We start from the raw sequence: 288,358 nt of genomic DNA, 5'->3' as shown, positions 1-288,358 counted from the left end.
TTATATAGTCCATTACTCGTTATACTCTTAGTATAGATCAGTTAAAACAATAAACAATTTTCAAACAGTATTTTCTAATTATTGTTTCGAAATAATTCAATGGTTCAATTAATTATATACGTGCGTATATTTTATTATTTACGATCGCGTTTAAAATTTATTTAGTAATACCTCTACCAAGGTATTTTATTATTATTTAATTACAGTATAAATTAAAATATTTTGAAAGCGCTTTTATGGTACTCACTGTGTCATATAACTATTATAACTGTGTATATGAGCATTGAACCAGTTATGAGTTTAAAATATTTTTTTAAGGGTGTTGATTTTGGTTGTGTGACAGTATAAATCTTACAAATGACCAAAACTTTTTTTTACCCACAAAAGATTTATATCACGCATAAGTACACTAACTTTATTATGGCTATAATGATACTATAATGATACGCAACAATATTATATTTTGTACTTAATCAACCCCTATTTTATTGTGTAGTATAGAAATGCATGTAAGCTAAAAAAGTGTATACGTGCATTTACAAAAATGTTTAGTGTTTTTATTTGTGTACAAAACAAAATATGCATATATGTATTCAAGATATGTAGTAAAAATGTTTGTTAGTATGGTATTATGTACATCACAATATCACTACTACGGTAATACAAAAACAGTTTTTTTATTCCAGCGGGTAGGTATAAAAACATCTATATATATTATATACTTTATAGCGCAGTAAGTATACCGACAGAATCTTGGAGCCCGATGTTATGTAGGCCCGCCAAGTACAACAATTGACACTTAAGTATTTTACCTTTCACAATTTAAAAATATACAGACTCGGACGATGGCGACAATGATTTTATCTACGATTATATTATAATACTATTTCAACAGACAACATATTTTTTCAACAAAAGTAACGCGGTACGCAGTACGGCGTCAGAAAGGCGGACAGCTGCATCCCCTGTCAAAGACCATATATATATATTTATGTAGACGACACACGTGTACTGCAAGATTTTGTCGTTTTCTTTGGTTTCTCGTTTCTTTATTCTACCTTACAAATACAGCGATAAGTAAAATAAATTGATCTCTGTAGTTTTGGCGTATAGAACCTTCTTTGTGTGAGGTATTTGTCCTATATAGCTTTTAAATGTATGACATTTTTGGTATTATTGTTGCTTTCGATGCTTTATATAGTGCCGTACGAATTGGTGATAATGGACAGGGCGTTTTAGAAATGAAACAAACAGCAGGAAATATATTGAGGTAGGTTGTCACCAATGCGTTACAATAGTAATTTTTCTTCAAAGCCGAGAAAATGTGCTGATCTCACGTATTGCTGTCAACCTTCGAATTATTTGTGGGAATATGGAACGCCTTCTTTAGAAATTATTGATTTTAATAATACGGCAACGATCAGAACTTACGTCTTTCAATTCAAATCGCATCGTACAGGTGTTTTACTGAAAATCACAATACCTTATATATTTATATTTATTTCTATATAAGGCTATTCAGAATGATCGAATTTTTAATTTTACAAAAATATATACGAATTAAAAAATGTGTACCGAACGATCCATAAACATTTACGAAAAACAAACAATGTACGTATAAACTATAAACGTATATTACATATTATGTAGGTCATTACACAAAGATTAAATTAGTACACAATATTTGTATTATTGTTCTGTAGGTTTCTGGATTTTTCGTTTAAACTTTAAGATTGTTGACATATAATTTAAATAAAAAGTTTTCAGGATAATTTAAAACTGCATCTGGGCTTGATATAATAGTGTTGGCTTCGATTTGTTCGATTTGTGATAGCACTTCAAATCGATTTTTATATAAATAATTTTTTTTTATATCTGTTTTATATCTCTTATTTATGTTTGGAGAGTTAGGTTTAGAGAAACTTGAGTGATTTCTTTTTTCGGTATGTTGTAACCAGCTATTGATAATTGGACTATTTGAATTATTTGGTAAGGGTGGATGGATCAGGTTGGGATTATTTGTAGGTATATTTAGGCGAGTATACTTTTTATTGGTTTTATTGATTTTATTAGTAGTATTTTTATTTTTATAGTTAGATTTTACATTTGGCGATAGTGGCATGTTTATCTCATGGACAAGGTCGCGCACCGCTGCGCTTCGCTCACAATAACGCGACTACTGTACGGTAATTATAACACTTGGAATAATTAAGAAATTTACTCGATTTACATTATACAATAATAAAATAATAGAGAAGTTCTATGAGAATCAATAAAAAAAAAACCATTAAATAGTTTTTATTTTGTATTTGCGATTTTACAAACCAAATTTGAGAAAATGTGGATAATTGCAGTGGTATTTTAACGGAGCAACGGAAAGGGCGTGCGTTAGATACGGCAGCTTACATAGTCACATGCTACTATTAATCATTCTAGATGATAATATTAATTGAAAAAAAAATTGTTATGCGTTCATAAAATATAAATAAAACACAATATAATACCATTTTATTATAATGAATTTTATTATTTCGAACAGTACAGTTTCAGCTTATTAAATTCAACGAAGATTCATATAGTAAATATTATTAGTTATATTAATACCATTTGCTTCGTATTAATTGTACCTACGGGGTAATTATTTTTTTTCAACAATGCTCTATGCCTACTGCCTATGTAATATAATAACGTATATGTGAAATCATCAGAAATATATTCTGCTTTGGAATACGAAATTTAAATTATAAATGAATGTTAATAAAAAAAAAATAAAAAATAATAAAATAAAATAAAATAATTATAATATATATTATAATATAATTAATATATAAAAAAAATATAATAAATATTAATAATATATATATATTATTTATATTATTAATATATAATTTATATTATTATTTAATTTTATTATTATAAAATAATCACTTACCAAACCTAATGATAAAAATAATAATAAAAATGTTATTATGACTTTAAATTATTTAAAATAATATATTCATGCATATAATTTAACCAAAAACTTTACCCCATAGGTAATATGTAACTATAACAACAATAAATGAAATTTGAAGAATATTTTTCTAAAAATGAAATAAAATCGATGACAAACATAAATTTATTCATACAATTAATTAATTTTACAAAAAAAAAAATATTTATACATAATTAAACCACTGGTAATGTCAAATACTTAATATTTAGAAATTAATAAAGAAATCAGAAAAATTATCTTAAGATCTAACATTTATTTAGAATATTATCGATGTGTTTGTAACAAAACAAAATCGTCGTATTAAACTAAACATATTAATAAACATAACCTGCTATTTAACAATACTTAAATACCTACACAAATTATCTTCTAATTTAAATTTCGTAAAATTTTTTATATTCATACCTAAAATTTGAAAATGTAGTAAAAATTAATTTTAAAATATAAATAATAAAGAATGTATAAATTTATGTTATTTGTAAACAAGCAAATATATTATCCCTTTTTATGTTTATAGAAATTTGATGTTTAACTTTGGTCAAAGTTAAGCACCTATATAATATAAGATAAGATAATATTTATTGGCCAAAAAAATAGATAAAATACATACAAGAATAATTAATTATATTACAAATTATTTTGCCCAATTCACCACTGAGGAAGTACCTCGTATTGGTGATATTGGAGTTTTCTAAATCATATACATAATACATTTAATTTAAAGTTGGTTTACAGGCTTATATGTTGGTTATTTAATAATTTTAGCTAGAATATAGTCTAATGACATATACAAAATATTAAAATATGCACATTTTAAAATTAATTATATATTTACAAAGACTATAAGTAATTATTTGCGGAGACTAGACATTTGTATGCATCTGTTTACAAATAGGGATAAATGAACGTAGCCGTTAAGCCGTTTGGACGTAATAAAATATAAATCAGTCAATACAATTAATAAGTTATTAATTATTTATATTATTAAATAAGTCAAAAATGAATATAAAATATTTAAATATACAAATTATTTATAATTTAAAATATAAAAATTAAAAATATATCGAAAACAAATTTTTAATTATTATTATAATAGGTACTTACGCCAACAATTAAAATAGTTATTTTTACAAATAACATTTATTATATAATACGTCCAAAATGTGTATTAAATATCTAAAAAGTTTTTAATGTCCAAAATAGTTATTTATATTATCTTATGTTATTATATTAAAAAATGATCAACATTTTATATTAATTCAGAGAAATATTAAAGTTATATTATGAACACAATATCAATAGTCTTATAATTTATAAAGAACTATTAATTTTTAATATACTGATAATACCTATCTATTATAATAATATTATTTTAAATTTTAGGTACTACAAATATTTTTATTGATTTATACGAATGTCGAATACATATACTTTTTTACATCTAAACGACTACATCTATTTGTCCTATTTATTATTATTTATTATATTTTTTATACTCACAGTGATATGGCATGCAATATGCCTACCTATAATCTATAAAAATATAAAAACCTATCTTATAAATAGATACAATATTATACTAGTTAGTATTAATAATTTAATAAATGAAATGTTTTTGGAAAAAATAATTCAAGCTACTGTCTTACCAGGTAATAGTAAAATAAATTTCTATATTATTAATACAAATTATATAAATAATGTAAAACTTATCATTAAATATCATTATTAATATATACTGACTGATCGTCTTCAGACAGCATTATCATTTTCAAAATTGACCTTCCTCTTTTCGACCAAAAATGATAAAATAGTTTCCTCTTTTCGCCTAAAAATAATTGCATTCTTGTTTAACGTTTTGGAAAACACTGTCTCTAAATTAGTTTAATAAAGCGATTTGGCATAACCCAGAGAACACCACAAAAAAGCAGCTTCTATTACTCTTCGAAAATTTATTTTTTAACAGTTTTTTTTTCAAATTGTAACAAAGATAAACTGCTGAAACGTTCTTGGCCAATTGTTATTCGCAGATATGTTTTTTTAAGAAATGTAAGCATGAACACGAAAAGCTTCTTTCATACGACGCAGTATTCGTAGGAATTGTTAAAAATATTCTTGGCAACACGAACATTTATTTATATTTATTATAAATTATTTACTTACAATCTATAATACCTACGAATATAATTGATTATTGATTAATAATAACATAATTATTACGTAACGTATTGTATTTTATATTTTTATCATTTGTTCAGCACTATATTATCTTTTGTCAAACAATAATTTAGAATTATATTTTTATCGAATCTGGAGTTCAGTTTATTTCAGCAGGTGCAAACGTACATCTTTGCACCTGCTATATATTGCCAGGGGATACAAGTGCTGCACCCCCGTATACAAGCCATTGATAGGTAATAATAACTAACTATATACTATGGTTAAATATTTTCTTTAAGCGCAGATTGTAAAGATTTTTTTTGTGTGTCATCACTCTGTCGGTTAAACGTTCACATGGGGTGTATTATTATTATTATTAGTTGTTATTATCGTCGTATTCGTAAGCGTTATTTTCGAAAATGGTTGATCACCGGCTCCCTATTGTCCCTATAAGCCGGCGTGCATGTGTTCGTGCACGCACAGCGTTGTTTTCGTGTTTATTCGTTTTATTATATTTGTGTCAGATATACCTAGCCGATGCACGTGCAGCGTACATCTCGTAAGTACCCATCCTAAAAACCGGTCCGTGTATTCTGCCTTTTCGTCAATAATTTATAAGTCGGCGTCTTGTTGTCGTACACCCCTCAATAAAGACTATCGAGAAAAAACTGGTCGCCGCCTCCAAATGCTTCGTGTAAACCCAAGGACAAATTCCAAATTCCAACACATTGAATCCGTATATTTTTGTCTGTTCATTTTTGACCCTCTCGTACACATAATTTATACACTACTATATAGTACAAACACGAACAAAACGACCCGGCCCATCCCACGCTACAACTCAACGAGACGGTTTAATAATAATATTATTTCATATTGTGTACATTTATTGAAACTTAGAAGCGTAAACAGAAAAAACAAGAAACAAACTAAAGATATTATATAATATCAACATATCATTATATAAATTATTATAATTACTTGATAATAAGGTGATGAAATGATATTAAATTGTGTCGAGTCATAACTTGATCGAAACAGCAACTAATTTATAAGTATGGCACCATTGACACGAATGGTTAGGTTAATAATAAATAATAATAATCATAAATTAACGAACGTGTTGAATTGTTAGATGTATATATTAATATGCGAGTTGGCAGTCCGAACAGAGAACATAATACGTATACCTCGTAAAAAAAGTTGATGCCGATCTTTTGATTAGCTGTTTTTACCCCCGCAGCGGTGATGATAGAGCTGGTAATTATGCGCATCGTATCTGTAGCTACGTTGTAAAACACTTTGTACGGTTTTCACCCGGAAAAAATGAAAACCGCGAACAGCTTGTACTATTTCAGGTAAAAAAAATGTTGAGACATGAAATGTTAGACGTAATTATTTGTTATTACAAAACACAGGTAGTTAACAATGTTAACATACATAAATAATAATAATAATCAGGGTTTTGTATGCAATAAACAATTGTAAAATATACTTTTTTTTATTTATTTATTTTTTTTTTTTTAGAACCTTTAGTAAGAAAATATGCATTTTTTCACCAAAATATGCACAAATATGCATTTAAATTTTTATAAGATAAACACAAAAATATAGTTACAAAAAAAATATTTATTTATTGAAATACATCAGTGATTGGCTGTTTGTCCTAATATAATATAATTGAGAAATAAAATAAAATAATTTAGAAATAAAATTTATAATTAACAATAGTTATAATAGTGGAAATATTTTTAATTTTATATTTGAAAAATTGGAAAATTTATGTTTGACAAAAAAAACCAAGTTTAATACTTTAATTAGCAGGGCTAGAAGTAAATACGAAATATTAATATTAAATTATAAATTAATATTAACTACGAAATATACTATAAAACATGTATTTTTTGCAATAATATTCTTTTATTCAATGTATGCAATAATATGAGTTTTATTCAAAATATGTAAATACATGCAAAATAAAAACACTACCATTTACATACCGTACAAAACGTCTGCGATCGAATTTTACCGATTTATTATCACCGTACAAAGTGTCCGCGATCGATTTCTATCAATTTATTATCACCGTACAAAGTGTCCGCGATATGTAACTCAAACAATAGATAGTACAAACTGTCCATTTATCCTGTAGCTATGATGGTGGTGACCGTATCGTCGCCGACTCGCTGTGCAGTTACATTCATCGCGACCTCGAGCTCTTCGTCTTCCGTTTCCGATGGTCTGCTGAAAATGGGACACTGCACCTGGCCATTCTGGTCGTACACGTCATCATCGGAATCGTAGTCGTCCGCGTCATCCGACACTTGCACGTCGAAGCCTGTCTCGGCTAGCGCGCGCATCGTTTTCTTGTCCTTCTTTTCGACGACGGCCGGCCGGGGAAGCTGCGTGTCACATTTTAAATGTTCCGCCTAGCTTGTCTTCGTCCGTTCAGTGGCGGCCAGATTTCTATCCTCTCATTCGGCCACCATGATCCATTGCGACACTCTCGCGTTCGATGAAGGGCACTTAGTCGGCCGAGAACCGTATTTGTCTAGGGGTTTCTGCGAACCATCCCGTTCGGATCACTACGTATTTCCGTTTTCCGGTCGCAATGACGAGCTTCTGTGTTCCGACGATTCCGGTGCACCGTCGTGTCTCGGTAGTGTTTGTAATTCTATGTCCATATTTTTTATAGAGGGTTTAGGTAGTGGGTCGAGAGATAAACGTTTATATTTACCAACAAACGAAACTCACAACGTCAACGTCGTCTTCATATGAGAACTGTAACGAACTAACGAATATTGTGTCGTTGTCTTACCGTCATCGTCTGGTTTGACCCCCGTATTATAGTGATGCAAATGCGTCGTGCGTCCGGGATTGTTTGTACGAATGTGAACAATGTAAAACTGACTGCTGTCTCCCTCTCCCCAACTCGCAACGAACAATTCCTATCTAATACATACATTATATTATTATTGTATAATGATAGATAATCTATATAATATCATAATCATCGTTAAATGAGTTGCGCATTGATTTGCCGATTGATTGCTACTATGCGGAAGTGGTCGGTGGTGGTGGTGACAGTAGTGGTGACAGTGCTATTGACAGTGACGTTTATACCTAATGTCTATACAATATATTATGTAAATATTATAAGTTATGCGATAATGAATCTCGTACTGAGTGATAATTGGCTTTTTGTTAACAGGCAGACATGCCCGCCTGTGTACGCATACTGTTCGAAATCCGTGTTTATTAGAGAAGCCGTTAAAGCGAATTGCAGGTCGTTTTGGAATCATGACTGTTTTGAAAGCTATATGAATACGACATGCCGTATGATAACACAGATTTAAGTAAACGCGTCGTTATATAGCTTTTTTTGACTACCTATTTCGATTTAGTATTTTAAAATATTATATACGTATATATTTTGGCACTTAATCACAGTAAAAAGTGTACCTAAAAAATTACACGTATGAAAAATATATTTTTTTTAACTAATAAGGTAATAAGTACAATAAAACAATTAAATGTATACCTATAAACGTTAATGTAAGCAAATCTTGTTATATTATGAGTTAGAAATATGAACATAAAATACAAGTGTTTTACTAATTGACGGAGACCAAAGTAATAACTATTGCCTATAATTATTAATAGGGCTTGGGACTTTTAGGAGTTAACATGTTTTTAAATAATAATTAAAAACATAGCTAAGTAATATAGAAATTTATTTTATAGCAATACGAGTTTATATTAAAATTTATAGTTGCATATTTTGCATATTTGACCATTTTTCATTTTATAAGTGCATATTTGACAATTATTTATATGAATTGTTAAGTTTTTAATTCCTAACTTAAAAAAATATCTAATAGTTCAATGTAATGCTCAAGATAATTAGTACTATATTGAAAATAATATACAAATGTATCAATTTAAGTTGTTTTTTAAATTAATTTAAAAATGATTGTTTTAAACTAAAACTCAATGCAAGATGAAAAAAAATCTGAAAAAAGAAAAATAATTATCTCAGATAATTGATCAAATTAATTTATATAATCAAATTTATCTATTTATGTATCACATATCTACAAATATTATTATTATTTATTACAAATATACTTTTTTTAAATGTATTATATTTTAATATGTAGCATATATACATGCATATTTTAAGGTTTTTTGGGGCATGAAGTCTCTAGCCCTAATTATTAATAATTAAAATCATACTAACCTTCTGTCCTCATTGTATATATATATATATATATATATAACATAAAATTGAAAAGCACAATTTTTTTGATTTGGCAGGTATACTACAATATTATTCGTGCGCAAGTATAACGCTAAAAATTATATTATTATTCCAAGCTGTTAATTTAAGAATATATAAACAGGTTTATTTACTGTAAGAATGGACAATTATCGCCTACGGGAAGCACTTTATTGTGGTATAAGCGTGTTAATATTCTTATAGTAACGATAACATGAGTTATAACTAGTGTTTTATAACGCTATATAATATTTTTTCATTAATTGTATAATTATTAAGATACAAAACATTGATTTTTATAATATACATTACTATAAAAATTATTGTTTTATATATTACTAATATGTTTATAAACGCATACATTTTTTTTTATACCCAATATATTATTACATGGAAATACAAATCTATAATACGAGTATACGACACTGCTTGCTGTAGAATACATGCTGTGAGCATATTATACAACCATCTGGCATCTTAAATAATATTGTATAAAACTCATAATAATTTATAGCTGCACGTCGCAATACGTTTGCATTAGCCGGCGAAGCTTATGTGAAGATGAAGATAATATAGATTATAGTTTTATAATGTAAATAAGACCTATATTCGTTTTTTTGTTCCCCTGAAACATCTGTAGAAACTTTAAATTTATTTCAATCCATGGCGACCCCCTAATGTGGTCATTTTATCCCAATGATATTATAAAACAACGCAGGTGTCCAATTATTAAATTCCTCTACATTATCGGTGTTTAAAAATTTTTCGTATGTGTAACTTGGGGTTAAGCTAGGCTACCCAATTATAAGAATAAACTTGTGTCCAAAAAATATTTTTGTTAAAATTATATTGACCAATATAAACCACGGCACGGTAAGACAAGTAGTACTGTAGTATAGCAGACGGTGTTACGTGTTTAAAATGGTTTGAATATGCATAATAAAATATAACGATTACATCGTCACGTTTGGGAAACCAGTTAAAACCTCAAGCAAACCGCAAGCTAGTGTTTATTCTAAAATTATAAACTGTTGATTGAATTTTTTTTAATTTGATAAAACCGTTGGAAAATTATAGGTTCACATGTATAAACTCGAATCCGATCTACTTACCAGGTAGGTACTGCACAGACTTTTTTGGGATATCAATTGTATCCAAATAGATTTTTTTTTTGGATGAGATAATTTAATGAATGTTTTAATAAAACAAATACTACTTTAGAAATGATTACCTCAACGTCCTCAACATTATTAAATAAGTATTAAATAATCTTTTAAAAACTAAAAAACAATAATATGAATAATAAGTATCAAACCGTCGAAATAATGTAAAATTATTATTATTATTATTATTACACTATCATTGTCTTAATCGACATTGAAAGAATAGGTATTAAAACCTAGCGTTTGGCCCACAGTACGGTGAATGACGGTCCTCAGCCACCATGCATAACTATACGTATATAGTAAACAGGCAACAACATTTGTACATGTTATATTAGTGCCACCATTGGACCCGTCAGCCAGTCTTCAATTCTTCATTCTAGTTTTTATTTTAATATATATTAGTTTAAATTATCGTCACCGTAAATATTATTACTATTAACGTTGAAATATTTATTATTGAGGCCACACAAGCTACCTATATAACACTAAACACACACGTATATATTATATAATAATAATAATAATTCAGAAGTATCATTGCAATAAAAAAAGTAGGGGTATTGAAACCGCTTATAATTTAGTTCACCCACAAATGGAATGAATTTGGGGGTGATAATTTCAATCCTGGGGTACTAATCCCCCCCAATTCTCCCCAAATTACACCCGCGTATAATATCATTGTATACAGTAATACGACTATCTGTTATTAACTTATAAGTTGACATCGAGAATCGGAATATAATAAAATAATAATATATATAATCGAATATTGTCCTAGAATTGAACACAATAGAAGGCATGAATAATTTTTTGGTATATAAACTATTTCTACGTGCTCTGGTATCTCATATAAATGATATAATATGTAATAAAGATACTGTGACGTAGGCATAAGTATTAGAATAACGATCACCAATATATTAGAATAATATAACACGCAATAAGAATACTACGACGTAGAAATAAACATTCTAACATATAATGAGAGAAGGGTAGCCATCGTACCGGGATTGTATTACATTAAGCCTAATTACGCCTAAAAACAATAGACGATAATAAAAGGGAATCACTCCACCTGAACTAGGAAATAGTCAATAGCATCCACGTATGATAAAATCATAACCACAGTACATTATTACACTATAATCGAAAACGCCCATAGAACACCATTTATGGAAGATACTAGCGAAAAGATTGCGGATGTCAAGCTTGTGCGTGGGTAAGGCATCATCTGGACGTCATAGAATACAATCATCGCACGTGCATAAATCCTGAAATGCGTAATAGCATGAAAATGTAATGACGCATTCGGAATAGGCCAGAAGGGACATGAGTAGGTTAGTGGTTAGTAGGTCATGGGACACCGACTACATAAGGGGGCCCTAGAGAGGACTCCGGCATTCGGCAGACGTGATTTAACCAATTAGCGCAAGCACCTTCATGCCAGTCTACATCAGAATCTTGTCATTCGGACTTTGAATTATTTTAAATTTAAAAAACACTTGGAATAATTTTGTCATTTTTCTTTATTTGATACGACTTATTTTCGACAACCAGTTGTTGGCCCACTACACTATAAAAAGACTAAAATAAGTCAAAATCTTTTAAATATGTACTTTTAACAACATAATAACATAATGAAAAATATAATTAAAAATTATTATATTATAATATAATACTATATAATATTCATTTTGAATATAAAATCTTACCACTTTAATTACTTAATTACCACTTAATAACAGCAGAATTACTTTTTGACTTTAACTTAAATTTTAATCGACTGTAATACAAATACGAAGGTAAATAAATGTATTTCTCGGTATATTTTTATAATATTCGCGATTCGTAGTCTATCTAGAATTCTAAGGTGTTACAATATATTATATGAGGACAAAAATAAATAATTTTTATACAAGTATAGATATAGAGTTAAGATTTTTCTGTTGCGAACATTTTTGATTATAGAAATTCCGATCATACGATGACTGACAAAATATAGAACATTAACGTCGTACCTACCATAATGACAACATTCTTCAATAAAAAAAAAACACTTATATAGGTAATAGATAATGATATCATAAATGTATTGTATTATAGAAATCATCCTTAATAGATGAACATTGAAATTAATGTCTTTATTTACACTTAAATGTCAATTGCTGCTAAACGGGAAACGTTTGGTCAATTCGTCGCAGTCATTTAAACGCACAATATTTGGATGCGTATGACATTTCGCTGCCCGTCATTTTGACGCATTCTGCATTAAGTCGTGCGTAAATTCGTCGCTTATCGATTTTGGTGATAATTATTTGGACACATATAGACAGTGGTCTAAGGTAAATTTATATACTTGATATCGTTTAGTTATTGTACCTTTATAGTTTATAGTATTATAGTTTGATATATGATTCTCTGACAGTTAGTCTGTGTCGAAGAGTATAATACCATAATGCGGTATCATTTATATTATTAAAACAGTGTATCGCCATTTGGTCGCGATCATTTTGACGCACGACAATCGGACGCGTACGACATTTCGCCGCACGTCATTTTAGCCAATACTATACTTGGTCGCACGTCAATTCGTCGCTTATCGATGTCTTTGAAATAATCAAGCTGTAATATTTTTCCTAATAGTTTATAAAGCTATTGCCTATTAGTAAGATTAATAAAAATTTAATTTAACTATACTAAATAAACTAGTAAAAATTATTTTGTTAAAAGGCCAACGATAGGACAAAATCAACCGTAAGAACATGTTAGATGAACATGTAAAAACGGTAAAAAATACAAAATATTATTAAAAAAAATAAGACATTTACAGATGTATAATAACTATAATAATATTAAATATCTATATCTATTGTAATTTATAATGTAATATATAATAATTCATTATAGTAAGTATAATGACCGCTACTTACGTAATTTTGACAAGCAATCTATAAGAAAATGAAATCGTTTATTTTTTATTCGCTCGTGTGTTTATCGATAAGGCAAATATTGGGCAAAACCCATGAATATCAAACATTTTAAATTATTCCTCATCAATATTGGACTATACTATTATTATACTTGTATATATTTAATTACTCAGTTGAATAAGTAATTCAGATACAAAAAAAAAAATAACCTCATATTGTCACATTCATAGTAAAATTCATATAAAAACGCAAGGCCTTATAAAGCGCGAGGCCCTAGGCGGGTGACCAGTTTACCTACCCCCTTCCGCCGGTCCTGGTACTATATATACATTATACATATTGATATTATACTCAATCGCACTAGGCTATATACTTTAAAAATTAAAACTTACATATATATTATATAATAGCCATTTCTTTTCTGACCTTCAGATTAAAAAAACATAATGCATTTTTATGTTTCTATTAAAAGCGATTAACAAGTTGATGATTTTAAATTAAATGAAAAACCGATATCGTGTTTAATTCAAGTCCAGAAAACATCTGTATAGATTAGGTATAATGCGAAAAAAAATGACGAGCTAAAGGCGGACGTAGGTAGGTTAGACAATAATACGCATTATTATTTTGTGTTCGAAAATCGACTACCACAGCAGGGTGTTATTTGACCGATGTATTATGGGACATATTATTATTGTGAATGTTGCAGTGGCGTCGCAGAGACGACGTTTTTGTTAACATTTTGTATAGGCACCAATGGACATATTTTTACAATTTATATAATAATAATAAGTAAGAAGGTTTCTTCTAATGTATTATTCCGGTCAAAAATAAACACTAATGGATTTAATAATATAATACGTATAAATCGTATCATGCTCGTGTATCTATTGATAAATTTTGATCATTTTTAATGCGTCTAGACAACAAATGAGCACTTTAAAATGAATACATATACCTATTGGAGACACTACCACCATCATAGAAACGAAATCATAGTTAGGACAGATATTTTATACAATTATTGTATGGGCCGGGAACAGACAATAATAGGCCGTACGCCCGGTTATCAAAATACTTCGTAGTTCGTACTATCATACTAAATGTATATAGCTCAAATAGAATTGATTGGGTTTGCCGCACAAATACTAGTGAGCTATGTGGTGTAGTGGTGTGTAAAGTGTGTATATGTGTTTGTGTGTGTGTACTTAAAACTAATGATAAAGGGAGTAACTCAAATAAAATCTGGTATAAATATGATGTAATAATAAAATAAGCAAATTACGGCCCTTTTGGCCCTTTTGGTACAACAAGTAAAAAATGTATACAATAATAGGCCTAACCAAAATGCGGATTCGGCTCAACCAGATATAATAATAATATATAAAATAATTAGGTAATAATTGCAAATGTATAAATAGTAAATATAAAAAACTGTATAGCCCTTACACAATAAAATATAGATATAATAAAGTCTAATGAAAATTAGTTATGGCCCTTCTGGTTCAATAACACAAAATTATAATATAAAACAAAACGCTATTAAAGCAGTAACCAGGTATAATTAATATATAGAATATAGAAAAGAAAGGCCCTTTGGCTCCGCAATAATAATTAAATATATAGGAAGATAGCCCTTTTGGCTTGACAGTAATAAATAATAATGTATAATAATATAGTATAATAATAATAATAACAATGTAAAAAAATAACTCACGGCTTTGTCGGCATCCGGTGAACTGCTGGCCAGCCACTACCTATGCCTATAATACATTAAATAAATCCACACAAAATAAAATACACAATTACAACAATATAAATGGATAATTATGACGCCGAATATAATATACGTAATATTAATACAATATGAGGGTTGTGATTCGCGCACACGTATATAAAATAGAAAATATTAACAAACATATGGCCAGTGGCGTATAACTATGGTCTCAAATAATGCAGCTGCATAGGTTGTCACAACTTTAATTTTCTTGAACACTCTTTGGTCTGTTAGTCGTGAGTGGGTGTCTATTTTTTGGTGTTGCATGGACTTTTAAAAAACCTATATATGCCACTGCATAATGCGATCAGCACCCACGCAATAAAATATAAAAAGTATAATAATATAGAAAAATAGTTACAACAAAAAACAACGATTTTTGCATTTAAATTAAATATTATTTTAACGGCCTTTTTGGACGACGACGTACGGCAGAAGACGCGGTGAACCGGCGGCGGCAGATATCCGCTGATACGTAATTCCTGAAATATGTTTTTTTATGAATGCAAAATATGGTCGAAGTTTACATTATGACGAAATTTTTATTCGCGTATATGTATTATAGATATAATAACTATTTCACCTTGAATGGTTTTCGTTATTTTGTAATTAATCATAGGAAACTTGCAATATTTCATTTTCATTTTCATTAAACAATAAATTTTTTCAAAATATTTTGAAAAATGTTTTAATCAGAATGAACATATAACTAATATATGATGAAAAAATATTAACATAATATATTAAGAGTTTTTGAGAAGTACCTATAGTTAAACATGACCGTATTACTATAGTTGAAAAGTAAATTTCTAATAACAATATAAATATATAATAAAATATCCTTCGAAATATTGACTGAATATAACATAATGATCTACTCAGTGACTTTGTGCATTCTACACTTATTTATTATACAGCAAATTGTTATCTAGTAACTTCTAATAAATAATTTTAATTAAAAAAATACGATAGACAGTTAAGACACACCATATCGTTATGTCCACATGTGTGTCTATCGTTGATAATTATACGTCTCCAAGACATATCATAAGCATTTAAAATATAAAACTACCTGCTTATAATTATTTTTCCAACAACCGTGTATTCGAGCAAATAAATATTCATTTTAAGGATTTAAATAAAGATTTTTCTTAAGATAAGTTTTTCTGTGAATACTACAGGTACAGGTTTTTGAAACCCTATTATATACGAACATATTATTATTATTAAATCTATATAATATAATGTAAAAAGAACAGATAGGCCCCAGGAAAGCCGGTCCTTGCGCACTATTATTATAACACATACATTCCAATTTATGTCAATAATAAATTGTTACAATCCCCTTAGCCGGACAGTCCATTCGTGTGTATAGAAGAACATTTTTCCTTTTGTTGATATTTTATTTTTCGAAATCCAAAACTACGACGCAGTTCTTTGGCTGTCAATGTAATTTATGATGGTTTTAAAATCCTTCGATTCAAAAGGAGTCGGTATAATTTTTTTTTTTCGACGTTCTTATAACGACGGTCATGTTCTTAGGTAGTTATAAATCTCAAGTCGTAGGGGGTCATAAATGTGTTTTCCTGAAACTCATATCCCAGTCGTTTTTAATTATAGTTATGTGGGTATTGAATGTTATAAACATAGGTATAAGATGACGTCTACTGCGTCGTATTTTTTGGTATTTTAGATTTCAGTTGGAAAATAATTGTTATTTTTCGACGCACCCTTCGGTCAGGTCAGATATATTGGGTAGACATTCTTTTCTCATCAAAGGGAACCGCCGATCTCTACTGCGCATTAAAACTCGGTGTATTATGTTTTTATGTGAAGAATAAATGTGCCCGCCGTACATGATACCTATATACAATATACATATGCCAGGTGTCTGACTTATTCACAGCAGTCTTGAAATGGGTTTCACTTGTTATTGGAATCCAGGAATCCTGTACACAATGATTATGGTATGGGGTGGTATCTGTCATAGTTGGCCTTGTGTGTTTGTTCGAAAGAAAAATAAATTTATACGCGTATAATGCAATTATACGGGGCTACAACATTCATAATATCATCTACGACGCAGTTTTTCGTTGGAATTTCGAATTCCAATATTTTATAAAGTTATACAGTAGACCCTCGATTATCCGTCCCCCGATTAACCGTCTTTCTCGGTTAACCGTCAGATTACACTTGCATGGCCTATTTACGCGTTGCAGTAAAATCTTATCGCTTTGTGTATGAGTAGGTTATAAATAATAATAAATATAATCCAAAACTTTCCGGCAATATCTACTAGATACGCGATAGGTACATATTATGAATGTACATATTATGGATGAGATAAAAACAGTTAATTGCGATAGTGATCGCATTTTGTTTTTGAAAAGTCAGTTAGTTATATATTACACGTGTGTTCGTTCGCTTGAATGTTCGCGTTTTTAGTCTCTTTGTATGCAAATATTTTAAGTATTTCATAATTACTAAAAAAAAAATAATAAATAATATGTATGTATGTTTAAAAAAAATTTGTTGCTCGCTTAACCGTCTTTTCGATTATTCGTCAAAGCAAAATTGGTCCCGAAACTGACGGTTAATCGAGGTTCTACTGTAATAATATAATGTTATAATATAAATCTATTTTTTTTTTAAGTAAAAAGCTATTCGACGTATTCACTCACCAATATTTCCTTATATTTATATTTTGTACATTTTGTAAATGTTCTTTTTAAGAATTATTTTTTTTTTTTTAGTTTTTGCATTTTGAAATTGAAATGGTGCATTTAAGCTGTTCATTTTAATGTACGTTTCTGATTGTACTTCTTTTAATTTTGTAATGACGAAATATATATTCGGGTGAGTTGAATTGAAACGAATTAAAATGTGCATGAAATGATTTACATGCATTAATTAAATACGTATCAACTAATGAGCAGGCCTACGCATCAGGCGGAAAAATAGCATCTTTTCCTTTGTATGTATCGACTAAATAATCTGCGAATTTAGTAACTCGATTATCATCAGGTTTCGATTCCATTAGGGTTAATGTAAAAAAGTTTGAAACATTCTCCGGCTCTTAGAATACTAATCTATAAAAATTAATCAACTATTTGCTTATTTTCGAATTTTTTGTTTTGTAGTCTATACTTAATTCATTTTGTTGTATATTTCTATACCAAGCTTGCATTATGTGGAATCGACATCTTTATATTTTAATGTTATAAATAAAATTAAATGCACGATGGATAGTTTTTTTCTAATAATGACTATTGGTTTAAATTCACAATGTAGGTACAGCCTTACATTTTTCACGGACATGTATTATGCATGAAATATATGTATCTGTAGTATTTCCGGCTAAATAACAAAAAACAAGCGGTATGTAATTGCCACTTATATGAACATGTATTGTAAACACCTGTTTAAAAAAACTTAGTACAGCATGAGGAAAGTTCCGTTTACATATATATTTATATTTATATTTTTATGTGCAAAGCGTTTTTAAATTTATATCACAGCAAACGATTATTTTTTTTTGTCTATCATTAATAATAAAAAATTTGTATTTGTATTTTTAACTATTTCCACACTTTCTAATACTTCATGTGATTTTGGTAGTACATGCATTGACATTCTTCTGGCGTTGTAAATATTTCTTTTAAGAGGACGTTATACTTGCATGTGTTGTCTTTGCCTTATACACGCATAACATAGTTAAAAACTGTTTTGCGCGGGACAACTTTACTCCCTCGATATTTATATCAAAATTACCAAAATTATAAATCTCATTGGGAAGAACCTTACCTGTGACGTAGCCTTTTAATTTTTTTGATAATGGTAACTAATAATTTTAAATAATTAAATGAAAAAAATCTAAAGTTCTCAAATCGATAACTTTAATTGCATTCATGTTATCAAAAAAATTAAAACGCTACGTCACAGGTAAAGTTCTTCCCAAAGGGATTTATAATTTTGATTGTTTTAATTAAAATATCGAGGGAGTAAAATTGTCCCGTGCAAAACAGGTTTTAGCTATGTTACGCGTGTATAAGACAGAGACAACGCATGCGGGTATAGCGTTCTCTTAACGTAGGTACCTAATAATTAATATATATTACTTACTTGCAGATCTCGAGGGTTGGGTACATTGCTTATTGCACTACAAAAAATTTGATTTGGCCAAGTACAGATATCCACAGTTGCTTTGCGTTCGGCGTGGTGGTATAACAAATTGTCGTTGTAGTAATTGATCTCTAACAGGTTCGTGGTTATATGATCATCATTTTTCTCCGTAATATCATTATTATTTATTCCAAACGCTTTTAAAAACACTTTACATTTGCGATTTATAGTTGTATACATCGTCATGTTATTTCGCCTGAAGCTAACGTACGAGTTACTTTAGAATATTTAAAATGTTCTAAAACTAACAGTGGTTGTTCACGTTGGATCTTAATTATGTATGCATCGTCATGGTTGAAGTTTTTAATTCAAAATATTTTTTATTGTTTAATATACATGAGTTATCTACTTAAAAATATCAGTTCAGTTAAAATTTTGATTTTTAATTATTATTATTTAATTTTAAAATTGTATTTTATGTTTATAAATGGTATACGACATTCGATTTAAAAAAAAATGTTTTTATAGTTTGAATATTAATAATAATAAAAAAATAATTTAGTTATATTCAATTATTAGTCAATTATTTGTTCATTTATTTACCAATTTGCTAGATCTCTTTCTATAAATAAAGACAGACAATTAATAAATCTACTCTGCACCATACTCACTTAACCAAATCTTGATGCGGCGCATTGATAAAAATGACTTTTTATATGTTACTGATGAGTGATAAGATTGATATGGTTATTGTAACTTGAATAAATTTGTAAAGGTTCGGATTTATTTCGGTCATCAATTCGTACGGAGCCGTATGGCACTGTATAAGACATCAAAAGCAACACCTAAAATGCAATACGTATAAAAACTATTGGTCAATTTATTTTATTTATCGCTGTATAGGGTAGAATAATGGAATGAGAAATCCAAAGAAAATGACAAGATCTAGCAGTGCACATGTATCGTATACATATTATACATATGGTCTCTGACAGGGGATGCAGCTGTCCGCCTTTCTGATGCCGTACTGCGTTACTTTTGTTGTAAAAATATATTGTCAATCGAATTAATATTTCGGCGTATCGTAGAATAAATATTGATAGGTATACCTTACCTGCTATTCTAAAAAGTTTAAAATATATTTGAAGGTGCTAATTTTAAAAGTGGAGGCACTAATACACACTAAGCGTCCCTCTAATTGGGTCAATGTGATCCATAGTACAAGTATAACGTGTAATGGACTATACTATTATGAAATCATATTACATTTTCGTTGGCAGCAATATTAGTATTTGGTAGCTTATTGATGATTGATAATCTAATACGTAAGTTGCCTCCGGTACACAACGGTCAATGAGTAGGCATAGGTTGAAATTCTAAACGACCGTGTCAACATAGTGCTTACCTACTTGGCAGGATACGTAAGTATACTAAAATAAATATAAATAAGTAACCACCATAGTAAATTTTGTAAATAAATTAATAATTTATAGACAATATTATGTTGACTAAGTGTTTAACCTACAATGTTTATACATTAACAAACATAACTATATAGGTACCTATACCGTTTCCGAAAATCATGTTAACAATATAACGATTTTAACGGATAATATGAATGTATCAAACTATCATTGTTGTGTTAGAGCAGGGAATGTTTTAACGTGTACGCATGCCTGTATTTGTAAGCAGTATTGTTAGAGGGGTGGGAAGATGGGTGGTTGGATGGGCTGGCTGATCGACGGGTGAGCAGGAAGGTAGGAGAGCAGTTTGCCCAATAGAATGCCGGTATTCACCCGGTGCTCCTGTAAGCTTGTGGCCTAATGGGTCTTCGATGCACAACCGGTGGTGGGAACCACCACCACCACACCGTCCACCACTCCGACACCGACACTGCTGGGGCATAAAAGGGGATGCTCAGGAGCGCCGATCACCATTTCTGTCTCACCTTTATTTTCCAGTTTAATTTTTAATTTTATTCCGGACTTTTTCTAAGTACATTTAACTGTTCACATTACTTAAGTTTCGCATCAAACCCACAACATGATGGCGTTTATAGAAACTTTATTGTTACTGCTATCAGTAACATTTCCCATACAAGCGATTTCCTATGCTCCTGATGTGTTGCCGCTGACAAAAACAGAAGCAAAGTTCCCGGATCAACAAGGTAAAAAATTATAATTTTTATCATTATAAAATATGTATAATATAATTTTTTGTGCATGCATTTATTATACATGTATAATATATATTTGTATTTATTGTTAAAACTTATTACTTTAATTTACCATTACCAATGTTACTATTTAATTTTTATATTTTTTTTCTATCGTGATTGTTATAAATACTGCATAAGTACTTTATACAATCTAATATTTCACAATTTAACTGTACTATTAATAAAAAATAATAATAATGGTAAATTGGTAAAAATAATGATATGATATGCAGAGGATATTGGCAATTATATAGATTTGGTGATATTTAATTCTAAGCTTATATTATAGTAAGTAGCAAAAAAAATATTATATATATGTTTAAAAAAACGTTGGAAAATAATTTATTCATTATTTTATAAACTTAAAAAAATGTTCAAATATCCAGATTTCCATTCAATATAAAATGTTAAAACATTATTTTAAATGAAAAAAATTTTTTTAAATATTTTCAAATTATATAAAAAATATTAAAATTTATTTTTAGAAATCATTTAAAAATATTTTTAATACTTTATTTAAATTTTAAAATGATGAAAAATAGATTTTTAAAATACTCATTGTGTTTCAATTTTTTATATCTATAAATAATTAGAAAATAATAGTTATAATATGAACAAATTCTTCGTTTCTTAATTAATTATATTATTTATATAAAAAATAATAAGTCTTTTTCTATGATGTGAATAAAATTATTAAAAAAAAATTAAAATTAAATAAGCTATACTAGTTCATGCCCGCTTGGTCGTAATGTTTTTGATTGTTAGAATTTTCCTGTTATAATGACATTTTGTATTAATTAACAATGTATCCAGTGTTATGCTGTTTTTTTTTTTTTAATACGACTTAAATCTTTTAAAAAAGTATATATATATATTATGCACAATAATTACAATAAATTTAAATAATATACCTTTTAAAATTATTCATATTTTTGCATTTTGTTTAGATTTAAAATTGAAACAGAAATTTAAATACTATTTTTTTTCAATTACAATTATTGTGATTTTACTTAAAAGTCATTAAAAATAATTTTAGGTGAAAACGTTTTATATAATATGTTGCTTGTGCGTCTTAGAGAAAAAACAAATATTAAGTTAACATCCTCTTAAATATGAAATGTGTAGATGTTTATTTATTTTTTATTAAGTGCTCGCAAATATCTATCGGTTTTATACATACCTATCCAATATTGTCGTATTTTTATATATCACTTCATAAAATAAATTATGTTTATTAATAAATAGATTTACAATTGGATGGAAGTTTACGGAAGAAAAGATGTTTTGGAAACTCAGAAACAACTACAGTAGCTCCATACAGTGACCCAGACTTCGGACATCCCCCCAAACCATGGGATCCGGTCGAACCGTTTGTTAAAACCAACAAGTACTTTGGTACGACACCTAGTCCTGATGGCCGAAGTATTCAGAAAAGGATGTCTACAAATAAATACTTGGGATTATTTAATTTCCAACGAGAACGCCGGAGTACATTAACTGAACAGCAACAATCAAAACTGCCGACAGTATTGGCTGAAAACCAGGATATGTTAAAGAAGGAAGATAACAATACTAAAACGACCAATGAAGACACAACATTTGGTCAAACTATGAAGAAATGGATGCCTATGGATATCATAGATAACAAATTTAAGAATACAAATTACGAGGAAGAAAAAGCCCTTAAAAAGATTAAGATTCAAGAACATGTAGGCAATATAATACGCCGGTGGAATGTTATGCGGGCTCTTGCAACAATTGAACATCGTAGATGGAATCAGTCAAATAAATATATTAAAGAAAATAAATATAATATATTCCCCGATACCAGTATGACACCAGTACCATCCCCATCTCCTATAAAGTATTTCGAGTTTGCTAACATTGATGAATTCCCTTATAAAGAGGCAGAATTGAAATGGCGGAGTTTAGAACCTAAGTATCGTCTGTAGGAAGCAGAAGTCGATACACGCCTATCCAGGACATCACTCCGAAATTTTGATGATCAAATTTTTTTAAATTTTTTTTTATTTCCTTTTAGCTAAGTAAAATTTGATTTTATCATTTTATAATTAATTTTAATTTTAATAATATTAGTATCATTATAATTTTATTCATTTTTAAGCACATCATTATATTTGACAATGTAACTTTAATTATAAAACATTATTAATATTCACCTTTTAGTTTTAGCTACTAAGATTTTATTGTCTAATAAACTATTTTTTTTTGCAATATCGATGAGTCATTCTTTATAAACAAAAATGTTTTTGTTCATGTATAATTACTTACCTATCACACTAATATTATTATTAATACTAGTCAAAATTTCAAAGTCTAAAAAATCATCATTCAGTAAGTACATTTAACATTATAATTTATATATATATATTATATATTTTATTTTAAGGTTTCATCGTTAATATATTAAATTAACAATAATTAGTACTTATAATGAAGTAAATTATACATACATAAATTGCCCTTTTGGTTCCGTGTAGCCCACCACAGTCATTATCATTTTTATGTGAAAAATATCATATTCGTTTTTCATTATCACTTCTTTATTACGATAGATAATAGATAATATGTATAACGAAGATATCAAAAATTATATCAAATAAAAAAAAAAAATACTTTGTACTTAGTAGTTAGTACTTATTATGCTTTATGTTAGATTTTTAAAATGTGTTGTATGATTTTTTAATTAATTTAATATAAGTTAAAGGTATTAGTATATTAGATTGAGAAGCTATAAATTGTTAATTAAAAAAGAAGCATTTAATACATAGTATATTAATTACTATAATAAACTATTATAATAATCAAATAACATTTTTACATTTATTTTTAAAACAAAATAAATTAACAATTTCAATGTATTTAAAAATAATTTATATATTTATGCAGTCACATATTATGTTATGTAACTAGGATTCACTACGTACAGCTAAGACTAAGCCTACATAAAAAATATAAGCTTACATACTTCCTAAAGTAATTAAAGATTTGTTCACACATTTTATTTTTATGTTTTAAAATTTTATGATGGGCTTCCTCCTACTATTTAAGGTTTTCTTCTCATTAAAATAAATAATTACTTATCAATCTATGTATACTAAAAAAAGTCTAGAACAGGTAAGTTATTTTAGTTACATAAATATATAACTTGAATAAAATAATTGGAACAACTCTAAAAGGGACAACAAATCACCTACATCCGATGACTGAAATTACAATTTAGTTTAAACAAGTACTGTGAAGAACTTAATCCTGTCTTATCAATTTTATGTGGGAAGGGAGCTTATGTGGGAGCTATGTGCTGTGAGCACTTTGTAGATACATCCAACACAACTTCTCATTTATAAATAATTATTAACTTAATAATTAATAACTATTAATATTATTATTATTATATTTTATATATAACACGGAAATATATTTCATTCCTGATTAACTTCAAAAGATATAAGATATACTATATTACTATGTGTAATCAAAACTAACAATTTACATTTGTTCATTTAATTTGAATAAAAACTTAATACTACAAATAGTAATTGAAATATGAAGAATAATTTTCAAATAAAAAAATAATAATGATAATAAACATTAAATTATTTATATATATAATTATTTATTTATATAATTGAATCTGTTGTGTATTTAAAAATAAATATTTAATACAAAAATCTATTATAGTTCAAAATAATTTAGAAGTTATCAGGTGTACTATGTGACTGGGAATAACGAAAAATATAAATTTGATTTGTTTACTTCATTTGAATTAAAAATTAATATAACTAACAGCAATTAAATTTTGAAAGAACAATTTCCTAAAAAAAAAATTGATGATAAACGTCAAATTATTTATAACATTGATTTATTTAAAAAAAAAAAATGTTTTCACATACTTATTTACTTTTGTTGTCTATTTAAAAATTTATATTTATTAAAGAAATATATTACAACCCTTCTAACTTAAAAGTTATCAGGTATCATAATCGTGTACAACCATACATTTAATACGTAAAAGTTTTCTTCTCATTGAAAAAAAAAAAATTACAAATCCATCTATGTATACTGAAACAATTGTAGGACATGTACCTAAGTTATTTTAATTACATAAATAGATGACTGGAATACACAATTGAGATATCTCTCAGAGATAGACAATTCACCTACATCTGACGATTGAAATTACAATTTATTTTAAACAAATACTGTGAGGAACTTAATCCTGTCTTATCAATTTGATTCGGCTATAGTCCTTGAGTCTTTTCAACATACAGCCAACCCAACTTCTCATTTATAATTAATAATTATATTTTTATTATTATAATTATTATATTTTAATTATAAAACAGAAATATATTTCATTCCGTATTAACTTAGAAAGTTATCAAGTGACTATGTAACTGTGTATAATAAAAAAAAAAAAACAATTTTCATTTGATCATTGCATATTTGCATTTGAATTAAAAGTTAATACTACTTACAGCAATTGAAATTAGAATGAAAAATTTCTAAAAAAAAAAATAAAATGTATAGTTTACACCAACTGATTTAAACAATGATTTATTTAACAAAAAAAAAATATTTGTATTCACTTAATTGAGTTTATTTTTTAGATTTTAAAATTAATATATAACAGAAATATTTTACATATTCTGTATCTGTATTAACTTCGAAAGTTATAAAGTGTACATAGTGACTATGTGTAAACAAAAATAAGAATTTTGAATTAATTAAAATTTAATACTACTAACAACAATAGAAATTTGAATGACAAATTTCCTAAAAAATAAAATACTTATATATAGTCAATTGATTCTGTTATCTATTTAAAAATTAAAATATAATGCAAAAGTATATTTAATTTGGTATAATCTTAGAAAGTTATCATGTGTACTCTATGACTACATGTAACAATAAATAACAATTTGCATTTTTTCATTGCATTTGAATTAAAATTTTCTTAAAAATAAATAAAATTGATGGTAAACATCAAGTTCTTTATAACAATTATTTATTTTACAAATATAAAATATTTATATATACTTAATTTATTCTGTTATTTATTTAAAATTGAAATATAATACAGAAATATGTTTCATTCCGATTCCGTTGAACATAGAAATATTATAATATTATGTATCTATTTGTTATACACTGATAATCGATTTATTAGCTGCAGGTCTATGGACTATGAGCACTGCATACAAGTGATGGGTGTAGCGTGTAGAAATAAATTATACCGTTTAATACTTCAACGTGCACGTTGTAACAATAATCTCGATTAGCGAAAAGATAAATTGTGATTTTTCCGTATAATATAATAGGTAATATATATAGCACCAAAACACTTTGCATAACTCCGTGTAAAAAAGCTAAGTTAAAAAAAAATCCGGTAGTGACATTACATTTATAGTAGGTAATGATTAAACCATTAAAAGACGTGATATAATATGGAAACTAAGTATAAAATAACATTTTTAATATTATACCCATGTTATATATTATTGTTTAATTATGATATATATTTATCGTATGTCAATTAATATAGTTGATAGTTGTAAATTAGCGAATGTAAAAAAAAAAAAATTATAGTTTTATTACGATGATAAAATTGTAACAATTTTTATTATTGAATAATAATTGAATCTAATTTAATACCATAATACATATAAGGCATTTTAACAATAAAAGTATCCCAATACACAAAGAAGAAATGTAGTTACTAACAATCTTTTTACGTGGCGAATTTCAGCCGGGTCGAACGATCGGGTACCTATATATAGTAAATAGTAATAACTATACTATGGTTAAATATTTTCTTTAAGCGCAGATTGTACAGATTTTTTTTGTGTGTCATCACTCTGTCGGTTAAACGTTCACATGGGGTGTATTATTATTATTATTAGTTGTTATTATCGTCGTATTCGTCAGTGTTATTTACGAAAATTTCTGGGCACCGGTTCTGCATTGTCCCTAAGCTGGCGTGTATGTGTTCGTGCACGCAGCGTGTTGTTATTGAGTTTATACGTTTTATTATATTTGTGTCAAATATACACGCTAGCCGATGCACCTGCAGCGTAGATCTCATAAGTACCCACCCTAAAAACCGGTACGAGTATTCTATTCAACAAAGACTATCAAGGGAAAAACTGGTCGCAGCTGCCGCTGCCGCCAAACGTCTCGTGTAAACCCAAGGACAAATTCCGACACACCGAATCCATATATTTTTGTTCGTACATTTTCGACCCTCTCATACGTACACATTATTTATATACTAAATGTATAGAAACACGAACAAAACAACCAGGCCCATCCCATGTTGCAGCTCAACGAGATGGTTTAATAATAATATGATTTCATATATTGTACATTTATTAAAACGTAGAAGCGTAAACAGAAAAAACAAGAAACAAAATAAAGATATTATATTAATTATAAATTACTATAGGTAATCACTTGATAATATGGTGATGGTGTGATATTAAAATGTGTCGGTGTCATCGTTTGATCGAAACAGCTACTAATTTATAAATACAGCACCATTGGCATGGATGTATTTATTACATTAAAAAAGTAAATAATATCGTTGATAATATCTTACCAAACCTAACCATTAAGAGGACGCCATACCCGCATATGTCTCTAACTTACTAACATACATCATAACAAATTTTCGTTCAGCAGAATACATTTTGTGATGTTAACTTTAATATTGGAGTAAATTTACCTATCATCAAATTTAATGGTAAGAATATTATCTAGACAATGACATATGATTTTATTGATATTATCATTTTAAAGTGAGTAATGAACATTTGAAAGTTGTAATATTTTACATAGCTATAACTCACTTTAAAATAATAATATCAATAAAAGCATATGTCATATTCTTATCTTTAATTTTAATAGTAGGTAAATTTACTCTAATATTAAAGCTAACATCATAAAATGTGTTTTGCTGAACAAACATTTTTATGATGTACGTTAGTAAGACAGATACAACAGTACAACACATACGGGTTAGGTTAGGCATCCTCTAAAAAATATTTACTGTGACATTAAATAATTAATTGTTAAAAATATACCTGTATAGTTTGGAGTTGGGTGAATAATGGAATGTTATGCCGATAGCATTGCCAATTCCCATACAGATGAAGGGACCTTTGTAATGATGAATACACATTATATATACTTGACAAAATGAAATTCGGAAGTCAATTATAACACATCTTTACCGAACTCGTTTACAAACGCGTGTAGGCAAAATACTGTAGATGGTTTAATTTTAAGCATAATGAAAAAAATACAAGAACAGCAATCGATATTTAAGAGGTGTGAGCAGAACGTTTTTCAACAAATTATATGGTCTTTTATACAAGATACTTAATTACTAAGAATGCGCATTGATTAAAATAAAATATGGCTATTATACGTAGTTATAAAATTATCGATCGTCGCTAACGCGTTTTAAAGATAAAATACAATGTTTGTAATTGTCAGTTAATCATTTGAAATTTTATTTCAATTACAAATATTTCGTTTTAGAATTTTTAATTTTTTAAATTTTTTTCTTGTATAAAAATACTAAAACAAAATGAATAATAATCAAATATCTATAATTATGATAAAAATAACAAAATTACACGTCATATTAATATATTATAATATATTATTATTAGTAAAATTTTCCTTTTTTTTTCTGGATGATTTCAAACCAAGGCCATAACTAGGGGGAGGGTCCAAGGGCACGGGCTTCCGAAATGTTTAAAAGTAGTAATATTTTAGTGGTGAATATAGTTTAGAGACTATAAATTTTCAACATTTATGTTTAAAAAAAAAGTTGGCACCTACATTTTGTTTCAGTTACGGCCTTGTTTCGGACGAATATTAAACGAGTTATATGTATTTAAAGTAGTGACTAGCTAATATATAACTAATAAACTACCGAAATTTGATTTTGAAAAATCAAAATATTCCGAACAAAATACTGCTTTAAAATTAAAAAAAAAATAAGTAGGCAAGAACTAGGTACCCCTTTGATATACAGTAGGTGTCCAGTGAATCACTGTAATGGATGTTTTAATTTGAATTAAATGTTGTAATATTTTTTATAGTGTATACAGTAAAATATTGTGAGGGGAGTCTCCGAGTCGGTAGCATAAATAATAAATAGTAAGTACATTTCATGATTTGTTAATTTACTAATAAGTAATTTATTTTAATATTAGTATTACATGGGTTGATTTAATTTAAGTCGAAAATATTTTTCTATTAAATTGTATTTAATACATTCCTCAACTTATTCTTATTTTAAATTTTTAGTCTTCTTCTAAACATGTATATTATTTAAAATAGTAGTAAATAAATGTTTATAATATATACTATTAAATAACTATCTCAAGAACTCACCACCTCCAAAACACGCAATAACTTATAAAAAGTGCACAGACAACGATTAATGATGTACTTACCTATATAATCTAATTAGTAACAAAGAATTGCAAATAAATAAGTACAAATACAAAAAATGTTATATATGATTAATGACAAATGATAATCATTAATCACAGATCGTCTATCAGTCATCAGATATAAATACTTACAATATAGGTTTGTAAACAGAATTGTAATGTATAAATATTAAATAAGATGTATTAAATTTGTAATTTAATGAAAAAAAAAATAAGCAAAATAAATCTAAATACCGAAGACCAATTGCAATAATTCATAATAGTCCCATGACCTTACAGTCAATAGTCAATACATCTAACATTGGAATAAGTCATGAATGATTGTTAGAGCGTTGTTGTCATATATCGGCAATGTAGAACACTAGTTGCTATCCAAATGTTGTAAATGCAAGTCCCGTGATCGGCATACTATGATTGATCTGTGTAACTGCTACCTAGAAAAATATGTACAGTTAAACAAGTGTTATGGATAGAGATTATACTGTCGTTATTAGCTATTGATCGTGGAGAATGATATAATGTATATGACGAACAATTGTTTCGAAGACAACACTTAATAATTCAGAGTTGGCAATAAGCAAACCTCAATAAATAGGCAAATTACATTCTAAACATCATCAAATTTATGAAATTATACAACTGAAGGCTATGAAACTTATATAAAAAATAATACTAAACGATTACAAACAATATTGAATGTTTGTGAACTAAGAATAACTGATTCCGGCATATAATAACAAGTATAACTTTATAGTTTGATCAATGAGAGTAGTAAATGATGGTATTCATACGTACAATTATTTTAAAACACTGCTATTAGTTATGAAATGACAAACCATTATAACAAAATATTACAGAAAATTATATCCATAAATTAGGTTTGAGCCATTTTACATTATACATTCCATGTAAACCTCAATTTTAATACGGTAACCGCGATGCTTTAAGCTTCAACAGTAAACGTTTAAAGAAATAAATAGTAGATTTAACAGATACAAATAGCTAAGATCAATTGGTATGAAGGTAAATTACATGAAAATGGTGTCATTTGAACATTCATTTACAATTGTAAAATGTAATTCATAATAGTCCCCTGAACTTACAGTCAATAGTCAATACATCTAACATTGGAATAGTTCATGCATGATTGTTAGTGCGTTGTCGTCATATATCGTCAATCTAGAACACTAGTTCCTATCCAAGTGTTGTAAATGCAAGTCCCGTGCTCGGCATACTATGATTGAACTGTGTAACTGCTACCTAGAAAAATATGTTCAGTTAAACAAGTGTTATGGATAGAGATTATATTGTCGTTATTAGCTATTGATCGTGGAGAATGATATAATGTATATGACGGACAATTGTTTCGAAGACAACACTTAATAATTCAGAGTTGGCAATAAGCAAACCTCAATAAATAGGCAAATTACATTCTAAACATCATCAAATTTATGAAATTATACAACCGAAGACTATGAAACTTATATATAAAATTATAGTAAACGATTACAAACAATATTGAATATTTGTGAACTAAGAATAACTGATTCCGGCATATAATAACATGTATAACTTTATAGTTTGATCAATGAGAGTAGTAAATGATGGTATTCATACGTACAATTATTTTAAAACACTACTATTAGTTATGAAATGACAAACCATCATAACAAAATATTACAGAAAATTATATCCATTAATTAGTTTTGAGACATTTTACATTATACTTTCCATGTAAACCTCAATTTTAATACGGTAACCGCGATGCTTTAAGCTTCAACAGTAAACGTTTAAAGAAATTAATAGTAGATTTAACGGATACAAATAGCTAAGATCAATTGGTATGAAGGTAAATTACATGAAACTGGTGTCATTTGAACATTCATTTACAATTGTAAAATGTAATTCATAATAGTCCCCTGAACTTACAGTCAATAGTCAATACATCTAACATTGGAATAGTTCATGAATGATTGTTAGTGCGTTGTCGTCATATATCGTCAATGTAGAACACTAGTTGCTATCCAAGTGTTGAAAATGCAAGTCCCGTGCTCGGCATACTATGATTGATCTGTGTAACTGCTACCTAGAAAAATACGTTTAGTTAAACAAGTGTTATGGATAGAGATTATATTGTCGTTATTAGCTATTGATCGTGGAGAATGATATAATGTATATGACGGACAATTGTTTCGAAGACAACACTTAATAATTCAGAGTTGGCAATAAGCAAACCTCAATAAATAGGCAAATTACATTCTAAACATCATCAAATTTATGAAATTATACAACTGAAGGCTATGAAACTTATATAAAAAATAATACTAAACGATTACAAACAATATTGAATATTTGTAAACTAAGAATAAGTGATTCCGGCATATAATAACAAGTATAACTTTATAGTTTGATCAATGAGAGTAGTAAATGATGGTATTCATACGTACAATTATTTTAAAACACTGCTATTAGTTATGAAATGACAAACCATTATAACAAAATATTACAAAAAATTATATCCATAAATTAGGTTTGAGACATTTTACATTATACATTCCATGTAAACCTCAATTTTAATACGGTAACCGCGATGCTTTAAGCTTCAACGGTAAACGTTTAATGAAATTAATAGTATATTTAACGGATACAAATAGCTAAGATCAATTGGTATGAAGGTAAATTACATGAAAATGGTGTCATTTGAACATTCATTTACAATTGTAAAATGTAATTCATAATAGTCCCCTGAACTTACAGTCAATAGTCAATACATCTAACATTGGAATAGTTCATGAATGATTGTTAGTGCGTTGTCGTCATATATCGTCAATGTAGAACACTAGTTCCTATCCAAGTGTTGTAAATGCAAGTCCCTTGCTCGGCATACTATGATTGATCTGTGTAACTGCTACCTAGAAAAATATGTTCAGTTAAACAAGTGTTATGGATAGAGATTATATTGTCGTTATTAGCTATTGATCGTGGAGAATGATATAATGTATATGACGGACAATTGTTTCGAAGAAAACACTTAATAACTCAGAGTTGGCAATAAGCAAACCTCAATAAATAGGCAAATTACATTCTAAACATCATCAAATTTATGAAATTATACAACTGAAGGCTATGAAACTTATATAAAAAATAATACTAAACGATTACAAACAATATTGAATATTTGTAAACTAAGAATAAGTGATTCCGGCATATAATAACAAGTATAACTTTATAGTTTGATCAATGAGAGTAGTAAATGATGGTATTCATACGTACAATTATTTTAAAACACTGCTATTAGTTATGAAATGACAAACCATTATAACAAAATATTACAAAAAATTATATCCATAAATTAGGTTTGAGACATTTTACATTATACATTCCATGTAAACCTCAATTTTAATACGGTAACCGCGATGCTTTAAGCTTCAACGGTAAACGTTTAAAGAAATTAATAGTAGATTTAACGGATACAAATAGCTAAGATCAATTGGTATGAAGGTAAATTACATGAAAATGGTGTCATTTGAACATTCATTTACAATTGTAAAATGTAATTCATAATAGTCCCCTGAACTTACAGTCAATAGTCAATACATCTATCATTGGAATAGTTCATGAATGATTGTTAGTGCGTAGTCGTCATATATCGTCAATGTAGAACACTAGTTCCTATCCAAGTGTTGTAAATGCAAGTCCCGTGCTCGGCATACTATGATTGATCTGTGTAACTGCTACCTAGAAAAATATGTTCAGTTAAACAAGTGTTATGGATAGAGATTATATTGTCGTTATTAGCTATTGATCGTGGAGAATGATATAATGTATATGACGGACAATTGTTTCGAAGACAACACTTAATAATTCAGAGTTGGCAATAAGCAAACCTCAATAAATAGGCAAATTACATTCTAAACATCATCAAATTTATGAAATTATACAACTGAAGGCTATGAAACTTATATAAAAAATAATACTAAACGATTACAAACAATATTGAATATTTGTAAACTAAGAATAAGTGATTCCGGCATATAATAACAAGTATAACTTTATAGTTTGATCAATGAGAGTAGTAAATGATGGTATTCATACGTACAATTATTTTAAAACACTGCTATTAGTTATGAAATGACAAACCATCATAACAAAATATTACAGAAAATTATATCCATTAATTAGTTTTGAGACATTTTACATTATACATTCCATGTAAACCTCAATTTTAATACGGTAACCGCGATGCTTTAAGCTTCAACAGTAAACGTTTAAAGAAATTAATAGTAGATTTAACGGATACAAATAGCTAAGATCAATTGGTATGAAGGTAAATTACATGAAAATGGTGTCATTTGAACATTCATTTACAATTGTAAAATGTAATTCATAATAGTCCCCTGAACTTACAGTCAATAGTCAATACATCTAACATTGGAATAGTTCATGAATGATTGTTAGTGCGTAGTCGTCATATATCGTCAATGTAGAACACTAGTTGCTTCCCAAGTGTTGTAAATGCAAGTCCCGTGCTCGGCATACTATGATTGATCTGTGTAACTGCTACCTAGAAAAATATGTTCAGTTAAACAAGTGTTATGGATAGAGATTATATTGTCGTTATTAGCTATTGATCGTGGAGAATGATATAATGTATATGACGGACAATTGTTTCGAAGACAACACTTAATAATTCAGAGTTGGCAATAAGCAAACCTCAATAAATAGGCAAATTACATTCTAAACATCATCAAATTTATGAAATTATACAACCGAAGACTATGAAACTTATATATAAAATTATAGTAAACGATTACAAACAATATTGAATATTTGTGAACTAAGAATAACTGATTCCGGCATATAATAACATGTATAACTTTATAGTTTGATCAATGAGAGTAGTAAATGATGGTATTCATACGTACAATTATTTTAAAACACTGCTTTTAGTTATGAAATGACAAACCATCATAACAAAATATTACAGAAAATTATATCCATAATTAGGTTTGAGACATTTTACATTATACATTCCATGTAAACCTCAATTTTAATACGGTAACCGCGATGCTTTAAGCTTCAACGGTAAACGTTTAATGAAATTAATAGTATATTTAACGGATACAAATAGCTAAGATCAATTGGTATGAAGGTAAATTACATGAAAATGGTGTCATTTGAACATTCATTTACAATTGTAAAATGTAATTCATAATAGTCCCCTGAACTTACAGTCAATAGTCAATACATCTAACATTGGAATAGTTCATGAATGATTGTTAGTGCGTTGTCGTCATATATCGTCAATGTAGAACACTAGTTCCTATCCAAGTGTTGTAAATGCAAGTCCCGTGCTCGGCATACTATGATTGATCTGTGTAACTGCTACCTAGAAAAATATGTACAGTTAAACAAGTGTTATGGATAGAGATTATACAGTCGTTATTAGCTATTGATCGTGGAGAATGATATAATGTATATGACGGACAATTGTTTCGAAGACAACACTTAATAATTCAGAGTTGGCAATAAGCAAACCTCAATAAATAGGCAAATTACATTCTAAACATCATCAAATTTATGAAATTATACAACCGAAGGCTATGAAACTTATATAAAAAATAATACTAAACGATTACAAACAATATTGAATATTTGTGAACTAAGAATAACTGATTCCGGCATATAATAACATGTATAACTTTATAGTTTGATCAATGAGAGTAGTAAATGATGGTATTCATACGTACAATTATTTTAAAACACTGCTTTTAGTTATGAAATGACAAACCATCATAACAAAATATTACAGAAAATTATATCCATTAATTAGTTTTGAGACATTTTACATTATACATTCCATGTAAACCTCAATTTTAATACGGTAACCGCGATGCTTTAAGCTTCAACAGTAAACGTTTAAAGAAATTAATAGTAGATTTAACGGATACAAATAGCTAAGATCAATTGGTATGAAGGTAAATTACATGAAAATGGTGTCATTTGAACATTCATTTACAATTGTAAAATGTAATTCATAATAGTCCCCTGAACTTACAGTCAATAGTCAATACATCTAACATTGGAATAGTTCATGAATGATTGTTAGTGCGTTGTCGTCATATATCGTCAATGTAGAACACTAGTTGCCTATCCAAGTGTTGTAAATGCAAGTCCCGTGCTCGGCATACTATGATTGATCTGTGTAACTGCTACCTAGAAAAATATGTTCAGTTAAACAAGTGTTATGGATAGAGATTATATTGTCGTTATTAGCTATTGATCGTGGAGAATGATATAATGTATATGACGGACAATTGTTTCGAAGACAACACTTAATAATTCAGAGTTGGCAATAAGCAAACCTCAATAAATAGGCAAATTACATTCTAAACATCATCAAATTTATGAAATTATACAACTGAAGGCTATGAAACTTATATAAAAAATAATACTAAACGATTACAAACAATATTGAATATTTGTGAACTAAGAATAACTGATTCCGGCATATAATAACAAGTATAACTTTATAGTTTGATCAATGAGAGTAGTAAATGATGGTATTCATACGTACAATTATTTTAAAACACTGCTATTAGTTATGAAATGACAAACCATCATAACAAAATATTACAGAAAATTATATCCATTAATTAGTTTTGAGACATTTTACATTATACATTCCATGTAAACCTCAATTTTAATACGGTAACCGCGATGCTTTAAGCTTCAACAGTAAACGTTTAAAGAAATTAATAGTAGATTTAACGGATACAAATAGCTAAGATCAATTGGTATGAAGGTAAATTACATGAAAATGGTGTCATTTGAACATTCATTTACAATTGTAAAATGTAATTCATAATAGTCCCCTGAACTTACAGTCAATAGTCAATACATCTAACATTGGAATAGTTCATGAATGATTGTTAGTGCGTTGTCGTCATATATCGTCAATGTAGAACACTAGTTGCTATCCAAGTGTTGTAAATGCAAGTCCCGTGCTCGGCATACTATGATTGATCTGTGTAACTGCTACCTAGAAAAATATGTTCAGTTAAACAAGTGTTATGGATAGAGATTATATTGTCGTTATTAGCTATTGATCGTGGAGAATGATATAATGTATATGACGGACAATTGTTTCGAAGACAACACTTAATAATTCAGAGTTGGCAATAAGCAAACCTCAATAAATAGGCAAATTACATTCTAAACATCATCAAATTTATGAAATTATACAACTGAAGGCTATGAAACTTATATAAAAAATAATACTAAACGATTACAAACAATATTGAATATTTGTGAACTAAGAATAACTGATTCCGGCATATAATAACAAGTATAACTTTATAGTTTGATCAATGAGAGTAGTAAATGATGGTATTCATACGTACAATTATTTTAAAACACTGCTATTAGTTATGAAATGACAAACCATCATAACAAAATATTACAGAAAATTATATCCATTAATTAGGTTTGAGACATTTTACATTATACATTCCATGTAAACCTCAATTTTAATACGGTAACCGCGATGCTTTAAGCTTCAACAGTAAACGTTTAATGAAATTAATAGTAGATTTAACGGATACAAATAGCTAAGATCAATTGGTATGAAGGTAAATTACATGAAAATGGTGTCATTTGAACATTCATTTACAATTGTAAAATGTAATTCATAATAGTCCCCTGAACTTACAGTCAATAGTCAATACATCTAACATTGGAATAGTTCATGAATGATTGTTAGTGCGTTGTCGTCATATATCGTCAATGTAGAACACTAGTTGCTATCCAAGTGTTGTAAATGCAAGTCCCGTGCTCGGCATACTATGATTGATCTGTGTAACTGCTACCTAGAAAAATATGTTCAGTTAAACAAGTGTTATGGATAGAGATTATATTGTCGTTATTAGCTATTGATCGTGGAGAATGATATAATGTATATGACGGACAATTGTTTCGAAGACAACACTTAATAATTCAGAGTTGGCAATAAGCAAACCTCAATAAATAGGCAAATTACATTCTAAACATCATCAAATTTATGAAATTATACAACTGAAGACTATGAAACTTATATAAAAATAATACTAAACGATTACAAACAATATTGAATATTTGTGAACTAAGAATAACTGATTCCGGCATATAATAACAAGTATAACTTTATAGTTTGATCAATGAGAGTAGTAAATGATGGTATTCATACGTACAATTATTTTAAAACACTGCTTTTAGTTATGAAATGACAAACCATCATAACAAAATATTACAGAAAATTATATCCATTAATTAGTTTTGAGACATTTTACATTATACATTCCATGTAAACCTCAATTTTAATACGGTAACCGCGATGCTTTAAGCTTCAACAGTAAACGTTTAAAGAAATTAATAGTAGATTTAACGGATACAAATAGCTAAGATCAATTGGTATGAAGGTAAATTACATGAAAATGGTGTCATTTGAACATTCATTTACAATTGTAAAATGTAATTCATAATAGTCCCCTGAACTTACAGTCAATAGTCAATACATCTAACATTGGAATAGTTCATGAATGATTGTTAGTGCGTTGTCGTCATATATCGTCAATGTAGAACACTAGTTCCTATCCAAGTGTTGTAAATGCAAGTCCCGTGCTCGGCATACTATGATTGATCTGTGTAACTGCTACCTAGAAAAATATGTTCAGTTAAACAAGTGTTATGGATAGAGATTATATTGTCGTTATTAGCTATTGATCGTGGAGAATGATATAATGTATATGACGGACAATTGTTTCGAAGACAACACTTAATAATTCAGAGTTGGCAATAAGCAAACCTCAATAAATAGGCAAATTACATTCTAAACATCATCAAATTTATGAAATTATACAACTGAAGGCTATGAAACTTATATAAAAAATAATACTAAACGATTACAAACAATATTGAATATTTGTGAACTAAGAATAACTGATTCCGGCATATAATAACAAGTATAACTTTATAGTTTGATCAATGAGAGTAGTAAATGATGGTATTCATACGTACAATTATTTTAAAACACTGCTATTAGTTATGAAATGACAAACCATCATAACAAAATATTACAGAAAATTATATCCATTAATTAGGTTTGAGACATTTTACATTATACATTCCATGTAAACCTCAATTTTAATACGGTAACCGCGATGCTTTAAGCTTCAACAGTAAACGTTTAAAGAAATTAATAGTAGATTTAACGGATACAAATAGCTAAGATCAATTGGTATGAAGGTAAATTACATGAAAATGGTGTCATTTGAACATTCATTTACAATTGTAAAATGTAATTCATAATAGTCCCCTGAACTTACAGTCAATAGTCAATACATCTAACATTGGAATAGTTCATGAATGATTGTTAGTGCGTTGTCGTCATATATCGTCAATGTAGAACACTAGTTGCTATCCAAGTGTTGTAAATGCAAGTCCCGTGCTCGGCATACTATGATTGATCTGTGTAACTGCTACCTAGAAAAATATGTTCAGTTAAACAAGTGTTATGGATAGAGATTATATTGTCGTTATTAGCTATTGATCGTGGAGAATGATATAATGTATATGACGGACAATTGTTTCGAAGACAACACTTAATAATTCAGAGTTGGCAATAAGCAAACCTCAATAAATAGGCAAATTACATTCTAAACATCATCAAATTTATGAAATTATACAACTGAAGGCTATGAAACTTATATAAAAAATAATACTAAACGATTACAAACAATATTGAATATTTGTGAACTAAGAATAACTGATTCCGGCATATAATAACAAGTATAACTTTATAGTTTGATCAATGAGAGTAGTAAATGATGGTATTCATACGTACAATTATTTTAAAACACTGCTATTAGTTATGAAATGACAAACCATCATAACAAAATATTACAGAAAATTATATCCATTAATTAGTTTTGAGACATTTTACATTATACATTCCATGTAAACCTCAATTTTAATACGGTAACCGCGATGCTTTAAGCTTCAACAGTAAACGTTTAAAGAAATTAATAGTAGATTTAACGGATACAAATAGCTAAGATCAATTGGTATGAAGGTAAATTACATGAAAATGGTGTCATTTGAACATTCATTTACAATTGTAAAATGTAATTCATAATAGTCCCCTGAACTTACAGTCAATAGTCAATACATCTAACATTGGAATAGTTCATGAATGATTGTTAGTGCGTTGTCGTCATATATCGTCAATGTAGAACACTAGTTGCTATCCAAGTGTTGTAAATGCAAGTCCCGTGCTCGGCATACTATAATTGATCTGTGTAACTGCTACCTAGAACAAAATGTTCAGTTAAACAAGTGTTATGGATCGAGATTATATTGTCTTTATTAGCTATTGATCGTGGAGAATGATATAATGTATATGACGGACAATTGTTTCGAAGACAACACTTAATAATTCAGAGTTGGCAATAAGCAAACCTCAATAAATAGGCAAATTACATTCTAAACATCATCAAATTTATGAAATTATACAACTGAAGGCTATGAAACTTATATAAAAAATAATACTAAACGATTACAAACAATATTGAATATTTGTAAACTAAGAATAACTGATTCCGGCATATAATAACATGTATAACTTTATAGTTTGATCAATGAGAGTAGTAAATGATGGTATTCATACGTACAATTATTTTAAAACACTGCTTTTAGTTATGAAATGACAAACCATCATAACAAAATATTACAGAAAATTATATCCATTAATTAGGTTTGAGACATTTTACATTATACATTCCATGTAAACCTCAATTTTAATACGGTAACCGCGATGCTTTAAGCTTCAACAGGTAAACGTTTAATGAAATTAATAGTAGATTTAACGGATACAAATAGCTAAGATCAATTGGTATGAAGGTAAATTACATGAAAATGGTGTCATTTGAACATTCATTTACAATTGTAAAATGTAATTCATAATAGTCCCCTGAACTTACAGTCAATAGTCAATACATCTAACATTGGAATAGTTCATGAATGATTGTTAGTGCGTTGTCGTCATATATCGTCAATGTAGAACACTAGTTGCTATCCAAGTGTTGTAAATGCAAGTCCCGTGCTCGGCATACTATGATTGATCTGTGTAACTGCTACCTAGAAAAATATGTTCAGTTAAACAAGTGTTATGGATAGAGATTATATTGTCGTTATTAGCTATTGATCGTGGAGAATGATATAATGTATATGACGGACAATTGTTTCGAAGACAACACTTAATAATTCAGAGTTGGCAATAAGCAAACCTCAATAAATAGGCAAATTACATTCTAAACATCATCAAATTTATGAAATTATACAACTGAAGGCTATGAAACTTATATAAAAATAATACTAAACGATTACAAACAATATTGAATATTTGTAAACTAAGAATAAGTGATTCCGGCATATAATAACAAGTATAACTTTATAGTTTGATCAATGAGAGTAGTAAATGATGGTATTCATACGTACAATTATTTTAAAACACTGCTTTTAGTTATGAAATGACAAACCATCATAACAAAATATTACAGAAAATTATATCCATTAATTAGTTTTGAGACATTTTACATTATACATTCCATGTAAACCTCAATTTTAATACGGTAACCGCGATGCTTTAAGCTTCAACAGTAAACGTTTAAAGAAATTAATAGTAGATTTAACGGATACAAATAGCTAAGATCAATTGGTATGAAGGTAAATTACATGAAAATGGTGTCATTTGAACATTCATTTACAATTGTAAAATGTAATTCATAATAGTCCCCTGAACTTACAGTCAATAGTCAATACATCTAACATTGGAATAGTTCATGAATGATTGTTAGTGCGTTGTCGTCATATATCGTCAATGTAGAACACTAGTTGCCTATCCAAGTGTTGTAAATGCAAGTCCCGTGCTCGGCATACTATGATTGATCTGTGTAACTGCTACCTAGAAAAATATGTTCAGTTAAACAAGTGTTATGGATAGAGATTATATTGTCGTTATTAGCTATTGATCGTGGAGAATGATATAATGTATATGACGGACAATTGTTTCGAAGACAACACTTAATAATTCAGAGTTGGCAATAAGCAAACCTCAATAAATAGGCAAATACATTCTAAACATCATCAAATTTATGAAATTATACAACTGAAGGCTATGAAAGTTATATAAAAAATAATACTAAACGATTACAAACAATATTGAATATTTGTAAACTAAGAATAAGTGATTCCGGCATATAATAACAAGTATAACTTTATAGTTTGATCAATGAGAGTAGTAAATGATGGTATTCATACGTACAATTATTTTAAAACACTGCTTTTAGTTATGAAATGACAAACCATCATAACAAAATATTACAGAAAATTATATCCATTAATTAGTTTTGAGACATTTTACATTATACATTCCATGTAAACCTCAATTTTAATACGGTAACCGCGATGCTTTAAGCTTCAACAGTAAACGTTTAAAGAAATTAATAGTAGATTTAACGGATACAAATAGCTAAGATCAATTGGTATGAAGGTAAATTACATGAAAATGGTGTCATTTGAACATTCATTTACAATTGTAAAATGTAATTCATAATAGTCCCCTGAACTTACAGTCAATAGTCAATACATCTAACATTGGAATAGTTCATGAATGATTGTTAGTGCGTTGTCGTCATATATCGTCAATGTAGAACACTAGTTGCTATCCAAGTGTTGTAAATGCAAGTCCCGTGCTCGGCATACTATGATTGATCTGTGTAACTGCTACCTAGAAAAATATGTTCAGTTAAACAAGTGTTATGGATAGAGATTATATTGTCGTTATTAGCTATTGATCGTGGAGAATGATATAATGTATATGACGGACAATTGTTTCGAAGACAACACTTAATAATTCAGAGTTGGCAATAAGCAAACCTCAATAAATAGGCAAATAACATTCTAAACATCATCAAATTTATGAAATTATACAACGAAGACTATGAAACTTATATAAAAATAATACTAAACGATTACAAACAATATTGAATATTTGTAAACTAAGAATAAGTGATTCCGGCATATAATAACAAGTATAACTTTATAGTTTGATCAATGAGAGTAGTAAATGATGGTATTCATACGTACAATTATTTTAAAACACTGCTTTTAGTTATGAAATGACAAACCATCATAACAAAATATTACAGAAAATTATATCCATTAATTAGTTTTGAGACATTTTACATTATACATTCCATGTAAACCTCAATTTTAATACGGTAACCGCGATGCTTTAAGCTTCAACAGTAAACGTTTAAAGAAATTAATAGTAGATTTAACGGATACAAATAGCTAAGATCAATTGGTATGAAGGTAAATTACATGAAAATGGTGTCATTTGAACATTCATTTACAATTGTAAAATGTAATTCATAATAGTCCCCTGAACTTACAGTCAATAGTCAATACATCTAACATTGGAATAGTTCATGAATGATTGTTAGTGCGTTGTCGTCATATATCGTCAATGTAGAACACTAGTTGCTATCCAAGTGTTGTAAATGCAAGTCCCGTGCTCGGCATACTATGATTGATCTGTGTAACTGCTACCTAGAAAAATATGTTCAGTTAAACAAGTGTTATGGATAGAGATTATATTGTCGTTATTAGCTATTGATCGTGGAGAATGATATAATGTATATGACGGACAATTGTTTCGAAGACAACACTTAATAATTCAGAGTTGGCAATAAGCAAACCTCAATAAATAGGCAAATTACATTCTAAACATCATCAAATTTATGAAATTATACAACTGAAGGCTATGAAACTTATATAAAAAATAATACTAAACGATTACAAACAATATTGAATATTTGTAAACTAAGAATAAGTGATTCCGGCATATAATAACAAGTATAACTGTATAGTTTGATCAATGTGAGTAGTAAATGATGGTATTCATACGTACAATTATTTTAAAACACTGCTTTTAGTTATGAAATGACAAACCATCATAACAAAATATTACAGAAAATTATATCCATTAATTAGGTTTGAGACATTTTACATTATACATTCCATGTAAACCTCAATTTTTATACGGTAACCGCGATACTTTAAGCTTCAACGGTAAACGTTTAATGAAATTAATAGTAGATTTAACGGATACAAATAGCTAAGATCAATTGGTATGAAGGTAAATTACATGAAAATGGTGTCATTTGAACATTCATTTACAATTGTAAAATGTAATTCATAATAGTCCCCTGAACTTACAGTCAATAGTCAATACATCTAACATTGGAATAGTTCATGAATGATTGTTAGTGCGTTGTCGTCATATATCGTCAATGTAGAACACTAGTTGCTTCCCAAGTGTTGTAAATGCAAGTCCCGTGCTCGGCATACTATGATTGATCTGTGTAACTGCTACCTAGAAAAATATGTTCAGTTAAACAAGTGTTATGGATAGAGATTATATTGTCGTTATTAGCTATTGATCGTGGAGAATGATATAATGTATATGACGGACAATTGTTTCGAAGACAACACTTAATAATTCAGAGTTGGCAATAAGCAAACCTCAATAAATAGGCAAATAACATTCTAAACATCATCAAATTTATGAAATTATACAACCGAAGACTATGAAAGTTATATAAAAAATAATACTAAACGATTACAAACAATATTGAATATTTGTAAACTAAGAATAAGTGATTCCGGCATATAATAACAAGTATAACTGTATAGTTTGATCAATGTGAGTAGTAAATGATGGTATTCATACGTACAATTATTTTAAAACACTGCTTTTAGTTATGAAATGACAAACCATCATAACAAAATATTACAGAAAATTATATCCATTAATTAGTTTTGAGACATTTTACATTATACATTCCATGTAAACCTCAATTTTAATACGGTAACCGCGATGCTTTAAGCTTCAACAGTAAACGTTTAAAGAAATTAATAGTAGATTTAACGGATACAAATAGCTAAGATCAATTGGTATGAAGGTAAATTACATGAAAATGGTGTCATTTGAACATTCATTTACAATTGTAAAATGTAATTCATAATAGTCCCCTGAACTTACAGTCAATAGTCAATACATCTAACATTGGAATAGTTCATGAATGATTGTTAGTGCGTTGTCGTCATATATCGTCAATGTAGAACACTAGTTGCTATCCAAGTGTTGTAAATGCAAGTCCCGTGCTCGGCATACTATGATTGATCTGTGTAACTGCTACCTAGAAAAATATGTTCAGTTAAACAAGTGTTATGGATAGAGATTATATTGTCGTTATTAGCTATTGATCGTGGAGAATGATATAATGTATATGACGGACAATTGTTTCGAAGACAACACTTAATAATTCAGAGTTGGCAATAAGCAAACCTCAATAAATAGGCAAATAACATTCTAAACATCATCAAATTTATGAAATTATACAACTGAAGGCTATGAAAGTTATATAAAAAATAATACTAAACGATTACAAACAATATTGAATATTTGTAAACTAAGAATAAGTGATTCCGACATATAATAACAAGTATAACTCTATAGTTTGATCAATGAGAGTAGTAAATGATGGTATTCATACGTACAATTATTTTAAAACACTGCTTTTAGTTATGAAATGACAAACCATCATAACAAAATATTACAGAAAATTATATCCATTAATTAGTTTTGAGACATTTTATATTATACATTCCATGTAAACCTCAATTTTAATACGGTAACCGCGATGCTTTAAGCTTCAACAGTAAACGTTTAAAGAAATTAATAGTAGATTTAACGGATACAAATAGCTAAGATCAATTGGTATGAAGGTAAATTACATGAAAATGGTGTCATTTGAACATTCATTTACAATTGTAAAATGTAATTCATAATAGTCCCCTGAACTTACAGTCAATAGTCAATACATCTAACATTGGAATAGTTCATGAATGATTGTTAGTGCGTTGTCGTCATATATCGTCAATGTAGAACACTAGTTGCTATCCAAGTGTTGTAAATGCAAGTCCCGTGCTCGGCATACTATGATTGATCTGTGTAACTGCTACCTAGAAAAATATGTTCAGTTAAACAAGTGTTATGGATAGAGATTATATTGTCGTTATTAGCTATTGATCGTGGAGAATGATATAATGTATATGACGGACAATTGTTTCGAAGACAACACTTAATAATTCAGAGTTGGCAATAAGCAAACCTCAATAAATAGGCAAATAACATTCTAAACATCATCAAATTTATGAAATTATACAACTGAAGGCTATGAAAGTTATATAAAAAATAATACTAAACGATTACAAACAATATTGAATATTTGTAAACTAAGAATAAGTGATTCCGGCATATAATAACATGTATAACTTTATAGTTTGATCAATGAGAGTAGTAAATGATGGTATTCATACGTACAATTATTTTAAAACACTGCTTTTAGTTATGAAATGACAAACCATCATAACAAAATATTACAGAAAATTATATCCATTAATTAGTTTTGAGACATTTTACATTATACATTCCATGTAAACCTCAATTTTAATACGGTAACCGCGATGCTTTAAGCTTCAACAGTAAACGTTTAAAGAAATTAATAGTAGATTTAACGGATACAAATAGCTAAGATCAATTGGTATGAAGGTAAATTACATGAAAATGGTGTCATTTGAACATTCATTTACAATTGTAAAATGTAATTCATAATAGTCCCCTGAACTTACAGTCAATAGTCAATACATCTAACATTGGAATAGTTCATGAATGATTGTTAGTGCGTTGTCGTCATATATCGTCAATGTAGAACACTAGTTGCTTCCCAAGTGTTGTAAATGCAAGTCCCGTGCTCGGCATACTATGATTGATCTGTGTAACTGCTACCTAGAAAAATATGTTCAGTTAAACAAGTGTTATGGATAGAGATTATATTGTCGTTATTAGCTATTGATCGTGGAGAATGATATAATGTATATGACGGACAATTGTTTCGAAGACAACACTTAATAATTCAGAGTTGGCAATAAGCAAACCTCAATAAATAGGCAAATAACATTCTATACATCATCAAATTTATGAAATTATACAACTGAAGGCTATGAAAGTTCTATAAAAAATAATACTAAACGATTACAAACAATATTGAATATTTGTAAACTAAGAATAAGTGATTCCGACATATAATAACAAGTATAACTGTATAGTTTGATCAATGAGAGTAGTAAATGATGGTATTCATACGTACAATTATTTTAAAACACTGCTTTTAGTTATGAAATGACAAACCATCATAACAAAATATTACAGAAAATTATATCCATTAATTAGTTTTGAGACATTTTACATTATACATTCCATGTAAACCTCAATTTTAATACGGTAACCGCGATGCTTTAAGCTTCAACAGTAAACGTTTAAAGAAATTAATAGTAGATTTAACGGATACAAATAGCTAAGATCAATTGGTATGAAGGTAAATTACATGAAAATGGTGTTATTTGAACATTCATTTACAATTGTAAAATGTTATTCATAATAGTCCCATAAACTTACAGTCAATAGTCAATACATCTAACATTGGAATAGTTCATGAATGATTGTTAGACCGTTGTCGTCATATATCGTCAATGTAGAACACTAGTTGCTATCCAAATGTTGTAAATGCAAGTCCCGTGCTCGGCATACTATGATTGTTCTGTGTAACTGCTACCTAGAAAAATATGTACAGTTAAACAAGTGTTATGGATAGAGATTATACTGTCCTTATTAGCTATTGATCGTGGAGAATGATATAATGTATATGACGGACAATTGTTTCGAAGACAACACTTAATAATTCAGAGTTGGCAATAAGCAAACCTCAATAAATAGGCAAATAACATTCTAAACATCATCAAATTTATGAAATTATACAACCGAAGACTATATGAAACTTATATAAAAAATAATACTAAACGATTACAAACAATATTGAATATTTGTAAACTAAGAATAAGTGATTCCGACATATAATAACAAGTATAACTCTATAGTTTGATCAATGAGAGTAGTAAATGATGGTATTCATACGTACAATTATTTTAAAACACTGCTTTTAGTTATGAAATGACAAACCATCATAACAAAATATTACAGAAAATTATATCCATTAATTAGTTTTGAGACATTTTATATTATACATTCCATGTAAACCTCAATTTTAATACGGTAACCGCGATGCTTTAAGCTTCAACAGTAAACGTTTAAAGAAATTAATAGTAGATTTAACGGATACAAATAGCTAAGATCAATTGGTATGAAGGTAAATTACATGAAAATGGTGTCATTTGAACATTAATTTACAATTGTGAAATGTAATTCATAATAGTCCCCTGAACTTACAGTCAATAGTCAATACATCTAACATTGGAATAGTTCATGAATGATTGTTAGTGCGTTGTCGTCATATATCGTCAATGTAGAACACTAGTTGCTATCCAAGTGTTGTAAATGCAAGTCCCGTGCTCGGCATACTATGATTGATCTGTGTAACTGCTACCTAGAAAAATATGTTCAGTTAAACAAGTGTTATGGATAGAGATTATATTGTCGTTATTAGCTATTGATCGTGGAGAATGATATAATGTATATGACGGACAATTGTTTCGAAGACAACACTTAATAATTCAGAGTTGGCAATAAGCAAACCTCAATAAATAGGCAAATTACATTCTAAACATCATCAAATTTATGAAATTATACAACTGAAGGCTATGAAACTTATATAAAAAATAATACTAAACGATTACAAACAATATTGAATATTTGTAAACTAAGAATAAGTGATTCCGACATATAATAACAAGTATAACTGTATAGTTTGATCAATGAGAGTAGTAAATGATGGTATTCATACGTACAATTATTTTAAAACACTGCTATTAGTTATGAAATGACAAACCATCATAACAAAATATTACAGAAAATTATATCCATTAATTAGGTTTGAGACATTTTACATTATACATTCCATGTAAACCTCAATTTTAATACGGTAACCGCGATGCTTTAAGCTTCAACGGTAAACGTTTAATGAAATTAATAGTAGATTTAACGGATACAAATAGCTAAGATCAATTGGTATGAAGGTAAATTACATGAAAATGGTGTCATTTGAACATTAATTTACAATTGTGAAATGTAATTCATAATAGTCCCCTGAACTTACAGTCAATAGTCAATACATCTAACATTGGAATAGTTCATGAATGATTGTTAGTGCGTTGTCGTCATATATCGTCAATGTAGAACACTAGTTGCTATCCAAGTGTTGTAAATGCAAGTCCCGTGCTCGGCATACTATGATTGATCTGTGTAACTGCTACCTAGAAAAATATGTTCAGTTAAACAAGTGTTATGGATAGAGATTATATTGTCGTTATTAGCTATTGATCGTGGAGAATGATATAATGTATATGACGGACAATTGTTTCGAAAACAACACTTAATAATTCAGAGTTGGCAATAAGCAAAACTGAATAAATAGGCAAATTACATTATAAGGATCAACAAATTTCAGAAATTATACAATGGAAGGCCATGAAACTTAAATAAAAAATAATACTAAACGATGACAAACAATATTGAATATTTGTGAACTAAGAATAAGTGATTCCGGCATATAATAACAAGTATAACTGTATAGTTTGATCAATGTGAGTAGTAAATGATGGTATTCATACGTACAATTATTTTAAAACACTGCTATTAGTTATGAAATGACAAACCATCATAACAAAATATTACAGAAAATTATATCCATTAATTAGGTTTGAGACATTTTACATTATATATTCCATGTAATCCTCAATTTTAATACGGTAACCGCGATGCTTTAAGCTTCAACGGTAAACGTTTAATGAAATTAATAGTATATTTAACGGATACAAATAGCTAAGATCAATTGGTATGAAGGTAAATTACATGAAAATGGTGTCATTTGAACATTAATTTACAATTGTAAAATGTAATTCATAATAGTCCACTGAACTTACAGTCAATAGTCAATACATCTAACATTGGAATAGTTCATGAATGATTGTTAGTGCGTTGTCGTCATATATCGTCAATGTAGAACACTAGTTCCTATCCAAGTGTTGTAAATGCAAGTCCCGTGCTCGGCATACTATGATTGATCTGTGTAACTGCTACCTAGAAAAATATGTTCAGTTAAACAAGTGTTATGGATAGAGATTATACAGTCGTTATTAGCTATTGATCGTGGAGAATGATATAATGTATATGACGGACAATTGTTTCGAAGACAACACTTAATAATTCAGAGTTGGCAATAAGCAAAACTGAATAAATAGGCAAATTACATTATAAGGATCAACAAATTTCAGAAATTATACAATGGAAGGCCATGAAACTTAAATAAAAAATAATACTAAACGATGACAAACAATATTGAATATTGTAAACTAAGAATAAGTGATAAGGACAAATAATTTTGATAAGGCATAAGAATTTAGTACAAGTATAAATGTATGGTTTGTTTATTGTTAAAAGTAGCTGATGGATTTCAAACCTACAATTATTTTAAACAACTGTTTATGGCTATAATATGACTTTTTTATTTTACTAACATAATTTTGATTGAATCATAATAACAACATATTACATAAGAGTCTATTCATTAATTTGCTCGTAGACGTTATGAATTAGTGACTTTAAAACGATTGTTTGTTAATATACAATTTTTTTTTTTTATAATCTCGTTTTTTATTGTAAGTACGATTTGATATGTAGTCGATTCCTTGTCGGTATTTCTCGACCATAAATTTATTACCAGTGTTATGCCCGTACACACCAATGATTAATTTCAAATTGCCTATAAGCTGTAACCTGCGGTGATAGTGCATCACTGGCAATGTTGGTCGTCGTACGGCTGTGCTGTCGTTTGAACGTATTGTCGTTTGTTTGTTTTCTTGGTAGTTTGGGGGGGGGGTGTTAGTAATACTTGTGCCTACTTATTAATTATGTAAAAGTATTACTTGTTGCAGTGTCTAACACTATACGTTTATATCCATTTTATTTTAGTAATGTTTATGAAATTGCTGTTTTGTTCCCGGAGATTGTCGAGTTTTCGAAAGATTCTGTATCAATATTTCTATTTATCTTTCAGTAAATATTTTTTATATATATATAATCAGTGGTGGCTTGCGGGGTTCATTGAAGGTAGGCCACAAATGTTTCTTTCTTTTTCCATTATGACATCTTTGAACATACCATCAAATCCTGATGATTTTTTAAATAAAATATAATAAATTTGTTGGTACCTTTGATACTAAAACCTATACACTTATAAAGTATCTTGCAGAACAATTAATTAAAAAAAAAAATTATGGTTTAAAAATAAATATTAAATATAATTGTTATGCCGTTATAATATTTAATACAATATAATTATAAGTTATAACATAATATTATCCAGTAGTTATATTTTTGAATTCCAAATTGATCCGTCTGTCTTTTTTCTTCATGAATACTTTGATAACTATTAGAATGTACAAATAATGATTAATTATTATCATGTTTTCAAAATATAAATTTTGTTCCACGGAAGACGGTCGCCAAATAACAGTTCAAAGGCGATAAGACCGACAAAATCTTGTAAATCGTAATAAAAATAGAATTCGGCACAATCTGATTGTGCCCGCAATGCTGTATTAATTCGTGCCGAAAAGTGGGGGATATCTAGTACTGTTGATCGTGACATCGGGGTACAACTTCGTTGTGCACGCCGCCCAATGCGTAAATATGGTATGTACTTATTGTATCTAGGAGCTCCTGTATTTGATAAAAAAATTTTTTCGATAATGTTCGATAATATACCAACTATATTATGATGGAAGAAATACCTATTTAATTTTAATTTTATTAATTTAATATCAATTTTTCTTCTTTCTTCTCCTATTTTTTATGATGGGGCACATGCCCGTGTGCCCTTTAGCACGAGCCGCCACTGTATATAATACTATACACTATTTTTTTTTGTGTGTGTGTTCTCCAAGTATTGTCTGATTACAATAATTATTCATTTATTTTTTCGAGTGATTTTAAAATTGTATTTATTTATTTTTTTTTTATGATACTATTAATTGGAATTATATATATATATATATATGTCCCACACCACGGTGATCTCTAAATTTTTTATCACCAAACCTACTAGGGTGGTGTTCATGTGTCGTTCTGGCGTATTGTTTTTTAGATTTATTTATTTAACCATTTTGCAATCGACATAATTTTCTAAGAATAATAAACCTAATATTTACACATTGTTTTTAATTAATTTTTTTATCATCAGACTACAAGGTATTTCTGTTCTCGTTGTTTCTGGCAGTTATATTCATATTTGTTTTTGTTGTTGTCCTCAGTATTTATTGTCGACTGATTCTATAATTTCCGAACGCCTCGTTGTAGTTTTTTTTGTTGTTTTTGGAATCTCAAACGAATCTGGCCATTCCAATACACGAGATATGACGGTCTCGCAATACACGCCACGCGTTTGAGAGTTGGGATGAAGCATTTTGAGACCAATTTGCAAAGCTGTATTTATTTCATTAATTCAGTACCTATTCTTACAAGTATAGGTTTATTTTAATAATCAGCTTGATTTAATCCCAAATTACTTAACTTGGTGACTATATGATAATAAAATAATAAATACCTACTCTAGTTTACTTGATATTATAACTGTATTATGAGATAAAAGTAATTAATATATTTAGTATTACCTTTGTTTTATAATAAACTATTATAAAACTAACGGTCGTACCCAAGTATAATATTATCTTATCTTTGTTTAAGTCAATGTAAGTCGTAGTAAAACAAATCGAAACTCAAAAGAAATACACAAATCGCAATAATTGCCCTACATACTTTTATATAAGTGAAAAAATGGTGATGAATAAAGACATTCGATTTCACGATCGTAAATTCGTAAAATCGTATCAGGAATTTCGACAAGGATGAGCTTGGGATGTAGCTCGTTATGGAGATCAATTTAATATCTTAGGTTTTTCGTACTATCTCCCACGGGTTTTCTGAAAACAGCTTCTAAACGAGAATTTTCATTTTTCGAAATTTTCAATTTTCATTTGCGTTTTTTTGGTCACCTGATGCTTCAACGAATATTCATCACCGATGTTTAAATGTTTTACAAGTAATTCTACACAAGAATCATTTCTTCATTTTTCCAATAATTTGTTATTTCAAATTTTGAGTTTTCAAAATCGTAAAAAAGTATTTTTTGTACGTTCATTTTGGAGCTATTGTATTTTTTTTTCAATTAATGCACTACCGTGTTTTTGTCGAAAATTAAATAAATTAAATAATTTTTACCTAGAAGTCCTATTCCCAAGTATTCGTTTAGAGAGTATTCTTATAAGCTCCCGATTGTCCGCTTCGGCTCCCTCATTTTACTTTGGTGCAGTATCGGCTCCAACCCGATGCCAGGGGTATAGACGTATCGGCTCCCAATCAACAACATTTTCCTTCCCATTTACATTCTGAGGCCTGGCTACGGTGTGAAGAAATTCTCTGTAGGCATGGTTAATAATATTGTTGGTCTTTAAAATAAAAAAAATTGTGTTGACTTTTAAAAATAGTATGGTGATTTTAAAAAAAGTAAAAAATTTAAAAAAATGTGGTTTGGACATGAAGGAAACTTATTACATATTCCGCTCTGGTAATTTTTCCTTGCTTAAATTGATCAATACACTTCTAAATACTACTACTAATCTTTTACTGGTTTTTAGTTTTTTTCCTAATATTCGTGCTGCGGAGCTTTATACTCGTACTATACGTGTCAACCTGTATCTGCTTTAAAATTCCCATGAAATTAAAAATTTTAGGATAAGCAGACGTGAACTCAACATTAAATTTTGCGTGAAAAGATTCGCAGTAGTTTAGGTGCGATCATCTGTACTCGATATATCAGCCCACATTTCCGGGTGGAAGTGTGTCATCTAAGTAAATGACACAAATGTAGTAAAACAATTTTGTGAGTTGCTTGTTACCTTCTGGTTTTAGAGCAAACAAGTTTTCTACAAAACAACACACAGCCTGATCAGATGGAAGCAATGGTAAACCAAAAACCATTTTTAAAATGCTTCTGATTTCTGATGTTTTTTCATTGAATTCTGGTGACAAACCTAGTGCTTGAATTTTCCTCCACCATGATTGGGCTAAGTGAAATATGCATCCTCTGATTCTCGTTCATAACCATGATGAAAAGACTGCACTATATACATCAAAATCTGCAAAAACTGTTGTCACATTCGTTATGTATGGTGCAAGCTGATTCATGACAAATTGGTAGGCTTCTATTGTTTTGTTTGGTAGAAGACTAAAAATATCAGAAACGTAGAAATTTCCTGCTGTTATAAACACGGTGAACATTTGACAAAACAGTTTAGGAGTGCTTCTAAAAGTTCCGTCAACGAAAACAGTAGTTGTATGTTGAAGTACATCAAGATTATGTTGGCATGTAAAGATAATAACATTACTCATCTCGTCATTATAAAAACATAATTATCACCATTAGTAGTTTTCAAAGCAGTACACCCACTTTTCTTACACTTCCACCGTGCAATATCTGTTGACAAATTTTTATGGAATCCTAATTTGTATTGGCCAATTACAATTAATTGTTTACCAGCTTTGCTAAGCATATACTCCATGACAAAAAATAATAAAATAAACAGAAAAACGCACTACACGTCTCTGTTTTCATAATAAAATGTAATATTTTTATAATTTTATAATTTTATAAAACTGACAATATGTTTAGACGCACTACATTTTGCAATAAAATGAGAACTAAAAGCAGATAATATTTTATAATTGTATATGACTATATATAGATTCGATTAACTAGCTATCAACATTCGTTATCGTAATCGGACGCAATATAGCCATTCAACGGACGACGAGGAACAACGACCCAATACGAACCAATACGGACTTATTAACGTCTTGCGGGAACCGATACGGTATCATCCTTCGTTAATCAGGATTGAGACATTTCAGCCTTGCTTGGGACTTACTTTGATCCCATTGATTTGTGGGGACACAACAGATCCATGACCTATAGGCCGGACCACGTATGCCGGTAAGGGCAGGTTGGCGGGGCCTAGAGGTTTAAGTTTTTTTTTAAACAGGTTAAAGTTAAGAGTTTTTTAAACGGAGATTTTGAGCCAAGATATCCTTCGTTTACCAGCACTTCTCTTATCTTCTATTTTTCCTTGAAGTATAAGTTGCAGTAATCCATATCTATGGTTATTTCTCATTATGTGACCTAGGTATTTTAATTTCCGTGTTTTTATAATCTTTAGTAATTTTTTTTTCTTTTTGCATTTTTTGAAGTACGCACACGTTGGATGCTCGATCTGTCCATGAGATATTTAAGATACGGCGGTACAGTCACGTCTCCAATGCCTCAATTTTCTTACTCAATGTTTCAATTAATGTCCATGTTTCGGCACCATATAATGAAATAGGAAAGATATAACATCTTAATATTCTAATATACTAATCTTAGTGCCCAGCGAAAAACCATGACGTTTAATTATTTAAGTATCTTAAAAATTTTTACGAATGCACCTCTGGCCATTTCAATCCGACATTTAGCTTCCATTCCATGTTCCCTGCCCTCGTTTTCCCATATACCGAGATATTTATATTTTTGATCCTTTTCTATTTGCTGTCCCTTAATTAATAGTTTGTCACTTAAATTTTGGTTTTTCATAATTACCATCTATTTAGTTTTACTTATGTTTAGAGGAAACCCAATACTTTCACTTATATCCAATATTCTATCTACAATTTTTCGGAGGCTTAACATATTGTTCGCGAATACAATTGTATCATCAACATCTGTATCTTATGTTGTTAATGCATTTGCCATTTACTTTTATACCCTCATTAACTTCATCCAAAGCTTCGCGAAGTATGAATTCCGAATATAAGTTAAATAGAAGTGGTGACAGGATGCATTTCTGTTTCGCTCCACTTTTTATTGGAATATCGTTTGACATTTCTGCTTCTACTCGTATAGCAGAAGTTTGATTCCAGTATAAATTTCATTTTTCAGCATTCATTTCTAAAGCCAATACCATGTTCACCACTATAACCCCAAATTTCTCTTTGTCTATTTTGGCGTTAAAATTACTCATGATTGTCATATCATGTTTCTTAAATTGTTTTAATAAAACTGATATTTCATTATAAAATTCTATTTTTGAATCCTCTACGTTTGTAGTAGGAGCATAAACTTGCACTATGTTTATATTCACTGGATTACCATTATTCTATCTGATACTGGTGTGAAATTTATAATAATGTGTAATTGCAATCTGCGTGATACAATTAGGTCAACACCATGAATATGCTTATTGTTTTCATCTCCAGAATGATACACCTTGTGATTATCATCGATGCATTGTCCATTTCCAGGCCATCTCATCTCGCTTATACCCATTATGTCGAATCTAAGTCTAACCATTCCCGCGATTGCATTATTAATGTTTCCTGCTTTGTACATCTTCCTCACATTCCAGGTGCATATCTTTATAGGTTCTTTTGATATGTTAATATCCTGCTTAACATTTAATTTACAAGGTTTTCGCCCGTTGACGACCTGAGAAGCCTTCTAGTTGTTTCTTCTCCTGCCGGTTTTTGGTTTCCGAAGACCAAGTTCAACAATAAAAATTAATTAGGTGGTTTCTCGTTACCTTCTTGATGAAACTTTAAATTTGGCGTTACCTTCTCCTAGCCTTTGAAGGTCCCTCCTCAATATGTAATGCAGCATATTGAAGGTATTGTTAATAATAAGGTAAATTCTAACAACCATACCTTTTTTCTACTGGAATCGTCAACCTGTGGCTTTCCACCAGTTGGAGCTCGGGGCCCAGGATATGCTGAATCTGCAGCACTATGTGCCCCTCTGAGGAAAAATAAATTTTTGGAATTTTAGGAATAACTACAACAGCTTCTAACGGGAACCTGGATTTTGAAAATTCTCCTAACGTAGGGCATCTGTGGAATTATTTTTTAAAAAAATTAAATTCTTTGTAACAACACTTAGCCTTGATTACCAAATACTTGGAAAGTAGATGTCTACGAATAACTTTGAAAAACTTTGATTCTTTTAATTTTTGACTGTAATGGCCGTTATGCATTAATTGAAAAATAACTAGAGCAGCACCGTACAAGAACATATTAGTGTGTTTGTTTCACCGATATTTCGTGAAGTATTATCGATTAAACGATAATAAATAATATTTTTCTTATTTTATTGATTAGCTTTTTCATATGTAAGATGATTTTACATCTCCTCCACTCTAAAAATCCATTTAATGTTCGTCGGTAATTGATAATCTATTGTCAATTAGGTTATACAAACAATAACGAGAAACAAATTGCGATTGTTTAATACTAACAACGATTTATTTTCACATAATATTATTCGTACATGATTGTCATATAATATTGGTTTTCGATTTATCGTGTTGTACAGCTTAAATGAATTATGTTAGGTTAGGTATGTTAACATTTATAAACAAAAGTGACGAAAACTTAAAAATAAAGTATAACTCAAACACAATTATTAGGTACTTATATTTTAATGGTGGTATTTACTTTCCAATACAAGTTTATTTTTATATACATTTCGTTGTACAGGTTAAACATACTTCTGTTTGGTTATGTTAAAATATATATACAAAAGTGACAAAAACTTAAAAATACAAAAACACAGTTATTAGGTACTTATTTTAAAATCGTAGTATTTATTTTCCAATATAAGTTTATTATTAGGTAACAATAACAATTATTACAGTCTTATTATAATTGTGCACAGAGAAAATTTTATGATTCTAGCTTACAAAATATAATAATTGTACATCAGTCAAAGGACAACAAATCAAAACGTACTCAATTTTTAACATTAACATTTATTATTTTAATTTATTACATACGATTGCTATGTAGGTGCTCTCAACAATCGGAGTGCATTAAAACTAGACAATTACAATACTTATCATATCACAACAATATATTATTATCAAAACAATTGGTGCATTACAATATTATAATATACAATATCAGAAATCATTTGACCAGTTAGGTGTCTACACGACGATCGCATTGATTTCTGATTTTGGTGTTTAAGTTCTAAAGTCATCGTATACGTACTGTATATACAAGACGAAAACGCAAATTAAAACAGTTCATATATATATATAGAAACATAGGATTCCATCTACCTATGTTTCTATATACAGCAGTATTTAGTTGCGTTGTAATTTCAATTGTATTGCTGTATTAATTTGTTTTCGCGTACTTTATTTACGTACCGAACAGTTCTTACGAACAGCGAGAAGTGAGATGTATGAAAAATCAACACGACGTATCAAACATATAAATAATATACATTTTTACATTTTTACATATTATACTCTATTCTATCGCTAAAGCCATAAAAGCTCACTACCCGTACTTTGTGCACGGCATAGGGCGATTACAAATCAATTTAGTTTTCCTAAAAATGGATACGAGACAAACACGGGGATGGGGATCGCTTTATAATGAGATCCCCTTTTTCATTTCGCTTTGGGCGTACAATCAAAAGGGTTAATGTCGCAATTGAAAATTCGACGAAGAAAAAATTACTGATACAGGAATATAATCGTAAACAAGGAGGGGCGCGTCACAGCGGGTGCCTGCTGTAACGCACAAATGAATACAAAACAAATTTGTCTTTATGAGTTATAACAAATTACAATTAAATATGCCGTATGATAAATTATATCAAACGTGTCGAGTAAATTTGTTTAAAATTACGTCATTGCTGTATTATACGTATTATAAATCGTCTTATACTATAAATACAGGTAGTATACAAAGATACATAACATTAAATTACACAGCTGTCGTATTGATTAACAGTTTAATAGTTTAAATATACTAGTGCATATAGAGAAACATATCTTTTTAGCTCAATCTATGTTTCCATTTACAGCAACACATAATAATTGCATTTTAATTTTAATTTAATTCTAAATATTTATTGTCGTGTACGTTACGTACCGAACCAACTCATTAGATAATACCGAGATATAGTATAAACATCAACACGACATAACATTGTTAAATATTAATTCCGATTAAAAATGTTAAACCACATCCCACACACAAGTGTGAAATATTTTTATAGTTCCTCTGATTATTTTCAAAAACAAATCGCGTATTAAGGTGTACACACAATTAATATTTATAGGATATTCGCATTAATTTCTAGTTAAGTATTTATAAATTCTTAAGCTATCGTATACTCTAACTCTATAGTCTATTTACGAGACGAAAACGCAAGTTATATGTATTAAAACAGGGCTGGTAAAAATTTTTCGAACGTGATAATATGACAAAAATTTCATGATTTTATGTTTTTTTTCTTGCCTGCGATATTAAAATATAAAAATATTATATAGGTACGTATATAAATAAGAAAAATTTCTTAAAATAATGTATTATTTTAAATGTATTATTTGTATTTTGTTAGTAAATCAATAAGATATTTAATATAAGTAATACTAATATTTAACATTACACTTAAGTATTTATTAATTTGATGTGTTTGTTATACACTTGAGACTAATTCTTTTGTATTCGGTTTATAACTTGTTAATTTTAATTTTAACGATATTCATGCGGCACTGCATTCAATAGTTAGTAGGTTTCTTAAGTAGTGTTGATTAAATCATTTCCGAAAAGATTGACTCACTTGAATAAGTTGAAAAAGCCTCAAATTTAATTTTTTTAAAGATTTAAACGATAATGAAAAAGTATTTACAGTATTAATTTTTAAAAACAAAATATAAAATTATAAAGTAAAATATAATATGTATTTTTATTTTTTGCGGGCAATTGCAGTCAGGTGTGCCATGGATTTTTTATCTCTGTGACTAGCATGTACAAAGAAGTCCATCTTATTGGCCCAAGCTATGTTTCCATATACAACAGAATAATATTATTATAAGTAAATTCGCTGAGAGACCAGGACAGTGGCGACGGAAGAAAACTCGTCGTTCTCTACTACCTCAATCCCTGGCGGCTGCGACCCGCCTACTTATCACCTGTAGCTCCCTTATTTACATTATTCCTCCTAATCTCTTGGCGAATTCACTATCGGTGCATTGTAATTTCAATTTTTTGCAATCATTTACTTTGTCGAACTTTATTTACCACCAAACAAGTCACAATAACAACATAAGATATTTAGAAAACCAATACGACATTCAAATTACGCAGTAGGTTGATAAATGTGATATTATTTACACGTCTATCGCGATATCCAATGCTTTGTGTTGGTCAGGGTGAATAAAAAAATGATACCCAATCAAAATATTTGCGATTAAAAACGTGGTTAGATTTGAATGGCTCTTTTTGTAGGTCAATTATTCTTAAGTGTGTGGAACGGGTTTATCAATTAATTTAAGTATACATTGTAAATTTATTAATATCACGAAGCAGTGAATCGTTGTACACAGCTACGCAGGGGAGTAAAATTTGCTATATCAGAGCACTTAGTATATAATTTATAAATGGTAATTTTAAAAGAAAATAAGTATAGGTACTTAATGTAAATGATTACAGCTGTGATCGTTATATTTTCGGTGTTGACATCGTGAGTCTTTAAACCGGATATACTATTCTAGAAATCGACGGTGACGATTTAGGTTAGAGGCATCGGAGACGCGAGTGACGGGTGGCCCCGGTGGTTCCGGATAACACCCGTATTCGGTCCGCCCGTGGCTCGGACTTTACACGATCGAGAGACCCTACCTAATTTTCTAAAGTATAAAAAAAAATACAACACATTTTTACACTTTTTTTTATCACAGACGTCCCTAATGCCCTACCTACCTAACAAGTAGTCCGTGCCCAGACGATCGGTCGCCCGTGTACCAAGTATAGATTCCTATGACGTCGCTCACTTCAACTGCACATACCACACTTATATGTACCTATCTATAAGTGACTCCCCTCCTGACCTACCCGAAGTTAAATATTTGTAGGGTGTGTGCATTAAATTATCAAACCTATTGTCTGCACTAAACGGCACAACAAACTACGACAAATTGTACAGTTGACATGTGAGGACCAACGTTTGGTAACAATATGAAGATTTAGGGTTGTCGGCTTAGCTGAGATGCGCAAATAATGGAGTGAATCGAATACAACTACGAAGCGATGACCACGCGGGCGATTCGGGGCCGGGTCCGGGAACACTAGTCCTGAACACTCGCGGAACCTTTGCGTCTAACCGTAAGCACCTTTGTCGGTGGCGGGAACATCACGCTGTGGTAGTTGAAAAATGATTGTAACTACCGGTAATCAAAATAAGGAAGGAAATATAAAATCTATAATATAAATGGTTATAGCAAAATAATAGTATAATTTTCTTGGTTTAAAACGGTAGGTTTAATCGAGTACCTACAGGTATTGTTACGGGGTAATATTTTTCACGGCGCTGTAATTACAAAATAAGTCACCTGAATCGTTAAATAAAATTGTTGACGAAAAGTCAAAAAGTAATGTATGAGCGTATTCACTGTACCAGGTCCCTTTCTGAAGTCTCGATTAAAAAATCTAGCGTAATTTGACCGGCGTAATGTGCGTTCATCTAACAACGATTCACCACTGTCATAATAATATCTATACATTATAAATACTTATTACCTAACCATCGTCTCGCCTAGACGTCTGTGTATGCAAGTACAGTAACAATATTTTATATACAAACAGTATAATATCCTTAAATCTAATGTTGTATTCGTCTTCTTGCGTATAACCATCATGGATAGAATCAAAGAATCCTGTCTACCGTAAGGATCACCAAATGAACGATTTAAAGTGATAGTGTTGGGCAGTTTAAATCCACCAGTAGGCGGATTTGTCTCTATGTAAGCACGATATTGTACCAGCGTTTAATTTATACCTGGAAAATATGGCGGTGGAAGTTGCGACGAAACGGGTACGTATAATGAATTATTTTATTGTTACAGTACAATGTTAAGGAGGCGGGTCCTGCGCTGCATCTGCGACTCCGAAAACGTCTCTCCATCTAAAATCGTGTTTATACTAAATATATAGTTAGCATCTATCTTATTTAATGAAATACACGCAAAATTATCTACCTTTAAATCACCGCAACTTGTATAGATGATCACGTTCGTTCTGACAATAGTTTCCAAAAATACGACTAAGCACCTAAACAAAACATAAATTTAATTATTAACATATTGATATTGTATGTAAAATTTCCATGTGTAATTAGGTAGGTAAACTTTTGCTATTATCAGTATAACGAGATATATAATAATAAAATCTGATTAAAATCGAACGGGTTGATATTTACCTGTCATGTGAAGCGATCAATTGTCCTCTTAAATTTTTTGTCTCGTGTAGTTTATCTGTGGATATTTTTATACCCCATGCTGCAATAATGATGCTATAGCAACATTATAAGTTCATTCACTCATCCCCTAAATCACATTACAAAACATATAATAATACAATACAAATTTAAAATATTACTCAAAATACGTGTTCAAAATATATTTTAAAATATTTTCTTAAATATGTTTATCTATCGTCTGCAGCTCTTATACATAATCAGGTTTTTTTTTTAATATATAAAATATGTTTTGTAGGAATATCAAATATTTTTCGGAAAACATTTTATAGTCCGTTCACAATAAGAATAGTAGACGGCGTCGACGAGTTTCTGTCGGACGGCGGTCAGACAACACCAGTTTGTCAACCCCACTCAGTCAAGTGTACGCCAGCTGTGTATTAAAGCCACGCAAATGAGCATAACTCGGTTGCCGTATACCTTCTATTTTTATTGTGAACGGACGAATAGAAGAAGAATAACGGAAGAATAAATTATAATCCCTTATACATTTTACCATCAACTGACATATAAATATCCTCAAATAATACATATATACAATTTTTAAGAGCAATTTTTTATAATTTAAAACCATGCTGGTATAATAATAAAAATACCCAAACACTATAATATCACAAAAACAGACCACATAAAAATAAAGAATTAATAATAGGTGCTATTAAATTTATTATACTCATGTATTTGTTTTGTTTCCGTACTTGCAGATATGGACCACTATAGGTTTGGGTATTTATCAAAACATCTATTCATAGAGAATGACAATATTAAAGGATGGTATATAACGCTATACAACCAAACTGCTTGATGGTATGATCAAAAAGATTATAAATGTGATGTGAGTATACTATGCGTATGAATACCTTACAGATTCGATTAATAAATTGTGGCAGTAGAAGGGCGCATGCAAACGGCAACACGATTCTTGTATATATGCTTTTAATTGTACGTGGATGGTTTGTGATAATACACATTGTATATATACAGAGATAATTTTAAAACATTTCGTACTTTCAGAGACCAAAATGTCCACGTTAAAAATTAAATTAAAAATCATAAATAGGACTAATGGACTTGTATTATTCTCGTCAGTCTGCAAAAACTTTACCTCCCTAAACTTAACTCAACTTATAATAACTTAAGACACCTAATTACATTATTAAGACTCGCGTGTTGTATAAAACAAACAAACCCAAACGTTACCTATTTGAGAATTTGATCGTTTGCATTACATGATATATATTTTTTTATAATTAATAAATGTATGCGTTATGTTAGATATATTGTCTAAGTATCAAATAATTTTTAGCGAATACTATTCACTTATTAATTTAGCCTTTAAAAAAAGAAATATTAAACGGGAAAATATTTAGATGACTATAAATTATATAATTGATCATTATTCGTCTTTGTCATTATATTTATATCACTCACCATTTGACTAAAAACATATCTTACTACAATAAAAACTATTGTAGTCCTAGACATAATTATGTTAATTATTGAAGATAGGGTTGGGTCTCGGTGTGCTTAAATAATTAAATATAATTTATGTATCGTACGTTACGGTGCTTAATCTTTTTTTTTATCTTTTTATATAAATATATCTATAATTAACTTCATAGCTAACTTATTATGTCAATATGTCATATTAGGTTCGAAATTTGGCGTCAGCACCGGAACAGTCCCAATCTCATATTTTACTTATGGTGGCCGTATTATGAAAAAGCTGCAGAAAATACCAATGATCAACAGTGAATTAAAATTTTAAACTATTATATAAATACGCAATTTATAAACTACAACGAATATATAATAAAGGATCATATTATATTGTCTTAATAGCCACGAACCAAAGTCAGATACATTATTTTACGGAAAATTCAGATAATTTTTAATAAGATTTAAAATAAATTCGGTCTGCTTGTAACACGATTCCTCACGCAATTATATTTAATTTGTTAATTACTTACAATTTATTTTTTTAAGGTTTTTACGCAATATAATTTGAAGGAGAATATTAAAGGTACTATTAATAAAGGTTCATAAATCTTAATACTATGAATCTTACCTATAGAGGTTGTTTCTTAAATGATTGAAAATCCTTAGGAACCGATGAAGGGAAACGTGTGACTGTTGGGTATTCCATAAATCCTGGTACAGTGTTCTATGATGAGGTCCCAATTCGGCCACCAACTACTACGGTTACAAATAACTCATAGTCCGCACTACCACTACTTTGTGTCAGCTTAATATCGTCTGCCGATGATTGTACGAATGAACAAGCTGAACCAATTGATCAGATAAAATATAGTGTGTCTGAATGCATTGAGCGAGACTCCTCAACTGGGTCTTCTCCACAAATAGTGGCTGCACAATAAACAATTTTTTAAGATCAGTTTATTATTATTATTTATTTTGTAACAGTCATTGGTATTCTAAGAAATAAAACTATTTTAATTGGCCTGATTATAACATATCTAAAATCATTAAGTAATATTATTAACAAAAAAAATTAAAAATATTAACATTCTTTAACCTTAACAATTTATTTCACCCATTAAAATACTTTGAATAACTTCTATTCAATGATTCGAATTTTTCTGAAACAAAAACGTAAACTACCAATTATTAATAATTAAATAAAATCTCAAATAATATTTTTAATTTATATTAATAAATATTAAATCTTAAATGTATTTATACGATAAATTAAACAATATGTAGGTATTATTTTTATCATATTGAAAATTGATATTCGTATATGAATAAGAAATATAATAAAAAAACTAGAAATTTTTTACAAAAAAATAACTCACAATATCATAATATGAAACATATGATTTGGTTTTATACTAATTTTGTTAGGTAACCCAAATGTACAGTTCACTAAGCATTAGAAATGCGATTTTTAAAAAAAATCTGGTTGTAATAATTATCTATGTGACTGGCATATTAATAAAGATTAGTTAATAATTAATATATATATGTACCTACCTATAGTACTTTGAATTGCGCCCAGTGTATGATGAATTTAATAGGTACGTGAAATTGTAAACTAAAACCTGTGTATATTTTTCCTAAAAGTGCGTTTAAAATATTATTTGAAGTTCTTATTATTTTCCAAAATGTTTTATTTTTCACGAGAATCCAATCATTTCACGCAATCTTCCGAAATAAATCACAATGATATGGCATTAAATATAATTTCTAAAAAATAATTTTAAAATAATCATTTTTAAAATTTGATTAAACAAATATATCAAAAGATAGATAACAAAATGTCAACTAGGTACTTGCTTTTTTATGAGATGCGTGAATATTGCTAAACGCGGCAACCAATTACGGCGTTTTTTACAAAAAATACGGTGACGTGGTGGGGTTACGGGCATCTGGTCTGACTGTACCTATAGCTGAAAGGAAAATGGCACGCACGCGCACGTGGAAAAAAAATTGAACCGCCGCTCACAGAGCGTACAAAATGTTGTCATTACACTTTGGACGGCGGCCGATGTGCACTTGCGTGAATAGAAAAAACAAAAAAAACAAACAAAAAAACACAAACACACACCAAAAACAAAACATCAATTCTACAAAAAAAAACCTCTAAACTACCGACTCGCGACTTACTAGGTGACACTAGGAGTCAGCAGCGTTGATTGCACACAGACGCGGTGGGACCGCTACACCGCAAACGCTACCTAAATCACCGTCTCTGCAACGACAGGTGGTGGCGTGTTACCGACTGCCTGTCCCCGTCCGCCGGCCAATCCATACGCCACCGCCAATCCGAAGCCACCCAGCATCATCGACACAACTACATCCCGCTACATCCTTTACAATCTCCATAAGTGGTGATAGACGAACCTCACGCCACGCGTTCCATCTCTAACGTGTTTATACGCACAGCAAGTGGGGTTTACGTCCAAAGGTGTATGCGGTTTCAAATATCTACACAAATAACAGAGCACACCGTCTACGTCTCCTCGATTCCTCTACATCGTTCCAATCGTGTACGATTAAAAAACGGCTCCTCAATATTCTGGCTGAATCCGGTATTGAAGGTTGTCATCAACGCTGTCGCCATCACGTCGTACACTGTACACACATAAAAAACAAACCTGCACGTACACAATATATCGTTTCGTATTAGCTCATTGTCATGACAAGTTAAATCAGTTTATTACATTTCTACGAGTATAGTTATTAATATAATATTATTGTTTTGTCATTTCGTTTTCGTGTACCTATGTTATATTTGCATGTATGTATTATTTATACGCATTTATGGTGATAACTATTAATAGCGTCCAGAGGGTTTACTGTCGGTGGAAGTTGGCGGATGAATAAACGCCACTCAACTTCTACAGATACGACGACCGTCACCTCATCTATGACCACTACCTGTTACCAGTTTACAGCACTACGACTGGGTCAAAAGCCACCTTCTCGATAATTGTCTACTTTATCACTATATTTGACGCAACGAACGACAATTAGCATCATTCTCGACGTCTTCTATTTCCAGTACTACTCAGCCTCTTCTTCTTTTTACTTTAACGGGTCACAGTTACTACAAATACGACTCATTACCCAGTTACCGATTATTATTACCATCAACGACAATGGCAGCAACAACACCAACAACCAAATCACTACAATTATGATTATTATTACCAGAGACGACAACAACATTATCCCCTACCACCACCACCAGGTAATACTGGAACGAATTATAATAATTACTATTATCTCCAGTGATAGCAGCAACAGTTGCATAATCAACAGCCGCAGACGCAACTGTATTCAGGGCCAATCCAGTCTAGAAAGCTACCGAGTAAAAATCGGTAGGCCGCTCAAAATATAAGCTGGTTTTGAGTGTTTAATCTTATTATTTTTTTTTTGTGATAAATTAGTACACACATTGGTAGAAAATGTAATTGATTTGAATTATTTAGCCGTACAGTAACTGTAGCCGTAATCAAACGTTAGAAATTCTAAAACTCGGTAGGCCAATATCTTGCCAATCCGACAGTGACTGTATTGGTCGTCTAAACAACATGTTAATGGCGCTAACGGCTATGGTAACGGTTATCAGCAACAGACAACAGACGGCGGCTTACACAGGACAGGCGATTATTATACTATCGATAGCAACAACAAAATTAATACAACCATCAGTACCGCATTGATCGCCAGTAACAAATGTCACAGCCTCATAGTACGGCAGCAGCAAAATAACTGCAGTCTAGGTGGAATCATGTCACTGTCGCCCATGCTACTGCCAACACTACACGTGGAACAGGGTCCTTTCACTGTATCGATGTCTACATCACCACACCATCTGCGTCAACCGCCAAAAACCTCCAGATCACTATACTACCTGACAACACTGACCACTATTAATCATCCCCGTTTGCAATGGTTAGTTTCAACTTTAAAAATGTTGACGGAAAATCTTTTAGGTAATATTATAATCTAAAATATTGTAACAATTCAACTAATAGAAAATTGGCTCTATTTTCACTCTAATTAACGATACCTGGCAGTAATTTCTTAATTTCTTTGATCATTGTGATCTATTTACAGATTGATTATATTGAATGACATACATGGTTACATTTTAAGTTCAAAATTTTAATATTTTCAATCAACATCATACATTATTTACAACAAATATAAATACTAATTTTTTCTTTTACCACTAACGTTATTTTATTTTCATTGGAACCTCATTCACATTACGCCAGAACAAACAATAGCATCCGAACCGTATCCGATAAGAGAATCATCATACTTTTAGCATTCATTCTGTTTGCTAAGTGTTTAAATAATATAGCGTGTCACTATTTCAATTAAGGAATTTGATTAAACATACCTACATAAAAAATATTTACAATAGTTGATAATCATAAAAATAGTAATAGATAATAGTAAAATTTCGAACACAATTAATGCATAATCCAGGACCGGCCTAAGAGATAAATGAAACTCATTCAATCAATACATAATTTATATAGGTACTCAATTAAACTTACAAACTATTAAATAATATCTTTACAAAGACACATTTTTTAAGTTTAACGTTAAGATTACATAAATTGTCAAAAAACATGTCATTTTTTGGATAGGTTATGTGAATAGCCATTTTTGACATATTATATAAACTTTTATTTAATTTTTAAATATTGTCATAGGTTATATAATTTTTTTTTTTTTTTATTAATAAGTTTTATGATCATAATTTGGGGGCCTATCGATTCCACCTAAATAGCATCGATTCCGCCAGTATCGACTCCGGGATTGGTAAATTGGGTCCCAAATGATCTTATCTCGGTAAATTGTGTCCCAGGAAAAATATATAAATTAAAATATATGTGATTTTTAATGTTTTTATAATATCACGTTCTAAATAAATAATAATTGTATAAATAATCAAAAAATTGAGTCCCAGTAAAAAATATTGATATAATATGTCAAATTGTACAATATATGGTATAAATAATATAATAATCAAAAAATTGTATCCCGATAAAACATGTTAATATAATATATCCATGATAAGCATAGCTGTCTATAAACACACACTAACATTATATGCAATATGACGTATTATTGTAATAGAATTATTAAAAAAATATTTAAGTTTTAAGTATTTAATATTTTAAAACTAGTTGCACCAATGGTTTATAGCTGAGACCCAACTTACCTACTATCTACTTTTTTATATCCAGGACTCAACTTACCGTTTTCAAAATGGACTAAAATTATGGCGGACCCACAATTTACCTAGCTCCATCGACTCCGCCAGTACAGGTAGTCCAAAAACAACCTATCGATTCGGCCACCTACCAATTTATACCTAATACCTAATTGTATAATTAAATTAATAAATAATAAATAATAAATACAATATAATAAATGTATATAAAATAAGACAAATTAAATTTGATAACTTTTTATCATGTATATTGTATTATTGTATTATTTTATTTTATTTATTTTTTATTATTATTAAATCATCATAAGCTACATAGAATACAAATAATTTCAGATATTTTACATTATTATCTATCTCTTTTAAGCTATTAGCTTGTGTTAGAGATAAAGAGTAATAATAATAATTAAAACATAATTTATATTATATAATTAGCATACTAAAGTGATGAATACATTAGAAATTAAAATAATATTAACAATAGAAAAATTTTAAAAATGAGATAATTTTACATATTAAATATAACGAAACATATTATGAAGGTCTTAGATTAATTGAGAAAATAATCAATGATATACAATTTTTTTAATATTAAATTTGGAACAGTGAATATTTTTTTTATATTGGCATGGCATACAGTTAAAATAAACAGGCCCTAGATAATTTACAAAAGATTTATAAGAATATCTAACAGGTATATTGAACTTAATATTTTCTCTTTTACAATCCAACAATTTGTAATCTTTATCTTGACTGAACCTTTTAAAAGTGAACAAAATAGTAATTTTTTTATAGAGAAATCTAGTCGGTAAAACTCCCAACTCCTTATAATTTTGATTTGTAAAACTTTGCAGGGAGTACTTATTTAAGCAAATTCTTATTATGTTATTCTGATTTATTTGCAATTTGTTTAAAACAGTATCACCCAATCTCCCCCATACTAATTTTTTGTATTGGAATATTGATTGATATAGTGCAAAATAAATAACCCGCATTATTTGCTTGGGTACTAAACCTTTAAATTTATGGAATTTATAAGTTATTGAGCGTAACTTTCCAACTAGGTTTTGAATGTGAAGATTCAAGTTTTTATCAAATATGATACCTAAATATCGGGTACTATTTACTTCTTTTATAACTATACATTTACTTACGTTACTACAACTGCTACCATCGACACATCTATGAATTGTTATGGGGTTAAGATTTGGAACATTTTTATAAATCGAGAACGTCATAAACATGGTTTTTTGTACAATTCCCAGTTTGCCAGAATTTCTAATAAAATTTTTCCTAAATACTCTGCAGTATGATTTTTATTTAATTCCACCATACAAATTTTTCTTGAAATTTAAAACAATTAAGTAATTTTGTTATACGCAATTATTAACTACTTTTTTTTTAAATTACAAAGGTTGTTTAAAGTTAAGTAACATTTCGTCATTTATATCATACTATTAAATACATTTGAATAATATTAACATTTGTTGTACTTAGTAGGTACATCAATGATATATATACATATAATACATATTTTATTTTACTTAAAAAATAATGAATTAAATAAGGCAAAAACATTACTTGATTCAGATGATTCAAGATGTACATCTTCAATTAGGTGTACAGTTATATCGAGAAAGTTTTTCATCTGTATAGTCTCCGTCTATGCATCAGAGGTCATAGCTATATATTTGACCTTAGAAAGAGATTATTTTAATTTACCAGACATGACGCCATAAATGTCATCTATTCTTTTTATAATTGTATGATTACTCGGAAGTTTATATAATGGGCATTCTGCATACATAAAATGCTTGAAACCTTTACTTTCTACTGTTTTGAATGATAGATTATCTTCACAAATGTAATATGATATGACATTGGTAATTGTTTCTATTTTTGGGTCATTTATTAATTTAAATTTGAATTAAATTAATCGAAAATTGCATAAAATAATGCACAATTTTTAAATGATTATCTTTTTACATACTTTCTATCGATTTAATATTCATTAGTAATAAATCATTGCCTTATTAAGTAAAGTTTGGTGTACTTTCAAATATTTATAACAAGTGGCACTTAAAATCTAACAAAATCTAAAACTTTAACTCTTCCATTAATGGCAAAAATATCTATATACACACTGACATGAAGTTGGCGTACCGACATTACATAATTCATTTAAAATCTATGCCAAAATTTCGAGAGTAATTTGCTAGAATTTGTGAGCTTATTCTCGGAATTTGCTAGTCATTCCTTCTACCCCTATAATAATAAAACCATACAATTAAAACTATATAAAACCGTTTTAGATTTCCTTTTTACAGGAACAACTTATTTGAAACATCTTGAAGGCTTGTAGTATAATGTGTTTTCAAATTCCCATTCCTTCATTAGGTGTATAAGGTTTGTTAGTTTATTACATTTTTCGCATATAATTATACTCGTATCCACCGATCTTCGTAAAATAAACAATTGCGTTTTTGAAAAATCTTTAGGCATTTTAATTATTTAAATAACAAGACAATAATTTACATTAATTTAATAAAATGCTAAATTGTCAATGGTATACACTAAATTTAAACACTAGTGCATCACAACAAGTCACAATTTGTCCAATGCTGCAGCTTGTAGGATAGAGTCGAGTAGACGACAAATAGCAATTACAATTTATTCTTTTATTTAATAATATTATATATTTATATGTATCGTGTGATAAGGAGATACACAGATATAAATAATAAATAAATAAACTAGACTGTTAACTCATGATAATAGGTGAAGTTAATAATCTGTAATACTTGTGGGAATTGTGGGAATAATACATATAATATGTATTATTTACTTCATTATAGGTATTATTTTTGTTTATTTAATATACATTTAATATAATATATCTTGTGTTGCGCATGCTATGAATCTTAAAGTAGAAAAGGCTGTTGAAAAAACTCAAGAAATTTATGAAGATACATATATTAAGTCTGGTGGTGTTCCAATACTACTATCCAAAATTCGAGAAATAGAACGTTAAGTTTGTTAAAAGAAGTTTTGTTTTTGAACTTCTTTTAACAAACTTATAATTTGTTAAGAAATAACTAATTAAATTTAATTATTAAAATGTTTTCAATCAATATAATAATAATGAAATCATTATTAATCATTAATTATCACATATATTATACTTTTCCATTTCAGGTAAAAAGAAGGACAATATTTGAAGCCCATCTTGTGTACTATAGTACATGATGAAAAAATTCATTTAACATAGTTGAAAGGTTTTTAATATTAAGTATTAACTAATAATTTATCACAAATACTTCTTACTCTCAACTGTAATGGACCATTACTAATAGTATACCTAAAATAATATCAAGTCATGATTTACAGTGTCTACAAGATATGTATTATTTATTAAGACCATTAAAAATACTTACACGAGAACTTTCTACAAAAAATATGTAATGTCCAATAAAGTTATTCCAATAATATCAGGTACTAGGAATGACATAATAAAGTAAAACCCTACTCAAGCTATTGCAGTACATTTGAAAAAAAAGCTTTTAGAATAATTGAATTATAAATGTGAATTTTATGAGCAGTAAACTATATTACCAATCTTCACATTGCTAAACCCAAGATTCAAGGATATGCATTTTAAAAACCCACTTGCAAATTCAAAAGTCCAAGAAAAAATTATTAAATTGACGGATGTGAGTAAAATTATGGGAAATGATATATGTTAACGGAAGAACAAGAAAATACATACTGTAATCAATGACAAACAATGTGATTCATGGAACCTTCACAAAACATTACAAACAAATAGGAGTAATGTAAAATCATTCAATAATACTTAAAGGGTAGAGTTAATTTCTTACTTAAAACGAGATATCTTAAAACTAAATGAAGATCCTACTAATACTAAATAAAAAATTGATTGAATACGAAAGTACAAAAAACAGTTTTTCCAAACCTATACAATAAAATTATGCTATTGAGTATCTGCTGATTCCTGGAACATCTATACTAGCTGAACGGCTTTTAAGGAAAACCGGAGAAACCATTAGAAAAACAAGAATAGATTTATTGGTAGCAGGTTATCAAAGCTGTTTTTTTTACAACCCTTTGATAAAAGTCAATAGTAGGATTTATAAAATAATTAACCTAACTTTTTTTTTGTACCTATTAGTTGTTACCATATTATAGTATTTTGCCAATGCTCAATATATTATTTTAAAGTGTTTATTTTTTTAAATAATTATCATGAATATAAAATATAAAGAGAATAATGACAAACATTGTATGTTATAATTACATTGCGTTCTATCTCGTAAATGTTTAGTGAAAAAAATTATTTTCGATATATCGAAAAATTTAATAATGGAATTCGATATATATCGACAATCAACATACATGATTTAAATTTAACGAAATATCGGTTTTAAAGTCTGTTAATCATCTGTTAATCAAATTATGATAATTATATGTAAAGAATACTTAAAAACTAATTTGTATTATGTTGCTTAAACAATAAATTCCATGGTTGTTAGTAAACGCCGTTAGCTTACAAAATTAATTTTATTTAAAAATAAATAATATTATCATTCTTATTTTAATTTAAGTCACAATAAATAAACTGGATAAGGTTTTTATATATTTTATATATTTTATATACTTTAAGTAGTATAATCTGTAGGTAGGTACCTATTTATTAAAAAAATATATTTTATTATAAACTCACTAGTCTTGTGATAAATGTATGTACCAAAACGTCGATAGCATTTGTCAAAAACACTGTAATGAGGACCACTGGCGATCTCTAGGAACTGTGGCAGCCTGTGCTTGCTAAAAACAATACTTGAAAAGCCGCTATCGAACCTTGTACATACAATCTGTAGTCTGTGTGAAGTTATTTCACACGTAATAACGCCTTTATCCTTCGAAGTATACAAGAATACCTGAAAAATGCGTTAGTAAAGTACAGTCGACTTTTGAAAATATTTGTAAAATTCGTGACTAACCAACAAACATTATACTACCTAATTTTATCTGGGCAAAAGAATTAATCGTCGCATTAACGTTTGTATTGATTCATTACTGTTTAATACCTACAGGTAGGTGTATAAAACGACTGCCGGATAAAGAAGTTATAACTTTTGGGGTGTGGCATTTTTGTACATGGTCAATAACAGTCGAGCGGCTTTAGTGAGGACCACGGACGAATTGACGATGTCCGGGTAGCTTGCAAGCTTATTACAACAAGGTTGGGATGAGAGGTGGAACTTTAGCGAGAGCGCGTCGTTCGCATTTTCCAAGCCATGAATCACCTTTGTTGTTATGGTAACGCCCCCCCTCCACAACTTCATCAAAACACATATCGATCGAGACCTTTCACTTTCACCCTCGTATCGTACACACGACCCTTATATAGTGAGTATACCAATTTAGTAAGTTGTCGACTGGACCCGTCAATCAATCATTGGCACCTCAAAACCATCTCCGCCGTCCACCCTACATATCAAGACCCTTTATGTACAATGTCGAAGCCTCGCTTTCCGTTGATAATATCCTGAATATGTCCCACGCATTCCCCAGTCTGACCTCGCAGCTCAGCCAAAACTTGCAAAAGCGTAGCTATCGTTATATATTTGCCAAATATATACGATGTGTTGGTAACGAAAAATCAATGGAGGTCGCCATTCCCGGGATCATCATCCTTGCCCTCTACGGAACGACACATCGTCCCTTTTCTCTACTATTTATCTACTTTTAGGTTCGGAACAAAATATAATTCTATATCAGGAAATTTAACAACGAAATGCCAATCAAATAAAATATTAATAGTACAACCACTCCACTTATCCTTACTTGTATATTATATTAGTTTTTATAGTTATTTTTTTCAAGACCTTCCTTTCACACAATCACTATTATACTGATCTTTTGCGGTTTTCAGTCAAGAATACAAAAAAAATTGTAATAAATATTATATTGTCTTCACTATTAAGTTAATAAATAAATATAAACATGCGTGTGATAATCGTTTGAATAATTTGACGTACAAGTTGTTAAAATTCAAATATATCATAAAAGTAAAATTATAAGTATAAACATTATAAAAATTATAAAAATAATAAATTTACAAAGAAAAATATATTTAATTTTACTTTATGTGCAATTTATTATATTTTAATAATTTTATTAATTTCTAAATAAAACTAGAAATAGTAAATACTTAAAAAAAATACTCAATAACGAGATACACTCAAGACTCAGCCATATTCACTATTGACTAAAGTGATTTGCCCATTTTTATTTTACTATGTAAGAAACATATTATTATAATATTAACCGCAACCGTTTAGCCAACAATTTTAAAGCTATGAGTGTTAATAATATAAGATAAAAATACTCGTATAGGTTAATAAATATTAATTATATTAAATAGGTACTAAAATTTAATGTTAACGAACATAAAGTGTATCTATTACCAATTAAATTAATCAGACATTCAATCAAACTTCTTTTTAAAATACTACTTTATGCGCATTCAAATCTTTAGGCCAACTAACAAAATTAGGTCACAACATATGGGCCTAAGCAAAATAAATTGTCAGTCAGATGGTGATACATAGGTTTGTCATCATGACAAAAAAATAATAAAATAGTATTATTGTGACATGTAAAAGGGCATATACGTACCAGTACTGGCGGAGGACAAAATTTACCGTGGACCGGAATGGTGCGCACATAAATGTGATACGGATAGATGGAATTTTAGCTACCAGTGCCAATTGGACTACCGATCGGTTGCACCAAAATACGTCTACTGACAAGTTGTACGGACGAAAGCCACATTTTCGGTGAATTTTTGGGGGGCGGCATTTTGTAATCTTAGCGCGCGACCCGTGACGAAAAACGGCAGTTGGCTAGGATGCTAGTGTGTTTAAAAGTTCGAACTGTATGATAGGATTTTAGGGACATGTCTGGTAGCGATGGTGACGGGTGTCGATACGAGCGAATAATGCCTACAAACGAATTTAGTACGACTCAGTGGCGCCATTTGAGTTTTACAATAGGGGTGTCAACATTTAAGCTGGCCTCTTTTTTCAAAATAGTAAATACAGATATGGATTGTGTGTAAGTCGCTACAAAATAATTATGCTATTCTAGCCTATAGTTTTTATTTTAGAAAATCTATCTACTCTTCGTCTAAATTTATTTTGTTACCATCTTCTTTTTCTATTGCTATGACTATTAAATCACTTAATCGTTTGTTACCTATCGAAGATATATGTAATATTGTACTAAGTATATCCATAGGTAGTCTGTAATGATATTATAGAAATTTTAGAAATATAGAATTATTCTGAAATACAAGCATAATTGTATAATGGAATACCCACATACGCCGATAGGTACGTACTTGGCTATTATATATTTATAAATAGGTACCTACATTTATGATAAATTTTATTGTACCGCATTTATACTTACTCGTAGCAGGGCATGATTTCAAATATTTCAAAATCTAAAATTCAAAATCAATTCCAGAATTCTAGTCAATTTAAAAAGGATTTTAATTTTTTATTTAAAAAATCATACATGATTGAATTTTAAAATATCATTGAAATGATTTTGATTTTCAAGTTGTTAGTTTTTAAATTTTTTTTTTATTGCTTATTTTAACTTTTTTAAATTTGATTTTTCTAATTTGGTTAATTGCCTAATTAAATAATTAAAATAATAGTATTTAATTTTATGTATTAAAAAAAATCAAGATGTTTTTTTTAAATTGTTTATTTACTTAAAAAACTTATAGAAGTATAGCATGAACTTATAATCTAATAAGAATCTAAAAATAATAAATATTATGCGTTATTATTTATTACCTTTCTATATACATAGATACATAATAATATTATATTATATATTTTTATATTATACCTACGCATTATATAGTATTCATAGGCCATAGGGCATTGCCCGTGCGCCGTCACGCATTCTAAATTTTAATCAAGGCCAATAAGACTAGGAAAAAAATAGGGGAGCCAAAGTATACCCTGCGCCTCCTCCCCAAATGACCCCCTTAAGTACGAGTACGCCCTCTAAAATTAAAATTAAAAAAAATAATTTCTTTTTTTTTCAATCATACACCCATCCTGAACCTCGATTACTTTTAGTCGACTTCATTTTTACTAGATTTTTTTTTATTTAGTAGCAACTTGAAGCACAATAATGTATTATATGAGACTACACAGATTTTGCGAAAAAGAAATAAGAAAAACTTTTATTTTTTATTTTTCATCATGATTGGCTAATTATAGGCCAATAGAGATAGGAAATATTTCACCTCCTGTAAAAATTGTTTATTAAAAAAAAGGACATTTGAAAATGTCAGCTAAAGAAGTTATGACTTTTTTGTTTATTTTCTTCCTTTTGTGATAGGAGAATTAATACCGGAGAATGATGAGGTTTGGATCCTTTTCCTAATATTGCTTAGAATTATAGAAATTCTTTTATCATACACATTTACTGATAATGCAATTTCTCATCTTCAACAATTAATTTTACAACTTATCTCTATGTATGTTATACTTTTTAGTGATAACCTAAAACCAAAACTCACATTTTAGTACACTATCCAACAATAATTAAAAATTCAATTCCTCTTAGTTATTACTGGTATTTTCGCTATATATGACAAACATAAGGAATTAAACATTTATGTAAACTAGAGTCACAACTTCCAGAAAATGGATATTTGACTTTGGCACAAAAATTTCAGTTTAAATTTGCTCAAAATGTAATGGAATTAGAAAAAACATTATTTTTAAAGATAAATATAGAATTATAAGTAATAACACTGAAATTAACACTATTCTTATTTAATTCCATCACAGTACACTTGTTATACTAAGTTAAAATTTAATGGCATATTATACAAAGAAGTATATTATCTAATCATAAATTGCAATAAATATAAATCACATTTATTTAAAATCAGTGAAATTATATTTATTAATCAACCAGAAATTATGGTTTATATATTTTTAGTTAAAGAAATAAGATAGAATGAATTTAGTTCAAATTATAAGTCTTTTAATATAAGTGGTACCTAAAGTGAAGAAGTTATTAATTTTTGTTTCATATGTGTTGTTAATGAGTTTGATAGACCTACCATAGATGTCACAACTATTCTATCTGGGGTAAAAAATGATACGTTTAAAACCATGTTATTAATTCTATAAACCTCAATACATATATATAGGTATTGTTGTATTACACTTTTAATGAAATATATATTTAAATGAGAAATGTTAGTATTTAAAAATAAGGTTAAGTAAACAATCATAGGTTATTGGTCTAATAGTATATGACCATAGGTAATAAGTAAAATTGCGTAATTATTTCAAATAAGTTAAACAAAACAAAACATACAATAGTACTCAATAGTAGGTTAAGGCAACAATTAAGTAAAATATAACAATTTAATAAAACATACTCAATAGTGTAACTATTAACAATACTATTAATATGTATTTTTTCTATGATAATAATTTTTTACTTAACAAAATTGAATATTTATTTATTATTTATACTGAAAAGGAATCAAATTTCAGATATCTCATTAATTTCTAAAATATTATATTAAGTGATTATGAATACACTTTTTTCTATATTATTATTATAATATAATTCTATATATTATATTTATATATATGTACTAATACATAATATAGATTTTTTTTTCGGGCTAATAAGTTATCAAAAAAATTTGGTTTTATTAAATACCTGAATGTTGTATGTATATAATAATACACACATACATAATAAACAAGTTAATGAGATCAAAACTGATATCTTAAGAAAATCAAAAATTACTTTGTACGCAAGCTACCTTAGGCCAGTAGTAACCACTAATCTACGGGTGTAAGACTTGGTCCACAACAAAAGACGACAATAGAAAACTTGCTACATGGGAAAGAAAAATACTAAGAAATATATGTAGATCAGTGTAAAATGACAACCTAAGAATTCATGAAAAGAGACACAATGAAGAGCTATATGACCTATATGAAAAACCAAATATACTCACCTATATAAGATGTAAACGTCAAGAGTGGCTAGCACATGTGTGGAGAGCTGATGGAGATTTATTAAAGAATGTTCTGATAGGAAACATAAATAAAAAACATCCACATGGAAAACCAAGAACAAGATGGAAAGACACCGTAGAAAAGGATATAAGACTGATAAATGAGAATATAACATTAGACAGAACTTAGGACAGAGAAAAATGGAGAGGTTTACAAGTGGCAGCGCAGGTCCATAATGGACTGTTAAAATGTTGAATAATAATAATAAGAAGAAGATGTATATAAAATAAGTAACCAGTGTTTTGGATTTGTTGATTAGTTTATGTAATAACTAATAATTAAAATTGAAATACTTAAAAAAATATATTACCTATGTTAACCTTTATTATTTAATCTAACTAAACTATACTGACAAGATTATTGTAATTTTAATAAGACTCATTGATACAATAATTTTGAGTTGTTAATTTAAAAATTGTATTAATTATGATTATGACGATAAAAATATTTTCATTTGAAAATAGTAGTTATTATTTTAACAAGACTATTGTTAATACTATAAGATTGATATTCAGAATATTATTATCATAATAACAATTAAACATTTAATTGGTTTGACAAAACAAACGAATAATGGCAAGAGAATTATCATACCAACCTAGTTATTTTTTAATATGATCAGGATTTTTTTTTTTTTAGTGTACTGTTTAGATTTGTATGTATTATTTTAGTTATTGGTGAAATTTAATTTTCAATCCATACTATAAAATTCACAGTTGTTCAAAATACAATCTTTGTACCTATATGACATATGTACATTATATGTATAACTGTATAATTATTGGTCAAATTTAATCTTTAGGTGGGCTGGAACGTAGCATGTATAAAAGAGTAAAATTTAAACAATAAAATTCGTATGACGAGTACCTACATTTGTGCTGTGTCAGTGGTGAGTAGAAAATAAACATTATTATTAAGACTGAACTTTGTATGTAAATACATATTTTAACATTATTTGTAAAATGTCTGCATTTTTTTTTTACATAATTCGTAAATTTTGACAATTTTGGTGGCTTAGTAGTATCATACATTTATACTTCTATAATATTACTCATAAAATTTGTAATTGTATAATGCATATTGCATATAGAAAACAAGTATATGAAAATATTAGTTAAATATCAATAACTTGATTATAGTTTATCTTATTTGTTTCTGTTCATTAATGATCTTCGATTATACTTTATATTCAACAATTATTAGACAAAATATATTTGCGAATTTTCAACAGTGTCAGTATTTGAATTCGCGTGGTTATGGAAATATCTTTATATTTTATATTTTTTAAATTACATTGATTTTAAATTAAAAACAATTAATTGTAAATTATTCTTAAATTATTTAAAATTTTATTTTTATTTTTACACGTTAACATAATTTTAAATTTTCTTATTACATGTTTTTTATTTTATACTACATATTTTGGCCATTTTAATTACATATATAATTATGTACATATTTTTGGTTTTTTTATTACATATAAATCCAAGCCTAGTTGTTATAAAAGAGGTAGCTTTACTTCGATTATTTATAATATAATAATATGAGATGATAAAAGTAGGTTTATATTTATTATATGGTTTACAAAAAAAAATAATCGAAAATAATTCGGCTTATTTAATTCCATGAAACAATGAATATATTTATATAGCAACGGACTGTATAGTTATTTATCGGTTATTAAATTAGCATTTTAAATTTAAAAACACAGTTAGAACATATAATCAACTAATTTTAATAACGTATTTTATAGTATACCTATAGCAACAAAATGGAGTCATGTTGTCCAAAGAAATGCTCACCACCGTCAAGCCAAGTATACATAATATTTACTAATATGTTACCGCTAAAAAAAAAATAAGCTGAATGCTATAAGTGTCGAAAATGTATCTTACATCTATAGAAAAACTAATTACAATTGTTAATTTAATTTCTTTTTAAGTGTCTATTAAGGAATGCGTTAATAGTTGTAAGTAATAAATAGGTTACCTTAGTTTTCATGTAACAGTGCTCACTAAAATTAAACAAATGTTTTAAGTCACGATTCTAAATAGAATTTTTAAGAAACATACAACCATTACAGATTAACAATACCAATACCATACAGTAGAATTTCAATTATATTTTTATCGCTAGATAAACTGCAACATTCAACGAGTATCTCCACCTTTGGAACTTGGAGAAGGTCCACACTGGCATCAATGTACTCAGAGCTTGTATTTCGTGGACGTACACAAAAAGAAAATTAACAAATACCATCCAGAAACCAGCTGTTATACTACCGCTACAATAGGTAAGTTTTGTATGCGTTACGGTAATATAATTAATATATATATTAAACAGTGTTTGTATGTCTTTCTCAGATTGCTGCGATCCCTTGTGTTTTATTATCCCAGTGGCTAATCAAAGTAACACTTTCTTGGTTGGCTTAGGCCCTGCTATTGGTTTAGTAAGATGGGACGGATGTTCGAATAGGGCAGAGTACAGGTACTTAAAAACAATTGACAAAACTCCGGGTAACCGTTTAAACGATGCAAAAGCTGACGCCTCCGGTCGTCTGTGGGTAGGTAAGTACTCAGAGGGTTGTTGTAAAGGTGAAGGTTAGGCCGTGGAGCATTGATGTTTTAAGCCGGTTAATTTTTTCAAGGATCTATGGGACCTGAGATAAATGACAACTCAGGTAATTACCATAAGTGTAGAGGCTCACTATACTCTGTGGATTTTGACGGCACCGTCACTAAAAGGTTGTCGAACATTAGTATCTCCAACGGTATGGCGTGGAGTTTGGACAATAAACTGTTCTACTACATAGACACTTACAAGTATGCGGTCGAGGCGTATAATTTTGATCTTGCTTCGGGAAATATCTGTAAATATCCCCTATAGTCGTTGTAATATTAGATTTTATTAATTTATGAAACAATATTATAAGTATTTTATTGAGCATCTTTATTTTGCAGGCAACGGAAGAGTGATTTTTGATTTTAGATGCCAAAATATAACCGGTGATCCAGATGGTATGACTATCGATACAGACGGTAATCTGTGGGTAGCATGTTACAATAGTAATCACGTGAGTTTTCAAAAGATAATATTTTATTTATAGTATTAATTTTAAAACATGTTTGATTATTATTTTTGCAATAGATTATAAAAATTAATCCCAACACAAGCACAGTGTTGACGACTATCGAATTTCCTGCCTATCAGATCACATCCGCCACTTTTGGTGGCCCAAACTTAGATCAGCTTTATGTGACCACAGCAAGTTACCGAACAACCGATTCACAAAAGTCAAAACTACCGTATTCCGGAACTCTGTTTCGAGTTATCGGCACATGCTCAACCGGTTTTAACGGCGTACCTGTCAAAATTAACTTGTGCTCATTAAATTAGTTGTGCACAATATATAGATATAACAACAAAATAAAGATTTATAAGTAGCTACAAAATATCCATTTTTGTTTATTAAAGTAAGAATTAAATATTTTTATAATTTTTATGGCTGCATGTAGTATAACGAAATTACTTTGTCTTTTTTAAAAATGTAGGTATATTATAAAACCCACAATAAAACATAAAATGAGTAAAAAGATATGTAAATTACATTATCTTATATATTTTAGTTAATATTTTATTAATACAAAGTTAATCGACATATCATAAAAATTAGTAATAAAATCATAAAATTCATATAAAAGAAATTAAAAAATTAAAAAGTTAAAAATTTGAAAAAAAAGTTGTGTTTTATTAAATATTATCACAAGACAAACTATCTACTGTTTGTATCTACTATCTATTATCTACTGCGGGCTAATATTACAAATCAATTGTAACTTTATAATATTTGACAGACTTATTTAAATAATTATTTTTTTACAATATTAACTAACTATTATTCGTTATTAATAGTTAATAATTATATAAATATATATTATTAATTTTACTTATATTTTTTATCAACTACTAACTAGTAATGATTATTGATTACTATTAGAGCCCGGTAATATAATATGCAAATGCATATTCTTTTATAATTCATTTAGAATACTTTTGATGACAAACATTAACGTTTCGTTATGTATAGATTCTATACGGTTAATTTTTATTTCTACATATTTTTGTATATTTGAATAAAAATGCATATTACTTTCATATCACTGGTTTTCTGAATGGTTGCATAAATGCTGCATATTCTTTAATAATAATAATAATCATTAAAGTTATATCTTTATTCATTAAAATAGTCATATTTACGATAATCGAAAATAACCCATTATAATGTACATATCGATTAGTTATCGAAAAATTACAAAAAATATAAGATTTTCTAGTGATAAATTTGGCCAGGTATAGATTTCACTTGATCTAAACTTACAAATGTTATGTCAAAAAATAGTGGATATTCTACATTGAAAAAAATTGATAGTATAATCAATGGTGAGGTAACGAAATGTGACGAAGACACAGTTAAATTTTATATCAAAACCATATATTATAGTTTATTAATTTGTAAAAAAATAGGCCCCGCAATTTTTAGGAACGGCCCTGCTTATACAGATTTAATGCTTATTTAAAAAACATAAATAAAATGTTATTTATTTATAATTTTTGATATATTATTCAATAATTATTCATGTCCAAATTTTCAATTTTCATACCAAATTATTACTGATGATAACCCTAATATATATGTAACCAAAAAATTAATATTTACATTAAATTACAGAATTAAAAAATGGAATTTCCTTAAGTCATGTCTGTAAAATACCTAATAGAGGAATGGCTAGTTTAAAAGCAACAAAACATCGAATGCGAGAAAAGAGAAGAAGAATAGAAAAAGAAACATTTTATACGATTATAATTTTTAAATTATATCAGTAGAAAATATAATTTACGTTTAGGTAATTATTTAACAAATTTGTGTAATCAACTAGTTGATTTAAAAAATGGTAATCGTGCAAATATTTCTTATTCGGTATTCTTTAATTCCTGACTACTTTTAACTAATTTTATTTTAATATTATTATTGTTAAGTATTGATTACTATTTTATAAATAAATATATTATATACGTTCCATATTTTGTGCACTAAACAATGACAACAATAACAATATACATTAAATTTGTCTTGTTGGTTGTCATAGACAGTTTCAAACAATTATGGAGTTATAGGTACCTTTAGCAGCTCTATGACTCATAATCATTCCAAAAGGCTTTTTAAAATCCGATAATTGTCGATGAACCATTATTATATCACAATTTACTTATGAAAAAAAAAAAAATTCAAAAAGTCGGTGCGTGTAGATACTTAGTGATTTATTCTTTGATATAAAAATTTCCAGTACTATTTATATTGACACTTACCTCGTAGTGGCAGATGTGCACTCGTGCGGTAGCATCGATGATGTAGGTAGGACGATTACTGTTCGATCACTGCGGACGATGGGCACGGTTTATGGGGGTGAGAGATGAGAGCAAATCGTATATCGTGTTACATAATATTCTTGTATACTGTATAGTGTATAGTAATACATTTTCTAGGTGTGTGATGATATGGGTGGTGGTGGTAATGGCTTTGACAAGGGTAGATTCGGGACCACTCGTATAGGATCGCGTCCCCTCGGCTTGTGCAAGCACAACTTTGCAGGGAACGACCTGCATTGTTGCCAACCCCAGCCGAACGACTCCGGCCACAGATAGTTCACACAACAAGATGTCCAAATTCACGAAATGTCAGACGTCAATTATGGTAAAAAATATCTTTTTTTTGGTTGAAAAACTACTCGGGCTGATGCAATGTGACCTTGTTTATAAACTCAAACATATTTTCGCTTATTTAAAAATCAAACTACTTAAATTACCTGATTCGTTTGTTAAGCATAATACAATATTTATAGCTAATATTTTTTACTTTCATAAATCCATTTCCGATATTAATTTGATCGAGTTATTGCACGCGCGCGCATATTTTGTATCACTTGCGACCGATGCGAGTAATCGTTAGAAGGTACACACGGACTACGCGTCACTTAATTAATAATTTATCATACTCACGAAAACGCCGGCGTCGAATTAACTAATTGCTACAACAATTAACACTGATTACTAGGAATTCAAATATTTCTTGAATTCGTGAAATATAGATTTTTTAATAAGAAATTTTAATAACGTATCAATCAATTCTCTTTTAAAATTTGAATTAATTTATTTATCGCATTTTTAAATTTTGAATTGATTTATTTTTTTATAAAATCATTGTATAGTATTTTTCACAATTTTTTTCCTTGTATTCAAAATATAAGATCCTAAATAATTATTTTTAATTTGTGTGGTTTGTTTGGACTTGAAGATGGATACAAGGGGGGACAATAAGGGAAATCCTCCCCCCGTTCACAAAAAAGTTATCAAATTTTCTATTTATAATTAATTGTCAATAAAATATTGTTCATACAAGTTACTAAGAAAGGTCGTTATTGTATTTACCATGAACATAAATCTTTTTTCCATTGACAATTTTCAATTTTTATTTTAATGAAATTATAGTGATCACGGCTTTCGCGGTGCAATATTTTATTTATAACTGGTTATTTATTTGGTTTTGATTTTGGACTTCAGTGACATAATACATGTATACATATTATACATATTGTATACACAATACATGTATACAAAAGTTTCTATTATAATACAGTAGAAGCCGCTTATAAGGAACACTTGGTACCAAGGTGACTAATGTGTCAATTAACCTATTGTTTCTAATGAGCGATTGGTTTAATTTTTATTATGAAAAAAAAATTAAAAATATATATTAAACTAATACATATGTAATTAAAAAAATATACAATGTATTATTAACTATGTAAAATATAATTTAAAAAAGTATATACATATGAATATATTTTACTATTTAACTATATTATTTAAAATAATAAAACGAAGCACACCGAAGCTGAACTACAGACGATATGTACATGAAAGAGCATTTTAATATAGGTACTGTTCTTCCGATAAAGTACAGTAAAAATAAACGTAACGATATCAAATATAAGATTAAGGTACGTTCGTTCTCGTCGGGATAACCCGTGTACGTATATGTCAACTGCCTCAAGTCTAATTGCTTCCAATAACCGATATGATATTTCAATATTCTTATTTATTTTCAATATTCTATTATACGGCCGGTCCATTCATTTCGGGACATTTTATTTCAATAACGTGATTGTATCAATTATACGCGTTCCTAATAAGCGACTTCTACTGTATTCTTAAATCAAAACTGACTATTGAGTAGGTACTTACTGCAGTTTTACGATAACAACAGTCACCAAATCATCTATTTTCAAATCAATATGCCGTACTAGTGTACTTACTACAGTGGTTTTAGCGCTTTTCGCGCTACTTCCCGTTTATGCGTTGTTGTAACGTTCATAACAAAATAATTTTGTATAATGTATTAATATTTACTATAATACTATACCTAATAATATATTGACACTTTGTCAAGTTTGCAATAGTCGATAGCGTATTTGAATGCTGTATAATACGTTGGATAAACCAGGGCACCAGGCTCAAATTAATACAATTACAGTACTTACAAATGTTCTCATTTTAATTTTGCTATGGACCCTTAATATTTGAAAATATCCAAAAGCTTCTTGACATTGATTCCATAGATTTAAAATAAGCATGGCACTATAATAACATAACACTAATAAAAAGATAATAAAATAAAATAACTCTTTTTCTTCATAACGTATTACTAATAATTAATATGTAATCATTATTTAATTTTAGTTTGTATGACAAGACTAATATATTATTACTATTACTTCAACACTATTAGGTATGTAATTATTAAATTTTAGTTATATTTACCAAAATACTACCTAATAAATAAGGAACGGATTTAAATGTAAATTGCATTTTGTTATTTGTTTTGAATATCCAAAAACATTACTTTTCAAGCACAAATTTCATTTTGTACATCAAGAAATTAAAAAGTGTAACTTTTATTTTGCATTATTTGCATTTTTTTTTTTTTACATTTATAATGTATTTTTTAAGTTTTGAAGTCATTTTATATAAAAATCAAGAATGGATAAAATTTTATAAAAGTTTAGTTAAAATTCGTTCTAAAAGAATAAAATTAAATATTTTATAATTTTATTTTGCCTTGTCGTACTTCTATTTTTTTTATTTGTTATGTTTTTACTGATCAGATAAATATAATACCGTCGCCACCTATAATACGGTTTGTTTAATGAAATTATTGTAGTCACTTGGGTATTTAATTTATAAACATAAATGAAATTAAACGATTAATTAATAAGAATAAACAATTTTTCAAGGTTAAAAATAGTTTTAATAACATTTAAAAAAAAATGTCTGTCATAACGTTATGAGTGCATTAAATTGTTCTTTTTAAGGCATTTTTCTTGTCTTTAGAGCATTTAAATCCGTTCCATACTAATAAACATACGTATTATAACGCCGCCAGCACTTGCTTGGGAAGTTTACTGGACGACTCACGAAATATATGGGAGTGGATAATAATATAATATATAATTATTATAGTAGATACCATTAATTAAGCTATCACAGTATAACATACGATGTGTAACTGCCAAAAATGTCTTTTTGAAATTTGGATAGTTGAATAATAATTTTTAAATAATACACAAAAGATATGCAAATATATGATATAACAATAAAGATATATATATAATGACTGTGAATTTGTTGGAAAGTGTATTTTTTGGGGGAGGGAGCGATTGTGGATTGTAGTTTTGTATTATACAATAAAAAATCCATTCATAAGACTTTTATTTAGCATTTTTCGACGTTATTAATTTTTTAGGTTATTTTTTTTTTTAGATTCTGAACAATAATGAATACATTGATTTTACAATGATGTGTGTGTGTTTTTATTCGTGTCTGTCATCACGTTTTGGAGTAGAAATAATGTTTTGATTTTTGACTTTTGCACCGCTTTGAAAAGGAAAATTCATCTTGGAGGTCATAAGTAAAAAATTTCCAATAGTTATCAAAAACGTCAGGAAAAACCATGAAAAAGTAACGGAAAACGGGAATTTTTATGTATGATTAAAATGCATGGTACAAAATCGATTTTTTGATTTTGCTGTGACTCAAAAACGAATCATTGTAAATAATTGATACTTTCACCAAGTTTATATTAGCATTATTTATTTACGATTAAATTTTCAATTTTCCTAAATTTTTTTTTTTTGAAATACCAATAAAAAAAAATTTGGCTTTCCAAAAAATCTTTAAAATTTATTACAAGGTTTATTATAAGTTGTTCTTATTGTAGTAAAAAAAAAAAAAAAATGAAAAATCGTTAGTTACAATTTTTGTTTATAAGCATTTAAAGTTCAAATGTTTATGAAAAATATCAAAATCACGAAAACTTGAAAAGAATTTTGAAGTTGAAAATTCGTAAAATTTGTGTAGTTTATATCTAAGGTTAAAAAACCCAAACCGAGGTTCACCATAATATTTTCTTTAAATAACTGTAAAAAAAAATTCCATCGTCAATATAGAAACAATTTTAACGATATATTACAATTTATATATAGGTAATATTGTAATAATATAATATATCCTACTAATTATCCTAGGCTGACAAATCATCTCCGTTCAGAATTGTTTTTCGTGTACAATGATTGTGATACCTAGCTAGTAACTGTTATTGCATTCAAATTTAACATATTCATTATAGTGACCTACTCATCTCCAACTCTAGTATACAGCAGAGCGATATCCACTTGCCCTTTTTTTTTTATTATTAGTAAATGCATCTTTAAGCATTATATAGTATATTAATATACTTAATATAGTAATATCAATATACATACAAAAATTAAATTAAAAACCAAGTGCATTTTATACTATAATTTTTAACATTTTAAATGCATTTTTCAAAGTTTTTAGTGCATTAAATTCACAGCACTATATAAAAATAACGATACCACTTGACACTTTCGTCACGTATATACGTATATAACGGACTAATATAATACACGGATAGTACGACAGGTGGTGTATGGCACCATGATGGCACCCCAGACCCACACACGTGGAGTACCAGCCCGGTTGGTACGCGCCACGCGAAAGGTGTGACAAGTGAATGAAGTGGTGCACTTGAACAACCAACGCGGAGCCGGAGTGTACCTACGCATTTACGCGAATAATGACGAGCTGAATAGAAAGGCACGATCCGCACACAAACGTCGCATACAAAACCATGTGGATGAGTTATAAAAAATAGGCTCGGCGTCACGCTAAAGAGTTCTGGACGATCAGTAGCGTAAAAACAGAAACGGCCGCCTCTCGCCGGAGAATCGGTGGTCGGAGACGCCAATCAATAAAAGTTTTGCGCAGACGCAATGCCAGCGTTAGCACAACAGCTGGGTGACGACAAACACCGTATCTCGTGGACATGTTTGTTGTTACTAGCGCAAAAAAGCTCGGGTTTAAACTTTAAACAATAGTAATAGTAAAGTATAAAATTGAATGAAGTTAAATTATCAAAATGTGTTAATATTGTGATCAAAATATGTTAATATTCATTTACCCTCCCCCCCCCATGTATTTCAAAATATAATAACCATCTTTTTATTAATTAAATATAATGAAAATATATTCTTAAACATTAAATCTTCAATGTTTAATTTGTATGTATGTACGTGATCTATGAAATATATAATTTATATTACATAAATGTGGCTTATAAACTAAATATTTTACTATTATTACTTAATGGCTAATAAATTATTTTTTATTATTAAAATATATTTTAACCTAGTACCTACAGTTACACTTCATTTATTAATATGCCAGTTCTCGGGGATTCTCAAAAATCAGAACATTTAATTCTTGAGCCAATATCTCAATTTATTATAGAGATAAGAGTATAGACTATATAGTAATGTGGAATTAATTCAATTTTACTTCATTTAAATACAATTATTTATCAATTCATTTATAAATTTAAAGTCTAGATCCAGATTTCGATATACACAATACCGTCAATACCTATATAATTTTTTTCAAGTCAGATTTCAAATAACGAAATACGAAAAATAGATTCTAGATAGTTATAATTAATTTCCAAAATATTTGTAAATATTTGGAATTAATATAACAATATGGGGGAACTTAAAACACATAACTATTATTACTATAAAATATAAATTGAAATGATTTACATAACTATAACTATAGGTAATCTATAAAATACAAGATTTCTCTACAAAATAAGAAACATTAAGACAAAACAAAAAATAACATCATCAAATATATTTGAATTGAATATAAAATTTAATAATACTTGACAATAAAAAACATATAACATTACTTATTACTAATAATTATCAGAAAACTTATTTGAATAATAAGACCCAAAATAACTACATAAATCATAAAATTATATATTTATGTGTCTTAGAATTTGAAGCATAATTATGTTTTTTTTTCTAATAGTTTATTTTAAATAGATATAATGTCATAATGTCAAATTCATGTTTATTCAATCTAGAGTATGTGGTATGAGTATGTAGATATTAGATATTAGATATTAGATATTCAAATAATTTTTTATTATGATTCATTTAATTTTTTTAACAAATATAGTTTTATTATAATTATTGTTTATGTCATAAACTTTATGATGAAAAACAGTGTCATTTTAAGTATCTATTACACATTTTGTAAATTAAAAAAACAGTTCTATAAATGTATATATTTATATAGAAAATTAATTTTTATTGGTTAATAATCATAAATAATAATAAATATGATTAATTAGGCACCTATCAGTATTATGATTTTTAGGTATACACTTTCAATTGTTATTTGTTTTATTAAGTACTCAAACAAAAGAAAATAAGTCAATATATAAATTATTATGGTAGAATTAAAGAGTATTTGAAACTTCATAATACGCTTAACTCTCGTTTTCGATTATCTGCGGAATAGAGTAGCTCAACAATTGAAAATAAGCAAATTTCTTGGTTAATTCGTAAATTACAAATTAAAACAAAAATGCTTGTTATGTTATTGTAAAATTTTATTATTTAATATTAAATAGTATTCAAAGAAAATTGATATTAACAAATTTAGTAAATTGTTTTTTATAAACACTATTTGCGATTGAAATTTTTAACAATATTTTATCGCATTGAGATTGTATTGCCCTGTTTTTCCAGATTTAATATCATACAACACTGCAATCTATGGATAATTGAAAATTTAATGCATAGTTTAAATAATGATGTATTGTTGAAAAATACATAAAATAAAAATCATAAAACAACAATATGCTTACATCACTCAAATAATCTGTTTTCAATATTTTAATATTGAAAAATCCTTGGATTTTAATTTTTTTGAATATTATAATATTTTAATTTGTAATTTTTCTTTTACACTATTATTAACCATTAGTATAAAAATGTATAGTATATTATGTATATAAATAATTTATCTCAATATTAATATGTAAATAAATTAAAATTAACATTTTGAATGGGTAAAAATTTTGTACTGTATAATTTTAGGTAGTTTATCAAGACAAAGATATTTTGGACAAGATATTTATAATGTAGAATTTGTATACCCATTTTTTCTATAAAAAAATAGGAGGGAAAATGTTTGATTAATGATAAGCCTATATAAATTCAATAGAGTTTTGATAGTTGGGATGAATTCAGACTGAGCATCATCCGTATTACTGTATTACTAGAGGATTTTTAAGATTAACTACTTAAATAACTAAGATTTTTATTTTTATTTCCACTGCCTTTTTATTTATTGTACAATTTTGAATATACTATATTTCCAATATAAATTTATCGAAACAATGGGTAATAAAAATAACAAAATTGTTTTTGTTGATAAAAATACTTTATAGATTAGTTAGGTTCAAGGAATTCTAAGCATACATTTAGAAACAAATGGATTTATATGCCGTTCTACTATATTTGTAAAAGCAATTTTTTCTTAAAAGCTAATGCCAAATATATAACAGATTATCAAAATTAATGACATTAGCTTTCATGTAAAATTAATAAAATTATTAATTATATAATATACTTGGTTATATTGTAATTTATAATAATTACATAAATGAAAATTTAAATATAAATTAATTATGTGCGAAAAAAACAATGAGCATGTATGTAAAAGATAAAATTGTTTTATAATTAATAATAATAACCACTATACATAATAAAATAATAACAATTGCAACCAATCCAGTTACCAGCACACGCAACAAAAAATAAAAAAATATATTTTAATATTAATATATATATATATATGTTAATAAATGAAATAATAGTTTTGCAATAAAATATTAAAGATAATCATTGTGGAATAAGATATAAATTTAAGATAATAAAAATCACAATGCACAGTGATAATTCGTTTTAACATTCCTGAACATAATAATTGATGTTGATAAAACAAATACACTCACTGGCGTATATAAAAAAACAAATGTGGCACAAATAATAAGTTATAAATTATAAACAGCTATTGGTTTTTCAAACAGCTAAGTCATTTTTTACTGATATTGGCTGATGTAGTAACAGTATCACTGCCACTACTGGCGCCAATTTTTTCTGGTTGAATTGGTGGTGGGCCCGATATTACCAGATCATCATCCAACAAATTTAAGATTGGAGTAACAGTTGATGTCATAGTGGCCAAGTTGCCGCCCATACCAACACCACTGCCATCACCAACTATGGGAAACTGTTGTTGATAATACTGCGGCTGCTGTGGATGTTGGTTGAAGGATACTGTCGCTATTGGCGGCTGCTGATAAACATAATTATTAGGAGTTGTTGGTACCGTATTAAACGTAGTTGCTGGTATCACCGTCGTTGGTGGATGATGTTGGAGTTGTTGATAATAACTACTGCCTATACTAGTAGTGTTGTTTGAAAATGACGGTTGTTGCTGCAAACTACCAGTTACTGCAGAGGTCGTTAAAATGGATGGTGGTTGTATTTGAAGTTGTTGCTGATGTTGTGGTTGGTACAGTTGGGAAGCCTGTTGCTGTAGTGGTGATGGATAGTAAAATTTGGCAGTAGTATTACCGACTGAAGTTGTTAATTGCTGGGGCTGTTGTTGTTGTTGTAACTGTTGATACATCTGAGGTGTTTGTGTTTGTTGTTGGTACAGTTGAGGATGCTGCTGCTGTGGATATAATTGAGGCTGCATTTGCTGTTGGTACAAATGTGGCTGCTGTGGTAATTGTTGCTGAGGTTTCTGTTCTTGTAGTTGCTGTTGATACATTTGAAGTTGTTGTTGTTGTTGCTGTTGCTGTCGTTGTTGTTGTTGCTGCTGCTGCTGTTGTTGTTGCTGTAGTAATTGTGATGGCAATTGATGATAAAAATTGGCAACAGTTGATATACCACCACTAGTGGAAATGGAAGACGATTGTGTTACTGCTGATAGACTACCGCTGTTAACACTAGCTGTTGAAATTGGAGGTGAAGTTATCGGCAATGATGACTGTATACCAGCAGATAAATCATTATTTCCCTCTATTAATTGCTGTTGATTTTGTTGTACAAATACACCTGCTATTCCAACATTTGTTGCACTAGCATTGGTGGCCGCTGTTGAATTTTGTTGTTGGTACTTTTGAGGCGGATAAAACTGTTGCTGTCGTGATGCTAATAATGTATGAGGATGGTGATAACCATAACCACTGGCAGCGCCATAACCAATACCACTGTATTGTGATGGTAGAGGCCGTTGCAAAACTGCAACTGCTGCTGCTGCATTTGGAAAGACATCACTACTACTACTTTGACTATACGAAGAAATTACGTTTTGGCTACTGCCATTATTTTCATTCAAATGGAGAGCATTCATCAAAGGCATCGCGGGTAAATCAATATCACTACTAGTAGCTGCAGTAGTAATAATGTTGTTGTATGATGATGATGGTAGTGCAGATTTAGTTGTGAGTAATTGATAATTATAATAGTTATATGGGATAGATGATGACGATATCGAAGGAGATGGAAGTGATGAAGTAGAAGAATTTTCTGGTGCTGTTAGTGCTGTTGAACCTGCAGCAACATTGTAAGCAGTTGGATACGAATAATGTGTTGATATTGCTGATGCTGGCTGTTGCTGACTGTTATGACGATTATAAGTTCCTTTAGTAGAAGGTAGATTATTAGCATAGTATTGAATGCTACCATCATTGGGGTTAAATGAAGACGACGGCGGTAGTTGTACTTGATTATGACGGTACTGATGATAATATTGTTTTTGCTGTTGTTGCTGTTCAGATCCAAGAGGTGAAAGTCTGCGAAGATGGTTATGCTGATCGTCCCAATGACTGCTTCCAAGAGGTGCAACTGGCTTATTAGGTCCACCACTACTGCTGAAACTTTTAATCAAAGCAGCCAAGTCATCCTGTTGATGATCTTGGTCATCAATACCTGAGACAGCAGCAAGTAAATCATCAAGACCACCAATTGTGGCAGTTGAGTCATCATCCAACTCTTGTGTTGTGGCTTCCCACTTTTGATGTTGTTTTATTATCTGATCCCGTTGTTCAGTTTGCACTTGGCACGTGCCTGTTTATAACAAAATATACAATTTATTACAGACATTGACAAAATCATATGTAAAAACGCAATTGTGGTAATGGTTAAATAGAATATAACTGATTAATTCCTAAAGAATTACACACCTTTTACACGTTGTAATAATTTTGATACATTAGTCAACAATCGTTGATAGAAATCTAAGCCCTTTGCACACCGTTCAGCTAGAACCGTGTCTGGAAGTAGTCCACAGTTCGGTGATGCTGCCATAGTTTCACCACAAGTTTCTAGTGGTGTCCCACCATTGGAAACCACAAAACTTTCATATGCATCTAATAAAGACGATACAAGAGTCCGACGTCGTTGCATGGCATTGGCAAATGCTCGTCGTTCAGGTGCGGCTCGTGCATATGCCGACCTCACAGCATCCAAAATGTTTAATTGGGCTGACAGGTTCTGATCAATCATGCTTACCTTTTTTTAAAAAAATATACATATTAATCATCGAGTTTTTATTTATTAAATTAATCTTTAAGAAGATTTTAAAGGTTTAATTAAAAACAACAATGTATGAACTCAACTTAATACTATAAATTGCAATTAAAAGAATAGAGAGTGATTTACATTTAACCAAAATATATGTAATAAAAAATTATTATACTTAAATACAAGATTGGGTATTAATAAGTTACTTTTTTTTTAACTTCTAACTTCACAAGTTAAACTTTTTTCCATGATATGTAACTACTTATAATAGTATTATTTATCCATAGATTTAATACATAAAAAATTGTTTATTTATATACATATAACAAAAAATTCGGAAATATCAAATATTATTTATTTATTTATATAATATAATATGTAAATAAGCATTTACTAAATTTAACTATATATTCTATGCATAGTAATTTAATTACTGTGGGATATCAGATAAATTTAGTTTAATTTTTCCAAATAATTATAAAATTTAAAAAATAAATTTTTAATAATTACAATTATTTTATTTGCTTTAAAAATTGTGTTTTATAAAACAAATCTCTCAGATAAAAATTGAAATGATCCATAGATGACTATTATATATAATTGTTTAGTAACTATACTTTTGTTTATAGTTATAATAATACATGTTAGTACTCACCAAATTTCCGTAGCGATCATCCAATCTTTTTTTCACCGCCGCAGTAACATCAACATCAGAACCTCGCAATTCTCCTAGCATTTCTGCTTCTTCCAGCCCTGCAGCTGCGGCGTCCTTATCCTCTCGGTTCATTTCGTCTCGAAGTCGGGCCAATAACATCTGGCGTTGCTCACGTACTTCTTTCATTTTGCCAACTACCATATTAAGCCGATCCAAACGTTTTATTGATTCTCGTTGCAACATTCGTAATCGACTATCACTACCATCGTCTGATTCAGAGTCTTCATTTTGGTCCGATGATTCTACTAATAGATAGGTAAAAATATGCAGTTTATTTAGTATAATATTATATATACGTGTTATGTAGTATATAACATAAGTTGGCCACGAATGATAATACTTACCAGCATCATAAGACGATTCCACAGAACCAGAGGCAGCAACTTCAGACGCGATGGCAGATATCGCAGGACGAGCTGGCGGTAAGCGTGCCGCTAGTTCAGCCGGTGGTAATGCTAGCAGCTCTAGATCCCGGCGACGACGATCCCGAACTGCTCGACTAAGAGTCACCCAGCTGTCTCGTGCCCGGCCAACATGTGCTTCCCTATACCGGGAAGCTTCTCGACGTAATTCACGCATCCTACCAGCAGAGTAATCATATGGACGACCAACCGTACGTCGATATTCGGAGTCACCAAGTTCTTCAGTCTGATAATGTTTAAGCCATACAAATTGTCAACAAACGCAAATATCAGATCAAAATAATGAAGTAGTTAAAACATACTAATATAATAATAAAATAACATTGAGCATATAAAACTAGACAAATTTGTCATATCAAATATAATATATGAGTTTATACAAAGTAACAAACAGTGTCTGTCAGACACAAAACCTACTAAACGTGAAAACACACAAATATATTGTTTAAGAAGAATCATTTGTCAACAAATGTTATCAAATTACATACAACTAATTATTACATGATGATTTAGGTGCCTATTTTAATTTTTATTATATAAATGTATTAAATATGGATAAGCTTATCTTTTTTATCTTTCTTTCTTAATTTATTTATTTGTACTAAATAAAAAAAATAGATTTTGTATATATTATTTTGTATTCTAGCGCAAAGGAACTTCTAATTATTTTTATTTTTTTGCAAAAATATCTCTACAGAAAAATAGCTCTTTGTAAAGTATTAAAATGTTATATATAACTTAAAAATAATACAATATACATGTCATTAATAAATATATATATTAGTAGTAACAAAATGTTCAAACATAAAATAAATTAAAAACCATACATAAGATAAAATTGTTCTACTAGCCTTCACAATTTTGTGAAATTTAATTTTACTTTTGTATAAACTTATAATATCTGTATAATTTTATTGTTCGAAGTTAAGCATGTGCACAACAATTATTTAAATACTATATTTTAATTTAAAGAAAGATATTTTTGATCCAAGATACTTTGTTGACTTACATAAATACATATAGAAGTAACTTGGGCATATACAATTTATATATTTTAGGAGAGTTAAGCTATTTTATAATCAATAATAATTATTTTAACTACATTTAAAATGTTATCAACAATTATCCAGTGGGTAGAAAAAACTAATAATCATTAATTATCAAATATGTAATACCTTTAGAAATCTATCTATTTCGTCCAGCATACCATCTACAGCTTGAACCGCAGCTGATAGTCGAGCCATGTCAATGTCCAATTGATCTTCTTCAACTGTACTCGATGTTGTTCCATTTTTTTCTTGTCGTTGTTGCAATAAGGCTTGATATGAAGCACAACAATTTACCAATTGCTTTTATTCGCAACAATTATAAATAACACAACACAAGATCAACAAAAATTAGTAACAGAAATAATTAATAAGAATAAATAACAGCATTAAAGTGAGTGCTTACTTGTGGGAGTTCTGATACATCATTCTTTTCATTACTACCATCGCTAAATTCACTATTTTTGCCTTTATACATTTCTAAACACTCTAGATGTAATGTGTCTGAGAATTCATTTAAACGGTCATCTGCTTCTTGACACAATGATTGCATATCTGCTTCAAGGTTGCACTTCTCTGTTCTGTTAAAATCAGTATAAAAACGATACAGAAATATGATTATTAGTACAAGATTATGATGACATGCTTATTTAAATTAAAAATATCTCACTAAATAACATTAACATCGTACACTATATCATTATTATTAAAAATCAATTTACCTAATAGTTATGAATAATGCACAATATAAAATATTTATTTAAGTGTTTTTAAGTGTATTTATTTTTTCTATAGGTGTTAATTATTAAACAAAACATTTATATTTCAATTTAACTTAATAATTGATAAATATAAATATAAATGAGTATACTCAAGTGGATAAGTAAATTAACTTAAAATACAATAAAAATTCATGTGCATGGTGTGTTTGATCCTGTATTAAAATATTTCAATAAATTGAAATAGTATTTTTTTATTGATCTTAAGTTTGAAAAAATTGTCCAATACTTTTATTGGTGGAATTATCAAATAACAAAAGAATCTTTCATAAATATGTTATTATATATTAAATTATTAATTAAAAAAATCTCTTTTCCATTATTTGCAGTGAACGATTTTGGCAAATTAAAGGTGTTATATGATGTTCTTTACATATTATATACAATAACCATTTATTGCACAAATTTGATGTTTTTAGGTTTTTTTTTTATTACAAACATCTTCAGGAACATTTTACAACTTTTGTCACAGTTCCTTTATAGTTTTTGTGATTTTATAAATAACAATTTTTAATTTTATAAGAATATATATGCTCTTTCCAACATATATTTATCAACTAATTTGTTTGAAATGAGCAACATTCTAAAAAACACCTTTTAAAGCATGAAGCATGTATTAATACACAATATACTATTTTCTTATTTTAGACTATGATTGTTTTAAATTATTTAATATATAGGTAATGAATGATTAATTTTACAATTTGATTAATAGTTTGTAAGTCCTAAGCTTATTTAATCCTTTAATAATTGCATTTAAAAGATACCTAGTTATATTTCTAAACAAGTTCTAAAGAATCGACTATAATATTAATTAATATAACATAACCTTTATACTATATTCCTCCAACTTTAGATATTTATTTTTATATTTCAATATATAGTACTGCAGTCCATTTAAAAAGCCTCGCTACGATTATTATTTAAGTGACAACATTCAGGCAATTCATAATGTCGTCTTAGTCACCTAAGACTATGCGTTAGTCATAAATGATTATTAGTGTGAATGAAATTCAATGTGGGTACTGGCTGGTGCCAAAGGTGGATGCCACTCTCATATGGGCATGCACATGTCATTAACTCGATAACAATAAAAATTCACTATACAAATTTTACGACAACTTTTTAATTGATATGACAAAATTAAAATTAGTTAACGTTGTCTCATCTTAATTCTGAAAAAAAAAATTATTTTAATTCAGCAGAAAAATGTCTTTGGATTGTACAAAACACTTTCCAATTTTAATTTTAATTATGACTTAAATAATTCAAATTTTCTCAAGTTTTTATTGACACTTAATATGATTTAATAATATACTAATATGATTTAATTTTTACAAAGTATTCCGTACGGTCTATATTGACAATTTTCTACAATGTTCAATTTTTTATTCAGAATCAAAATCGGATATTTTAAACTAACTTCGAATTTGTCAAAACTTAAGGTCTTTTAAGCTTAAATTGACAACAGTAGCAAGACCCCTTAATATTCTATGGATAGAATGATTAAATTATTTATGAGAATTGCATCAAAATTAGTATATTTTAATAACTCAATATTATACCAACCGGTACATTGCAGCTCGATGACGGGTAACTGTAGGCACTAGATCTTTGAATAATGTAGTAGTAGTAACACTAGATGACTCATTATTATTGGAGACCAGAACAACAGTTAATAGCTCAGGATCATCGACACCAAATGCTATAGGCTTGACCAGAGATGCACCCTTGACCCTATCTAACTGACGACGATTAATAGTGGTTTTAGATGAAGTATTTCCTAAACAATCACTATCATCGTCATCAGACAGCACAGGAACCACAGGTTCATGATAGATAAGTTCATTTTCTGACTTAGCTGCTCGCCACTTTGCTGCAGCCACATCCATTGCAAATGACAAAGTATCTCTTCGCATCTCCAATTCCTTCACAAAATAAAATAATAATAACAATTAACTATTACTTTGTCCAGTGCAAGAACATTCCGTAAAAATTTTGTGCATTTCCGCTTAACAATCTACTATCAAGATCAATTCTACTATGGCAGGGTGTGACGTGGAAATGCGCAAAAAGAGCTGATTTTCATCTGATTATGGTGTGATTCTCTTGCTGAACAAAGTATAGATTTTTAATGTTTCATACTAATACATAACAGTAATAATTATAATAATAGTTTTAACAATATAAAAACCTGTCCACAAAGTCTGATGAACTATAAATATAAAGCTATATAAAACTATGTTTATTTTGATTGACTTTATAAGAAGACATTTATACTATTAATACCACTATTAATTATTATAAATTAGATATTTATATCGAATTATATAAGAGTCCTTCAAAATATTGGTAAATAATTTGAATGGTTAAAATGCACAATTTAAATACTTAAAGTATTATATGTAATATACATCAATAAACTACAATAATGAATAAATTTATTTTTTTTTTAAATCTGTCATTACAGTTTGTTTAATATTACTTTTGTTTTTGTAAGAATGTAAAAATTAATTGTAGACATTTAATTTACGCTGATTTTCCATTTTATTATATTGTATACAAAGGTCTATAATTATTGACTACCAACACGTGAAATCACAATCACTATACTGAATATATTGCTTAATTTAGTTTGAGTTATTGAGGGCAAAACTTTATTAAGTTTAATGGTAGATTCAAAGGGATTTCAATGTAATTTTAGATAATAAAAAATTTGAGATAGCGACGATTGACCTAATAAAAATCTACTGTACTGTCTGTACTAAAATGTGAATTCTAAAATAAAAACATTAATATCGACTAGTAAAAGACAAGAGGGTGTAAATGATCTTTAGGGACTAATCTAACCACAAAATAACCACTATAACCATAAAGTAATAAGATATTTAATTTTTAGTATTCATTACAATCAAGTTTATATGAAGAATTCTAAATTCATAAATCTAGGTTAACATTTTAGTCATCACTCCTTATAGTCCTCTTACTTTGGCAGCTGCAGATCGACCAGCACCTGAGCATCCATGTTCTGATTGTAAGTAATAGTAGTAGTCATCATCTGCTGAATCTTCATCTTTTGACATCGATACTGCTGTTTTACCACCACTTTCTGATATCAAACCAGCTCGGCCGAGCAGATTTACTGCTCGTCGGTAATATGACACACGGGTCCCCATTTGCTGCAGCTGATCCTGGACATGTTGTCCTTGAAATAGGGCAGTTACCGCACCATAATATCTGCATTTGAATTCAGAGTATAGTCTCCACTTCTATAAAACATTAAATAATAGTTTTCAACCGATTAGTATTGATTCAAATCTCTATAGTAGTGTTTTCAACCTTTGTATTATGGAAAAATATGTATTAAAATATTTTATACTTGGCAACACAATAAAAAAAATAGGAATAATGGGCTATATTACTTATATTTAATATTTAATTTTAATTGATAATGTAAAATTAAAAATAATAAAAAAAAATTTAACATAAAAATAATGATAGATCTTGATAATAGATAATTTATATTTAATCTTTAATCATTATAGTAATTATAATAAATACCTATTAATTTTTGTAAATTGTGTCAAAAATGTTTGTACATTTTGTATCATTTAATATACTTTGCGACACATTTGAACTTATTTTACGACAAACTGGTTGAGAAACACTACTCTATTAACATAGAGTAGTTGAGAATGACTACTGAGAGTAGAACTACATAATTTACTCACCTCAAGCCTATTAGTGCTTATACAATACGGCTCTCGTTCCACTCTTTGAACTGCATCCACCGCTCCAGCAAAATACTCACATATCATAGCTGCTACTTTAGCTACATTGATAATATTAAAACAAAATTAATAATAATAATTTAATAGTATACTCGAGCATAGACAATAGAAAGTTACATCAGTTTGAAAATTTTTAACTGACCAACTTTTGTTATAAGACTAACAATTATTAAAATTTAATTTGAAATAACAATTTCCTTTTTTTTATTACTCAAAACAATTTTTGATTTTGGAAAAAAAAATAATATTTAGGTATTAAAATAAAAATTGAATTTATTTCATTCTTTTTTTTTTAATATACAATTATTCTTCACAATGAATTGATACGACAGAAAATGTTATTAATTCGTTATTTTATTTACTTGTGGATATTTTAGTGAAATTATTTAGTAACTTTATTAATATTTGAAAGTGATAACATATCCACAGTTTAGATAATACATAAATTAATTTAAATTTAATTTAAATTATACATACACTATGCTGCCTAATCAATATAGTAACATATTTACTATACATAGCTTCTTAAAAATTGTTCTGTTGGCATGCTTCAATTGAATTTATTTATAAGGTATAGAATTTGTGTGTACCTATTATAAGAGGTTTTCGGCCATCCATCATGCTTTTCTCCAGAATGCACTCTTGGGCTTGTGCTAGTGTCACATTGTATGCAAATTCAAGAGTTGCACGGCTTGCAACTTGTGGCTGCTGTCGATGGTTCCACTTAGTTTGTTCATTATTGGATCCATCTCCACCAAGCAATTGCTAGAAATAAAACGTATAATACAATATAATATATTAGCACTAAACACATATAATTTGTACAGGTTACTTAAATCTATTGAGTACAATAGTATAATATGATAATTGCTTATAAAAATACCTGAAAAGCCCATGCAGCATACTGCAAGTGTGTGCAAGCTATCTTAAGAGCATTATTTGATGGAATTTCTCCATCAACTGTTGTTGGCATACTGGACGATACTAATGGTGGTGACCTATCCTGTGCTGCAGCTAGCCGGCTATGAGCCGCACCCACATTATACAACACACACCTCATCTCATATCCAATATTGCCATTATCAACTAAAGATGTAGAGTCCACATTATTTTTCATTTGATGCTGTAGGTTTGTTTTTCCACCAAGAGCTCGTTTCCTATACATTAATTAAACTTTATTAAGTATTATGACATTAAGATAAAGTTATATCTTATAAGCAAAATAAGTACTTGAACTTAAGATTACAATAGTGATTGTCTATATATAACATTAACTATAAAATACATTGAATTTTAACTGTTAATACTTGCCATTTAAATATCAATGGTATTGATTCTCTAGCCGTTCCAACTTCAACATCATCACAAGATTCTTTTAGTCCTGTACCTTGTTGCTGCAACAGTTTAGGAAACTTATCTGTTAATCGAACAAGGTTTGCATAGTAACGTTTTAATGCTGTGCACTCTTCTACACTGCAAGCTGATGACATCACGACATTCATAGCAGATTGTCTGAGTCCAAGTAATGTATCAATGTCAGCAGAATACAAACTGGGATCTCTGTTATATGATTTCTGTATTTCCTGTGAAAATATAATTTATAAATTATACGAACACACAATAGATAATTCAGCGTAATAAATATATTTTAGTTAAAAGTCCTAGTTTTTTTTTTACCCCAACCAATAAATTACTTAATGTGCAACATGGAAAATTTTTATTTAGCAGAACCACTACTTGCATAGTTAGTACGTTAGATTTAATATTAGAGTGAACACCCTTAATAAAAAGTTAAGAACATTTTATATTATCTATATCTGTATGTTGATTGTTTTAAAATATTTCAATTTTTTAGGTAAATTATGATAATATATAAAATATTACTATTATAAAATGCTCTATATATTGCAGAAAATTTGAAATATTGTAAAATTTCCATGATCAAACAAACATAATGTACATTTTAAGTTTTACAATAGTTCAATTCATAATATTAAATCCAACAGCACTACATAGTTCATCTAAACAAAAAATTGCTATGTTGCGTATGGAGTAGAGATAAAATATAAAGAATGTAACAATATCATCTTAATGAAGCATTTAAACCTATCACCTGATAAGATTATTGGATTTTAGTAAAACAGACTTTAATTTTGAAAACAGATAAAAAAAAAATCAGATCATATCAAATGAATTAATGCATTTATGAATTTTAGTTTTTAATTTACATACTAATTAATTTATATTAACTAACTTTACTTATTTATGTTAAATTAATAATAATTTTATGTTATTATTAAACTATTTTACCATAACTGAATTTCTTACCTACCCGAATAAATTTTAAAAAATATTGATAACTCGACTCAATTAGTAATTTTTATGAACTTATCCTATCTAAAAAATAATTATTAATAAGTTAACTTTAATAATTAGTGATATAATAACCACAACTTATTTATTTATACAAATTGAATAATATGATCATATTTTTATTTTGAATAATATACATAAGTACACTATTTGATATATTATTAATTCATGATACTATTACTTTACATAAATATCAGACAATTTTTTTTTACATTTATCTAAAAGCATAATTTATTGTATTTTAACAAATACGAACTTTTTCTTATTAGCATTAGGTATATAATTTAATATTTACATGATTTAAAGCTGATGAAAAATCAGGTTTCTGGTTATAAACACATTGTTTGGCTGGTAAGCCAATCATATATAATCGTGGTACACCTTCCATTTTAATTTAGTAACGCGTTGATTTACAAAAAATATTGTTTTGTTTACTGTAAGTGTTCTTTGTGAATAAACCATACAGTGTCAAACCTTCCATGCGTGGTTTTACCACTGCAACTGGGTTATACTCTCAGCAGTAGTAATAACTTAGGTATTAGCACCTATGTTGACAGTGAAAATTCATCGAAATCAATAGCAGCAGTAAAAGGTTTACGCTACATGCATCGGCAATTACGATCCCTCAAAGTTTATAATTGCCGCCGTACTGAAACAGTATTTAAAAAAATGATATATTCATAATTATTAATACAACTTTATCGGCAAGGAGACAAAAAACACTTGATACCACTCACGACCTGAAATGATCTCGCTGCCGCCGCCGCCCTACTTCAACAATATCGATGTAGATCGCGACGACAACGGCAACGAGACCGTCATATTCACGTGTAGTTGCCATCTTGTACTCACGCCTACTTATTACTTACCAGTAAACAGAAATGACAATACGTCGCGCCCGTCTCACTTCTGGATTACCGATCGTGTCGGATACGATAGAAAGCGACCGTCACAACGAATGCCGAACGAAACGATCACAATGGTCTCGCTAAAACACGATAATGGTTAACGGTGACCGAGTTGCGAGGGACGCGAAACAAGTGTCGGTCAATCGTACGGACGTCGCGATGATTGTTGTAGAATTGTAGACAACTAGAAAGAATCGTTTGCGATGACGACGGATTAACAACACCAAGGGGCACGGAAGCACTTGCAATTATTCGTTCGGTGGCCGCCGTTACCCTTACCACATCGATTAAGCCGATTAAGTTATCACTGAATCACTGCGATAACGCACTGTCGTGTAAATACATATTTTATTGGTCATGCGCACGGTAGAATACTCGTATTAATATTCTACGCCGCCGTGGAACAGCTCTCTATTGTCGCCGCGGCTGTGCCAAGCACTATGTCAGCCGTGATTATAACTACCTCCATTCGTGATTGATTCAACTGTTTCAAGTGATTCAATCGTATGATATATTTATACATGATAACATTTGGAGACTCCAAATTGGAGTTAAGTTATCATATTATTTTAATGTAGAGTTCAATGTCTCCATCGCGAGTCACGAATTCACGACGTCAAGCAGCGCGCGTCAAACAACAAAATGTCAATAACACGAATGGAATTGACACTGGACACTGCTCACACTACTGAAGCCGTTTGTTTAGTTGTTCACGTTTTAAACTATTCGTTCTTACTTCCGTTAAATAACTATACAACAATTTTAAGCTACAGCGATCGATCCATGCAAACGGCTAACATTTGAAACAAGTTGTTATATTATAAATTTCTCTAGCGTTGTGGACTTTTTCAGTTATGAAAAAAGTATCCACTGTATCCAACCCATAATGTTTATTGCTTCATTTAAACCAACACAAAAAAAATTGATAGGTATAAATGCAGTTTAGTTCCCATGCGATTTTTTCAATTTTTTTTTTCCCAAAATGTGTATTTTAAAGCACTGAGTACAAAAGTCTAATTCTAAAATACTCGCAAATCATTATTTTGGAAGTTATATCTTTCCAAAGTTTACGATCTTACGTATTTGCGCATGCATGCGCGAAACGTCGCGCGCTGTATACTTTGGTTTCCTACGTATTCGTATTGGATTATCGCCTCTTATTAATTATGTTATTTTATCTTGTTTTACCCTGTGACCTACATGAGGTGGTTTTGCATAACAAGTCGAGGGATATTTTCGATTTGCAAAGCGGAGCGACGGTGCCGAGGAGCGTAGCGACGAGTGCCGATACACGCGCATACACTGCCTAGCGATACTGTGATTATCGAGTTGTGATATTGTGTTTATTTGTTGTATTAGAGTTATCAATGTTTGGAAAATGAAGAATTTGTTCACCTGACGGTGAATCATTCTATTGAATTCAAAAACCCAGAAACAGGAGCACACACAAATAATGTTGCGGGAAGTGGCGTCACACTAAGGCTTCGCTTTCCCAATATTACCGCAAAAAACGGTTTTATGGTGGATATTTAGTAAAATTTATGTTTCTTAAAAGGTGTCGTATACTAATTAGTGAACCACTGCCGGTGTATTTTAAACTTGTTAGTAAGCTGTATACCAGTATGACCCAAAAGTGGTACAAGAAAACAATTTATTGTTAAGTGATGAAGATGATAACTCTTCTAAAACGGACGGAATTGACAAATATTTATAAAATATTGATAAAATAAAAAAAACTTTAAAAATATTTTTTAATCAATTTTTTGAGTTTTTAAACAGCAAGTACACTAATTAAAATCCTCTTGCATATTTCCGTCCATTATAAAAAAACATACAATTTAAAAAAAATCAAAAAATAGTTTTTAATGTTTTTATTCTGGATATCACGTATTTTTTAAAAAAAATACTATTTTATAGTTTCTTTGGTATAACTTTTTTAAGTAAAAATATGCGAGAATTTTTGAATTAGACTTTAGTATACAGTGTTTAAAAACGCATTTTAACAAAATAGTAGTGATCTGGAGTACGTGTGTGTAGGCATTAACATAACAAATAACATAACGTAACCTCGGTTTATTTGTAATAATTATGTTATTATTTCATTATTTGTGATAGAAGGCAATTTATTTTATCATGCGCCTACAAGTTTTTCACGAACTGCACTGAGTTATAATATATTAATATTGTATGGCTCCAAATTAATTTTTTTGATACTTAATTTAAATAAGGTTTTTTCTTAATGCTAGTTTATAAACTATAATGCATAACGCATTAACGCTTTTCAATTTCTCATGTTTTCCTTACATAAATTCAAAAATATTGCAAATTCATAGCCAAAATTTTAACCCGCGTGAAACTAGTGCAACTGCACTACTTATTTGTACTCTACGTGGGCGCCACCGGGTACACCAGTATTCAGTATTGTCAATTGTCAATACTTTGTACTGTAATGGTATACGTTTCCATTAATCTTAAGTAAAATATGGACTCCCATGAGTTCAATGTGTCTTATTGTTCAATATATATTTGAATATTTTATAATATAAATTTATAATATCAATAAAATTTAGCCATAACATTAGAATACTTGTATATATATATATATACATAATTCCCACAAAAAAAAATAATACGGAGGCGTAAAGCTATAACGCCTATATGACAAATCGACAACAATCAATCACTCACATTTCTTAACAGACATAAAGTAGCTATAACAATCTTGCCAACAAAAAAGAACAATGAATCACTATTGTTTTATAAATAAAGGAAGGGCGTAGCCTTTACTCTTATACTCATTAAATTACTGTCCTTTTATTTATTTATTTTTTTTATTTCCTTAATCTGTTTACTTAATATAAAATAAAGATAAGTCTTGTGGTCGTCGCCTCGTCGGTCGAACTTTTAACAAGATAATGAATATTGAATAAGTATTGAGGTAACGGCAGTGGGCCAACCTAACGCTCTTACAGATGAATGAAGGTGATTAGTAAGTTATAACTATACAGACAAATTACAGCACAATTAGTATACAATTCGATTTCGATGATTTTTAACTATTTTTTTTCTTATTATAATATTATATGCTATTTTTCCTAATCAATTCTTGAAACTACGATACTGAAACTTCTTCGACAAAGACAAGAAAAAGGTACTATAATATTGAAAATTCGTAAAGAATCAATAATTAATTTAGATTATTTATTTTATCTTTCTATTTTTCACAATACTCGCTTCACACTTGTATCATTGGTGCAAATAGGGGAGGGGCTAAGAGGGACTTACACCTACCCAAAACTATGCTAAGTCCTTATCAAGTTAGTACTAACTATATGAAGTGAACATTATTTAATTGACAATTTTTAAATTGATTCCACTAGATATTATTGAAAAATTATGAACAGTATTTTTGGGATGTATGATATCATAGAATATGTAAAAACACCAACGATAATAATGTTATTACGTTATATTTCCCGTAGAAAATGTGGTGAGAGAATAATATCACCAAACAGTGCAATATTTGACCACATATTAACATATTATTCAAATATTATATTATACGATATCTATGTCGAGTCTATGACCACAGAGGTAAGATAATACGTGCAATATTTACACAGAATAATAATAATAATAATAATATTCTGTGGTATTTATTAGCTGTGTACTTTATCTATTTGCTTTATAGATAGACACAACAAAGATATTAAAATATTAAATGTAAGAAATAATTTGTATTTGTATGTGAATAACTGTAGTTGGTGCCGTCGGTGTTATGAGGGGCTACAAGCTACATTTTACAATTTAGAATCTGAGCATGTGTTTTGTTATAATATATATTTTCATGTTTATTATTATAATATTATCTTTTGGAGTAGACAAGCGATACATAGAAAATTGGATCTAATTTGTACTAAAAAGTTCGAAGTATTTTATGCTAATCCAATTTTAAATTTTAAAATGCGGATTTATATGTATTATAAATTCAAAAATATGTACATATATATGTATTTATTTTTATCCAAATATACACTTAAAAATACAAAATAAGTAAAAAAAAAAATGTTTTTATTCTAAAAAAAAAATTATAAAACAAGTGTATAGGTGTGTAATTATAAATTATACAACACTACATTAGATTATTATTTTATTAATATTAATTATGAATATATTCAAATTAAGTATTTATTTATTGGAGTTATGACATTCTTCATCGTCAACAAAACAATTGACAATCATATACTTTTTTAGGTTGTCCAAAGTAAATCGACGTCAATTAGGATACAATATGTTTTTTACGTCAAAAAAAGTTATAGGAGCAAATTTAAAAGCCCCTAATTCGGTAAGACTAAATTCAAAAGAAGTTTGCGTATCGCAAGGTTAGTTTAGGTTTATGATCGCGTGATGTGGACTATGGAGAGTTGCTACTCACAATTATTTTTAGCACACATACGGACTGGAGAAGATAAAAACACATAATATAAAAGAGTGATGCAGTACTAATTTTGTAAATCGCTGAATATTTAACAAAAATATGTAATATAAGTAAATTATGTAAAAATATGTAATATCAACTATAGCTTAAAATAATCAGATAGTCCTGTGACATATTTCTATAAAGGAATCAATCAAATATTATCATTTGTGACAAATATGTAAATACATACAAATCCGCATCCTAGTGATAATTATATTTTATCGCGATCATTTTGTGAATTGAAGAATCTAAGCAATAATACGCTATATGAACTCAATGGTCTATTGTATATGATCATATCACTTGAAAATATTATTATTATACTTTATATAATATATGTTAATCAAATGGTTCCTATAGAATAATTATAGAATGTAATGGGATAACAAACTAGTTAGACTAGTGTCCTAATCCCTTAGATTCATCCACCATAATATTTACTATGATTATTTCACTACACAATTTAGCCACTATTCTCATAACGTATGATCTTAGAATGTAGAATGACAAATTCAAAATATATTAAAATTCAAAATAATTAGTTATTTAATATTTAATAGTTATAGTGAATACAAATATATAATTTCAACAATGTTATCACAATAGCATTTGATAAATGATATAATATTTATAGATGTGTATTGTCTTGGAAGTCCTCTTTCTTCTTTTGTACAACATACCACTCCTATTACAGCCCACTATAGCATCACTATAGATTTGTTTTTAGTCTAACCATCCAATTATGCACTCACGGAGTACCTTTTCATTGTGGTGCCACTCATGATGATTCACTCCTGGCACAGTGTACTCCACCAATCGATCCGTCATGTCTAGCTGATGTAATCCAATTGGGTCATTATCGCTGTATATGTCATCTTGTTGCCGCTCCCGCATAGATACCAGTTTACCAGAACTATCCAATACAGCAAATTGACTGTAAAAAGTTAAAACTTTTATTGGTAAATAAATGTGAAACAATTACACATTTATTATATAATTATAATGTAAATTATAAGTACCTGGATTGCCACGGCGAAATAACTCCATCGTCAGGCCCACCAATCAATACCAGTCTCTGCAGTCGAGTCAGACCCAGTTTCTTGGTATTAGGGTTAAAGTTACTACTATTTTCTGCATAGTCATTATCGTGGGCCAAAACTACAGCCATAATTGTATTAACTTCTGTTGTAACATTGTTAGCATCAATATTATTGTCGTTATGGCTTTCAGCAATCTTGACAGTAGCGGCGGAGACTGCTGCTATAGCAGTAGCAATACGCGCTTCAACCATTTTTTGTGAGTCATCATCAATCTTTGCTACATTTGTAATGCTACCAGTTACTGTGGTAGATGTATTGATCATCATAGTTTTCAAATCATTATCATTATGTTGTTGTAAATTAAAATCACTTGAATTTTGTTGTTTAACATTATCAATTACCGCAAGATAAGCACTGTATTTAAGGTATAGGTCCCTATGCCTGGGATCATACCAATAATTAGCTACAGACAGAGCCCGTTGACCCAACCGTGTGTAGAACAACTCATATGCAGTACGGGCTGTCAGTGCAGGAAACATTTTAGTGAAACACTCAGCTAAAAAATTATAATACAAAAATTATTATTAATAAATATCACCGCTTTTTTCAATATAATATATTATATATGAGTAGACCAACACTTTTTATCGCAATTTTAGTATAAACAAATAAGAAAAAACATACTTTTTACATTATGTAACAAATTTCTAATTTCTGAACATAAATGTTTAGAATAACTTAAGTTCAATACAAGTGAACCACCAATATGAGAACCGATGTAAGTCACAAGATATTGAAAACTGAGATAATACATAGAACGTGTTATCTATGGATAGATTCATGTGAGAAAATTTAAGAAAAAATTAGTTTGTTGCAGAAATCTACTACTTCTTTTTGTCTTATCATTAAAAAAAAAATTAAAATAATACAGTGAGTTCCGCTTAACGTGATCACATTGGTTTAGATCATTTTGATTCTATAAAACATTTTTTTTTTTTTATGATTATATTTATATATACGTTTAAAATTAAATTAAAATAAAATAAAGTAAAGAAACTATCTATTTTTAATTGTACTTGAGAATCTACTAATTTCAATTTAATATCAGCCTGAAATTAAAATCCATGTTCTGTTAATATAATACATACATGATTTTTAATTATTTAAAATTAAATAAATAATAATGATGTACATTGTACCTATAACTTTTGGAAAAACTGAAAAGTATCGCTTTTGACAAATTTTCGAATAGCTCCTTTTAACTTTTTCAAAACAATTCTTGTTTTTTTTTAGTGAAAGTTTGAAATACCATTAAAACGATAAGAATGTTTTTAAAAATGATTCAATTATCCGATACTCGGTGATTCTAATAAAAGGTTAATTTAACATTAGAAACATAAGATCGGGTTTGGGATTTTCAAATTTGATTCAAATAAACGGTTGATTCTATTAACTAGTGATCACATTAAACGGAATGCACTGTATTTTAATAATATCGTTTTATTGGAAAAATAGAAGCTGACTATGACATATACACGAATTGAATAAACATAAATCCAGTATGAATTTATAGTAATTGAGCCGTGCATTTACACCATGGGGAATCATGTATTGTAGAAACAAAGTAAGTCAAGGAACTTAACATCCCTCTCCCACAGGTTAAAACATAGTTTTTTTTTTTTTTTTGAAATTACGTATCTCACAAAGTTTTTTTTTATTACACCTTAAGACCTCTCGGTTTATCTACCATAATATATACCCTATATAATACTGGTAGCATAAAAACAGTTTTATATTGCTAAAAATTAATTTATTTGGTAAGCAGGCTTAAAAATAGTAAAATGTCATTACAATATTGATAGTATTATAGATAGATATCGGTGTAATATGCATATGCTAAATCATTGCATTTTTTTATAAGACAAACATAAACAAAAATACAAAAAAATATTTTTACCTATTTTAACCTGTAATAATGTGTAGCTAAAGCCAGATCCACACTAGGATGAACATTGTTGTCAAACATGTTTGTACAAAATGTTTCTTGAGTTGATGAACTAGTGCGCTACTGTGCTTTCAAATGTTTGACAACAGTATTCATCCTATGTTGTCAATAATAATATTTAGGCTATTCATATGACATTACATTTGCACCATATTAATGTATGAGTAGTAAATAAATATTGATGTATGTAACATTTATCACTTAGCTGGTAAAATAAAACTATCATACTTGCATGCACATGCCAAATATATATATTTAATATATTTTTGTTTGCATAACTATAACAACTACTAAAAGCAGTAATAAATTAAACATACTTCCTAAAGTTTGATTGTAATTTTGAAACAAATTTATAATAATTCATGAATCATATTTTCTATTAAAAATTTGATGTGCCCAAAATAAATACAAATTTAATACAATTATTTCATAAAAATTTAAAAATAACATCTTAATCTTATGGTTTTTTAAAATTTGAAATTTAAAATTGACTCCTTAAATAGTCTAAATATTTTGTCATAGAATTTACACATACATAAAAAATTGAAATTGGACATTGCAAAAATGTGTAATTTATCACTGCTTATTTGTTTAAAAAATATGTATCCTGTGATCCTCTTAATAAGAAAAAATACATACCACCATATTGTCCTCCTTGCGGTGAACTAAGCGATACAAATGTCCTAACATTGTGCTCAGTACCATACTCTTCTAACATACCCCTTGCTATGAGACCGCCTTGTGAGTATCCTAAAAAATGTAAACATAGATTTTAGCTAAATTTGTAATATGTAAATGAAAAAATAAATAAAATAATGTATATCTACTAACCTACTTATATAAATATATTTACCTATAACATGAACACCTTCTGGATGCAACGAACATATTTTTAATAAGTCATCAGCTAATTTCTTTGTCTGTCGCCATAATGGTTCCAAGCTAGCTAAACCACAGAATCTGTCTATGACATATGTTTTGGTGCCTGTATGTAACTGTTAAACATATAGATATAAAATTATATTAAGTTATAGTGATTAGCAGATTTTCAACATGATTATTATAATAACTTGACAGTATGTAACTACCATTAAATTAAATTATTTGAATAAAAGTAATGTATAACTCTTCTTGGTAAGGAAATAATTTTTAAACAAAGACATGTTAAAAAAATACAAACATGACATAACTAAAATTGTTGCACATAATTATTATTTAAGGGTGTGAGGAATAAATGTCTCTGAATGTTAATAATTGAAACGTTATATCACAAGTTCGAATACCTAAATTTAATATAATATTTTATTTGTAAATACTGATTGCAAAATTTTAATTTTATTGAATTTCTTTTTTTATATGTGTGCTTTCATATGTAACTTGCTTCAAAAAGTATCATACTACCTAATAATGTTGAGATTTTTAATTATGTACTAATTCAAATGTATATAATTTGAATAATTTTAAGTATTTATAAATTATAATATGACAACATTTAAAAAAAATGTAAAGTTGGATTATGTGATTAAGTTGTTTAATATCGTAAGATTTATTTATGTACAATTAAAATGTAAGTAAATTTGACTAATTTTAGGTATATCTGTTATAAATATAGTAAAATTTTACAAAATTGAAAACATATTAATTTATTCTGTTTTTCGTAGTTACAAAATGCATAATCTTGCTCTACAGCAAAAATCAAATTCTTCAACTTTTAAAATTTAATATACATTTTTAAATTATTTTTACGTATTCTATAGCTTAAGAAAAAAAAATCATGCATTGTAGGGCTAGGTATTTGAAAAATAAGCACTTTAAATATATTTTTAATGTAGCTATTTCAGTAATAATTAAACACATTAATGAAACAAGTAACTACAGATCAATTTATAGTGTTTAAAATAATTGTAAAAGAAGATAATTTACTTGCTTACAATATTTATAATTATGAGCTATTAACTACTAAGTACTGAATATTTATTGTCTACATTCATAAAAAGTAACCATTACTACTATTACTAGTTAATTATCATATAGCTAAATAATATACAGCATAATCAAATTAGGAAATATATCAAAATTTCTTACTTCAGATATACGAGCAGCAAGATGTTGCATTGTGCTAACATCACCAGTCATCAAACCATGTACAATGATTACTGGCCTATATGGCTGTTTTGGCGTTGATGTATTGTTACATTCATTTGACTCGCTCATTGTCATCGGATCTGATCGTTGTGTTTCAACGTCACCACCAGTTTGCTAATATTTCTTTTAATTAATATCGTCGTTAATAATACACTCGCTATTGAACAATACACACATATATTTATCATAAAATAAAAATAAATTACGGTACGACTTACAGTGACTTATCATACTCACGCAACAAAAACAGGAAGCAAAATGATCCTCACCACTGACTGCTGACAAAGGACGTACATTAACTAGAAACCAAAAAGTGACATAAAGCACAAAAACAAAAGTCACAAAGTAGAAAGGCTGGTCACTATTGTTTCGGAATATTCAAATTACTTTATTAGTATAAAATATTAATACTATAGTTTAGTGACTAGTTAGTTACTTAATTATCGTTATTTATTATACAAAAGAAAAGCATTGATAACGTTTCGGCGGCAGCAAAACAACATTGTGTAAATTTAGTTGCCTATAAGATTACTAAAAAAGGCGTTTTTACTATCGAACATTAATACATTAATATTTTGACAATAATATAGTAGGAAGGTCGTAGGTACTTTCTACTAGTTCTACTTAACTGGTTATCTATATTGTTATTAGTGTTATTACTTAATACTTATTATTTAGTAAATGTATCTAAATATTGACTGTTTACCTAACGCAATTTAATCTACATGTTGTAAATGTGTAATATAAGAAGACAACCTGCTACTTAGTGTCTTAGATTTTATATACTATACAGATAATAAAAAATTACATTTAAAAATCTATTAAATGTTAATACTTGAAAATATTACAGATTGTTTAATCTTTCCTACCTTTTAAAATAATTACTTTATAAATTATATTATTTTAAATGTAAGTTATTTTTTTTAAGTGTTGAATAAAAAATGTATTAAAATACTTAAAATTAAACAGTTGGCGCCGTTTATAAGACTCGCGGATATAAGGTTCACTTTTCAGTCGCTTATTAGACTCAAAATCGTCTGGAATGATTCAAGCGTATCTAAAATCTAAATATATTATAAAAAATTCGGTTGATAGACTTAAATTTCGTTATAAAAATTGTAAAAAATAAATATTTTTGGTTAAAATTTAGAACTAAATTTGTTTTCAAAAATTACATATTTTTTTTGGATTATTTCTGGTTTCGATTCATGCTTTATAATTTATATATGTACAACAAGTTTTATTACATTTCACATTTTTCGCAATTATCGTGTGTAATAAATATATTAAATAGATTAAATTTAAAGAAAAAAATGTAGTAAAATAAAATTCATAATTACCTATGTAATTAAATTTTTTTCCCACTTCACCTATATGACTAACCTAAATTTTAATGTTCTTAGCAAATAACATATTTCTTAGCAAAAATTTTAAAAATGTATTAATATGATTTTAGATTCTGAACGGAGTGATGGATGTATTGATTTTACAATGATGTGTGTGTGTTTTTTTTTTTTTGTGTCTCTCAATACATTTTGGAGTAGTAATAATACTTTGATTTTTGACTTCAGTCCCTCTTTGAACAGGAAAACTCATTTAGTTGGTACTTTGAGGGGAGGGGGTCCAAAGTAAAAAATTTCCAAAAGTTTTTAAAAGCGTCAAGAAAAACACTGAAAAAATAAGGCATGACCACTTTTCGACAAAATCGATTTTTTGATTTTGCTGTAATTAAAAAACGACTCATTGTAAATACTTGAAATTTTCAACAAATGTTTATATTAGCGTTATCTATTGACGATTAAATTCAATCAAAATATTTTGACCGTTTTTAAAATACTTACAGACAATTGAAATTTTCGATTTTTCTAAGTTTTTGAAATGGCTATCTAAAAAATCTTTAAAATTTAATACAAGGTTTATTATAAATTGTATTTATCGTAGCAAAAAAAAATCAAAAATCGTTAGTCATAATTTTTGTTTATAAGCATTTAAAGTTATTTAAGTAAAGAATTTTGTAGTTGAAAATTCATAATATTTTTGTGATTTATACCTAAAGTTAAAAAACCCAATACTAGGTTATCCATAAATTTTCCTTCAAGTAACTGTAAAAAAATATTCCAGCGTCAATATAGAAAATAGTTTATAAGCGTATGAAATTTAGTTTTTTACGAAAACGCGTAAAATAACGATGTATTACAATTTAAATATAGGTAATAATATAATATATCCTACTAATTATCATTAACTGACAAATCAGCTCTGTTCAGAATCGTTTTTCATATACAATGATAGCTGTCATTGCATTCAAATTTAACACATCCATTAAAGTGACCAACTTTGGATCTCTATTATACAGCAGAGCGATACCCACTTGCCCACCTTTTTTTTATTGATATTTGAAATTCAAATTTTAACTAAATTTGATATTTAAATTAAGAATAACGGTTTGATCATTTAATATTTAAATGTGGTTCAACAATAACCGCGGAGACTTAAAATTTTTAGGTACTAGGTATATTTTTATTATTAGGCTGCGGATTTGTATGTATTTACATATTTGTTACGAATGATAATATTTGATTGATTCCTTTATAGAAATATGTCACAGGACTATCTGATTATTTTAAGCTATAGTTGATATTACATATTTTAACATAATTTACTTATATTACATATTTTTGTTAAATATTCAGCGATTTACAAAATTAGTACTGCATCACTCTTTTATATTATGTGTTTTTATCTTCTCCAGTCCGTATGTATGCTAATAATAATCGTGAATTGCAACTCTCCATAGTCCACACCACGCGATAATAAAACTAAACTAACCTTGCGATACGCAAACTTCTTTTGAATTTAGTCTTACTGATTTAGGGTCTTTTAAATTTGATCCTATAACTTATCATATACAGCAGAGTGATTACCTAAACGTCCTAAACTGTTTACCCTTTACTTTTCTATGTATTTTTAAATACGTATACATGTTTTAAAAATATGTGATATGCAATAAGTAAATAATTAAAATTCAAAGTGATAAAACCAATAAATCATATTACTCATAGACGTGATGAACCAATATATGTGGGTTAATAGCTATATAATATGCTTAGAATAATAAAACTTTATATATTATGTATAATATATAATAAGTAATATTAAGGTGGAGTATTATGATTATGTTAATCTTATACACGGTCATATAAGACCGTGATCTTATAAGATTCATAGTGATAAGAATATGATAGTAGTGAAAAACTGCATAGGTACTTAGGTATTTAGGGGATAGGTATTCGCTTCTGAGGTTTATATACTACTAAGTTTGAGAATAGTACTAACACTACTAACAATTTATGCTAGCATAAATGTTTTACTGGGAATATTGTCTAATTGTCTTAAAGTAGAAAGACTACATATTTTGAATGCAATTATAGAGAAGAGATTAATGCAACAATACTCTCTAATCAACCAAACAAAAATACACTACCACAGAATAACATACTACTAGATGCTTATCAGTTATTCAACATAGAAAAGACTTTAGTCTGTGATCTGTGATCTTTAGATCAGCCACGGTTCCGGCCATTTATTATAAACTTTACATTTAAAAATTAAATTTTAATTTCAAATTCTAAAGTTTTATTGATGGATTGTCTTTGTGTCATTCATATCATTGTGCTTACATTTCATTAATTTAATTTATGTTGCTTAATGTTTATGTAAAACAGATACCTAGTAAATTAATAATAAAAAAATTATTTTATGAAAGATAATATAGTAGGTATATAAAAAAAAATAATAATATTTGTTTATGATAAGATTGGTTATAGGTACCTAGCTAAAAAAAGGCTGAAGCTATTAAACATAAGTATAAATATATGACATACTACTATTATATTACTATAGTATACTTATTTATATGTGTATCATAAAAATAGTGACTAAAGATTAAAAAGAAAACAATGAATATTTAAAAAAAGATCTTCCTCTTAATACAATTATAAAAATAAATCCTTTTCATTAGTATAACTTTGCTAATGTTGATGCTTTAGAACGTTTATTTATTGTCTATCCTAGAAGTGAAAGTTAGATTTTGGCAGTACTTTGTTGATTGACTTTCCTTTTATTAAGTAATAAAACATAATACAATAAATCAAGACTTCAAACACAACCAAATTACATTATTTCACTAGTAAATGATGCACTAACTTTCAGACCTTGGACGGTGCATAGTGTGGTATAAATATGCTTATTATATAAAATGGCATTTCCTTCATTGTTTTGAAGGATTAGAGATAATGATCAAATTAATGAGTAATGCATTAATATATTATTTTTAATTATCAAATTTATGATATAATATGTTTATAAAATAATTATAGAATCATATTTTTTTATTCAATAAGCAATAAATAAATGATTTATATCATTTGTAAAACAACTAATGTTAATTTAATAACTCTTAATGACTTATATGATGATAAAAAATAAATAAGGGTTATAAATAATATTAAAATCTCATATTATATTTACTTAGTCGTTTTATTTTTATGACCCAGTAATATTATTATAATAATAAAATGTTGACTAGTATACTATCAATAATAAATTAAACTGTCTGATTTATAACTCTAAGAAAATATATTTTGTATCAATGTAACATAGGTGAAATTATTAAGGTCACTCAAATAATTGGTCACATTAAATTATGTGACCACAATTACCTACTTTTACATTTTAAAGTATTTTGAAATTAACACCTAACTAATTAAAAGTTATGTATTATTATATTTATTTTTTATTTAAAATCATAATTAACATAAAGCTGGGCAAAACTGATCACGGACAAGCCTACCTGGGTAATTCAACTAGTAGTGCCTAACATCTAATTTAAAAATATTGCATATTTTATCTGCTGTTATTAAATAAATGTAGTTAATTAGTAATATACAACTGCAACATCCAAACCATTTTTTAAAATTAAATATATGTTTTCATAACTATTTGTAAAATAGTAATAAATATACTAAATTAACTAGAATAATAATACTAACCAAATATCCAATCATCAGGGATTCATTGAATTCTTTCAATTATGATGTACATTTAAATTACATACGCATTTAACATATTAGGTTGGTATTGTGGCAATCCCATTTAATTCATTTTTATCAAATTTTTTCAAAAGTAAAAATCTGTGAAACTTGTGATTGGATTAAATATTACATGTTAATGAAATGTATTGTTGATTTGACTTCTTTTTGTTATAAAAATTTGACTTATTTTTATTTTAAGAAATTTTGAGATATGAGGTTTAATGTAACCTCTTTTGAAGAAAACAATTTTTTAATGCACACTTCTAATTCATATTTTATCAGAATATAATTTTATTAAAAATAAATCGCAAATGAAGAATTTATGCTAATAATTATTAATTACTCAAATGACCATCTGCTATCAGTTGTATAGGTAGGTGGATGATTAAGCTAGCTTTAATATAAAATATTAATGAGAGAGATCCGATATCACACCCAAGCGGTATAACAATTTGAATCCACAAAAATGTCGGCTTTAACAATCCCAAAATTTCTAACTTTTAACTTTTCTCCAAAACTATTATAGCTAAAAAGTTGGTCAATAGCTCATTAAAAAGGGATTATCAAGTAGATACAATATATGAGATTAATCATTTCCAAAAAAACTGTTTAGTTTTTCACAGTTAAAAAAATAGTTATTTTTTGCTAGATTTTCATTTAGCGCGGTAGATTACCAAAACTGGAGAACCGATTTGGTTATTTGGGATCTTGTTAAATTCACATTGGCTAGGAGAAGAACTGTAAAGATTTTCAGAACTATATCTTCAATCGTTAACTTACTACAAAGCTATAAAGCTGAAAAACATGTTTTAATTTTTTTTTTAAGTTCTGTAGTGAATTAACTATAAAAGATAAAGTTCTGAATATCTTCACTGCATTTCTCCTAGCCAATGTGAATCTAACAAGACCACAAACAACAAAATCCGCTCTCTGGTTTCAGAGACCTATCTCACTAAATGAAAATGAAAATAAAATACATTATACATACAATTAATAAATTTTTAAAAATTGAAAATCAAGAAAGTTTACAAGCCGATATCTGCATAGAATCTCTTTATATTCTATGAATATCTGACCTGGTAAGAGTTTTTTGTCGTAATTTTAGTGTTTTACTTTAATAACATACAAAATATGTAATTAATTTATCATATTAAATATAACTATCAAAAATTAGTTATCGTGATATCAAAATGTGTAGAAAAATAAAGTGTATCCATAAAAAAAAAAAAATCGAAGCCAACCATAAGTTACTTTAAATGGATATTGATCTGATTAAATCTAATGTATAAAAATTTGACTATTTAAAATGAAAAATAAATTCTATATTCATATATTATGTCTATTTAAAATCACTGAATAATTATTACATTATGGTATCTAATATTTGTAGTAATGCTGACACTTATTTATCTAATGTACTCAATTTTTTAATTAATTATTACTGCATACATTAGCTAGCATTAATAAATAAATGTGTCAATTGAAATTCATGTTACAATTATAATTGAAAACTACCCGATTAATAAATTAAAAAATCTTTAGCAATCATAATAAATATTACAATAAATATCTAACAATTAAAATATAAACAAAACTAAAAACCTATTTCAGTGCTGAACACGTTTTATTTTTAAACGTATATATTTTGACAAAAAGAACATATATAATGCTTATATATAACTAACATACAAACTTAACAAAAATAAAATATTTAATTAAAAACAATTGTGGATTAATAAAATATAAATTAATTAATATAGGTACATACAAAATAAAACTGAACTTATGAAATAAAAATCTTGATTAATGTAACTCAATCCAAATACTATTTATAGGGATTTATAATTGGTTACATGCAATAGGATAAATAGCTGTAATAATAAACATAAATCAAATGTTAATTACAAAAATTATAGCCTAAGAAACAGTTCATAAAATAAATTAATTATTTACAATTTATAGTTGACATGTCGTATAATTCAAGTATGACAATAAAAGCATAATAAAATGCATTTGATTTAAGCATTATAGTTGAATATAATATTAATTACATTAGTTTTAAATTTCACTGAAGTTATTCAAATGAATGTTTAATAAAAATTAATATATAAAATTATATAAAATAAAAAATATATATATAAAGAATAGTGTATACTATAATAAGTATCTATTTATTATTTATAGTATATATTTTTATTGATATTAAATTTTTATGTTCCTATATTTACATTCAAATTTCAATTAAATATTTATTTTATTCTTATTGTTATTTACATTTTATAAATGTCAATTAATTAAATTAAATATATATATTGTTTTTAAAGTTATATTTGAAGAATTCTAAATTTTTTGTATTTAAAGTTATTGCTTAATATTAGTATTCACTATTCAGTTACTTATTTATATTTTTATTTGTATAAATATCATTTATAAATAATCATAACAAAATACAAGAATTATTAATATCAACTATTTTAAATAAAACGAACCAAATTACAATTTAATTGTTGAAGAAAAGTTATAATGAGTTATTATAAATTAACATCTAACATTATCATCATGCAATCAATACAGTTTAATAAAATTAACATTTGAGCATAACAGTAAGATAAAAGTAATAAAAATTTTAACTAACTAAATTCTTGATGAAAAATATATTTTTTTTTTTAAACAAAAACAAAACAAAATATATTTACATTTTAGAAATATAATAATATTGGTATACAACAACAAAACATGAAACTGTTATAGTTATAATAATGTTAATTGATTACCATGAATATTTATCAGTATGCAGCCTTGCAATTTATTACAAGTTTATATATAGTTAGAAAATATATTAATGCAAATAAGAGTAAACATCAGCTTGTTTAATAGTTAAAATTAGGGCTCAGAAACTATACAAATAAAATTACACTTTATAATTAAAGTTAACTCATTACCTATTAATTATATTATCTATTGTATATTACATATAATATTTTTATTAAAAAAAAATAAACTAGGGTATACCAAGACTTAATAAAATATGACCAAAATGTTTTATTTTATTAAAAAGGATTATTTTTTACTTTGTACAAATTTTTTGTAAATTAAATATCTATCTGGGAGCATAATGAAAAATATGTAACTCATACAACTTTAATCCTCAATATTAATGCAACAATATATCATAATTTTAAACATCATCATTGTGTTTGAATATTCCTTGTATTATCTCTGGCTGTTCTATTTGATGTTGTTGTAAGTTACTGCATCTGTGGCTTACAAGTTTTGAAAGAGCTTCACGCAAACGACTATTTTCGATTTTCAGTTTCCGATTTTCTTCAGAAATTAGCTCCCATCTTTGTTTTCGCTTTATTCTACACCGTTTCGCGGCTGACCTGTATCAAATTATTTATTGTTATCAATTACTAATTTTATAGTCTATACAGCCAACAATACTAATATTTTATTGACATTACTGTACACTTCAATAATAAATAAAGTTATTACTTTAATAGGTATTTTTTTAGTATCATAGGTTATATATAGTATAATATAATAGCTATACATAATCATAATTTAAGACTGAATTTTGTATATTATGTATGAAAGCCTATATCAATGTTTCCCAACCTCATTGCTTATTTTGACTTCTAAAAGTATATACAGGGTGATTTTTTTTTATTAAACACTCATTATTTAAAAAATGTTTGTTCTATATGTTTGGCTGTAAGGTGTTGGTAACTACAGGTACAAGATTCATCACTGCATCAGTCGATAATGAGTTCATCACATATGAAAATATGTAACTCTTATTATTATTTGTTACCTATGTGACTATGACTACTGGTCTTCAGAAACAAGAAGTATTATAAAGCCGAAAACTGCCAAACTTTGAAAAGTTATTTAGCTAAAAAATTAATTAAAAATAATAATTTGAACGATAAAATTCAGAAAAAGAAGCCTTATTAATTTAGTTCATTTTAAATAAAATATAACTTGCTATTTAAAAATCAAAAGTTGATAGTAGTTTCACTATAAGGAGTGTACTGTAAGTATATAGTGCACATACAATTTGAAAAAAGCATGAAACAAAATATTTTGAAAAAAAAAAAGTAAAAAAGTCAATACTTGACGAAATAATAATAAGAAAAAATGAATCACCCTGTATTTACATAAACAAATAATTGTCTTATAAGTGCATGAAAATCTGGCATTTGATGATAAAACAAAAATTATATCATTGTGAGTGTTATGTAGTAGGAGAAGTATTACAAGTACCTGTTTCTTTCTAACATTTCTTGTTTTCGTTTCTGTTTTAACTGCTGCTTTCGACTATTGCAGTCTTCATCTTCCTGGCCATTACTATTATAGTTTTCATGTTCTATTCTATCGATATTTGTGACAATATCAATGTCTTTATTCTGCTGTTGCAATAGTTGACCGAGTTTGTCACGGCTTTCAGTAATGAATGGAGGCTTCTGGTGCCTCTGTAGCAGTTGCTTTACTAATAGATTCTGTTTAAGAGTCTTTAATTGATCATAAACATAAAAATGTTTAAAGGTGATATCATTATTACAGAAAAATATTTAGAAAAATTTAGTTTATATAATAGTAATAGTAGTTAAGAAGAAATTAAAGATTGTTAAATGCCAACCTGTTTAATTGTATTTGAATCATTATTGACATTAATGATTACACGGCCATTATCAACATCAATTTCTTCATCATAAAAATCTTGATCATGGTGTGTTATTGTTGTTGAGTCATTAACACTAGTTGTGGTTGTAGTTGTTGGAACAATGAATTTATGCTGATCGATTAATTGTTGGTGTGGGTGATGTTCAGGTTGTATAGGGAGAGTTGAGTTGCGTAATTGTTGCTGTGGATGCTCCACCATCATAACTAAGACACTTCTAGTTGGCACCTATTAAAAAAAAATAAAACCAATTATATATTTAAAATTTGTACATGGCTATAAAGTCAATTTACTTCTGCTGTTGACGTGATATAAACATTTTGTTGAGGTTCTACTTGAGATTGAGGTACAGTAGTTGTATTCATCTTATTAGATTCAACTGATGCAGTTGTTGTAGAAATCATATCTATCGTTGTGGAAGTTTTTACAGCTGAAATAATATTATTTAAAACGTAAACAAGCCAATTTATAATGTAAAAATGGTAATGGGTTTTTTCTATTTATGTGAGAATGTGCATTGAAATAATTCATAATTTTTTCTTACAACTTACGAGAACACGCTAAGTACCTACCTATTAAAGTAGAAAGATAGTTCTTATTTAAACACAAAATATATAAATTGTAAAAAAAACCTAGATATTTTTTAAAGTTATTTCAATAACCTTTAAAGAAAAATGTTATATAATTTATTATTTGGGTTGGAATTATACCAAAATTTAACACTTACTAGTATTGTTATTGGATGTGTTAACAACAGTAGTTGTCGCTATGAATGGGGTGTTTAAATCACCATCATTGTTATCATTGTGATTGAAAAGATTTTCTGATGGATTAGCTTCATTTTGTTGTTGTTGCAATACAGCTTGTTTAAATGTTTCGTCAAATGGATTAGCCATCATCATGGTTGTCACAATTGCTGTCGACGATGAGTCAAATAAATTTGAAGAAGTAGGTTGTCCAGTTGATGTTGCCGTGGTGATTACCGTAGCAGCATTAGATGTAGAGGCTGTACTAATAGTTGTATCACCTGTTGGTCCAGTTAACGAAGACATTACTACAATGTTTTGTAAATCGTGAAATAAACCCATATCATCACAATGCCTAATGAATGTATTTGGAGTGGGTAGCTGCTGCTGTTCATTATGCTCTGTAGAACTAGTAGTAGTCGTTGTCATCATTGACATTGATGTTGTAACCGATGGAATAACTGGTCTGAGAAGTGGTATATTTAACTGCTGTTGTTGCTGTGGAGATGATAGCATTAATAAAGGAGGCTGTGGTGGTGATATTTCTTCTGTGGTTGGTACAGGTGATAATGGGTCGGGTGGTGCTGTAACCGGAAAATACATAGAAATTATTACATATGAGATGCTACATTTAAAATTTTTATGTATTAGAAATTAGTACATGTATAATACCTGTCTTTATTTAAAGGTATTTTAAGACTTTATTTCTAAAACGAATACAATATTTTTATTTTGTTCTTTTATTAAGTATAAGAAATTATAGTCACTTAGATTTATCATATAATATATGGTATAAGAAGCTTTTAAGAATAAACTCAAATATTTACAATTTTTAAATTTTTTAAATGTTATTATTTAAACTATAATTATTGTTAATTAATTTAAATATTATTAATTTGTATTGCTGTGTAACCTGGGTACTATGTAGGTACAGTTGTTAAAAATCTATTTTCAATACTTATTGATCATCATAACAATAAAATATACCTAATGTAAATTATATCTATAGTATGGGTAAACTATGTCATTTTATAATATATTAGATAAATTTTAAATTCATCAAATAAAATGCATTTTCTCCAAAATTTAATACTATAAATACACTAATTACAAAATTTTATTTGAATAATTATAATACTCGTACATCTATCAAAATTTATTTGTCAATGATAATAATGATGTTAGTTGTTAGGTATGAAGTCGGATGTATCTTACTTTGGTAATAGTAATAGTATGCCATTCTATCGCATTCGTTTTCTTAATAATATAGCTGGTCGTTACTGCAGTGGCTGTGGCATTCATTCGTTTGATGGCTACAAAGAAAAACGACCAACATACATTAATCGTTGTAATGAGACACATGCCTATGTACGTGTTGTTAATAACTACTGTGGGCTCATCGACAACGATAATAAAGTGTTCGTCGTCACGTCTCGTGCAACAAAGTGGTGAAAAATACCAAAAACATTATTTTGTTGTTGAAAAACGATGAAATAATAGCGGACGGCGCGGCGACGGAACTTTTACTTTCAAAAAGTTTAAAAGTCGGTCGCCGCGCTCTCAATGCATGCGCGTTATCATTTAGACGACGCGACGTTTATACTATCTATACTAGTTGGTACTCACGTGATAGCGATACTCGAGGCTGTGGACCGTCGTGGTACCGGAACGGTAGTTACCATTGACTTATTAACAAGTTAATAAAATTACTAACCGCAGCTGCAGCTAGCAGACGCCTAGACTGAACCTAACTTAGTGATGTGAGTTGTGAGTACGTGACTACTATATTGACTGCAGCTCACCGGCCTCCAGCTGAATATGTGAGCCAGCCGTAATTCGTGATTCTCCGTCTTCAACAGCTGCCTATGTCCTATACAAATCAAAGTGCTGGCGAAGCGACACGCGCCGACCGTGGAGGTAGCGATTGTTAGTACCTCCACAGTTCACCGGATCCCGTTATCACATCCCGCTGCCGTCATAATCACGTAAACATTCTAAACTCAATCGATGATTAACGAATAATTTATGATTCAGTTTAAAATATAAAGTATTCGGTAACGACTAACAACCGTAACCGACTATATTTTAGTGTTTACTATTTTTTCTTCGTTTCTGTTCCAAGCCCTTATACGCGATGCGTCTGATCATAAATCGACCAGAGCGGGTAGCAGAAGACAACGACGTCAATGCCGTGGTGACCGATCAACAGGCAGTACACCTGTTGCCGTGCAAGATTCACACGCGCGAACCAGATAATGACCGCCAGACGACGACAGCTCCGGTTGATCGATACTTTAGTCCGTACACCAAAGCCACAATGGATGATGAAGCCGCTTTGTGGCACGCGTCATTGCGTGGTAAGCCATTAACGGGCGTTAAACTCAGTATGCCCGATGGCTATGTCGGTGTATTGTGCGTCGGCGAGAAGGATGATGGCAGTCGTAATACAGTCGATGATTCTACAACTGCTGCTGTTACAGGGGAAATAACTGAACAACTGATGTACTGGAATTGGGACCGAATTCCGACGCATGAAGACCCGCTGCTGTCAGCACTTGACTGGGTTCGGGTATCTGAAGCCATCATGACCAACAATGACTGACACTTTTATTTTGTATGTTCCTACAATAATGCTTGCATTTATTTTTTCAATTTATTTTTCATTACAAACATAAACCTTTTTCATTCTAATTTTTAAATACTAATAATTAGTATTTAATATTGTATATTACATAAAGTTTAATTTTTTTAGTAAAGTACTTATATAATTACACATTATTAAATATTTATTGATAACAGCAAACTAGTTTCCTTTTTTAAGTATCTAGTAAAGCTTTAAACATACACATAATGATTTATGTTTTAATATTACATAATATAACTAAATATTTATTTATAAAAAAAAAATATGTTGAGAACAAGCAATTCATCTATTGTGTAAAATTGTATACACATATCATATTATTGTGTTGAACACACTCAGTTTAATCATATTATTAAAATGTAATACTATTAAAGGTAATATAAAAATATTATAAAACGTATGTAATATGGGTACAACTGATAAGTATAGAAAGTAAATTTAGTATTACTAAATACTAAAATATTATATACCTATTAATTAAGTACTATTTAATTCACCTTATGTCATAATTAAAAAAACAATTATTTATATTCTTAACATCATTAGGCTAAAAATTGTAACAAAATAATGAATGGTAACAGTAATTATTGTATGGAACACCAACTTGTATGTGTTGTCTTTATCTTACATACAAAATATGTTAGGTTCACAATAATTTATTAGTTATTTTTAAAATTACAATAAATTCATATATTATAAAATGTTAAGACATATTTTAGGATTTTGTACTTTTTAAGAGCATATATATTATTTTAATGACTCGACGAATCGAGAACTACTTATTATTATTTCACTCATAAAAGTTATTATGACTAATTGAACTTATTAATAAAAATAGGTAAAAATGGTAAGATAACTAATCGTAATTAATAACTGGAAATGTCCAATTTGTATTGCATAACAATATCACATAAATACGTAATATTATATTGTATTGTACCTACTGTACTAGTCAGTCCTGGTTCATATTCGTGTGGTACATAATAAATAAATAAATAATTTTAAAATGATGAAAGTGAAAAATTCTAACACTTTTTCTTAGGGCATATTTTAGTAATTTTTAGGGCATAACTGCATACATATTTTATAGGTTTTTAGAGCATATAATTGTTAACCCTAAAAATAGCTAAAAAGTGAATATAATTACAGAGGTTGTTTGAAAAAAAGCCACACAATAGCCTTTATCGTTTGTTGGTTTTTTTTTAATTATTTACTCACAAATTTATATATAACAAATAAATAAATCTGTGTATTTACCTAATAGTTAAAATGACAAATGTTTTCTCTATTTTTGCTTCTGGCATCTTATAATTACTAGGAATTACATTAATTGATAATTAATGAGTCATGGATTAAGGGGTTTAATGTGAGCATGGAATATTATATAAATATTTTGCTCCTTGAACACTTTATAGATGAAAATCAGTGAACATTTTGGAGACGATTAGTCAGAAATGGTATATGGATGTATTGTAAATGGGGAGTTTAATATTCAATTTATTGTGTTATAATTCATCATTGTCAATGAGTAGTCTTTTAAAATATGAAAGAATTTTTATAATAAAAATTAAAAAAATATTTTTTAGTTATAAGTTGCGATCTTTCACCTAAATAAGCATATTGTTGAGCTTGACAATATAAATTTCATAAATAATAACAGTTTAACAACTTTGTATACACAAGAACACAATACATAACTAAAACAAAGGTGTATGAGTTTCCATTATTAGTAAGTTTAGATCATATATTAGATAGTCATTTCATATTTATAATAAAATTAATTAATTAATAATTATTGTACAAATTCAACATTTTAAATATAAATAATATGAAACTTGAACAATTGTAAATCTAGAAATTAAATTTAACCTTAACATTTAGTTATTTTTGAATTGCAATACAATTTGTTGGAACACCAGCTTTTGTAATAATGTGAACTTGGAGATCATAAGCACTTGCCTTATTTTTGATTACCTTAATATCATCTGGGTTTTTGTTCAATGTAACTGTTAATACATCTTCATCATTATTATAAAACTCGATTAAATGTGTATCAAATACTTCCCAAAATTTAGGAGCCAACCTTTCATTGTCATTAACATTATCGTCATCTTTAAATGTCATTATTTCTATGTTACGATGAAATTCTTTATCTTTTTTTAATTTATGAATTTCAATATGTATTGTTTCATTTTGAGGTTCAAGTTTCAATGCAATTTGAATCTTTTTATTTGCTTCTGTAAAATCTTTAAGTAAGCGTAATGCTTTTCCCCAGTTGAAAAATAATTTTACAGAGTGCTTGGAAAATCTTTCTGAATATTTCATTGCCTCTATACCCATACGACAAACTTTATGAAAAGCACATTGCTTTAAATAGCACAAACTTAAATTTGTATAAAGCTTATTCAAATATTTCATCATTTCTATTTCTTCATTGTCATTTTTGCATCCAGCCATATGCAGTAGTTCCAGTGCCCGGTTATATTTAAATATAGCTTTATCTATATTTCTAAGTTTAAATTGTTCATTAGCTTCAAGATGCAATTTTTTAACTTGTACAAGATTTTTATTAAATAAGTTAGGATCACGGTTATCCCTATCAAAAGTTAAGACATTTTCAGGTGATAAATAGGAAACAAGATGGATATCAAATAGAATAGTTGCGTTTGGTGGTATGCGAGGTGGGCATCCTAATTCTCTGTAAGCCAATTCTGGCTTTATTATAAACCTTGAGAGTTCACCCATAGTCATTGTTTTAATACCTATTTCTAATCCTGGTATGAGTTCACCATTACCCAATGTAAAACGTTTAGGTCGTCTTCCTTGAACATAGGTTACATCAAATGGTTCTTGAATGTTTGATAAATAAGCAATGTAATGTACAAAAACTACATAGTTTTCTGGTACAACTCGACCGACTCCTGCAACATAGACAAATAATTATTATAATTTATACTATTTAACTAATTAAGAATATTAAATAACTATTTGAAAATTCACTTATGTTCCGATTTAAAACATTAACTATTATAGTGTTAAAAAATTAAGGTCTTATATATTGTCGTCACTAATTTAAAAAAAAATGGTATTGTGGAAGAAAATGATTCAGAAGCACTTGTGAAGGTAATGAGTCTTGAGAAGACATTAAAACCCACATGCTTTATCTTCCAAACATGCAACCAACATTCCATATTTGTGTTGTAAATGTTTAATATTAAGAGAATGTTATACCTGCATGTTTTGTCTCTGTCTTACATACATACAATATAGAAAATTTTTGTTCAGCAGAATTAATTTTGTGATATTAGCTTTAATATTAGAGTAAATTAATTTATCATCAAATTTAAAGGTAAGAATATTATTTAGAAAATGTCATATGCTTTTATTGATATTATCGTTTTAAAGTAAATTATAATTATGTAAAATATTACAACTTTAGGTATTTAATCTATGTATTTATAACTAAATTATTTAAGATAAAAATACTAAGTACCAACATAATGTAGAAGTTGTTAAAAAAACATAAATATTCAAAAAATTGTTAAATTCCAACTTAAAAAATAAAATTTTAAACATAATATATAGCACTGCACTTAAGACTCTTGTAAGTTGTTATTAATAGTAAAATAATAGATTCTTATTAGATACTAGTAGTTAATTCCTCATTTATTAAATTTCAAGTATAGAAACCTAAGAGCTAAAGTGTTTAAGATGATTTGTATATTGTTTATTTTTAATCAATAATAAAAATTTAAAAATCTATACTAACCTTGTTCCAGTAATATTTTTAACACCTTGCGATCGCCAGTAACATCTTCATAGTTTGTATTGGTAATGAGGTGGTTAAAAGACTCAAGATTGTCACCTTCCTCTCCAATCATATCAAAGTTAATAAACTCAGCCAGCTCATCTGTATTATAAGAAAACGTATCGTTAAAGTCTTCATTGGGTGTGTTATCCACCGTAAAACAGTATCCGTCCTGTGTATTCAGTATTTCTTCTGACGCTGTCTTGAGTATATTGAGTACATTGGGCGGAAGGTCGGTAGTGTCGTCAGCCATTGTGAATGATTCAAATAGATTACGACGTATACGTCGTTATTCGTTGGTTATTGACAAAATCCTATATTTGTCTTGATCCTTCAGTTGACGTTATAATAAATTGCAATATTGAATCTGGTACAAATCTGTAAATTCAATAAATTAATTTTAGCTACACAATTAAAAATACTCTTAAGAATTCAAGAAAGACCAGCTAAATATAAAAATCTAGTATAAACCTGTAATAATATTGAAAGTTTCACGTGTTAATTGATTTGTGCTCCAGAAAATGATAATATTCCAGAAATATTGAAATTTAAAATCAAATCAAATCAAATAATGTAACCGTCTCTCAATTCCTTTTTTTTTTTTTTTTTTTGATATTCGTATTTTGTATCTCGTAACGGTAGATACCGAATACGCGAACACGGAAAAAGTCAAGGTATATGTATATATTATAAGCAACTGTGGTGTGTGGAAGAAATAATAATTAAATAATGATAGTGGGTTTGATCCAGTTCTTCCCCTGATAAGGAGATTTGATTAATAACCGATACGAAGTTATTCATCGAGTTTGGGTGACAACTTCTTGGAGATAATTGTAAACTCTTTGAAAAATAGTTTTAGGTTATGTCGTTTTCTACACGCACAAACCATGATTTGCAAAAACCATTATAACGATGTGCGTCTCTTAGCCGTTTGACGTTTTTCATTGGCTCTTCGTTTATACTGACTAGTGACGCTTGATTACATTGTTCACTGCCCGCCAATTTGCGCGTCTGTTCACTGTTTACTGTTGTAGGCACGCACCTCGGCTCATTATAGTGGCGTCTCTACTCTCTCTTAGTTGTTTCATTTACTGTTCGGATCAAGTTGAAATTTGTCTTGAATTAAAAGTGAATGAAGTGCGTCCTATAACCGTCTGTTACTAGTTCATCGTAAATAATAAATTTAGCTAACTGCATTAACCGCTGAAGTTCGCCGCGTCTAGTCTCCGAGTGCCGACGTTTGCACTTTTTGGTTTCTCTGGTCCATGATTGTTTGAAGAACCATTAATCATGAGTCAAATGCACCTACATAGTGAAAACTTCGATTTGTGCAGAGTTTGCCTGTTGGAACCCGAGTCCGACCGAAGTATGAGATTCGTTCACATTTTTACGGCTGTCAACGGAGATTTTATATTGAAGAAACAATTGGAAGAATTATTAGGAATTAAAGTACGTATATAGCTGATATGATAAATAATAAAAAAAAATATTAGAACAATGAAATAAAATTGATATTTAAAATTTTTCTTAGGTTGAAGCAAATGATGTAAAACCCAAAATGGTTTGCGATAACTGCTTTAAATCATTATTTAGTTGGTATGAGATGAAAAAGAAAGCAGCGGAATCCGAAATTGTCATCAATTACATCGCTTTAAAAAAAGTAACCATTATTATTTATGCTTATTTATTTAATTTATAGGTGCCTTAGTACTTAGCATATCTATGATATATATATTTAATTTCAAAATGCTTCTACATGATATGGTATGTTTTTATAAATTAATGTTAGTATATGCCTATGTATGTTAGTAAGCATTATTAAATTATAGAAACTTATACATAAGTGTTTCTTACGTATTTATTTATTTAAATCTCTGTTCTATTCTGTAATATACAGTCGAACCTCAATAAGTCAAAATAAATGCTATTCCCTTGCAAAATCTCGATTACTCGAAAGAAAAACTATAGATAATTTGAATATTCTGAATTCCTAATATAGACAGATAATTACGGATAACTTTTATAATCATTTGTCTAATCTGCTTGTGCATTTCGATAATTTAACATGAGCGCGTTTATTATTGTATTTTTCATTTGGCTTATTTATACTGCATTTAGTATTATTTGAAGTATTACGAGAGGTGTATTAAGGAGCCTCGCTACTGCTGTCAATTTGAGCTCAAAAGACGTTAAGTTTTGACAAAATTAAAGTTAGTTTAAGATGTCCGATTTTGATTTTGAAAAAAATTCTGAACTCGATAAAAAATTGTCTATAGATCATATGGTACTTTGTAACAATAAATCTTATATTCTAATGAAGTGGTAATAAAAACTTAAAAATATGAATTTTTCAAAACATAATATTAAATTTAAAATTAAAATTAAAACTGGAGTTTTGTACGATTTACATTTTTCTGCTACTTTTAAATATTTTTTCAGAATTAAGATCGGACAACGTTAACTAACTTTAATTTTGTCAAATTTACAAATAAGTTGTCATAAAATTTGTATAGTGAATTTTTATTGTTATCGAGTTATTGACATGTGTATGTGTGTGCGAAAGTGGCAACCGTCGATGATTCCAGCCGGTACCCACATTGAATTTCACTTAAACTAATAATCATTTATAACGTAACACATAGATTTTAGCCGGCTAAGATGAGATTATGAATTGCCTAAATGTTGTCCCTTAAGAGGATGTCACACACTGTTTGTTTTCTCTCTCTAGCCCCCGCGCAACATAGACAAAACGCATTTATATAGTCTGAGTAGAACTCACTCAATTTTGGTTCTAGAGTAAATATACCTATTATAAAATTAAATTTTGATAATATTTCTGAGTACAAAGACTGAGTTTTTTCCATTATTCCCAATACAACATTAAGTATATTGTTTAGAAATAGCTATAAATTACAAGTATTTTAAATAACCTTTAAATATTCAAAATTTTAATTTTTTAAAAAACTCATCCTCTTGTATTTGGTAATATTATCAAAATTTTTATTTTATAATAGGTATATTTACTCTAGAACCAAAATTAAGCGAGATCTACTCAGATTGAGTAAATGCGTTTTGTCTATGTTGTGCGTGAGCTAGAGGGAGAAAACAGTGTGCTGACGTCCTCTTAAATAATATCCGTAGCGAGACCCCTTAATTGATATCGATCAGTTACTAGTATGGTGGTATCAAATGTAAAAATTATTTATTATTTAATGATATTTTTTAGTTATAATTTTAAAATAATAACTATAACAATACCTTGTACAATACACACTGTAATTATATAATTAAAATCTATATAATAGTTAAAAACTTTAATATGTGTACATACAATTTAAAAACTTATTAAGCCTAAATTTTTTCTGAAAACTTTGATAATTTGAAAACCTCTATAAGTTGAAGAAATAGCATTTCCCTTGAATTTAGATTTCATGAGATTCCACTTTATATGCATTTAATTTATATTTATTATCATGTGTTGTCTCTATCTTACAAGTGTATAACATCATATGTTTAGGCTCAGTGATTCTCATTTAGCTGCATTAGTTAAGAGGATGTCAGCAAACTGTTTTTTTTCTCTCTAGCTCACGCACAACATAGACAAAACGCATTTACGTAGTCTGAGTAGAACTCACTCAATTTTGGTTCTAGAGTAAATATACCTATTATAAAATTAAATTATGACAATATTTCTGAGTTCAAGACGATGAGTTTTTTAAAAAAAATTTAAATTTTGAAAAGTTAAAGGTTATTTAAAAATGTTGTAATTTATAGTTATTTCTAAACTATATAATTTACGTTTTACTGGGAATAATGGAAAAAACTCGTCGTCTTGTACTCAGAAATATTATCAAAATTTTATTTTATAATAAGTATATTTACTCTAGAACCAAATTTGAGCGACTGCGTAAATGTGTTTTGTCTATATTGCACATAGGCTAGAGAGAGAAAACAAACAGTACGCTAAACTAGCTAAGGCTATTGAAAGCAAACCATTTTTAAGGGGTTGTATTTAAGCAATATTCAATAGCCATCGTGAGTTATGTGTAACTGTGTGTGTGTTATAACTGATCATTAGTGTGTGTGAGTTCCCCGAATTCTTAATGTAATTAAAGATAAACTACGGCTAAAATTTTTGGAAATCTGTAATGTACATACACGCAGTCACACATCACTAAATTTTGCAATAAAAAAGTTTTTACATGAAAATCCCCAAAAGAGGAAGAAAAATTCACTCAGTACTAAAAACAATTTATTTTTCTTTATTAGGTATCTATTGTTATTTTTTTTTAATATTAGAATTTAGTATAGTACAAAAACTCTTCATTTTTAAAACGCTTATTAGTTATTGCTTCAATTATAATTTACATTAGATTATAATATTATTTTTCTGGTAAGTACTTACTGATAAATAATAAATCAATATATTTACATTGCAACACTATAAATTATTATTGCCATTTGACATTGATTTTTAAAATTTAAAAGTTCTTATTTAATTAAGTTCTATTTTAATACATATTTTTTAATAGTTATAAGTAATTAATATTGTTATGTACTTATGGATTAACTGTAGCCTATAGGTACATATTATTTTTGTACATCTTTTTCAAATTACTGTAGGTGTACTTCTAGTTACATTATTGATTGGCAGAAAGATAATTGCTAAGAAATTAAAAAAAAAAACAAATTGTAACGAGAAAATAATGTAGTTACTTTTCTATTTGAAAAGTAAAGTAATTTCATTACAATTTTATTTGAATAACGAGTAAAGTAATTTTATTACTTTATAAAAGTAACTTACCCAACACTGTGCTATTAGTAGTATTTAATTATTCTATACTGATCAGGTAAGCCGATCCCCATAAAATATTACCATAGGATAAGATTAACTGTACCAGAGCAAAATAGAGTACTAGAAGTAGTTTGAGAAAAATATAGAAATATTTTCATTGATCAATGACTAATAAATAAATAAAAATAAAAATTGTTTTTCTTAGTTATGCAATTTATATATTTTTACAGATATTCTGAATTTTTTTCTCAATTGAAAATCAGTGAATTTTGGTAAAAAACACCTATAATAAAATCCGATCTATAAGTATTCAATAACTAATATGTTAACTACCTTTGAACAGACAGATTTATTAAAGAAAGAATGTTTTAATACCAAAATTTATCACAGTATTTAATTTTATTATTTAAACACCACTTTTGGTAAACTTGGAAGAAGTGGTATTTTGTTAATTTATTACATGTGATTGTGTTTCTATTTAAAAATAGTTTTCATATGACTTTATCAGCAATTTTAATAGTTTACTTGCATTTAAAATCAGAAGTGATTTTTTTACTATTCATTACTATTAGCTTCAAATATATCTGCATACTCTATTTTCAGAATATGGACATTTTTTTCTATTATTCTCGATAAGGCGTCTATAATCTATTCAAAATGAGATTGTACCTCAGTAGCTAACTTGTGCGCAGGGTGTGGCTTCGTTCCTCAGTGCCTCACAAGCTTTCGCTGAACTATTGTTTCACTGTAGGTAGGGGAACTGTCTGACTGTCCCTGATAAAAACTGGTCGTTGCCGAGGTACAATCTCATTTGACCTATATATATATATTTCGTTTATAATATTTTAAAAGAACTTTACACTTATATAAATTGTCTTAACTACCTAGAGTTGGTACTATGTACAGAATATTACTTTTCACACACAGCCTAATAGACTGTATAATTAATTCAAAAACAATATAAAAATTTTATTTAAGCCATTGATTTCATAATGGGTTCATATTCTACTACTTTTTTATTTATTTATACTAGCTATACTTGTATAACCTGTGCCCAAGTTTTTTACAAAACATATACTAAATAATGGGAGATCTAATTTTACATAATATTACATGTTATATGTAGTCAATTACTGCCTGTTATAAGTTTTCTAATCTCATAATTCCAAAGCCAGGAAGTTAACTGGTCGCTTGTTTCTTTTACTTAATCACTTCAAAACTTAATTTAATATTATAATTTAAATTATTTTAGATTCTGAACCATAAGTGTAGATTTTACATGTTTTTTTAAATTTTGATGTCATTATTTTTGGGACAGAACACTAAACAAATACTTTCATTCTTAACTTTAAGGCTAGTCAATGGTTTCTGATAAAAAATTAGATCTAGATGATACTTTTGAAAGATTAAAGTTGATAATTCACAGTATTTTTAAAAATAATTGGGGGAAAAAACTAAGAAAATGAGAATTTATTTTAAAACCTAATAAAATTGAAATTTTTTTTTGGTATATCTCTTGTTTTCTTTGTTTTTATAAAGAATCATAGATCTATAAAAATGTTTTAGGTTTTTTTCATATACATTTCAATACATTTTTTTTTTTTGATCAAAAAGTTTGAAAATATAATATAAAGTTCCTCATAAATTATTATATATTAAAAAAATTAATGATGTGAGCACAATTTTTTTTTTATAAGCATTTTAGTTGAATTTTTCATAAAATTTAACAAAACCATAATAATTTTGTAGTTAAAATTGGATTAAAAATAGATATTCTTACCTAATAATTGAAAAATTAATAAAAAAAAAAACACATTCTATTTATTACTTTAAAATGTAATTAAACCTTTATCTTTTATCAATCTACTCACTTATGTACTAATGCAAAGATGGGGAAGAACAACCTCGCTGAAATTCTCCGGAAGTATTAATTTCTTTTGATATTTAATTGGTTGATCAAAAATAATGGAAGAACCTAAATAAATTGTACTTATTTGAACCAATTGTATTTTACTTAAAAATCACAAATTATAAATCAATTAAATAAAAGATTTACATTTTAAAAAACCTTTATAATTTTGATTATAAATAATACAGCTTATAATTGTCTTATGCAAGTATCAATAGTATTCAAGTATTTCCTAAAAATTGATGTTACCACATATTACTACAACACTGTATCCAATAATAGCTTAAATAAATATTGCTTATTTTTTTTAAATGTTAAAAAACATAATTTATTAAATTTAACAAAATGTTTAATTCAGACCATCCAGTTTGTTAATTTAAAAATAACCACTGCCCCTAAGAAATAAAATTCAATCTAAGTATGCAACTGCATTTAACAATCAAAACATTCTCTCTAAATAAAAAAAAATAGTATTTTAAGACTATTTAAGTATATTCATTATTTTAATCTAGTACTTTAATTTTATTTATATAAAAACTTAGAATCTGTAATTAAATTAATCTTTTTTAGCTTTGTTGATGTGTATGCACAGCACACACTTCACAAATTGAAAAAATAATTGTTTTTGTATTAATAATGTAATATATTTATAAAAACATTTTTGATTGTATTAATTTAGTATTTCATAATATAATATTTTGTGAATTTTCTTCGAAGTTCATTAGGATTGATTAATTTGCAACACTACGGCTGCGCCGCGTTGTAGTCCACTATATCTAATGGCTAGTACTTATCATGTTCATTATGTACGCAGTATGCACGTTGGCGATTGCATATGGATACAGATATCCAGCGACAGCTATTTATATTTCTTATCGATAATATTAATAACAAAATATAGAACGCTCGCGTTCGTGTTTTTGTCATTCGTGTATGCAAGATCAGTTTTGCATACGTTATCGTCAGCTGTCCTTTATCAAATTATTCTTATTTGTTTATTAAATATATTATTGTGTTATATACTTACGTAATATGTATTAACAAACACGTAAAACATTGTGTCATTGTATGTTTCAAGTTAAATTTTAAGAAAAGTATAGGGGGGTGTAGGAAGCATAGCCCCCCATGATTTTATTAACTTACTATTTCAATGAATGTATACACTTAACTGAAACCCACGCTACGTCACTGCTACAGCAAAATCTGCAATATTAATTTTTAATATTATTACTTAGTGAATAAGCTATTCAAGTTTAAATTTAAAATATGCATATCTAGGTTATAGATGTAAATAATAAACTACAGTTTATTTTTAAATATATGTGTATATCAAAATTTAATTAATAATTTTGAATTTTGTACAATTTAGGTATTTACAATTTTCTTTGAAAGCATCAATTTATAAATTGTGAACCTATTTATTTCTTTAATACATATTTACTATCTATTATTGCCACTCTTGAAATATTCACTAATGTATATCCCAATCTTAATTCTAATTACAGTGTTCCTTTCTTAACACAATTGTGATGAGACCACAAAATTACCGATTTGTTTTAAAATAATTTGTGCAAACCGATGTGTTATTTTACGCTCAAATACATATTTTTTTTATTCATGTAGGTTCTTCAAAAAATAAATTTTCATTTGGTACATATTACATATTAATGAATTTGAATTCAATTTTTTTTTTTTTTATTTAAAACACGTAGATTTTTGAGTGAATGTAGCTTGATAGTTTTCAAGGCTGTTTTCTAATGCTGTTCAACTAGTTATCGAATTTGCAATCTAACTCTGCACTGTTTTGTGAAAATTTGACTAGGATATTAAAGGCTGCAACATATCAGCTCAGAGGTTTATCCACAGGAGATTTAGTAGGTTCAATTTCTTGAGATGAAATTTTCGAGTTTCTCACCCTCTCTAGCATTTTCAACGCAGAATCAAAATAATTATCCATTAGTATAAAACTTGAAAAAGTTTGAGAATTTCATCAGAAGTTGGAATAACAGCTAATAATTTATTCCAATCTTTGTAGTACATCCTCGATATGTATTTCAGGGGTTATGATGTTGTCGTTTTCAATGTTCCACGCTTTTTTAAAACAGTTACTGATAGTTGTTGCAGTTATATCATTCCATGATATAGTTATTGCCCTCATCGCTTGTAAAATATTCCATTTTCCGTAACAGTGCATGGCATACAAGTCTAGTCTCCCTTGCTTTCCTCGCTCAAGTGCACCTGACAGTAGAATATTAGAGTCTCTGGCTTTTTTTGAACCACTTCAAAAGTTCCTTTTCAACATAGATTTTTGTAGACTCTTTGTACTGTTAGTTGAATCAAGCTCAACTGCTTTATTGATCTTATCTTTATTTTTAATAATTGTTGATGATGTTGATTTTGGAATGCCAAATTTCTCCACAATTTTTGTTTTAGGCAATTTATCATTTTCAACTTCTACTAAAATAAGTTGTTTAGTTTTTAGATCGATAGACATTTGTTTCCTTTTTAAACTCATTTTGGTTAATACTTCAACTATATAAAACAAATCACCAATAAAGTCAACTTAACTCGTCGTTGGTATATATATATAGTTTGTAACATAATTGCTCACACTTTACTTTTTATATTATTATTAATTGATTAATTAACTTAAAAAATCAAACCATACCTAGAAATATGTATATTTTTATCCTTTACAAAAAAGTAAATAAACACTTTTTATGTACAGTTCATAATTTATAAAATAAAAATAAAAAACTACAATCTTATTTCAAAAAATTATTTTTACTTTATATATGCTCGACGTATGCTCCTTACATACTGACACGGTCAATTAATTGGTATTGTCGACTTTGTCTAATGGTAATTGATAGGAAACGGCAAATAGCACAATAATTTATTTTTATAAATATTTATAGACATGTTATTTGAAGATATTTATAGTTCCGAATTAATTCAATAATATGTGTACGAATAATACTCAAAATACTATCTGTGTGAGTGGCGTGCTCACATGTGCACCAACGACGGGTTAAAACTGATCTATAGGACAATTCGTTTAAATGAGACCAATTATCGCCGAACCAGATTGTACACATGTATGCCTACAGTAGAGAATATGTACGGTAAAGGAATAAGATAAGCTATCGATAAAACTGCTTCGGTGTTAAATCATAATAAAGATTAAATTATTAATGACAATATGAGTAATAAAACGAAAATAGAAAATTAAATTTTCTATTCGTGTTCATCAACAAAATGACAATATGGAACCTAAAATTTGTTCGAGTTTCGTATAATTTGTATAAACTGAGGAATTAAAAAAACCTATCTTATAGTGTAGAGCCATTCTCGGGATCTAAAAACCGGTTCGCATTATTCAATAATTTATGTTAATGAGGGAGTATTGTAATTATATTTTTATAATTATTATAGGATATAATTAAATACTTTACTGTTGGAAATCATGACTTAACAGATAGATATCAACTAGTACAATATTTTAAATTTTAGTTTGAATAAAACTAGTTGTGGTTACATTAAAATTGTTATTTGATGAAAAACCAAGATAATGGTATATTTATTTGAACTTAGAACGCATAACATTATAATTTATAAATAATACTTAATACTTTCAATTCTATGTATATATATTTTAATAGCTTAAATTGGGGAAAAAATTAACTTAAAAATAAAATTAATTAATTTACGGGTTCCTGCAGATCATGTAAAACAATTTAACTTTTTAAGTAAAAAAATTATTTTTAAATAAAAAGTAACTTATTAAGTATTAAATTTAATTAAAGTTGACTCAAACTCATTAATAATAATGTCCAGTCTAGGAAATTGTATTTCTTACTTTGGACATGCCACTTTTCCTATCCAAATATAACAAAAACTAAAATGAAATGAACTGCTTATTTATTAAAAGATTGAAAAAAAATTTTTATGCAATTTAGTTATTAAATTTTAAAAATTTACCTTGTCATTTAATTGAAAATTTTTAATAATTGCTATAAAAATGTACTTATATTTAAATATATTGATTTGAATCTAAAATATCTATAAAAATAAATTATGCTATTTTTAAGTTTCAGCAAGAAATACTTTTGAGTAACATTATAGCTATACAGAGTGTCCCGTGAGGATTTACCCAGTGTCATATATATATAATGAAGATATCATGTTTGTATTAAAAGACTCACATGTACAAAGACTATATTTTTGTATTATTATACGAACATGAGCCCACGAGCCATGTGTTTGATAACACTATCAATATTAAATTGACAATTTTTCTCGAAACTTAAAAATAAATATTAAAAATCGCGAGATTACTAAAAATAAAATGTTGAAGCATCAAAAATGTCAGAAAAATAAACTTTACAAAATGGCTATTTTTGATTTTTTTTTTTTTTTAACTTTTTTACCAAAACATTAAATTAAATTAAAATGTTAATTAAATACCTAGTTCTTGTCTCTGTGAGTCTCTTAAAAAGAAAATAGAATTATAGTATCTCCATGATTTCAGAAGATATTGTTATGGGTAAATCCTCACAAGACTCTCAGTATAAATGTATATTTATTTACAAAAAAATGAACACATTTTTGTGATTTTAACAAATTTTTGTATTTTTGTTTTTAGTTTGGTGCTACTAACCCTGGAACATCTATGGAATTAAACTCGACACAGGATTTGAGTGTTAACAAACAAACAGTTATTTACAAGAATTTAAATGACCCTTGTAGTAGTGGTAGTAGTAGTAGTTTCTCTAAACAGGATACTTCTAGTTGTTCAATGACTACTAATAATTTAAAATCGGAATATGATGCTAATGAATCTGATGATGACTCTGTTCAAATAATAAATTTTAACGAAATTATTGATCTAGCTGGAGACAGTGAAGACAATGAAGACAATAAAAATAATGAAGACAGTGAAGACAGTGAAGACAGTGAAGACACTAGTGAAGACAGTGAAGACGGTGATAACAATGAATACCCTGAACCTGAAGATATGCAAGATTTTTTAAATGAATTAAATGCAAATGCATCAGACGATGATGAATCTGTTAATAATGATGTTAAAAATGAATTCATATATACATCAAACAATGAAGAATCTGCTGATAATTCATTTTGCTCGGAAGCAAGAGCTGTGCCTTCAACATCTGGATATCGATCTGTGTGCAAAAATAATGAAAATGAAAAATTATACTACTGTTCCATCTGTCAAAAGAAGAATTATCTCAATCATGATTGTTCTCAAAACAATAAAAATTTTTTTACTTGCTTGGTACCTAATTGTCACATTTTATCAAGATCAAAAGAAGATTTTATACCACATTATCAATTGCATATTGGTATGCCTTCTTCAGCAGTTATGTGCAACCGTTGTTATCAAGAAATAAAAAGTTCTGACCATGTTGTCAATGGTTATCACAGACACTGTAGTACTGTTAATACATTTAAATGTTATTCATGCAATACAGTATTCAGTTGCATGGAAGAATTCGCCTATCATAAATTGAAAAAACATAATGGCCTACTGATGGATTCTAATAACAATTATTTATGCTTATATTGTGAAGAATCTTCTCCTGAGCTTCCAGATATCCTTGAACATATTAAGCAATGTCTTGAAAGTCAGGCACAAACTGGAACTACAATTCGTATGAAACTAAAAATACCTACTAAAGCTAAAACAGAATTAATACCAGTTGCAAGAAAAACTTTGAACAAAAAGAAGGTTCAACGTAAAAAAAAAAATAAAACAAACAATAAACGTACATCAGGAATGACACTTTTTAGTTGTTTAAAACCTTCTTGTGATTTTGTCTTCCAAACCTTTACAATATTTAAACATCACTATCGTGAACATTTTGGACTTGGAAATAAATTGATATGTTGGCAATGTTGTAATGCCTTTAATGATTTTAATGGTCTTAGAGCTCATCAAGTAAGAGATGTCTGTTGTAAATCTGGCATGTTCGAATGCCCTAAATGCCCTGAAAAATTTGATGATATTCAATCTTTAAGTATACATAAGTATATATGTCATGATTGCACTTTAATAGCCGCTAAAAAAAGTAATAAAACTATTTCGTGTGAGTATTGTAAATTGGAAATGCATATTTTCAATTTTAAATCTCATATGACCGCATGTAAAGAGAAGAATAACATCAAAAATACTGATCCTCTGAAAAAGCATAAAGGCTGCTATCAATGTAAGTTTTGTGTAAAAGTGTTTCATTCAAGAGTATCTGTGTCAAATCATATGAGAAGTCATAAATCATCATTAAATAAAACAACTTAAATTTGTCCAACATTCAAGAAACGGATTGTCAGTAATAGAACATTACTTAATATAGACTATACTATTAAACTAGGATTAAATTATTAGTTCTATTTTATGTTTTGTTTTATATTTATATACATTGCTCTCATTTTTTCCTTTACAATGTATATTTGAATATTTTTTTAATTAGATATAACATTTATTTTAATTATGGAAAATAATTTGTTCCATAAAATTTTGAAGTTTTTGATTAGTTTAATAGGCAGACTAACAACTAAATTGACACAAGAACAAAATAAATATATCAAAAAAACTGCTTATATTAGAAAGTATAAAGGCACTTATAAATGTAAGTTATGTAATAAAGTGTTTCATTCAATAATATCCTTATCAAACCATAAAAGGTGTCACAAACAACCGTCTCAACAAATACAATATTGAAAAAAGAATATGTAAATTGTCTTTAAATGAAAAACATATTGGATTCGTCCAAAATTCAAGAAACAAGTTATCAGTAACAGGATACAACTTTATTTAGACTACTATTAAACTAGAATTAAATTATTAGTTTTATTTTATATTTTTTTGTATGTTTTTATACATTACTCTCATTTTTTTCTTTAGAATGTATTTTTGACTATTTTTTTAATTAGATATAACATTTATTTTAATCATGGAAAATAATTTGTTCCATATAATTTTGAAGTTTTTGATTAGTTTAATAGGCAGGCTAGCAACTAAATTGACATGAGAACAAAAGAAGAATATCAAAAAAATACTTATATTAGAAAGTATAAAGGCACTTATAAATGTAAGTTTTGTAATAAAGTGTTTCATTCAATAATATCCTTATCAAACTATAAGAGGTATCACAAACCACCGTCTCAACAAATACAACATTGAAAAAAAGAATAATTTAATTGTCTTTAAATGAAAAACATATATATTGGATTCGACCAACATTCAAGAAACAAGTTATCAGTTGCAGGATACAACATTATATAGACTACTATTAAACTAGGATTAAATTATTAGTTTTATTTTATATTATTTATTTAATGTATTTTTGAATATTTTTTCATATAGATGTAAGTAATAGATATAAAATTTATTTTAATTATGGAGAATAATTTGTTCCATATAATTTTGAAGTTCTTAATTAGTTTATTATGTCAGCAACTAATTTGCATTAAAATAAGGATATTAGATTAAATTTTTAAATGTATAAGTAACGGTCGATAATTTTCAAACATTATTAAAAACAATTAAACAGTTATAAAAGGATACAAAATCTGTTTCAATGAAACATGGAATTGAAAAAAAGTAATAAGTATTTCATCTTACTGACAAATATCTTGAATTTGTTATACTTTAATTATAATTATAAAACTAATTAATTGTTTATATTGAGAAAATTATCTTCATTGACTGGATACAACATAAAATAGAAATAATGTTTTTATGCTAGAGCTTAATACAATTATTTGTTCTGTGTTTTGTTTTTAGTCATTTTTTTCTTTTTTATGTTGTATATTTGTATATTTTTTTTAATTATAACACTTTTTTAAGTATAGAAAATAATTTGTCCCATATATTTTTTAATTTTCAATTGATAGAAGTGGTCAGCAACAAAATCCTATTAAAATTAGGATATTACATTATGTTTTGTAATGTATAAGTTACTGTCAATGATATTTAGACATTATTTTAATTTACAGTTGACTGTTTTTTCTTGTTGGTATTAATATTATTAAGGTACAGCTTTCCTGCAGTGTCCAAAGAGTGCAACAGCGCGACGTCATGACGCCGCGTTTAGACGCTTATACTATGTCCAGACCAGTAGTTGACGCTAGATGCCACGTCTGGACGCTGCAGGGAAACCATACATAAAGCTAATCATTTTAATGAATGGCTATCAAAAGCAGACAATGTCACAAAAACTTAACAGAGTTTTATAACTAATTAGGTACTTAAAGTAAAAAATAACATATGATGAAATATAAGTTAAAAACAATTATGTATGCAAGCATACATTTTAATCCTATAAAACAAATATTTTAGAAAATAAAATAACCATTTTACCATACACATCAAATTTTTACATTAGTTTTCATTTTTTTTTATTTATGGTTAACTAAATTTGCAATATTAATGTTTATTTTTTATTACAATAAATAATTTTTTAAAAGTGGCCAAGTTAATGAAAATATTAACTTGTGTCAGTTTAGGTTAGGTTTATGTCTAATTATAAGTTAATAGTTAACAAACAATATACTTATTTAACTCTTTAAGTTAAAATTAGTTAATTTTGTATTTTAATCATAACCAGTAACACTCATAATCTAATCGTGAAACACAACTTATTAATGATAACAAAACATTTATCCAACTACATTCTTATTTAAGCCAAATTATTAAATTAAGTAATATTAATTATTTTTTTATTTGTATTAAAAATAATTTTATAAAACTTGAAAAATCAATTAAAAAAAAAAAAAAAATGTCACAACACTTAAACAATTTATGAAATTTGTGACCTGGTTATGTATGCAAGTAATACAAGTAATATACAAGTAATACCAGCAAAATTGGATTTTAACAGACAACTGCAAGAGAAATTGAAAATGGTGATAACCATTGAATTCACAAAAAACTGATAAATTCAATGGCTAGGACATGTAATGCACAATAATGCAGATACAGCAATTAGGTTAGAGTACTAAACTGGAAGCCAGAAAGCAAAAGAACATGGGGTCGTCGCTCTCAAAAAACAAATTAATGTAATAGACCAGTTAATATCCACTTTTGAGTTTTTTTAACATCATTAAGTATAGAAAAAAATAACTAAGGTTAATTAAATGGTCTATATTTAACTTAATAATTGTTTATCAAATTAAAAAAATTATAATTCATTTTTTGTTAATTTTTATAACATTTTATTTTTTTAAATTTACAACGACTTAAATAGTTTTTCATTATTGATGTATTGCATACCATTAAGATGATGTCGCAGTAGTTTCGATGTTGTGTATTTAGTTTAAATGTTAATGTAAAGAAACCTATTATCAAACTTAATGATGGTATTCTCTTGATTAATTTTTAAGTGATTTATGAGTATGTAAAATATGAATACTGTAAAATGCTCATAATTAACAAAATTAAAGCATTGTAAAATACCAACGTGTGAACACACATAATGTCCTTGGCTATCAGTTTGATAATAGATCCATTCACATTAAAATTTAAGCTAACACAAAATTGAAACTGGTGATTGAATATTATGGTTTGTTATATGTTAGTAATTACAGAGACAATTCATCATGCGAATACTACGTCTTCTTAAGAACATAATTTAATATTTAACTAAATTTTCTTATTTGTTTAACTTGACCACCTTTGTTAAGTAAAAAGCCAACTGATGCTACCTCAACAGGCAAGCATTATGTACACCCAAATTGCTGTGTGTCCTGTGAACCTGTCTTATGCAGTCATGCCACTTGTTTCAACACCTGTTATATACTTCAATTGCTACAGCTGTTTCTGTGCAGTACCGTATTACATATTTATAAAACCTGAGCATTATATGACTAAGAAAAATGGGGGAAAAAATCTATATGATAGAACTCAATACAGGCCTTTCCTCAAACATGATTTACCAGAGTTGGAACGAGTACCTTTACGCCAGTGTAGTTGATCGTACTTAGAATTATTTTTAGCCAAAAAACAACATTTTCAATAAAAATATTCTGAAATTATACGAGACTTAAATTATTTGAGCAAAAGCTATTGTACTATTCATACATGGTTGCCCGCATATACGTGGACCGCTATAGATTTGGCGCAGTTGGAGTAATTTAATTTTTTACAGCTGAATTTTAGAAAAAATCAGAATTTTTTTTGAGAATTATTCGATTTTAAGGGGTCAAGAAAGTAATTTATCAACAAATCATTGTTGAGGAACATCAACTGCAATATATTTACTTCAACGACTAAAGTAATCCCTAATTATTGCCGCTCAACGAGGAGGTTAGATCTACGAGAGACCACTGAGACCATGAACTACAAGTTGCTATAAAAAACATAACAAGAGCATTCAAATGTAAAACGGAAATAAGAGATACTATTGATTACACCAATTGAGTATGGGTCTGGTATACGAGTATTGGGACAACAAAAATAATTTAAAAGGTGATAAAAAGAACGTTATGATGATATGACACGGATACTAATAAAAATATTTTAGAGGTTAAATTTAGCTAGTATGATAAATTATTAAATCAAAATTTCAAACAAAACAAACAATATTCAAAGTGGATCTATGTATATTTAACAAGACAAATCGCCTATTAATTTAGTAGAAACACGATTTAGTAAGGTTACGTCTGTATACATGATCCATGGACGGATATCAAATACGAATACCTATACAAAATATATATTTGATTAGGAATGTGATAAGGAAACGAGATATTCACATACACTAATTATTTCATATTCGGAGGAATATAGTGTTTAAAATGTAAAAATACTAAAAATATATAGAAAATAGAAAATATAAACTTAAATACAATTTATTTATATTTTATTATATTAATTTAATCACTAGATAATACAATATTACTAATAACAATTTTTATTTATTTTATATCAATACAGATCTCATTTATTTTCTTATATTATAATTTATAACTATTAATTATTTGTATAATATTGTTATATTACACCAACTATATATTTTTTTGTATTAATAGAAAAATATGATTATGTAACTATTAACCAATGTAAAAAAAAATTTATCAAATTTTATAATTACTATTATAATCAATGTAAAATTGAAAAATATTGTATGGAAATGAAATGTTTAATGTGAATTTGAAAACTTATAAATAATTAAAAAATTTATATCTTGATTTAAATTTATAAAATGTTGTAAATGAGTTTAAAAACTCGCAATAACTCGTATTTTTACTGAATTGTAAATTAACTAAATTCTAAAAACTCCTTTTTAGGTCATATTTTTCTTTTTTAGTTCATGTTTTGGTATTTTTAATTAAATTCCATTAAGTAACATCTTTGAAAACATTTTAAAAATGTTTTTGGCAAATAGCATAAAGAATCAATAAATTTCAAAGTCAAAATTCATAAAATACATTTTTATGCATATAATATACTAATATCAATATAAAAATTAAAAACCATTTAAAGTGTATTTTGTAATATAATTTTTCATATTTTAAATTCATTTTATATTGCACTTTTTTAAGATTTTTTAGTGCATTAAATTCATAGCCCTAATTATAATTATACTACTACTACCAATAATAATAATAAGAAAAGATAGTTGACCAATAAGATAATTGGATAAAAAAATAACTCAATTTATTGTATAGGGATTATCTTCTACAGTGTTGACATTTGGTTCAATGTAATACACTTTAGCAACAGCAATAAATAGTAGATCCACTATGGTATTTATAGCATTAAAAACCTCGACTATTGCTTGAAGTTTGATATATCTATGAACCTTAGCAGATGGAATAAAATCACTTATGGGAGGGAGATGAACCTCAGTAGCTTGAAAATTAGGAATATTCTCTGGTTATATATTATTATAATGATTTATTTATTTCAAATTGATTATTGATAAAAAGAACAGGAAGAATATAATGTTAATAAGCTTTGTAAAATAATATTTTATAATAATATAATAGATTTAAGTAAAAACTTTCTCTTTACATAAAAAACAATAATTAAAACTTTTTTCTATACTATAGTCTGTACTATGAGAGCAATGTAAAAAATTCTTTGACTGTAATTACACTTGTGTCCAAATTATCGTGGAATTAATTCTTATATAATTCATGATGAATTTCATTTTAATTCTTCTTGCTTTTTATAATTATTCAATCAATTAATGATTGACGATATGTTGTTCTATTACAATATTATTTAAGTGTTCTATAACCAACAAGTTATTTTCAAGTAATTATTAAGATAACATTTTAAATAAAAACTAAAACCACAAAGATAATGTCTACTACAACCAAGGCAATTGAAAAAAAATAATAATTTTTCAACTTTTATCTAAAATAAATTACTCATTTACATATACACAGCAAAGATATAAGTGAAAATTAAGCTGTTATTGATGGGTTAAAATTTATAAAATATTAGTAAAATTATTTTAACTTTTAGTTTTAAATATTATTTTTATAAATACATATGTGCATTAACTCGAATACATATTTAATTTTATAGGTAGTTTTATTTAATGAATTCAAAAATATTTATGTAAAGAAATTCAAATATTCAAATAATTTTTAATATTATAATAAATTAGTTTGATATTTCATAAAATAAATTTAGGTATCACATAATATTAACTATTTTTGTAATGTAAAATACATTAAAATATAAATAAAAACATTTAAAAAATAAAATAAAATTTAAATAAATACTTAAATGCTTAAAACTATTGAAAAAAAATGAATTGATTAAAAAATTTTTGCTTGTTAGATTTTATTATTTGACTCACATAACATTTTTTTATAAGTCATGATACATAACTTGAAATGTTTAACAATAATATTGATATCTAATATTTCAGAAGACCCATACAAAAATAATATCTAACAATTCTTTATAAATTAAATTAGTTTACATAAAAAAAAAAAATTTTAAAAGGTGAGAAAAAGTATTAGGAATGTATTATGAAACTGATAACTTAGAAATTTACCTACATTTACAGTTAATTTAAATTCATACAGCTACTAATAATTTTCTTATTTTTAGAGTAAATGGTTATGTACTATTATGGACTTCAGTTTTATATGCAGCCCCGGATTGGCAAGATATCGACTTGCCGAGCTTAAGAATTTCTAACATTTGATTACAGCTACTGTACGGCTTAAATAATTCAAATCAATTATATTTTCTACCAACAATTGTACTAATTTATCACAAAAAAAAAAAAAAACGACCAACACTCAAAATCAGTTCATATTTTGAGAAGCCCACCTAGTTTTTCTCGGTAGCTCGTCTAACCAATCTGGCCCTAATCATATATCTGCTTTAGGACCTGCTAAATATTAGTGGTTGCTGATTAACACTGATGAAATAAATAAATGTTTATTGCTAAAATAAAGTTAAAACCTATTTAATTAAAAAAAGGAAATTAACCTTACCTTATGCTATAAAGTTAATATAAAATATACCCTCTCACAAAAAAAAAATATTTTATTAAATAACTAATTGAAATAATATGGTAAAATTAATATATAGTTACTTTAAATAATTATGTGTTGCACAATAATTTAACTAGGTAAACTATTATATAAAAATTAAATTTTACTCTAAATGATATAACATACATTAAGCATTTGGTATAGATATATGTTATGTTATTATAGTAGGTATTATACGATTTTCAATTATTATTCGAATACCAAATATGAAATAACTATATAATTATCTAAAACTACATTAACTGGTCTATAATATGATAAATTCGTATCAAAACGGATTATATGGTACCAATACATCTTTATCGACCTCGGATCTGATTATGGAATATAATATAATATAGACAACCCCGATCTTATAATGTTATCGTTTTTATTGTTTATAATAAAATTGACAAATTTAAAAATAAAAATTAATAATTATTAAAGTAACACAATAATCGTAATCGTAATTACAAAATAGTGAAGTATTTATAATTGTGTTTAATAATTTCTATTTTACACCATTTTTGTGTAACTTGTTCCTAATTAACACCTAATCAAATATCTGAGTATATTAAACCCATCTCTGAACTCAACGAACAAAATTTAACTTAACCACTGCTTTTTTTAATAATTGAGTCTTAATAGTTAATGAGTTACTTATAATAGATAGTTCATATTATGTAAGTCGTAATTTACAAAAAAAAATAAATCAATAAAGCACGTTTCTTATTATATATTTATGTGTAAATATAAAATATTTCTATAAATCATTGTTATTAATATTAAAATTTTATGTTTCTAACCTTTGCTGCCGTGAAATCGACTATACTATATGTAACGTCGTCATAGCTGATTGAATTGCTCGTTTTAAAAGTTATGATCTTTTTGAAACTGTACATATTAAAATGATCATAACTTACTTAAAAATAATAATATTAATAAAAGGCTACGTGGGACCCTGGATTTTTATCTTTTACCTTTAAATTTTATAATAGGACAGTTTACTCTAATATCAAAACTAACAGCACAATATTGAAAATAGTGATTGAAAATTTGCTATGTCGTACATGTATACGATGGAGAGAACACATGCGGGTTCTACGTCCTCTTAAATTCAATTGATAATATTCCCAAATTTAAGATGTTCCCGTCCTAACGTTGAGCGTATAATAATTCTACGCCGTAGATATTTTTATAATTTTTAATTTACTAAAACTTCGTTTACAAGAAACCACTCTCACTAGAAGAGTAAGAAAAATTCTTAGGGTTATTTCTATGTTTGAGTTTAAAATGTTTAAATCTTTTAAAGAATTAGAATTTATCACAATGATCAGATATTCTAATCTAATAGAGAGATGCTATATTTAAATCGGAAACAATGACAACACTTGGTGTTTGAAACATATTAGTTCTAAAACTAACTGTTCCATCTAAATATTTCATTGTAAAATTTTTTTTTTTATTATATCGTCTGATTGATGATATAGGAAACTAACGGATTATTTCGATTAAAATTGAGATTTTAACTAAAATTAAAAATAAATAAAATAAGTTTGATAAAAATGCCTCTTATATATACATATGTGAGTATAATTATTTACTTGCAATACGTAATAAATTAAATTAAAAAAACATACTTGATAGTTGATACACTATAGTTCAGGAGTACAGCACTGGCTCTTGTATCGAAAAATACTGTTACTGAAGAATTACACTAAGTAGGTAGGTACTTACTATATAAAATACGGAAACCGACTGGCAACTAACGAGAAACGTAGGTATAGTGTATAAGTACTAATATAAAGATAAACTTTAATCTCTGTTCTGTATAGAATATAAATATATTAAATCAAGTTGGGTATCTGCCGTTATATTAATTAAATAGTTGGGAAACCCAGTCGTTAGTGGTAATCATTATTATAGCCGTTCCTCGTTCGTGCCCATATGCCCATGTTTCATAAATGCAAAAATAAAATATATATATTTATATTTATTGATATATAGTATAAATGTAAAAGTAATAAACACTTATAAATAAACATCATCAAGTCATTTTTGTGCATTACATATTTATGCTTGATTTTAATAAAACTTTAAATAATTAATGATAAAAAATGTTATAAAAAAACCAATTTTAATTTAAATCAAATACGCCCCTTACTTTACTGCGCCCTTAGCAAACGCCTATTCGTCAACCTCTTGTTACTGAACTTAACGCCATATAAATATTTTTAAAAAGTGGAAAATATTCAAATTGTATAACATACAATAACACAATGTTCATAATAAAATTATATAAAATATATTTTAATCCAACAATAGCCAACCCAGTGCTTAGTAAATTCCTTTTAAAAAAGAACCAAATATTTTACCATTTCGGTCTAGAAGAAAGGAACTAGTTCCCTTCCTCGTTTCTTTTAAATATAAAGTAAAATTAAATTTAAAAAAACAGGTATATTTTTATATTATAATTGTTTTTAAATTTTAACGTGACACATTGTTAATACTTAATACTAATAAAAGTCAATAGTATAGTTTTTCTAGTTGCGCCACTGGTGTTAACCAACATAAAAAGCATATCATGCATAATAGGTAGGGCAAATACAATAAATACACATTTTAAAGCTATCGATTTTCATAATTAATCGTACATTTTTTTTTACATTACATTAGCAACGATAAACCATTAAAAAACATATAATATAATACATTTTTGTAAGAAATATTACTTTATCGCTAAAATCTTAAGAAACATTAATTTATTCAAAATATACTAAAAATAAAAATTATATGTCGATGTTTTAGAAATATATGTTCAACTGCAATCTACTTGATCGATAATCAAATTGCATAAAAATATTTGTTTCAATAATTGTCGATTCCCTAAAGATAAGAAAAAAAAATGATAAAATATTAAAATAATTTCAGTTCCATTTACTACTAATCGCATTGGGTTTAAACGTAAGTATATACATCATCATCATGTGGAAAATTCATTGAAGCTGTAAATACTAGAAAAACACGTAGGCACATTGCCAAGACCCGCGGTTTCATCAAGATAGGCTCATCACTATCGAATAAAATCATTAAATATTACCTAAAAATACAGATAATTTTACCAACTACGGCAGTTTTTTAGAAACATCGAAACAATATTTGGTAAAAATTACTCAAATAACTGACACCTATGCACCTAATTAAATATGATCTAACACTAGTAGCTATACTTATAGTGGCGTACACACGCGGGATCGTGGGGTTTGAACCCCCCCCCCCCCATTAGCCGTATTTTTTTTTAACTATTTCATATTCGTATCACAATAAAATATTTTTTTTACCAAAAATATCACGGTTATTGATTAAGTGATTAATTTAATATAATAAATAAAAATAAAATTAATAATTGATTATTGATTTTATTGATTATAATATAGTGATTAATACTTAGTACCAGTACCACGATTGTCAATAATTTTTTTTAATTTTACTAAATATAAAGTATTTTCTGCTTTTTAGTATTTTGAAAATGACAATAAACACGACTACTATTGATCATCTTTAATTAAAGGTGAACATTTTTCAAAACTATTTTTAACTAATAAACCAAGTATAATTGATCTTTTGGATGATGACAGGTAACCTACCTATAATAATATAATAAACATGAAACTTTAATGATCTAATTATAATATAATTTGATAATATTTAGAATAAAACAGAAAAAGCAAAATAGGTTGATGCTAATACCCATTATTGAATATGTCATGCTATGTGGTAGACAAGGGCTTGCCTTACGTGGTCATAGAGGCTCTGGTCCTATTTTTTTTTAAAGTTAGCTTTTTAAGAAGATAACCTAAACTATTAGAAACTTTTTATTATAAAGTGATGCTAATAATTATATAATTTTTTTAAATAGAACAAATTTGTAATTATTATGACTACGGGGGTGTAGGGAGGCAGAGCCCCCACTTTTGTATTTTAGTAAATTTTCAGAGCCCTCCCCTCCATCAAAAATTCCTAAGAACGCCACTGTATACTTATAATACACCACATCATATTGGATGTAGATAATTCAAAAGAGAATCGAGCGTTTAAGACTTCAGTCAGGGACATTTTTTTGGACACAGATATCAAGGCTAGATTAATCTAGATTTTATTAATCTTATGTCTGATGAAAACATAAGATCTATACTTCAAAAGAAAGTGGGATTAGTTTACAGTCTGTAGACGGTTTATTATTATGAATTATGATGCGTATATAAATATACACTTACGGATGATTCGTCATATAACTTGTTACCAAATGTAAAAAAAAAATAAAAAAACCATAATCCACCCATAGACCAACATTTTCTACACCGTTCACGCAGTGACGTATTTACGTGTGGGGGCGTATTGGTGATAGATCCCCCTTGATCTTTTTTCTTACTGATAGGTATAATAATATCGTACCTATATTACCGAAATAGAGAATAAAATTATTGAAAAAATACACTTTATTATAATATTGAATATCAATATTATATATTAATAGCATTTGGAAATATTTTTATATGGTTGATGCTCTTTAGTCCATACACTTATTACTGCTAAATATGTATATGATTGAAAACAATAATTATTTACGAATTATTCGTATCGTAAATAGTAAAATGTCGTCAATTGTCGTTATTGTCAATAATAATTTGGCTATCATCATGCTTCTAATAATAAACGTTTGGTTGCTATTTCAAAACATATTGTAGGTCGAGGGCATGTATATATAATTAAGCATTCAAAATCATAAATTCCAATAATTAAATGGAATACAAATAATACCTAATCAAACTTAAACACTAAAATAGTGTTATTTTTACAATTTATTATTGCATTACTTTATTTTTAATCCAGGATAATAATTAATAATTTAGTACTCAGTACCTACTCACTAATCACCATAGTCGCATACTCGCGATAGTGTCAGTGACAAACTTTTGCCTAGACAAACTATGCAGCTGCCTAGAGGCCCAAGGCCCCGGCTAAGAAACAAAAAATGTCCCATTTTTTTAGTAGTTGTTTTGGGGCCCCGAGATCCTTAAGTTCGAAACTGACTACTGTAGTGCACTATTTTTTACCGTTTTCGTACAACATTTGATTTGTATATTTATCAATATTCAATACTATACATTACATTGTATTTTTATGGTTTTCTCCGTTTTATAAAAACATAATTATGAATAATAAGTCTTCAAAACCCAAAAATAGTTCATAAATTTATATGTGTACTTACTAGTTACTGGTAGTAACTAATAAGTATATAAATTCCCAACATTTTTGAAAAACAGTGATGATAGTAAGTGTACCCCTCCCCCTTCCGATCGAGGAAATTGGTGTCCCGACAATCGAGCGCGCTGCGACAATTAAGCGCTATAATAATATTATACTAAATTGAGTAAAAGTTCATAAGAGAGTTCACGTTCCGCACGAAATGACGAAATTAGAAATTAATTCGTTGGCACTGTCGGCGAATACCTATATAATCCGTCAGATAATCTTTATGTTTGATGATAATGTTATTACTCATTTGCCGCATCGTTCGTATCGTATCGATACTGTGTTAAATAATTGTTTATAATAGAATAAAATTCCAACGACGATAACGCAGCAATAGATGTAGGTTCTTATCGCTGGCTAACTTTGCTATTTGTTGATGTCATATTTTCACACGTGCTACGTGTATATACTGAACATTATATTCTCTTTTCGTTTAATACACTATTCAATTTATTGTATTAAAAATTCTAATTTGAATTTTAAAATAGAATTTATCAAAAATGAAAAAGGTCGAGACCTTTGTGTTACAACGGATATTTATATAGATTTGACAATGAACTTTTTTATATTTTTAAATTATTATTATAAATTTTTTATTTTGACTGATTTGACTGATAATGTATGTAACCATATAAACTTGAAAAAGTTTTGCTAGTCAAAGCTAGTCTAAGCTAGTTTACTACATCATGTAAAAAAATCCGATGAAAACAACGTGATTTTTCAAAATATAGACAAATACGATCATATTTCTTAAAATAAAATCTTCATCGTCGACGTCAATCGTGAACGCAGTAGCGTATTTAGAATTTTGTCAAAGGGGAGATATACGATAGAAAACATAATTTCCTCGGATTTACGACAATTGAACGCACGACAATTATTAAGCCCTACGAAAATTAAGCGCTGGATAATTGAGCGCAATATAAACTTAAAAAAGTTAGGTAATAGTTTTAAAAAATAAGTCATAGTATGGTTAATAATACATTATCAGTAAAATCAGTAAAATAAAAAATTTATAATAATAATTTAAAAATATAAAAAAGTAGGTTCATTGTCAAATCTATATAAATATCCGTTGTAACACAAAGGTCTCGACCTTTTTTATTTTTAATAAATTCTATTTTATAATTAAAATTAAAATTTTTAATACAATAAACTAAATAGTGTATAAAACGAAAATAGAATATAATTTTCAGTATATACACGTAGCACGTGTGAAAAATTTTTACTTTAATTTCAGAGTCGAAAACGTTTTGAATACGAACATATAATCATAGGCGCAATTTGAGTTCTAAATTTAGGGGCTATTATAATTTGCATATATGTACAGTGTGTATGCTCCCTAAGATATGTAAAGGTGGAAAGGGATATATAAAAAACCATTTTAAGGGCTAAGATTGATTTTGAGGGGACTTAGCCCCCCCAAGCCCTCCCAAATTGCGTTTATGCATAAAATTGGTTAAATAAAGTCTTCAACGTCTACTTCAAACATTAACGGTCTCAAAAAAATGTAGGCAAATAAGATTATAAATATAGGCCTATATTTTTTTACATTTTTTGACATCTTAACTTTCATCTTCGAATCTGTTGATTTTATTTTACGAGATAACGTCGTGCATTTGAATCCTAGGCCAGTGATACAACAGAAGCTAAAATAAATACTGCAACTGCACCTAGGTTATAGCACAAAATTCTGAGTATGATTCGCAATCCAAAGCTCGTTATACCACATCATCTGAAAAAATCGTTAAAAACGACATAGGACTGAATTTGAAAATACAATAACAATAAATTATTATAGGTACATAAAGTGTATATTAATAAAATTGACAGAATAATAATACAATACCTATATTAGATTAGGTTGGAATTTTCTATATATTATAATATAATTTTCTAAATAATTTGATTCTTTTTAAGCTATTAAGGACAATTTTTTTCTATGAATTGAAATCATAAAACATTATTCATTAGACCAAAATTCTTAAAAATTAATACAATAGGTACACCCACATATCTATGTTTTTTTTCTATTTGTATAAAATATAAATGTAAGAAATACATTAGCATAATTTTTCTTTTTATATGTATTTGAAATTATGTCAAAATTAGAAGTATTTTATAGTAAAAAATTTATAAAATGTTCGATTTTTATTGTTATAGGCGTTTTATTACTCAAAAATTTAATACAATATTCCTCATAAGTAATTCATACTAAAAATAAAAATTTAAAAAATTTACAATCACAATAATTTTTAAATTTTTACGAAAATTTACCTATTTTAATAATCAATAATGATGCTAATTATATTGTCATAATTTAAAAACATTATTTATGGTGACTTTTACGCACATTAAGAATCTTACTATACCTATGGATTAAATGTTCAATATTTAAATTAATTTTAAGATATTATCTATATTTATATTTTTTACTACTAACCTATTTACAAAAAGACATTTATAGGTGTAAAAATACATAAAAGCTAAATAAAATGTTCGTCCATCTTTTATCTTAGAAATTAAATCAAACACATTTACAATTTACATAGATTTAAAGTTATTTTTTTTATCATTATCGTAGAATAATAATAATATTTCAATATATTTGCCTGAAATCCGAACCTTAGTGAAGACTGATTGTGGACAGAAAAGCACACACCATTGTAAATTCAATCGTTCCACTCAGAATTTAAAAAATAGTTTTCATATTTATGAAATTGTTTTCAATTAACGTTAACAATAATTATGTCTTTTGAAATTTTCGGAAAAGTAAATTAATTTACGATTGGGCTGATTAACCAATCTACAGACATTTATTCAATATTTCAATACATACAACCAAAAATAATCATGGGTTTTTTACGCAGTAGGTAAAAACCTTATAATAATTATTTTTTTCTGAAAATAATTGTTTTTTTAAATAGTCATATATAGTAAGCTATTCTAAACAAAAATCATAAAAACCCAATAAAAAACGTGAAAGGAAATGATATTGATCATACTTTCTATTTTGAAAATATTTTAAATTCAGAAAAATGAAATTAACTTTAATATACCCATAAGGCCATAAACGTTAAAAGTGTATCATTAATATTCAAAATATATTGTTTATCACCTGATATCTACTAAATATCATCTGAGGTTTTAAAATTTACAAATAATTATAATATTTTTTTTTCATCACTATACGGTCGAACGGCTATATAGGTGTATTTTAGGTGTACTCATGTATCATCGACATTTAGAGAATAAGTATACTGTAAAGTGTAAACGCTCAACAAAAAAAAAACTTAAAAGAAGTAAATATATGCTGTAAACCCTTCTCTATACTACACCACTATTGACGAAATTTGTTAAAAAAAAAAAAATTCAAATTTTTATAGTGCTCCACAATTTTTTTTAAACTAAATGATATCTTATCGCACAGTACGCACAATGTACATATATTATTTATCCGTATACAGTTAACAAATTGCCTATTAATGAACTCCTTAAAAACGATCTGTATCAAATCCCCTTAATGCATTTAATTTATATTATATTTATACATTTTTTATACAAAGTTACAAATAAAAAACTTTTTATACAATAAACAATAATGTAATATAATATAATTTCCTTAAATTTTTCATATTATTTTTGTAAACTATTTGCTTATAAATGAAGCTGGCCGTATACTATTGAGCAGGAAAATATAGCTAAACATCACAAAATCACAAATATTCCTAAATTTGAATACACGCTATATATATGTATACTATATAAATCAATATACTAAGGTGACCGGCTTTCCAATTAATTAACATACTTACTATACCTACCTAGTTCAGTAGTACCTATTTATATTTAATGTATAATATTTTTATTTTACTTTCTCTTCTTAAAACTTTAAAACACTATATAGAATATTATAGAATGTATAGAAATTATTAAACTATACATAATATGTGGATTTGTTGAGTATTAAAATATAAAATAAATATGGATACCTATTTAGCTTATATCTTATTGGTGTAATTGTATAAATTGTAATACATCTATAAGACAGGTTGAATATTTAAAAATATAATACCGTACTGTATATACTATATTGTACTATACAACATATCAGCATCTATAATCGCCGTTTGTTCTAGGCAAATCGATTTTTATTCGGATTTTTAGGAGAAATCTGGATTAGTTGCGGTTTTATTGATTCTTGGTTTATTAATAAGTCATAAGAATTGTGTCTTTATAATATAAGATGATGTCTGATGAGACATCCTAATCATTCAGACGGATTACAAACGGTGACAAACGTATTTATAAATTGTAGTTGATTATGTTTAAAGTTGTATGTTTATTAATTTATAGTTATTATACTTATTGTTTATACATCTACCGATCTACCTATTTTTTGTAATAATAATATATAACATAGATAGCAACTACAATTTATAAAGTATAAGTAGCTCTTTGTTAAAAAATATAAGTTCAGTTAATGCCATTTTAATATTATGAGCCCGAAGGTACCTTAATAACAATTAATAAATACATAAAAGATCATTATGACATAATAATTATTTAAAGCAATTTTTTTTTACCTAACTTCAGATAGGTAAATAGGATAAATAGGTTATAGAAATATAACAATACTAAGTTTTAATAACTTAGTGGATTTAGTCGGCGACTTTAACGTCAGAGATAGAGAATTTTCAAAATATTTACGAGTATATACAAGGTACTATACTTATAAGTTATTATATATATTTTATTTTATTCTTCAAGAAGATAATGGGCCCCGCTGAACATGTTCGTGTGGGAGCCCATAAGTTCACAATTTAAATAAATTCAATAATTACTAAATATAAAATTAAAAAATTACAATTTGCAATAAACATTTTCACATAATTAAAATATCAATATAGATAAGTACATATTTTTTTCTTTGTTTTTATAATATAATATTTTAATGTATAGTATTGTGTAAAAGGTTGTCTAATTAAATAATACATATTTATAATATTAAATTTATCAATAATTACTAAAATAAATTAACTAGGTAATATTAATAAATAATACAATAATCCTATACATTTATTGCGAGTCTATCGTTTATATTTTGTTCTTGCAGTAACCAATGTGTAATTTTTTTTTTTTAAGAATATTGAAAGATGAGTTACTTTATTTAATTTTTAACGGTAATATATTGTACATTTTTGGACTGATACAAAAGTATGTGGATTGTGTCAATTTTTTGTGCATAGTTGGTACTTTGATACTAGATATTTGTCGAGTATTATGTTCGTGTTCAATTTTAAAAGTTAGGTTATTTTTTATTATATAAATTACTGAAGTTTTATGAAATAATTTTTTTTTCTGGTAGTACATTTATATCATTGTTTAAACATTTTGCGTGGTAACTCGAGTCTTTTTTTTAGAATAATTTTAGTATTTTATTTAGTATTTTTTTTAATGGGTCAATAGTTGTTTCATATGTAGATACCTTCCAATATAGAAATTCCATAATACCATACATTTAATAAGTATCAATATACGAGTATGTGTAATATATAACAGATATTATACTAAATATTTATTTATTAAATGGCTGGGCGGGAACGCATAGAAACTGTATATTATTTTGAAACCAAACCAGATTATACCTATTTAAGAATGAAGAAAGTACATGTATGATTTGACTGATTACGAAAGAAAATAAGAGGAAAGGTTTTCCGAAAGAATTCAGAAGAGAGGAATTTATTGATCTATATTAATTCTATAATCTATAGAAAAAAATAATATTGAATAGTAATTACTGACCTATAAATGATAATACATACATTATGTTAACAAATAATAATAATAATAGTTTATTTGTCAAAATAATATTTTACCTAACTAAAGATAATAATAAATAAAAATAAAACAATTAATGACGCCGCACCAAAAGCATAGCTTGTAAATAATTACAAAATGATAATATCTACATATAGTAATAAAAACATCGATTATGTAGATAAATATATTATTTCAATCTACATATTCATTGACTCCTGAATCTTACAATAATATTAGTCATATATTTAATTTAATTTATTTAATATCAATAATAGGAGCTGGTGAAACAATTGAAAAAATTTGTCACTAAAAATGTGATAAAGTCGATTACCGTATTTGTGAGTTAACAGTTTTTCTATAACTTATCAGTTATTATTTGGTGTTTATCCCGTATGCCCGGTTCTTTTTTGAATTAAAAAATAATAAAAACATGCCGACAATTGTAAATGAGTGTCTAGCTATCAGTCATCAATCGGTGTAATACCATGTCCCGTCGCATGCCTGGTTTTTTTTTTTGAATGAATAACAAAAAAATATAAATATGAAATATGGTAATTAGGGATCTAACTATCAGCCCACAATCGATGCAAATCGATACCTGTACACCTGACGTCGAAATTCTGAAGCTATTTTGTAGGAGAAAATGTTCAAATCGATTACCATATTTGAATATTAAGTAATCCATAATCATCGGGGAAGTTCAATTTGCACGCATCTAAACCTATCAGCGTCGGACCGCGGACGATGTGGGTTTGGTGCACGGATGACATTGTATTTCTATTATATATTATATCGCATATCCGGTTCTTTTTTGAATGAATGAAAAAAAATTATTAAAAAAATGGTAATTGGGTGTCTAGCTATCAGTCCACCTATGCAATTCGACACCTGTGCTGGGCAATACACCTACGGGCTACGGCAGATTGTTATACCTCCTGACGTCGAAAGTCTGATGCTGTTATGTAGGAGAAAAAGTTAAAGTCGAATTACGTGTTAAAACTTAAATTGAGTTGTCAGATTATCATCGGGGAAAAACTATTTAAACGAAATTAAACCTCCTATCGAGTAGGGAATCAGACTATGTTGGATCGCGGATAATGTACGTGTAGCAAGTGAAATCAAAATTTGTATAAATTCGAACTTCGAATACTATAAAGTTCCTATAAAAACACCTGTTAGAGTATATAAAATATCCTACATATTATAATATTTGATAGTTGAATTAATATGCATTTACAGTATCGAATCTCAAGAACTTAAACTGTTTTTGTGCCGCGACGAATTTTGTGTCCAGCACTGTCTCACTCGTGATTCGTATAATTCGTGTTTAATGAGACTAAGATATTCTTATTAATTGGACAATTGGTTTTTTAATAAATATGTCAACAATTGCCGATTTATGTGTATTATTCCTAATATGAAAAATATATTATATACTATTTGAATGTACCCAATTTATTCAAAGAATTAAATATTAATGCTCATACATGATCTATATAATTTCAATACATACAGTAGAACCTCGATTATCCGGGGTAATGGCGGGGAGAGGGTTACACGGATAAATGAAAATCACGGTTAATCGATATTTTTTATAATAATGTAATTTTTTATTTAATTATAATTAGAAATATATACAATAATGCTATACATCTACAGTCCATACTTATTTTTAAATATTTGGAAGAGTGAGCACGGTTAATCGCGAACACGGATAATCGAGTCACGGGTAATCGAGGTTCTACTATATTTTAAATATTAATACATATATTGTGTTTTATTAGGTAGGTATCTATTTTTCAACAATATAAGAATATAATTATTTAAATTTAAAACCTGTAGAATTATACAGGAATATATTTAATATAATATATAAACAATTGAGGCCATAATTTAAAACTCATTGATGATTATTAATTTCATTATTATTATTAATCATTAAATGATTTATTTACTCTTAAGCAAAATTTAACAAATACGTGGTAGCTAATGAATACTATTGTTTAATACTGCATATTATTAATAAAAATACATTATAACGTTTATAGGTTTATATATTGATTTTTATTAGTTGAGTGTTGGATAAGTATTACACTCCAGAAGTTTAATTAATTTACCTAATATAAATCTTACCACAGGAAAATGTTACATATTAGGTATTTGTCTGCACTTATTGTCTATCTCTATATTATAAATTATAATACTATGAATGAAATAAACAATCTAATATATATCTCCTTCCACGATGTTAAATGTTGCAAAAAGAAAAGTATCCCAATGTTGATAGCAGTATCAATGTTTTGATAACATATTTTGCATTATTTGATGCAAAAAAACATAAAATATTATTGTCATACACCCAAGTACACGAATACAGTACTTTGCGACACAAACGTCGTAGAGAAGCACTTTTATATGATATAGAGCACAACCCGTTAAAGCTACAGAGAACAACAAAACAATATTAATACGATATAATGGATAAATGGGCTTCGAATTAAACATCAGTGCATCAGTGCTCTACGTAATATAGTATACGTGTAAATTTAAGCAAAAAATAGAATAAATATCTCGTACGTCGATCGGCGTTTGCGATCTTATATGAGTTAATAAAAAGCGAAGAAAAACGTCCAGAGGACCGTGGTCGGCAGATCGCGACCGCTACAAACGCAAACGGTGAAAAAACTGTACACGTATGGCTTTAAAAAGACGCACATTACGCGAATATGAAAAGAACGGATTGGAAAAACTCTGGAAAAGTCCCGTTAAAATCCTGTGAAAAGTGGAAAATATTCGAATAATCATACTAGTAGAAATAAAAATAATAAATAATTAATATAATTGACCACACGGCGCACAATGCACATAGACCTTATTTGACATAGAGCTATTTTCTATGCGACCGCTGCGCATTATTTATATAGTAAACGAACTATTTTTCACGTTTTATTATATGAGAAAAGAAGAATATAAGATTTAAAACGTTATTTTATTAACATGAAACGCGAGAGTAGGTAGTATATTATTATATATTTTCATAGACGAAATACGTTATACAAGTAATACGTTCAACCTTTGCTACGTAAATAGCCAAATAGCCAATAGGTAGGTACCTAATACAAATTTGTAACTAAGTATACCTATAATAGGCTATACCTAACTATTACCTATAATGTCTTATATTATACTCTTATAAATTAAATAGCTAAATACTACAATAATCTTTAAGTAACAATGTAACATAAATATAACATAACCTATAGCCGCTATAGGTACGTACAAAATTATATAAGTAATAGGTATTTGTTAGAATATTAGATAATTTTTATGTATTATGTAGTATAAAAAGGTAGGCACTTTGGTACTGTTCTGCTGTATATTGGGTGTCGTGTAGGTTCTATTGTAGGTGAGTTAATATGAATTCAATGATAAATATATCATTGTATACAAAAAAACAATTCTGAGCAGTGAGCGATCCAGAGTGGAGACCATCTATCAGTCTAAATAACTAAATACCTATAATGGCTATATTTCATAATATGTTTTTTTTTATATAATATTAAAATTATAAATAATATTTATAACTAATTAATTATTATTATTTATAATAATACATAATAATATTTATTTATTTAAGTCATTTAATTTACTTTTAGCATTACCCAGTGCCATGCTAAGTATTAGTGGTGCCATAGGGCAATTATATTTAGTACCCTTAATCATAGGCGGACATCGGAGGGGGGAGCTTTAGGAGCTTTTTTAGTTTTTTACCACCATGGGGCACTTGCCTTAATTTCCCTACCTTCTTGGCACGGCTCTGGTATTACAGTAAGTTGATACAATTGTATATTAATTATTATAATAATTTATATATTTATACTATATTATATTATTGTTATTATTTCAAAAGCTAATAAAATCTTATAAATCTATGTATTATATTTATATATAATATTTTAATATGCAATATATATATATATTGAAACAGCCATAAAAAATTAATTTCTCTTTCCCGTAGTATTTTTTTAAAAATATAGATTGCAAAACGAAAAAGTATAAAGATCCGTGTATTACATTTTCAAATCTTAGATATAAACAGAATTTTCTTATGAATTTCTAACCACAAAATAATTTGTAATTTTCGAAATTTTGCCAAAACTCTAACTTTATGTGTATAACAAAATATCAAAACTATACATTTTCAATAATTTTCAATTGGGATTTGGAAATGAACAACTTATTAAGAGTTTTATATCGCGTTTTTATGTATATTGTAATGATATACACATTATAATATATCATTAAAATAAATACATTTAGATTTAAGTAAACTAATTTAATACATAGACCATAATTATAACATTAAGCACTAATCGCTTCACGCCGATGATGGGGACATGCCGCAATCACTGTTTGATTTTACTCAAAGGCGGCATCTCACTAATCATCGTCTATTTAAACATACAACACGCACACAACGGCGCTCAGTCGCTCGCTCCATAGCTTACACTGTTATTATACTCTTTTTTTTTCATATGTTCTTTCAAAAATAAAAATAAATTAAATTAATCACAATATCGTTGACAATTGTTGGTATATCTCCTCTACCTTTTCACTTCCTGGTCAAAATCTAATCAGCATCGGTAAAGACTCACAGATTCCGCAAAAAGGTAGGCGATACTCATTATCCGGAAATATATTATATCCTTAAGGAAAAACTCTCGTACTCACCCCCGACAAAATACCACGTCAAGTAGGCAATTTCATGTAATGAGCTAAATATGTTGAAACAAATAATTATATAATTAAATATTATACAAATATATTAAATATTCTAGCTTAAAGTTTAAAGATCTTTTACTCTTCAAATCATTATATTATTTACACTTTCTATCATCATTTATCCACTCACCTCATTTATAACTCATTACAATATTTAGTATTTATCCATTAATACATTTTTATTAAAAAAAAAAGTTAAAAAAATTGAAATCTTCAAAATAGTCAACATATTTTAAATTTATACCATACATGTAACACGATAACAAAGAATTTTGTAAAAATTACAAATTTTTTTGGTTATTCGTTTTTTAATTATTACAAAATAAAAATATAAATCTTGTTAAAATTTGTTCAGTGTTAAAATACATATTTTTCCTTAAATATTCGTTTTTCGGATTATTTTAAAAATATTGAAAAACTTTTATGTTACCAACTAGATCTAATTTTCTCTCTAAACCACATTGAAAGTTAAAAATCGAAGCATATCATCGACTATTTATTGAGTACCCAGACACACACGTTACACATCACTCCACTCAGAATATAGAATACTTTTTTTTAGTATTTATACAATGAAACTAATATACTTAACAGCTAACGTAAGTGAAGTTTACGTATCTTTGGTGTCTAAATTGTCTAATATTGTCAGTTGTAGTTTTTTTTACATATTTTTTGTTTGTTTAAAAACGAGGCAATTAATGAATTGATATCTCGAAATTTTTGTCGGGACACTGGGACAGACTTTTAAAACACGGATCTATTTCGTATACAACGGTGCATCTGGCCACCCTACAATGCATCCAAATAATTTAATTCGGATTAATATGGGTTACCGAGAATGTCTAGTAGTCTAAAGATCAAAAAAATTAAAAATTAATTTAAAAGTCATCAACATCCGGTCCGAACTCACCAATATTATTATCTCTTGCTGTGATATTTATAGTACCTACATTATATAATAAATCAACTTAATAATTAATAATATTATGAAGTAGTTATCTGCCTATCTGCAGGCGATCTAAAATATAGATTAAAATAAAACGAAATTCAATAATGTAAGCGAGGTACGACTACAACAGTCGTTTGCCAATCGTTACGGTATACTAGATCCATATATAGATGCGGTGTACTCGGATTTGCAATCGTTTGTTCGACGTGCAGAGTTAGGACGTACATGAATCTATGTGTGCCTTACCTATGAGCCTATGAGTATAATATGGACCTTAAACCTCTTCAACGACGTTATATTGCATAACGTGTACGGCCAATTGCGGTGAGCACATTATAAGTGTCAATCGATCATATACCTATATATAGACTCAAGTCGGTCACCGAGTTCTCGTTCCCGCCGTAGTATGTATTATATCATGTTTTATACGTGTGACGCGTGTATTGTACAATTTGTACATAGGTCGTTGGGCTAAACAGTATTGGTTCGTCGTGTTTTCGTTTTCTCGGCGCCACCGACCGGTCGGGTGATCGTCCGCACAATCGTTTAGGCAAACGTCGGTGTAGTCGTCGCCGAGTCTCGTGGATGGGGCGGGTGTGCGAGCGGGGTACATACCGGACAAAATATGTGTGTCTGTGTGTGAACCGGTGCCCGAAGATACAACAATAATAATATAATTATTATATAGGTACGCTGTGCCGTATAATACGACTCGGTGGGGAAAAAAAAAAACCAGAAATTGTTAACGAGCACAGGTGTGTTGCGTTTATAGGTAGGTAGTAGTTGTTGGTAGTCCGGTGCGCAACGAGTTTTCATCTATACGGCCCCAACAATGGTTAAATAATAATAATAATAATATTAATACTGCATATGCGCGCACCACCGGCACTATATATATATATATATATATATGTGTGTGTGTGTACATAGGACGACGATGACGGTTACTCGGATACCTGTTATAATATTAACCGCGACGGATGTGGCGGCGCAGCAGTCGTTGTGCCGGATCTCCGCGCTCCCACCGGTCGTAGTCGCCGCCGCCGTAATTTCAAACTACGCAATCGTCGACGCGTCCTCGTCGGTTTTTTAATAATAATAATAATAATAATATTATCCTTTCCCCCGTCCTCGGTGACGATAGTGGCTGGTGGTTTCGTGCGCCGGTGTTGCGGCGGCGAAGAGGAGAGATCGGCCGGACGGACGCGCGCGCGCACACGCCGACCGAAGTCACCGAACGGCAAACAGTCGTGTCTTGACGTTACCGCCGCGGCTTAGTCCATTGCCGTTCGGGCCGTATCGCCGACGTACCTGCTATCGTAAGCGCGTCGAGTGTGTTATGTTCCACGGCGGGTTGAGCAACAGCATCGTCGACGACGTCGTCACACAGTGCACAGATTAATAACGACAACAGTTGGCTGCGGACGATGGCCGCCACAGCGGTGACGAGGGCCCAGAACCGGGCCATTGCAAAGGTCAGTATAATATATAATATAGTTATGTTATTGTCTAATACGTAATAATGTCATGTACCTATAATTATTGTTACTCGAGAATGATATTAGTTTACTTAAAGCGGATACGACTGCGAGCTCCTATCCAGTCATATTCTAGTCATATTCATATAGTTATTATCTTAAGCCCACCGTTTTATAAATTAAACGTAGGTACTTGCGTACGATATATTTCGTGTGAGCTATTCGATCTTAAATCGCGAAATTCAGCGGCCAAGTCAAAGTCCGCGATTGCCTGATCCATTTGTGTGTGTGTGTGTGTGTGTGTGTGTAATATAGTGTTATTAGTTATTACCTAGATATATTATGTGTGAATGTGTGTGTGTGGCGTGCACAAGATTTCCCCTCGCATGTCCTCCCATCGGCCGTATAACTGCGCGCGTATAACGGTTCCGTCCTAAATTATTATACCGCTGTTTATCGCTGCGTCCACTACTATATTATTACTATGTATTATTATTATTGTACCTGCAGACACCAGCTATACTATATTATTATTATTATTGTATAGATATACCAGGAAATCTGTGCACGCCAAACTCGGTCGTCCGAGCGCGCATACGTATATAAATACTATAAACGTATTAAATTAAAATGAGAACGTACAGTACCTATAGTCTATACATATAATATATATTATGTATTTGCAGCGGGTATCTATATGATAATATGACACATTAGGTGGTCGTAAAAGTCGAGGAAATATTATAAATAGTATATCTACGCGTTGTACATATTAGTATATACCTATTGTAAATTGCCAAATTGGACATGACATTGCAGAGATTGTGATGTAGGTTGGTAGGTAGGTGGTAGTAGATACACAATAATAGTACATATTATTGAGGAATTACTATAATATAAGTACAATGTACGTCGTCAGCGGCAGTGGCGATGAAATTGTACCGCATCGATATATACCTATACATAAAACACGTGTTAACCCGTTACAATGTACCCGTTTGCCAGTACAATAGTATCGGAACGCGGCTGCGACGATGAGTATAATGTAAGTATCTAATACACTAATATACTATGTAGGTATACCACCTACCTGTTGCGGGATGTAGTACACGAATAATACCGATAGTGTTATACCTACGTTTTTTTCTATTGCCGACACAGACGATCGCGAACAAAGATCGTTATGATAAATAATACTAATGAATACACATTCAGACGATGTGCTATGACTGCTGTACACTTATACGTACATATAGATTTTTATAAATGAATATAACACTGAATGGTAGCAGCTTGCCCGCGGGATTATGTACGAATACAACGCACATCATCAGAGGTACCACCCCGAGTCGTACCTCGCAGCTGTAGAAAGTGAACCGATAACTTATTTCCATTGTAGTTATTTTTAAGATTTAGTAGAGACTGCGTCACCACAATGCATTATAATACATATTATGCATGCATATTGCATATTTTGAACTATATATACATATACCTGTATGGCTGTACGGTTTATTATGAGGTTTATTAAGAATAGGGGGAAAAATGATTGTTTTTGTTTTGAAACTTCGTTTACCACGTTTTCCGGATCCGCATCAACCAAGTCAGTTGGCTAGTGGCTAAATAATGCATTGTATATTATACACTGTTTAACCTAATTTTATATGATTTGTCATTTGTGTTTATTAACGTTTGTTTGTTGTTATAAATAGGGCACAGACCCAAAGGCGGCTACTTGTCGGGCAAAGTTGCAACGAGCGAGGTCTGCTCTGAACAGACAGATGGACCGGGAGCTACGGTTACGCGAAGGCGCTGAGAATCTATTGCGGTGAGTATAAAATATACAATATAATATGTCTCCTTAGCGTTATAAGTAAACTCTTATATTTACTCTATACATCTCCATAATAATATAATGAATGATTTAGGGCTACCACCAAGGACGGCGGTAGTGGCGATAACAGCGGCATCGTTGGTAGTGGCGGTGGCCGCAGGAATAAGAGTAAAAGCAGAAAGCTCATCAGGCAGACGGTAGCACTGGAGCTGAGTTTCTTAGATTCCAACGTCCGATTGCTGGCTGACGAGCTGGCCGAGCTTAACGGTTCGGTTGACGTATATCAGCACCGAGACGACGATGACGATGACAATGAAGATGATTTTGACAGTCGCCGTTGTGATCCTGTCAGTGCAGACGGTTCAATGGCGAATCGACGACGACTGCGACGGCAACGGTTAATGCCCATGATCGCCGTGCCGTTGAAAGACACCAGACCAATAGATTTTGGTCCACCTCTCGAGGTAATGTAATATTATATTATGACAGATACACAGCCTATCCGATTGTGTGTGTGTGTGTGTGTGTGTGTGTGTGTGTGTGTGTGTGTGTGTGTGTATGTGTGTGTGTGTGTGTGTAATATATATGTGTAATATATAAATATAATAGTAGTTCCTACTTATTCTAATAAAATAAATTCCAAACGCACTGAAACTTACTGCTATTTAATAAGATTTATAAGGTTTTAAATATGAAATCAATAATCATTTAAAAACGAGAAGCAATATGTATGAGGAATATTTTTTGTTCTTAAAAGAAGTAGGACCAATATTCAAATACTGACGTATCTGTTCTGTTTTTTCAATTCGACTGTATATTAATATTATATAGCATTTTATGTATTACATAGCGTTTCATTAGTCAACACTATGGCGTTGATTTGTCAGCGACACCGGAAGAGACAAGCGCTGTCCGTGGTGGTATAGGAGACGACGGAGATGATTGCGATGCAAGTGGTGGCGTGGTACGGCGGCGTTCATTGTCGTTACGCGAAGCCATAGACGAATTGACACAGCTCCGAGTGGTATGTGTATATGTTTATTATTTACGTGTTATGTATACACACATGATGTAATATCAAACGTATATAAAGGGCGAGGGATGTGTTTTTAAAAAATCAACACGAAAAAAAATAGAATTTCAATACGTTAAACGGTGTTTATTTATTTTAAAGTTTAAGTTTAAACTAGAAATAAAGCTATGAATAGAAAACTTAAATGCATAGTGATTTCGTAAAGTACATAAACAATAACAAAATGTATTTAAAAAATTAGTATTCTCAACAACCAGCAGATGAAAGTGATAATCATAATATATACATGTCATGCTATTAGAATATTGTAAAACATTTACCTTTACTAAAATAGATATAGCTGGTACATTGATATTTTAGAAAAAATCATGGGGCCTTAAATAGAAAATGCCAAAATAATTATTTAAATATTTACGTAAGTACTAAAATAACGTCTAAAAAATATTTTCGACTGATATTTTTGATATTTTTTTTAATAAGCCTATATGATAATATTACGTACGAGTAAAATAGTATACCAGATATAATATAAGCGAACATAACGCAAGTGAAATGTAACTTAAGTTGAACTTATCGTTATTGTTTTACAGGACACGCAGACGCCTAGTAGAGACTTGGACGGCGTTCGACTTTTGCTACGGTACTACAGGCAGTTGTACTACGTGGACCGTAGGTTTTTTCCGCCCGCTCCCATGGTGGCGTCGGTGACGACAACGCCGCGAAATTATCACCAACATAATCGCCAGCAGCAGGATCCCAATTATCGTCACGTTAAGCAGCAACAGCACTCGACCGTCGCCGGCTCGTCATTTTCGTCACCACCGCCAGCTATTTATTTCGAGTGGTAATAATATAATATATTATTATGATAAATTGACAGATGTCCACACATATGACATATTGTTATGAAACAACTGGCATATGTATATAAATTATTTATATAATCAGCATTATCATTTGACGACATTCACCATTTACAAATGGTTGGTAGGTACTTAGAAAATGTTTACAGTGTTATCTGTTGATTGTGATTTAATAATTGTATGTATTCTTAGGTAGGTGTGAGGTAATTTATTTGAAATGTCACTGTACATATTTGTTTAATAGTTGCATTGTATTAATTACTAATTTGTAACTACTGCTGTGTAGTTTATCGTTAACTAAACGATTAGTTAATTAAGTCCATGGACAATTAACTCACTCATTATTTTGAAAAATGTATAAAAACATACTCTTAATTATAAGTTAGCTATAATTGTCTCATTTTATGTTTGTAACGTCTATGGGTAATGTCGTAATGATCATTTTAATGAAAATTATTATCTATATCAGAAATTTAAGTCTTCAACCTTATTAGACTATAGGGATCCATTTTAGGTATTATTTATTTATGTTAATTTTATTTGCTTTGTACAATTACAAAACATACATTTACATTTGGATATAAAACATATTTACTATACACACGTACCTAAAATATTATTTTTAAACATTATTTTAATAATTCAAAGTATATCATCGCCAAATATTAAAATTCATGTGATCTAAAGTTGAGTTACAACCCACCGGTTGAAGACCACTTATTTAAATTTTAAATGATAAAGTATTATACGCATGCCCGTATACCATGCTGGTAACTTCGACGTATTATTTATTGTCATTTATTAATTTTCTCTTTTTACTTGTTTGTTCTTAAATGTGATTTGTCTTACTCAATTTTCGAACTTACTTAATAAGGTTGAGATTTATGTCGATGTACACACTGCATTACTAGTAGCCGTTTGTCGTAGATTATATACATGTAAGTATACGTACATTATACTTATCATTATGGAATGTGCAATAACAACGTTGGTGAAAAATGAAAATATAGCTCATCACGTTGACCTAACTTAAAATAATTATTAAAAACGGAATTCGCGGAAAACAATATTTGATATGATACTGCTGATTAAATAATATAATTACTACAACGTCCATAACAATTGTTTGACACTGGAGAAATTCTGCAGTCCACGGTATGTTTATTGGTATGTTACTTACCTTGGTGTAATCTTTAATGAAATGTTATGAGACATTTTATATTAAATTTTCAAGAATTTTTAAAAATTATGTTTGTGTAGCAAATGCCAACATAAAAATTTGATAAAAATTATAAGTATCAAAAGTTACTTGTTTTTGAATTATAACAAAACATAAAAATCGTTTGAAGAGAAATTGTTATTACTTATTAGTAGGGCTCGGAATTCGAAGCATTTGCCTATTTTTATGGATTGACTTAAAATGTAGCAGAGTTCTATGGAAGTGTATGTCATATTAAGACATGTCCAATTATGAAATTTAAAAGTGCTTTTTTTTACTTTTTTAATCGGGTTTTCTACTTTTTATGGCTTTTTTAGAAAAACCCTTGGAAAATCTATAAACAATAAGGAAAAATGTCTCGAAAATGAAGTTTGATTTTTTTATTATATAAAGACTTTTTCTAATCATTTTGTTTCAATAGTTTTTGTAGTCATTAATTATATTATTTTTAGCATAATTATAAATTATGTCTAGTACCTAATAATCGTTTAAAAATAAAGTTTTTTTTTTGATTACATATTTTTGCTCAAATTTAAGTTTTTTAAATGCTTATTTGAGTGCTTATAATGATGTTTTTGAGTGATTTTTTAAGCGCTTATTTTAAAGATTTTAAGTACTATAAGTCTCGAGCCCTGCTTATTAGGTACACGAGTGAATTATCCTGAAAAATCGTAAAAATTTGAACTTCACACGGTCATTTAAAGTTAATGTAATTCTCCAGTCAACTTTTTATTTTTGTCATAGGCAAGAAAAACACATAAAGAATCTTATACTAAATTTTAAAATCTTACATATAAAATTAAAAAAAATTATGAATTTAAAATTACAAAATAATTTGTAAGGTTTTGAGATTTTAACGAATTTTGACAAAATTCTAACTTTAAACGTTTAAAAAAAATTGCTGTGACTATACATTTTCAATCATCTTTAATTGGTAATTTTTTACCATTTTATTCAGTGATAAATTTTTCATCAGTATTCATAGAAAAAAACCTAATTTAAATTAAAAATTAAAAATGTCTATGAATAGGTTTAAAAAAGTTAAAATATTTTGAAAATTTCATCATGCTTAGAAAATGACAATATATCAACATTTGATGAATTATACCTATATGGCTATATGTATTTGAATTACAGCTTAAATCTCGTTTTCCTTTTGTTTTGTCCCCAGTTATTTTGAAAAGTATACTTGATCAATTACTCCTTATTTGAATCTATATTATAATTTACACAAGCGTATTACCCTAGAAGGTATTCAAAACTCTCAGTAGTCTACTGTAATGCGACATTGCGGTCAAGTCTCAAATACCTGTAGCTCGATTAGACCAGGTTCACTGGTAAAAAAGATTGTGTAAAAATCTCGAAATTTCCAAAAGTCAAACCAACTAATCCCGTACTTTGCGTTCGTCTATAGGTACGATTCGTTTGGTGGTCCAGTACCGTCGTGCGGCCAACGCACCGTCCGGTTCGAACAAGCGTGCGTACTGTTCAACGTGGCGGCGGTGCACACGCAAATGGGCGCAAAGTACGACCGCCGTTGCAGAGACGACGCAGACGAGGGCGATGACGACGACTACAACATGAGCATTGGCTCGGGAAAACGGGCCGGCTCTTCGTCGACATCGACCGGTGCGGAAGCGGTGGACGGATCCGCGGCCGCCGCGCAGTGCTTTCTGCGGGCGGCCGGCGCGTACCGACACATCGGCGACACGTTCGCCAACGCACCCGCTCGTGCTGCCGATCTGCGCGCCACCGGCGTCCTATACGCACTCATGATGGTCAGTGATGTTAATTTATTTTATATTTATATACTTGTCGGCACGACCGCATAGGTATATATATAGTTACGATGGCAAAGAGGCCAAAAGTCGTAACGTTCGTGTTTGTTCCAAAAGCATTATTAATATTTGATTACAATAGCTGTGTTGCCCGGACGTATATATCAAAGCAACGCGAAAGTAGTGGCCTGTAGGTTATTCCAGTGTGTCGTTTTTAAAGTACATTCGTGTGCGCCCTGGAACGAATCTTGAAATCTGAAATAGTGGGAGGGAGGTAACATTTTTTTTAGAAAAAATACAATTATTATTATTATTTTAGTATATTTCATATTCTAGATTATAGAAATTCAATTATAAAACTACTATTTGATAATTTATATTATATTATTTATACTATAGTTTTAAGACGTATGAATTAACTATCTATTTAATGTATACAATTTCCAAAGAACGGGGGTGGGGGAAAAAACTTATATTTCATAGTGTCCTTCCTAGATTTGCGACTGTGTGCATTTGGCCTAATTGGAACTTTTTTAAATACCAACTTCGCATATTCTAAGAGCAGTTCAAATTTGCGGTTTAGCAATATAATAAAATACATTATAATTGTTGTGATTTTGGCTGTATGACTTTTGGTCTAATGTCCATTGAATTGAATTTGTTCAACAAATTTTTATTGAAGTGTTTTTCACGGATCACACATAGGCTCAGGCTCACGAATGCGCTTTTGAAAAATTACAATGGCGGTTCTTGACATCTGTTCGGCAGCAGTGTCGCCGTCGACGTCATCGAGGATACGGAGCCAAAGAAAGCGAAGCCAGTGCAGAAGAACTTGGTAGTGGTGACCACCGTGGCCGTGGTGACAGAGATGCAGCTGTCGGTGGTGTTAACATGGGAGGGATGAGCGAAGTAACCGTAAATACACCGACATGGACAGAGTTGGCTCGTGAAGCGGCACACGTGAGTACCTCATATACATGTTACGCATTGCGTTGAGGTTAATAAAAACAACAAACGAGAACAGAATGAAAGTCATATATTGTGTTTATAATGTCTCAATGATAATATACAAGGATAGTTATAGCTTAAATATAAAACCACATAAACAACGAAAGTATGTACATTGTATACATATATAAGCTATATTATTATACCTACATAATACACTAATATGTATAATAACATGATCTGATTGTCTATTGTCATTACAATCGAGATGGTCAATGGTGTGAAAGTAACAATAATATACCTATTTATTACAATCTATTGAGAAAAAAAATCTAGTACAATGTTTTAAGTATTATTATTATTTATTTGTACAAAGTTGTACATATTACACTACTATATTAGAATAGGTACCTATTAATTATATAATCAAGGTTTGGCATTAAACCGTAAGTTATTTTACGTAATTTTCAAGTAAATTTAAATTTTTGCAACTTTAAATTTGATATTTGTATCTAAAGTTACACCTGATTAGGAAATAATTGGATGATATTAATATCATGTTTGTTGTAATTTTCAAAAATTCAAATATTTCATACGCGTACATTATTAAATATTAATTTGAAAGTTTGTTTTTTATCATAAATATTTATAGCCTTGTCAATTTTAATTATTAGAAAATACACATACTTACAAAAATTATTTTTATCGAAGAAATAAACATAAATAATTAAGCAACTTTAGTATCTATATTATACAAATAGCTTTAAAGTTAAATTGTAACTATGAGTTACTTTAACTGTAACTTGTAGCCTGTAGGTATGACCGGTTAAAATTTACCAAACCATCTATTTTTCAATTTGTAATCAGTTACAACTAATCGAGTATAACTGTTGACTATAAGTATATCTGTGGTTATATATTACTTATATAATATACAGTAACTACGCATTGTACCTACGCTCGGTCACATGTCCATCACTGTAGAATAATATTACGTTTTCGTGGCGAAGGTATCGCGAATGTACGGGGACGTGGTGTACAACAGCTGCTGCCGCCCACCAAACGACAGAGCCACACATCGCGGTAAGGAAAACGGCGTCGAGCAGGGTGGCACGTCTACACCTGGGTCCATGCTACCAGACGTCTGGGTGGCCGTGTGCAGGATCAAAGACCGGCACTACGCGGCGCTGGCGTACCGGTTCGCCGCGTGCGCCTTGCTCCCGTATCGCCGATGCAGCGCTGACGGACAGCCGCAGGACGAACAACACCATGTGGGTAGTGCCCGTCGTCACAGCACCGCCGACTCGGACGCCAGCCAATTGCTGACGGAACTGACGGCGGCTGCGGCGGCCGTGGGTCTTGAGATTGCAGACGACGACGACGACGACGACGAGGCAACCTCGGTGGTGATGCAACAACGGCGGCGTCGCAAACAACTCGGTATGGATTCAACCCTAAAAATTATTTTAATTAATTATTAAGAGTTAACCCGTTGATGCAACTATAAAGAGGCCGGGATTCCTTAATATCTTCTCTATAGCCTCCCCCCGAAAAAATGTATTTATAGTTTGCAGTAAGCGTTGTTAATCGCGTTGTATTTACGCCGCCCACCGCGTTACCAATGATGATACTGTTACAGAGTTCTAGTCCCTTTAGCTTTTAAATTTCACGACTTTCTTGGTGTTTCAACGACGTGTGAAGTTCTAAATGAATTATATCCAGTATCTCATTCGATCATATAGCTAGTGAAATGTTTTGAATTTTCCTGTGCTTTTAAATTATTACGATGACATAGCGAAGAGTCTGGTTTGAAAATGTCATAAAAAAAATACAAATATATACTTAACTACACAATATATTTTTTAAATAATGCATATTATTTAATCATAATTTTTGGTTTATAAATTTAAGTTATAATGACGGTTTTCAAATAAAACAGTCGCAGTGTTTAAGTGGATTCTTAAATTATTAATTACATAAAAAAAAAAAATAATAATAATGATTTTTTGTATTTTGTCTTGTTGTGGCGAATGGATGTAACCGCAATGGCCCCAACTCCTCAAGTTCGTTATTAACATCTCACTGCTATATACAGAGTGTAACAGGACTATTTAACAAATATAGTAACATTTGCAATGGAAGTTTATCAAATAGTCTTGTTACACCTTAAATATACTGTTATTTTTAGTCTATTATGTTTCATGTTTTCGTTTTATAAATTAAAAACAATAAATAAAGTCTATTTGTCAGTCGCGGACGAACCCGTTAATCCGTATGATAACCGCGTTGTAGGTATGCTGTTGCTGGAGGCGGCTGCAGCGGCCCACGACCGAGCGGACCGAGCCCAGCGACTGTGTCGGCAGCTACGAGCTAAATCCGAGGGAAATACGTCGGGCAGCAGCGGCGGAGGGGGTTTACTGGCCGGTGTGTTGGACCGAGAACGGCAGCGGACCGTACGGCTGTTACTGTTGCAACGCCGCGACGAAGTCGGCGACGACGAGTACGGTACGACCGAAGGCGAAGGCGACAGCGACCGCAGAGTTGGTCGTGCCGAGAAGAGCTGCAGCCAATGCTGGGATTGTCGAGATTGTTGCTCGGACGACGACGGCGTCGATGCTGCCGCGGTAGCCGATTTTTGTTCGGGCGATCAAGAAGAGTTTACCGGGGCCGGCATCGCTGGCATCCCAGGTTTGGACGTCGATCGCGGTGTGTTAATCAGACGTAAGTACCAAGTATACCTACTGGCTGTATTCTTGTACATCCATAATTTCAAATGGTCGATATAGCTATGTATAAACAGTGTTGGCGTTCACGTCTGCAATAATTTTAGTACGATGTGCCTTAATAGCTACCTATACATTATATACAATCACTGATTTTTATGAGTTTTCGTAAAGAAGCTCGTAAATCTATACACTATATAATATATTACTCATATATTTAGAATGTTCTAATCGACAAACTATAATATAGATTATATACAAATAAAAACAAATTTGTTATAAATAAAGACCAAAAAAATTATTGCAAATATTTCATTTTGGAATTTAATTTTTAGGTATTTATTGCATCTGATTGTTGCTCACGGGTTTTAAATATATTCCACTATTGCTCAGTTGCTGCAAATTTAATTTATTGTCATTGTAGCAAAACGTTTATAAATGATTTTTATTTTTTAATCTGTAAATGGCATAATATTAGCGTCAAATTATTTCGGCCGATCGCATTTAAATCAAATGCTTAAAAGGTTCTACATTGTTTTTCTAAAGCAACAAATGGAAATACAATTATAAATATCACCTTATTTATCGACCTCTTATAAAATCCATTAAATAAAAATAATAATCCGGTCTGAAGTGCTATAATATTATCTGAGTCAATATCTAATGATGTGCGGACGATAATCGTGATTGTGTCTAATTGTGAATTTCGTTTTTAAAATAATGCACAGCGCGGACCAGATTTCGGTTGATGTCGATCGCGCCTGACTTCACGGACACAGGTGACGGAGACAACTACGCCGACGGCGACGACGTGGACGGCGTCACCGCCGAATGCGACTCGGCTGTGGCCAAACAACGTGGCGGCGGTGAAGATCGACACCGACAAAAGCGAGAAGAACGACAGCACGAGATCGCCGACCGCGAGGAACGCAGAGCCGATCTGTTCGCCGGGCTAGGGCCCGTGGCCGTTTTTTCGGCGCGTCACCAGTGTTCGCGGCCCCGCTGGGTGAAAGTGGCCCGCGGCAGTGGCCGTCATCGTTCTCCCGGCGGCGGTGACGAAGACGTTTGCGACGACGACAAATTCGCAGACCCCATTCAGCTCGTGGACCGATGGTTTGGGTTCGAGCTGCGCAGCCACGGCGGCGGCACAGCGGCCGCGGTCCCGCCCGCTACCGTAGGACACGTCCGGTCCAGTTCTCAGGCACAAGTATATAATATAAATATTATAAATCACTTCCGTTAATTATTTACCAACTATATCATATATTCATATGGCCATTATTATACAGTCACCCGTAGAATTGACGAGAACGCGATAGGTAGTAAGAGAAATTATGTGTGTTAAATGTGGTCTTAAATATACACGTGTGTTGTACATATAAGCGGCTTTGTCCTGACTGGCAGAGAAACAACGTTAAGCCTAAATCGTTGAGTCAAATAATCGCTAATAGTAATAATAATAATAATAATAATAATAAAAAATTTATAGTTAAATATTAATCTAGAGTTTTTCTTATCTACCACCACCCTATTTACCAATTTTTATAAAATAATAGTCTGTCTAAGTCGTAGAGGCCCCATTATGTTACTTTCCAGGGCCCCAAAAAGGTTACAGGCGGCCCTGGTCTAAACTTTAGTATAATAGGTAGAGACTTGGAATTTTGACGGTACCTACTACCTTCGTTTCATAATACAATTTTAAATTTTTACCACACTTCACAATTATTTTGTTTTCACCTGTAACATAATTAGAGCGATTATTTTATATTATTGTTTTCACTAGATGTCTTACGCCAGAACATATTTAGAATAAATTTTACATACTTACCTATTTTTTTTTTTATTTTTATCAGATACCTACCTAATTTTTAATTATTATATGAATTCTTTCGTTTTCAACTTTTACATGGCTTGTATGGTACGTTTTTGCTTTAGGTACCTATATGGTATTTATCATATGTGTTTTTCGCGCAAGGAATCTAGTACTTAATACCTATAAATGTATTAGTAATTTGTCAAAATAATAAAGTATGCAGTGTTTGTCAGATGTCATTTTTGAGGTCAATTTACTATCTAAATGCCACTGGTCATTAACATGTGAAAATAGATACATCAATATAACTACCATTTTTTTGTACTATTTGTTATTGTCAACTCCAGTAATTACGCACCCACCTTCAAATTTTCACATACCATCGTATTTAATAATTATGATATTTATCCATAATTATTACGTTGAAATAGTTATTTTCTGTCATATACTGTAAGATATTTTTATTTATCAACAACAATGTATTTTTCATAATATACAATTTGCTAGAAATTTGACATAGTACCATCTTGATCATTTTGTTATTATATTATTATATTATAGGTTCTATACTAGGACGCCATCGCCATACCGCCCATACTCGAACATTTCTCGTCTCTGTATTACACATGCGCAGCATGGCAATTTTACAGTTCGCGTTTAGCTTCATTAGCGACATTAGCTTTAGTATTATTTTTTTTTCTAATCCACTATGAAAGTTAATGATGGCGTAAGCACATTATCGTCATTATCTATGTTTGTTACGTCGTTTTTTACGATAATTCGGTTTTTTGGCGAGTTATGAGAATTTTGAAATTGCGTTGGTTTTATATTACGCAAAAATCAGTAAAATTAAACAAATTATCGTTAAATAATATTTCTTACCATTAGGTTTTATAACAGGTCATGAACTGCCGTCTGTCAAATGTAAATTTGTCATGACATTACGCACTTGTAGTTTGTACAAACACTTGTACAATGATGAATGAGCTATATAGTAACGTCTTCTTAATATAAATCTAATTAAAATGTAAACATTGATACATATAGTAAGTGGTCTTGATTTTTGGCACTGCGTTAGTTCGGCAAGTATAATCCGTCATATTTTTATAATTTACTGTTAAAATTTTATTTTTGGATCATCATTTATCATATTAAATAATTCGAAGTAAATATATAAATATAATTGAATCTTTCGATAATATTGTTGGATTTTCAACAAAAATTATCAATTTGTCAGTTGTTGGCGATATAAATAGTACATATATACGCGTGATTTAATAAAAGTATAATGAAAATACAATATTTTTTTCGATTTCTGTATACCTAGTTAAATCATTTTTTCGATGATCCGACAGTATTCGGGTTCTAGTGGTCCCACAGGCCACAGGTATTGGATTAACAAGACTATTGTACTAGTGTTTTTTTCTTAATTTTACAATCAGTTATACAAATCCACATATAGACTGTAGTCAGTGGCGTATTTAGGATTTCGTTGAGGGGAGATATAACTAAAATTGTCAGTGTCAAACACAGCTTTAAATAGAAAGAAATTCTATCTAGAGCCGTGGCTCCAAACATCCTAGCATTTTATTAGCTATGGATAAATGAAAAAAAAACACAATTATTGTCATAAAAATATAAGCTAAAAAATAAGAAATGCTGGCCAACGGGGGAGGTATTTCTCCCTAATCTCCCCCCGTAAATACGCCACTGCATATGATGGTTATACAAAATGTTATTTATTACATATTTTATTTTATTATTGTTCTGTTCTCGGTACAGCACGTCGGTCTGAGACGTGGTGATATAGTGGTGGCGTTAAAGTTAAGTTCTGGTGATGGCGGCGGCAGGGCAATGGACGTCAGATGGGAAACGTGCCGCAGGGTGGCGGAACTTATCGTCCACCAACATCAGCGACGTCGGAGGGGCAGTTCCGGCGACTGGAGCAGTCGTCGTCCAGTTGAAAATCGTCACGCCGATCACTGCAGCGGTGGCATCTGACAGTTACTCGCCTGCGGAGCCAAACAAGGTAGGTAGTCTAACTAGTCTAAGTAGGAACCTACCTACACATATTGTATACATTTTTACACGCATAAGCGCAATGCGCAAATATAATAATAACAAATAAGATTTCATTCACTTTTGTATATTGAAGAATTTTAATAATAATTTTATTTTAAATTTATTCATCTACAGTTTTAGAAAAATCGTTTAAAATACCACGCCGTACAATGAATTCAATTCTAATCATTATTATGACGTTGACCACGGGTAATTTTTGTATCACCAGTTATAGTCGTATACCATATAAAAAGAATAAAGACTAAAATTCGTCACTAAACTGTGGATAATCGTTATTAATCAAAAATGCTATAATTCTTACACCCTGAAAAAAATGACGCATTAATCAGCTTTGATAATTAATTTTATTTTGAGTGAGGTGGTGAATGTATTAGACAGGTGCAATTATTAGTTTCACAATGATGGACTTAAGGTTTTTGTTTTAATTTTCTTATAATTGTTTCTATAATAACCATTTGAAGCGGTTTAATGAAATCTTTGAATATCGTTTTCGGTATTTCTGCTGGAATTTGAAAAAAAATAAAAATGCCCAATAATTTTCAATATAACCGAAAAAAAACTAAAAAAAAAAAAAATAAAAAACCGTAGTAAATATACTATTCAAAAAAATTAAATTTTTTAATTTGTAGTAATTCGAGTAGACAGGTACTTGAAATATTTACCAAATATTTATATCATCAACTATGTTCTAGACATGATAAGTATACTTAATTTTCAAAAAAATGTAGTTTTTTTTCGGCTACTTCAACATAAATATTCAATCGATCAATTTATATAATTGTTCTCATAATTTGTTCTTAGTTATAGCAATAGTTTATAAAATATTAAAAATATATTTTTATTATTATTATATAATATATATTATACATAATTTGTATTTTGTATAAAAGCGTGTGTAGTTCTAATTTGTACAATATTTTTTTCGGTATTTTTTAATGTCATTCGGTTACACTTAAAATGAAGTTTTCAGAATGTGTGATGCGATTGAATCTTCTTTTAATTACAGGGAACTTTAGTAAGACAGAAATATATTTATTTATTTATTTATTTAACCTATAGTTTTATTTGGTGTTGTTAGGCTAAGGAGGGGGGGGGCTTTGGAGCTGAAAAAAGAATTTTTTCTAAGATAATGATCTCAGTTTGTTTAGTTTGTTTTATCATTATTATAGTATTCTTTTTCTACGTCCCGTAGCTTAAGCGCTGGGTAACTTTGAAATCCAAAAGGTACCTATAGAAACTAATTTTCGCCCAAAACATATACTTATTGTCATTTGTCATTTGTCAAGCATAGGTACTTTATAAAAATTCGATAGTTATCCATATTTCCATGTATCGTTTATAAAGCTCAAGTTAAATTATAATTGCTTTATGTTAAGTCGTTAACTTTGTAAATTGTAATTTCATCGATTTTATAAATAAAAAATCTAGCAATGTTCTATTTAATTATTATTACAGACATTACGATTATATATTTTTTTATCGGTTATTCTTTATGTTATCTCATATAGATTTACAAACGGAGAAGTACAAATATGGCAGCCTTAACTTCAACTATACATTCAGCTCCATCTCTACCACCCATATTGTCACAATCCAACTCTAAACAACGTCGCCAACGACGACAGAATGCGAACGGTGGCAGCGAAGGAAACGAGAGTACTAATAAAAAAAATACATGGTTATGGAATCCATTCCGACGGCGGCGGAGAAGTGTTGTTGGCAATAAGTGTTAAAAAAATGTTGACCAATGTAATTACCATTGATTATTATACAATATATGGATGCATATTAAATAAATACTGTTCGTAGTCCGTAAGACATTTTTTAGGATAGAATGTTACTATTATGATATAAATAATAAACACAAAATATATACATTTTTAATTTTTTAATTTTTTTTCATACAACTATGTTACCTTAAAACTAAAATTACGATTAACTATTATTACTAAACCCCGCCACGATCGCGGGGGTTACTTATAACAAACAAAATTCGATCGTTACCTTAGATTTTAAACATATAATACAAATTTACAATAATAAATTATTGTTTTCATAGTAAATTATTTTCAAAACATTCAAATATCATCACTATTGGTATCCAGAATTCAATTAAATAATGAATGATAAAAATTGCAAAGGTTTTTTTAGTAGATTGAAATGTACCAATAGTGATGTCTTTGTAAAATGTATATTGATGGTTATAAGTAAAGTAGACTCAATTGCATAAATAGCATGTTGGGTAATATTGATAATTTTAAGCTCATTCAAGTCTTATCACCATTGGTGATATATTTTTTAACTAACATTAAATGTAAAAGTTTATAATGTACCAATGGTGATAGTAATCTTAAATGCGATTCATGGTGAGGTAGATTGAAATGTACTCATAGTATTTTGGTCATATGAACAATATTGTTCACCTTGAAGTTATATTACCATTGATATCCATATTACAATTAATTAATGAATGTTAAATATCGCAAAGGTTTTTATTATATTGACATATTGTATCAATGGTGAAAATAATCTTCAAAGTGTTTGATCTTGATTGTTCTTATAATAGTCGTGAGTATTTAACGTTAAGGTTTTAAGTGTATTATAATGCATCAATAGCATTTTGGTCACATTAACAACTTGAGCACATTAAAAATTTATCAATATTGGTATCCATATTTGAATGAATTAATTGAATTAATTATTAATTAATAAATGTAAAATATTAAGAAGGTTTATATTATTTTTAAAAGTACCAATCATGATAGTAATCTGAAATGTATTAGGTATACGTGGTGTGAACATTTAAAGGTATATTGAAATGTATAAAAAACATTTTAGTTATATGAGTAATTTTGAGCACATTAAAAAGATTTATTTATTAAAGATCTTGTCATCATTTGTGTTTAACAGAAATATATCAATGGTAATAATATCTTTTAATGTTTATTATGGTGTAAAAATGTTGAGGTAGATTAAAATGTATCCATAGTTTTTGGATTATTTTAGTAATTTTGAACACATTTAATTATTAATATTAGAGCTAGAAATTTGATGCACTAAAAAAACTAAAAATATGTCATATGAAAATTTATTAATGCCATAAAATGTAAAATAATGCATTAAAATAATAATTATGAAAAAAATAATAAATTTATAAAATTTTTAAAATTTAACAGGCAATGTACATAGAAATATAGGATCATTTAAATGGTAAAAGAAAAAATATAGAGAAATACATTGTCAGCATCTTGATAGCTATTTGGTTGAGATTATGTGTTATCAAGCTCTTCAAACAGATGAATCTTTTGTTTAAATATTAACCAACGTATCATAACATTTTTCACCTTATACAAAGTATTCATTTTATCAATTATATCAAATTAATATAAATACAGTGTCTTTTGAATATCATTTTAGCACAGAAGTACCATTACACTTTTAAGCCAAAAAATTCAAGAGAAGTAGCTGCTACCAGCTACTACTCACTACCTAGCTGCTCTAGTGTGCCCCATTGAATATTATATTATACTTTAATTATTGTTGATAGTCCCAATAACCAAATTGCAACATCCGAAAATCGCCGTGATAACCAAAGAGTACCGAAATGTATAGATTCCCAAAAAGGTTATTTATAGCTTCATTAATTTAAAAAGTTGTATAATATTTTAAATGAAAGATTTGATCAGTAGAATATAATTTATAAAATAACAAGAATCATAAAATATAATTCAATTTTTAAAATTTGAATTTACACAGATGTGTCATAAACATTGATATGCTCTTAAAATAAAAAATGTCCTTAAAAACTGAAAATTCCATAAAATAAAAAGAAATTCTATTAAATAATTTGAAACTATAATTTTAACTCATATTTACTCTAGGTCACAAATTAATAAATAAATAAAAAATCCTTTCAACAGCAAATATACCAAAACAAGTATTTTAGTAAAGTGCATCGTATGATAAATATTGTAAAGGTTTTAATTATATTGAAATGTACCAGTGATGATACTCTTCAATAGTATTCAAAAATTTATAATTATTCATGTTATGACTTATTTTTAATAATATTAGATGATGATGGAGGCTCGTCTTGTTCAGTGTTTGTACTAGTAGTATTAGTAGCTGTACTACAACAATTTGGAGATGCATTCATATTTGTATTACTAGATACAGAAGTAGAGTTATGAGTAGTTGTTAATACTGTAGTAGTGGCAGCTGTAGAAGCGACAGGCTCTTGGTTTTGAGTGATATTTATAGTAGTATTGGAGTCATCGGCCTGCTGTGTAGTCGATTGTTGAAACTGCTGCTGGTAGTGAGATCTGTTGATACGGAAGAGATTGGTTAATAAAAAAGTTATAAAGTTATAATAAAGTTAATAAATTATATACATATTTTCTTACAGTTAAAGATAAAAAATATTTCTCTTTGATTAGAACAGACACTGTGTATCCAATACTTAACATACATATCACCAATAAGTCATAATATAATACCTAATGATATCCCTAATTTTGATCTTTATTCTTATCATACACAATATAATTTACTGTATAATTGCAAATTAGTAATTACTTACTGTATTAACTAGAAGAAATTATTAAGCAATTAAAATAAAATATTATTCTTGATTGAAGACTTGAAATACTAATTTATTATTTATTGATAAACGACAATCGTACAACTGTGACTGGTATTCTGTGAATATATTTTAGTTTAACTATTAAATAATTATCATGTTATCATACATAGAAAAGATATTAATACTTTAAGACTAATTGTTGAATTAAAAATAGCTGAAAGACCATAGAAACTTTTTCCCTCTATAGAAGTAAAGTAAATTTAAATTTCATTTTTATGACCTACATTTTGTAAAATTAATTTTTAAACATTCAGAAAAAATTTATGAAAAAAATGCTGAATTTTTTTAAAGTGGTAATACTTTATGGAAGTCATACTACCTATAATAGTCATAAATGAATAATTATTTTGTATCTGTAAAATAATAACACACAATATATCCAATAATTATAAATGTTTTTTTACTTATTATATGATGGCATAAAAATAATAAATTATTTTATTATTGTAGACTTGTCAGTTGTTTTCTGTAAAACTTATAAAGAGGTGACAAAATATTGGTAACATACTGGCTATAAGTTGGAGTATAATATACAACTCTACATGAAACGGAATAGTGGGAATCAGGTTTAAATCAAACTATTGTAATAATGTTGACACAAACCTTTTCTTATCGATACTAGTATAGCCATCAGTCTGTGATGGTGATGATATTGGATGTGTAAGAGACAACTGCTGTTGTAGCAAAATATGATTATGGTTATAACGACTGTCATTGTCATCTCCATCATCACCTAATTCAATATTCTCATTCTGCACATGGTTCCCATCCCAGAAAAAGTATTGACCATCATCATTGTAATCGTCATCATCTTCGCAAAAACTATCACTGGCATATGGGCACAAACTATTACTGCTTAAGCTACTCTGGCGACGACCTCTGTAACGATTGTTGTCATTGCAATCGTTGTAGTCAATCATCGAATTGACATCACTTAATGCAGCTAAATAATAAGCACATCAAATTAAAAAAATATTGTACAGTAATAATTATAATAGTAATAATTATTTACATTTATAAAATAAATATATATACAACATATGGAAATTAATTTAATTCACAGAAAATTGCAAACCTTCAGCGTCAGTTAGTCCAGTGTCATTTATGGTTGATAGGTTGTCATCGAGTTGTCGTGCTGTAGATACACAAGATAAATCACCAGTGGTAGTAGCATATGACATATCTATCTGTCGACTAGCAGGAGCAGCAGCTTCGTCTGTTGTGTACCCAGTGGTAGTGTATCCGTCACCGTCAGTCGTGTAATCATCACCATCTCCACCAGTAGTGTATTCCGTTTCTGCAGTCACGATGCTACTATTGGCTTCGTGGTCATTCATACCCACTACGAAACCAATACGTTGTGGTTGATGTTTGGTTTCTAGTAATGATGGTTCTAACGATTCATCGTCGCTCCATGATGATTCTACTGCCAAAGCCATACCTCGTTGTTTACGGCTGTGTGAAATATCATCAGTTGTAGCTGTTGTCGATCCTCTGACAACAGCTACCACATTGTTCTTATGCTCCTGTAATATTCGCCTCACTTCAGCTTGCTAAAATATTATTATTCACATTTTAATCACACAAACTATAAACATTCAATAAATAGAGAATGTTTTTCACCTGCCGCTTGACTTGTTCCGTTATTTGTCTTTCACGCTCCTCAAATAATGATGCTGATGAAACACTTGCCGCAACTGTCGTCGAATCTACAGTAGTCGGAACTGTTATTGCTGTTAGTTTCACATTATCCTTCTCGACTTGTTGACTATTTTTGTCATCTTTACCAGGTTTCTGATCCGTCGTCACAACTGTTGCAGTGCAAAGACGCAGTTGCTCTGACGAAGGCATGTGTTTGGCAACGTTATCATTAACTTTCCTATTAAAATAAATAACGTATATATATTATTTTATCATATAAAACAGATCATGAAAAATATAAGATATTAAAAAGGTATTTACACGAATAGAACTAGTGCTTCTAAAAATTATAGAGTTAGTTATGTGATAGCTGTTAATATAATCTTTTTTAAATTACTTTTTTATTACTGTTACACTATATTCTATGACGAACATATTCTTAAATATTATTCCGATAATTGATGTCAAATTTATTCAAATATAAAGAACCTTAACCTAATCCAGTGGATAAATAGTATGAAAACAAATATTAAACTATTTAACTTAGTAAGGCGCCATTATTTATTTCTGAAAATGTAAATGAGTACATACTCTTTGCCATCATTGTAGTCATCGCAGTGTTTGTTGACTTGTACTTCTTCTTCATTGAATAGTTCTCGCTGTTGACGAACGTTGCCACGATGATGGTCCAACAATAATATACGTCGTATCTCATCAGTAAAATCTGGGCCTACTACTCCACCACCTGTTCCTTGGTCTTTACTCGTAATTTGTCGTCGTTGCTGTTGTTGCTGATGCTTTTTCCACGGCGACGATGAGGGTGACTCATGCTTTTCAGTTGATACATTTGAGGAGGTGTTCATAATACCTATAACATCTGGTATATCACCAGATGGAGGTGTAGAATTTCCAGCTATTATTGGGTTGTTTTGCTGCTGCTGCCGGCGTCGACGACGGCGACTGGAGCTGCTACCAGCACCTGAGGTAGTGTTAGCAGGGCGCACATGACGACGGTTTAACGATTGTGTTCCTCCAATGCTGGTAGTAGCAGTATGGCCAATGATAGGCGGAGATCGCAGTGATGATGAAGACGCGGCGGTGTTGTCTCCAACAGACAGTGGTGAGCGGAAAGACGAGGATCGTCTTACAGGAGATGAATTAGCCGTCGTTGATGGAGACCACTGATGAAGCAGTAAATTCTGCTGTTGTCGATAACGATGGTGAACGGATGATATGGCCACCGACGAGGACCGCAGTGTCTAAACCTTCAGTATCCATTCTATCAATACCACCACCATCTTCTGTAGTCGTACAACCAAAACTGTCGTCCGACGACGAAGACGCAGTGGTCGTATTGTAATTGTTATTTGATGTAGTAGTGCCACCGGCATCGGTAGAACCAGATGATGACAATGACGATGGCGGAGATGACTCACTGACGAAACTTCCCACACTGATTGGTGAACGGAACGAAGATGATGACGGCCAGGCCGGAGAGACCACACCCGGACACCGAACATTATTAATATCTTGTTTGACTTCCTGCCGCTGCTTGGTCGTTGTTGGAGGCTGATTGTGCTGACGGCGTCGCCGTCGCCTTGGATCATCACGGTTTCGATGTCGACCAGCAACGGTGTCAGAAGAGCGTGGTGGATCTGGCAAAGGACGATTGGCATCAAATTTATTCGTTGATACAGATGTTGTATTCTTTAGAAGCAATACGTTTGGACGACGTATTTGTTGGGGTTGTAAATGATTTTGTAAAGTGGTGTTTAGAGTTGTACCACCAGTAGAATGGTTAGAAGACGTACACGTTGGTTTGGATTCGGTAGTAATTGGGGTATGTGGTGGCGATAGTTGCTGTGAATCATCACCAAAAATTCGAACGAGACCATGGGGAGGTATAGGCATTGAAGTAGACTGTTTACTGTTGTTCTGCTGCTGTTGTTTTTGTAGCGGGCGAGCGTATGTGGCTGCAGTTGAAGAGGTCGAATTGGATGTGCATAAGTTTTGTTGATATTGCTCTTGTTTACCATGAGACGAATGAGCACCTGTGTTTTCCAAGGCAAAAAAATAATTATTAACAATTTGTAATTATATTTATAAAAATCTTTGGTCTTAACGAATTAAGTGTGTCGAAATTTATTTGGATTTAAGTCATGGAAAAAGGTTGTAAACCGCTGTTTTAGATACTAAATAACAAAAATATAATAATATAAATTTTTTTATTACTTTTCATTTTTATATTATATTCTTAAAAATCGATAACTGTGTAATCGTAATCATTTTTTAAAATGTCTAATACGATTATTAATTATAGTATAATCAAGAAATCTTTAAGTATACTGGGTTACTTATTTTGAAACAATTTGAGACAATAGGACATAAATAAAAAAGATTTTTCATATTTTAGACCACTTCTAATGTAGTAAGATTATAATTAGGTTATAATTTACCTCGTGATCTTTGCTGGTTATCTGGATATCGATCGCATTCTTCACTGTATTTATGTTGAATTGGATATTGGGTCCGCCGTGTTGTAACCGGTGGTGGACTTCGTGGTGGTGGCGGTGGTGGTGTTTTTTGCAGTTCCAAACATTTTTGTCTCAAATCTTGTTGTACCATAGAGTTGTAGTGGGAGTGCTTCAAGTGAACGTTGACAAGTGGTACTACATTAAGCGGTGGTTGGTCACGCGCTAAGTGCTGAGGTTTCAAGCGGTGGGCGTTCTGTAACGGTTTAATGGGGGTAGGTTGTTTGTTCAGTTGATGTGATTGTTCTGACTCATATTGATAAGGAGAATTTTGACGAAGCTGTGCATTATGATAGCTGGAGAGTTTTCGTTGAACTGAGTTATGATCATCATCTCGTTCAAAACTCTCACGAACCAAATAAGTATTTCTTATTTTGTATTTGTTTATAATATTGGTATGTATATCGAATTTGTACTTCGAATGTTGTATAGTTTCCATTATATCGTGAACGTAATTAGTAACTTGTGTTTTACCTGGTATACCAGTGATGTCCATCTGTCTAGCTACGTTTACTGTATTACCCCAGATGTCAAATTGTGGACGTTTCCAAATTCCGTCATTACAGCCGATTAAACCAGCTACAGCGGGTCCAATATCTACTCCTGTAAAAATAATCGGATGATTATTCATAAATGATTCTATGCTATGATGCACTTAATACTGTAACTTGAAAGATAATTGTGTGTATGTATCTGATGTTGCATAACGAGTAAAATAAACGATGAAATATATATATAATGTTGGTAATTCTTTTATTATTAAACACTCATCATTTCGTAAAGTATTGACTTTTATTCAAAATATTTTGTTTCGTGCTTTTCTCAAAATGCACGAAATTATTATTTTTTTCACCCTTTTATTTAATAGTGAAACCACTATAAAATTTTGATTTTCAAATGGCAATCTATATTTAAAATGTAATAAATTAATAGAGCTATTTTTTTTTATGAATTTTAACGTTCAAATTATTATTTTTTGTTAAGTTTTAGAGAGATATAGCTTTTCAAAGTTTAGCGGTTTTTGGTTTTTATAATACTTCTTGTTTCATATATAATTAACTCGTTGTCGACCGTCGATGCAGTAATAACTTTGTACATGCAGTTATTAACGCTTCAATAACCAGTTGAACGATCACCTAAAAATCTTAAACCACCCGACTTTGAGCAGCTATAACTCACAGACGGTCTAATGAAAAATAATAAATTTAATGTTAAAATTCATAAAATTATTAGCCCCACTATTTAAAAAAATTTTACTATAGGTTGGTATTTGAAAATTAAAAATTGATAGTAATTTCACTTTTAAATATAAAAATGTTATATAGTTTTAGAAAAGCATGAAACTAAAAATGTTGTAAACAGTCAACACTTTTTTAAATAATGAGTGTTTAATGATAAAAGAATCACCTGTATTATATATACTTATGTATATATTTAACTATTTAATTATTTAATACTATTATACTAGTTTTTTTTTATGATTATTTATATTTAAAACTATGCATAATAACTAATAAGTGATGAGATTTTTGAAAATAACTAAAAATTACTATTTTAATTGACATAACTTATAAGGATAAGTACAATTATTGAAAACGGTGATGATTAAATTGCAATGGATTGATAATTAATATCATGTAAATATACATCTTACTAAGCAATAACACAAAGTGAGTGATGTTTTTAAACCAATATTACAAACTATAGAAAAGAGACATAAACTCACTAAATAAAAAAATTAATCAACAATTAGAAAATAATATATAAGATATTATTTAAGGTTCAAGTAATTCAATACTATGATCATTGAAAATTGGGTTGTGTTTTACCTAATAAGTTTATCAAGACCATAATTACCCAACATTTAAGACTACATACTGCAAATAAATATAATAATAAAATAATAAACCTTATTAGTTGATATTATATTATGTTGATAAATATTGGAGAACAAAATACAAACTTTAGAACTATTATCCATAAGTAAATATATTTAAAGTGTTTTAAAGTATCTTGAAAAAATTAATTAAATTAAAAAGATGAAAACTATTGAAATGGGAATAGTTATTTATGTCAATATGGAAAGCCACGGTATAAAATACTTAACAATATAACACATTTTAGATATTTAAGGGATACATATTTTTCCTTACTGTGATTGTATTAAGAATTATAAAATACGGTAGTATTAGGGTGAATAAAGCTTATCGGTGTAACTTTATTTAAATATGTTATAGATGCTTATATTATTTATTTATTATAATGCTTCTCACATTTCCTAGTATTTTTTATTTATTTTTAAAATAAATTTTGGTAATGAGTATTTATGGTAATGTAAACTAACCAACTCGAAGAACAAAGTGTGTAGATTGTGAGTTATGTGAGCTTCCAACAGGAGTTAACGTTGTTGTCTGAAGATGATGTAATATGCGGCGCATTTCCCGAATAAAATCGAAAGCAAATGTTATATTATTTGCTGATATGACATCATACAATTCGATTTTATTATCTAAACCAACATCAGCATTTTCTCTATTATCACATCCCTGTTTTATTTCATCCAGCTGCATCACTTGTCGACGTAATAGTCCGTTATGATGTTGTAAGCCAACAGCTGCCATGAATGTGTTAGTTCCCAACATTTTTATTTTTTCTATTATTCCTCGGTATTTTTGATTATCAAGAAGCTATTAATATAAAAACTAATTAATTTTTAACTTAAAAATTATTTATAGCTCATAACAATTACTCTATCAAATTCGCTGAATATGTTGTGAAGTAGTGCTAGCTGTTTATGACAGTGATGACCGCTGGTATCACCGTTTTCACTACTGTTGAAGGTGTTTGGCATTAATTGTTCTTGTTGTACAATCGTAGCAAACACAATAACTATGGCTCGATAGCTACATTGGTAGAGCGGCTGTGACAAGTTTGCAGAAACGTGTTCTTGAATTTGATGCTAATAAAATGACGAAAAAATAAATAATTTTACTCAAATGTCACTTTAAGTTTAAGTATTGAATTATTCGAGGAATAACATTAAGTTGGGCATACATACAGTGATTTTTATTGGTATTGGTCTATTTTCTTCAAAAACGTAGCTCTGTTGGCTCCGAGTTCCTTCGAATTCATCGTCAGCATCATTAGGATCATTAATGCATCTTTTTCGCAATAAATTTGTTACGTGATCCGGTATAATAGCATGCAAAGTACGACGATGTGCTTCGCGCAAAACATACAATCGTCTCACATCACGATCCACCTATAAAAAATAAATAAATGTCAACAACCTTAATTAATTAAATATTTAGGCAACTGATTAGTTTACGGTTTACGATTTTTAATCAAGTTTGTTAATATTAACCTTAACTCTGTGGTGTGCTCGTCGGTCTTGTAAACGATGTTTGTACACGAAACAGGCAAGTGTGGCCAAGGCGAATGCAATTGCGTACACCGTAGCCGTAGCAGTGTTTAAGCCAGCCACTTTCTGCTGTTCTATGTCTTGTAGTTTGAATCTATATAAACGGGGTTAATGAATAAATATTGTTAATAAAGATATACCAGCAGTAAGGAATAAACACAATGTATTATCGTGTACAATTGTAAAGTTCTGACACTTCGAATACTTGAAAATTCGAAATAGTTAATTATTAATGATCAGAAAATAAATAAAATATTTTTATTGTATGTTAATGGTACAATTAATTTTTGACAATTCAAACCAAATAACATTTACATGATAGGTATTCAATTATAATTATATTAAACGATAATGCTTACAATTGTTGGTTTTCCTGGTAGCCATCACTATGAATGAGGGCATTGATTATTCCATGATGGTCATTATTACTTTTGGTAACAGTGTTATTTGTTCGATGATCATGGGACACGATAGAATTACTAATGAATGATGGTGTCGGAGATGAAATCGAGGCAGCCATAAATACGTGTTTGTGCGTAAAGTGAACGAAAGCCACAGCAAATACGCAAGTCATGACAAACAATATTACGATTTTCATCCGCAGTGTAGGCAGCGAACCATAATATATGGGAAACGCAATAGCTATTGATACATATACTAAACAGCACGTGAGTACAGCATACTGAGGCCACATACACGTCAATGGACTTCGATATTGTTGTGTTGAGTTAATTAAAGGAGTATTGAATCCACCATTACCATTCAGAATAGTGTTGCGAGTATAAAGTTGATTGTAAACGGTGTTTGTTGAATTTAATTCAACTGGTTCACAAGTAAACTAAAAAAAACATTAAAAAATGAGCTTAAAATAAAAAAAATCATTAAAACAGAATTAGACATGACAATTCTAATGTTTTGTGTGCATACTGTACATGAAATGTAAGAGTATGTCCACAAAAATTGTATGCAATTAGGTTAAATGGTAATCGTAGTAACACTTACAGCGTTTAATAAAGCCAAAAGACAAATGAGTAATACAACGATAAGCTCGCAGCTGGCACATATCCAATAAAAGTAGGTGCGCCTCTCTTCATCTTGATATATCCTTTTCAATTGTCTATGTCGCCGGCGTAACAAACTGTTTTTGTAGTTATTATTAATGTTAATAGGTTGTGAATGTTGTAGCCGATTTTGCTGCTGTAACGGCGATGCTCTTGATGTTGTTGCCATTATGGCATTCTCGTTTCGAAAACCAAGTCTACTTTCAATATCACTGTCATCAGATGACATACATGAAGATGCGCCTTCATTATTTAAGCAACAGGTGAACCAGCTATAAAGTCTATAACAACGACACCATTTGAAAGAACACTTTCGCCAACCATCACTATTGTCTAAATGGTTACGAGTGGTCATCACGGACTTTGTCCTGCATTGAAATGGTTTTAATAGCCAGGCAAATAATGAAAATCGGCTAGGATGGCAAATAAAAAAACGTCTTAAGCATTTATCATCACCATTGCTGCTGCTACTAGCATCACTATCATTGTTATCACTATCATAGTGATGATAATATTCATCATCATCAGCAATAATGGCGGTGGCATAAGTAGTGCTGTAAAACCTGGGACGAGGAATCCAATCAATCAATAAAGCCATCACATAGATCAGTTCTCCCTATATGTACACACATAATAAATAAAAATAAAAATTGATCACACATTTATTAATTATAGTAACGTAACTTATATTATTTAAATTTAAATTAAAAAAACTTACAGCAGTTATAACGAACGGTGTAATAAATGTAATACCGAGTAACATAGTCCATGGCATAGTTGTTACGTTAACCACAAATAAGGTAATAATTACACATAGAAGCAATAGTTGTGATTTGGCCAACCGAAAAAGATCATCGTCGTCAGATTTACCTTTAATCTTCTCTTGATCATCTTTATTACAAACTACAAATACGTCATCTTCCCATCGGCCGTAACGCTGCTAAAAATAATAGGTACACGTGTATGTGATTATAATAAAATAAAATAAAAAGGTATAAAGGTGGGCAAGTGGGTACCATACTGATGTACATTTTAAGTATCGAAAGATTCACTTATGTGATTTTGTATAACATTAAAACTTAAAATACATGAAATATCATAAAATTTTCATGAATTTCTAATTACAAAATAACTTTGTAGATTATAAAGATTTTAACAAATTTTATCAAAATTCTAACTTTAAACACATAAGAAATATCGTGAATATAAATAGTCGATATTTTTAATTGGTAAATTAAAATCTTACAAGGAACCACCTGTTAATTTTTCAAGCATTTACCTTGTGTTAATTTTTTTACTAACATTTATAGAAAAAAAAACTGAAAAATTAAATATTTTAAATGTCTAAATATCTAAATAATAGTCGAAATATTTTGAAAATCAGGTAAGTTATGTGTAAAATACGCTTACATAAATATTCTTTGAAAATTTCCAGTATCTGAAGTTATTCGTCTTTAAATTACATCAAAAAACTAAATCAATTTTGTTAATAACGGATTTTTTTGTAAAGTTTCACGTATATTTTCACGATTATTTTGAAAACAACTAAGAATTTTTAATTTTGACTTTTCGTAGTACAAACTAGATACAATTTGCTATCAAAAATCATGCTCAATGTTGGAAATCAAAGCATTTTATTAGCTACTTATCTAGTACACTCAAAAAAAAAAATAAAACCTATTGTAAAATCAATACATACATCGCTCCACCGAGAATCTAATAATATATAATTTACACTAAAATGGGGTTAGCTGTAGACTGTGTGAACGATATATTCGTTGTATCCAACAAATGCATACCTATACAACGTTTCCTAACCCACTATTACTCTATACTAAATATATTAAATGATAAGTACCGTTGATGAATTGGTAGCGGGTGTAATATTTAAATTTGTAGAAGCAGCTTGTTGAGACTCTTGTTCAAAATATCTACTCCGCCTATGACGATTTCTTTTCATTACCGAGGCTACAGGGACCATAGCAGCTACTGTCACCGGCATGTCTGCAACCGCTGTTGTCGAAATAGTTGGTAATTGTTCTGACTCCATCTCTGTTTCAGGCCTTGATCCGGCGACAGCACATTTTTGTCGCATTTCCTCTCTAAGTAGTTGTTGCTCCACTGATTGGAGAATTAATGGCACAATTACCTCACTACTGATATCATATATGCTATAATTGTCCATCGACTTATCATTTTTTTCTGGATGAGGATACTGAAAAAAATAATTATTAACAGTTAAATTTGTCACGAAAACTATAGTGTTGAGATAATGTATAGCTTACTGTAGCTTTGGGTTTGACAAAATATGTATCGATTCGGTTATGGCGGAGAAAATGATTCCTTTCTTCTTCATGACTACGTTCAAACGAGTAGTCATTTAAGTTGCCTTTGGAATCTGTTTGATTGTTGATTGTGTCGTTACGTAGACTGACTCCCGGTGGCAAATGATTTACTCGATTAACTGCAGTATTAACAACTCCTTTCTTAGTAACTTGATTGACCGTGGCGCGACTTACATGCACCAATCCGGGACGACCACTGTTCTCAATATATGACGCTACATGTACATCACGGCCCCATGCACTATATTGCCAACGGCTACCAGAGTTAGTATCTCCAGTGAAACCGAGTACACCACACGCTACTCGGCCTGAATGAACGCCCACTCGGACATTAAGATTGATTTTGGGTGTGTTGTGGCACCGACTTACATCGCGAACCACAGTACTATTTTATAGAATTAAGATATTACTATTACAAAAAAGCATTTTTGTAAACAATATATACTAGAAAAAATATGCAGTTGGTATTATGTGTGGATAAACGATAAATGTATATGGAGAATTAATAATTGGCTTAAAATCGACAAGTCCGAACAACTTAATTTATTCATCGAATAATAGTGTAATAATAATAATAATAATAATAATATTAATGAATCTTTCAATGGAATAATATAATAATTAGCAAAGCGTAAAAACTATAGTAGCGTGTTATATTTCTGTTAGATATATGAATAAAGTATTTTATTATAATTTGCTATACTTCGCATTTATACCATATAAATAGATTTTAATATAAGAGTCAATTTAATACTTTAATATGAAATTAATTGAATCTAACTAACTTTTTTTCTAAAAAAATTAATGTTTAACTGAAAGTAAGATAATTCTATATCAGAAATACTAAAGATAGCATAGTAGTTATATTAACTGGATAGCAAAAGAAATAAGGATCGTATTAAATTAGTTATGTACTTACTTAACAGCTTCGATTAGATCTAATCCCATTTGGATGGCATTTCTGGCATGTCCATTGTCATTCATCAACCAACTAGCGTTCTTGTGTTCGTCGTCGTCATAACCATAACTTTCTTCATCAGGTAATCCGGAAATGAAATACATACGGTGGCCGAGTAGTCGTATTGGGAGGCAACGATTGCGATATGCCAATTTACGAAATAGATTTGCCAGAAGTTGATCAATAAGTGTAATCAGTTGGGTGGACATTTGGGAGCCAGAATTATTATGACTCATAATTAGGGGTGCATTGTCCCAGAATCCAGTGACATTGGCAAACACAACACTAACATTTTCATATTCTTTTAAATACATTTTCGGAATATTATTAGTATTGAGTAGTATTTCTTGCTGATGACTCTGTAATTGAGCATTGTCTTGGTGGTTATTGTCATTAGAACTGCAAATTGAGTTAATGGAACGTGCAGCATCAGCAACTATGTCGTGTTTCATTTCCAAAAATACACGCCTGGGTAGCAAGGATGTTAGAAGTTGATTCTGTTTATCAAATAAGTCATATTTATCTATTAATATGATTTAGTATTTATTCAGTATTATTTATTTATTTATTTAGTATTTTTTTAGTATTTAGTATTTATTTATACTAAGTAACTACAAGTAGTATTATAAACAGTTTTTAGTATTCCAACAATTTAAAAACCAAAATTGAGACAGCTTTCCGGCCAGAATCGAAAGATAATTTTTTTATTTAATGTAATTTAAAATATTTATAGTTTATACTTAATGGTAAAGTACTAGTTTATTAAAACATTGTCACAATTTTACTTTCTAAAAATGGAAAGTATGAAGTATTTTATTGCTAATTGTTGCCTTAATACAAATTGAAATTCAAAAATCTATTAATAACAATCATAATCTAGAATAAATAATAAATGTTAAAATATTTTTATAGAATTAATATCTATCGTCATAGTATTTTGATGTTTTTCATCGCATTTATCCAGCTGGTGTAATATTGTAAGACTTAGGGTTTTAATGTATTTTAGTTAGTTTCAAGTAGAAACAATATCATTTTGAATAACTTTTCAGGACAAACTCACGCTTTATAGAATAGTCAAATTTAATATTGCTATGTCTATCCTATTTTCGTAAAATAATATTAAAATAAATCTTTAATTCGATAATTTTATGATACGAATATTTTTCTGTAAGTTTATGAATTAAAAATGTATTTACTCCAATACCCTTAAAACAAATATAATATTTTCACTTTATAGTTTCTAATAGAATAAATTGTTTTTTTTTTAAAATGAGTCAAATCGTTAAATTTTAAAATCAGTTATAACTATAAGACTGGGCGTTAACTAATACTACTGGTACTTGTATATTAATATTATTAACATAAACTCACCAGTTTGTCAGCCTGCCGGCGCAATGCTAATTGAAAATATTTGTGTTTCCCATCAAATCTGCTGTTGCCCTCATGACTTCTAATTTCAGTACGGTCTTGGATTATTGATTGACGCAATAGCCATCCAGCCAGGTTGACACATGCCAGAACTACTACGTTAGCTATAAGCTATTTTTTTTGTAAATAAAAAAGTTATTAAAATCAACGCAATATAAATTTAAAAAGAATATTCTTTGAATTATAAGAACCTGTTGAATGGCCGCCATAGATGAATTATTGACTAGGCGCTTGTGTTGTTGATAAGCGATATACATATTAAGGGTTGTGTGTCCGATGGAAGTTACGATAGCAAACAGAAAAACAGCAATTGAAATATGGCGGTCTTCCTTGAAGGTATCTTCTATATTTTTTTTATTATCATTATGTTCGTTAATACTTTCCCTATGTTCTTTATTTAAAAATCCGTCTATACTCGTTGAAAAAACCAGACAGTACGTGACAAATATGAAAAATGACATTTGCCATAAGCCTTCGTAAAGTGCTAATTGATTTTCATAAAAACTTTCTGAATTATAATAATTATGTTGTAGTGACAACTGTTTTTGTCCTTCGATAGAGTTTTCTTTCGGAACTTCAGTCATTTTATTCATATTTTTATCCCCGAAGACTTCAGCAAGTGGTACAGACGGCAACATTGCAGTAATAAATAGTACGATTAACATGTAGCAACACCACCGTTGACGTTTTTGCCACTGATACCAAACATAACCAATGATGGCTGCGCAAAAAGCTTGCCCAACAAAATACCACATCGGTTGTAGATGACATAACCATTTAAATATACTGCTGTTATCGATTCCTCTTAACCATATCCATCCACTACCAAATTTCATATCATATTTGTAATATACTGCGGCCATAGCAGCTGAATACATTGTATGCAATAGTAAAGCCCATACAATCGGTGATGTTGGTAACGCCGATCGGTTTTTATTATTCCGTTGATGTTGTGATTGTTGAGACTTACGTCGTCGTTGTCGTAATGGTTGTTTTTCCCAGTCATCTGGTGACTGATAACGGTTGTGCAATTCAAATAGAACAGATGGCGTCTGTTGTGGACGCTGCATTGCGTCTCCGCCGTACCAGAGGAGGTTGAGTCTATGTTCTTGTTGCCGCTGTTGCTTGATCTCGCCTTCTCTGATCCTCAGTTATGTGATCTGTGGTAGAAGTTCGACACGTTGGATTATTATTAATTGATGTAGAAATAGTTGGAAACACCACAGTGTTAGAATTGTGCCCGTTAGATTGAATTCCATGTCGCCAAGACCTTGTGGCAGCTGTTACCAATCCATTTAAAAGGCTACGACGGCCTGTAACCTCAGTTCCAAGGGAATTCATAATCCCAATATTTTCGTTTTTGCTGTTGGACTTTCATACGGAATCAATGTTCAATTATCAGTGACGTAGTGTGATAACACTATAATGGATCAATGTTTGTAGAACCATTAAAATAAGTAGTATTTAATGGGCAGTTTGTTAAGAAAGTGGCAGTGATCAGTTTTAGTAGTAGGAAAGTGTTAAACGGATATTAATAAATATACTGTAACAGATGATAGAGGTAAATAGTTGCCATTATAGTAACAGCAATATTTAGTTTTTATTATTTTTTTAAATTCCAGTCGTTGAAAAATCTTGATATCGATAGATTGTTTTAACTACAGTGGTTACAGAGATAGCATTACATCACTCTTTATCATCAAAGTCAGAAGAAGTGACGGGGTAAATATCTTCACCGTGATGAGAGAGTAGGGTAGTCAGTAGTAACATCAGCGTGCACTTTGTTTACTTCATGCGTCACACCTTATATCAACAAAATAATTTTTTATTTTTGTTAATAAATCATCAAAATATTAAAGTAAATTATAGTAAGTTAACGAAATTCACTAATATAACAAATCTGAATTTTCCAGACAAATAGCCTTTGAAAATTACCTAGCATATAATATGCTACAAAGCAAATTAATGTATAATACTCCCGATATTCGATAATAAGAGAATACTCTCAATTATCCGCGGAATAGGGTGACAGGGCATTCGCGGATAATCCGCAAAATTAAAATTACGAAAATATTTTAAATTTTTAATAATTAAAAATAAATTGAAAATTGAAAATTGAAATTAATGTATTTTAAACAAGCGTATATTTTATTTACGTCGTTATCGAGTATTTGGCTATGACAACCCAATTAAATCGATAATGATGTATAATTTAAGGATACATATTTATTTTTGTATACATATAAATATGTAGACGATTCTGCGGAAGACATCGGATAATCGAGAGTACACTGTATATATATATATATCATTCTTTGTAATCAAATAACAAACATACTACATGAAAACCAGTGGTGATATTTTTCTAATATAATAGTTTATAATATAATTCTAATAATAGATGCTATCGTTAATTATAAATACTGCTATTTAATATTTAATCAATGATTCTACTTCAATAAAAAGGGCAATAATAAGTTGTGATAACGTATTAATGAAAATCTGGGTTCATTATAACTGGTTTAAAAGCTACTTACATAATAGCTAGAAAACAGACAGTGAAAATTAATGAAATAAATGGAAGCACATACACAATTAAGAATGGTGTACCACAAGGTAGTGTTTTGGATCCAATTCTATTTATAATATATATTAATGAAATTTGTGATATTAATTTTGATGGTTCGGTAGTCACTTATGCTGATGACACTTGTCTTTTATTCTCTCATCAATCATGGGATGAGGGTATATGAGAAAGCCTGCAGAGGGTTCAGTCTGATTATAAAATGTTTAAATGATAAAAATCTATCTTCAAATGTCGATAAAACTGTAATTATGCCGTTCTCAATTACAAAAAACTGATTTGAACTTAAACACTTTAGCAATTCATGACTGCGTTATTAATAAAATTAATTAAATTTTTCATTAATAAAACTGCAAAATAATTAAAATGGTTGAAAAAATTCGGTACTTGGGCGTTATATTTGATAATAATTTAAGATGGAATATTCATATTAACAATTTATTAGGAAAGCTACGCTTCATTACTTATAAAATGGTCAAACTCAAAAACATAGTACCTAAACCAACAATGAAAATAGTTTACTTTGCACTGTATCAATCCAATTTTCAATATGGTATACTGGCATGGGGTGGACTTCGAGACAACGTATTAAATTTACTTGTAGTCAATCAAAATAATATAGTTAGAATGTGTCTAAATAAACTAACTCTACAAGGATCTACGAATGCTAACTATAAAGAATTTGGTGTGTTGCCAATAAGGGTTTTATGTAAAAAAATTAATATTATGTACATGATTAAGTAATTTCATTTAGATAACAATTATAAGGAGTTAAGCAACAAAAGATAAATGAGAAAATACGATTTGATTATTAAATTTGCAAATCAATCTTTTGGTCAGCGTTTTGTGAATTATCAGGACCCAACTTTTTTCAATTCTATGCCTTATGAGTTTAAAAAAAAGATATTATGAGGTGAAATTGTAAATATTAAAGGCATGATATACAAACATCTATTCTTAGAATTAGATAACAATTTGCGTTAATATAAATCAGTTTGTTTCGATTATCTGTTGTACCGGCAGTACCTATAGCACATAATTTAATTTATCTTAATTTATTTTATTTATTTATTTGTCGATACTGTTTGTTCTATATAAAATAACACTTTTTTCTTGTCTATTAAAAATATTTTCTGTAATCTTAGATTTAAGTTTTTTTTTGAATTTGTTTAATTTGTACTGTTAAATTTTAAAACTCATATATACATAGATAATATTATTTTTATTATATTTAGCAGTAATCATAACTCCCTATCTCCAACACAAGCTGTATAAGTTTACAGGAGGTAGGTTAATCAATTCTTGTTTAATTTAATGTTGTTGCATAAAATATGTTTTGTTTTTAATTTCTTAATAATAAAAAAAAATTATTTTAATATTTGACAATAATTAATATTTTTAAAGAAATTATCAACACCACAGTCTAAAAGTTCTATAGCATTCATATTTGCTTTAAATTATCTTTACTTGATTAAATAAGGTTTCTGAGCGGAGAAAGTCTATCAGCCGAATAGCCGAAAGATATTTTCTATTGCTATTAGTAACTTATAAAATAACTTTACATTAGAATTACGGTAAAATTTAACTAATAATCAAAAAAAATAAATCATATATTACATTACATACATAATTAAAATTTATAATGATTATAATATTATTTCATATAACTTAGAAGTTAATACCGACGTACCATGTAACAATGTAAATAGGTTTGTGGTATAATTTAGCTTAATACATTGAAAATGTCATTTTGAATAGTAAATATTAATAAACAAAAACTTTCGAGTTCATACGAATAATTTTTTTTTCTAACTTCAATAATATCTTTGATGTTAAATCTATTATTAACCATAAATTGATAATTTGGTATAAATATCGGTTTTTTTTTTTAAAAAAATTATCTACAAAAAAATGTTTTTTTAGGTTGGTGTAAGTACAACTTTAAGGAATATACTTTACCAACATTTTTAACAGAGCATATAGTTTTTTACAGAGCTTTATATAAAATACGAAGAACTTTTTTTTTTATCAAAATAAAATATTTATTTTTAACATATTATCCATAATAAATAAAACGATTTTTAAGCAATATATAACTCAGGAATTAAAAACCAAAAAAAGATAGGTTTGAGGGTACCACTCTGCTGTACATTAGGTGTGAAGTGGATCATTATTAGAGTTAGTACTAAATTTTAATTCAATGATATAACATTGTATATAAAAAACGATTCTAAGCGGAGACGGTTTGTCAGCCTATATCACCAAGTATATTTTATGATTTGTTCTTTGATATAGTCAATAAAGTAGATAATTTATTTTATTATTAGTATTTAATTATTATAAAAATATATATCATAAATGTATATTTTATTATAAGTATTATTGTTATTAACTTTAGAAGTTAATATCACCTAACTTAAATACCGTATAAAAATGTGAATTGGTTCATATTATGATTATTATATAATATTTTTAAAAAAGTCAACATATTTAGAAAATATTATTGCGTATAGCAGTGGTCCTTAACTTTTTTGAGTTCATGTCATTTGTATCCACGAAAATTCAACACTGCATCATCATAACGTCAAAATATTAAACAATTTAAATTGTCAATTTTAGAAGAAAAATATATATGTTTTGAAAAATTATAGGAAGTAGAAAAATAAAAATTACCTACACATTTATTTTAGTTGTACTTATAGTATTAAAAAAATATTGAGATTTTATAATGGAAAAAAAAATAATAAATTGTATAAAATCTGAATAAATTATTAAGATTTTTAATTTTTTTAATTTAGATATAAATAGAACTACTCATATGGGTTCTTATACTTAATTATTAAGAAGTTTTGACCCGGCGAATAATTTATATCGACATAAAATTTAACATAATTACATATAAATAGCTTGAAAAGTATCAATATACTTTATATGTAGGAAATGCTAATAAAACTTTTGGTGCCCAAAAAATTTCAAGTATTTACGGTTATTTTTTTTTGAAACTACCACAATAAAACAAAAACCATTTGAAGAGAAATAGTTATCATACAGCAATATTCATTGCCCTTAAAATCTGAACTTCAAATGTTTATCAAAAATTAATTTGATTTTCCGGAAAACATTTTTATAATTAATATAGGTCGCAAAACATAAAAAAAAACATTATATATATATTATCAATTTTTAAAACAAATATAAACTGAATGTTTTTAAAAATTCCTATTTTCAAAATAATTTTTAATTTTCAAGATTTTTGACGAATTTTAATAAGACTAAATTTAAATACTTATGAAAACATATTGAGATTATAAATTTTCAATATTTTTTATTTAGGAAATTAATAACATATTAAGAATTTTGTACTACCCATAATATTAAGTATATTTTACCTAGGTATTCGTAAATTTGTGTTTGGTACCGGAATTTATAAAATAAACAACAAAAATAACTTCAATTGTCTATAAATAGATAAAAAAAACAATACTATTTGAAAATAATAACATAAGTATTAAATAACAAGTATTTGGTAAACATTTTAAAACAATACACATTTTTACGGTTATTCATTTATGAATTATAACAACACAATAATTTGTTTAATTAAAAAATGTTTTTCTAAATGCAGTTTTTGTTAAAATCGATTTTGTTTTTATGGTGTAAATTGAAACACAACAATCGTAGATAACAAATTATTTACTAAAATTTCAAAATTTGAAGAGAATCATATAATCTCGAAAATGTTTAAATTATAGATTGATTTATATATTAGATTAGGGATTTTTATTTTAAGGATATTTGTTAGTATACGTAATTGTTTCATTTGGGCATTCAGGTACAAAAACAATAGTATACATTTATGAATAATAAATTAATATTAGTTGTTATGCTATTGTTATTGTAGACAAAGAATTTACAATTTTTAGATGTATCTAAAAAAAACTACTAAAGATTTTGAAATTTTTTTTAATATATGTAGTAGTAGATAATATATGAGTAATTTTAAATTAATATCCCAAGACTTAATATTTAGAGTTACAGATAAAAAATATCTAAACAAGAATACCATTATAAAATTTAAAATATTTTTAATTGATGAGTAGTTATTGCACTTTAATCAAAGCCTAACAATAATTCTTAGTCGTAATAAAAAATTATATGGTTCAAATAATATTGAAAATATTTTATTTTAATAAATGTGAGTAAAAATATCAAATATCTGTAGCAGTTTATTCAACAATAAATTAATAAAATAATAAAAGTTTCTTAAAAATTATTTTACGTTTTAATATAGAAAATTCTCAGTGTAGGTTAAAAAGAAAATGTTATCGTGAACTATTACAAATAAACCCACATCCCAAACAAACAGATAAAAATAAAAATAAAAAATATAAAAAAAATATTACATATTTTTAAAAAAGAAAAAAATGAATCAAGCTAAGTATCGCTAATGGGTAGCTGCGCATTCAAACCCTTCATGTCAACATCCACCCTTACTATATAAACTTATTGTGCATTTTGTGTATAGCTTGTTTATTTCAAAAAAAAAAAAAGTTTTAATAGGAACCTAGGTAGTTATATACAAATTTAAAATGAACATTTGATAAAAATTTTAAGTATCTAATATTTATTTTTAAATTAATACAGAAGAACTAAAATCGATTTTTTTACGAATAGGGTATACCATAAAAGTCACGGCATTTTCGTAATTTACCAGTAAATCTTTTCACACACATCAAATTAAAAATAATGTCTTCAAATTCCGAATCGTACATTATATTTTAATGAATGTAAAGCAATAATTTCTTGTGTTATAAAAATATTTTAACCACATACTTTAAAATAAGGGATTTTGAGACTCGTATTTTCGTGTTATTTATAAATACGCCACTGAATTTTAAAAAAATATATGAAAGAATTTTAAATTAATCTTCGTTTATAATGTACCATAAAATAAATAATAATTAAAATTAATAAATAGTATAAAAATATTATTATTTTAAGTTTCTATTCTTTAAACAAAATAACGTAGATGTATTTGCGGGAGTCAATAATTTTCAAATTTTTATTATATATTTTTGTTTAAAAGAATATGTAAAAAAATTTTTTTAATAGCTTTTTTTTATAATCCATAAATTATATTATAGCATTTTAGTCATTTTACACATTAAATGAGTACCTACGTAAATTTTATTTTATTTTTTACGTGTATTACTGTAAGTTATTATTTATAGATATCTTATAAAAATAAAATTTGAAAATAATTTTACCTACTTGTATTTTGTTGACGATTTGTTATGAAGGAACGTCTACGACAATATTGAATCTTAGTTGATACGGACTTAACTATCGGCATCAATTATGACGAGAGATTTTCTGTCCGTGTATATAATTATGCCTAGGCCATCAGTCATTTTTATCGTTTTGACCACTGTCAAAAAACTTTTCTTGCTATCCCACATTCGTCACATGTGTATCACTGCAGGTGTACGAGCACTAATTACCACCGGTCCCCGTAGACACAGCTTATTCTGTATTGTTACGTCATGCCAACGCCAACAAGTGTTTATTTTTGTGATGCTTTTATATATTATACACCGGTGGTGCGAGTGCTCCACCACGTTAATGTTAATACACGTACATATGATTATACTATTGTAACTGTGGTATAATGGTGAGCGTGATTACGGTGGTTGAGATCGTGTATTATGATGAAGATACGACAACATTAACGTCGATTTCGTTGCTGGTTTCTGAGGTGACAATTGCACAGTCGTTGTCGTGGTCGTTGTAGTTGTGGAGAGTTGTTGTAGCGTCGATTTCGTCTATTATTTCTGTAATAATTAAAAATAAATACGTAAAAACAAGAAACAATAACGATCACGATTAGAAACAGCTTGACGGCTTTATTGACAGTTAAACAAATAAACTATAGTAAGTTCTAAAATATTTGGAAACTTGATGTGTTTTTTTGCTTTAGAAGTAGTTACGGTGGTAATAATAATATTAATAATATTACAATGATGACAATAGCTGTCAAGTAGGCGGTATTAATGGAGGACAACGAGGAAAAAATGTGATCAAATAAAACTATTATAAGTTAAATAATATAAGCAAAAAAAAAAAATAATAATAACAGAAAAAAACAAAGAACAAAACGTTAAACAATTCTAACGCAAGAAGTTGGAAAAATAAATTAGTGTTAAGATTAGAAGAAAAAGATCGTCGTCGTCGTCGATGTTGTCACAGAACGTTGACTATATTGACAAATCACATGGAACAGTCGAGCTTTTAAATGTACAAAAACAGCAAAGAAAGGTAGTGAAGACTTTGGCGGCGTCGGTGATAGCGCGGTTTATGTGACTCAGTTGTGAAGCATAGTCGGATACTGAACTATTATGCACCACGTAATTTTGGATAATAAAAAAGTACGACGCAGTCGATTAAAGTTGTAATCTTGTGGATGAAAACAAGTGTGACTGATAGGCACGAAAAACAAACAGAAATAAAACAATAACTATGACTTAAAAAAATTGACAATATGATATTATATCGTATCGGTCGAGCTATCAATAGTAATAGAAGAAATTGTTTGTAGCGATGACCGCGGTGGCTGACAGCCAAAAGTTGACTGAATGGTCACGGAACACAAAATAGCAGCAGCAGCCACAGACCGCCGTCGTAGCGAAAGTTCCAATTATGAGATGGGGGAGGCGTGTAGGGAAAGGACGACCTACGAATCCGCCTACGTTCAATAATAATTCGGGAAAACCACCCATATTGACACCGATGGGCGGGCGATCGCGTTCCGCACACGCGTCGCAGAAAATTTGGTCGAATGGATAAATACAGCATCGACATAGTCCTGAGAAGCCATTCTTTACCGCAACAGAGAACTCGGTGGATGACTCACAACAGCCACCCCCATCGAATAAAAACATAATAATCTAGGGCAACAATCACCGCCTACATTACCTACCCCCGACAGCTTAATATATTCCACGACCCAGTTTCGGAGTGAAAGTAGTTACCATGCCTACACTCTGCTGTCACTGTTGATCGATCCAAAACAGATTTTCCTAGGTACTCCTGTGGCCTCTTCCTAACTACATACACATTGAAATGTCACCGCCTTCACAGGAACCCCCTCCTATTTTAAATCGGTTGTCATTATTTAAGTTTTTATCCACGTACAGTTTGGTTTGGTAAAAAAATTTAATAAAAATAAGTTTTACAAATTAAAGCTTAATTTATACTAATTTAAAATGTTTATAATATCTGGATAATAAATATATTTTTTGATGTTTAAATAAAAAGTTGTACAATGTATGAATGTTAATTATTATTTATTTTAAACTTTTAAATTATGATTAGTCATCAAATTATATATACATATATATAGCTATCTAAATTTGATTTAAAATAGGTACTTGTTTTTATACAATTGTACATTCATATTAATTGTAAAGTTATCAAAATTCTCACAATTTTAAAAATGACAAATTTTTAAATTTACAAATTAATGAATACTTGAATTATCTAAAATTACATCCGTGTTAAATGTGTTTTTGGTAATTGAAGTGCAGTGGAACTTATACAGGCAAAGTTACACTTCATCATCATAGAAATTAATAAGTGATTTAGTAACAAGTGGCTATTTCAATAAATATATAAACCAAAAAATAAACATTAGATAAAATTATTTTTAAAATGGTATTATTTAGTGTAAGAATAACAATGTTATTAGTAGGACTATAAGACTTAAATGCAGTAGCTAATTTATTTTTATTTATAAGTTGTAATTGAATAAAAATATATTTTGTGACATTAAAAATAAATTTAATAATTGTGTTTCTTATATACTTAAATGTTTCTAATAATATTTTTTTAAAGAGCATATTTTTAATAATTGGTCCATATTCAATACATATTATTCAACAATAAGAAATATTTTTGTGTACTTTAGAAATTTTATCATCATTAAATAATAGAACATCGAACATATTATTTTTATATTTATATAACAGAATATATCTAAGTGTATATAGTTTGGCCAGAGAAAAACAATAAGATATTAATATAAAAAATAAATAAGTACATCTAGTACAAAAAATATTTTTTATACGGCAATAAACTAGTTGAAATAATAGGTATAATAAAATACAAATATAATATTATACTATTTTAAAAAAAAAGTATAAGTTCTTATTATAGTGACGCATTAGACTTACGAGTGAACAAAATCCCACAGTATTATATACTTACACGAACATGTGTTTTTTTTAGTTATTTTTTTACAGTCCAGCATATAAATCTAGTCATAAATTATATATTATTATTATTATTAAGCATAATCTGTCTATAGATATTTTAGTGTATTAAACTCCATCCATTTAATAACAGTTATAACATAATTTAATTGTGAAAATTGAACTATATGTGGTCATGATTTCAACTGAGTGTAAAATTAATTATATTAAAATATCTGGATTGTGTATAATTCAATTTCAAACATTTTTACCTCGTGGTTGAAGATATTCAACCTAAGATATGCAATATTTTCTGATTTTCATAACTTTTAGTAATACTTACATTTGTAGCTTGGTTATAATATATATTTTTTTAATTATAGCATTATACATTAAATAAGCATTAAATAGCTGTAAATTAACAAAACTTGTATACCTTATTTTATTCAAACATATTACAACAATGGTCAATGAGTATAACAGTACTGGCTCAAACAAATGTCCAAAAATGTTAAATAAAACAAAATTATCTCAACAATTATTTATGAAAAACTCAAATTAAATTAAAATATCATATTGCATCAATCATTTAGATATTATGACTTAAATTTTTTTTAAAAATAATGGTATGGAGAAGTTTTATTGAACTTACAAAACTCATTGCTATAGTCCACATACCATATTGTTAATTTGATATTCTCAATTATAAAAAAAAAGAAATATAAGAGACTTAGACTATAGATTTTAGAGAACTAAAATACAATCAGCATTTCTAATTGAATGGCTCAAAGATAGAAAAAAAATTAATTTAAATTATCAAATAGAAATATGATCAAACATTATAGATACTATTGGCAAAAAGGTATCCACTTGTAGTTTATTTATGTTTTTTTTTTTATATAATTTTCTAACATTTTTATTTTTAAGTTTGATAATAGATCAATATTCACTCTAGTATTAAAAATAATAGTAAAATAGATTATTCTAAATAATAAATTTTGTGTTATAAATTAGTAAGCCAATCAATACATGCAGCAATGGTATCCCAGGAAATGTACGCAATCATGTTTTCTAAAATGGTATACCGTAGCTAGGTACTAGTACTTTTGTTATTTTAAGTGTGTGACAACTGACTTTTAAAGATTTATTTAATTTAAGTTACAATTATATTTATTAATAATGTTACCCATAAGCTCCATAACACCAAAACCTAGTTACATAAATCATTTTTATGAAAGTTAATAAAAATTCTATTAGATTTAAGCAATTTATTTCTTTGATTTATTCAGAATCTAAAATCAAAAATCTTTTAAAAAAAAGAAATTAATTCAATAAAATTATTTTATAATAGGAAAAAGTTAAATGTTATATAAATTAATTAAAATTGAAGAAAATTGAGGTAATTTTTTGCAGCACTATTAATCATAAAGTTTGTTTATGAATTAAAATTATATCTAATTCTTATTAAGAGGATATACATTGAAGCTCACAAAAATGTTTGAATAAGCATCAAATTTCCATAAATTAACTATTATTTATTATTATGAATAAAAAAGTAACCAAATTGAAGAAATTTATAATAAGTATTTTATTTTTTTTTATTGCAGTTAACATTCAAATACATATAAACATAAACTTATGTAAAAGTGTTTAAATAATTATATTTTTCTTATTGTATGCATACAACTTAAAAGATATCTTATATTATATCAAATCATAATAAATAAGAATGTAATTTTTGAGATCTTAGGGAGGAAAAAAGCAGTAGTAGAATGATTATGGCATGCAAGATTTCAGATGAAATATTCTTTAGACATGTACTTCTTATTAACCTCTTTATTAATACATACTAGTACTTAGTAGAATTGGTTACAATTTTATTGATTGTTTGGAAAAATTTATTTCACACTACAGCCATCAAAAACATAATACCTACTACGAAAATTAAATTAAATAATAAGTGTCAACCATAATGTGAATACACTATGGCGGCTGAAGTACAAATGGCCACATTTAAAATGTAAGTACATAATTGCTCAAATATAATATTCTTGTTCACTTATTAATATTTAAATAACAAATTGTATTCTTATTAGGTTGTCTTAAACTATAATTTCAATATTTTATACATTTTATATGTTTATGGCGAGATTTATAGTTTATTATTTTTTTAAAAGAGTATTAAATTTATATTTTCATGACTGGTACAATAGGAGTATATTTTGTAATTAGATTCTAGCCAATCTTTTTATTATTTTAACTGAACCTAATGACAAATATAAAAATACAATTTTAATATAACTAGAAATTGATGATAAATGGGATTAATTAAGTTGTGATTAGGTAATCTAAAATATTAAAAAAAATGAATAAATGGAATTATTATTTACCTATGCATTTATAAGAAATATGTAAACATTGAAAAGAGTTAAAAGAAAATGTACAACAATTTTATATTGATAACTTCTGAAGCAGATAACAATAATTAAATTTTGATTAAAGTTATTAAACAGCATTAGTATTATAGAAAACCAGTTTAAAGTAAGCTATTGCAATCTTTTAAAAATGTTTTTTTTTTTTGATTAATCTAAACTTGAAAATATTATTTTGCCAATTATTAATTAATCTTTCAAGTGATCATAATACATGAAACAGTACAAATAGTTGAATGCGGGTAAGGCTAAGTTAAAATTGAGGTTCCCATTATAATGTTTTGTTACTTATCAAACAAGTGTAAGAACACTTTAAGAACATTTTTTGTCAGAAACCATTATAAAATTATGACAAATGACATATTGAATGGAATTTACATCATAGTACCTACCTAAAATATAGGGTTACCATACAATCTGGTATCCTGATCAACTTTCAGGATGGTCAATTCTTTCGATTTTAATAATTAATGTTAACATTTCGTTAAAATCAAAACTGATTACTCAATTTAGGTACAAAATCTATTTTAAAATAATTTTCCTGATCTGAAGACAATAGTTATTAACAGATACGTTCTCTCAAAACAATTTTAATAATAATAATTTATCTCATAATTTATCGTTAGTTGATAATAACTTTTGTCGGTTACTCATTCAGATTTGTAATGCATGTCATAGAGTGTTGACTGTTATATGTGGTATTCAGATTATGACAAAAAAATATGTTATAACTGGCGGTTGGCGGTGAAAGAATGGTAAGACGTTTCCCATAAAAACCATAAGAAAAACATTGATCCAGGTTTAAGTAAAATACAATATCAATATACCTAACTAAAAACCACTTAAACCATCTACCTACCGTTGAAAATATGCATATTATTATATTGCCCGTAAGGTGTGTCAACTGAACGGTTGTCGTTAGCATGTCTAAAATGAAATGGTTAGAACTCACCCTTAAGTTCTAATAATTGCACAAATAGGAAGCTTGTTACAAAGTCTGTCGGAACGTTGTTCGTCTCGCCGCGTTTTATCTAAAATTCATCGGTCGCTCAGCGCAACGGAAACGGACCGACGACAGAGAGCACGGTTGGCGGATCGCTCTGTTCCGGGACTGGAGTGGTATACCCGAGAACGGCAGCTGACCGCGAAACTAGAGGCGCGAGGAACGAGGTGTGACCGGAGTACTCGGCGGCTCGGACCGTTTCCAGACTCGCGGGGACATGCTCCACACACACACACACCCGGGATGATACGTTCGCGGCGCCGGTGACAGAAACACCGTCGCAAGTGCAGATGTCGTCGACTTTTCGGCGTCGCGGAGGAGTCGATCTGCGTCTACGATACCCCGCGCGTCCCGCCACCACGCAACCCGTGCAGTTGCCGGCGATCGACACCGCCGTAGCGCCGCCGCCCCCGCTCTTCCCCTACCACGAAACACGCAACGCCGTCGGATGACCTGCGTTCCGCCGGCTTCCCTTTGTTTACAACGCGATAACGTCGCGCGGACACCCACGACAACAGCAACTCACTACTACTACTACTACTACCACCACCACCACTACTACCACTCCGGTCATCGGTGATAGGAGGCGGTTCGCTACGGGACGAGCAGAGCGACGCGATTTTTTTCGATTTTCAGGACGCGTCGTACAATATTATAATATACAATGATATTTTCAATTTGTTCGCGGTCGTTTCAAATGGGCAACAGCAGCTACCGGATGCCAAACCGATGGAACAACTGTCGTCGGCCCGCGCGACAACCGGTCACCCCGTGTTATCACGTTTTCTGTCCGATATCGCGCAGCAGCAAGAGAGTCGGCGTCGTTATCGTCCCGGAACAATAACAATAACAATGTTATTGTTGTTCTGCGAGTATTGCGCGTATTTACCACCACCACCACCGCAGCCGAACGAATAACATTCATCGCGTTATTACGTATTATCGAGGGTCATCGCTCTGATGCGCTTCGTCACGGATTCCGACGACCGAAACGTCGGTCCGTCGCTATTATTGTCCACCCACCGACGACGACCGCGGGGGCCTCGCCGTACGGGCTGATAACGTCGGTGGCGGCGAACCTTATCAACGGAACGCCAGCGAGCCACAGAACAATAGTCGCCGTACATTTCCATAATAATATCATAACTAGCGGTTCGTAGCAACAAATTATCATCGTTATTACTTTATCATCATCATCATCATCGTCGTCGTTATTATTTTAATTGGAATACACCGTGCGATACAGTGGAATTAATTAATAATTATCGTTCGTCGGGATTACACAACGCGCGCGCACACGTACGTCACACTCGCGGCGACGTCGACGACCAATTGGATCGACTTTCGTGGTTCGTTTGCGTAAACTTATCGTACACCTTTTCGTCTCTTGCTGTTTTTATTTTATTTTTTACCATAATTCCCGCGTCGTTTGCATACCGTTTTTTTGGTATATCGTAGATTTGGTAGAGTAGCACGTCCGCTGCGAAGTCGTTTGCTCACGGACCGCGCAGCCGTTTGATCTCCGTGTGTGAGCTGTCCACTTTGTGTTTGGCGCGCGTGTGTATTGTTACGCCGCAGAACTGACCGGCAAAAGATTCGTCACAACGGTCCGAGTAATTTGTGGCCCGCCGAAAATAAGTAGTCGAGGACTTAACATACTAAGTGGTAAGTGTTTTTTTTTTGTTTTTTTCCCATTCTCGTCAAACTTTAGCTAGTAATGTGGCAAATTGCTCTTCAGACGACGACAGTACGCGGATATTATTGACAATATTCTTTTGCTCGCCGTTTTTGTACGTCGTGAGCGCTTTACTACAAAATATCTGAGTTTTGTTACAATATACAATCTAATTACATTGTGTATGTGCATGTGTTACTAGCTACTCAACACCATTCCCATTGGTGTCGACAGCAAATATCATGACTGAACCCATGCTGTCTTAAGCTGGTGAGCAAGTGCAGTAACCTAAAGCTTTGTATTTAACACGCAGCATCAGTAGCGTCTACGCACATCCTCTACAATTACGGTCAATACTCCTAATATGAAGGTATTGTGTTTGAATATGTACACTACAATTAATGAATATATATTTTATGCTTAATCTGAAAACAGAGGCTATTGAGATTAATCTTATTATAATCTCCATTTATGGCATTTTACTGTACTAATTTATTAAAATAACATAACCACACACATGACAAGAAAATAATAGGTAATTTAAATATATATATTACAAATTCACAACTCATTTATATTATTATAATAATATAATTTGTCTCTTCTGTTAATTTATTCTATACATATATTATGAACTTAATAATTTGGAAAAATAATTTTCACATAAATAAAATGTTATTAATCAAACAAAATAATTCAATTGTTATTCACTTATTTTTAAAATTAAATACAGGTTAAATTAGCTATTAATAGTTATATCTTTTCTAAATAAAGTTGGTGTACCCTAGGTTTTAGTATTATATGATTTTGTGGGTGAACCCGGCTCATCAGAATTATCAGTAACTGCTGGTGAGACATTGGTGGTAACCCGACAAGATGTTGGCGAGGGCTGGTGGGAAGGAACAAACACATCTGGCCGCACAGGCTTGTTTCCAGCTGCATATGTTGAGGTTTGTTTTTCTCATAGTTTGATTTTTATGGTTGTATTTTTATTATTTATAATGTATATATTAAATGCTAATAGGAAATTAAAACTAAGGTGGATGACAGAAAAAATGAAAGCAAACCACCGCCAGCTTTACCACCTCCACCGTTACCACCATCAACAGATCCATGGGAAGTTGATGATCAAAATGAATTTTATTCACAAGTTCCTGGCAGTCAAAATCAGCAACAGACATATCCACATCAGCAGGCTAGTACTTTAACATGATAAAATAATTAAAAATAAATATTTATTTTTATATTTACTCTTTAAAAGAATTAACTTTAGAATTTGAACTCCAATCATCATTATTACATTGTTAAAAGTTGAGAATTAAATATTTTTTCTTATTTTAAGTCGACATAATTTTAACATTTTAAAAGTTAATTATGCTTTCAATATTTTTTTATTTAATTCACAAGGAATATAATTTATACCTAATGCTAAAAAAATACAAATAGATTTACTATAGCTAATACACTTTATTTTTAACTTCGCTTTTTTTTCTTAAATCACATCTAGATTATATAATTTAACTAAATATAATATTTGTTTGATGTATTTAAATTTTCATATGTATTTTTAATTTTTCTTGTACTCATTAAATAGCTGTCATCCAATCATCGAATATTTCTGGGATAACAATTTTAGTGTAAATTATTATTTTGTAATTGTATTTACAGTCACCTGATGATTATTATGACGATGAATGGGACGACGATTCTGAATATGGCGGTGGAAGTACTGTGACTTCATCTGCTCCTATACCACCAACTATTCAGTATCCACCTATTGGAACAAAAACGACATCAATAAGGAAAACAGCAGGTACCTAAAATTGAACTAACGTCAGTATAATTATTTTTTAAAAATAAGCCATTGGGAGTTTTGATCATTGTAAGCTCTCACAACTTATCAAAAATGATTTAATTACATAACAATGTTATTTAATAAAATATATACAAATTGACTTATAATTTGATATTTTTGTTGTAGGCAAGACAGCTGCAACAACTGGTGGCAGCAGTTCTCGGTTTTCCAAGTTGGTAGGTGGTGGTGATGCATCATATATAATGGGTGCCATTCAGCCACCCATCCACTTACCTGATACAGAAAACATTACAATTGTTGTGCGTGGTGGTACTGGTGGTGGCCCCATGGCAGTGGATGTTGAATGGTGCCGAGACCCAGATAATGAACCACACGGATACCAGTGTGTGGTGGCATCTCCAAAGAAGGAAACAAAACTCAAAGGCTTGAAATCGTTTATTGCATACCAAATAACTCCTACGGTATGTCTATATTCTATGTTTCTTATGTGTATTATTATCTATCAAATATTTATTGAAAACTCGCAAATATTTACCATTCAATAACTTATCACTGTTTAACATATTACCATATTATAAGTACTACTGATAATGAGTGTATAGTGCATACTTGTATGATTTTTAGTTATTATGATAAACTTACATTATAATAATAGCTATTTGAAACAAAACTATATCCATCTATTAAAAAATCTACTAATTTTTTTTCTATTTTACTAATTAATTTTCGTTTGACTTATATGTGTTGTAGTTTAATAATATTCAAGTATCCAGGAGGTACAAGCACTTTGATTGGTTACATGAACGGTTATTGGAAAAGTACTGCTGTTTAGTGCCAATACCGCCATTACCAGATAAACAAATTTCAGGTTAGATAAATCAACAATCTACTTTGCAAATAAGTCATATAATAATATATGCATATTATGTTATAGAAAATCCTTAACAAACAATATTCATTTTAAAATAAAAAAAAATATCACTTTGGTCATAATATTAATTATACTTAGGTCGATACGAAGAACAATTCATTGAACGTCGTAAACAGCAATTACAGGCATTTGTAGATGCAGTATGCCGACATCCTGTACTATCACGGGGTTGGGTATGGCGGCAACACTTTATCACATGTACTGATGAGAAACGTTGGAAGTCAGGCAAGCGGAAGGCTGAGTCACGGAATACGAGTGCCGAGACCCTCACTGGGGCTAATGTATTTTTTGTAATTAGAGTAATACCTGCAGATGGTAGTAATGACCCCCCTCCATCTATCAACCCGGCAATATTGTATGTATGTTACAATGTTATAACTTATTATTTATTTAATATTTTTACCGTTTGATTTTTAAAGAGATCGTGAAGTGGAAGGATTTCAGAGATTTGTGACTGGATTAGAAGGAGCGCTGAAGAATATGGCACAAACGGTTGCAGAACAATCAAAACGTATGCAAACATGTTATAAACGCGATGCTCAACGATTAGGCCAGTCATTTTACATGTTGGGTCACGCGTATAGTGGTAAGTAACAGTATACATTAGTATACACTTTACAGTGACCAGCTGATACAATAATATTATGTTAACTTATTTTTTTTATTATTTATTATTAATAATGAATAATGTAGGAGCATCATCTTCATCAATAGGAGATACTAGTGGTAATGGCAATGTGATAAGTCTTACTACCCGACAACTGATGACGGCTCTGAAAAAAACTGGTGATGTATACAATGAGATGGGTGGCCGGCTGATGGATGAGTTACCTGCCGCAGGATGGGACTCATTTGCTGACATGCTACACGTGTATCGTGGTGTTGCAGGGGCAGTTTCCTGATATATTAGCCGTACACAAGGTGAATTACAAATTTGTTTATGTATATGTATTGTAATTTTTATTGGTTTTCCACTATTACGAGCTTAAACTATTATTTATTAATAATATTCTTTCTATAATTTACATGATAATCACAGGAAAGTTACCTTAATTTGTTTGTAATAGAGTGCTGTGCAAAAACGGAAAGAATGTGAAAGACAATACTCTGAAGGTATACCAATAGGTGGTAGCGGTGGTGATGGAGCTGGAGGATCTAGTAGTGGAGCATCGTTATCCGGTTCTGGTAGTGGTGGAACCACAGCAGTGACTGACCCAGAACAACAGAGACGGCTACTGCGTGAGATGCAACGTCGTACTGACGTGGTGTCATATGCTCTGTTAGCAGAGATAAATCAATTTCATCGAGACCATGTACTCGGCCAAATGGCTGGCCATGTTCGTCAACTATTGCGCAACCAGATAGAATATTACAGAAAAGTTAGTAAAACATTTATGATGACAATATATGGCCAATGCTGTTTGAATTATAACCATGGCAATGCTATAATGTTGGATAGTAGTGATTTTAGGAAATTAGGAATTCAGAATAATTAATATTTTTATGTGGAAATAGTTAAATAATAATGTTGTATATTGTATGAAATATATGAATATGAATAAAAAATCTGTTAATTAAGTCTTATCACTCATATTTTCATTAACAATTGAATTTTTATTTACATATCACTAACCTTAATAGTGATCATTAAAATATTATTAAGTTGCCACTATGATACTTTCTTAAATATTAATAACATATAAATATTTTCTTCTTTAGATTGCTGACAATTTAGAAAATGTTTTACACATGTACCCTGATAATGGCGATGAAGACTCTTTAGGAGTAGGAATGGACCATCATTATGACCAACAACAATACAACCAAGGAATAATTGATGATAACTCATCTTATCAACACCAGTATTATTCAAATCAGTAGTAGTTACAGTAACTTAATGGAATTGGTAATATAAAACATGGTAAATAACTAGAATGCAATTGTTTTTAAAACTGCTAATACTCGCATATAACACATACCTATAATATATTAGGTATCACGATTAATTTTTTAACTATTTGTAACCGTAGCCCACTAATATCACTGAAATAAACTGTTCTTATTCTTATTACAATAATATTTTTGGGGGAATCCACGTTATAACTCCTGCTACTACTTTTACCATTATTATCCCTAAATGAAGCATTTTAGTTTATTAATTGTCTTAATTATACTTGATTATTTTTTTTTTTTTTTTTGTTCTATATTATTGTGTTCAATTTATTACCATGTATTAGTTATATTATTATGCTTTTACCCATTATTATTATTGATATTACTATTGGATGGATTAATATTCTTTTCAATGTATAAAATATTGTTTTTTAGTTTTTGTAAAAGTCACCAGATTGACATATTCAAATATCATAAAAATGATTCAACTACCAAAAACATACTGCATATGTTGATAATTGTTGATACTTGTTAAAATTATAGAAATATTAAATAGTGATATTCTATTCTCAAATTAAGAAGACAACTTGACAGCAACTTTGCCAGGGGCATGGCTTTACTACACAGCAGACATACAGATAGTTAACTCTAATGGCATTTTTTTCTGATTTTTTGTGGCTCAAATATTTAAATAAGAACTTAGTTACTATCAATTATGAAGGAAAAGGCGAATTTAATATTACTTTTTACGTTCAATATTTTATATATGCTAATACTTTTTTTATAACATGAAAAACTCTTTATAATTTTCATTTTTAACATAAACCTATACTAAAAGGTTTTAGTAAATTAAAAATCTTAATATTATACGTCAAACCATCTTTGCTTAATAGATTCTGGGTTTATCTAATTATGGTATCACTATTTATTCAACTACAATAATACTTATTGTACTTGACTACTATAAAGATGGTGCACATTTATGATTTTGTAATGCATACAATAATAGCCACTAGTTAACTCGGCAGGAACAGTGGCGGCGTGAGAAAGGCTTTATGAGACCTGGGTCTCATGGCTGTTTGGGTAGGTGAATGATTGTCGGTATATTATGTCGTGTTGATAGTTGGTACACAATATTTACCTACAGTTATAATATCAACATTATTATAAATGTAATCTACTCGTATACTATTTATAATCAAACATATTATTTAATTAAGTATGCTTATCACTATTTTTAATACTTGAAAATTGTAAACGACAATTTTGGAGGTGGGTGGTTCCTAAAATTGTTTTTGTCTCATGAATGAAAAATGTTCACGCCAGACCACTACCCTACGAGAACTAGTTGCCTTGGGGTTAACTTTTTGATTGTAATGAAGTATAATCAATTATTTAATTGAACACCTAATATTTTTTAAAAATCTGAAAGATCATAGCTGATTTAGAATTATCCTAATAGTTTTAATAGTTTTTAATATATTAGTAAAATTATATATTTATTTTAAATCCTTTGTAAAACTCAGTTGACAGACGAATTTTAAAAAAGAAATTAATTCTGAAGATCTGATATTTTTACAATATTTTTTTTATTATATTTGAATAATTAAGATTTGTTAAAATATCCAAATTTTCTTTATATGTACTGACCAAAATAATATGTAATTACTAGCACTAACATTTTAATGTAAATAATATATTTCCATTGATAACAGATAACATCTAAGAAGTGATAATTTTGACTTGAAACTTAATATTGTTGGGACCATTTTTTTTTATTATTATTATAAGCTACCATTGTATGAATTTTTCCAATTTAAATCATAACATATTTGTTTTACTTATTTATTTATAATATAATTATAGGAATATAGATATATTTATTATATAATCTATACTATATAGGTACATATATTTATTTTACATGTGCCATCGTAGTGGGTGTTAATTATTACGTTTATATGTATGTAAGTGTGTACGAAACTATGTAACTTAAAAGGGTATTTGAAATATATGTTAACTGAATTTATGTATAATATACTCATATTAAATAATTTACTTAAAATAAATATGTATCCTGTGGCTAGTCTGTTATATTTGTCATTATTGTAAGTTATTACCATTTTTTTTCTGTTTCATTTATTAGGTATAACACCTATGTTAGATTATTATCTTACCTACTCTAATTTTGAATATATTATTTTTTTAGCTAATAATTATAGATTGTTTTACATTTATAATAAATACTAAAATACAATAAATTACCTAATAATTATATTTTTATACTACATACATGTATTTAATAATTAATAAATAATATAATAACTTATAGCTATAATACCTGATTTAATATATATTTGTATACTTTTATGAAATTAAATCTTAATGGTACAATTTTGTTGTGGACAATTTATGAAGTTATTCCTGATATAACATATTCATCCTAATAATCCAACAGTTAAATTAAGTTTAAGCTGACTGTCACCAATCATTATTCGTCATCTCTACAACAATAATAGTTATGACTAGTGCTTAACTGTAGCAAAATTCTATTAAATATACGTTTACTCAATTACAATAGTGTGTATACCGATACTAAAATAATTGAGATGTTTATAACAAATCACTGGATTTTTGATGAAGATGATTTTTCCAATTCGATAAATTGGTAATGATAAAACAAAACTGTATTTATATAACTGTTTTGATTAATATTATTGAATATTGATAGTAAAAAGTTGGCAATTAATTAATACAAAAGTATATTTTTTTTTTTATTTTCTCGAAGTAAAAAATTAATTTTTAGTCCTATGTTAACGAATATTTTAGGTATGTACAGAGTTAATAAGATCGCATAAATACCATTCTGTTGTATGGCTTTGTAGCAGTCACTTAAATAGGTACCTATGTATCTTAATAGTTATTGTAGCATGCAGGTAAGTGTGATGATGAAATAATAACCATACAGGTAGAACCAGTAGAAGAATACAACAAAAACACGGAATTATACGTTTCACGCTTAATTTCGTACCAGTTGTAAACCGACGAGTGTTAAAACACGACCGAACAGACGTTATCGGCGTTTCTGGCCGTCGGACTTAACGCCGCCTACTGCCTACTGCCTATAGCCGTCGACAGATCTTGCGTCTCCACCACGGCCCTCGCCTATGTCGATACTGCGGCAGTCGTGTTGAGTGTGCCGCGTCCGTGTGTAGTGTGCGTATAATCGCATTTTTTGTTTGGCGTCCGACGACCGCGTATCCCGCTGTGTGATTTCGTAGTGTGGTTTAGCCGACGCGGAAAACTCTTCTGATCGACTATCGTAAATATATATATATATATATATATATATATTGTAACATCGTTGGCGACAGAAAACAGAAATCGCCGGCCAACGGACACAGTGTACCCGCCGATCACTGGTGTCGGGTAGATACCTGCCTATCTGCAATACGAGTTCGAGTTAAACCGGTGAGTAAAACGCGGTTACAATGATATTATTAAATGCGTAATTAATATTTGTAGTTAAGTGTTTGGCATGGCTTATGCCTTATGGTAAACGTTTATAGTAAACACTAAACCGTTGACGCAAGTCGAAACGGAAAAATCGTATTTATTATTTGGTCATGACGTTACGGAATACGGACGAGGACGCGATTCAAAGCGAATGGCGACAGCCATAACGTTGATACGACTCGAGAGTACGAGTCGAACTGAAATGGACCAGCACGTACGCGTGCGTACGACATCCGACAGACGGTGTATAAATACACAATAATAATATTACGATTTGCAATAATGACCGGCCGAGGTCGTGTAGGTTAGTACCAAAATCGGAGTTATTGCAATGTGCCAATGTCATCTTCGTCGTCGTAAATTTAGATATAGATTATTAGTTTGAGTATAATAGGTAGGCGTATTGAGCGTTTTTCGTGCATTATTGTTGTGCGGGTGTGCCAAATTTGCAATAGCCTATGCCTTGTAGTATGCCTTGTGGGCTTGTGGCTCGATTATGTCGTAATCGGGGTAAACTTTACAGCCCGTGTTCTGAGTCTTAGACTAGGGCATTGGTTTATCTACTGGCTACCGATATTTTGTTTACTACACCATTGTAGTTTATCGTGTAAATTAAGTCTATCCAACCTATTTGCTGGTTTAAAAATAATATGGTATCGCGAGGTACAGAGACACTCGCTATAATTACAAAATATGTATTACAAAAATAGAACAAACCGTAGATTAATATATAGCTAGTAAAATATAGCTAGTTGGTAGGAATAGGAACCATGGGACTATTGAGCTAGTTCCTTATATTCACTACTATTACAATAATGTTATACATTGTACATAGGATCTGGTTTGCGGCTTCGTATATTGCTTACAGTAAAGATACGCGGGTAAATGGGTTATACATTTATAATATATAATAATTAATAATTAGCTGCGAGACAAACTGTTATGATAAAATTATACGACGGAAACGTCTGTAGATAAAAAAAAAACAATAGTTCTAAGTAAACAATCGTTTTTATTCATTATAAAAAAATTAAATTATTAGATAGCTATACGTCTATACAGCTAATTTCATTTATCAATAGATATGTATGCAACATAATTGTTATTTGTTTGTTAAACGATATCGGTTGTTCAATTTATAGAAAAATATATGATGTATAGATTTCAACAAATGTATTATATTAAAATATTGTTAAATTAGTAGAGGAATTTAATTATCTTATTTGGAACGCAGTTCAAAGAATATTATCTATTGAAGAATGACGTTAGTAAACTATAAATCGCTTGAAATGAAATTTGACCTTATCGTATAAAAAAAAAAAACCAACGAAACATTAATGAGCAATGACTAATGGTCTGTAATCTCCACTCCGAAGGTTGTTGGTACGCGAAGGGATCGTAATAATTTATATATCACAAGTTGTTAAGCCCATTTTTAACGTCGAACTAGACTTGTCCAATGTATTTTTTTGATATTTTATGTAAAACGGGTTATTGAACGTTCGTACTATTCGTTTTTTTTTACGACGGACACGCATTAACTATTTAAAAAGTCCCGTTCACACGGTCAAATATTTTATCGTATTATATTATATTATCAAAATGTACTACTTAAAGTTTAATAATAATGTCGAGTTTGATAAAATATTTGACCGTGTGAAGGTGAATGGGACTTAACGCGTAGGTCTGTTGTACATAAAACACGTACCTATCAAACACCTCTAACGATAATATTATTCGAAGGTAGAATCAACATATTAACGTTGTCCCCTGTACACCATAATATAATATGAGCTATAATAATATTTAATAAGAAAGTGTGGTTCAATGGTTGTTGCCGCCGCCACCAACTCAATGTCAAAAACTTAGCAGTCAGCAAAAATTCTTAATACCTTTGTATAATATTGTATGTGTTTGACATAAAATATAATAATCGTGCAATTCAGCGGTTCAGTTGCACGTCGTCATCATCGTCGTTGATAAGGGGTCGGCGCCGCGATAACTGATAACACGAGCATACCGCCTCCAAACAACACTACCACCACCAACACCACCAGTTATCGTATCATAACAACAACGTCGACGGTGCTATTCCGTCAATTTCCTGACGGATTACGAGTGTCGACGGCGTTCTGTGGTTTCACATTTCGATTGTTATTTCGTTACCGTTTACGCGTTCACTCCGATGTCTGTGTAAACGTTATACGTGGACGGAGAGGCGGACGACCAGGTCCGTTTTGTAAGACCGCGTCGCGTGCACTACACGTCCGTCTGGTGTGGTTCGCGAGGAGACGAAAATATAGCGACGACTGTGGGTTTTGTCCGATGGGATAAGCCCGTGACGAGCACGACGTATCCATCGGACTGTGCGTGATCTCTCGTTGGTATTTGTCATGTGTGACAACGCTATCGACCCCCGTAAGTAGAACGAATTTGCCATTGGCTATTTATTTTCTTCCTTATGCTTGTGCGGATATTTTGACCGCTGTATAAACTACGTCTAATCAGAGAAACATCACACCCGATCAATCACCATTGCAGCATACTGTTATTTGCATGTACTTAGCTGTAACTGGCATATTGTACGTATTTTAATTTGGTGTTATCGAACAGTGATGGTGTGTGTTTGGTCGAATATATAAAATTCTGATATCTCTTGGAAAACTAGTATATCTTAATAACTAACACGTTGAAATGCGGTTTTTGAATTAGATATACAGTGAGTTCCGCTTAATGAGATCACTGGTTTATAGAATCAACCGTTTATTTGAATCAAAATTGAAAATCTCAAACCATATCTTATGTTACTAATGTTAAATTAACCTTTTATTAGAATCAACAAGTACCGGATAATTGAATCATTTTTAAGAATATTCTTATCGTATTAATGGATATTTAAAAACTTTCACAAAAAAAAAAAAACAAGAATTGTTTTGAAAAAGTTTAAAGGAGCTATTCAAAAATATGTTGAAAACGATACTTTTTAGTTTCAAAAGTTATAAGTTCAATATATACATACATTATTATTTATTATTTATTTATTTTTAAACAATTAAAAATCATGTATATATTATATTAACTGAATATGGATTTTAATTTCAGGCTAATATGAAAATGAAATTAGTAAATTCTCAAATACAATCAAAAATAGATAGTTTCTTCACTTGATTTTAAATTTATTTTATTTTAATCTAATTTTAAACATACATTTAAATATAAACAGGGATATAAACTCATCAATAAAAAAATAATGTATGGAATCAACTGGTTAATAGAATCAAAATGATCTGAATCAATGTGATCACATTAAGCGGTACTTACTGTATTAAGGAGGACGCAACAGCTGCCTATGTTGTCTCTGGCTTAGAAACATACATCATGACATGACAAATTTATGTTCAGTAGAATTTTGTGTTGTTAGCTTTAATATTAGTGTCAATTGACTTATGATTAAACTAAAGGCATATAGATATATGCTCGGATATATGTGTTCTCTTCCTGGATTCTTAGAATATTTTAATTTTAAAATTAATTAAGAACATATTAATTTTTAATATACCTACCCATCAGTGGTGCTAAAGTCTATGTTTAAGTATAACAACTACATCTACATATAAACATTTGGCTAGGGGTTGGGTCCTTAGGAGAATTATGAAAATTAATAGGAATAGGATCACAAATTATTAAGTATTATTGTCCATTGAGTATGTGGTATTAAATATTAATGTTTTTGTTGAGCAGTGAACACAAAATAGGTCATGATAATATAAAATACAATCATTTGTAGGAACGTTTAATATTGTATATTATATAGGTAATATAAAAGATTGCATCTTGTTTATAATTTTGTATTTTATATTATCTTTAAATACCTTAACATATTATTGTTGCAGGTAATTAAATATCATTTTTATATATATTTATTAAATATATATTGGTTGAAAAATGATATAAAGATTATTAGAAATAAAATAAAAAGGGGTGTCAAATTGTTTATGACAGGTTTCGAATTTGATTAGTAGGTTGGTGATGGGGAGGGAGGTGATTGTTGGTAATCTTTGCTATACATTTAATTTTGTATTTTGGTGCAAATGATACTTATAATATACTTAAAAATTAAAAAACCAACAAAAAAAACAGAGATAATGTTCTTAATTTAAAGTTTGATTGTAGGTTAATTCACATTAATCAATATTTGTAACATTTAAGCCAATAATGCAAAATTGGTCCAACTAAACACAAATATACTATATTATACGTTTATAAGACAGTTACAACACATATGGATTATATCCCCTTAATCAGCAGCTATATGCATATAATATATAAGCAGTTTATTATCTTGCATTTGACTTAATTACGATTAATGAAATAAAATTGGCTCCAATGCATTATTTGTAATTAGATATTTGTTATTAATTTAATAAAACCAAATTTTTTTTGTTTAAAATAATCAAATAAAAATAAAAATCTGCTTGGACAATTGATACCACTTACATTATGTACATTGAAATAAATAAATTAGTTATATATATATAACTACATGATATTATATAAAATTATAAAGTAAATATTAAGTCCTTGTCTTGGTCCTTATATAAATACAAAATAATATTTAATTGTTTAAAGAATTTAAAGTCCTTATGCACCACTGCCACTGCTTTAAATTATATTGTTAGTAACAAGCCGTAACAAGCTGCAAATATAATTTAGAATAATATATCTATTTACATAATAATTGGTAATCAGTAGCATAAATTGGCCTCAATTTCTGATGGAGCAGAGAAATATTTTAATTTCTAACCCACCAATAGTCCAACTTCCTTTGTAAATCCTCACCTTATAAACAATTTATTTTTCTCTACCAATTTTTTTTTTTTATAAAATTAATAAATAAATATTGAATTATTTTAATAGTGAAAACTTTATTAGGTATTATAACATTTAAAAAAAAAATAATGAACAATTTGTACTTGAATTGAGTCGATTACTGACATCCTCTTTTAAAACATATTCCATTAATCTTATCAATTAGGTAATTGGTTGAAATTAATATTAAAACTTTTTTAAAATTGTAAAGTAACTATGCTATTTAATTATTCTTGCCCCATCGTCGTTCCAAGATATGGGTAGTAATTATCATTCATAACTTGTTGTGTTAGTTGGTAGGGTTAAAAACACTTTAAGGGCCGTTCTTACCATCTCACGGTTAAAATAAGCCCTTTAGGTTAATGTATAATAAACCTATAGGTTTAGAATATATACTTCTTACCAAACAATTTTTAATAGTAACCTATAGGTTTTTTGTCTAATCCTACAGGTTATTTTAATAGCTAGTTGTTCCAGCCGTTTAGTCGCAAACTATATGGTTAATTATTATTATAACTATTGTAATAAGTTTTGTATAGATATATAATCACATTTTTTTTCACATTTTGTGTTGTATTGTATATTTGTTTACCTACAAATTTTCTTAAAATGAAAATGAAAATCCAAAATATTGTCGATCTTATTTCTTTAACTGATAGTTCTGACGGTTACACGTCATTTGGCCTGGTAAATTATATCTGGTAACAATTCTGTACCAAAAATATCTTGCTAAAAAACGTCGGATAACAAATAAATATAAAATAAAAATATTTAGTAATTAGAGTTATTATTTTATTTTGATAATTTATAAAAACGTCAGGTAAAAAAAATAATAATCAGTTAATAAATAAAATATGATTTATTGTTTAAGGAGTAATAATATAAAATAATGTAGTGGAATTATAAAAGTAATATAGAATAAAAATGTTTAGAGATTAAATTTATAAACGATACCCTTCAAATATGTATTGATATTTGTAGTTTCATAGTTTTCTATTGTATTTTTTAGAAATGTCTAAAATTGGTCTATGTTTTTATATTTTCTTTTTTGTAGGGTTATTTTCCCCAGAATATTAATTTCGAGTTTTGCTTCTTGGAGACAAATTTGTTGTACTGATTTAAGCATATAACTGTTTCATATTTTGTTGTTGTGTGATATTAACTTTTACATGGCAACTTTTTATACTCGATACAACGCCATACTACTTTTGTTTTGTTTATTCATTATGAATCCTATATAAAAAAAAACCTTTATTTATAAGCATATTTATGGCTTTTTGGCTTTTTATGAATGTATATGGAATTATTATATACATAATTATGTGGCGTTAACATTACTTATACATGTTCGCATACAGCTAGGTGTACACCTGTACTAAAATCGAAAAAACGGATATTACACTATCTCCGTCATAATAATAATTTATATCTGATAAATCGTTGAGAGCTGATTAGATTTGTTTATTCGTGATTTTTCCAACTGTTTTCTGTATATAAAGTAATCTTTATATAAGGTGGATTATCCGCTTATTGCATTCTATAAAATACATTCTACAATATTACAGATTATTTTTCTAAAATTATAATTATAATTTCTATATATTTGTATTTTATATTCATTTGTTACTGCACGTTTTTTTAGCAGGATATTTTTGGTACAGATTATTTTGAACCGGATCAAATGTCGCGGATTAATGGTCGCCGGTTATTATATACCGGACTAAATGATGGGCCATCAGGTGACTTACTTAGGTCCTCTTGTTCTTTTATCCATAATTTAAAAAATATATATTTTAAAATTTAAATTAAAATCAATATTTTTCTTTTTATTTAATTGAATAAAAATAAATTTGAACTATATTGTCAATATTAAATTTAAAAACTTAATATAGTATTTTACAGTATTTAAGTATCCTCGAATTTTTAAGAAATACTCTAAATGAATAAATAAATAAATGATAATGAAAAAAAGTGATAACAAACATAGTTACTAACTTCAATACGAATATTTCGGTGTTAACCTAGAGGTTACCCAAACATGAAGGCTTAAAAAGTTTGTGAGAAAGATACTAGTTTGAGACCCAACCTATAGGTTAGGGTAACCATCAGGTTAAAAAAATTAACTCTCACTTGATAAGAACGGCCCTTAATAACTTTATTATTAATGGAAATCCTTTTGTCTTTTACATTCTATTTTTGATTCTAATTTGTCAGACATTGAAGTATTGTTATATTTTTAATTAAAAATACTATTAAAAATGAGTAACCTTGTCTTCAAAAGTCATATGTGTCAACAAAAAAATTGTTTACCTAGTCAATATATCTAATTATTATAAAAATGTTACTTGTACAACAATTCCAATTGTATAGAGTATTCTTGTTTAACAGACAAATATAGACTTTTAAAAATAGAAATTATACATATTTTTATGATTTTTTTTATGGTATAATTCATACCACTAATTGTAATTATTATACAATAGATTCTTTAAATTATTTACAGTAAGTTTAAGAAAAGTTAAAAAGAAAATTTCATAAATTTTAAATACTCAAACCAAATTTATATGAGCTAGGATGAAATTTAATAATTCAATCTCAATTAGACATTATAAACCTTTTTATAAACAATTCATATTAGTTTATTTCTAAAAGTATAATAATAAAACTAGGTCCATCAGTATGATTAAAAAAAAAAAATAGTACATTTTGGTTGGAATAATTTACTGTTTGACTGAATTACTCAATAAGTTAATTATCAGACATTATTAGAAACAATACATACAATATGCCTATCATATGATAAGTATAAAAAAAATAGGAATAATAACAATGTCTAGATATTTTAAGTAAGAATAATATAATTATCGAATAATTATGTTCTGAAATTTAAACATTTAAAATCAAAAAATATTATAAAATTTAAGTTTATATTAATAAAATTATCTAGACTTTAATTTAGCAAAGTTATATATACAGCTTCTTCTTTTTCAGTTGATTTAAATAACCTAACTTATTATCATACATAATTAAGTACATAGTTTTTCACTTTTTTGTACTTTTTAAAACTGTAAAAAAATGTCTAGTACTCTAGTAGAAGCTGTACTTAGAGGCAATAATATACAGCTGTTGTTAATATCTTTAACTTTTATGAAAGCAGTGTGTAATTTGGAAACTAGGAATGAATTTCAGTTAGTATTATAATATTATTATTTATCATTTTTTCTTTAAGTAATGCTTAGATGGAAGAAAATTCAGTATATAAAAACATAGATTCAATCAATTTTAAAATGTGTATAATAGTTAAAAAAAAATTTAAGAAGAGGTTATATTTTAAATTAATTACTGTTTAAAATATCTATAATTTTCAAAATATCATCATCAGTTCTTATTTACTAAGAACACTATTTTTTATTTTCAACAAATAAATCTAAAAACTTAATATCAAAGAAGCAATAGAAACATATTTTGTATAAGTGTGTAAGCATTTTGCAGCAGACAGGATGTGTAATTTATGCTGTCTACTTAAAAAATATTATGAATTATTATTAATTACTAAGTTCAGTTTATTCAATAGAGCAGCGATCCCCAATTAATATTTTTAAAGGCTACATTAGAGATCTTAAAATTGTTCACGAGTCATCAAAATTCTAAGTACATATTTACATTATTTAAAAACCAATAATATTTAAAAAAATAATTTACAATAATAGCAATTATAATTTTGTTGTAATACGCATTATTTATTATTTGTTTGTGGGCCGGATAAAATGTGTTCACGGGCCGCTATTTAGTGACCCATGCTATAGAGTAAAAATAAAAGTAGATCATGATAAAAATGATATAAAAAATATTAATTTTAACCATCTTATAACCATTTTAAAATAATTTTTTAATATTTTAAGTTCCTTATCTATTATACTTCCTTAACTTCTTTATTTAGGTGTTAATAATAAAAGAAATACATAAAACATATACTGAAAAAAAACATTGTTTATATTTCATAATATTTTTATTTTAGGAGAATAATGACCTCATGTATTCATGTTTCACTTTTTAAGTTGAGTTAAACTGAAAAATTAAAAAATGTATAAACACCTGAATAATAAACATCTAAAATCAAAAAATTATTTGTCTGAGGATTTTCTAATTTTTAATCACCTATTAATGACTACCTCTTTTAATGTTTCTTTTATTTTTTTAAAAACTATTATTTTTGTATAATACTTATGTTATGTCAACTAAAAATCTACTTTTAAAATAAAATCCATTTTTCTTAATTTGTAATGTTGAAAAGCAATTACATTTTGTAGTATAATATTTTCTGATTGTAAGTTGTAACATACATGGTACAATGAAAAAGTGCATTTTTAAATATATTTTTATAAATTTTTCAATTATTTATATTTTTTTTAAATAATAGACAGTAGATCTATTAATTGTACATTTATACAAAAAAAACTTAACGTCTTGCTTACAAAATAAAAATACTAACTGTTTAATATATTTTATTACTTAAAAATGTTGTTATAAATTTAAAAAAGAAATTATTCGAGAAATTAGAATTTAGAATTAATTTCAATTTTTATTAGACACAAATTAGATACATGAATTGAACAAAATACAATTTACATTCTTGCATAACATATCCACATAATACTTTATACATATTATATAGCATATTTATTACAAAAAGTTAAAAACTAAATATTACAAATTTTTAATACAGCGAGTTTCGCTTAATGTGATAACTGGTTTATAGAATCAACCGTTTATTCGCGTTTATTAGAATCAAAAATGAAAATCCCAAATCAGATCTTATGTTACTTATATTAAATTAACCTTTTATTAGAATCACCAATTACCAGATAATTGAATCATTTTTAATAGTATTTCAAACTCACTAAAAAAAAACAAGAATTGTTTTAAAAAAAATAAAAGAAGCTATTCAAAAATATGTCAAAAACAATACTTTTCAGTTGTTCCAGAAATTATAGGTACAATGTACATACATTATTATTTATTTAATTTTAAATAATTTAAAATCATGTATGTATTTTATTAATTGAATATGGATTTTAATTTCAGGCTAATATGAAAATGAAATTAGTAGATTCTTAATTACAATCGAAAATAGATAGTTTCTTTAATTTATTTTAAATGTATTTAATTTTAATTTAATTTTAAACATAAATATACTCATCAAAAAAAAAAAAAAAATGTTTTATGGAATCCATTGGTTAATAGAATCAAAATGATCTTAACCTATGTGATCACATTAATCGAAACTCATTATACTATTATTATGTATTACATATGATATGAGTATGTTATAATGAAGTTGGAAACCTAACTACCCAACTCCCGTGAAAAAAAAATTAAAAAATTTCAGTCATTGATAATTTTCAATGTTACTGAAAATGTCAATGAAAAAAAAACTTTCATGCTTACAACTCTAGAGATATCCATGCATAACTTTATTAATTTCTAGACAATGATATTAATTATAATCAATTGTAATTAAAATATTTAATATGAGAGATACTACTATTGATTATTTTTCTGTTAAATTATTGTTTTCCATTTGTTTATCTGTATAATTACCTACATTTTTTGTTGGTATACCACTGATTATTAAATCAGTTTCATTTTAATTGTAGTTATCTATGAATTATGTAGATTTATCAATATTTATCAGTGGTTTACAAATTATAATTCTTCTTTAATTAATAATATTTTTTATTTTAAAAAACATGTTTTAAATAAGAAAAATATCATATCTTTAAATAATTTTAATTTTGTATGTATGTTCTGCAAAGTTTTCATCACTTGACACTTATTAGTGGTATATAATTATTTTAGAATAGGGGTGGCAAATCTTTTTTTGATCACATACCAAAATCTTGTAATCAAAGCCTTAAAAATAATGCACGTGCCACTCGTGCCAGTAATGTGTATTCCAAAAGTACCTATAAACAATTTTATTCAGATTAATGGGGCCATAAAAAAGTTCAGCAAAATTATTTTAAATTAGTTGTGTATTTTCTAAGTCTTAGATGTTTTAGCAAAAAACTAGCAGTATCATTATTTACTATTCCTCTATTTTGATTTAAAATATTGCACTATAGAAAACGAGGTAGAAAATAACATTTATATATTATATTTTGACGTGAAAATATAAGTAATAAGTTATATAAATAAGTTTATTTGGAATGAACCATTTTTTTTTTCAAAATAAATATGCCTAGAAGCAGCGATTTTATAATTGATTATATTTTATAGAAATAATAAAATTTGTTCATATTTAGTATTGTTTCTATTTTAAATGCTAGATTAAACAATAAAATAAAAAATATATATATTTTTTCTCTATTTGAAAATATGAAAAATTTGCTACATTTACCATAAGTGTCATAGGTTTTCCACTTCTGTTTTAAAACAATAGGTATTCATAAAAATTTCAACATTTTGCTCTCATTTATTATTTTGTTTAATTCAAATATGTATCTTATAATACTTAATATGGACAATATGGAAAGCTTAATTTTTAATTATTTCAGAGTGCAGAGTTTATTTAAAGTGAATTTAAGTCATGTACAATGTACAATCATATAAAACAAAGAATATTATTTTATACTTTTTCTAATAGTTCACTATAAAAGATTATGAAAGCAGGTCATTAATCAGAAGCAATTTTGCTTGATTATGTCAATTAATGAAAAGGTTTTTTGTGAATGTATTGTTATTTATTACAATAGTTACTGGACCGATTATTAACTTAAAGACAAGCTATATTATACTATTTACAATAATTTGTTTTCCTATATTAGTTAGTAAATTTTGATTTTTGTTCCTTGCAGATATCTACTTGAAAACAATTTCAAACTAGTTATTTCAGCTGTTCCACTTGAAAGTTGATATAGACAAAGTCGATGATGATTAATATTGGATGAATTCAAAGCTTTTTTAATTCCAGGTAAGAAATATGTTATTATATTATATTAACTTATTATATTTATTTTAAAATCTGTGAAGTCTGTGTATTTATTATTAATACACATAACCAAACCTATATTTACAGTTAGTCACTCTTTGTATTATAGTTAAAAATCAGCATAAATTGAAGTTTAGTTCTGTTTATACTTAGTTTTATATTTTCTTAAGAAATATTGTTTTGTTACGTCATTGCCTTTATAAACTTTTAAGAGTTCCAAAATAAGTCTATTTACAAATATTATGATTAAAAGATTATGTATGTATTTTTATTTGTTTTATTAATTATTAATTGATTATCCCATTACAATGGTGTTGCAAAAGAAAATGAATATTATTCTTATAAATTATAAAACTAATAGTATTTACTAGTTTGCTTGAAAAATTCCAGGCATAAACCAAGTGTTTAATACTTTTTAGAATTCATAGTATGTAATACTTGTCTTAATAACCTGTCATATAAATTATTACAACATTATATACCTAAATTTAAATTTAAATTAATCATTATTTATTTTAATTCAACTCAGATACAATTGTAAATTTAGAGTTTCTTACTTGAATTGAATACATACTGTTTTCTTAGGTTAGGTTATTTTTCTGTATTTTTTTTTTTTTTATAGTTTGTTTGTCTTATAGTTAATTCAAACAAATTTATGTATAATACTTATTAATTCAAAATAAAATCTTTTACAAAATGCCCACACAGTATTTTATGTTTTGTAAAGCATTTAAGATGGATTTATTTTTAAAGATCTGAGTAGGTATGTAGTATGGTAGATAGTATAGGCTTTGTTCAATTCATTTGTGTTTATCAAAACAATTCTGAAATTATTTTTGAGCTTTTAGCTTGAAAACATAATTATTACAGTTTGTCTTGTGTATGTTCTTTTTTTAAATAATAATTTAATCATTTAAAATTTTGAATGTTAGAATAATTAGAAAAATTAAATTAGAATGCATATATATGTATAATGTTTTCATTATTCATGTCATTTTTTTTCAATACCAATACAAATAATTCTTATTTGTATTTATGTAATCACTTTGAAAAATAGTATGTTCTTTTAAGTACATTGTATATTATACTAGCTGTACCCGTGCACTTTGTTGCTCGTACAAAATGCATACAATACAATACACATTTTCTCAATTAATAAATAACTCAATTGTTTATTAACTTAGACCAATACTATTGCGATAGAAACCTTCGCCATGATATACTCTATTGTTTAAAAAAAAATCAAGAAGATCTGATGAGTAGTTCTAGAGTTTACCCTGTACAATGATTTTCATTTCACATTTATATAGTTAGATAAAAGATAATTAATATCCCAATGAAAACCAACTATATGATATATAATTGTGCTTTGATGGTATTTTGTTAATTAATGTAAGTATCAAAATTCCTATTTTTATTTTATTTAGGTGTTCTAATATATAGACTACTATAGCTACTTTGAATTGGTATTTACCGTCACAACAATGGATCCTGGACGGCCACAGCAACCTGATAAAAAACAGCTATTGCAACAACAGCAACTTTTGTTGCAAAAACAATTACAACAACAACAGCAACACCAGCAGTTATTAAAACAACAGCAGCAACAACAGCTAAATCTCCAACAGCAGCAATTTAAACAACAACAGCAACAATTAAAACCACAACAGCACCTCTTACAAACACAAACCAATTCTCAACAACAACAGCAGTTATTACAAACACAACCACAGTATTTACAGCAGCAGTTATCACCAAATCAACAACAACTATTGTTACGGAATCAAGATTTTCTGAAACAACGGGGTATGCAGCAAGGTAATTCTAACCAGCAACAGCTTCTCGAACATCAGAAAAATCAAGATCAAACCATTATAGATCTCATACAACTTCATGATAACAATGAATACGAAGACAAAAATCAAGAAGATCGTCTTACTGTACAGCGTCAACAAGTTATCCAACAATCTAGTATACAACGACAACAGCAGTTGCAGCAACTACAAACACAATTAGCGCAACAGTCTCAACTTAATCATCAACCACAACATCAACAGCAACCGCAAATTTTACAACAATCGCAGCATCTACAAAATGTCTCGCAACTACAAAATTCGCAACAACAGACAGTACAACAACCTCAAGCTGTAAGACAAACGCAGGTTGTACAAAAATCTAATTCATTGCAACAACCGCAGATTATACAGCAGCAGAATAATCAATATTCTCCAGTATCTACACAACCGTCTAAAAAACAGCCCCCTCCTCATACTCAACAGTTACTTCAACAACAGTTACAACAGTTACTATTAAAGAATAAAAATTATCCACAACGTATTGTCGTTTTGGGCAATCAACAGCAACAACAGCAGTTGTCACCACAGCAATCACAGCGCATAGTGACTAACAACGGCACCAACCAGCAATCACAACAGATGCAATGTGTTGTGGTAACTAACACTGGCCAACCACCTCAACAAATGCAACGTGTGGTTGTTACAGGAACAGGTCAACAACAACAGCAACAGCAAATTCAACGTATTGTGGTGGGAAGCAATGGTCAACAACAGCCACAACCAGTGCAACGTGTTGTTCCCACCACTGTACAACATCAACAGATGCAGCGTGTTGTTGTTACGAGCACCGGTCAGCAAATACAACAACAGCAATTACAGCACGTTGTCATTCCAAACACTAGTCAACAACAGTCACACCAGGTTCAAAATATGGTTAGCCAAACATCTATCCAACAACAGGTTCAACGTGTCGTTACTTCTACTTCAGGTCAACAACAACAGCAGCTTGCGCAACAAAATCAACCAGTATCACAACGCATTGTCATTGGTCAACTTAAAACATCGCAGCAGACACAACAAATGCAATCGCCGTCACAAAATGGAGTAGTTCTTAATCAGCAGGTAATGCAACGGCAGCAGCAGCAACGTGTCGTCATTGCAGGTCAACAACAAATTTTAAAATTAACTAACCAGCAACAGTCTCAACAGCAAATCACACTACAAAAACAGTTGACACATAAATTACTACCCACACAACAACAGCAACAACAAGATGTAATTAAAACCCAAATCCAACAACTGGAAGTAGTTACGAACCAAAATCAACAACAAGATGTAGTAAAAAAACAACATCAACAACAAAAATTAGTAAAAACACAACAACATCAACAAGATGTAGTGAAAAAACAACAGCAACAAGATTCAGTACAACAACAACAGCAACATCAAGACATAGTTATAAAACAACTGCAACAAGTGCCAAATCAACAATTATCAAAAAGTCCTGCTGCGCCTCTAACGCAGCAACAGAAAAATAACTTAAACTTGTCTAATGAAAATTTGGCAAAAGAACTACATATAAAACAATCCCATCAACAATTGCAACAATTACACATACAACCATCCCAGAAACATTCGCAGGAACAAATAAACAGACAACTACAACAGCAAAAACTTAAACAGAAAAAAGAAATAGATCATTTACAACATCAATTAAAACAACCTCAACGTAGTGGTGTAATAGTAGGACAGCTGCAAACACCAGAAAAACCAGAACCGGAAAAGTTAAAAAAGCAACTTGAAATACAGAAACAACAGCGACAAAAACTACAAGAACGTCTTTTACTGCAACAACGGCAGCAGCAACAAAAAAAACTCAAAGAACAACAACTGCAACAGAAACAACAACAACAGCTCCGTGAACAAGTTTTACTACAGCAACATTTTAAACAACAGCAACAGCAACAATTACAACAAAAATTACTACTTAGACAACAGGCATCTTCAGAAAACCGTTTATCATTAGTTGTGAACAGAAACCAAGAGAAGGAAATACAAGACGAAGAAAAAGTTATCGACTGTCATGAAAAGTCACCAGAACCAGAAACTTTGAAGTGTATAGAAAAATCAACGGCTGCTGAAAAACAGCTTCAAATTGGTATAAAACGAAAGCATAATGAAAATGTACCAATTGGCGAAAAAGAGTTATTATTATTGTCATCGTCGGATGAGGATGACGACGACGACACCATTCGTAAACAACGAAATTTATTACGTGAAGCTGAACGTCTAGTTCAGGAACGATATGATGCATTGACCGTTGTTTTAGGATCCAAGTACCAGGCGCAGTATGATGACATTTTAAGAAACTGGCTTGCAAATAGGTTATCTCGTGAAGAATTTGACCATGAGATTCGCAAGGTGATGTATGTTTCGTGGGTGACTATGATAAAGAAGGTGGATGTCGATAACAAAAACAAAAATTCATCTGTTAAAACCAATAATACTTCGATTTCAAAAAAAACAGGTAAAAAAGGTACGATAACCACCACGACGAAGGTGAAAGAAGACATTACCTCCTTATCAAATACAACGGGACAAAAATCGCTAACGTTAAAAAAAGCAGCAGAAGGAAACAAAGAAATAGATATTAATATTGAAAACAAGGAGGCTAAAGCTATTTTAGCAGAACGAGTGCCGTTGCATAATGCATTAGTCACCAGTTTAATAATGTGGTTACCACTTAATTGTCAGTGGTTAGAGCAGCGTAAGGCGCGTGCCCAAGGTCTTTCTGAGATCGGGTCCCCATTACGATTGTATACTTATGCAGATGTGCCACAAGTGCGTGGCTCCAGTGACCACTGGTACCCCGATCTACCGGGCAGCTTGGCCCGTTGGTATTGGCCAAATCATTTGTCATGCAAGTCTTCATTAGTGGAAAACAATGAACTATCGTTTCAAGAACAGCAGAAAAAGGAAGCTGCAGATGCCTTAAGTACAGCGGTTTTATTGAAGCCACCATCGAGCATGTTGCTCCCATTACTGATGGAGGTAGCTGAAAACACAGAAATAGTGCGAAGAGCAAGACAAATACAGTACCAGAAGTGGTGTCCAAAGAAACAAAACTTAAAAGTTATGAAAAGATTACAATGGCAACGGTTACAAGAACAAAAACGGTTAGCTACTATGGTTCGATTACGGGACGGATGTTCAAAACTGTTACGTGAACTCAAAATACGTCTTCGATATCTTACCAAACAAGAAAGCAGACTTATAGAACGGTTGCGTCGGCTCCAGATACGTATGTCACAACGACGGCGTCAAGTGTTGGCACAGTTCAAAATTAGAGAGCAGGACTTACAATATCGGATACAGAAGTTTTTTGGTAAGGCACGTTTAGAACAACCACATAATGATTCACAAGAGTATCTATATTCAGATGATTCAACTAATGAAGATAACGAGGCAGATGACGATGAACAGAATGAAGAGTCTCAACATAATATTCTCAAACAGCAATGGAAAGAAGAACATCTATTGGAAAAAAATCGTGGAAAAAATAAGCAGTTGAAAATTAAGATTGCTGACCATCAATCTAGATCAAATGTTCAAATTAAACGCCCGCAACCAACGGCTTTAACAATACGATTATTGCGTGACCGACAACGGTTCTTGGCAACCACTCGGTTGCTACAGGTAATAAAGCAAGAGCGCTTACAAGTAAGTAGTAATGCTGATTATGTCCGAGAGGTTAGAAATAAAAACTGTCCATGCGGAGAGGTAGATGACAAACCATGTCAATATCGGAGGCAGATTCGTCAATTACGAAAAAAGTTGAAAGTTCGCGAAGCTGTAGCCAAAAAAGAAATAGATATAGATCTAGTAAAAAAAGCATCTGAAAAAGAAAATCTAGATTCCAAAGGATTTAAAAAAACAAATTCTATAGAAATCGAAAAGAAGAAGGCTGAGACTCAAAAGAAAAAAGTTGTGATAAAATCAACCAAGAAAATAAAATCAGCAGTGACCAAGAAACATTTTAACGTAGAAGCAGAGCAAAAAAACAGTATAACTGCCAAAGGCATAACTATAGATAATAAATCTACAAAAACCAATGCTATTAATAATAGAATTTCAAACAAAACGGCATCCTTAGTTACATTCAACACGAAAAATGTAGAGACTAAAGAACAACAAAAGTTAGGTAATCCAGACCAATTAAATAAAGGGAAACATAATATAGAAATTAATTGTGAAACATTTGAAACGCGAACTAAATTTGATAATTTGGGGAATACAAGCAATTGGATCAGACCTCCGCTTTCAAAAGATAAAAGAAGTGTGGTGAATGTAGCTGATGCTGCTGCTCGTGCGGCTCAAGCAGCATTAGCTGCATCGAAAAAAACTCAGCTCCGAAAAACTAGAGCCGCAGCAGCTGCCGCTGCTGCTGCTGCCGCCACTACCACCATTGCAGCTACTGCGACTTCTGGTGTAAATGACAATGATCGGCGAGCAAGTGAACTTATGCCGCCACCACCACCACCGCCACCACCAAAAATTGCTTCTACCCCAAGAAATCCTACAATTGGGGCTAGATACTTGCAGCAACAGAAGTTTTTGTTGGATCGACACAGACAGCTGGAACGCATTCGACGTGACGAAGAAGAACGACGGCAACGAGCCCAAGATGAACATCAGCAACAAAAGCAGGAATGTTCTGATAAGGAAGAGGAAGCGACAATCATAAAAATAGATGACGTCTTCTCATCATCTTCTCGACGAATGGGATCTAAGCGACAAAAAGTTCCAGTAGAGACCATACGTCAGGATATCAGTCAAGAAACTACTAACGAAGATCAGGAAGAATTTGGCCACCCAAATTCTAAAAAATCTAAAAATGATGAAGAAAGATTGAACGATTATTACTTTTATTATGGCGGTGATGATTATTATTCGTCAGACGAAGAATCTTCTGGATCGTCGTTTACGGAACCGCCATTTCCTCCACTTTTGCATGACCTTCGGATAGACCAGTTACCACGGCCTACTAATCGGATGCCAGCTGCGGCCGTTCTTCCTCATGGCGTTCGAACTAGGTTGCAGCCAAATCCATTATCAAATTCAAAAAATCAAGACGTAGAATCATCTTCTTACCGTAAATCTCATTTGATAAGCTACAGGAACGCAAATTTTCACAGACTGAATTTGGACGAAATATAAATGAACCTATTCAAAAAAAATCTCTTGATCAGACTATGGAATTTATTATGAGTTCAAATCCTTTAAATTCGCAGTCAATGACTGATAAATACAAGATTTCTGAATCAGCTGAGTCTCCGTTTTATAAAAATCTACCCATAACAAATAAAAACAAAATTAATAAAGGATCAACGTCTGCACTTGTAGAGCAGCGGGAACAGCATCTGATTCAACAAGGAAGAGTGAACTATACTAAAATATCACCAGCACAACAAAAGCATCGTCAGAATATAGACAAATTATCGGAAACTAAAAAAACATTCGAACAAGTTCGACTAGAGCGAAAAGAAAATCCAGAACCGATAATTAAGACGAACCATTTGTCAGATTTGTCAAAAAGAAATTTAAAACAAGTGGCAATAACCTCAATGACAAAAACAAATTCGTGTATAAAAGAACAAATAAAACACTATTCTTGTCAACCACAGCAACGGAAATCTATAAACAAAATAAATCAAGCACCAATCACAAGAGTGGATGTTGAAGAATTGCGATCGGTGCAGTGGAAAGCGCCACTGACACAGTGGAATAAACGACCTATTGCATACGAAGCGGCTATAAAACAAAGGTATTCAATACAAAGCAATGAAAAAGACTTGCAACATTCAATGATTGAAAAAGTAGTTACATGCTCATCGGATAAATTTGAAGTTTCAAATCATCATGATCATCAAGAAAAGTTGCGTTCTGAAATTGAGCGACAGAAACGTGAGCGTATCAAAATGCAAGACATGGTTTTTGAATACCAAAAACTTGTAGACACTTTACCTCCGAATGAACAATTACAACATATGGTTCGATTAAAACAGCACCTTCGGCCTTCGGGAAATACATTTGAAAAGACTGCTGTTAAGTGTAATTCGTCAGTAGATCAGCAGCAATTGACCGTAGCATCAGTTAACAATTCTTGTGTATTATTAGACGATTCACCTGCTTCCATACATTTATCTGACGACGGTCAAGAAACAACGGTCTTGAAACGAATAAGTAATCTACTGTTAAAAATCAAGCATCAGCAAGAAGAAATGTACCGAAAAGTTGATATTTATGATGAAATTAAAACATCTGGTCCAGAAGTTGTATCTGATAAACTAAATGTTAACACATCGGTACAAAATGATCTAAAAAATATGCGTGACTTGTGGCCCGCATACGAAGACAAGCCAAATCATGAAGAATTAATGGATGATGAACAAAGGTTACGACAGACCCAAGAACTAATCGATCGTTACTATTCCAGTGATGGTGACAAAAAATTAGTTCGTTCGTTGGATCAACAAAAACGAAGGCTTGGAAAGTATGGGCGAGAGAGACTTGAACGAGAGTTACCCGAGTATCAGCAATTCCGAATAAAACAAATAATGCAATCGGAAACTTCAGCAGGACCAAATCTCACGGAACAAAAAAGACAAAAGCCACAGTTTACTCAATCGAATTCGCCAGAACGACAAAATTGTGTAGAACAATATAAACGACTTGGACGAATTGAACAATTGGAACAACAAAAACACCTTTTGGTACATAAACAACCACTGAACAAACAAAAAATTCAAAACAAGCAGCATCAAGACTCTGATAATAAGCGTACATTTATTCAAGGGCAGCAACCTCGGCACTGTTGGAAAGTTAGTAAATTTCGAGTATCATCAACGCTATGTTATAACGAGCAACTCCCACTGCGTGAACAATTGCTGCGTAGAATCATGAAAAAGAAAAACATGCGAATAGTTAAAATACATCAACCACAGCAAAAGTGTCCTAAATCCACGAGAATGCCTGAAACTGTGACTAGACCAAAGATAATAATCCCCGAAGATATATCTAATATAAATACAACGAAAGAAATGAATAGAGGGTCACATCATTGGTGGATAAACATGGGTTTGGAAAGGAAAATATCACCGTTAGTCACAGGTAGTGAGAACGAAGACGATCTAGAACTAACGCCATTAGCGATGATGCCAATCGGAAATATACCGCAAGTGACTAGACCACAAACAGCCACAAAGATAGCATCAGTTATATACATACACCAGAAACGAAATACGATATTTACTAATAAAACGAAGCTAAAAAGATGGTTGACACCACGTCTATTAAAGATGATGACAAATGGCGAAGAAAGGTGGTTGGAACAGTTGCAAATGAAGATATCACAGCTTGATGATGAAGTAGATCTACATTGGAAGACTATGATGACTAAGCAGGAACAACAAGTGAAATTGTTGCTGAATTATGACAAACATCTGCAATTTGAAAAAGAAAAGTTGCGTCTAGAACGTGAAAGACGGATTCAGCAGCTAAAGAAACGAACACCCTTTCAAGCGTTGCCGGTACATCATCAGCAAGCACATACGTCACGGGCGATTGGAAATATGCGACAACAACAATCAGAAATACCAATAATTGTTATCGATGATGATGATGAGCCATCGAATGATGTGATATTTGATGGTCCAAAACGGGACTCACGCCCACATCCAGTGTTTATTAATGATGACCTATTAAAACACGAGTTAGAAACAAAAATATTTTATGAAGATCAACACAAAAGTATTAGTAATCGATGGAAGCAGTTAGAAGTCGTACGTAAAGCACACCAACAGCAATGGAAAGTTAAGTTAAAAACTTTATTTTCGTATAAGGCAACAAATAGACAATTTTGTCGAGAACTTAATGAACGTTTAATTAGAAATATAAAGAATCCAAATTTAATTATTGCGTTAGAACAGCTTAACGGGGGAGCGTTAAAACATGCGGAACAACCACAAACGCGCCTGTCCGGATCACGTTCAATGCAAGTACAACCAAGAATGTTACACCGGCAACAAGTTTCATCTCAAAAGCAAACTATAAAAAACCACTCGGAGAAAACACCAACACAACATAAAACTTCAAAAAAAATGATTAATCAAGAGCGGTCAACGCTTAAACAAGCTTTACAACGACGCCATTTAAACAAACAAGGAGAACAAAAATTTAAAAAGCAGCTACTACAAAATCTGAACTATCCTAAAAAAAACCAACCAAAAAAATCCAATAAAAATCAAGAATCAGTTAATATTCGACAACTACGTAATAAACGAACCTTAGTCGTAGATCAACCACCACATAAACGAACAAATCAATCAAATAATCAAAAGCATTATAAACTCCAAATACAAAAAGAATCTCTAGTAAAACAAGAAAAAAAAATACCACGGAGGCGATTCCAAAATAATCAAAAGCTTACAAATGTCAAAACACCCGCTGTAAGTTCAAGACACATTTTCTTATTACGAAACAGAATACTCAATGTGCATTCGAATCGTAATAAGCGATTACGGAAGCAAAATCAGCGATTGGTGCCTAAGAAAGATGTTAGTCTTAACGTCACAGAGAACCAAGTACAGCGATGTGAAAGACGAAATAAATCTACCAAGTTGATTCTTAGGACAATGACCTATTCGCTACATAATCAATGGTCTGCATTGAAGCGTCAACTAGATAGATTTAACGAAAATAATTTGGATACAATCGATAAACAATTAGAACCATCAGTTTCAAAAACATTGACAATGTGTATTCATCAATCTAACACAGCTTCACTGATATTGCCACCACAACAACCATCAACTATAACACGTCACTCTATGGCTCCTACCATTACGTTAAGTCCACAACAACCATTAAGTTCTTTAGAACAATGTTCAGCGACTTCAGTAAAATTATTACCACAACTACCGATGATGTCATTGAGTCAATTAGCTCCGACAACATCAGCAAAATTCCAACTATATCAACAAAAGCAACTGATAGATGAGAAACGAAAGGTTATGACGCAACGGCTCTACCAAGTACGCAGTAAACTAAAACCTTTGATGGAAATGTGGCAGCTTTCACTTCAAATGCCTAGACGCTGGTTATGGCAACAATTAGATGATATTGAACAGTTACGGCGAAAAGAGTTTTCAGTTAAATCCATTCTAGACTTGAAATGTTCGACTGATCAAGAACAAAAACAACAAATACTTCAAAATAATGAAGATTCAGTAGTGATGGCTTCAACCACTATGACCCAATATTCATTGCAACAGCTGCAACGAATTCGTGATCATCTAAATTGGCGACAACAACGATTGCGTGATCTAATTGAAGACTTACTTATATTAATTTGCCCAGAAGAACATCCCATGTTGTCTGAGATAACCCAGAAACCTTCAGCGTCTTCTGTCTTGATCAAATTACAACAAAATCCGTCGATGACTGAACAGATAAATTCAACTTATTCAGCGTCATTAAATTTGCAATGCCCTTCGTCGTTAAGACGAATGCAACAACAATTTTCTACCTATCCATTGCTACTTAAACTAAAACAACCGCTGACGGAAGATCAGTCGTCATTAATGTATTCAACATTATTAAAACTTTCGATAACAAATTTTGCTTTCTTTTCAAAAAACAAAGCGACTAGTACTAATGACTATATGCAGTATCCTAATAACCAAATACAGGAAAAAAGACGACTAAGTATTGAAAATGAAACTGACAATTGTTATAAAAGGCTTAAATCATTTACTAAAGAAAAGCCAAAGTCACCAATTAACGTAATTAATTATAAATCAACTACCCCTTATTCGCCTTCTAAAAACAAGGTGATTGACCAAAATATTCCCACCATTGAAATTTTGGATTCTGATGAAGACGTGGAAATATTAGATTCTGATTCTAGTACCGAGTCATCGAACGAAGCTAGCTTTGGTGTGCAAGTTTCAGAAAAATCACCATTAACCATTAAAATAATAAAAAAAAAACCACTTTCGTCTTTACATCCGGCGATTAAAGATTTTAAGGATAAACCAAAAATAGGTGACATGAATTCTGTTATAAAATTTAAAGAAAACAAAATCAATGTTGATTTAGATAAAGATATGGAGAAAACAAAGAATGAATATTTGAAATCAGAGAAATCAATACAAATAGAAGTCAAAGAAAAAGATTTCAAAAAGTTAATAACAACTAATGACAATGATAATAAAAAACTTATTAGTGAACGCGAAGAAAACGATAAAAATTTAATGGAAGAAAAAATAATACAACAGTCCATTGTCAGCAGACCAACACGAATAGCTGTTCTTGTCAACAGACCAAACGAGACAGTGGCAGCCATTAACGAACGAACTGTTCCTGTTAGCAGCAATCAAATATTGAAGGTAGCTGTAGTTGAATCAACATCATCAATCATTTCAAACATTGGTAGCAGAAGTATAAAAGTAGTGCCTGAAGGAAGAAAAATAATAAAAATGGAAAGTGATATTCAGAACCCAATATATGTAAATAGTGTAGATAGAACAATGTCAGTCATTAATAAATTAACGGAAGCAGCAGTGGGTGTCATTAGAAAAACCCCCATAATAGACCAGACCCATCAATCTACAATTGCAAGCTGTACACCATCGCCAATTATAACGCCTTTTAGAAAATCAGATACTATTACAATGACAAAGTCAATGGAAAAACCCCAGAGTAATAGCAATAGTACCAAAAATATGGAAAAAAGTAAAGTTGTTACGACAAACCACCGTCATCGAATTGGCATGCTTACACGTTCAAAGACTGTACGACGACATCGGCGCTTAAATCGTACTATATCGTTGGAAACTCGTGGACCTGCGGTTCCTACGTTCCGTGACCATGGATTTGCTCAAGGTACTATTGAACGAGTAGTACATGGGCGGTTTGTGACCACCATAATGACTATGTCGGCTGCACACACTATTGCGTCATATTTACCTCCACGACTTCCACGTATACCATTTAACTATGCTTCAATTAATCAATATAACGTCAATGAGGTTCTTGCGGCAATAGATAATAACGACAATGTACACAACACAAGTGATAATCAAAATATAAAGTTAGTCAACTCACCGATAACACTATCCACGTTCATGGGTAAGTTAGAGAAAGCTGTGGAGACCTCTTCAAACTTTGCATGTGGTAACAGACATCTTTGGAATGGTTGCGCGCGGACAACTGGTTCTGCTTTGATGACTTTAACCAAGGTTGTCAAAGAAGCCAAATCACAAAATAATGCACTCCGATCACGTGCTACTTCTTCGTCTCATATGACCACGGAAGTGAAAACACCGACTATCATACCAGCGAGACCGTCGAGATCGATAAAAAAGAAGCCCATACCTGTCGTTACAAAATTGACAAAAAGGTCCATATCAGGCACGGTACCCATTTTGCCGACTTTCGCGTCAACGTCGTCATCATTGGAAACTATAGCCACATGTATCGACTCTACTCCACCAACCAAAAATGTGGCAGAGTTGTCATCATTTTCTCAATCAGTTGGGTTTCACAACAGATCTAAGTCAGCTATAGTGTTAGCTAATGTTAATGAGCAACAAAAATCACAGCCAACCAAAAGATCAGCGTCAGTGGCGTTTTCATCTGAACCACTTCTTTCATCACAAAGAACGTCAGACGTAGTTCCAATACTGAAAAATAAATCATTAACCTTGGCACAACCGAACAAGAAATCTAAATCAGAAGTTATCAATCAATCACCAACTTTAACAAAGCCTGGTCGGTATGAAGAAAATCTTAGGCCCATCAAACGATCCGCATCCATAACTGGTAGTATGTCAGACTTGTCACCTACAGCAATCAAACCTCCCAAGAGATCCAAGTCGGCCGTAGCAATTACACCTGTGACAGAGGCAGCTTCTGCATCTAGCAATAATTTCAAACCACCAATACCGATTAAAAGGTCTGCGTCAATAGCACTGTCACCACCTACAGTCAGACCAACTAACAGATCCAATTTGGCAGTTGTGACATCTCCATCATCCAACGCTACTGTACCAGAATCAAGAGTATCAAGAACATTAAACATTTCAAAAACGATGTCTCCTTCAACAGTATTGGCATTAACACCGAATTATACAAAAAATAATATACTCGACAACTCAGATATTGTAACCACCAACGAAAGTAATACCACCCATGAAAAAATAACAACGATCACAGAAGAAGATCAGTGTACTGTGACTGTAACGCGAACTCTATGTCCTACCATTCCAGCACCAATGGATGTGACAGCCGATGCGTGTAGTCTTGTAACAGCTGCGTGTGAACAATTTATCAAAGCCATGGTGATGGAACGGCATTTGAAAGCAGGCCGAGGTGCCGGCACGCTTCAACTGCACCGTCGAGACGCTTACGCCGCGGCTATAGCGGTTGACGACGATATTCGACCATTTCCAGATTATTGTCGAACGCCATCCATCAGAACGACACTCGTTAATCCTGTGAAATCGGTGCACAGTCAAGGAGAAAACAATGTACAAAAGGGGTCAGTATTTGAGGAGAAATCTATCGTTACTGATAGTAGATGTAATGCAAAATCAATTGTTATGACGACAGACAAACCGGATAACAACAACGAAAGGCGGGCGGTATCTAAACAACAATCAATTATCGTCGATAGTAAATCAAATAACAAATTGTCCGTACTGACCGTCAAAACAGTCATCGAAACTCAGACCACTTCTTCTACGACGACTACGATCAATAAACTGCAATGTCCTACGTCCATAAATTCCGTTTATGCGGCAAAACCGAGATCATTGATCGAAGGTACTTCGGCTAGAACTAGAGGAGTGGTGATATTGAAAAAGAGTTCTTCGTTAACTCCAGAAAGAACAATTCCATCAACCACCGAACAACTGATAACCAGCAGTCAGTTATCATCGGATCCAATAGTCACCGAAAATCATGCAAAAAGTTCTTTGCCAGTTATCGTACCTGAAACGACAGCAAAACCTCCGCCAGCCGTCACGGAAGTCATCACCAAGACCTTACCTATATCAACACCCGAGCTGCTGCCCGAAGCCACATTGACTTTCAAAACTTCCACGTCGACTCGTGGGTTTTTCGTGGAACGCGGTAGACCTTTGTTACGGCCCGCTTTCAACCGGCGTCAGCCGTTCGGCACGTTGGTGGCTACTTGTACCATGGCGGCCGCGGAATCAACTGCTGTCAACAACATGTACTTTTCAAGTGACCGAGACCAAAGTGTTGACACTAATGCCTATTGGCCAAATAATAATCCTTCTGCCGATACCTGGGGATGTTATTTTGGAAATCAACAAATGTTACCGCCCGCCAGCAGGTTGAATAATTTCTTGAATATCGGCCTATAAATCAGTGGTGCCGCAGTCCGAAAACCAAGATAGAGGAGGCAGTAATGTCGACGTCGACACCGCCCACATAGAACCTTCCAGTGCGCTAACAAAATCGCCGCACGGCATTAAGGAGACAAATGACAATTGCGCTCATGAGAAGATGTCGTTGGCAAATAATCGACAACAACTGATGTTTATAGAGATTGCCCGTCAGCAACAGTACATGAAGCAATTGGAGCACGAGATGAAACGGCGTGTCCATGAATACCAAAACCGAGAACCCGATCCACAGGAAGTTTATTACCAAAAGTTTATGAAACTGCAATTCGGCTCAAAAAATACACCTCCGGAGCTGTCATTATTACGGCTCTCTCCAAACAGCCACAGTCGCCACAGCTTGATGAGTTGGTAAAATTGGATTGCTCGAGAAGCGCTTTGAATTAATTTTTTTCTTCGATATACTAACAGTAGGAATCCGTAAAAAATTGTCTGAATTCTACTATACGCTATTCTACAGTACCTTTTTTCATTCCATTATGTATCGTTTTTTACGCAGGTGCTATAACTGAATATATTTTCTTTAAAAAAAAATTGTGTAAAATAGTGTTTCGGTATTTTATTTTTCCTTGTACACCGGCATTATTATGACTCTTTAATAATTAAAAATAAAATTATTTTTGGCACGTGATGCAAAAATCATATATATTATAATTTTTAAACTGTTTTTTAATTAATAAAAATTGTATTATATTTTTTATAAACTAATTTTAAAAACATTCATTGTCTTTCGATTTTTAAATATATATATATATTAATAAATGTGTGTAAACATATCCTACAATCGGATAAAAAAGAAATATTTGTATACAATTATATTTTTATAATTACTATAAATTATATTAATGTATATATTATGGTGTATTGTAATATATTTATATGAAAAATCATAACTTGTCTAAAGGAACGAAATAGATTTGATAAATTGTAAATAAGTAAAGAGACTTACTGAATAAAAACTATTTAATTGTTTAATTCTAATAAATACGCGATGTGGTACCACAACATTTTTAACATTTTTTTAGATTAACAAAAATTTAAAATTGTATTTTATTTGTATTTTGCATGTCATTAAAATATTTGATTTGATGTCATTAAAAGATTTTTTTTTAAAATGCACTACTATGTTTTCATCATTATAACTACTACTAAATATATACCTTACGTATTTCGACGTGTCCGGTTGACAGTAATTGGAATTGTTTTGTTTAAAAACAATAAATGCATTTTCGCTGAGGTATCAAGAGCAAACGATTCACTAAAAATCGTTTTAGCAATCATTTTATGTCAAAATTGTTTGTTTACAAGTAATCACTTACCGATATTTCAACGGCTTAATGTTTCTGTTAGGTACTTTTTAATACAAATCTCTTTTCGGATAGTTTTGGCAATGAACAAACGTCACATATCGTATCAATCAATAGTCATATATAAATTTCTATTATTTTTACTACCAATAAGTCGAAGTATTGTCGAAAGTTTCAACAAGAAATTAAAAACTTAAAGTTATACTAACAATATTAAAAAATAAAAAATAAAATTTCGTGATATTAAAATAGATAACCATTATTATATTTAATTTTAACAATGTTTTTAACTGAAAAGCAATATTACGATTTTCGTGAGAAATATAATTTTTTTTTTTAAGTGTGATTATTTTAATTAAGTATATTAACTAACGTAAAGAAACCGTGCAAAGGTTAGGAAAAGTGATATTGGTATAATCAAGAAAATTCTAACTTCACTGAGAATCAAAAAAATAATAATATTTACATATGTACCATTTCTTAAAAAAAAAATTAATTGCTCTGAATATTTAAATCAAAACTTTTTAAGAAGACCCATGCATTCATAGTAAATAAGTGTTTACCATAGCGAATTTGAGATGCACAGAACCATTCTGTGTAGTTAGCTTTATAATATCGGAGAGAATGAATGGACCAATGACAAACTTAAAGGTAAGAACATTACATATTTGTAAAAATTACATAGTCGTAATTGCTAAAAATCTGCTAATTTGCAGTTACCAACTACCGTTTACCAATTTACCCAATAATATCGTTGAATAATTTATCAATATTCTATGAAAATATCTTAACAGCATTTAAAATAATATAGCAAATATATGTTTATTATTCAACATCACATACATAGTAATGCAAAAGAAATTTATAATCCCCAAATATGTTTTTAACACATGTTCCAATTATCTTAGTTTATTAATTAAATAAATAAAAGATAAAGTAGGTACATTATAAAATAATTTTATATAAAAGTTAATCAGTTTACTGATCCATGATGAATAATGTATGACACGAAGTTGCTACAATAGCTTTGTCACCAGAAGTACGAATAAAAATAAATTTATACTTTGTCACTAATATCAACAGAAATACCTAAGCAGGCGCATTACATATGACATGTTTTATTGGCTATTACAAATTTGAATATCAATACCAGTAACTAGCAATATATATACATCAACAATAAATTGATAGAAAAAGGTTTCAATATTTATTAATTTTTTAGTACCGTAAAATATACCAATAAAAAGCACAATAATAGATATTTTTTTTATAGTTAATAACTGACATAAAAATGGGCCATAGCTGACATTTAACATTTTAGGATATTAGTAGTCTGTCTATACTCTATGTTAACACCTAATTTCAAGTATGTATTAAAAAAATCTATGTATTAATATATAACACAATGAATATAAGAAACACTAGATCCCGAAGGAACAGTTTTATGTGTTTTGAGATTTTCATTTATGTGCAAACGTCTTTAGATACATGTAAGCCTAAGAATTTCATAATTTTCAAGATATAATGGACACTATGATGTGATACTTTAAAATGTATAATCCATCAATGTCAGAAAAAACAATTACAAAATTGACAATAAAGAATCATTATCATTGTTAAAAAAAAATCAGAATTAATTATAAATTACATTATTATTTTGTGAGATTTCTGTTATCCAAAAGCAAGTTAAAAATTATTTTCACGTATTAGATTTGAATTAGGATAATTTGAGAATTATTTGATTATCATAAGTAGACACAAACTAAAAATTATGGTTTAACTTAATGATCTCAATCTCATTTTTTTTTAAGAAAGCAAATATTTTTATAAAGTGCTCTGTTACTATTTTTTCTAAGCATTTAGTTTTAATATATTCTTCAGTAAATAATTGATTCATTAGAATTAATTTTTCTAAAATTTCAAATTCTTTCTAGTGCACATTATCAGTTGGGTTGGGTTCATTTTTAAAATTAACATTCTCATTGGACTGAATATGAAGCGCTATTATGTTCCCAATTTCATTGGTTAAACATCTATTGTCTTTTCACATTAAATGTCTATAATTTAACAATATGTAATGAGGTTTTATGCTATTTTAATTAGTAATAATTATAATATAATAAAATAGTTCAATAACATAATTCAGCAGTTTAGTGATTATTATACATTATACAATATACATACATTAGAATTGTCCATGAGAGCCGATCGGATGGTGGATGTGGAAGTGGTCTGAAACCATAGGTACATACATGTTTTAAATTAACCTGTTACATAAAACATTTTCCATTATTTATTTATTTATTTTTTTTTTTGTGGAAATAGATATCTGTTTTAAAATATATGTATATTAAATATTTAAAATATTTTTAATTATAATAAAAGGATAAAAACCATAAAAAAAAATGTTGATACTATTACTTTTTGAGGTGTATTAATTTAAAAGAAAACTACCTAACACTCAATTAAATGAATATAGAATAAATAATTAGTAATTACCATCATGCTCGGGATGTAATATTGGAAATACTGTTATGTTCTCAATAATTTGGTTGGTCATATATCTTTCTTCCATAATAGATATCTATAATTCAATAAAATATACTAATATTTTATTCTATTTTAATACATTATTATGAAGAAGGTAGTAACCCCCCTTCCAGAAAAAAAAATAGGTGTTGTATAAAGTTGGTAGGTACTTATAAAAATATAAATTTTAAACATTGTTAATAGTCTAATTAAAACTGATTTACTAGTAATAGTATAGGTACCTACTATTTTAGGATTGTTTATCTGGCATAGAAATATTATTAACCTATAGAAAAATAAATTATTAATATTATGCAATTGCTTTAAATTAAATGTTCAAATAAATGCTATTCAAATGAGTCTATTGATTTTAAAAATAATCAACACAATTTCCACTTGAATCGGTCCCTTCAATAAAACTTTGAAATACATTTGTTTAATTTTTCTATTTTTTATTTTTTGATGCTAAACTTTATTAAAATTGACTGAAAAGTATAGTGATTTAAAATAAACAATAATAATTTAGGTTTTACTTATAGTTATAAATGGATTTAATATACTACTTAATAATATTTTATAGTTATAAATACATCATACTATTATAATGCTTTTTCATTATAGGCCGTATATTATACATTGGCTACTCTGGGGATGGATCTACAGAATTTCTTATCAAATCACTAGTCACATAAATATTTGGAAAACGCCATTTACAAGTCTATAACTAATAGTTGTAAAACCATTTAGAATAGTTTTTAACGACAAATTAGTTGGAACAGCTAAATTAGACTTTAAATAGTCATGTTGGTGTATTAGAAGTTTTCTATAAAAGTTATTAAATAGTTTTCACGTTTTCAAATAAATGTATAAGTGTAACAAAATTAAAAAGATATTTGTACATGACGTCCAGTAGGCCAATGATTAAAGATTATAGTTGTTGGTGAGCAAGTATTTTATACAATCACTCTAAATTATTTAAAAGCAGCATTTTCATTACAAACTATTATCTTTGCATTTTTGTAAATTTTATTTTCAAAGGAAAACAGAGACCAGGTGTAGGCTTGCCATTTCCATGTCACTAAAAAATATGTGTAATATTAAGGTATTCAGATTTAATAGTTACTTTTCATTTAACTATTCTTGGAAAAATTTTGTTTACTGTTATTATTGATTGAATTTTGAATTTGAACAATGTATAAGAAACTCTATTAATAGTTTAATACCAAACTTTAAATTTCAAGTTTAAGTCTTACAAAATTCATAAATTTCACAATACAATAATTTTGAATCCAAAATAAATTTATCTATAGGCAAGTAGGTAGTTAAAATAATGATGGTTCATTGCAACATATACCTATTTATGTTATATATGTATACTAAAAATAATATCCATAACATTTTTTAATCAAACTGACGATTATATGAAATTATACAGTACATTGTATATGATAAAACTTTAAATGTTTATAAAAAAAAAAATAATTTTTTCAAAATGTTTAAATGGATCACTCATAAAGGTACCTACTACCTTGTACGTTTTATTATTTATATTTTAACTTGAATTAAATATTTAATTAGTTAAATAAATATTTATGGAAGGTCTGCTAAACCATTATTGTAATTGAAAAAAAAAATTAGATATTTACCAAATAATACTATTACATTTAATTGAACATTTCTTGCATACATGACTATCTAATGTATATAATGCATATATGCCCTTGTGTGTAGTGTAGGGAGGACACTACACCCGCAATACGCATATTGTGTTGTCTGTCTCTGTCTTACAAATGTAAAACATAGCATTAACTGTTTTGCGCAGGAAAGAACCGAGAAGGCTTCAACTAAGAAACGAAATTTTTTTTATGGAACAAAATACAAAACGAATGAATGTATTAATTTAACATCGCATCGAAATGTTACACAGAAATTTTAATTTAAACACCGTGATGATAGTTTGTAATTAATCATACACATTAGGGGGAACTAACACTTTTTTTTCATACGTTTTACACCAATATAAGCGGTGGTAAATAATTACGAGTATACGTACATATATACTCCGCTATGTCCGATTTTAATCTTTTAATGTATAGATACACGAATTCTTTAACAAAATACCTATAGGTTATTTAGGAAGTTGATTTGTGATCGAGAAAAATTAGTTTCTAAATACCTTAGTCCATAGACTTATGAACTCGATCGTTTATTCCGAAATTACAATCTTACCGAACTTCAGAAAGTGCCCATGTTTAGTTTCTAGTAGTTTTTATAAATACGCAAACATAAATATATTTCATTTTCCTCGACGTACTGACGTGCGTGGGCTCGCGATACACACATAGGTACTACCAACAGCGATAACGGATTACACGCATTCATGTTCAAATACTCGTACATAATTCACACGGCTCAAATGTACATGTCACATGAGTTGCCTAAATACTACTCCTTAAAACGTGTTACGCTCCGGTCCCTTTAACTTTTTTTCTGTTCTTGTCGACCTTTTAATGGTCGTACGATGCGGCACAATAACGACGTGTAATATCGACGCTTTCGTATTCATTAATATTTGTAAATCCTGTAAAACATTAATGGTAACTCTGTGTAGGCGAGGTCAGACATGAATCAATATAATAGCACAACATATTAACCAAGCAAAATAAAAACGTTTATTTTATTTACTAGATTGTTTTAATAAGACTGCCGCAATACAATATCGCGCGTATAAAAACAAACAAAACAAAAACTATACTATGCCTAATAATAATCAACACTCCCGAAATAATACACATCACAATACAATTCGTATTATACACGGTATAACACAGTACAGCATTAATAGTAACGACAATAAATTAATACCTAATAAACGTAATATAGTGAAAATAGCTTAATAGTAATAATAATAATCTAGTAGAATTATAATCTAAAGTAGGCAAGAATAATCGTAGTAGGTATAAAACCATGGCGAGGAGCAGTGCGGTCAGTAAAACATAATGGCGAAACCGATGGCGTTTATTGTTTTTGCTTAAAACGAACATCGTCCTCCCCTAGTGGACGTGTGCGATGGCTGCCAGAATTCATCACCATCGCCGGAACGAAAATGCCATGACGATCGCTGTCTGTAAAGCGACCAATCCCGTGGTTGTGGTTCCGGTCGTCCGGGCGGCGCTGGATGACGGTGATCGGGACACGCCGCCATGCGCGCCGTTCGCGTATTTGTCACAGATGTTCTGCAAAGGTCAACGATTGATTAACGAACATTGATACATATATAATGGTTGTTCAACACCGGTACGTAATTTCAAAGGCACACGTTAGCTCCGAAAGTCACGTGATTCAAACGATTATATTTTATTCGGCATATCGAAAACAATTTTATGCTAATAATATAGAAGAAAATCCTAAAATTTACTATTTTAACATTATAATATTATATAGATAGGCGATTGTATGCTGTGGCAAGCAAACGTTGTAAGATGGTTAAATTTTTTTTTAATTTGGTTGAATAAAAAAATTTAAAAAATAATGATTGTATATAAGTATTGGAGAACTCTACGAGTATTTTATGATAATTGGAATAAAATTGAACGCATAAAAAAGATATACATACATATTAGTAGAATTTAATTAGTATTATATTAATAATTTTATATTATAATTACTCACAAATGTTTGCAATATACAATATACAATATCCATTACGGCGAACTGTGAAAGATATTCACGGACGGGACGGTATACTAAAAATGTTTACCGAATAGGTACTACAGTTAATTCTATTCATAGTCGATTTATTCAGCAGTAATCAACACTGTGTTACATAAAATAATGAATTTAGTGTGAAATAATGTAAGTGCCGTAATTAACTGAGAACAACGTTATTAAGTACCTACTAAATTAGATATTATGAAATTCTATTTTGTACTGTTGGATTTGTCGGAGCTCCAAACTATATATATATACATAAGTACATATATATCGCATTAAATGCAATCTGTAGGTATTTATCAAAGGACGCCTTCTGTATACATTATTATAAGTTCAGCATTGTATATGACTATATGAGAAAATTAATTGTTGTCTACTTCTATAGCAAAGCTAAATGAAATATTTTAATAACATTGCGTTATATATTGTGTGATAGATTTTTAAGGAATTATATTATACAAGCAATTTCAATGATATTTTCATAAAAATAAAAACTCAAATCTACCATACATAATTAATAATATACCTAAGTAACACTACTAATTATAAATATTATTTTATATTTAAATAATATAATGATGTGTTACGATTATGTTGCTATTTTGTATAATATATTGTTCCGATCCAGCTCGAAGAATATAGCTTTATTCCTGATCACGAACAACGAAATTGATAAACATACAAAAATCACATTAAAAAAGTACCTAGGCAAGTGGAGATACCTGTAATGGACGTGAAAAATTTGAGTTCACTGATTATACCTATATTATTGTATACGGAAAACAATTCTGAGCGGAGACAATCTGTCAGTCCATATATCACTAAGTACATTTCACGATATCATGTTTATTGTTGTAACTTATTTTATTATACTAGCATTATAGTAAGTTGATTTAATTTTTACTGAAAAAATCTCATTTATTATATTATTGCTATTTGTTATTAACTTGAGTTACTACCGCCTACCGCAAGACAGTCTGAATAGGTTATAAATAGATAATATCTTAAAATAAATCTACATATTTTTAAAATGTCATCGCGTATAGTAAAATTTATAGTACACATAGAAGTTCTTATTGAAATATAACAAAATAACTAACATTATTGTTTAGCATTTTCGTTATTATCCCGTGATTTTAAAAAATACTGGGAATTTTTACTATTAAAGAATTTTGCTGCCCTGATAAATCACAAAAATGATACGAAAAAGAAGAAAAAGCTTATTATTGTTAAATTATTATAAATTCATCGCGTTGTTCAGAATCTCAAATAGAAGAAAAAACTTTGTTGTTTAATGAACATATTATTACTGTTTAGTGTATATAATTATGAAAATAATTTTAAAAAAAAACTTCTATTATTTTATTGCAGGTAGTGCAGTATACACATTTTTCGTGTATAGGTAATTAATAAATACTTTAATACTCACTAAAAGTGAAGATGCCATTTGACTGAGAAACTGACTGGCAAACTCTTCGGTCTGTTGACCACAAGTAGCCCGGACAATACCGTGCACGCATTGCAAATGTCCTCTGAATGATCTGTTAGTAAACGGAGTAAATTGATATTAGTAAATGGTTAATAAGTTTGAAAAACTTCATTGTTAGACAATTATGTCAAGCAGCAAGTCAAACACGCGGTCTGCGACTTAATTTTATGCGGTTTTTATTGTGCTCAGCCACAATGAAAAACTAAGTCAATTGCGGCCAAAATCGAAAAATATTTTCAAAAATATAGGTATAATATTATATTAAATTTATATTTATATTATATTTTTTACAGCTTAAAAAATTGTTTGTACAGATATTTTAGCCCAAATAATACTTCGAGTTTGACTTGCCTGATGTATGTGTAAATATAAAAAAATCTACATTAAAATACCCGTGTTACATTAATTATGTTTATGTATCCAAAGCTATCACTTAAATAGGTAGTAAATTATGATATATTAATGAGATTAATGATCGTATACCGAAATAACTAAAAATTATGTATTAAGAAAATTTAGATGCTTAAATTATTATTTGTATAAAACATATTGACAACTTTCGTAGTGATTTCACATTAATAAATTTATTTATTTATTTAACACACATATTACATATTATATATGTTGATCTAAAATATTTTTTTTGTTTTTTTGGAATTTTGTAGTAAGTACGCTAAAATTATTACTTAATGCCGTTTATTTTATTTTATTTGACTTTGGGATACAAATAATTTTTTCATAGTATACCTATAAAATATGATTTTATACGGTTTTATGAGAACGATCATTTAAAATAAAGTCAATTGTCAGATATCTGCTGTGACATTGTGAAAACTAATCGTATAACTGTGTCATATAAACCATTACGTTTTAGACACACATATATTTTATAAAATGCGTTTATTAAATTATCTACAATATAATTTTAGTGGTAAATAATTAATACAATTTGAATTTGTCATTAACACTGTAAATTATACCCATATTATCGTGTTATTACCCATATTTTAATTCACATTAATTGTTTATTTTTTACTTTATTTACAAATATCGTCCTATAATCCTATGCCATTGATCTCTATGCATTTAATATCCTATACATTAAATTATACTCGGCGGTAACGACTGTCTTGCATACCATATTTCGTATTCGTCACAAACGTTTACCGGTTATACCATACAATGGGTACCTATAAACGACAAAATATGTGAAATGATGACACTCACCCACACAGGCGGGCCAAGTTCTGGGTTATCTGTTCGGCGCCGGTGAATGGCGACGCGGTCGAAGTCCCGTCGCCTCCTGTTTGCTGCTCTTGATCCAGCATTAAGGCGGCCAACTCGGACTGATGTCGACGTCCGCACTGCACATACTCAGTGTGCACTGTACGCAAGCAAGCGGCGTGTTTTAAGTATTCTGCGGGTGGAGAATGCACGCGGTGATAAAATGTTACACAACAACGACATTAATACATTATAATAATAATATACAAAATAATAAATGATAGATAGATACTGACCTTCCCTGTAAGGACCGCCCTCGGTGCACAGCTCTTGCATGTCCAACGTTGGGACGGTGTACAGCGAATAAAAGGCTCCCCGTTGTTCGGGCGTCAAGCACCGGCGAGTGAACACGTCCACGCAACGCAAATGTCGTTCCAAGTTTTTGTACCTATAGTGGTCGAAAAATCGGAAAACACAGAACTACAGTAAGCTGACATATTAGTTCCAACTTTCGATATACTATATATATGTGAATAATATAAGTGTATTATTTTAAGTAAGAGCAATATTAACTATGCTCATAGTTACTATAGATGATACTACTATATATAAGTACTTATTATCAGTGGCATAATTCCATGTGTTCCGGGGGTGAGGGGTAAATACATTTTTACGTGCCTTATTCCGTCTCTATTGTACATTAAAAATTAAAAATTTATAACTCAAAACTAAACGATCTATTCGCGCTTAAATTATATCTCTTTGCTGACGTATCGTTTAGTTGCTTTAAAATAGCTTTTAATTTTTTATTCAACAACGTAGGTATCTATAGCTGGAATAAAAAAATAGTACTCTACATTATTATGCAAAGTGTATGACAGACCGCAGTAATACTTTTCACTAAAAAGCATGAAATCAATCATCCCATTCTTTTTAAATTTCTTTAACTTTTTCATTTTAAAATCAAATTTAAAGTGAGATAAATCAATTTGTTTTCTTCTTATCTCATAACTTGTTTTTTGATTCAATAGACAAGATAGATATGATTTTGTAGAAAAAAAAAATCACCGTAGCTAAAATCGAATTTCCTTGAAAATATTTCAAAGTAATTATTATAAGATCATGGGAACGTGACATTTTCGTTATTGGTTGATACATGATAACGAAATTATATAGAAACAAAAGATTTTCAGGTGGGAAAGTACTCAGCTAGAACATAATGTTATTTATTGTTATTATACGCAGACACCCGTCGTGCTGTTATAGTAAATTCCTTTTTATTTCTATTTCGCGATAAAAATATATACGGCATTACATTATCTCCAAATTATAAACCAACACCCTATAATAACTACTACAAATGAAACTATAAATAAAAAAGACTAAAACGATATGTATAATATATTTTATATATAAAACTTTACCAAACCCCTTATTCTCGTAATTTTTTCAAAACTTCTATGTATTTGTCATCTTATTTTAAAAATAATGTATATATTGATTTTATCTATGATATATCATTGAATTCACATTTCACACACATTTAACATCCAAAATAACATTTATTCGCTCGACACCGAATTTACAGCAGAGCGGTGTTCACTTATTGTCCGCCCTCATTAATCATTGATTATCCACACATCCCCTCGATCCAAATCAGTGCGAATAAATCAACGCTCCATACTATACACCACTGATCTAATTTTACCTTATAATAATAATTATTTATAATATTCGATTGTTTGTAGTCACTTACGGGCAATTGACGTCTTGTTGTATATCGCCGGCGGTGTCGGGTCCAACAGGCGGTGGTGACAGGTCAGTGTAGTTAAACAGCGGCAGTGTACGGCAGTTGATCACGGGACCGTCATCGCAGCGCCCGTACTCGACTTCGGACAGTTGTTCAACCAACAGCTGTTGTTTGTCGTTGCCGACGACTGCGGCGGATTGCGTCAAAGTCACCAACGCTGCTACGCCTGCGGGAAGAAACGGAAAGGCATAAGAATGAGCGAAGTTCGATAATATTATTGCTATCGAGTTGAGCTAACACCAATTGGGCACCGTCGCTTACTAAATATATAATATAAATTAATGTATAAAGTGGTGGGGCGAATGTGATCAATTTTTTAAGTCTAAATAATAAAATAAATAAACACTATAGTGTAAGTCGTGATCACATGCTTAAAATGATGACAAACGGCTAGGTGCCGGCCGTCTGAGCCGTTTTTTGGTAATGACTATAATAAATAATGGCATTTTTCGCTCTCGCATTGAAGTCATTGCAATTACATACGCGCGTTTGATAATGACATCATTATATTATAATAATAAATCGCTCACTCGATTCGAAGTTATATAAACTAGGCCAAAAGTCCTACAAAATTACGTATACTTAAAAATTAAAATGTTTCCGTTTAAATTTTGAACGCATGGTTAGATAATTTATTTATGCTTTTTATCGAATTATATTGCAAATATAAAACTCATAAATTTACATGCAATATTATAAAAAAAAAAAAAAACATAATTGTATTTTTAAAAATAATTTACATAATATCTATACACGGCGTACTGAAGAACCTTAAAATTCAAATACGTTTACAAAATTAAAAACAAACCATTCAAAGTATTGTTCTGCATAATTTTGTCAGACATTTCGCAGACTTTATAGTCGCGAATTAAGCAAATAATCATTATATCGTATAACAAAATAAAACATATTATTATTACCAAGAAATAGGTTGGTTGTCATTAAAATCGCGATAACGACTAACTGACTGATTACTCTCAGTAATGTCCATAATTTTTTTACACACATACCTCTACAAGTCAATAAATAACAATATTAACAATATATTATGCGTTTATAATAATTTTATTTAATTGACCTATTTTAAATTCGGCTGCGTACGATTTGATTCCCATTATATATTTTTTTCAATATTTAGTCAAATATTCAGCCTATTGACGTAACCCAAGAGACATGACGAGAGGACGTTGGCTGAAAAATTTCTCAAAAATGTTGTTCTTTTTAGTTTTTTCATATTTTGAAAATCATTCAATTTTTATTTATTTATTATTTATTGTATTATATTATTATTCGTGGTGGTCGAACTCTTTACGGTCGTGCAGACCGTGCAGTCTTTTGATATACAACAACACTTAACAGGGAATCAACCCGTACATACCTATTGATGACCCGGGAATCAACTAAATACATAAAGTAGGTCTCGGGAATCAACTCACTTACTGCGTTAAATTCCAGGTTTATTTTAAAGAGAAAATAACGATTTATGATTTATTACACAGAAATACTTCACTATATTTATGTTTTACATACTACCAAGGAAAACAGTGTTACTCACTTATGTACAAATTGTTTTATCCTGAACCTATATTTCAGTAAAAAAAAACCAAATTTTTTGCGAAAGAATTACATAAGCTTACATATAATAGTATACATTCGTAATCTTACGATTTATGGTTGGTATACATTTATTAATGTAATTAATGTTATTATATATAATAGGTAAAATTATAGTTACGCTGAACATTAACCCGAATTTTACGTCATTTTATATACTTTAAAACCCAAATAAAGTCTATAACTTAATGCTATTTCAATATTTATCATACCTAGTATGATAAATTATATGAATATTATAAAAAGTTATGCATTTTTATCATATAAAAAACCCAAAAAACCATCAATGTATTATTCCTAACTCTAATATCGAACTTGTTTCTCAATTTATGGATTTAGGCGTTATTTAAATGAATTTTTTCTCTTCACATAGAAAAAATAAAGAATAAAGCTATCCGTAACTTGGGCTTTATTAAACGCACTCGTAGCTCTTTCATGGATCCTATTTCTTTGAAAATTCTGTATTGCTCCTTCGTTCATTCAAATTCAGAATACTACCCTTTTCTTTGGATAACTAATACACCAAAACAAAATTCTACCCTAAAATTTGTTCAAAATAATTCTTTATTTCTTTACATTTAATACTTATAGGATCCACGGTTCTAATAATAATATTTTAATCTTTCTTATTATCTTACCGCTTAATGAACGTCGCGAATGCTTTTACAATTTAAATTTTTCCGTACATTATTATCATTAGACTCTATTGATTGTCCTGAATTTTTGTCAATTTTTTAATAATTAATTGCCTTAATACCAGAGATTCGAAACCATTTCACTCTCTATTTTAAAATAAAAATGATTTTAAATTCCCCTGCTAATCTCTTATTGATTACTAGTAATACATATGTCTTTGATTGTATTTAACTTATTTATTATCTTTATTGTATCTATAATATATTTTATAGTTTTTGTCATTATATTCGTTTTTTATTAATAAGTAAATAACAAATAGTTTTACATTTATAATATTATAATAATTTTACACTAATTTGTTAGTATTTTCTGTATACATCATTGTTGTATTAGGACTCACGTCCGTAAATTTAAATAAATGAATAAATAAATAAATAAATATAAATAGTAACCTAATGGTAATCCTCGAACTTAAATAATCTCCAATAACAATTTATAAAGAAAGGACAATTATATTCGATAACATATATTAACATATTATGTAGTAATGTAATTTTAACCAAATGTCCAAATGTCGACTTGTAAATACTACGTTTACCCTAAAGCTATAGATTAGAATTCTGACAGCATAAAATCTCGTTTAGAGTTAAAATAAAGTCCGTTTTTAGCAATTTCCATTTTGTACGCAATGTCCATTCCGACTAGAATTTAATTGAAATACCGTCGGAACTGTAGGTAACAATTTCAACTAACTATAAAATATGTACGATAAAACAACATAGTCAGTTGTCGTAAAAGTAAGGGCGTGCATAAGGTCTTTGGTTCGATATCATATTAATAATTATAGTCAAAATATTAAATACAATTGTTTCAAAAACTGAAAAACTTCACAATAACTCATGACTTTGTTTTGGTTGTTTATCAAATCTCCAGAACTTAAAACGTTAACACACATTTAATATATAACAATAGTGTCTATTATGTTGAACTGTAACTTTTCAAGCACAGTGCACAAAATAGAATTGTAATCATCAAATACAATTAATATATGAAATATTATTTTTCTAAATGTAATTTTTTACAATCTGTAACGAATAATGTTTAAAAACTTTATTCGGTTTCATTATCAAGAACAAACTATTTTAATTACACCCGTCAAGTATTTAGAGTTTTAAAATATATATATTGTATGACACTATATTATGTTATTATTATTTTATTATTAATTAAATGTGTATTATGTTAATAAAAAATAACAATTAAAAAACTGATACTAAATTGAGTATAAAATATTATTAAAATGCATAAATAAATTGAAATTAAATGGTACATTATATGTAGTATTAGGGTTTAGCCGTTTTAGGTACTCGATAGTAATACCAAATGATTTATTATCAATCCTTAATTATTTGTAAAGTAAAACTGTTAAAACTCATTAAAGGTTTTAGTATTATTCCCATTTTATCATTAGATTTATAGGTATTTGCAGCGATTAAATATGTAATTTATTCGGATTCGATGTGCATATTCACTGATAACCGTCATATTTTTACTTTCCATACAATCGTAAAGTACGAAATAAAATTTACTATACATCATAATCACATAATAACTTGATAGTGTAAATGTAATACCATTGATTATAAATACTATGTACCTATAATAATTAATGGCAGTAAAAACGATAATCACGAGTCCACGAAGGACAACATTAGGGCTTTGAAACATACAATATATGGACATTAAGGAACGGAAACATATAGGTTATAATCAAATTTTTGCTTAGAAGTAGAGAAAAAAATATATAAACAGTTTCGTCTGATACATGATATACTATTTTTAGTTTATCAAATTACACGATAATTAATGAATTGAATAAATATCAATCTACGCTTTTGTTGCAACTTATATCTATAAAGCCTTTCTTATGTTTAATATTTTAGTCATTTTAACATTTTTTCTCAATTAAAGTGAATGCGAATGCAACGTAAATACAATCGATCAATTTATTGCCAATAATTATAAACTTTTAAGATATTAATCTATAAATTGATAATAAATAATACCCACATAGTATATTATTATAGAATGTGATTAGTTATTAGGTAAAATTTAATTTCCCAACATTTCAGGTTTAGGAATAAGGAGTTTTTGCTTTAAACACACAAACATTAAAGTTTTTATTGGACAATATTAGTCTTTAATATAATATATTATTATATAACGCATGTATGGATTTTTATTGCATTGTATTAATTTACATTATATAACAAGTTAACAATCTTTAATCAAGGTGATATTTTTACTGAAATATCTATGAACAAATAAATAGTAAATATTTATATACCTTAATTATTGTTGTATACATATATTATAACTTTGCATTAACCTTGATTAAAACAAAATTTACTTGATAATTAATAGAATTCTGATATTAAAATTCAAATCCAAATCCATTCTAACTATAAGTCTTATTTTACAAGACAAAATCATTAAAAAAAAAAGTAACCATAAAAATGTACCTAATGTTTTTAAAAAGTTTTAAGATAAATACCATTGTTTATTTGTAACTAAAAAATATCATAAAGCATATTAAATAATATATTATGTTATAATGTAATAGTAAAATGTATAAGACGTAAAATAATAAGAATAGCCTTTTAAAAACGAAATCGCAAAAATCACGAATAACATACAGGATTAAAACATAATAATTATTGATTACATTTTAAAACTTAAATATAAAAATAATAATACAATGCATGTAGGTATACTCGTATTGTACAAATTATCAAGTTGAACGTGCATCACGTGGTCGCGATAATTCTCCATAAATTATAAATAGCGAATGTGTGAAATATTGATAGTTCTTATTCAAAGTACCTACTTATGTCTTATTGCTATCCACCAAAATGATTATAATATTATGAATCAGCAAATAAATTGTATTCGTTATAGTTATTAGTCATCATTATTATCAGATGGGTCTTAGGTGTTTATATATTTATATTAATAAAATACAAAAATGGGTTGTTATTTAAACTAGTTGATATACTAGTATAGTAGTACTATCAGTCATATTTTAGTGAAAAAGTACATACAATAATCGAGAAATTGAATAATGCCTAGGTATATAATATTTTAGATAATATATCCATATAACCTGAAGGTATAATATTGTATGTACACAATTCTTTTAATCGTATTAGCCGTATACTTAATAATTGTATTCATATTTATAATTCATATGTGCAATCACTGCCTAAATGGCTATACATATAATTTAAAAATTTATAATTTCCTAATTATATATAGTTATTAGTTTATTTCATATTCTATAGTTGATACAATATTCATACCTACTGTATGCGTACATCACCTGATTATATAATCATACAACATCAACCTTGCCAAAGTACAATTATCAAGATCACAAATAAAAAAAAACCTATCTACCAAAAAATTGTTTCAAAAGTTAAATTTCTTGACTAAAAAAGCGTTTATACTTTAAAACACGCACCATTTATGAAAAAACACAATTTATTATGCCATTCGAAGCGTGAAGTGAATACCAGATATGCAGTGAATACTAAATATTTATTTTATACACAACATTAGCATTGGCTGATGAAATCAACTGTCAATAAGTTTTAAATTAACGTTGGGATCCAGTTATTTAATATTATGATGCCCGTCGATTTAACCAACATGTGATTTCTAGAAGGAACATCTCACATTGCCTATATAACATGATTGTGATGTTGCTAAAACATACATATTTTCTATATTATATTGTATTTTCTTCTATTTGTATACATTATGCACATCATGGTCTATATATTGAATTAATCAATGTCAAATATTTTTAAAAATTTTTTTTGTTATTGGTATTTATTATTGTTATTATAATAAATATTTTAAGATAATCAAATTTTTCATGGATTGTAGATAACCCTGGACCCCCACACGAGTTATCTCATTAAGGTCCAGTAATCTGTTATCGTCGATATTATTACATACAAAAATATGTATATATTATATAGTAATTACTTATAACGCATTTAATATATTATGTTATACAACGATTATTTCCCCACATTATATAATATATATAGGTATTATACAGTTAAATTAGAATGTATCATTAATGGCTTTTCTCCTTTGTTTACTTATTTACATACAATGTATTTTTTTTTAAGTTTTGCATATTTATTGTGAAAATTAAATAATTGTTAGGTAGGAATATTATATTTTTAACGCTCTGTAGGTATATGGCTGATTAAACTATGGTAAATTCAGAAAGTCAAAACCAGTTTAAATATTTCTGGTTTCGATCCAGAACCTAGTTAAATTTATTTTAGATTACGGATCAAGGGTAAAAAAAAGTTTTCAATTTTCCTGGTTTTCGGGTTTGAAATAAAAGAACGCATTATTTTCCTGGTTATACAACGCACTGTTGTGCAACGAGTTTTTAAATGCGTTAATATGCGTCTTTGATATCAAACAAGTCATATTAACATGCTTATCTTGATTTAATTTTTTTCTTACAAAGGTGAGATATAATTGTTGGTTGGGAATTTTGAATAGTATGGTATGGTATGATAATTGATCGATGCAGGTAAATAGACAAGCAATATTTTTAATTTTTAACCGTCACACGTCGTACCAAATACCAATAAATCATCAATAGGTGTCTAAGTGTTTTAAATACCATCGGAATGAGTGGCTGTAAAAAATTCAACATAAACGTGGCTTCAGAATTTCGCTGCACGAGTAACCAGTGCACAGGCGTCGACAAATAACAATATCAATGTATTTCTTAGTTTCTTTTATCTACTTTGAGACGATCCTTTTCTACTCCTCGACGCCAATCTGCACTTGAAATATTTATAACTTTAATATCTAATTTATGCATATGTATATTATTATTTTTGGTACATAACGTCATAACGTATACTTTGCAAAGTCTGGAAAATCGTAGCTTTCCGAAACACGAAACCGAATGTTTTGTGAAGTATTTAAGTGAGATCGTATAAACGAATGTTTTTCGACACACCAACTGTCCTGTGTAAACACATACATCCATGACGACGACTATCTACGGAAAACCGTGTGGCGCTTGCACAGAACACCTGTGCAACGCGTTCGTGTAATAAACGTGCGACCGAACTTTTGCGGCTGTGGCGAGAACGACGAACCCTCGAACCGCGTGTAACACGCTATTGCTATACTATAATACATAATAATAATGAAATCGCGTATTATTATTTATTATGTCAACGATGATGTTTGCGACCTCGACGAGAACAATTGTTCTTATATTATGTTTCGCAGAGATTATTGTGCGTTGCACACATGTGTTCGGGCGCGGCCTTGACAATGGCGATAATGTGCACGATATTATGTATCGAGGGAAAAGAGAAGAGCTATAGCAGTCGAGAGAGAGAGGGAGAACACACACAAAAAAATAAAATCTAATCAAAAAAGAATGGCGCAACAGACGACTTTTAAAATATTATTATTAGGACCACGGAGCAGAAGCCGTACCGCCGCGACAAACAAGTCGATCACGTGCCGATCACGCGCTCACCGCCGCCGCCGCGGCATATTCAAATCACCGTATCGCCGTCGCGATCGTCCAATACGTACAAATGTACAATGCGGAACTACGACATACTTAATACATATATATATATATATATATACATAGATAGAGAGATGCCTAATTTAATATGTATTGCCATTTAGGTGTTACCATACGTAATAGTATAATATTGAGAATATTAAAATTTATACGACGAAAAAATGTGCGCGTCACACTGGAATTTTTTATCGTTTACTATAATTGTCTGATATTATTCTATTGTTTTTTTTTTTCGTTGTAAGTGGTAACTTTGTTATTATGATAACAGTTAAGTTTACTACTGGCAATATATTTCGCGTTGGCTGTAGAACGACTAGCACGTCATCGTATATTACATTTATTACACTCGTCACTCCGGATGACTCATCGTACTTTATATATATTAAACACCCACCGGCGACGGTCTCGTCGGCGGTCATCACCGCGTGATCATTCGTGTGCTCAAACGATTTACGATTAATATAATTTCGACGCGCACGACGTAGGCACCTGCAATAGGGAATAGTGTTATAGATTTGTACAGTAGAACAAATCACACGCACAACGCGTCGCGATCGAGTCATTGAGTCAATATTTAGCGTAAATAGTATTTATAGCGCGAATATAATTAATATTATATTATAAACGACCGGTATGTATACGGGTCTAAATCTTTGACAAAACTCGACCGACAGGATATTTTCGATTCGTAAAAAACATAGGTAAGAGCCACGACGTTTGCGACCGTTATCCGGAAGTGTCGAGAGTATTTCGCGTCGTCGGTGCTGATGATGTTTACGACCGGCAATTTTATTTGTGTATATTGTATATAAACTGTGCGATTTACGACTTGTTGACGTTCAGTTATTTTAATTTTTAACGGCATTGAAGTCATTATACTGTTTATTGTTTTAACGCAGGTCGGGGAAAGTGCTCTGCAAGAATGACATTTCGTTAGACGAGTATCTATTCCACCGGGAGTCATCGGAAAATCGTGGTACCTATACAGCTCTTTTTAAATACGATTTTATCGTATGAACAATAGTCAAAACAAACAATCTTAATACTGTACAATAACGCAATGACGTTTAATATGCATAAATATGTGCATCGGCTAATTTAGTTAAACGTTTCAATAATTCTGACCTAACTATAGTAACCGCACACCATCGAATCCCACAGACTACTGTGGAATTAGGGGCGGCGGTGCTGTACACACATATAATGTATGTTATTATTAGTAGTATGGTAATATTGGTAATTAATAATTATCATTTTTGTGTTGCGTATGGAATGGCGCAGTCGTCTATTGTGCGTTTCATCGTAGACGATAACGATTAACGGCACATGTATAAATTGTTACCATATTATGTATTATGCATACATAATATATTACCACGTATAATACATTGATTGAAGTCACAATATTTTATCATTAAAATTATACCTATTCAGCCTAAATAAGACGCTAGACAGATGATTTTTAGTATGATGATATTATACGTTGCGGGTAGATTGGTTAGAACTAAATCACCGGAAGCTAGAGGAAGTGATTTTAGAATAAAAACACTTACTACGAAAACGAAAGAATTGCTTTGACTTTGAATATAAGTAAAGCATTTTTTTTTTTATTATTATAGTGGCATGTGGCGGTAATCTATGAGATTATATGAAATAAATAATAATCGATAACTGATAAGATAATTCAATGACATGATGAATACGCGAATACTATATGTATACTGTGTATATTATAATTTATAATAGTTAAATAGTATAATACACGTCCATAATCCATACGCCAATAATCTTTAATTATTTATTTAAATCATTGATAGCCGATAGGTATATAATGTATTGCGTAGGTATAGATTACGGAGCGCTAAACCAGCATTTATAATCTCTGATCTCAATCCATCCTACACAACGAGTAGGATTATAATATACCTAATTATATAAAGTCGCACTTAATATATTCTATCGCATATCTTTTAAATTAGATTTAAAACAATTCCCATTTAAGCAAAATATTAAAGAGTAGGTACAACATTAATACCTGATAGCCTGCAAGATTTAAAAATATCATTTTTGCAACCGTCTAGGTCATTTCATCATGGTTGTTTTGTTAAATTATATTTCGTCATAAGCCAAATTTGGAATTACGAAATAGGCACCTTAGTAATTATAGTCTCGTTATGTATAACGTATGTTCTTAATATTGCTGTTACTTTAATCTTATAGTATACACTCGTGAATAAATAGTGAATAATATAAGACATTGATTATTATAGTTTATTTATAATCGATTATGTTACACAACGACACAGTTACATCTTCTCGTTCCCCACGAGTTACAGACGCATTCTATACTGTTGCGCTATTCATAATATCGTGCACACTAACTACGTTAGAATTCCGCCACTTCCTATATTTCGCCGACCGTAGAACAAAGCGTGCCGCCAACTAGTTCAGTTTCGAATGTTTCGATATATGACGTGCGAATTAAGTCGATTTTCCAAATATAACAACGCGTCAATACATGCGTAATAGACGCGATTAACTGTATTATAATAACAGCCGATACTATAGACAATAATGAGCCGGCGATCGAGATTATATTAAGCAAAAAAAAAAAAATCAAACGCCTACCTATATCGTATAATAATTATAATTGTTATTATGTTACTGTAGTATTTGGCGAGCGTGTGCGCGGGCAACGATCAAACATCGACGCTCGGACTGCCGTCATAGAGCGATAATACTACGTAATACATTTCTGTTGTTTTCGAAATGAAAATTATGCTAAAAAAATCGCCCTTGTTACGCGTCGTTTGTATACACGTCCGTCCGTGTCTCTACTATTCCGTTCGTCGCTGTATACATACATATATATATATAGGAAGTATATTAATACCATCAGCGCACTATACAACAGTTCTTTACGAAATTCGTACATCGGTCTGAACGGTACACTAAAATAACTCTCACAGACTTACTGAAATTGGTGTAATTGCGTAATGGCATCGAAGAAAAAAAGCAAGCGGAGGGCTAACCCCCTCCCACCACAACCGTCACGATCCACACCGACAGTATAGGTATATGGATTTGGCGACCTGCCACTGCCGTTGCTGCATATACGTATCCCGACGGACGATGCACTCGCACCGCAGAGGTAACATAACGAGCGCGAGCATTTTTTCGATGTAGAAAAAAAAACCTATCGCTGGTCGTGACTGTAAATATAGATAATATGTAGACTGTCCTGGACGAGGTCGCCGGCCGGTCGATTCAGCGGCGGCGGCGGTGGTGATTTCCCGTCGACATTGGGCCCGGTATCCGAAGAACGACGTCCTTCGCGACCAGTATAAACGGGTGTAAATATAGTAAATGCGATATAACACGTTATGTCGTAGGAACTTCCGATTTATATTATGTTACATTATCTTTTATACGTAAATACATTGTAGTGGGTTTATAGTGTGCACGCGTGAATAACATAGCGTTAGGTCTATTATATATACCTTTTATCATTCATATACTGCACCTTATAACATGTGTTGTATCGTTATGGCTCGATGCTTTTGCATATTATAATGATTTCTGTGTGGAGAGGGACGGGAGTTACACATAAGTATACAATTCGGTGGGTGTTTGGGTGGTTGGATGTTAATGCGATTGATAATTATTAATTATACAATGACTCATCGTTATAGTAGTTAATCAACATAATAATTTACAAAAAAACGTAACGTTTAAAACAAGTCATTTTTTATAATAAACAACCTGATCTTGCTCGGCGTTGTCCGTGGATTTACACCTTCATAAATTGAAAATTCCATTAAATGTAAACTATACACAAATTTTTAACACATTCATTTTGGCGGATTTGACCAAAATTTAAACACATGTTTAATTTTTATAAATATTTTATGTTGAGGAGATTCTAATAGTAAATTTGATGAGGACGTCCCACCGCCGCGTCTTACGGATAATGGAGAACATTATACATATTTTGTGGTCAAAAGTTTTTATTTTGTCTTGTTAATTTCATTATTAGAGTGAATTCACCTGTTATCAAACTTAAGAACATTGTCTATGTTCTCTCGTTCGTTGTTTTTTTTTTAATTTATTAATTTTAAACATTTTTTATTATTAATTATTGTTTACATTAAAAATTAAAATTAAAATCAAAAGAACCAACGAAGGAACATTAATAACGCTGATATCTTTAAGCGTGTTAACAATATTAAAAGATTAATTCATACTATGATTAAAAGCTAACAACACACAATTGTGACTGCTGAACGTACGTTTTGGTATGTTGTGTTACTTGTGTTAGTATAAGATCATTGGTTATAATAAATACAATATATCTATATTATTATTTATAATTGTGATTTATAAGTTTATAACCATTGGTAAGAGTGTAAGACGGATGTCGGAGACAACACGATATGCGGGTAACACGACCAAGGGAATTTAGAATAGGCAAACATAGAGAACGCGCATATTATAACTCATAAGCCGTGTAGCTGTTTGCGTTGAAATGATCGGCGTAACGTATAGTATAGTGTGAAGCTTCCGCATTTCGCATGCACATGCACACGCCATTATTACACTCAAGCGCACGGTAATACGTTTTTTCACTAAAAATATGTGTACGTACTTTTTGTTTATCATAACGGTTGACTTACATCGATTATTAATTATTCTGAAAATAAATACCTAATGGTTAATTGAAATTTCGACAAATTTATTTTACATTGACTATTTCGGTTTTTTAATGTTTTTACTTTAATTATTTAAGTATTAAAGTTTAATATATCAATTATATTTAGCCGATAAATATTTATTATTTTGTGATAATTGTAAATAATGTCACTATTAACAAAAAAAGCAGAGAGAAATTTAAAAACAAGGAACAGTTAAATTGTTGATGTTTTCAATATTGTTATTAAACAATAATAGAATAACTTGCCACCGCGATGCTCAAATAATTGCTATAGGTACTTTTGACGTAGAAAGATCGTTACTATAAGAACCGCCTTGATTATCGTCTCCTGTATGATTCTTTGCCGACCCTTTTACTACAGTAGGTACGCAATGAATCAAGACACAGTAAGCTTGTTTTTCCAACGCGATACACCCTCGCAGATTTATATAATACTATTTGCATTACATCAATAATATTTTTAAAAAAAATATCGTATTATCAAAAGAGAATGTAAGCTAACGTAGTGACGTAGGTATAGATGTAAAACGTTGAAAACTTCGCTGTGGTGTATACTAAAATAAGGATGTACACATTGATTCGTGAAATAAATAAAGGGTACTACGTCATCAACCACTGGTCATTGGTCAGAGTAACGAAGAGAAACAGGAAATCAAAACCCGAAAATAAAAAAAAAACATAAACAACAAATGAAAATCAGCGGTGCTGCGTCAACGGCGACAAGTTTTAGCGCACATATTATATCATTATAATAATATTATAAATTTATAATATGGGAGTGGTTATACATTAATTATTATACAGAGTGTTTTGAAAAGATTACATATGTATACATTTAAACTTTAATGAGAGATTATCAGTAGTTACTATTTCTTGACACTGTACGTGTACGTGTGTATAACATTACTTCAACTATACTCTATGGTATAACTAATAATTAGTAGACGTAATTTAAGTTATAAATATCATTTAGGATTGAATATACAACTTTGGTTATAATTTAACTAATTACTGATCACACACAAATAGATATATTTACAGTTAAAAAGCACTAATTATGTCTGTAATATTATTTTCAAAATAATAATAATTAATATCTAGGTAAAAATAATTCTGATTATAATATGAAAAATGAATAATTTTAATCAAGCAGATGTGGTAAATACATTAAACCGATGCTGTTTTTTAACTGTAGTACATTTATTGCAAACTAGATATTACTCATGAATCATAATAAATTCGGATATATTAAAATGCGTCGATCAACTACTTAAAAAGTAACTAGTAAAAAGTAATTTCAACCTTGCATAAATATGAAAATGTTAATAATTGTACAATGTATATATAATTATATTTATATTGATTTTTGAAAATAAACCAAACGCTGAGTAATATATTATTTTATAAAAACTGTTTATCCATTAAAAATTACTAATTTTATACTTAAATAATTGTTATTTTTTCAAATCCATTTAAAATAATATAGGTATATTTATTGGTAAACAGGAAAATCAAAGATGCTTGAAAATAAATAATTTTTTCCAAGTTAGGTTTTTAATCTCAGCAATTCATTTTTTGAATACTCAATTATGACGTGAGTTCATAAGTTTAATTAATTTTGGGTCTCATATAAAAGATATTAGGTAAGTATTGTACCTATTATTGATATAATAATAATATTCTGTTTGTTAAACTTTAAACTAGATTATACCAAATAAAAATGCATCCATCACTTCAGTCCAGACGGTTAAGAAAAAAAATTAAAAGTAACAACTTTACTAGATTTTTAATAATTGTTAGACTTCTAGAGATGGTACTTTTATAGGAGCTGTTGCTTTTTTTACTACTCGAATAAGAGTCCTAGGAAAGGATTTGACAAAAAAAAATGATATATTCTTTGCTTTTAATATACTAGAAATCTAAAGAGCTCACAAATAAAAATACGAAAACAAAAGCCTCAGAATTGAGTACATACATACTTATACATTTGCAAAAATTATCTTGCATCATACTGTTTTTTTCACCAAAATAAACTTGAGAAGTTCGTTTTTCTAGACAACTGCGTTCCCGTTTTTTGATATGTTTTCTCGTTTATTTTATATAATTTTTTTTAAAATGTTAAATGAAAATATAACTGGTTTGAAAAAAATTCGAAAATCTGAAACGTAATTGTTTAGTAGAACTTCTCAAGTTTATTTTGGTAAAAAATCATGTTTGTACGACTAACAATAGCTAAAGGAAATTGGAAGTACGAAAACATGTTTTTGCGGTCACGTTTCGTTACCAGAACGTTCTCAATACTATAATAATTGTACATACAAAAAAAAACTGCCAATTATACGCTGTTAAAATTACATTATCCAATACCTACGTCATAATTCGATTCGGCCCGTTGTTATTATGGGTTACGAATTACGATTTACCAACAACGGTATTATATTATATATACCTAAAGCGACGAAAACAACTTGTTTACGAAAATCAGTAAGGATCGGATAGGATTTGGTTGAGCGCAAAAACACAGTGAGCGAATGAATATAAAATTGCACATCTATAATAGAAACTATTTATATACGTATATAGGTAAGTCTCAAATAACTATAAGTAATAAATTATACAAAGCAACTACGTGCGTGTTATCCGTTATAACATAAAATTAATATGAAAAAACACAGAGAATAGGTAGAACTCGGTAAATATAGGTACACCTATTACAATTTATTAGTATATAATTATTTATTATTATAATATTCCCGTTGTGACTTTCGTCGCGAGTATTAATGTTATTATAATACACTGTCGCCGCATTGTCGCTATTTCTGACATGTCATATAATTTTTAGCTTATACGTTTTACACACATTGAGCATTGTGTTTCACAGTACCTATACGTTGTCTTGTTGCCATTATACAATTAATTACATTTTTGATATATACAAATATACTACTTATTATACCTACTGTTAATTCGTTCATTTGAATTTATAATGCTATATTGTTGTTTAGCAGCTATAGTGTTTACCATCTGACGCTTTATTGTGGATTCCGATTTTATTGACCCGCTGACATTAATTATATTGTTAATTATTTTTTATTTTAGGCATGTCTAAAATAAATACATTTTCCATACGTAAATTGATACCGGAAACTCAAATGTTGCTTACATGCACAATGTCACTTGTCAGTTTTCAGAATCACTATTATTTGGTTTCGTATGAATATTTATTTATTAATAATTAAAAAAAAAAAAAAAATTGTTCAACGTTAACTAATGCCAGTATAGGTAACACCACTCGTTAACACTTTCATAATGAAATTATCAATTGCATATAGAAAATAACTCGAATTCATCTGTGGAATATCTAATTTTAAAATTTTATGATTACCTCATTAATTGCAATAAATCACTATACAAAAACCCAACGAATGTTTAAACTTCAATTGTTCAAAATTTATTTAGGCTATCGAAAAATCAATAACACTACATTACAGATACATCAATATTATAAAAAATAGTATTATGTTAATACCGTTATTATAAGCATCATATTGTGTATAATTGGTATATTTTTTGTTACAGTGGAGTCGCGTGGAGATGATTCGCGAAAATTCAGCTTTTCAATATATACATTTAAAAATAGTAATAATTATTGTTATTTTATTTTTTACACTATTAATAAATGTATAGTATACTTTATTGTTTGCACCGCGCAAAGCATTGAGAAAATAAAACAAAAAGTAATGCGATCGCGTCGATGGCATCAATTATAGGTAAATATAACACGAACTCACGGCGAAAACAATACACTATTTCGAAGTAATAAACGCGGAGAACGGTGTACAAGGTTTTCGAATTTATATTTACCCACCATTCGATTATAATATTATAATTATACAGTAGCAGGTCTCAGTGTGTATTTTACGGTATTCATCAATCACTATTACGAGTCACTGGACAATTTCACCGACGAAAGAGTAAAATATTATACATGAATGATCGAGGAAATATATGTGCAGGCAGCATATTTTTGCATATATTGAAGGTGTCGGACGTCGGTGTTAGTTTCATTTACCGTTTGGCATTCACGTTTAGCAAGCATTTTAATTTTTTTAATTTAACATATTTTATATTTGTTTAATTCATGTTCAGACATACAGTTTCTTAGAATAAACGTTTTTCTGGTTTGAATCAACTCTACCGATTTAGACAAACTTTGAGCTTTTTAAAATCGTTTGCAATAGAAATCGATTTAATAATTATTTTTCAATGCATAACTTGTCAAAATGTTGAGTGAAAAAAAAAATGTTATCTTATATGCAACAGTGCAGTAACAAATCTGTATAATACAAAGTACCTATTTTGAGTTACCAAATTGTACCTAGTGTGATAACAGTTTGTTTACAGGATGATATTCTAATATCTAATATTTCAATGCCTCCAGTGAACTCATAAATTGTGCCTAGTAATATTAAAAAAAAAACACACAATTATTACAGCGTGTGATTTGTGTACAATATTACTAAGATATTATAAGAACGCAATTAGTTGAATGTAAACAACTTATTGTACACGTACCAATACCCCACCGCATATCACCCACGCAAACCCAAGTCGACGCATCACCAGATGTGTTGCTCCGTCTTACGAACTTACAATATAGAAAATTTGTTTTTTGCCGTTCCAATTTTGTGTAGTAAGTTTTAATATTTAAGTGAATTAATCTATTAACAAACTTAAAGATAAGAACATTTTTTTAACGACACTTTTATTTCTAAGCGAGTGATATACAAAAAAAAAAATGTATGACTTGTTTAAAAATTAAAACATTGTAAAAATCCCATCACGAGAAAACACTGATATTATAATGTTCTTAACTTTAGCTCAATTCACCACTATATAATTAATACTTCACTATAATAGCTACAAAATGGTATTACACAAATTTGCTGTGTTGTACTTATGTAAGACGGAGACCACTGCACATGCAAATGTAGCGTACTGGCATCCTCTCCAAATAATAATCAAATGATATTATTTTTATTGCAACGATTGTGTGAAATTGTTATAATATATATCGCGCGATAATAATCGTCATAGGTAATACTAATAATAACAATAATAATTTAATATTATTTATAAAAATTATTGCGCAACGCGCCAAACGATATCGAGAACAATGACGAATCTATTATTATTCGCCAGAAAAACAATATTGCGCCGAAAATAATCGCAGTAAGTGACGTTGCTGTTGCCACAACTATCGACTGAAATAATATGTAGTCGCCGCTGCCATCTAATTGACAACGACATTATTATAATACCATTAAACACTATAACAATTGTAATAAACTAATAACACTAATAAATTATAAGTTATAACTAAAATTAATAAATTACTTATAATTTATAATCATTAAAAAACCACGGACGTAATTGAGATTAAAATAAAATCGTACTTCACTTTTCGAAACTTATTCATTTTAATTCTTGACTTTACATTTAAAACTACAGTCAAACGAAACAACGACCTTTTAGAGATGCATTAGGTCTTCCTCTCAGAAGAAGACAACAATCTCAGGAGGTTTTGTACTCTGATTTTTTCTTTTATATATAATTTTATAATCCTTTATTTGTTGAAGGTCAAGGAAAGCTATAAAGTTGTACATTGTTTAATTTACATAATTACAAAGTTATGACTTGTTTTAAAATTAAAATACTATGAAAATCCGAAGAGATACGCAGTTAATATTTTTATCTATACAATTTAATATAATAGGCCAATATTTACGATACATTTCAATATTAAAACTAATAAAGTAACAACATTAAATGGATTTCGCTGAATAAAAAAATTGCATGTCATATACTCTTTAAATGCAGATGCAATACATGCGGGCATCGTAATAGTATATTGTATTTGTCATTCGTGTACTGATTGAGGGAACTTGTTAAGATATTAACCTTCCTATTTGCGCCACTGTTACTGGCTACTGTCTCTATATTATGTAATAGCCCATCGAATGCATATTATAATTTATAAACAATAAAGTTATGTTAACAATAAATTAAACGTAACATGTTGGTATTGGACATACCAAACTACAAAGAATATTTATTATTCATTTTACTGTATTGTTCTAGTGCAAAATTTAGTCAGAACGTAAAAAAACATAATAAATGCTATGTAGGTAATTCCGTTTTAGTGGACTTCACAGAGATTGATAATTAACATTTTTTTTGAATTTCAATTTTATGAGGCACATTAAGACATTTGACACATTTATATAAAATGCATATTGTACGTATATTATGCAACAACATGTATACATAAGTATATAATATGTATTAAAAATATTATCGTATGCGACTGTGTATATAATACTATTGCAAATGTACCTAATAAATGCAATTTTACACGTTCGCGATACACGGCAATCCGTTGACGCTGACTGATAATAATATGATCTGCGCATAATATCATAATATTATATAAGCATAAAATAAGTGGTAACGGTCACGTAAAAAAAATAAAATAAAAAAAAATAACGCTGAAACTACTGACTGTTAACTGTTCGTCGCTACTGCAACTGCTGTAGCTGTTTATTAATTGTGTATAACTATTTATGTCTTATAATATTATATGGCGAATAATGCGATATTACGATAACTCACCGATTACGACGAATAATCCCGAAACTGGCACCATCAGTACCATGTCAGTGGTAGTATATTCAACCCTCACTCCTCAGTGCGGAACGCCGACCGAAAACCGTGAAGCTCTGGTGCAGTGTAAGTGCAGGTTATCGCCCAATTGCGAGTTAATGTGCAGCTGAAAAAGCGAAACGGTTCGAGTGTAATTTTTCATACACGCAAATTCTTCAATTACAATTAGTAATGCGTATATCAGGTACGAGTGATACGACACCAAAGTATAGAATATACACGATTTCCCGGGGGTGATCATCGTTAAAAGGTCTTTTCCCGCTTTCATTTTTAAGGCTAATACATCCAAGCAGTGGTGTGATTTGGTTTTCGGGGGAAATGATATTTTTGTACACAAATATTACTCAAAGTAATATTGCTGCACAAGTGTTTTAAGCACCTCTCAACACAACCATATATATATATATATACAGCACGCAAGTCCGGCAAGTGTGATGTGTACAATGTACTTAACACTTAAGTACACTTAAATACAAAATCAAGTACATATTTACACTATGGAATAACGTCGACCGCGAAACGAACTACGTAAGAATGCATGATATTTACTATTTTAGTTGTCACGGTCGGAGACCGCGCAGTGCAGTTTACTACAATCTATAAATGTATATATTGTGCATAATTCTTATGTGCAATATTATTTACATCATAAAACATTATGCATTAGGTACCTACGCGTTATCTTTATTTTGTATTGAGTGCAGTCTCTATACATCGTGAAGTAATAATATTATCATGGTTATTATTAATTATCGACCCAACAGCCAGAATATGAATTCGGTTTTTTTTAAAATTATATTTCTATAAATTATGACAGTTGCAACACAGTATTTTATTGGGCTAGTATTTCATATACGCGAATCGTGCGATACAGGATAATATGGAGTAAAAAGTTCACGGGGCAGATGGTATGCGACATAACTATACCCGAGCAAAGTGTCGAGAGCATATTTTACTCGTGATACGTTCCCCGACACCTGATCTCGTGTTCCTGATTTAGAAATTATAGATGCAATTTTTTTTTTTCGTCCCCGGAAGTGTGCCACGACAGACCACCCTCGTGGATGTCTCACAACCGAAAATGCGTAAGCACAACTTCGTTTCCCACCGTTGCCACCGTCCCTCTGAATTGTGCGGCGTATCTATACCCTCCGCGATCAGCGCGACGAGCAGTATAGTGACATGTCTAATCTCAGTGCGATATCGATATTAAAATATATTAATAATATAATAATGAGTAACAATAACATATACCGACCTGTAATAGTGTTTTATCGTGTAGTTGTAGGTATTATATTGTAATAATATGATATTATTACGGTCGGTCGGTCGATAGACGGTCGTGTCGGTGTTTCCGGGTTCGACGTACCCCACGCTGTGTCCGGCTGGTGTGCGGCGAGTCCGGCCGGCGCTGAGGAAGAGCTATACAAGACGTCCGGACTTCTGCGACTGTGATGTGCCGGTGCGCGTGCGATAAACGGAGAGCGGACCGACGGAAGGGACAAATCAAAACAATAATAATATCATATAATATGAATATATTATTACTACTATCGTGTTTGACCGCGCGATGATGGACGCGGACGCGGTAACGACGTGGATCGCGACGTAAAATACGTATACTGCCGTTTAGCGCACTTGTTGCTGCGCGTAATTTGTACTCGCCGGCGACGACGGGTCGTGTGGCTCTTATATTATATCGACGCGGATCTGCACGGTCGGCGAGCGCGCGAGAGATAAGCGGCACGAGAGCGCGCGTGCGACGACGATGATAACGAAAAAAATTACTATTATTATTATTATTATCGTCGTCGTCGATTGTTGTTGTTATTGTTGTTACGACGTGATGCCTGTAACTACAACTACTGCAGTCTGTTGTTACCGCCGCCTCCGCCGTCTACGATACGGACGTATACCGCGGTCGCTCTGGTTACCGACCGCTGAACCGGACTTTACTGACGGTCGTCTGGGTCCCTACGACGATCGCGTTCTGTCAGCGACGTGTGTGCGTGTGCTGTGCGTACCGCGCGTTTGTGTGCATGTGCGTACCGCGCGCGTGAGTACGTACGATTGAATGACGACGGCGACGGCGACGAGATAGTAGCGCGCACTACGTGGAATGGGAACGCGGTTACGTGGTTGTATTATAGTAGTAGTAGTAGTAGTAGTAGTAGTAGAGTAGTAGTAGTAGTAGTAATGACTGGTGGTCGCCGCCGCCGCCGCCGCCGTCATTACCACCACCAAATAAAACGTTGTAAAATAACAATATCGCGTTATTGCCGCCGACTGCGACCGTTGCAACTGGGCCAAGACGAGATACGTGCGTGCGTGCGTGCGGCGCGACCGTTGCAATATTCCGAGTGCAACTACAGCGGCGGCAGCTGCGGCCGCGGTGTCCCCGCCGGTCGCCCCACGTCGACGACGCGCTTGTTCGCGTGCAGGGGACGACCATCATCGCCGGA

General features: G+C 29.2%; 13 protein-coding genes and 4 long non-coding RNA genes across 36 annotated transcripts; 7 read left to right on the top strand and 10 right to left on the bottom strand.

Annotated features, from left to right (window-relative positions):
- Nucleotides 1-21,380: 21,380 nt before the first annotated feature.
- On the top strand, nucleotides 21,381-23,762 carry LOC113559921. Its single transcript, XM_026965703.1, has 2 exons — nucleotides 21,381-21,593; nucleotides 22,890-23,762. The coding sequence occupies exons 1-2, from the start codon at nucleotides 21,470-21,472 to the stop codon at nucleotides 23,594-23,596; spliced, it is 831 nt and encodes a 276-aa protein (XP_026821504.1). The 5' UTR covers nucleotides 21,381-21,469; the 3' UTR covers nucleotides 23,597-23,762.
- A 6,553-nt stretch (nucleotides 23,763-30,315) lies between these two features.
- Nucleotides 30,316-36,282, bottom strand: LOC113559870. 5 transcript variants are annotated; one of them, XR_003406035.1, is made up of 8 exons: nucleotides 36,192-36,282; nucleotides 35,366-35,522; nucleotides 34,541-34,697; nucleotides 33,715-33,871; nucleotides 32,818-33,045; nucleotides 32,063-32,219; nucleotides 31,237-31,393; nucleotides 30,316-30,567 (listed from the first exon to the last, which is right to left on the bottom strand). It is a non-coding gene; the product is annotated as an uncharacterized LOC113559870 (long non-coding RNA). The 5 variants fall into 5 exon arrangements; XR_003406034.1 differs by having other exon boundaries at nucleotides 32,889-33,045; XR_003406037.1 differs by having other exon boundaries at nucleotides 32,889-33,045; nucleotides 33,715-33,867.
- A 4-nt stretch (nucleotides 36,283-36,286) lies between these two features.
- Nucleotides 36,287-42,064, bottom strand: LOC113559871. Of its 6 annotated transcripts, none has more exons than XR_003406043.1 (8): nucleotides 41,974-42,064; nucleotides 41,149-41,305; nucleotides 40,251-40,478; nucleotides 39,496-39,652; nucleotides 38,670-38,826; nucleotides 37,845-38,001; nucleotides 37,019-37,175; nucleotides 36,287-36,349 (listed from the first exon to the last, which is right to left on the bottom strand). It is a non-coding gene; the product is annotated as an uncharacterized LOC113559871 (long non-coding RNA). The 6 variants fall into 6 exon arrangements; XR_003406044.1 differs by having other exon boundaries at nucleotides 38,599-38,826; nucleotides 40,322-40,478; XR_003406042.1 differs by having other exon boundaries at nucleotides 37,774-38,001; nucleotides 40,322-40,478.
- A 4-nt stretch (nucleotides 42,065-42,068) lies between these two features.
- LOC113559872 lies at nucleotides 42,069-50,384 on the bottom strand. 7 transcript variants are annotated; one of them, XR_003406050.1, is made up of 10 exons: nucleotides 50,234-50,384; nucleotides 49,408-49,564; nucleotides 48,582-48,738; nucleotides 46,857-47,084; nucleotides 46,102-46,258; nucleotides 45,276-45,432; nucleotides 44,450-44,606; nucleotides 43,624-43,780; nucleotides 42,800-42,956; nucleotides 42,069-42,131 (listed from the first exon to the last, which is right to left on the bottom strand). It is a non-coding gene; the product is annotated as an uncharacterized LOC113559872 (long non-coding RNA). The 7 variants fall into 7 exon arrangements; XR_003406048.1 differs by having other exon boundaries at nucleotides 46,031-46,258; nucleotides 46,928-47,084; XR_003406051.1 differs by having other exon boundaries at nucleotides 45,205-45,432; nucleotides 46,928-47,084.
- Nucleotides 50,385-62,441: 12,057 nt separating this feature from the next.
- Nucleotides 62,442-65,893, bottom strand: LOC113560195. The gene is made up of 4 exons (XR_003406085.1): nucleotides 65,719-65,893; nucleotides 64,793-65,091; nucleotides 62,668-62,794; nucleotides 62,442-62,519 (listed from the first exon to the last, which is right to left on the bottom strand). It is a non-coding gene; the product is annotated as an uncharacterized LOC113560195 (long non-coding RNA).
- A 15,477-nt stretch (nucleotides 65,894-81,370) lies between these two features.
- LOC113559902 (regucalcin-like) lies at nucleotides 81,371-82,995 on the top strand. Its single transcript, XM_026965682.1, has 6 exons — nucleotides 81,371-81,415; nucleotides 81,736-81,892; nucleotides 81,963-82,166; nucleotides 82,247-82,468; nucleotides 82,560-82,672; nucleotides 82,747-82,995. Exons 1-6 carry the CDS (start codon nucleotides 81,371-81,373, stop codon nucleotides 82,993-82,995), a joined length of 990 nt encoding a protein of 329 aa, XP_026821483.1.
- A 9,786-nt stretch (nucleotides 82,996-92,781) lies between these two features.
- On the bottom strand, nucleotides 92,782-106,004 carry LOC113559818. Of its 2 annotated transcripts, none has more exons than XM_026965582.2 (14): nucleotides 105,677-106,004; nucleotides 105,103-105,456; nucleotides 103,746-104,017; nucleotides 103,318-103,591; nucleotides 103,025-103,199; nucleotides 102,375-102,475; nucleotides 101,631-101,912; nucleotides 100,213-100,571; nucleotides 98,271-98,445; nucleotides 97,994-98,167; nucleotides 96,741-97,044; nucleotides 96,337-96,638; nucleotides 95,342-95,669; nucleotides 92,782-95,225 (listed from the first exon to the last, which is right to left on the bottom strand). In XM_026965582.2, exons 2-14 carry the CDS (start codon nucleotides 105,193-105,195, stop codon nucleotides 93,181-93,183), a joined length of 4,884 nt encoding a protein of 1,627 aa, XP_026821383.1. In that variant the 5' UTR covers nucleotides 105,196-105,456; nucleotides 105,677-106,004; the 3' UTR covers nucleotides 92,782-93,180. The 2 variants fall into 2 exon arrangements, with proteins under 2 accessions (XP_026821383.1, XP_026821382.1); XM_026965581.2 differs by having other exon boundaries at nucleotides 96,337-96,641; nucleotides 105,677-106,003.
- A 4,488-nt stretch (nucleotides 106,005-110,492) lies between these two features.
- Nucleotides 110,493-115,825, bottom strand: LOC113559748. Of its 2 annotated transcripts, none has more exons than XM_026965489.1 (6): nucleotides 115,604-115,825; nucleotides 115,326-115,542; nucleotides 114,094-114,235; nucleotides 113,880-113,990; nucleotides 111,215-111,791; nucleotides 110,493-111,129 (listed from the first exon to the last, which is right to left on the bottom strand). In XM_026965489.1, exons 2-6 carry the CDS (start codon nucleotides 115,458-115,460, stop codon nucleotides 110,919-110,921), a joined length of 1,176 nt encoding a protein of 391 aa, XP_026821290.1. In that variant the 5' UTR covers nucleotides 115,461-115,542; nucleotides 115,604-115,825; the 3' UTR covers nucleotides 110,493-110,918. The 2 variants fall into 2 exon arrangements, with proteins under 2 accessions (XP_026821290.1, XP_026821291.1); XM_026965490.1 differs by having other exon boundaries at nucleotides 115,623-115,825.
- Nucleotides 115,826-123,488: 7,663 nt separating this feature from the next.
- On the bottom strand, nucleotides 123,489-127,665 carry LOC113559782 (uncharacterized threonine-rich GPI-anchored glycoprotein PJ4664.02-like). Its single transcript, XM_026965535.2, has 7 exons — nucleotides 127,535-127,665; nucleotides 127,124-127,221; nucleotides 125,890-126,492; nucleotides 125,456-125,592; nucleotides 125,121-125,390; nucleotides 124,745-124,992; nucleotides 123,489-123,861 (listed from the first exon to the last, which is right to left on the bottom strand). The coding sequence occupies exons 2-7, from the start codon at nucleotides 127,146-127,148 to the stop codon at nucleotides 123,657-123,659; spliced, it is 1,488 nt and encodes a 495-aa protein (XP_026821336.1). The 5' UTR covers nucleotides 127,149-127,221; nucleotides 127,535-127,665; the 3' UTR covers nucleotides 123,489-123,656.
- Nucleotides 127,666-127,907: 242 nt separating this feature from the next.
- On the top strand, nucleotides 127,908-128,631 carry LOC113559783 (ribonuclease H2 subunit C). Its single transcript, XM_026965536.1, has one exon. It carries the CDS (start codon nucleotides 128,043-128,045, stop codon nucleotides 128,508-128,510), a length of 468 nt encoding a protein of 155 aa, XP_026821337.1. The 5' UTR covers nucleotides 127,908-128,042; the 3' UTR covers nucleotides 128,511-128,631.
- Nucleotides 128,632-130,153: 1,522 nt separating this feature from the next.
- LOC113559608 (inactive peptidyl-prolyl cis-trans isomerase FKBP6-like) lies at nucleotides 130,154-154,399 on the bottom strand. Of its 3 annotated transcripts, XM_026965351.1 has the most exons (4): nucleotides 154,226-154,399; nucleotides 140,208-140,267; nucleotides 132,322-132,738; nucleotides 130,154-131,473 (listed from the first exon to the last, which is right to left on the bottom strand). In XM_026965351.1, the coding sequence occupies exons 3-4, from the start codon at nucleotides 132,611-132,613 to the stop codon at nucleotides 130,434-130,436; spliced, it is 1,332 nt and encodes a 443-aa protein (XP_026821152.1). In that variant the 5' UTR covers nucleotides 132,614-132,738; nucleotides 140,208-140,267; nucleotides 154,226-154,399; the 3' UTR covers nucleotides 130,154-130,433. The 3 variants fall into 3 exon arrangements, with proteins under 3 accessions (XP_026821152.1, XP_026821154.1, XP_026821153.1); XM_026965353.2 differs by lacking the exon at nucleotides 140,208-140,267; XM_026965352.1 differs by lacking the exons at nucleotides 140,208-140,267; nucleotides 154,226-154,399 and adding an exon at nucleotides 132,832-132,948.
- On the top strand, nucleotides 133,229-146,402 carry LOC113559607 (zinc finger protein 84-like). The gene is made up of 3 exons (XM_026965349.2): nucleotides 133,229-133,809; nucleotides 133,892-134,020; nucleotides 143,710-146,402. Exons 1-3 carry the CDS (start codon nucleotides 133,651-133,653, stop codon nucleotides 145,378-145,380), a joined length of 1,959 nt encoding a protein of 652 aa, XP_026821150.1. The 5' UTR covers nucleotides 133,229-133,650; the 3' UTR covers nucleotides 145,381-146,402.
- Nucleotides 154,400-170,882: 16,483 nt separating the features above from the next.
- Nucleotides 170,883-187,110, top strand: LOC113559606. The gene is given in 13 exon segments (XM_026965348.2): nucleotides 170,883-170,930; nucleotides 172,646-172,761; nucleotides 172,862-173,231; nucleotides 173,618-173,791; nucleotides 174,391-174,644; nucleotides 177,297-177,660; nucleotides 178,366-178,620; nucleotides 179,619-180,048; nucleotides 180,901-181,329; nucleotides 182,060-182,538; nucleotides 184,927-185,088; nucleotides 185,090-185,173; nucleotides 186,735-187,110. Coding segments are annotated over 13 exon segments (3,390 nt in total). The 3' UTR covers nucleotides 186,960-187,110.
- Nucleotides 187,100-217,830, bottom strand: LOC113559605. Its single transcript, XM_026965347.2, is given in 22 exon segments — nucleotides 187,100-189,548; nucleotides 190,472-190,811; nucleotides 190,944-191,421; nucleotides 191,492-191,747; nucleotides 192,101-192,759; nucleotides 192,761-193,560; nucleotides 193,966-194,643; nucleotides 196,385-196,727; nucleotides 196,790-196,999; nucleotides 197,099-197,302; nucleotides 197,405-197,555; nucleotides 197,821-198,299; nucleotides 198,464-199,138; nucleotides 199,241-199,462; nucleotides 200,381-200,737; nucleotides 200,808-201,252; nucleotides 201,787-202,322; nucleotides 203,197-203,364; nucleotides 203,445-204,386; nucleotides 204,388-205,056; nucleotides 211,105-211,668; nucleotides 217,468-217,830. Coding segments are annotated over 20 exon segments (8,424 nt in total). The 5' UTR covers nucleotides 204,595-205,056; nucleotides 211,105-211,668; nucleotides 217,468-217,830; the 3' UTR covers nucleotides 187,100-189,274.
- Nucleotides 217,831-218,360: 530 nt separating this feature from the next.
- Nucleotides 218,361-225,654, top strand: LOC113559841 (sorting nexin lst-4). The gene is given in 13 exon segments (XM_026965616.2): nucleotides 218,361-219,183; nucleotides 219,396-219,563; nucleotides 219,982-220,143; nucleotides 220,218-220,388; nucleotides 220,862-221,006; nucleotides 221,175-221,470; nucleotides 221,760-221,877; nucleotides 222,019-222,295; nucleotides 222,360-222,526; nucleotides 222,634-222,833; nucleotides 222,835-222,861; nucleotides 223,008-223,319; nucleotides 223,660-225,654. Coding segments are annotated over 12 exon segments (2,043 nt in total). The 5' UTR covers nucleotides 218,361-219,183; nucleotides 219,396-219,557; the 3' UTR covers nucleotides 223,822-225,654.
- Nucleotides 225,655-229,422: 3,768 nt separating this feature from the next.
- LOC113559883 lies at nucleotides 229,423-255,117 on the top strand. Its single transcript, XM_026965665.2, is given in 5 exon segments — nucleotides 229,423-229,767; nucleotides 239,076-239,191; nucleotides 240,637-246,189; nucleotides 246,192-254,450; nucleotides 254,452-255,117. Coding segments are annotated over 3 exon segments (14,154 nt in total). The 5' UTR covers nucleotides 229,423-229,767; nucleotides 239,076-239,191; nucleotides 240,637-240,693; the 3' UTR covers nucleotides 254,851-255,117.
- Nucleotides 255,118-260,980: 5,863 nt separating this feature from the next.
- LOC113559672 lies at nucleotides 260,981-288,015 on the bottom strand. The gene is made up of 7 exons (XM_026965421.2): nucleotides 287,155-288,015; nucleotides 285,846-286,002; nucleotides 266,515-266,734; nucleotides 265,055-265,206; nucleotides 264,762-264,951; nucleotides 263,475-263,586; nucleotides 260,981-261,567 (listed from the first exon to the last, which is right to left on the bottom strand). Exons 2-7 carry the CDS (start codon nucleotides 285,886-285,888, stop codon nucleotides 261,418-261,420), a joined length of 867 nt encoding a protein of 288 aa, XP_026821222.1. The 5' UTR covers nucleotides 285,889-286,002; nucleotides 287,155-288,015; the 3' UTR covers nucleotides 260,981-261,417.
- Nucleotides 288,016-288,358: the final 343 nt, after the last annotated feature.

The sequence above is a fragment of the Rhopalosiphum maidis genome, chromosome 3, assembly GCF_003676215.2.
Source record: "Rhopalosiphum maidis isolate BTI-1 chromosome 3, ASM367621v3, whole genome shotgun sequence".
NCBI lineage: Eukaryota > Metazoa > Arthropoda > Insecta > Hemiptera > Aphididae > Rhopalosiphum > Rhopalosiphum maidis.
The sequence above is the reverse complement of the archived record's forward strand: the minus strand, read 5'-3'. Positions and strand labels throughout refer to the sequence as shown.

Coding starts and splice junctions, on each gene's coding strand:
- LOC113559748 (XM_026965489.1), bottom strand. CDS start 115,460: ATGACAATGAGCGAGTCAAATGAATGTAACAATACATCAACGCCAAAA. Junction 113,991..114,093: donor AGAAGGTGTTCATGTTATAG/GTAAATATATTT, acceptor TACATTTTTTAG/GATACTCACAAGGCGGTCTC. Junction 111,792..113,879: donor GCAAGGAGGACAATATGGTG/GTATGTATTTTT, acceptor ATAATTTTTTAG/CTGAGTGTTTCACTAAAATG.
- LOC113559921 (XM_026965703.1), top strand. CDS start 21,470: ATGATGGCGTTTATAGAAACTTTATTGTTACTGCTATCAGTAACATTT. Junction 21,594..22,889: donor AAAGTTCCCGGATCAACAAG/GTAAAAAATTAT, acceptor ATTAATAAATAG/ATTTACAATTGGATGGAAGT.
- LOC113559607 (XM_026965349.2), top strand. CDS start 133,651: ATGAGTCAAATGCACCTACATAGTGAAAACTTCGATTTGTGCAGAGTT. Junction 133,810..133,891: donor AAGAATTATTAGGAATTAAA/GTACGTATATAG, acceptor AATTTTTCTTAG/GTTGAAGCAAATGATGTAAA. Junction 134,021..143,709: donor ATTACATCGCTTTAAAAAAA/GTAACCATTATT, acceptor TTTTGTTTTTAG/TTTGGTGCTACTAACCCTGG.
- LOC113559818 (XM_026965581.2), bottom strand. CDS start 105,195: ATGGAAGGTGTACCACGATTATATATGATTGGCTTACCAGCCAAACAA. Junction 101,913..102,374: donor TAAGCACTAATAGGCTTGAG/GTGAGTAAATTA, acceptor AATGTTTTATAG/AAGTGGAGACTATACTCTGA. Junction 95,670..96,336: donor ATGATCGCTACGGAAATTTG/GTGAGTACTAAC, acceptor TTTTAAAAAAAG/GTAAGCATGATTGATCAGAA.
- LOC113559782 (XM_026965535.2), bottom strand. CDS start 127,148: ATGGCATACTATTACTATTACCAAA. Junction 126,493..127,123: donor ATACTATTACTATTACCAAA/GTAAGATACATC, acceptor TTCCGGTTACAG/CACCACCCGACCCATTATCA. Junction 125,593..125,889: donor CACATCCAATAACAATACTA/GTAAGTGTTAAA, acceptor ATATTATTTCAG/CTGTAAAAACTTCCACAACG.
- LOC113559608 (XM_026965351.1), bottom strand. CDS start 132,613: ATGGCTGACGACACTACCGACCTTCCGCCCAATGTACTCAATATACTC. Junction 131,474..132,321: donor AAAAATATTACTGGAACAAG/GTTAGTATAGAT, acceptor TCTATGTTGCAG/GAGTCGGTCGAGTTGTACCA.
- LOC113559783 (XM_026965536.1), top strand. CDS start 128,043: ATGCGTCTGATCATAAATCGACCAGAGCGGGTAGCAGAAGACAACGAC.
- LOC113559672 (XM_026965421.2), bottom strand. CDS start 285,888: ATGGTACTGATGGTGCCAGTTTCGGGATTATTCGTCGTAATCG. Junction 266,735..285,845: donor GGGATTATTCGTCGTAATCG/GTGAGTTATCGT, acceptor TTCTTCCCGCAG/GCGTAGCAGCGTTGGTGACT. Junction 263,587..264,761: donor AACTTGGCCCGCCTGTGTGG/GTGAGTGTCATC, acceptor GTTTACTAACAG/ATCATTCAGAGGACATTTGC.
- LOC113559902 (XM_026965682.1), top strand. CDS start 81,371: ATGGAGTCATGTTGTCCAAAGAAATGCTCACCACCGTCAAGCCAA. Junction 81,893..81,962: donor TTATACTACCGCTACAATAG/GTAAGTTTTGTA, acceptor TGTCTTTCTCAG/ATTGCTGCGATCCCTTGTGT. Junction 82,469..82,559: donor TCTTGCTTCGGGAAATATCT/GTAAATATCCCC, acceptor TTTATTTTGCAG/GCAACGGAAGAGTGATTTTT.